Raw genomic sequence first — 263,311 nt, forward strand, 5'->3', positions numbered from 1 at the left:
TAAAAAAACTGCACCAAAACTGCACTGTGTGAATAAGTTACCTATATTGCCTTTTTGCAATCGCAGTACAACGGTAGCGGTTTCTAAAAAACTATTTTGGTTTTGCTGCAATTACACAAATCGCTGCAAAAAAAACAAAACCAAATCTGCAAAACTAAATAAATAAAAAATACATCCTATGTATGTGATCATAACAGGGACTGGGTGAACTCTGGGTGCCGCGCGGTAAAATACGTTGCTGCTAAAATGATACCTTTTCCAAGATGTATTGTATTTCTATGACTCTGGATTTACTAGTGACATATTTCAGGACAGAGCGGGCGCACAGCACGGATGTATGGATTGTGTGATCTCTGCAATGTCAGCAGTAACATTCTGTGCGGTTTCTGTGGAGCTCCAGCTTGATCAGAAGGATAAACTAGGAGTCAGCTGAGGCTGTGGTCATACCCTGACACACCTTGGGAGGAGACACAGCAACAAACTGGCATGGCCAATCAATTATTAGTGCCAGCCCACCGCTAAGGGAAGCCCCACAGCTTGCCAGGGGAAGCCCACCCATTGCAATAAACTGACAGGATCTATTTTTGCCAGAGGCCAACTCCTAATACACACAAAGCACTGCACATCGCACTCAACTCCTGCCTGCTGCTCAATCCCGGATAATCCAGCTTCCTGCTTCCTAGTGTGACTAAGACTCATCAACAACATTACAGCCGCAAGTCACACTACACAACCGCCCATCACAACACATTGCATCTTCCTAAACACACCCGTCAAAGCCCAGTGTGCAGCTGAATACACAGCCCGGCTCCTCCTATACAACCATACACACCCCTAGAGAAACTTGTACTATCCCTGCTCACATTCATTCTGTACTGCAATTTACCTGTGCATGCTGACAGCGGATACAGACCGGCAATTACCTGCTCCAAGGAGGCTCCCCTACTCTTCCTGAGCTGCGAGAAGTTTACCCCTACTCTACCTAAGCTGCAAAGAGGCTCCCCTACTCTTCCTGGGCTGTGAGGAGTCTCCCCTACTCTTTGTGGGCTGCGAGGAGGCTCCCTTACTCTCCCTGAGCTGCGAGGAGGCTCCCCTATTCTCCCTGAGCTGCGAGGAGGCTCCCCTACTCTTCCTGGGCTGCGAGGAGTCTCCCCTACTCTTTGTGGGCTGCGAGGAGGCTCCCCTATTCTCCCTGAGCTGCGAGGAGGCTCCCCCTATTCTCCCTGAGTTGCGAGGAGGCTCCCCTATTCTCTCTGGGCTGCGAGGAGGCTCCCCCTATTCTCCCTGAGTTGCGAGGAGACTCCCCCCTATTCTCCCTGAGTTGCGAGGAGGCTCCCCTACACTTTCTGGGCTGCAAGCAAGGTTCTGCTCTACCTGTGCTGCAAAAACAGTCCTACTCACCTGTTATGCAAGAAAGGTAGGGTTGCTACTGAGGAGGCTCCCAGGAAGGTCCCATACACCTGTGCTGCTAAGGAAGTCTCCAGTAGTGTAAGGAAACACCTGAGCTGCGCTTATGGCTACTGAAGAGGTTCGATACTGCTCCAGATTCCCATACCTGTGTCTTAAATTCACCCTCATTGCATACTGTACAATATTCTGGGTAAGTTGCCTTTCTCGGGTGGGACTGTATTGACTTGTGTGACTAGGATCTTATAGTAGTGTGCAGCACTTTAACCAATTCATTTTAGTGAACAGAAATGGAGTCCTGTAGATTCTTGGTTTTGCCGCCTAGTCTATGTCCTATCCATTGCATGTCCATATAGTTGACTTTCTTATATTTGCAGGTGATTTGATTAGGGTTTAGTCTTGGGTTATGGTTTTCAGGAGTACGGGTTATGCTGTTACATATTTGCTTATTGTATAATGGTGAAACGCACACAAGAAAAATCAATAAAACTAGCCGGACCAGTTGGAGGGGATCCAATAGCAAGGCAGTTACCCAACTTCCTTACTCAAGGTGTGTTTCACCTTGTAAGACTATAGACTGAATCCGAACTTGAGCATTTTACATTAATACAGTTTATACATAGAATAAAATTAACATAAAAAGTAGAGCAAGGCGGCAATAAGATGACTGTATATTTGGGGCCATGAATGGGATCAGTCCAGTCAGGGCAAAGCAGGGAAGCCTTTCCCTGCTGCCTGAATATTGTATAATCGCAACACCTACATTTTTCACGGCCTTTTTTCTTTTTGTGCGAGTTCTATTTTTTTTTCCCAAAAAATTCTGCAGCCAGATGTTACCGTAAAATAATAGAGTCCACATGCACAGCGTTTTGGCTTGTGGCAGTTTTCGGGTCAGTGGTGGTTTTTCTTTTTCTTTTGTGCTCTATGGCATGGTGCTTGTTCTGTCATTTTACTCAAAGGCTGCTCTATAGGACATGGAAAAACACCCAAATAACGAATGTTTAAATAAATAAACACCACCAAAAACATGTTAGATGTTTGGTTTTTTGGTGCAGTTTAAAACTCCAAAGACCCTGTGTGAAGGCAGCACAAGGCATACCTCCCAACTTTCACATATCACAAATAGGGATTACCGATGCAGCGCGCCGCTGCAATGTGTTTTCCTTTTGAGCCACGACTCCAATCCCACGCAATGCCTGCCCATACACACCTGGTTCACCCACACAGTATCCTGCTCCCATAGTGCCTCCCACACAGTATAATACCAAGTTGCTGCCCTTATACAGTATAAAGCCCCCTTAGCTGCCCCTAGTGCCAGTGCCCTTGTAGATAGTGACAGTCCATGTATATAGTGCCCATGTAGATAGCACTAGTGTCCCCTGTATATAGTGCCCTATATAGTGCCACAGTGGCCATGTAGATAGTGCCACACTCCTTTAGATAGAGCCACCCCCCCTGTAGATAGCGCCATTGGGACTCCCTCTAGGAGCGGAAACCCCAGCCAGAGCATAGGCCGGGGATTCCGCTCCTAGAGAGAAGCCCTGATATCACTGTCCATATATAGACAGTGACGTCAGTGGCTACTCCTTGAGCGGAATCCCTGTTGTCGGTACTGTAGAGAAATCTGATGAAGTACCAGAAATCTCTGAGTAGTGCCAAAGGGGTTTCAATACCCCATAGAATCCATTCGTTCTTGGAATTGTTGGTGGACCGACATCAGAGACCTATGACCTTCTCACATGTATCTATGACATATCAGAAGATCATTTGTACCAAATTTCCCCTTTCAAGTGAACTTTTGTCTTGATTCTATGTGGTCTACCCCCTTCAATGTTTCCTGTTTGGCGCCAATTTTGAGATCCTCCGCCATCTTGCAACGGCCACCCGTGACTTTAGGGGAGGTCTGTTTAAAGATGAAGGATCTTGTGCTCCGCGTTAAGCAGGTAAGTGAAACTTAGGAGGGGTAGACCACCTAAATTCTGGAAAATGCTATTTTATCACTAAATGTTGTGCCACCACAATAAATTTTTGAAGTATCACAATTAGAATATCAGACAATTGTAAACTATTTCTTGTTGCAGTTAACTTATTGCTTTGTGTAGAGAGTCGTGTAAGAGTCTTTTCTCCCTGTTTATTGTTATATTTTTGTGTGACCCCCCCCCCCCCTTATCAGTACCTGTTCCAGCAAGGAGTGCCGTGTTATCAGCGACGGCCTTATATCTTAATGACACACCTACTGGAAAATGGTCAGGACATTGCCAGTAACTTGTAACCATGCAGCACTATATGGCACTTACTAAATATTAACAATATTACATTATATGGAATACACATCAGATGATCCCTGATGATCGGCCTGTCCCGCCGATTTTGACGGGACAGGCCGACTATCTGATGTGTGTGGGGGTGTCCTGATTTCCCACGGCAGCAATGTCTAGATGGCTGTCACGCACAACTTCAATAATATCATGTTGATTCTGTGCAAGAGAAAAGCGGCTACCTTACATACGATGCCACTTATCTGTGAGGGAAACCATAGGATCAGACCCATATAATCCATCCATGTTTTCCCCCAATGAGGAAAGGGTCTCCTAGACCCTTAGAGATGATTCGGAGTGGTTCAGATTGCACTAGAACAGATAGGTGCACGAATAGGGTCCCAACCCAAATCACAATTAGAAAGTGTTCGGCACACACGTTTGAAGATGATGTGATCTTATTTTTTATTTTTATGCCAGTGGCTTGGTGCGACGTTTCGGTCACAATTGACCTTCATCAGGCACTGAGCCTATAGATGATTGATAGATGTTCTGCAGACAATTTAATTTCTGTGGCAACTTAAACAGGTTGTCGGGATAAGAAAACCCATTTTCAAATACCTAGTTTGGGAAAAATTAGGTATTTGAGGAGGAACCCAATATAGGATCCTACTCTTTAGCCAGAGCAGAAAGTGGCAACAAAGAGCGTATCTCTGGAGGACACAGCATTTCTATGCGTTATAGATCATTGATTTCAACGGACCTTGTTTAATACTACATTTCTCCTGCGGTGGCGCTGTAGGGAAATTGAACACTTACTGACCTATTCCCCCAGAGATCACAGCGGATCGTTGTGGAAAATCCTGTGATTAGCTTATAATTGGGGGAACCTTCTTACAAAAAGAGATGGTTCAAAGTGGACAACAAGTATAGGAGGAGCACAAGGGGACATTTACTTACAGGTCCCTTTTATTCTAATATTTGAGGATTTAATATTATTACGTTATTTGTAGGTAGATGAGAAAATTCCAGAGAGACATAATCATTGTTTAGGTTGAATACATAAATGATTTATTGAAACGGTGGCAATCCAAATGTGTCACACATAGTATACTTTGTCTCGTCCTGAAAGTCAAGGAGAGGAAGAATTTACCTTATACATTATTTTAACTTTCTGTAGTTTCGCTATACCCCACCCCCAGCTTTCTTGTGATAATGTCTATAGATGAAAGGAGAAGCTTCCCGCATAATTATGAGAGGGGGGATTTTTGTAGTCAGGTCCAGGCTTGTGAAGGGTATTGGTGACATTCTTTCACATAAAGTATGCAGCGTAAGGTAAACTGCGCACCTATTCATTTCCAAGAATGTTATGTATACATCATAGGTAATAAGAAATAGGGCAAGAAACCCTTGAGAGCTCCATGCCTTGTCCCCACATCTTGTATGGTCTTGCAGTCTGACTAAAATGGTATTATAGTTTCAGGAAATGTTTTTTTTTTTCTCTGTACAATAAAAAGTTTGACAATTTTCCTATAGTTTTTCTGCATCAATTTCTCATGTTTTTTAAGATCTCTGCTTGCTGCCATTTAACGGGAACCGTAAGTGTTTACTTTTATTGAATACAAATCTGTCCTGTGTGTCAATTACATGACCGGGACAGGTTTTTATTTACTGGAAGTAACCAATGAAGGTTCCTACTGAATGAAAGCAAGCAGAGATCTTGAAAACTGCATTTATTTATTTTATTATATGGTCTGTCTAGTTTATCGTGGTCTTTTTCTTCCCAGCTGATAGGTGCGCTTGTCCTGGCTATTGGGATCTATGCTGAAGTAGAGAGGCAGAAATATAAGACTTTACATGGCGCCTTCCTTGCTCCTGCCATCATCCTTATCCTGTTGGGAGTGGTCATGTTTGTTGTATCCTTCATTGGAGTCTTGGCCTCACTCCGAGATAACCTGTGCCTACTCCAAGTGGTGAGTGTCCTCGTCATTGTTATCTGTACGCGCTAGCTTTGATGGCCATATTGGAGCTGTGTATTTACCTCCTGTTTTACGTTTGCAGTTCATGTATACCCTGGGGGTCTGCCTTCTGTTGGAATTGACTGGGGGGGTCATTGGTTTGATATTTCGAAATCAGGTGAGGACCCAACTATTGTGCGTGCTTACCATCTGCTCGCCATCCTGCCCTTGGTGCCCTTTTATACCAGTCGTCTAACCCCTGGTCTCTGGCAATGCCCTATGTGTTTACGAGAGATCAGGGGAGCACCTGAACCAATCCACAGATCAATAATAACATCTCTCTCTTTTATACCAGACCATGGATTTCCTGAATAAAAACATTCGGAAGGGAATACAGAATTACTACGATGATCTTGACTTCAAAAATATCATGGACTTTGTACAAAAGCAGGTGAATAATATAGATTTAGTTTCTCACTGATTTACCTACGCATAAAGAAATGATTACTGTACTAAGTTACCCGAGATTGACGTTACAAGTCTGTGCACATGTCCACATGACAACCCTTCCTGCCCTGTGGTACTGCATTGCAATCATAGTGACACCAGACCTCATAAGAATCAGACTACAAATTAATTTTGTTATGAAGTCCAGTTCCTCTATGATTACATGGCTCTCCTATACTAGTTCGGTTACGTTACCAGGATGAAGGGAAGGGGGACAAATATCGGAATATATGAAGGGGACTTTTACTGTTAGTTACATCGATGATGTTTTTTTAATGATTTGAAATCTGTTGTTGCTTCCAGTTCAAGTGTTGTGGGGGAGCGGAGTACACAGACTGGGAAAAGAATGAGTATCACTCCTGCTCAGCCCCCGGGCCTCTTGCATGTGGAGTTCCCTATACTTGCTGCATGACCAACAAGGTAATGACATCCTAACGACTGTAACCCGGAGCCTTCAATATAATTTCCAAGTATGAATGAAAAATGGCGGAAGGGAGAGCGCGGCACCAGTGCCATCTTGACACTTTCCCCATTGTAGAAATCACTTTCCCCATGAAATGACTCAATGCTCACTAGAGATGGACATTATGTTGAGGTGGAATTTCTATCCTTCTGGATATAGGTTGTTTTTAAAGGGGTTGTATGAGAGAGAAAAGAAAAACTTTCTTCCAGAAACAGCACCACTCTTCTCCAGAGGCTATGTCTGGTATTGCAGTTTTTACTTCGTTGTTTTTGGAGGGTATAGGGAAAACTTAGGGTTAGTCTTGTACCAATCATATTCTTTATCAAATGGTATTGACTATTAACATTTGGAAACGACCTGACAAGTTGTTCTTTCTTCAGAGGCCTTGGGTATGTTCACACGTAGTTTTTTTTTCAGCTGTATTTCTGAGCCTAAACGCCTTGAAATACACCTAGAAAAACACTACAAGCAGCTTCCCATTGATGGGAAACACACTGAGGTGTATTTTTACGCTGCTGGAAAAAAAGCCTCATAAAAAGGAGCGTGTCATTTCTTGAGGCGTTTTTGGAGGAGATTTTCCCTTTAAAACAGCTCCGTAATTTTCAGCTACTTCTTTTTGTACGTGTAAACAAAGGGGTTGTCCGGGTTGTTGTTTTTTTATATACACTTATGACCTATCCACAGGATAGATCATCAGTATATGATCGTGGGAGTCCGATCCCGCACTGATCAGCTGTTTTGGCTGCCTCCGATCACCGGTAGCGATGTAGGGGTGGGAAGCAGAAGGCTCCGACAACTGTATAGTGGCCGTACTGCACTTCTACTCCAATTCAAGTGAATAGGAGCAGAGTTGCAGCACGGCTGCTATGCAGTTGTCGGAGCCTTCAGTTTCAGGTACCAACCCCTGCATAGCTTCCGGCAGCTGGAATAGCTCATGGTGTCCAGTTGTCAGATCCCCACCGATCATATACTGATGTCCTATCCAGTGTATAGGTCATTAGTATAAAAAAAAAACAGCTCCCAACCTGTTCAACCCCTTTAAGCTACCCATACACTTATAAAAGATCTCATAGGAAGAAAGGATCGGCATGTTGAAATATGACATGCACGATCCTTCTTTTCCGTGACATCTGCAGTCAGGGCGAGGGTCTGGATACCCCATACTCCTTAGGTAACCAGCCCTTCCGCCGAATTTGGAAGCTCTGGGCACCCTTACAATTTCTATAGAAAAACGTCAAACCATGGAATCCAGTCTAACAACATTACAGATTGTAACCGGTTTCATCCCAGTGATCGCTGCTTTACTCTTTCTTGCAGACAGCAGTATTGAATACATTGTGCGGATACCATGCCATGAAGTATAACGTATGTACTGGAGGACATTACTTATCTGTACTACTGTCTATATATTCACTCTTGCTAATACTTTGCTTATTGCTTTGATTCTAAATATGTCTTCCACTTTGACCAGATTAGGCCTATTTTCCGGTGATGAAAGGCACGTCTTGTTAATTCTTTAGTGCTTTACCTGATGACGACTGGAAAGACCAGTCTTACAAAAGGTCCATAAACCGACACCAGCGTCACTGAGACATCTGCCCATCCTCGGACAGAAGCATAATACTATGGAGGGGAATTTACTAAGACTGGTGTTTCATATGCCAGTCTTAATAAAAAAAAAAAAAAGTGTCGAGTATAATGCGCCTAATAAGCGGTGCACGCCTCTTCATAAATTAGCCGCATCACTGGCTGTCCGAGCTACGAGCTGGCGTAGATTTCTGCAATAATTTACGCCTGCATCTGGCGTAAATTATAGTAAATTTGTCAGGCTGTGGGTAAAACCCAAACTTTACTATAAGCGCTGTCCACTTTTTTAGAAAGTGCCGCATGCGGGGTAAAGCAGCAAAAAGTTGCAAATTATTGCACAACTGTGGCGTTCACCATATTTTGAGACTTTTTTATTTTTATTTTATTTTTTAAACGACATAATACTAGCGTATGATCATTGATAAATTCCCCCCTATCTTTATCCTTAAAAAAAAATAAAAAAATTAAAAAAAATTAATGATGTCAGTCATATGGAGGTTTTCCAATGTACTCCTGCTTTCTCCCTCCATGCTTGGTCCAGTGCTTGGTTGGATTACTGTATCATGTAGGACGGATGTACCGTGGACCCACCATTGGCAATGATTCTAAGGGGTCTTCTTCCAGCTGTACTGAACAAGTCCACATTTCCTTTTAGTTTCATCACAACCAATGTGTAAAATAAGTTGTCGTCCCCCGTCTCCCCCCAACAAAAGGGATAGCCTCAACAAGTGACCAACCCCACTGTCACCTTCAGATGGGATTCTGTACTGCCACACCTCATGGCCTCTGTTGTTGCTGGGCCCTATTATCATGTCAGGCCCATCAGAAGATCACCCAGTCCAGTCATGGGTCCTGTAGCGCTTTTTCTCTCTCTCATAGGCTAATGTTCTTCCGAGGCCCCTCTTCTTAGGTCACGTTGACCACCTTGTGACTTTGGTCCCTGCCCCATAAGTTTTACTCTTTGATCCTGCCACTATTTCTTGTGCTGCCTGATTTATTCCCTCTGACAGTCATTGACACCATATTGTCCCTCTCTTGTTCAGAGACCGGCAGCTCAGCAGTTTATCTACGTCAGGGGCTGCACTGATGCCGTCATTATTTGGTTCTTGGATAATTACACAATCATGGCCGGAGCATTACTGGGTATCCTACTCCCACAGGTGAGTGTATATATTGTATACGGTGCATCGGAGGTGCAGTTCATTGTACCATCAGTGTATGTGCCTTCACCCACCCGTGGCTGCGCTGCATGCTATCTAATGCAGCTGCTATATCCCCGTATTTTGGGTGGCTAGGCAATCCCCTATGAGCTAAACTTTTTTTATCTGCACTGATACATTGTAGCAAAGTTTCAGGAGAGAGATTTGTGCTGATGTCCTATATTTAGCTCGCAGAGGATTTCCCAGACAGGGTATAACACTCCGTGTCTTGAAGTATTAGGTCTTCAAAAGTTTTGAGTCTGTAGATGTAGAGAATAATTTTACTGTGCGCTGACAGCAAGCAGAGATCTAAATTAAAACGGTTGAAGATTTTTTTGTTATACGATGATTACACTTTATTTACATGATACCAGAAAACCCCTTTAGACTTTTTCTAGTGCATGCTACTAGGATGGACCGGGAAGGTCTTTGATTTGGCCATTTGACCCATCCAGAGTCTGTGGCCATTTATTATTTCCTTCTGCTTATATAGGGCCAACATATTCCGCAGCCATTTCCAGAGCAATCATTAAGTGTCGTTGACCTTGTAACCCTCATTTTCCGTACGCCATTATATATTGTATACATACGTTTTTACATTGTGACCCTGTCTTCATCTTTCTATTAGTTCCTTGGTGTCCTCCTATGTCTGCTTTATGTGAGCCGGGTAGAAGATATCATCAGTGAATGGAACAGTTCTGCAGATGTTCTCCTGGATGGTGAGACCACCAGAAATGAGATTGAGTTCTCCGCTGTGGGCTGCTGCCGGTGCTATCCAGGGCAGGAATCTACAGCCTGAGCGTCTTCACCTCCAGGAATAGTTGTGCTAACAAACACTAAACATTAACCCCAGAGCCCACCTGGAACATTGGAAATCATGTCCGGTCCTAGCCGTTGGGTCACATTTATAAACAGGTGATGGATTCTTATGAAAAACGACATTTCCCACTACGGTTGACGGGTGACAATCAGGACTGAATTGTGACTGTTCTGAAAAGGAACTTCACTGTATCGGTTATCAGAGACGCTGTAAATTGAATTACAGTCGTAAGGACTTTCCTGAAGTGCACTCTAAGGAGACTTCATCTCGGTTATATAGAAAATGGAGACACTGTCATGACTGCACTCTATGGTTTCCGGGTGAAAGACCTAAAAATCCTGTGGTGATATATTGACGTGTGATCAACACTTAAATGTGGAAATGATTACGTCAGATTTCGATATTATCTAAAAAAAAAATCAGTTTTTTGGGGAGGGAGGAACAATTCGTACCTCATGATCATCTAGCGGAGTTCAGAGCGCTAGAAAAATGCTGAATACACACGGGACGGTAATGCTGTCGATTTTCCGTGTAGAAAACCTGCTACGGATTACAGTCCCTGCCATGTCAATTTTCACTTTTCTGAAAGCCGTATCAAAATCCGCAACTATAGCATGCAGATTTTACGGCAGGAACGGAAAATCCACAGCATTTCCGCCTCGTGTGAATTGAGCCTTAAAGGTGTTCTCTCATCGGGGACAACCTCTTTCAGAATGGGTCCTGCACCTGGCATCATGCTGATTTTGGCAGGGGAAGTAGTGGTCAGGCATTTCCCTTGCAGGTTTTTATTATGGCTCATAGAGGGGGTACCAAGTGCGGTCCCCGTCTATCATGTCCATATACCCTTATAGGTCATATGGACAGGGACTGTCTTCATGAAACACCTTTTTAAGGGGGTTGTCAATTATTTTTTACTATTTTAAAGGGTACCCTTAAAGTAAGCATATCACACGTTGTCCCGATGCTGGGACCCCTAGCAATCCGCTGTAACCTGCAGGGGAAAAAGGCAGCAAGTGCTCATTTTCCCTGCAGCGCCGCCACAGGGGAAATAGAGCATTACATGGTGAACATTGGCTGTCCATGTAATGCACGAATCCGTCAGGTCCTGCAGAGATTGACTCTTTGTAGCTGCTCCACCAATGGATGGAGGCCCCGCACGAACACAGAATCCCCTAATGGGGTGTTTGGAAATGTTTTTTTTAAAACCAGATAACCACTTTAGTCATGACACATGACATGAACACATAATCTGCTCATACCTTGTAAGAAAACTACTGTACTATTTTGGACGCCAATAGCAGATCTATGTGCACATTCATCGTCAATGAAAATCCTGTATGTACACAAACAAAAGTAGTCGTGGTCGTCAACATCATGTCTTGGAGGCCGTCTGGTGCAGACGTTACCTTACAAGGTAGAAGTGTCATATTCTGGTTTCAAATAACGTTATTTATAAAAGTATGGAAACCCCCTTTAAGTACTTGCTCTTACCACTGCTGTGCATATTATAACCCGGATGTACAGACACATGATGGGTCTATGTCCAGCTAGAGTGAGGTGTTATTTTCAGATTTTTCCAGGTTGTATTATAATCTACTGTATAGTAATACAGTCTGAGAAGGTGCTAAACGTAATCCTGGAACCTCATAGAGCTGCCGGAGTTCTGTTGTAGAAAGGAGCTTGGTATGTTTTGTCTCCCGTCTTGTTTACATGGAGAATACGTCAAAACCTCAGATTAATTTTGCGTTTAGACTAACTGGTCTCTGCTCAGGTGTATCGTGCCAATAATCGTCTATTTTTTTATATTTTGAATGGGTTCCTACAGCCCATACACAGTGAAGGTTATATGCAAAAAATTGCTGCGTGGTTCGCTAAAAACTAGGGCCTACACACGTATGTCTGCAACGGGACTGAAAATTGGTTCAAGATGGCTGCCCTAAGTCTTTGCTAGAAGTCCGGTTGCATTTTGATAAGTGGTATAGCTTCTAAAATGGCTGCCCAGCTGCAGTGCCTAGTGCGTTGGTATACTGTACCCTAGTGATTATTGGTTCTTTGCAAAATGGCCGCCTGTACTGCATGTAGATACTGTATAGGGGCTGTACTCTCCATTTTGTTTGTATATTGTGTACTTTCTCTACGTTGTGCCTTTAGTGTTTACTCCTATTAACCACTAGTGTCTAATTTAAAGGGTATCTGTCACCAGACATGGGGCATATAGACTACATAAAGGGGGTCTTGCCCCTTCGGCTCCTCCCCTCCCCTTCTATTTAGCAAGGCGCCACTGATTTATTTCGATGTTCAAGATGGAGGGTTTATCTGGTGAAAGATATGCTTTAAATGCAATACTATTTCACTGTAAATATAACTGCAGGTTTTGCAAAATGTCATCTAATTTTGCAACCACAACTAATCCATGGAGATGGCATAATAATAAATGTTATATCACCCCCCCCCCCCCCCCACCAGAAAAAAAAGACATTATATGCTACCAAATAGTGATTAATCCGTTGGTAACTTTCTAATATACTTTTGTGTTTCAATTCATCATTCTTTTCAAGATCTCGACTTTCTGTCAGTGAATATAAACATACTTGTTTGCATGCAGAGGCTGAAAATCTGTCCTGATCTTGCGCTGCTTGCGGTTCATTACAAGGAAGAGCACGTGGATTCACAAATGGCAAATTTTTCCAATGCGGATTTGGCTGCAGCGAATCCTCCGCAAAATTTGCATGTTACATTGCATTTGCTATGGATTTGCAGTGCAAAGGATAAAATCTGCAGCGTTTAGACTTCCAAATACTAATGTAACACGTGCAGATTTTGTGGCGGATTTGCTACAGCCAAATCCGTGATGGAAAAATGTCACGAGTGAATCCAGACTAATGAGCCACCATTGTGAGCAGTATGATGGGATTTTAGCCCCTGAATGTAAGCAAAAATGTTTCCATTAACTGACAGCAAGCAGATATTTTGAAAATGAGATGTTCTGCAGTATATTAGAGCATTATTTACCAAAAATAGCGAAAAAAATAAATAAAATGGCCCTTGCCCTGCTATGGAGTCAACTGCTCCATCTTCAGTCAGGTTTAGTACCTGTACATAATGAGCTATAAACGTAGGCTGTTCCTGATCTAAACCACTAGTTACGAGTGGCCTGTGAATTCACTAGGGACCATGTTTTGTGGCTATTTCAAGTAAATTAGCGCATGTGGGTCTGGTTGCGTATAAAGTCATAGGCCGCATTTATCATTATAGTCTAACAGAAAAGCAGGCCTTGTTGCCCATAGCAACCAATCACAGTGCAGCTTTCATTATCACAGGGAAGTTTAACAAATTGAAGCTTTGCTCTGGTTGCTATAGGCAACAAGGTTTATGGACTGTACTTTTAGTCCACAAAATGGTTGCCACAACTGATTGGTCGTTGACCAATGTACTTGTATGGCAGAAATCACATGTTTGTGGAAAGCCTGCAGTGATATAGTTTGTCAAGGGTCGTGTATTTAAAGCAATATATACCAGACATTTTACATTTTTCAAAAAACTGTCCGTAAAACTGAGAAAATTTGTGTTATGTGTGAAATTTGTCTCTACTAGTAAGGTTCTGTTCACAATTCATTTGGTGTATTTGCTAGAAAAGCTCCTGGCACATTCACCAAACGTATCCATAGGGCCTCGTGCCGACATCAACCTCCAACGGAAGGCTCAAAGTGTAAACAGAGTTAGGGCTCGTCCACACGTAACGGAATTGCCGCGTTTTTCCGTCCGGAATTTCACCCAGAAAAAAATGCAGCAGAATACAGTAGCAGCATAGTGGATGAGATTTACCAAAACTTGCTGCGTAAAATTTCTGAGCCGAAAATTGAACTGCGGTGTGTATTTTTCTTACCGCAGCATGTCAATTCCTGCTGCGGCAAGTGGACAGAATCGTTTATCAGAGGACATGTCACCATCCCCCAGCATTGAGAAAAATGCAGCAAAATCCGCACCGTTTTCTGTAGTAAAAAAACTCTAGAAACGGGGCGGGTTTTTCTGCAGCAATTCCGTTACGTGTGGACAAACCCTTAAGATTCCTGCAACGACGCATGGCTCTATATATCCTGAGTTGCATGGTACGGTAATATGCCATCCATAGCCGTCTGTGGCCGTACTGTGCCTTCAAATCCTGTACAGAGGCACACAAAGTGCTTATGGCTGCGTAGTAAAGAACTGCAGTGTGCCACCGTACCGGCTTTCACGTGTGCATGAGGCCATAGAGCGGGTTCACTGTTGGTGCGGTTTAGAGCCACAAAGAAAGCCAAAATGTTTAAGCGTCTTGTTTTGTTCCGTTTTTTATTTTTAGGAACCGCCTGACGCCTCCAATACAACGTGCTTTGTCTTTTTTCTTCAGTTTTAAAACACGTATAAAAAAACGCCAGATGATTTTAAGTATTTTTTTGTGCCGTATTTTTGTGCAGCGATTTTTCTTGGGTGTTTTTTCTTTTATTTTTTTCTTCTTCATAGGCTTCTAAATAAAATAAAAATAAGAACAATGCCATACCTAGAGCATGCTGCGTTTTTGATAACACCAATGACCCCATTTGTAGTCAGACATTTTTATATCTTACTATAGATTTTAAACTAACATCTGGCCGCAGGGGTTTAACACTCCCTTCCACCAAAAAACGTGCAATGAAAAACGCTACCGAAAACGCTGTGTGTGTAAAACCTGACCTTAAACGTTCTATAGAAAGCTGCATCTCCAATTTAAAAATTACCTTTAAAAATGTCACGCATTCAATACAAAAAAAAATTACACCAAAAATAGTGCAGCATATGATGAAAACCTTAAAAGTACCCCCAAAGGACCCCATTATGAATCAATAGGGCCAGTCAAAGGTCGTTTGAATAAGTTGAGTCTTCTGTTATAGACGGAAACCGTGATGCAGATGTGAACAGAGCCTTAAACACCCTCTATTTGAATTCGGCCTTACTGGTGCGTAGTTTTGCTGGTTAATGTTGTGCATTTCAGTAACAGGGTATTGCTTAATATTGCACTGAATTATGCCAGTGTGTTTGCCTATGGATAATATATGTGCGTGTGTATGAATGAATGTACAGTATATACAAAATATTTTTTGTGGGGTTTAATGAGCTTTAACATTGACTGAAAATATTTTAATTAATACGATTTTAATTTTGTAATTGTCATTAATAAACATTAGATACATTTTATGGTGTATTTAGTTATTTGCCAAAAAAGTATTGTACAAAGGACCTCCTATATAAAAAAAATGGTGCTGTGGCGCATAAGAACCAATTAAACTCTGGCTAATGTCTTTCCAACGCTGGTCATAAGATAAAAGCATGGATTTGATTGGCTCTTATCGGCACAGTCTTTCACTTTTTGTCTGCATGAGACCAGACAGACTCTCGGTAAGAAAATAAAAAACACATACTCGTCCTTCTCAATGAATTAGAATATCATCAAAAAGTTAATTTATTTCAGTAATTCAATTCAAAAAGTAAAACTCCTATACTATATACATTTATTACACACAGAGGGATCTATTTCCAGCATTTTTTTTCTTTTGATGATTATGGTGAGGGTATGTTCACACGCAGTGTTTTCAGGCGTAATTCAGGCATTTTACGCCTCGAATTACGCCTGAAAAAACGCCCCTAATACGCCTACAAACATCTGCCCATTGCTTTCAATGGGAATTATGATGTTCTGTTCCCGCGAGCCTTTATTTTACGCGTCGCTGTCAAAATACGGCACGTAAAATGACGGCTCGTCAAAAGAAGTGCAGGACACTTCTTGGGATGTTTTTGGAGGCATTTTTCATGGGCTCCATTGAAAAACAGCTCCAAAAACGGCCATAAAAAATGCAGCGAAAAACGCGAGTTGTTAAAAAAAAACACCTGAAATTCAGGAGCTGTTTTCGCCTGAAAACAGCTCCGTATTTTCAGATGTTTTTGCTGACTGCGTGTGAACATACCCTAAGGGTATGTGCACACACAAACTCAAAAACGTCTGAAAATACGAAGCTTCTTTTAATTTGGAGCTTTTTTTGAGGCGTTTTTCATAGTGTTCAATGGAAAATCCGCTCCAAAAAAACGCCTCAAGAAGTGACATGCTACTTCTTTTTATGGAGCGTTTTTTTACTATGAACTAAATGCTGTTTTTCCCATTGATTTCAATCGGCAGATGTTTGTAGGCGTTCAGCTTCCGTTTTTTTTCAGGCATTTTTCGAGGCGTAAATGCCCCAAAATACGCCTGAAAACACTGTGTGAACATACCCTCAGAGTTAATGAAAACCCAAAATTTTGTGTCTCAGAAAATTAGAATATTATATAAGCCCAATTTCAAAAATGATTTTTAATACCGAAATGCTGGCCTACTGAAAAGTGTGTCCAGTATCTGCCCTCAATACTTGGTTGGGGCTCAGACTCTGCATGAATTACTGCATCAATGCGGCGTGGCATGGAGGCGATCAGCCGGTGGCACTGCTAAGGTGTTATCAATGCGGCGTTGCATGGAGATCAGCCTGTGGCACTGCTGAGGTGTTATCAATGCGGCGTGGCATGGAGGCGATCAGCCGGTGGCACTGCTAAGGTGTTATCAATGCGGCGTTGCATGGAGATCAGCCTGTGGCACTGCTGAGATGTTATCTATGCGGCGTGGCATGGAGGCGATCAGCCTGTGGCACTGCTGATGTGGTATCAATGCGGCGTGGCATGGAGGCGATCAGCCTGTGGAACTTCTGAGGTGTTATGGGAGCCCAGGTTGCTTTGATAGCGGTCTTCAGCTCCTCTGCATTGTTGGGTCTGGGGTCTCATCTTCCTCTTGACAATACCCTGTAGATTCTCTATGGGGTTTAGGTCAGGCCAGTTTGCTGGCCAATCAAGTGCAGTGTTACTGTGGTTATTACACCAGGTGTTGGCACTTTTGGCAGTGTGGGCAGGTGCCAAGTCCTGCTGGAAAATGAAATCAGCATCTCCATAAAGCTTGTCAGCAGAGGGAAGCATGAAGTGCTGGGAAATGTCCTGCTAGACGCTGCGCTGACTCTGGACTTGATATAACACAGTGACCAACACCAGCAGATGACACGGCCCCCAAACCATCACTGACTGTGGAAACGTCACACGAGACCACAAGACACTTGGATTGACGCCTCTCCACTCTCCCTCCAGACTCTGGGACCGAGATTTACAAATGAAATGCAAATTTTACTTTCATCTGATAACGGGACTCTGGACACTGAGCAGCAGTGCTGGTCCACTGTGTTATATCAAGTCCAGAGTTAGCGCAGCGTCTAACAGGACATTTCCCAGCACTTCATGATTCCCTCTGCTGACAGCTTTATGGAGATGCTGATTTCATTTTCCAGCAGGACTTGGCACCTGCCCACACTGCCAAAAGTACCAATACCTGGTGTAATAACCACAGTAACACTGCGCCTGATTGGCCAGCAAACTGGCCTGATCTAAACCCCCATAGAGAATCTATAGGGTATTGTCAAGAGGAAGATGAGAGACCCCAGACCCAACAATGCAGACGAGCTGAAGGCCGATATCAAAGCAACCTGGGCTTCCATAACACCTCAGCAGTGCCACAGGCTGATCACCCCCATGCCACGCCGCATTGATAACACCTCAGCAGTGCCACAGGTTGATCACCTCCATGCCACGCCGCATTGATAACACCTCAGCAGTGCCACAGGCTGATCGCCTCCATGCCACGCCGCATTGATAACACCTCAGCAGTGCCCCAGGCTGATCGCCTCCATGCCACGCCGCATTGATAACACCTCAGCAGTGCCACAGGCTGGTCGCCTCCATGCCACGCCGCATTGATGCAGTAATTCATGCAGAGTCGGAGCCCCGACCAAGTATTGAGGGCAGATACTGGACAGACTTCTCGGTAGGACAACATTTCCATATTAGAAATCATTTTTAAAATTGGGCTTATACAATATCATGCTCTGCCCCCTCAGGTCTTGTACTAGGCCTAACACAGGACATCAGTTTTGCCCAGCGTTCCTTTAATTTTTCCTTTTTGCGCCAACTGAGATATCACAACCGGTGCAAAGTCGTAATTGCCCATGGCAACCAATACGGTCGCTTTCATTTCCTCTGAAACATTTGAGGGGTAATCTGACTGGTTCTCCAATTTTGATGTCTCCCCATCGTCTTCAAGTCAGTTGTACAGGTCACAGGACTGGACTAAAATGACGCAGATCGTTTGTAACTTTGCCGCCAGTCGCGTGTACCATTTTCTAGTGCATTTAATTTACACGCCACTACTGCGTTGTATCCTGATAATAGTGGTTGGTGAGGGGCCCAAAGATCTTTATTTTTCAGGGGCCAAGACGACTTCCAAGATGGGAGCCATGTAGCCACTGTCACAGCATTTATTTTACAGCCTCCTCTACCGATAACGACATATAGTAAATCTTTACAATATAGAAAAAGGGGAGGAAGAAAAGTGCACCGCACATGCGCATGAACCCACGTGACCGAAGTGAGGGCGGAAGATATTCAGTCTGGAGCCGGGCGGAAACAGGAAGTGAGAGCCAGGTTCCGCTTCCGGTCTTTCTCTCCTACCTGAAAAGCAACATGACTTCGTTTGAGCAGATGAGAGCAAATGTGGGGAAATTACTGCGGGGCATCGACAGGTGATTATCGGGTCATGAGGGCTGTGTACGTGAAGCGTTATGCTGCTAACTAATGTATTGCAAAATTCGCGCAGGATCGTGGGTAGAGCCTGATCGCCACATGATGCTGGGTAATCATCATGCGGCTCCTTTGCTATAACGACAACTCTCATCATGTCCTGATCATGACATTGAGCTAAAGACGTCTACTCTTTACTATTACCCCCCCCCCCCCCGTAACAAAAAAAATCACAATAAAAACCCTGTAACATTCTATTATACCCCGTGTTTCAATTCCCCTCCGTTTTAAAAGTCTATGCTTGCTGTCCGTGAATGGTAATATTCAGAGGCTTTTAAAATTCAGTCTGTGTAACCCTCTGTGAGCGCATGTCTGCTGTATCGCAGATCTCTTGCCTGTCATGATGGTTTGATACACTGTTGCAGTCAGGTACTTGACTGGTATAGGATTACCTAGACTGGACACATTGTAGCAAACTCAGCTGTGAGAAGTATTCTGTCTATACAGGTTATCAGACTCTGGGTGTTCATAAGATTGTTCCCAATCACTGACTGCTGCAGAGATCTTGAAAGTTGGGTGGAATTGTAGCAAAAGCTGCCGAACTTTTCATTACATAATCAAATTTGTGACAACTTCTGACCATATTCCTTCCCAAACATTTTATGGCATCTAAATATTTGTCAGGGCAAGACACATAATGCCAATAAGAAAAATGTTGGATCTTTTGGAAGACGCTCTGTCACCAGATTATAAGTGCCCTGTCTTCTACATAATGTGATTGGCGCTGTAATGTAGATTACAGCAGTGTTTTTTATTTAGAAAAACGATCATTTTTGACGGAGTTATGACCTATATTAGCTTTATGCTAATGAGTTTCTTAATAGACACCTGGGCGTGTTTTACTTTTTGGCCAAGTGGGCGTTGTGGAGAGAAGTGTATGACGCTGACCAATCAGCGTCATACACTTCTCTCCATTCATTTACACAGCACATAGTGATCTATGTAGATCAATGTGTGCAGTCACTTACCCACATATTAACGTTACTCAAGTGTTCTGACAATGAATATACATTACCTCCAGCCCGGACTTGATGTCTATTCAGAATCCTGACACTTCGCTAACGTTTGTGTGAGATTTACAGCACAACAAGCGTAATCTCGTTTTAAATGACAGTTTACAGCGTAATCTCGCGAGATTACGCTTGCTGTGCTGTAAATCTCACACAAACGTTAGCGAAGTGTCAGGATTCTGAATAGACATCACGTCCTGGCTGGAGGTAATGTATATTCATTGTCAGGACACTGCAGTAATGTTATAGTGTGTTTTTGTGTGGCAGCACATAGTGATATAGCTATATCGCTATGTGCAGTGTAAATGAATGGAGAGAAGTGTATGACGCTGATTGGTCAGCGTCATACACTTCTCTCCACAACGCCCACTTGGCCATATAGTAAAACACGCCCAGTTGTCCATTAAGAAACTCATTAGCATAAATCTAAAATAGTTCATAACTCCGTCAAAAATGATAATTTTTCTAAATAAAAAACACTTCTGTAATCTACATTACAGCGCCAATCACATTATGTAGAAGATAGGCCGCTTATAATGTGGTGACGGAGCCTCTTTAAGCGCATGTACGCTGTCCTCCAATGTCTCCATCAGTCACGTAGACGCGGTGGTATTCTCAACTTAGACATTTATGGCTTATCCACAGAATAGATCATAAATGCCTAATAGGTGTGGGTCCCAGCTCTGGTCCTGTACCTATATTGAGAACGGGGGTCATCCAACCCCTGTTCTACCTGGTGCGGCGCCTGTAAGCTCCCGATTCCAGGCAGAGACTAGTGCATAGACAAGTGGAGAGGAGGCCTCTCCATTCTTCTGTAGGGGAATTACGGAAACAGCCAAGCGTGCAGGATTCTCTCCACTAGCCCCTGTCTGGAATCTGTGGCCGGTGGCTATCACTCGAGGCGAGACGGGTTGAATGACCCCCGTTCTCAATAAATGGATGTGCCATTAATTTCTAAGTTGGGAATATCCCCTTAAATGGAGCGGCATCACACATGTTCAACCGCTGTTCCATTTAAAGTTCTCCTCACTGAGTTCATGTAGTAAGGGGGAACAGGAGGCTCGGGACCCCAGTTCTTGTGATCAGTGGGGGTCCCAGTGAAAAGGCATTTATCACCAACCCTGTGGATAGATGATAAATGTCTATCGTGGCCCATGGAAGGGGCTCACATTCAATGGTTTGCGTGAATGAAACAACCCAGAGAAAAGTAGTATAATCGCTGGCAGTAGGAAGGATATCTTCTGCAGTTGCATCTTGATAAGGGGGTTTACTTGGGGGCAGTCGAGGAACACAATGGTGAAAGATAACTAAAAGGTGATTTAGTATCAGGTGCTCTTGAGAGCAATCGTCAGGTGGCTCTTTCTTCTGTACCTATTGTAGTTCCTCCTGGCACAGGGTACCAAATGACTGTTCACTTAAACTGTTGTGTTTTTTTTCCTTTTATAGGTACAATCCCGAGAATTTGGCAACATTAGAGCGCTACGTAGAGACCCAGGCTAAGGAGAATGCCTATGACTTGGAAGCAAATCTGGCTGTACTAAAACTGTGAGTTTCTTCATGTCAGGAAGTATTTTCTGTACTCAGCAGATATTAAAGGGGTTGTCACAACTGGACAAGTTCTACCCATATTACCTACTAAGGCAAACAGACCTCATAGAGGGAGTCCCCCACTGCGGATAACCCCCTCTGCCAGACAGTGCCACAGGGTGTTTAATTTCCCTTCACCTTCTCCTCACTATTTTCTGAATAGGTGATAAATATCTATTATGGAAAAACTTATTTAAATCACCATCAGGGTTTATAGCGATTTAATTGTGTGACGGCTCTAATACGGACACTAAAATGCGGCTGTATTAAGCCAGACGTAAAGTGATCGTCTTTTTTTTTTTTACTCTAAGGCCTCATTTACACGGTGTAGTATTCACGCTTAATTAGTGCCAAAGTCTGCTTGTATCCGGCTTTCCATTATTTTCAATGGGAATCTGTGCCGCAGTTCATACAGCTGGATTTTTCCACTACGGAAAAAACATGCCGGGTAGCCACACGTGGAGCCAGTCAGATTTCTGCCTCAGGTTCTTGGAGAAAAAAAATCTGTCGTCTGACCATACCCTAAGTAGTTAGACGTTATTTGTAGTTTCTAATTACTCCATGTTTGCTGTAATGAAGATCAGCTCTGGCTGATTGATGAACTTGTGCTTATACATAGCAGCCAATCTGAACAAGCAGTGCTGCAGTATAAAGCATGGAGTCTAACAGAGCAGCAGTTTGAGCCACTGATTAGATAGGAGATGGATTTCAAATTTCCACTAGGCTATGCATTTGTTGTGTAAACTGAGGACATTTCTCCATGCATGGTCGATGCACAGTAGAGTGGACCCCCTTCCCCATAGCGATACATTGCCAGGTTACATTACTAGTGGTCCTGATGTCTGTTTTTCTTTATTTGCAGCTACCAGTTCAATCCAGCTTTCTTCCAGACCACAGTCTCCACTCAGATCCTGCTCAAGGCGCTGACCAACCTACCCCACACAGACTTCACACTATGCAAGTGTATGATCGACCAGACTCACGTATCCTTCCAGTGTATATTCTACACGAGTATATGATTGTGTGCTCAATAGGGCCACAATTGTCATTTCAGGAACCTAATGTGATACTGCAGGGAGGGGGGAAGGTTGTACCGGACAGATCTTCCTCCCCAGAGTCCCTGCCTCCCCGTGGGAATACTGTCCTGTACTGATAACCGTACAGGACAGTATTCCCATGGGGAGGCAGGGACTCCTAGCATCACAGATAACTGCTGCTAGGGGCCCAGCTTCCTGAACTGTGTTCGGTCCAGGAAATGCGGGCGACATACGGTCCATATATCAAACACAGCCACGCGAATAAGGCCTAATAGTAATTAACCCCATCATTTCACTCAGATTAACCCAATGTTGCCCATTATAGTAAGAGATCCCATCAAGTACCTCGCTCAGTCATAATGGGCAACATTGGGTTAATGTGAGGTAGATGATGGGGTTAATTACTATTAATGTGAGGCACATGGAGGTTCAAAATTGGTAACACCCTGTGCCTCACATCTGAAAACGGAAGGACTGTTTTGTGGGATTTTTATTGTTGGCATAGTATCGTTTTGGTATCGAGCATCACAATACTCTAAGTATCGGTATCGAAGTCCAAATTCTGGTATCGTGACAACCCTAATGCACACATGAGAAAAGTATGAAACTTGTTGCAAACTAAGAATCGGGGAGGGGGTCTGATAATGAATTAAGAGATTTTAGCGTGAAACTTACCAGAGTGAACTTTTGTTAATTGCACATTTCGTGGGTCCAAGTAGAGAAATGAGGCATTGTGTTATCTTTGGCCCAGGGGTTACAAGGATCCTGCTGCCATGTTCTGCACAGGGAAAGGAATGTTTAAAATAAAACAAATTGCATTTCACGTTCCCAATCGGTCTCTATTGTTGATGAGGACAGGAAATGTACAGAATAGTAGGGAGAAATAAAGAGCACCTTGTTAAAGGAACACTCCAGGATGAACGGATACGCTGTTCTGCTTTGTGCAGGGCCCGAGGGGGCGGAGCATGACACAGGATTTCTCTTGGGTGTTTTATGAAGCTGTTTTAGTGTACCAGTTAAAGGGTTTTCCCACAATGGGCATTTATTACCTATCCACAGAATGGGTGGAAAATGTCTGATCGCTGGGACCCCTTCCTCATACACGACCACAGTGATGAGTTTGAATGGAGTGGTGGTCCAGCATGCACCCTGGAGCTCCATTCAATATCTATGGGGCTGATGGAAACACCTGAGCGCTGTATTCGGCTGTCCCATAGACAATGAATGGAGCGACGGCGCATTCTTGACCGCCACTTAGTTTAAACTCTGCCTCACTATGGTTGTGCTGTGAAGAGGAACGGGGCTCGGGTGTCCCTAGTGATCGGTGGGGCCCCCAGCAATTAGCCATTTATCACCTATTCTGTGGATAGGTCTAAATGTCCACTGTGGTAAAATCCCTTTAAATGGTCTCTATGCTATGAGAATAAAGCATAAAATCGGCATAGGGATGCTACTTCCTGACATTCATCCTGTTCCTGGTGCTACCTCTTATGTCTTCCTCTGAGACTTTTCTGTGAGCATTATCACCTTTTTTCTGCACAAGACATCCAGGTTGTCATCTTATACATCTCCTTCACAGCAAGTCCTGCAATCAATACAGAGGCAGAATTGGAACAAGGTGCATATTAGAAAGTGGCAGCCCTTCCTAACACCAAATGTAATATAAGTTGATGGATATCTGGCACTTTATCATTTTTCTTTGGCTGTGTGGAACAGAACTGGAGTCTTTTGAGCTCTGGCCGGATATTTTTGTGCTGTTTTTTTTCCTTGACATTTGGGCTCGCAGCAAGAGGAGCGTCCAATCAGACAAATCTTGTATTTGGGGGATCTTCTAGAGACCTGTCACTTTCAGGCATTTTGGGTAAGTTCCCTCTTTCTATTGTGGCATATGTAAACTCTTGCGAGCGACTTCAGATTTATCAATTCCCTTCTCTTCTCTCAATCTAATGTCTCCACAGACAGCGCTAGACGAGAATCTAGACCTTCTTGATGGTTTAGCTGGGTTTGAGGACTCTGTTAGAAAATGTAAGTATTGTTAAAGGATAGCTAAACTTTTGTTAAAGCTTTTGACATGTCAGAAGTTTTGATCGGTGAAGCACGGTGACCACCACCTAAAACGAAGCAGCAGATACGCTCCATGAAGCGCTGGGCCGCTTTGTTTCTTGGAAAGCCGAGCGAGCGGTGTACAGGCTCAGAGTTTTTCCTGATACAGAGCTCCAAATTCCCTTCTCCCCTCCACACAGCCATAGAGTTAAATAATAAAATTCTGTGTACCTTCAGCCACCAATAGGAGGCGCTTAGGAGCTTACGGAACACAGTTTTATGGAATTCAATGGGATCTGTAAAAGTCTTTTTCATTAAATTCCCAATAGTGGTGGCTGCAGGCAGTCAGAGTTTTATCATTTCAACATCTTGTCATGTCCCTGGGATTTGTCAGATGATGTCATCGGTAGGCTCTGTACACTCTAACCTTTACCGATCGCTGGAACAAAGAGAGGCTGTAGTGTTGTAATGGCGCTGTAATGCACGTGGAGTTTCATTGCAGTGAATTTCAGATCTTTGCTTCTCAACTCCAGTCATTCTAGAGATCAGTGAAGGTCACGGGAAACAGACCCCCAACAATGACCTTTTCTGATATGTCTCAGTAAGGCTTCGTTCACATCTGCGCTAGGGCTCCGTTCAGTCAGAGCTTTCCGTTGGAAACCATAGGTTTCCGTATCCATCACCATTGATTTCAATGGTGACGGATCCGGTCCGAATGGTCTCCGTTGTGCAAGGGTTCCGTTGTTTTGACTGTATCAATAGCGCAGTCGACTACGCAGATGTGAACGAAGTCTTAATGTCGTCACTTGCTTATCAGTGCTAGGACCCTCACCTATCACAAAAACGAAGGGCCCAAGGCCACTGATCAGCAAGTGAAAGCAAATACTAGTGATATGCCGCCACCTGCTATGGCTGGAATATCGCTTTTAACTCTATGTTGTGTTCAAGGGAGCAGAAGATTTGGAAATCCACATTAAAATCTACTACGCAATTAGAACTGAATTTTGGCTAGATTTAGATTAGCAGAAAAGTAAATGCTAGATACACTTCACTCATCTCCACTCCTGGTTCTGACATCTTATTGTAGTGAAGAATCACTTGTAGGTGTATTCGCCTTTACCAATCGTTGTACCGTTCTAAGTTTTGCATCCTGTTCTCTTTAGTTATCTGCCATGTTGTGGGGATCACCTACCAGCACATTGACCGGTGGCTTTTGGCGGAGATGCTTGGAGATCTGTCAGGTATGTAGTCACGTTGACCTGTACGGGGTTGGGCCGGGAGATCTGGCCGACACACGGACCGTTTTTCACAGCCCGAACTCTGTCGTTTGCAAAAAGTGTCAGGAACAGCAACACTATTTCCCACAGGCTGTGTGTGGTATTGCAGCTCAGCCCCATTCACTTTAATGGGACTGATGTACATTTCTAGTCACAACCCATGGACTGGAGTGTCGCTGTTTTTGGGAGATGGCATCTATGTTTTTATTTCATTTCACTTAAACCCTTGATGGTATAAACACATGGGGTTTGCATAGGGGAATAGACCCTGCAGCTCATATGCTTATTCTTTCCGCTCTCCCAGAACCCCAACTCCGAGTCTGGATGAGCAAATATGGCTGGACAGAAGCAGAAAATGGCAAGATCTTCATTTGTAACCAGGAAGAGAATATCAAACCCAAGAACATTGTGGAGAAGATTGATTTTGACAGTAAGTCTTAAATAATCCGCTGCGAGCAAAGTGACATCACAGTTATATTAAGTGTCCTCGATAATGTGTAGCAGGAGCTCATTACATAGAACTTTTTTGGCACTATAATTCCTGTTCTGAGCACTTATTAGTTATAATCTTCAGTACTAGATATTTTCAGGGACCAGAAAGCCATTTGGGGGAATTTATCAAAACTTGGGCTAAGCAAAAAGGGGATAAGTGGCCCACAGCAACCAATCCGGTAGCTGCTTTAATTTCCAAAGGGCATTGGGCAAATGGAAGCTGAAATCTTATTGCTTGCTATGCGCAATGTTCACTTCTTCTTTGAAAAGTTTTGAGAACCCCCCCCCCCATTAATTGCGGGTGTGATTAACTTATTGTAGTAATTAACCTTTTCTGCCTCCTAGATTACTTATAACATGAAGATGACCCATCTAGACAGACCCTTTCTGATTTTCCTATTAGAACATATGAGCAGCATAGAGGGGGTCCCTGCTCAAGACCCTCCTCTATGAGCAAGAGTGGGGAGCCAGTAGAAATAGAGCAGCTCCTACTTCTCCCCCACAGCAGTGATCCCCAACCACAGGCTGTGATATCTGGTATCCCCCCCCCCCCCCCCCGGTGGCCGCAGGGAATTTCGGGCGAAAAACCGCACCAAACTGTGGTGCGGTTTTTCGCCCGGAATGTCCGGTGTGGAAAACTGCAGCACTTAGCAGGCCGGTCTCCTGGGATGAGTTTCATCCCAGGAGACTGCTGCAGCCTGTGGTTGGCTGCAGCGGCAGTCACATGGGATAAGGCGTCATCCAGGCCGCCGATACCGCCGCAATAAACGCAACAAATGTTATTTGTTGTGGGTTTTACATCCCCATTGAAAACCCGCAACAAACAAGCAGCGTTTACGCAAATACAATTGACATGCTGCAGAATAGAACTCCGTACCGCATGTCCATTTCTGAGCGGTTTATCCGCCCACTATTTACGCAGCAGCGTGTGGATGAGATTTGTTCTATCGCAACCACTTTGCTGCTACTGTATTCTGCTGCGGATGTCCCTCAACGAATTCCGTTGTGAAGAATCTGCGGTATTTACGCAACGTGTGAACTGACCCCAAATCCCGCCGGTCCCTGGAAAAAAATGTTTGCATGAAAGTGGTCCTTGGTGCAAAAAAGGTTGGGGACTGCTGCCCCACAGGATAGGGCATACATGTGTGATCGCTGGGAGTCTGACCGTTGGGACCCCCAGAGATGTGGAGAATGGGAGACCGAAAGTCCCCCGAAGTGCTCTATTAAGCTTCATGCACACGACCGTGCCCGTAATTACGACCCGTATTTACGGGTACAGCCGGCCGTTTTTACGAGCCGTTCTCCCATTATAAAGTATGGGAGCACGGTCCGTAAAATTAAAAAATAGGACATGTCCTATTTTTTTCGGCAAGTTTCTACGGCACGGACACCCTCCCGTAAATATACGGGAAGGTGTCCGTCGGCCATAGAAACTAATGGGCCCCTAATTACGCATGGTGCCTTAGAATGGAGTGCTAGTGCACATCCTCGGCCAGCCAGCGCTCCATTCATTTATAAGGGACTTCTGGGACCGCTGTCTCTGGCAACTCCGCTGTAATGAATGGAGCGCTGGTCGAGCATGTGCATTAGCGCTTTATTCTCATGGAGATTTTCGGGGGGATTTTTGGTCCCCCCTCAACACTGGAGGTCCCAGTGGGGTCAGACATCCAGCGATCACACACGTATCCCCTATCCTGTGGAAATACCTTTAAGTTTGGTTCACTTGAACTACGGGGTGTCTGGTTTATTGTGGCTGTTACACGGACGATAACATGTGGCTGCATTACGGCTGTCTGAACGGGTCCTAAGGCTCTGAACTGTATGAGGTTGCCGGGATGATTCAAGAAGCATAAACATGGCATTACCAGATCTCCATACCTATATAATGTCTGTTTTTGTTTTTTTCCCCACAGGTGTCTCTGGAATTATGGCATCTTCTCAGTGACTTTCTAAATTAAAAGAATAAACTTTATTTTATGTACAGACCAAACGTTACAATAAATGCGGTGAATTGATCCACACTTGCCGTCGTCTTCTCTTTAAAGCAGAATGGTGAATCTGAACCAAGAATTCAAGGTTTAGTCTCTGATCCCAAAGAATATTTGTGTATACCATCTGTGGTGAAACTACAACTCCCATCATGCCCAACATTTGTAGTTTGTCACTGTCCAGCTACACGTTGCAGACCACGGACAGAGCATATTCTTTCAGGAACCATGTCAAAGCTTGTTTCAGTCTTGATCATCCCCTCCAGCACTAAGTGCTAAAATATCTAAATTCTAACAATACAGTGGAACATATCCGACCATGATATATAGAGGAGTCTGTCCTGAAGAGGGAAAATCTACAATTTAAGGCCTTATTCATATGGCCGTGTTCGGTCCGTGATATACGTGATATCCGCGTTTCCCGGACCGAACACAGTCCAGGGAGCCGGGCTCCAAGCATCAAAGTTATGTATGACGCCAGGAGTCCCTGCCTCCTCGTGGAAATACTGTCATGTATGGTCTTGTAGGGGAAGGCCCTTTAAAAAAAAAAAAAAAGAGGCTAACATACATAGAGTATGCCAAAACGACACCCTTTTTATTTGCTGGGCCAATGGGGCCCTAGAGATAAAGCACAATGTGAGCACAGTCTTACCTTCGTATCCACTGACAGTTCTATGGTTTTTGCTCTGGTACCAAGTTCTAGTAATGCTTTAACCCCCAGCCGCTGCAGCCATTTTTAATTTTTTTTTAATTTTCGTTTTTTTCCTCCCCGCCTTCCAGAAGTTATAACTTTGCTTTTTTAATCTTTCGCTCAATGTAGCCGTATGAGGACTTGTTCTTTGGGGGACGAGTTGTAGTTTCTATTGGCACCATTTATTGTACTAGAGAAACTGAAAAACAATTATTTGTGGGGTGAAATGGGAGAAAAACAGCAATTCCTCCTTTTTTCTTTTTAACCACGCTCACTGTGCGGAAAAAAACAACATGTTAACTTTGTTTTCCGAGTCAATTTGATTACGGTGATTCCAAATTTATATTATGTTTTGTTTTACATCTTTAAAAAAAGCCGTAACTTTTTTTAATCTTCCGTCGATGGAGCGTTGGAGGACGAGCTTTGGTTTTGAGGAACATACGAGTTTTTGATCACTTTTTATTCTATTATTTGGTAAGGTCACCAAAAAACAGCAATTTTTGTTTGTGTGTTCTTTTTATGCCGCTTGCGTGCAGGATTTATGTTATATAGGACTTTTATGGACGGAAAGGCCAATTATGGTTGTTTTTTTTTACATTAGGGGTAAAAGGGGGTATTTTAAATATTAATTTTTTTAAAGTGCCTAGTTCCCTAGGGGACTTGAACGAGCGATTGTTTGCATGTATTGTGCTATTTACCAGCCCCTCTTAAGCCCTGCTTCCGGCAAGGCTTAATAGGAGCAAAAAGATTTCAAACCTGGGGCCTTATTTCTAACAGGTTAGACTCCGTGGTCGCTGTTCACCCATTAAAGGAATAATAAATCTTTCTCCTCAAACCTTTTAAGGTCCTTGAGTTAAGAGATCCTGATCGTGTTACATTCAATTTTGTACAGGGGCTTAACGGGAGGTTGGCAACAGTAAAGATGTAGAGAGCCGGATGTGACATCAGGAGGCCCTCTCCTAAATCTTCAAGGTGGTTTTCCACCAGAGATGTTTATGGCATGATTAGATAAACCATAAATGTCTGAGGGCTAGGGGTCTGACCTCGGGGGACGCTCACCTATACCTAAAATGGGGCCCTGGATCTTGTCCCTGGCAAAAAGGTGGCCATGCACGCACGGTCACTCTCCGTTATAGTGAACGGGGGTTACAGTTGTCATTTTTCAAATCAATTAAAACTTTGACATCTCTAAACAAAAATATGTACTAAAAATTGTCAACATATCTTCTAGTCTGGTTGGAGTTACTCCTTAAATGTATTTATAAAGAAATGTGATTAATAATGCAGGCAGAATCATCAGCTAACGTCACATTGGCATTCAGCTGAGGGCAGTAGCGCCACTTATCTCTGCGAAGCATTACAGGTTAAAAATCATCCGGTTGGATACTGAGGTTTGATTTCTTCACAGATACTGATCTAAAATCAGAACCATTGCGCTCCCTCAAGCATCAGTTCCCAGGTGAAACTGCAGCCTCTGCACCTCATATTCCTATACTCCTGATGTTACTGCACAGGAATAACAAACCGTCACAATACAAACATAACCACAGTGATGTCACAGTACAGGGATAACATACAGCGATGTCACAGCACGGATAATATACAGTGATGTCACAGTACAGGGATAATATACAGTGATGTCACAGTACAGGGATAATATACAGCGATGTCACGGTACAGGGATAATATACAGTGATGTCACAATACAGGGATAATATACAGTGATGTCACGGTACAGGGATAATATACAGCGATGTCACAGCACGGATAATAAATGCAGCGATATCACAGTACAGGGATAATATACAGTGATGTCACAGTACAGGGATAATATACAGTGATGTCACAGTACAGGGATAGTATACAGTGATGTCACAGTACAGGGATAATATACAGTGATGTCACGGTACAGGGATAATATACAGCGATGTCACAGCACGGATAATAAATGCAGCGATATCACAGTACAGGGATAATATACAGTGATGTCACGGTACAGGGATAATATACAGTGATGTCACGGTACAGGGATAGTATACAGTGATGTCACGGTACAGGGATAGTATACAGTGATGTCACGGTACAGGGATAGTATACAGTGATGTCACGGTACAGGGATAGTATACAGTGATGTCACGGTACAGGGATAGTATACAGTGATGTCACGGTACAGGGATAATATACAGTGATGTCACAGTACAGGGATAATATACAGTGATGTCACAGTACAGGGATAGTATACAGTGATGTCACAGTACAGGGATAATATACAGTGATGTCACGGTACAGGGATAATATACAGCGATGTCACAGCACGGATAATAAATGCAGCGATATCACAGTACAGGGATAATATACAGTGATGTCACGGTACAGGGATAATATACAGTGATGTCACGGTACAGGGATAGTATACAGTGATGTCACGGTACAGGGATAGTATACAGTGATGTCACGGTACAGGGATAGTATACAGTGATGTCACGGTACAGGGATAGTATACAGTGATGTCACGGTACAGGGATAGTATACAGTGATGTCACGGTACAGGGATAGTATACAGTGATGTCACGGTACAGGGATAGTATACAGTGATGTCACGGTACAGGGATAGTATACAGTGATGTCACGGTACAGGGATAGTATACAGTGATGTCACGGTACAGGGATAGTATACAGTGATGTCACGGTACAGGGATAGTATACAGTGATGTCACGGTACAGGGATAGTATACAGTGATGTCACGGTACAGGGATAGTATACAGTGATGTCACGGTACAGGGATAGTATACAGTGATGTCACGGTACAGGGATAGTATACAGTGATGTCACGGTACAGGGATAGTATACAGTGATGTCACGGTACAGGGATAGTATACAGCGATGTCACGGTACAGGGATAATATACAGCGATGTCACGGTACAGGGATAATATACAGCGATGTCACAGCACGGATAATAAATGCAGCGATATCACAGTACAGGGATAATATACAGTGATGTCACAGTACAGGGATAATATACAGTGATGTCACAGTACAGGGATAGTATACAGTGATGTCACAGTACAGGGATAGTATACAGTGATGTCACAGTACAGGGATAGTATACAGTGATGTCACAGTACAGGGATAATATACAGTGATGTCACAGCACGGATAATAAATGCAGCGATATCACAGTACAGGGATAATGTACAGGGATAATATACAGTGATGTCACAGTACAGGGATAATATACAGTGATGTCACAGTACAGGGATAGTATACAGTGATGTCACAGTACAGGGATAGTATACAGTGATGTCACAGTACAAACATAATAAACACATGTCACAGTGCAGAGATAATAAATATAGTGATATAGTACAGGGATAATAAACTGATGTCACAGTGCAGAGATAATAAATATAGTGAAATTCACGGTACAGGGATAATATACAGTGATGTCACAGTACAGAGATAATACATACAGTGATATTACAGTACAGGGATAATATACAGTGATGTCACAGTACAGAGATAAAAATCATCCGGTTGGATACTGAGGTTTAATTTCTTCACAGATACTGATATAAAATCAGAACCATTGCGCTTCCTCAAGCATCAGTTCCCAGGTGAAACTGCAGCCTCTGCACCTCATATTCCTATACTCCTGATGTTACTGCACAGGAATAACAAACCGTCACAATACAAACATAACCACAGTGATGTCACAGTACAGGGATAACATACAGCGATGTCACAGCACGGATAATATACAGTGATGTCACAGTACAGGGATAATATACAGTGATGTCACAGTACAGGGATAATATACAGCGATGTCACGGTACAGGGATAATATACAGTGATGTCACAATACAGGGATAATATACAGTGATGTCACGGTACAGGGATAATATACAGCGATGTCACAGCACGGATAATAAATGCAGCGATATCACAGTACAGGGATAATATACAGTGATGTCACAGTACAGGGATAATATACAGTGATGTCACAGTACAGGGATAGTATACAGTGATGTCACAGTACAGGGATAATATACAGTGATGTCACGGTACAGGGATAATATACAGCGATGTCACAGCACGGATAATAAATGCAGCGATATCACAGTACAGGGATAATATACAGTGATGTCACAGTACAGGGATAATATACAGTGATGTCACGGTACAGGGATAGTATACAGTGATGTCACGGTACAGGGATAGTATACAGTGATGTCACGGTACAGGGATAGTATACAGTGATGTCACGGTACAGGGATAGTATACAGTGATGTCACGGTACAGGGATAGTATACAGTGATGTCACGGTACAGGGATAATATACAGTGATGTCACGGTACAGGGATAGTATACAGTGATGTCACGGTACAGGGTTAGTATACAGTGATGTCACGGTACAGGGATAGTATACAGTGATGTCACGGTACAGGGATAATATACAGTGATGTCACGGTACAGGGATAGTATACAGTGATGTCACGGTACAGGGATAGTATACAGTGATGTCACGGTACAGGGATAGTATACAGTGATGTCACGGTACAGGGATAGTATACAGTGATGTCACGGTACAGGGATAGTATACAGCGATGTCACGGTACAGGGATAATATACAGCGATGTCACGGTACAGGGATAATATACAGCGATGTCACGGTACAGGGATAATATACAGCGATGTCACAGCACGGATAATAAATGCAGCGATATCACAGTACAGGGATAATATACAGTGATGTCACAGTACAGGGATAATATACAGTGATGTCACAGTACAGGGATAGTATACAGTGATGTCACAGTACAGGGATAGTATACAGTGATGTCACAGTACAGGGATAGTATACAGTGTTGTCACAGTACAGGGATAGTATACAGTGATGTCACAGTACAGGGATAATATACAGTGATGTCACAGCACGGATAATAAATGCAGCGATATCACAGTACAGGGATAATGTACAGGGATAATATACAGTGATGTCACAGTACAGGGATAATATACAGTGATGTCACAGTACAGGGATAGTATACAGTGATGTCACAGTACAGGGATAGTATACAGTGATGTCACAGTACAAACATAATAAACACATGTCACAGTGCAGAGATAATAAATATAGTGATATAGTACAGGGATAATAAACTGATGTCACAGTGCAGAGATAATAAATATAGTGAAATTCACGGTACAGGGATAATATACAGTGATGTCACAGTACAGAGATAATACATACAGTGATATTACAGTACAGGGATAATATACAGTGATGTCACAGTACAGAGATAAAAATCATCCGGTTGGATACTGAGGTTTAATTTCTTCACAGATACTGATATAAAATCAGAACCATTGCGCTTCCTCAAGCATCAGTTCCCAGGTGAAACTGCAGCCTCTGCACCTCATATTCCTATACTCCTGATGTTACTGCACAGGAATAACAAACCGTCACAATACAAACATAACCACAGTGATGTCCCAGTACAGGGATAATATACAGCGATGTCACAGCACGGATAATATACAGTGATGTCACAGTACAGGGATAATATACAGTGATGTCACAGTACAGGGATAATATACAGCGATGTCACAGCACGGATAATAAATGCAGCGATATCACAGTACAGGGATAATATACAGTGATGTCACAGTACAGGGATAATATACAGTGATGTCACAGTACAGGGATAATATACAGTGATGTCACAGTACAGGGATAGTATACAGTGATGTCACAGTACAAACATAATAAACATGTCACAGTGCAGAGATAATAAATATAGTGATATCACAGTACAGAGACCACAAATATAGTGATATAGTACAGGGATAATAAACTGATGTCACAGTGCAGAGATAATAAATATAGTGAAATTCACGGTACAGGGATAATATACAGTGATGTCACAGTACAGAGATATTACATACAGTGATATTACAGTACAGGGATAATATACAGTGATGTCACAGTACAGAGATATTACATACAGTGATATTACAGTACAGGGATAATATACAGTGATGTCACAGTACAGAGATAATACATACAGTGATGTCACAGTAGAGCAATTATAAACACAATGATGTCACAGTACAGAAATAATAAACAGTAATTTCACAGTAGAGAGATAATAAACACAATACAGTTATAAACTATTTAGTCACAGTACATGGCTAATAAACAGTGATGTCACAGTAGAGCGATCATAAATACAGTGATGTCACAGTACAGAGATAACAAATATAGTGATATCACAGTACAGGGATAATATACAGCGATGTCACAGCACAGGGATAATAAACTGATGTCACAGTAAGGAGATAAATATAGTGATGTCACAGTACAGGGATAATACATAGTGATATCACGGTACTGTGATAATAAATCTAGTGATTTCACGGTATAGGGATAATATATGGTGATATCACGGTACAGGGATAATATACAGTGATGTCATAGTACAGGGATAATATACAGTGATGCCACAGTACAGAGATAACAAATATAGTGATATCACAGTACAGGGATAATATACAGCGATGTCACAGCACAGGGATAATAAACTGATGTCACAGTAAGGAGATAAATATAGTGATGTCACAGTACAGGGATAATACATAGTGATATCACGGTACTGTGATAATAAATCTAGTGATTTCAGGGTATAGGGATAATATATGGTGATATCACGGTACAGGGATAATATACAGTGATGTCATAGTACAGGGATAATATACAGTGATGCCACAGTACAGAGATAACAAATATAGTGATATCACAGTACAGGGATAATATACAGCGATGTCACAGCACAGGGATAATAAACTGATGTCACAGTAAGGAGATAAATATAGTGAAGTCACAGTACAGGGATAATACATAGTGATATCACGGTACTGTGATAATAAATCTAGTGATTTCACGGTATAGGGATAATATACAGTGATGTCATAGTACAGGGATAATATACAGTGATGTCATAGTACAGGGATAATAAATACAGTGATTTCAGTGGAGAAATGATCAACACAATAATGTCAGTACAGAAATAATAAACACAGTACAGGGATAATAAACTGATGTCACAGTGTGATGTCTATGGTGACGTAGCAGCAAAGGAATATAACCACATTGATGTCAAAATACCGGGGTAATTAATAGTTCTATCTTCACACGGATCATAAAGGTTGTCCAGTCAAAGTATAGGAGTAATGACCAATGTGAAGCAGCAGCACAGGAATAATAGTCAGCGTATCAATATACAAACATAATGCACAGAGAGATGTCACAAAACAGGAATAAAACCGTGAAGCCATAGTATGGGGATAATAAACCCTGGTATTCCCTTACGCAGCAGAAGCATTACTGCATGGGACCACGACTGGCCAGTCATATCCTCTGGCAATAGCCATTGTCTGGGAGGGGGGTCCTGCTACAGCAAATAAGGGGTTCTTCAAACTGTACATCCCCCCCCCCCCCCCAAAAAAAATACTCAGCCCCTTTTCAGCTACTTCTGGTTTGTGAAAGGTAACTAGCAGCCAATACAGCTTCCGATACTGGTCCCATAGGGGTTGCTGTTCACGAGTCTGGAAAAGTTGGGTGACTACTTGCTTGTAATCCATAGCCATATTGATTTCATCCAGCTTTCCTAGGATCAGACATAACAGAAGCGGAATAGATACAATAGATTTTTTAACCACTTAAAAAAAAGGATGACTCAAGGACATTTACTGGCTTTACATGGACTGTTCTAAGGACTGGGCGAAGAATTGGGCTATGTAGGGAGAGATTTTGATGATTGGTATATCACAAAAGAAAATTTTCCAAGATCCTGTAAAATCCCATTACTATAAACGTGTCCAATCCCTTTTTTTATGGTCACCAGAGAGGGGACAGATGTCTCCGTGACCCTTGATGTGAGTCTATGGCTGCCCTTAGTGGTTCAGTCTCTTCTTGCCTCTATGCCTGCCATCTTTAATCATAGTATCTAACTGTCCGATTCTGCCTATTATTTGCTGTTTTTCCTCTCTTTGTAAATTTCTATGGTATTCTGTTTATTTCTGTTTCTCACTCTCTTTCCCATAGGATTGCATTGCTTGTGTTCCTATTCTCTCCTTTCTTTGTCACTGCCTCCATTGCTTGCTGTCCACTCGGCCTGTGTCTGTTTTCTCTAGAAGCTGCACCCTCCTCCTCCTCCTCCTCATGTCTGCCTCCCTCCTCAGCGCTGGGTCTCTCCTCCTCCCTCTCTCCTCCTTCTCATTATCTGCACAGTTCTCCAGCATCCCAGTGACGCAGGAACGAAAGAAAAAAATATCACAGGACCAGCAGCACCAGGACACTAATCCGACCGAAATCCAGAGGTTACAGGAATCAGGATCAGGACCACAGGACACCTGAAACAGCAGTGACCATCAGGACTCAGCATCAGGTGCATCAGGACCAAGGACAGCAGCATCTGCCAGAGCAAGGCCTGGGTGAGTCCAACTCCATCCCTGCTGGATACACTCGTATTATTTCTAGTTCATTTTTAGAATTTAAAAAATATGTATCTATCTATTATCTGTCCATCTATTATCTATCTTATATCTATCTAATATATCTCTCTATTTATCTATCTAATATCTATCTATCTGATATCTATTTAATATCTAATTATCTCTAATATAATATATTTCTATCTATCATCTATTTAATATCTAATTATCTCTAATATATTTCTATCTATCTATCTAGTTATCTACCTATCTGTTTATCTATTATCTGTCCATCTATTTATCTATCTAATATTTATCGAATATATTTCTCTATTTATCTAATATCTATCTATTTATCTATCCATCTAATATCTAGTTAATATCTAATTATCTCTAATATAATCTAATATCTATCTCTATCTATCTATCTATCTATCTATCTATCTATCTATCTATCTATCTATCTATCTATCTATCTATCTATCTATCTATCTATTCATACTAAATCTATCTATTCATACTAAAACATATACATTGGATAGGAGATATGCAACCATGGGTGTACAACACGAGTAATATATTCTGTACATGTTGTAATATAAAGGAGAAATATATAGGTTTGTGGAAGGTAATACATGGTAGGAGGGAATGACAGATCTATGGATCAGTGATACATTGTTGTGTGGTCAATAGTCAGCACTTTGATTTATTAACAACTACTTTACAAATTACTTCCCATCCTAACCCTCCCCCTCCAGTCATCTACAGTACGCGCCTTCATTACTCTTTCTCTCTTCTCCTTATTCTTTTATCTCCCTCCATCTCTCTATCTCTCATAGATTTTGCTCGCTATTGCTGTGTGCCTTCATTTTCCTTTAACGTGCTCTTCTCCATGGTGGCTGAACAACTAACCATACGTTCTAAATCTCTAAGTGTCTCCACTATGACGGATGTACAACTGACCATGTTTTGCCCCAAATAACCATCCCATGGTTGGTTCCCGGCTCCATCCCCTCTTCCCGTCTTGTGTGTTTTTCTGTGACAATACCCCATGTTGGTCTCTACAAGGCTCTGGCCTCTACTTTAAATCTCTTTCTGTATTTTTCATATCTCCATTGTTCTGATCCTTCGTCTACAAGCTTTCACATATTCTCTTCCCTGGTCCATTGTGTCGCTCCTTAGGTCTGACTCATTCATTTTCTGTCCCTTCCCTCTCTTATGTTCCTTGCAGCCTTTCAACGTTTTGCTCTTTCTGACTGCTGAGCCCAATCTATGTCCCTGCCCTCCCCTTCGAGCGCTGGCTTGGTGCCTGCGGACATTTTTAGACACAGCCTTCCCCTGGTGTAATCTAGTGTCCTGAAAACAGGCTGTGATGGTCCCTGGCTGGTAGCCTAGCTCTGTCCTACCTCTCCCACTATAAACTGGAGCATTGTGTGTGTACAATCAGCGTCTTGTATTCACGCTCATTGTGTTATAGCTGCAGAATTGTACATCGCAGATGTTCATTAACGGGACCGTCATCATTGGATGATTCGATGAGGCCTATTATTTTTATTATAGTGCTGGTTTGTGATAGTACTATGTTTTATGGTCCTGATAATTGTCTGTACTGGGATTGTACAGATGATCTACATATACAGTTGCAAGAAAAAGTAAGTGAACCTTTTGGGATTACCTGGATTTCGGCATTGTTTAGTAATAAAATGTGGTCTGATTGATGCGTAAGTCACAATTATAGACAAACACAATCGAACAAAACTAATAACACACAAATAGTTGTACTGTTCATGTTTTTTATTGGGCACATTGAAGAAACATTCACAGTGCAGAGAGGAAAAGTAGGTGAACCCCTGAATGTAATAACCTGTAGATCTTCCATCAGCAGCAATCGCCTCCCCTAACGTTTCCTGCAGTTGCAAATTAGATTTGCACAATGGTGAGGAGAAATTTTGGATCAGTCCTTCCTGCAGATGTGTTTCAGCTCATCAATATCTCTGGGATGCCTTGCGTGCACAGTCCTCTTCAGGTCATGTCACAGCTTCTCAATAGGGTTACGGTCAGGACTCCGACTTGGCCATTCCGAAAACGCAAATCCTCTTCTTTTTCAACCATTCTTTAGCTGATTTACTTATGTGCTTTGGGTCATTGTCTTGTTGCATCACCCAACGTCTCTTCAGCTTGAGGCCATGGACTGCTGCCCTTACATTCTCCTTTAGGCCCTGTTCACACGGAGTTTTCTGACGAGTTTTTTGGGGCAGAAACCACACCAAAAAACTCCTCAAAAACCGCCCGAAAATGCCTCCCATTGATTTCAATGGGAGGCAGATGAGTTTTTTTTCCACGAGTAAAAAAAACTCGTCGTGGTAAAAAGAAGCAACATGACCCATCTTGAGGCGGTTTCCTCCTCCAAAACCCCATTTCAATGAGTCAGAAAGAGGAAAAAAAACCCTCGACGAGTGTTTTGACGAGTTTTTGTCAAACCACTGTGCAAAAACCTACTGGAGCAGTTTTTGCAGGAGGAATTTTCCTCCTGCAAAAAACTCAGTGTGAACACAGCCTTAATATGTTTTGATACCCCTTGGAATTCATTGTTCCCCCAATGATCGCAAGGCGTCCAAGCCTGAGACAGAAAAGCAGCCCCCAACCATGGTGCTCCCTCCACCATGCCCCTTCCACCATGCTTCACAGTTGGGATGAGGTGTTGGTGTACCGTCCTCTTTTTCCTCCGAACAGCATTGTGGATTTGTGCTAAAAACTTCCACTTTTGTCTCATTGTCCTTGAAACATTTTCCCAGAAGCATTGTGGAACATTTAGGTGATCTTGGCCAAATTTATGATGGGGTACAATGTTTCTTTTGCACAGCAGCTTCCTTCGTGGTGTCCTTCCAGGAACATCATTCTAGTTAAGTGTTTTTCTAATAGTGAAGACATGAACAGAGGTTTCTGAAGTTTGTAGGGTCTTCAGTACGTCTTTTGCTGTTACCCTTGAGTTGTTTTTCACCTCTTTCAGGAATACCCATGGTGCTCTTGGAGTGATCTTAACAGGTCTCCATTTGTAGACAATTTGTCTAATCTTGGATTGATGTACACTCAGCTCTTAATCAATGCTTTGTAAACCTTTTCCAGCTTCATGTGTCCCTATAACACGTCTTCTGAGTTTTTTTTTTAAATGTGGTTTGCCTCGAGGCATGGTTCACACTAACCGATCTGTCTTGAGAAGACCATATTTGTCAGTAACCAGGCTTTGTGTGCCTTTATTTAATGAGTATAGCACCTGTCAAACCCACACTTCCAATCTCATCTCCTAAATTGAAACACCTTTTGCCAATTAGCTCTTGAAGAAGTCATTAACACAGAGGTTCTCTTACTTTTTTTTCTATGCACTGTGGATGTTTACTCAATGGTTTTAATAAAATAAACAGTACAATTGTTTGTTGGTTATTAGTTTTGTTAGATTGCGTTTATCTATAATTGTGACTTGGATAACAATCAGACCACGTTTTATTAATAATCAAGGCAGAAATCCAGGTAATTCCAAAGCAATCACTTACTTTTTCTTGCAAGTGTAGCTGTATTGTAATATTAAATGACCTGGAGTCATGTGACTGGTCTGGACACTATACCGTGATTGACTTGTATGATAAAGGCCAGTACTGGGACCTGTGCATCTGGACCACAGAGTTTCTTATTATAATGATACAAATTTTTAGCGGAATTGTGAGATGCCCATCTAAACTGGCAATACATGAGAGTGCCTCAAAATACCAATATTACAATGTGCCTAAACCCCATTTAGAAAACTTGAGAATCATTTTCAGGTATGTTGCTGAATACAACTTGAAGATTCCCATCAATAGTACCTGATAGGGGAACATAAATAGGTACAATACAAGTAGAAGAACTTGTTCTATATGGCCAAAGAAGGAATAGCCAAGTTAGATGCTTCTTCTCTTCCTTGACCCGTGTGTTGAGAACCAGTAGTGTAATGTTACTGCTATGAACTAGGAGCGACTTCTTGTACAGGTATTGTATGATTAAACTACACAATGTCTTGTTGTGGTTGTATATGCCTGCTCTCGGATTATATGATTAGATCAAGGTGCTTTAATTTACCCATAATGTTCTGTCCTTGGATTATATGGTTGTCCCACATGGTACCTTACTCTACTGATATTATATCACTGGTCCACAGAGGGCCTTTCTGTAGTCACACACCTTGCAGTGGTATTACACTATATTACTGGACCACAAAGTGGCTTATTGTAGTCATACACCTTGCAGAGGGATTATATCACTGGACCTTACTGTGGTCAGACACCTTGCAGTGGATTATATTACTAGACCACAGAGTGCCTTAAGGTTGTCCTACATTTTGCAGTGGGATTATATCAATGGACCACAGAGTGGTTTATTGTAGTCATACACCTTCCAGTGGGATTAAATCCTGGACCACAGAGGACCTTTCTGTAGTCATACACCTTGCAGTGGGATAATATTATTGGACTACAGAGGGCCTTACTGTAGTCATGCACCTTGCAGTGGGATTATATAACTGGACCACAGAGTGCCTTTCTTTAGTAGGATTATATTATTGGATTTACTGTAATCATATACCTTGCAGTGGGATTAACTGGGCCACAGAGTGCCTTCTCTAGTCATCCAATTTGCAGTGGGATTATGTCACTGGTCCACAGAGTGCCTTACTGTAGTCATACGCCTTGCAGTGGGATTATATCATTGGGCCACAGAGTGCCTTTCTTTAGTTATATACATTGCAGTGGGATTATATTGCTAAACCACAGAGTGCCTTACCATAGTCATACATCTTCCAGTAGGATGATATTATTGGACCTTAGGGTGCCTTACTGTGGTGATATGCATTGCAGTGGGATTATATCACTGGGCCACAGAGTGCCTTACTTTAGTCATATACCTTGCAATGGGATTATATAACTGGACCACAGAATGCTTTACTGTAGTCAGACACCTTGGAGTGGGATTATATCACTTAAACACAGAAGGCCCTACTGTAGTCATACACCTTGCAGTAAATTTATATCACTGGACCACAGAGTGCTTTTCTGCTGTCATACTCTTTGCAGTGAGATTATAACACTGCACCACAGAGGGCCTTACTGTAGTAATACACCTTGCAGTGGGATTATATCACTGGACCACAGAGTACTTTACTATGGTCATACACCTTCCAGTAGGATCATATTTTTGGACCTCAAGTCCCTTACTGTAGTGATAAACATTACAGTGAGATTATATAATTAAACCAGAGTGCTTTACTGTAGTCATAAACCTTGTATTGGGATTATATAATTTAACCACAGAAGGCCTTATTGTAGTCATACACCTTGCAGTGGGATTATATTATTGGACCATAAAGGGCCTTACTGTAGTCAAATACCTTCCAGTAAGATTATATTATTGGACCACAGAGGACCTTACCTTATTCATACACCTTGCAGTGGGATTATTTTATTGGACCACAGAGTGGATTACCGTATTCATACACCTTGCAGTGGAATTATATTTCTGGACCACAGAGTACCTTACCATAGTCATACATATTCCATCATATTATTGGCCACACATTGCAGTGGGATTATATCACTCGGCCACAGAGTGCCTTACTGTAGTCATAGATCTTGCAATGGGATTATTTAATTGGACCACAGAGTGCTTTACTGTAGTCAGACACCTTGCAGTGGGAATATATCACTAAACCACAGAAGGCCCTACTGTAGTCATACACATTGCAGTGAGATTATGTTATTGGACCACAGGATTTTACTGTAGCCATACACTTTGCAGTGGGATTATGTTATTGGACCACAGAGGATTTTACTGTAGTCATACACCTTGCAGTGGGATTATATAACTGGACCACAGAGGATTTTACTGTAGTCATATACCTCCCAGCAGGATTATATTATTGAGCCTCAGAGGACCTTACCGTATTCATACATTTTGCAGTTGGATTATATCACTGGACCACAGAGGGCCTTTCTGTAGTCATACACCTTGCAATGGGATTATATCACCGGACGACAGAGTACAATTTTGTAGTCATATACCTTCCAGTAGGTTTATATTGTCGGCCCACAGTGCGTCTTACTGTAGTCATACACTTTGCCACTGGACCACAGAGTGCTTTATTGTAGTCATACACCTAGCGGTGGGATTATATCACTAGACTACAGAGTTCCTCTCTGTAGTCATACACTTTGCAGTGGGATTATATCACTGGAACACAGAGTGCCTTTCTTTAGTCATATAACTTTTAATAGGATTATATTATTGGACCACTGCAGGCTTTACTGTAGTCATATACCTTGCAGTGGGATTAACTGGACCACAGAGTGCCTTCTCTATACTAGAGAGTCTTGCCATTTGCAGTGGGATTAAATCATTGAACCACAAAGGGCTTTACTGCTGTCATACACCTTGCAGTGGGATTATATTATCGGACCACAGTGTGCTTTACTGTAGTCATCAACTTGCAGAGGGATTATATAATTATACCACGTTCCTTACTGTATACATACACCTTTCAGTAGAATTATATCACTGAACCACAGAGGGCCTTACTGTAGTTTTAGGTTTGAGAGGAGGTAGAATAAAAATATATATATATTTTAAAAAAATATATATATATATTTTTATTTTTTTTAATACTTCCCCAGCGCTGTCTCTTTGCAAAGAAGGTATATGCAAATGATTGTGGCAATCAGTCCATGTGAGGCAGGAGGTAAATGCTATATCTTTAATTGAAATTAAGCTACGACTTACGAGATCGGACCGACCTCTTCATCAGGCTGAAAAAACATACCTATACCTGTGGGTATGTTTTTTAGCCTGATGAAGGGATTGGTCCGATCTCATAACCTGTAGCTTAATTTTAAACATATAGCATTTACCTCCTGCCTCACATGGACTGATTGCCACAATCATTTGCATATACCTTCTATGCAAAGAGACAGCGCTGGGGAAGTATTAAAAAATAAATAAATATATATATACATATTTTTATTCTAACTCCTCTCACACCTAATTTAGCACGGTGACCATGTGGCTCCCGGATGGAATCCTAGCTGCAGTCTCCTACTCTGACAAGAGGTTGTTGTGCCTCCAGCACAACGCCTTATGGTAAGCATATTTCTTACCCCAAGCCCCTATTAGCTTTTATTTTGTGATGATGCACTGTGTGCGCCGGACATTCTCTCTCTTTTTTCGTTCCCTCATACTTTACTATAGTCTTATACCCTTCAGTGGGATTATATCATTGGACCACAGAGTGCCTTACTGTGGTCATACACCTTGCAGTGGGATGACATAATTATACCACAGAGTGCCTTACTGTAGTCATACACCTTGCAGTGGGATTATATCATTATATCACAGAGTGCCTTACTGTAGTCATACACCTTGCAGTGGGATTATAACATTATATCACAGAGTGCCTTACTGTGGTCATACACCTTGCAGTGGGATTATAACATTATACCACAGAGTGCCTTACTGTGGTCATACACCTTGCAGTGGGATGACATAATTATACCACAGAGTGCCTTACTGTAGTCATACACCTTGCAGTGGGATTATATCATTATATCACAGAGTGCCTTACTGTAGTCATACACCTTGCAGTGGGATTATAACATTATATCACAGAGTGCCTTACTGTGGTCATACACCTTGCAGTGGGATTATAACATTATACCACAGAGTGCCTTACTGTGGTCATACACCTTGCAGTGGGATGATATAATTATACCACTGAGTTCCTTACTGTGGTCATACACCTTGCAGTGGGATGACATAATTATACCACAGAGTGCCTTACTGTGGTCATACACCTTGCAGTGGGATGACATAATTATACCACAGAGTGCCTTACTGTGGTCATACACCTTGCAGTGGGATTATATCATTATATCACAGAGTGCCTTATTGTAGTCATACACCTTGCAGTGGGATTATAACATTATACCACAGAGTGCCTTACTGTAGTCATACACCTTGCAGTGGGATTATAACATTATACCACAGAGTGCCTTACTGTAGTCATACACCTTGCAGTGGGATGATAGAATTATACCAGAGTGCCTTACTGTAGTCATACACCTTGCAGTGGGATGACATAATTATACCACAGAGTGCCTTACTGTAGTCATACACCTTGCAGTGGGATGATATAATTATACCACAGAGTGCCTTACTGTGGTCATACACCTTGCAGTGGGATGATATAATTATACCACAGAGTGCCTTACTGTGGTCATACACCTTGCAGTGGGATTATAACATTATATCACAGAGTGCCTTACTGTGGTCATACACCTTGCAGTGGGATGATATAATTATACCACAGAGTGCCTTACTGTGGTCATACACCTTGCAGTGGGATTATGACATTATATCACAGAGTGCCTTACTGTAGTCATACACCTTGCAGTGGGATGATAGAATTATACCTCAGAGTGCCTTACTGTGATCATACACCTTGCAGTGGGATGATAGAATTATACCACAGAGTGCCTTACTGTGGTCATACACCTTGCAGTGGGATTATAACATTATATCACAGAGTGCCTTACTGTGGTCATACACCTTGCAGTGGGATGATATAATTATACCACAGAGTGCCTTACTGTAGTCATACACCTTGCAGTGGGATGATAGAATTATACCACAGAGTGCCTTACTGTGGTCATACACCTTGCAGTGGGATTATAACATTGGACCACAGAGTGAAGAAAATATAACTGCATTGTAGAGCGCCATACTAGAATGATACTGGTCTACATTGGCTCTCTATGACTGCACTATAGAGTGCCTTATTGAAATGCTGTAATTTTACCACTAACAGGGGAGTTTGTCACCATGGAGCTATAGCCTTAATAGTATTTCAATAATTTCACAATTCTTCCTATCAAACCTTCCAGCACTGCCAACATATTCTCTGACCGCAGTGTGAGCAGAGCCTGAGTTTTGAAAGAAGCTAGCTACTTCCTCCTGCACTAATGTCACCACTCGCATTCACATTTACTGCACATAAGGATTCAGGAACAGTCAGGTTCTAATATTCAGCTAAAAATGTAGTTTTTTTTTAAAATTTCTTCATATGTCTTCCTAGAAGAACCGGCTGTGGGAAAAATCAGGACCATACAGGCCTGAGAGCTTATAGATGCGTAAGAATGATACTGTCAACAGTAAATCGTGGCATAATTGTGGCCGCAGTGTAACTTCAATTATTCCCTACAGGGATAAGTCTAGAGCTACCGGATGACTATCGCTAACATTTTTATACAATTTTTCCAAAATGATCATGTGAAGCACCTGCCATGGGGCCCCCGATTACAGTGACAGCCACAGGAACCCCAAATAATAGTGACAGCCACAGTAATTCTAATAACAGTGACAAACACAAATTCCAACTAACCGTGACAGCCACAGACCACAAATAACCGTAACAGACACAAACTCCCAAAAACAGTGACTGACCCAGACCCTTAATAATAGTGACAATATACCCACAGAACATTGTGAGCTACAGTAACCCCAGTGATAATGAAAGAAAACATTGAGGGATAAAGTTTTGACAGGAGACGGCAGGCATAGGGCAGTGAGTGCGAGCTCGACTTCGTTTAGTGGTGCCAACAAAGCAGAAAATCTCAGCATCCTCCTTAAGCCCCAGCTTGCCAAGAAAATTGTCACACCATGTGCCACGGGTTTGTCACCAGTGCCATATAACCTCATTATAATATTACTTGTATATAGCAGCTAATTGTTACAGGTCGGCACTAACATTTTATGATTCATCCATAGATTGACTTCACTTTCAGGACTGGAATTGCCTGACTAATGATAACTGAGCGCCCTACTGAAGTCATCATGGAGTCAACTTGAGTGATTGATCCCCGGGGTATTAATGATCTTCCTTGTGTTTTATTCACTTTAATCCTATTGGTTAACTCAGAATTATGACCAGGGAAGACCCTCCAGATTCTGCGCCGGAGGAGAACCAGCGTCCCATTGATTTCCAGACTCCTATTCTAGAGAAACGAAAAAGACCAGTGGTTCACCCATCAGCTCCGGCTCCTCTTCCTAAGGATTATGGTAATCACTAACACATTCCCATATTAAACATTGGTTCTACTGATTTTCATTCTGGCTCTATATTGGAATTGTGGGGTTCACTCTCACTTCTTCTTTCCTGTCCACATTTTCTACCACAGCTTTCACATTCTTTGATCCCAACGACCCTGCGTGCCAGGAAATCTTGTTTGACCCCCAAACGAGTATTCCTGAACTCTTTGCTATCATCCGCCAATGGGTGCCACAGGTCCAGCACAAGATAGATGTTATTGGCGGCGAGGTAAGTTATTTATGGATCTAGGAATGGTTATGGATTACACATCATCACAAAGGCTAGGTGCATCCATCTTTGTTAATGCTCCAATGCATCGGAAATGAAAAATGAAGCAACTTTTTGAAATAAATTAAAAAATGTACTGTTTTGTATCTACAGCTCCTATGCAAGCTTACGTGTCTCCATGGTTACAGACTGTAAACATTTTTGGAGTCCAATCTTACTCCACTTCTCCCACTCTTCTTGCTAACCTATAGACATTAGAAGATGGGGCAAATGCAAGAGAGTAGCACATAACTGTAGGATCAGACTACACAGGATTTGGTTGTAGTCTGTTACCATGGAGACACACAGGTCTATATAGTTGCTGTATACACATAACAGTAGATTGTTTTCAATCAAGACTTATTTATATTTTTAGTTTCATTACAGCAATAAAATAATAGTTGCAAATCTGGATATACCCTTTAAATTTGTTTAACACAGGGATAGTAGAAGTTCACAACCTAGAAAAAATGTAGAGTTGTCCACATCTCACCGGAAGTAAAATCAGCAACATCATTCAACTCAATTCATCATTATTGTGTCCAGAGTTCACATTACAAAGCCTAAGGAACCTGGACCTAAAGGAAAGGTCAGGGGTGGGACCACCAAAACCCACCTACATTACACCAACAGATTTGCAACAACTACCACTTTCAGAAAGTAGGTAGATATATAGTTGACAGTTATATTATATTTATACCATATATATTATTTTTAATGCCACAAATACCAAATAAATCGCATCGCGAAACATAATACACGATGTATAACATATTAGGCTATGTTTACACTGCTGCTTGGGGCTCCAATTGGATCCGCTGCGCAATGGATCCGGCACAGCGTTGTGGCTTCCGTTATAAATGGAAGCCACAATGCAAATGTGAACAGAGACTGATGGTGTCTTAACATGCTTCGTTAATGCATCAGATTTGGCGATATCTTGCACGACTTTTCGCTACTGGACGTGAAATAAATTCAACTGCGTGTGTTTACATGTGGCGACTCCTCGAAATTATAATCGTAGTCACATGGTACAGAGACCGGACAGCAAAGTCTAAATGGGTGGTTTAATTGCCAGACCATTGAGGGATTGCATTTACGGACTCAAAATTTGAAAGTAGTCGTCTACGAGTATTTACACATTGAGACAGTCGTGAGAAACTATTGAATTGTAAGCATTATCGAGTCATGTAAAGGCACCTTAAGGTTGAACATCTCAGTCACGCAAAGACCTTGAAGATATTACACACGACAATGTCATTTTTTTGATATTAGGTATACAACGGGTAATACTGACATGAGGCTTTGTAAGGGGTTAAGTATGCTTTTTTTTCCATGACAGATCTTAAGACGAGGCTGCCACATGAATGACAGGGACGGACTAACAGACATGACGTTATTACACTATGCGTGTAAAGCTGGAGCACATGGTGTAGGTATGTATTTTGGTCCTCAGCATTTGAATGGATTTTAACCTTGTGTAGTACAAACTGTATACAACACATTGGACCCATAACAACCAACTAGAAAACAGCAGGGCAGAGCGGCAGAGGTACCCGTCACACCCGAGCCATGGTGCTGGAGGGGACCTGATGGCACCTCCGCCACATAAGACGATAGTATAAATGGGAAATGGTAAGTGGCGACATAGTAAAAAATTTTGCACTGGTGCTTCAAGTGACGCCTCTGTCCAGCTATCAAGTCCTAAGTCTTAAGTCTCGGATTCTGTATTACTGAGGGTCTGAGAAGGTGTTTCATGATGGACTCTTGTGCATACTGTCACGTAGCGTGTTAGTGGACCCACTAGGCCGCATCGCCGTAGCAGGGAGGCAGCTGGCCAAACAACAGGAACCCCAGAATACAAAGTCCCACACAAGGGTACCTGGATAGTCCAGACAGTGGCCGCAGCTCTGGCACTGATAGAGATGGGTGCAGCAGGTATCGCCAAACGTGGCGGATGTCACAGGTGCCGCAGGTTGCGCCAGACGTGGCGAATTCCTCTGGACGTGGCAGATGACACAGATGCCGCAGGTTGCGCCAGACATTGCGAAATCCTCGACGTGGCAGATGACACAGATGCCGCAGGTTGCACCAAACGTGGCGAATTACTCTGGACGTGGCAGATGACACAGGACGTGACACGACCCCGACACTAATAGGCACAGGAACAAGAACAACACGGGATACAGGAACAGGTAACAGGGCATTGGGTAACAACTGAAACGGGAAACACTAAGGGACCATTTGCAAGACTGACTGGGAAAACTAACAATGCTCAGGCAAGGATCAGAAGGCCTGGAGCCTTCTTATGGACCAGGAAATCATGGCAGACCGGAGCGGAAGTGAGCGCTGGCGTCCCCTAGGAAGGAGATGGGGACCAGCGCTCACGGATCCATGGCTGTGGGCATCGGGAGGTGAGTAAACCCGAAGGCCCGTAGCCATGGACGCTACACATACAGTCGCAGTGGGTTAGGTTATGGGTGAATTGGTTGGGGCCTCCTAAGGGGCAGAAGTTAGAAAAGAAGGGGGATATATGTAACTTTGCTTTCTGTACCCCCTTTATAGCGGAGGCTGCAACGTGAGACCAACTACCTGATTGGCTGTAATATCTTCAGAATTACTTGGCTCCATTTTTTTTTTCATAAATAAGTTATAAATAATCTTTTTCGGATCTGGAGGAAAGTAATCACAGTATTAATATACATATTGGGGGAGAATTATCAAGACTGGTTCAAGGGAAAAATGGAGCAGTTGCCATAGCAACCAATCAGGGTTGCTTCTTTGATTTTTCTAAAGGGCCTCTGAAAATTCAGAGCTAGAATCTGATGAATGTTGGCAAGTATGCATATTTATTTAGCTGTCCTATAATGTATTCATTCAGGAGACCCTGCGGCTGCTGTGCGGCTGACCAATCAGCTTCTCCACCTTGGAGCAGACGTAACCCTGCGGAGCCGCTGGACTAACATGAACGCCTTGCACTATGCTGCCTATTTCGATGTCCCAGAACTGTTACGCATCTTACTGAAATCATCAAAACCTAAAGGTATGAAGACGAATTATACAGGGATGATCATTGCTGAAGAGTGCGAACCCCAATATTTTACACCTCTCTTTTTTTCACCCGTCAGTGCTCAATTCCACCTGCAGCGATTTCAACCATGGAACCGCTGTGCACATTGCGGCCTCTAATCTGTGTCTGGGGGCTGTAAAGTGTCTCCTGGAACATGGCGCCAATCCCTCAGTCAGGGTAAGTAATGCCTCATCTGCGTAGTCTCCTCTTGTGTTACTGTGACAACTTTGGATAAATAAGAAGGTTTTTTCAAAATTTCAAAGTAGTGAATTCTTATACATCGGGGTTAGGCCTCATATACAGGAGCATATTACAGCTCTGAGACATCCCCTACGTCTTATGGAGTCGTTATACAGCAACCATAGACTCGTATGTCTCTGTATTTATATGGAGTCTTGCAGAGGTCTTTTCTGTATGAATCTGTCAGAAAAGATATAATTGGATTCCATATTACAAAGGATTTCTCCACTAAAAGCATTTCTTCCATGTACTGCATGGAGCTCCATATGGCAGTACATGAATCGCCTACGCAGGAACTCCATGTGCCTCCATACAGCTTCAACGTAGAAAAATATTGTAAAAATGAAAGCATAATGTTTTGGCCAGCCGTGCGGCACAGTTGTGCTGCAACGACCATTGTTGTGCCCCAACGACCATTGTTGTGCCCCATCCAATCCCCCTCTTCCCATGGGAAATCTAAAAAATAAGTATACTTATCGCTCCTCTTCGCTTCTCCCCTCCGAGTCTCCTCAGGCTCCGTCAACATGCTGTGACTCATGACGCTGAGCAGTGTAAGGACCTTATACGTGTCAGATACAGCATCATGGCGCTGCCCAGCGTAAGTACGTTGTATGAGTCGCAGCATGCTGGGGGATCCTGAGTGGACACGGAGGGGGGGAGAAGTGGTCAGGTAAATATAGTTTTTGGTTTTTTTTTCAATTAGTTTGATGGGGATGGGGGGCAAAGTACGTGGCCCAGTTTTGGCCTCTACCTTTCTATGCCCCACAGAGTGAAACCTATACCAGCTAGGAGCTGGCGTAGATTTCCACAATTATTTACGCCAGATTTCTGGCATAAATTATAATAAATTTGTCAAGCTGCCATGGCCCAGCCCCCTTTTGGGAAGTCACATCCTTTTTTACAAAAGTGGCGAGGGCAGTGTAAAACGCCTAAAAGTCACAATTTTCAATGCCAATTGCGGCTTTTCGGCCCTTTTGTGACTTTTCTTCGCCGGAAAACTGGCATAGAAAGGTTGATAAATTCTCCCTTATATTTTAATTTCCTTGCAGTGTTAAAGATCTCTGCTTGCTGAAAATATTCTTGAGAATGTCCCGCTCACACAGGTGCAGGTCGTCTTGTTAAGCGTACCAACTTTCTCTCTCGTAACTTGCTGTGCACCTGTGTCAGCTGGACATGATCTGAACACATTTTGGCCTGTGGCTGTAAGATAGAATGTTTTCATTCACTGATCACAAGTAGAGGTTTTCAAAATTTAGGAATTGAAACCCAAAGTACATTAGAAGTCTTCAGAAGTTTCCATTATACGATGCCAATGATATCTCTAAATAAAAGTGCTAAAAAAAAAACACACATTAAATATTTAATTTAAAATTTGCAGTAAATTTGAGATAAATAAAGTTCTTAAAACTTCGGATCCATTTGTGTCTAATAAATGTGCATGACTACAAATATATCCACAATCACAACTCCTACAGACACCAGGGCCCAGGTACGACTGCTACCTCAGCACCCCCTACAGCTAGGCCCTTGATGACAACTCCTCTAGGAGCCATAATAGTGGCCATATAGGCTGTGACTTTTTAATCTAAACCTATCCATTGTGCCTCTATTAAGATTTTGGCTATAAATGTGTATTTTTTTCCCCTATACAGAACAGTAAAGGCCAGGTCCCAGCAGATGTGGTTCCCGACCCAATGGATATGGGTCTAGACAAGGCTGAGTCAGCCATGATTGCCAAGGAGCTGAAACAACTGCTTCTGGATGCCGTGCCCTTGACCTGTAACCTGCCCAAGGTCACACTGCCAAACTATGACAATATCCCTGGCAACCTGATGCTGGTATCTATTGGGCTGCGGCTAGGTGACCGGGTACTGCTGGACGCTGAAAAGGTACAAGATTTTACAAACTCATATTCTCTGATATGTGGCCGCCATGTCGGTAGCCAAAGAGCCCCCATGGTCTTTGACTTCCAGTACTGCTTGCCCTAACATCATTACAAAACCTAAAAAAATCATTACTGTGTATCTATAATATATACTATATATTCATGTATACCCCAAGTACAGTAATGGTATACACCAACTATGAAGTAATAAGAAACTTGGTGGAATACCACAATGGAAAGATACGATAATAATCTCCTCGCCTCGTCATTCTGTGTGCTTTTTGGCAGGCTGGCACCCTACGCTTCTGTGGCACAACTGAATTTGCAAGTGGTCAGTGGGTGGGAGTGGAGCTGGATGAGCCCGATGGGAAGAATGACGGCAGTGTGGGAGGCATCCGCTACTTTATCTGTCCCCCCAAACATGGTGAGTACCAAACCTAGTCCTAGATGAGGAGACCTTTCATAAAGTATGTATAGGCGGAGTGTGTTCATGGTCGGACTGCCCCCCCCCCCCCAGAGGTTCCTCTGTGAGTGTCACGTGATCAGGGAACCATACAATAAAATATAAAGCTGATCTATATGTCCAACTAGACCAGAGTACTCGAAGATCCTCCGGTGAGCCAGGCTCTGTCACAATTATAGGCCCCAAGGGTCCCGCAGAGGACAACCCCATTTCGGAGGTGACTTTGGAGCCAGTCACTTGACACCAGGGTCTATTTCTTATGGGATGATATACAAATAACCTATTAGATCTTATTACTGATATGTCCTGTATGTACAAGGATAACAAAGATTATGATGTAATTACAAGTATACATGTTCTGTATCGAAGGAGTGTCGATTCTTAGAATCATTGCGACTGGTGAGCCCGAGCAATCCCAGTACCGGACTGGTTGTAGTGCCGTGCAATGCTCATTGTATATTCATTTCATAATTTGAATGCATAGTATGAGGAATGTTTTTAACATTAAAATGAATTATTTTTGTAGTTAGAATGGGTTTCTCACTACAGACATTAATGGCATATCGATTAGATGTGCAAAAAGTATCTTTTCGTAAGGGGGTTCAAAGAGACTGGTGCTCTTATGGTTCAGAGTGGTGGCCATGTATGCACAGTCCTTCTCTATGGGACAGAAACAGTCGAGCCTGCTATCTCCATTCCCAGCATTAATGCAGAGAGACCACTAATGCCCTAAATCACGCGCATTAACTAACTCTCGGCTGGCACTGGTTCATGATACTTTAGGAAGCTTCAAGCTCTACTACATTAGACCATGCATGCCATATAATTGCTTTGCTGTGTTCATTGTATTTCAATACGTTTGTCCTACACTCTCTATGACTTTGGTTCCTAGGGCTTTTTGCTTCAGTGTCCAAAATCAGTAAAGCTCCGGATCAGACGCCATCCTCTGTAACCTCCACACCAAAGACCCCGCGAATGGACTTCTCCAGAGTCACCGGCAAAGCGAAGAAGGAGAAAAAATGTGAGCATGCATTACACCACATTGGTGTGAATATCATATCCGTTACACAGACATTGCAGCAAGGGACGTATTGACGTTACTATAAAAATCTGTTGGCTCTTCATAGTAGTTAACAATCTGACAACACAAGCTCGACATTACAGCTAAAATACAATGGTGGACATGGAAGTATTAAGCAAGATCACGGGCCTACCTGTACGAGATACAGGGGAGTAGAGGTTCTGTACTATACAGGGAAAATAAATGGGACATTTTAGAGTAGGGAATGGGATGACATGCTGGAGCGTGTATAACAGTAAAGTAGTGGTGTGGATAGGACGCTGCACTACAGGCTACCGTAAGGCTACACTTGGGTTCACTATTGCTGCAAAGTTGCTAAATTTTTCTATTGTATGTTATCTATCCCAGCAACGCAGAAGAAGTCCGTCAGTGTGGGCAGCTTAGACAAAGAGGGGCTCAACATTGACCTGGGGGACCAGGTGCTGGTGGCTGGACAAAAACAGGGTGTGGTACGCTTCTATGGCAAGACAGACTTTGCACCAGGTAAGTCTCATAATATATTGCAAAAGCGAGCAAGAAGGAGTTATGGTGTGTAAGATGTGATAGCAGTAGGGGGTCTTATATGGAAAAGTTATTAGGAGTATATTTGGACTTGTGTACGATGTGATATGCACTGTTTGTAATTGATGTGTCCCTCTCAATTTAGGATACTGGTTTGGAGTGGAGTTAGAAAAGTCCACAGGAAAACATGATGGTTCAGTGTTCGGTGTCCGGTATTTCACCTGTTCCCCAAAACATGGAGTATTTGCTCCACCTTCCAGGGTTCAGAGGTGAGTTTGGTGGAAGGCGCTATATACTTTACATCCTGGCATAAAGGTCTACAGACTTTAGTTTGACAAGAGCATCATTCTAGATATTCGGATATCTATTGCAGGATTGGTGGACCAAAAGAACCTCAAGTGGAGAACAATAGTGTGAAAAAGGTGCATCAAGTTACCAGTAGGTATACATTGTATGAATTCTTGTGGTTGTTGCTTGTAGAATAAGTGTATGTTTCGGTGGATTCAATGAAGATTTCACTATAATGACCAACAATCGTCAAAACATTTGACGTAAAAAGTAGCCGATACCTATGGAAATGATCATACCAAAATCTTAGTCGACTCTTCTACATGTATAGTCAGCCTTACATAGACTGGCCGACACGTGAGGAGCTCAACGCTGTCAATGAGTATACAATGAGAAGATAAGGATGGCAAAAAAGACGATGAGAGTGGTTGTACCGGATAGAGGACAATAGAAGAAAGACAATTCTGGTCAAACCAATAGGTTTTGCTACCAAGACAAGAATAAGTAGAACAAGTAGGGGTTCAAAGTTCAGGATAGAAGAAGGATTATTTTGGTGGATCAGGATGGTAGGTGAACAACAAAATAAACGTCTGATCTGGCTTTTACATATAGTACCAAGTAGGACATGATTGTTGCAGGCTCCATTTAAAGCTGGCCATACACATGAGATTTGTATTGGATGGAATACGACCGGTCAATTGTACATCGATCATTCCATCTGGCCATCAAAGAGCCGGCTACTGGCAGATCAGGGAGATAGTTTAAAAAAAAAAAAAAAACGTAAACCAAACTGGTGGGCTTGTGCAAAGTGGCAAATGATCGGTTGTGATCGGCCGATCATGCTATACGCCTGTAGTTACAGCTGACAACAGCCCAAAAAAATCCAACCTGACAGATCACATTTTTGGAAGTCATCAGTCTGCCGTTCATGCGTAATTGTTGATGGTTGGTCAAAATGGTCGGAATCTGACATTTTGTCCGATTTTTATCTTATGTGTATGGCCATTACCGTGGTTAGAAGGTGACACATTCCTAGTCCTATAAAGCCAACCATACATGATGAAGTGCTTCACGGGTAAGTAAGACACCTCATGTTCTCTATGAGAAAGAAAACTTAATAAATGTGAGATTGAACACATGAGGATCACTCAATAGATTATCATGTCATCTATTAATCATGGTGCTTGGATCTGAGCTCTTACCATGTATGAAGAGCTTAGGAGCTACCGCAGGTAATCTTCCTCTACATGTCTGATTATAATCTACATGCTGAGATATTGTCATCTAGATCAGTGGTGGCCAAACTCTAGATCGCAATCTACTGGCAGACCTCAGGTAGACCTCAACAGATATTGATGTTAGGCCACCAGTCGTTCTCTTTCTGGCCTCGTAATACGCAGGCATGGCTCAGAAGCCAATGCAGTAAGTAACCAATGGTGGCTGCTATCGCTAGTATGAGGGCATCACAAAGAATTTCATATGGCACATGTACATGTTCCGGTATCCCGATAGATCACCTAACTCAGGCTCCACAAGAAGTAGATCCCGAGCTGAGAAGGTTTGGCCTCTGCTGAGATACATAGTTCGGCAAATATGGCCATGTCAAAGAAGGCTGGTGATAATAAAGGGTGGTTGTCTTCATTCAACCCAGTCGACGATCAGCTGCCAACTGCAGGAAAAAGCAACCAGCTCTACATTTCTCCTCCAAGGAGTTTTACATGGCGGCCATTCAGAAGATTGGTAGTCCATGTCATACATAGATGGGCCGGGTCCGCCAGAGCGAGGGCTGCTTGTCCCTCTCTATGATGTCCATATGCTCTAATAGAGCAAGGGGTTTCCTTCATCGACATCCCCTAAAAAGCAGGGATGATGGCACCAATGTAGTAGGGAGGATGAAATTAAATGTGGATAGCAGATATGGCTTGACAATTTATAGGACTCTGCATATAGGCAGTCCCATACAGAATATGTAAATGTAGATAAGAATATTTTATGTATTACATTTCATCTCAACATATATTTTTCTGTTCTATCCAGTGTCACAACCAAAGCGTAACTTCAACACAGTGCGGACACCGAAAGAAATGGCATCAGAAAATTCTCTCTCCAGGTATCACTGCTGCCAATAGGACAGCCTGCTATGTATAATACTGTGACCTCTATATAAGCATGACACATGATGACCTTCATAATCTTACTCCAGTCAGTTCTAGAGCTTTTCTTGTAACACCAACAATTGTAGAACATCTGTGCGCTGACGTGATATAACGCTTCATACATGCAACTGTGACGAATATAATAAACATAAATCCCGTGTCTTCTCTTTTTCACGATTATTTAAAAAAATTCATGAGCCGAAATTGAAGATCGTCTTCAGAAATAAAGAAGAGTACTTGAGCAAACTTAAATATTGGTGACATGTTTTACTATTGCCATTTTATAAAGGGTGCAGGTAAATTATATTTTATTAGGTTTTACTATAGTCCATAACTTGGCAGATAAATAGGTTTTTCAGGATAAAATATTGATGGCCACTCCTCAAGCTAGAGCATCAATATGTGATTGGAGGCGGTACAACCACAAGACCCCCACCGATCTGCAGAACGAAGGCGCGGCATTGATCTCCGAAACCTCAGGGGCCCCTTCATTGTGTAGGCACACTGGCTCGTCTAGACAGACGGCTGTGCCTTCAAGTGAATGGCAAAAGTGCTAGATAGCCCAAAGAGATCTGAAAAAATGTATTCTTTATTCGGAATGCATTAATTAAAAATGAGATACACAATGACATAATGTCTGACTAATTTTTAATTAATATTTAATATATACCGAATAAAGAGTTAATTTTTTGGACCACTCTTGGCTATCAATAACTCATTTCTTCATGGGTTTTGCCATTCACTTGAAAGCACAGCCGCCTCTACAGCCAAGCCACTGCGCCTTCATAAACATTGTAGGGGCCACCTCGCCCACTGGAGCGCCGCGGCTCCAATGCAGCGACACCCATGATCACACATTGATGGCCCCCACTACAGGTAGACCATCCTAGTTATATCCCTGAAAGTCCCTTTAATCAAATATAACAAATAGGGTAGACTCTGGTTTACTGCAGTTTATTAAAGCAACAGTCTTTATTATTATTTGCACTGTCTTACGGCTCATTTGTATCTCGGAAAGGTTGGGATATAATTGTAGAGAAAATGAAGTAGTGATGAATCCCTGCTTACCAACACAAGTTTAAGGCACCACTGTCATGAGAGACTGTATAGAGTGCTGGCATCCAACTGAAATAGACATGAGGGAGGAGCCCAGTCAGCCAGAGGGAGGAGCCCAGTCAGCCAGCTGCTTTCAGCCAATCAGCATTACATAGAGAACCCTAAGCTATGCTGAATGGCAGAGAGCAGCTGACTGACAGGTGTCTCCTCACCATGCTCCTCCCTCATGTCATTTTCAGCTGGATGCAAGCTCTCTATACATCCTCTTGTGACAGTAGCGCAATGTGAAAGCTCAATAATGTTTTTGCTTCTTAATTTCAAGAACAGCTAAATCCTGTATCCAACACATGCGAGGAAAAAGAAATCTGCAAGTGTTGTCTTTTAGTCATAGTCGTGTGTAAACCGAAAAAAAGAGCAGGAGATGAGCACATTTTTGACCCAATTCAAATATTGCCAATTTGGCAAATAGATTTTTGAGTTTTGATTTTGAGATATAAGAGATTAATCGCTGATATGATCCATTGTATTTTATGCAATAGCGAATTCTGTAAAATTATTTGCTTATCTCTACAGAGAATAGTGGCAGCTAGATAAAAGTTAATATCAAGTGAAGGACTTAAAGTGTACCTATACTTTCAGGAAACTTTTGACATATAGTGACACGTCAGAAGTTTTGATCAGTGGGGATCAGAGCACTGAGACCCCCACCGATCGCTAAAACGAAGCGTCAGAAGCGCTCAGGTGAGCACTGTGCCAATCCGATTCTGCTCGGCTTTCCTCATAAAGCCTATTGAGCAGTGTATGGGCTCAATAGAAAGTCTATCAGTCCGTACACTGTTCGCTCTGCTTTCCAGAGCGCTTCACCTGAGCGCTTCTGCTGCTTCGTTTTAGTGATCAATGGGGGTCACAGTGCTCGGACCCCTACTGATCAAAACTTCTGACATGTCACTATGACATGTCAAAAGTTTTTTGAAAGTATAGGTACACTTTAAATTGTAAAAAACACATCCCATAATTTCACTTTACACACTTTCAATAATACAGAGACTAGATATCAGATATTTGTCTGAAAATCTCAATTTCGAGGGCAAATCCATGATCATCTCATGTGTATGATGACGGATTGATTGACCCTGATGGGACAGGGGACAAAGGGCTTAGCTAAATTTTAACCCGTCTTATCCTTTGTTTTACCCAGAATTAAGTAGTGACATGGGTAGTCGGGGATCACAGTGTCTGGCAGGGGAACACAAAGGGCCCCATAGCAAGACTCAGAATGGACCCTACTCCGCACTGAAAGTTCCACCAAATATACTACCCCTTTATTAAAACAAATGTCCATCATTCATCTCTTAGATCCGAAATTCTGTTCTGATTTATTTCATAATATATCTTTATTTGGGGAGCTCTATGTTTCTAACTTGATAAATGATATATTTCTGGCTGCCTGCAGCCACCAGTAGGGGGAGCTAACTGCATATGGATTTATACAGCTAGTATTGAACTCAACGGGAGCCATATAAATCTATCAGGTAGCCGTTATAACCGTGTCATGGTCTAGCAGAAAGCCCAGCATTTTTTGCTATATGCCGGCTACTTTGTGACCAGGGTAGTGATGGATATCAGATGCATATCTGTCAATGATAGTGGGATTATCTATGTAGCTCCAAGGTTATAACAGTATGAGGTAATACGTATTAGTCAATCCTTTTACTGCATTGACTTATGTCAGTATATTGTGTTATTTCTGTATTAAATCCGCAGCCCACGCTGTATATTGTATTCTGTCACTATGCATTGCACTCATTGACGTTCCCTGTATTGTCCCATTGTATATACTATATTCACGACATTCTTTGTATGGTTTGTTATCTCTTTATTATACTATAAACCCTGGTGTTGCCTATAACAACCAATCCTCTGTTATTTCTTGCCTTTGTTTTTTAAGAATAATAACTGGAATTTGATTGGTTGTCATTGACAAGGCCACTGGTTTTATTTCTATTAGTCTTCGGGTTTGTTCACACAAGTCAGATTTGATGCACAAAACTCAGCAGCAAATCTGACCCAGATACCAGAATTCTGACCGAATTTCCGCACCGAATCGTGTTTAATTTGGTGCAGTTTTTCCACTGGAAATGCCGGTGCGGAGAAGAACAGGGGAGTAGAGGGAATAAAAAATAATAATATACTGACTTCCCATGGCGTTCCCATAGCAACTTGTCCCTGCTGTCTCATCTGGTCACCTTGCTGCCATCTTCCTGGGATGAAAGTGCATCCCATGTCACCGCTGCAGCCTGTGATTAGCTGCAGCGGTTATATGGGTCATCCCAGGAGACCGTCAGCACAAAGACCAGACGGAGGAGCAGGTACGTTCTGCTATGGGAACGAAAAGGCAGGTGAGTATGGGCGTTTTTTTTATTTTGAACTGGAAATAGGAATTTTTAGCATTTTCCTGCTTGCTCTTTTTCCTGCAGAATCACATCTTTTCCGCAGCAGAAATTGCAGCAGTTGAAATTTGTTGCAAATTTTTACTCCCCCCCCCCCCCCCATTGAACTCAATGAGAAAAGTTTAGCACCAGAAACGCAACCATTCCGCAGCATAAATTGACATGCTACATTGAAAAAATCTGCACCGCAGGTCTGCAGTGTGTGGATGAGGTTTGTTAAAGCTCATACACTTTGCTGCTGCTGTAATCCAAAGCCTTAGGCTGAATTAACACGAGGCGGATACACTGCGTAAGAGCACGCAGCACATCCGCCCTGTGTGCCACAGGGAATTCCGGGCGAATAACTGCACCAAACTGGTGCAGTTTTTTCCCGAAACGTCCACTGTGGAAAACTGCAGCACTTAGCCGGACTGCTACGTTTTATCCCAGGAGACCGCTGCAGCCTGTGATTGGCTGTAGTGGCGGTCACATGGGATGAAGCGTCATCACTGGTTGCCGGCCCTCTGACGTCATCCAGGCCGGCCTTTTGGGATGATGTTTCACCCCATGTGACCGCTGCTACAGCCTGTGATTGGCTGCAATGGTGACTTGGGATGAAACGTCATCCCCGGAAGCCGCGCTGGAGGAAGAAACACAGGCTTCTGGGTAAGTATAAAATAATTATTTTTCCTGAGTTATTATGATTATTATTATTGTTTTTTTTTAGATAGAATTGCGGCAAACCAGCCACAAAAACGTAACAACTATTTGTTGCAGGTTTTACTCCCCATTGGGTTCAATGGGGAAAAGCTGCAACAAATAAGCAGCGTTTACGCAAATACAGTTGACATGCTGCGGAATAAAATTCCGCACCGCAGGTCAATTTCTGAGCATTTGTCCCGCTCAGTATTTACGCAGCGTGTGGATGGGATTTGTTTTATCTCATCCATTTTGCTGCTACTGTATATGCTGCAGATTTTCCGCAACTAATTCTGTTGCGGAAAATCTGCAGTATTTACGCAACGTGTGAACTGATCCTTATTGTCCACATGGCCTTCCATGATTATTGAGAATTAGCGCCCTCCCTGGATTGCGCTGTCTGTCTCTGTACGCATTCATCTTCTCTGCACCCACTATTTCCACCCATTTGTGTTCTCTCCTCTCTCCACTCTTCTCTCTCTCTCCCCTTATTTTCTAGTCAATCTTTCATGTTAAAGGGGTTCTCTACCTGATGCCTTCAACAAGGAAAATGTCCAGACCCCTTTGGCTTTGATCTACTTGGACTCATAGAATTCCAAGCACAAAAAACACTGATTTCAATTAGCAATACATACTAAAATGGTTGTCTTAAATGGTACCACCCTATTAGGGAATACTGAGTTAGTAGAGCGGAGTCTCCTTTCCAGGACCCTTATCTATTAACCAGAGAGAAGCTACAAAGAGCATCTCCCACTCTAGAAGACCCAGCTTGTAGATGCATTTTTTACAGACAGCTCATTGGTTTAAATGAGAACTGTGTAATACTTCATTTCACCTGTGGTGGCACTGCAGGACAATTGAACATTTAAGATAAGGTCAGCCATAGCAGAGATTTTCCTCTGCACATTCGTCCAAAATTGCCTATGTCACCTGCATTTTGTTGCAGATTTTGCATTGCAGAAAGTAAAATATGCATTGAAAATCCACTGCGTTTACGCAGCAGAATTCACATGCTGCGTATTTTTAAATCTGCAGCATGCCCTGAATTCCGTGCAGATTTTTTCTGTTTTACGTGGATGCTATATTTAAAACCCCATCCACATGTATTGCACTATAACCCAAAATCCGTGCCAAATCCACAACGTCTGTGCTCAACCAGTTTACAGCTAGCATCCCATCAGCTTAGTGTAAGGGAAAGCTTCTAACAAAAAAGGAACTTTAAAGTGGACAACCCCTGCAAGAGCAGATGCTGGGACCTCTTTGTTGAGAGCATCTAATGGAGTGTTAAAAATGCTCTGATCGGCTCTGCACTTATTGATTTCAATGGTTGGACAGCCATTTGTGGTGGACCCTCAATGAGATCAATGACTTTTACACCAAAGGGGTCTATGTATTGGATTCCGTGTTCTGGAACCTCAACAAACTAGTCTTCTGATATCTCTTAAGGATCTATCAGATGGAGGTAAAACTGGAGAACCTCTTTTAGCTCTGCCGTCCTTTCTCCCACAGACGGTCTTCATTTTCAGTTGTATGCATTGATGCTGTGCACGCTTTTCTCATTGTCTTCTCTCGTGGTGCTTTTCTCTCTGCACTGCACTCACTGTCCTTTCTGTTCTCCTTCAGGTTGCTGTTTTGCTGTTGGTTTCCCTGGCTGCTTCGGACTGAGATGCAATCCTAACCCTTTCTCCTAATCAGCCCTGCATCTTCTAAGCCCAGTCATTTGGAGCCACAGACTTCCGCCTCCTTCTGTCTGTGTCTGCATCCCTTGACTCCCCAGTGCCTTGTCTAATGTTCCTCTGAAACAGGGGCCCCTCTGTGTGTCACTGTCTCATTCAGTGCAAAATAAATACCGGAGGAGGGGGTGAGGAAGTTCCTGCGTCATACTGGTGAAGGTTTTACTTGCTTCCTTCCTTAACAGAACCTTCAACTGGGCACCAAATGCAGGAACCTACAACACTATCCAAGCTTTCTCTAGCTGCCATTCATTTTCGATTAAACTTCTAGAGGAAATGTTATAACGGTTCATGGGCCTTTAATGTCGGTATAAACTCCACGATACTGTCCATAATCCTACTAATAGTCACTTACATAAACTAACAGGTTCAATCATACTCGTTGACCCATCAAGATCATACAAGGCTTGGCCAAATCTCAAGAACTAGCTTGACCGGAGACTTGTAACCACATTTCATTAGATTATTATACGGTAGAAGGCAGAAGAACATGTCACCTACACACTTTATGGCATGTCTTCTGATGGCTGGGCTAATATAGCCTTACAGCCTATGACTAGGAATTGGTAATGTCAAACAATGGCCAACAATGGTCCACCTTGTCTTCAGAAATAGTCATCTATTTAATTAAAGGGATTGTACAGGATTAGAAAAACATGGCCGCTTTTCTCCGGAAACATTGCCACACCCGTCCACAGGTTGTGTTTGGTATTGCAGCTCTTCTCCATTGAAATATGTCCGAGCTGCAATACCACACACAACCTGCGGACAGGTGTGGTGCTGCTTTTGGAAGAAATCAGCCATGTTTTTCTAATTCTGTACAGCCCCGTTAAGTGAAAAAAAAAACTGGTTGGAAATGCATTCTATGTGGTCATCACATAGTACTTGAGTAAGACCTGTTGTATGATATTGCTGGGTAAGTGGTTGGAAAACAGTGAATGTAATGTAAAGCTAAACCTGAAAAATGAGATTTAATGTATGTAAATAGCATGCCCGAGCTCCACGGTATCCATTTCCTATAATCTCTTCTGTAGACACCCATATATCTCTAGGGTTCCCTCTAGGACATTGATCTTTCATTGACGGAGACACCACACACCATGTCAATGTGTCATTTTACTAAAGCACCAATGGGATTGTCCATGGATGATGGGAGAAAGTAGATCACAGAATCACAAGTCCATTGAACATTATTTTCTAGCATTATGTAGTTCTCTAAGGTATTGATTCTCCTTGCAGAGATCCACCTGGTGTAGGGAGTCTTACAAGCAATGCTCCCTGGGAAAAAAGTATGCAAATTAGTTCTCCTCTAGAATGAAGAAAACCATCACTAGTGACCCATATAGGTAGCTACCCTGTAAGTCAATTAGCTGACCCATTAAAGAGCCTTGAAACATAACTAGGGATGTCCGCCAAACCAGAGACACCCATATCGTCATGTACATAGTCTTCAATTGCTCAATGTACATTATCTCTCAGATTGAAATTTGTGATATTCAAAGGAAAACCATTGTCACTAGTGTCTCACTTTTGCCCTGGTGACTCCAGTCTTGTAGTGCTATGATATGTATTGTATGCCTGTACTTTATGATGCCTTATTTCCCATCTAATGGTCTGAAGTTCATCTTTTATTGTTTGGTTTTCCTTGACTCAAGGTCTTCTCCGTAGGGCTCATTTTCAGACTCCTCTTATCATCCCATAATCAAACTGTAATGACTCCAGTATCTCCAGTCCTCCTCTGTTCAGTCTTGAATGTCTTAGTGTCTTTCAATTACATTCGCTCTTGTCTACTATAGTTTGTTCATAGTCAATCACGTCTAAGTTTCTTCTAAGGTCTACTCATCTACCCACGTCTAAGGTCTACTCACGTCCAAGGCCTACTCATCTACTCACGTCCAAGGCCTACTCATCTACTCACGTCCAAGGCCTACTCATCTACTCACGTCTAAGGTCTACTCATCTACTCACGTCCAAAGCCTACTCATCTACTCACGTCCAAGGCCTACTCATCTACTCACGTCCAAGGCCTACTCGTTCTATCCCTATTCTATGATGTCTAACTTGTTCATCTCACCCCAATCCCAGTTTTTGACATCTTGATTGTTTCCTAGCACCTTGTCTTGATATTATTAACTCTTCTTTTTCTACTTGTGGTGCCTTCCGTGTCTTTGGTAGATACATTTTCTTATCTCCTTGTTGGTTCTTCTCATCATCCTATCCCTAGCATGTGATGTCCAATTTCTTCCTATCATCCACCAGTGTCTTGTTGCAATAACTCCCACTCTTTTGGGAGAATTGGGTCAATGTTCTACATCCTTGGTGGCATGTGATCAATACATTGCTCATTGGATTTGTCTAACCAACCCTATCTATGAACCCATGTATAACTGGTCACTGCATGCAGCCCCCTCCTCTGTACATAGTAGCATGGGGTATTCTGTGTGCTGTGAGTAGTAAGTATCACTGTACATTGTGCTAAATATTAGCTAGCGCAACCCCACCCGGGACTCAATGGGCAAATGCTGAGAGGATCATACAGTCTATAGAACGTATATACAGATGGCAGCATATATAGACACACGATACATAACCATCTATACATACACAATACATGCACAGTAGCGGTGATATGTATAGTTATATATATTCATACAGTTAGAGCGACTACCTGTATACAGATATACTGTCACATATATATGTGGAGGTATATAGGACACCTTTGTGAGGATGTGTTTTATTATATGACCCCCGGGGGGGACATCACTAATTTTCTCATATAGCGGACCCAACATATTTCCCTTGAAACGTGTTCCGGGGCCCCTTCTTGTAACCCTGCGTAAAATCTTGTGATCTGCCTGTAACTTGTGGTCTTACTAACCCTGTATACGGGACACGTGGATGTATGTCGGATAATAAACTGATTTAACTACTGATCCTTTGTGACGACTCTTTATGTTACTTAGTAATGGTGGATGGATGAATGTTAGCGAGTGTGATGTTGGTGGGGTTCTTAGTATTACAGTATGCTGTTCTAGATTTTATTCACACCTCAGGACGAAGCACAGATTTTATATCCTCTTGAGGCCTCATTTACACGAGCGTGTGCGTTTTGCGCGCGCAAAAAATGCAGCGTTTTGCGTTCACAAAAGGCACTTGACAGCTCCGTGTGTCATCCGTGTATGATGCGCGGCTGCGTGATTTTCGCGCAGCCGCCATCATAGAGATGAGGCTAGTCGACGTCAGTCACTGTCCATGGTGCTGAAAGAGTTAACTGATCGGCAGTAACTCTTTCAGCACCCTCGACAGTGCATTCCGATCACCATATTGAGTAACCTGTTTAAAAAAAAAAAAAGAGGTTCGTACTTACTGAGAACTTCCCAGCCGTTGCCTTGGTGACGCGCCTCTCTTGACATCTGGCCCCACCTCCCTGGATGACGCGGCAGTCCATGTGACCGCTGCAGCCTGTGCTTGGCTTGTGATTGGCTGCAGCTGTCACTTGGACTGAATTGTCATCCCGGGAGGTCAGACTGGAGGAAGAAGCCGGGAGTTATCGGTAAGTCAGAACTTTTTTTTTTTTTTTACACGTTCACGTATATTGGAATCGGAAGTCACTGTCCAGGGTGCTGAACCAGTTTAATTCTTTCAGCACCCTGCACAGTGACTGTCTCCTGCCGGGTTCGGTCAAAACGAGTTCGGCCGAACCCGGTAAAGTTCGGTTCGCTCATGTCTAAGACACTCCGTTCAGATGTTTGTAAACAGAAAAGCACGTGGTGCTTTTCTGTTTACATTCAGTTTGACAGCTCTTGCGCGAATCACGCAGTTCGCACGGAAGTGCTTCCGTGCGACCTTCGTGGTTTTCACGCACCCATTGACTTCAATGGGTGCGTAATGCGCGAAAAACGCACGATTATAGAACATGTCGTGAGTTTTACGCAACGCACTCGCGCTGCGCAAAATTCACGCATCGTCTGCACTGCCCCATAGAGTAATATAGGTGCGTACGACACGCGTGAAAAGCACGCGCATATATTACGCTCGTGTAAATGAGGCCTTATAATGAGAGGGTTTTTTTTTTTTCCTATGCTCACTAATGCCCCCTGCTGAGTAATGCTTTGTATGAAGTGTGGGGGAAGGGAAGTGACAACTGCTCAGGGCATATTACTGTCTCTGGTGTAAACTGAATTGTGAGTCCCACTGGGGCAGGGACTGGTACAGCACTCCAACTATGTTGACTCTACATAAAATTAATAAAATGAACCTGCTGTCCAGGATTGATGGCTGTCCAGGAGCCGAGGTGAGTCAGGAGGGTATTTTTTAGCAGCTATATGACTTATAAATTATTTGGCAAAAATCAACTTCATGTACAAGATTTTCTTTTACGCCTTCAAATCTCAGCCTCGAGTTCAAGCTAAAGACAAAGCAACAATACTGGTAATAATATGGTCATATAATTCATAAATTGGCCGTTCCTTGAGCCTGCCATCTATCTATGTACTCGGCTGTTTTTGGCGGCCCCATAGACATCGAATGGAGAGCAGAGCGCATGTGTGACCACCGCTCCATTTAAACTCCTCCTCATTGCGGTCCAGCAGTGAGGAGGAACGGGGGGCTGAGGACCCCCTTTCTAGTCATCAGTGCGGCCTCAAGCAATCAGACATTTATCACCTACCCTGTGGATAGATGCTAAATGTCCTTCGTGGGACAAGCGCTTTAAATTTTTTGATATATGTTGCGACAAATTTATTTTTGCATGCATGCTCCTGCTTTTATGAATCTGTCAGATCCTATATCGCTGCCATTAACTTTCACACTGGCCAAAATGATGGCACTTTTTTTTCTAGGCTAGGGTCCGTGTGGAGTGGGAATGCGATTTTATTTTTTTTCTAATTTGCCATTTTTTTTTAATGCATTTTGTAAAAATTTGTTGAAATCCTCTCCAAGCAGTAAGCCAGGCCCACTTTTATAAACTGAAATGACGCAAATGGCTCTAAATTCTGCTGCAAATGGTTAATAAATATGTTACACAGAAGATTAGACACTATTTCTAGTAAAATGCACCAAAAAAGGTGCAAACATTGATAAATGTCGGCCAACCATTCTTTTTTTATTGTTTCAAAGCACCTAAAATGAAAAAATGAAGCAACCTTGCAAAAAAGTCTTATTGAAAATCCCGTGTTGTTTTGTATCTGCAGCTCCTATGCAAATCGATGTGTCTCCTTAGTTACAGACTACAAACAACCCGTGTGTTTAATCCTACAGTCATACTGCATGCCATCTGTCCCCCTATGGCCTGGGATACACAGAGATCTTTTGCTGCACTATTGATTGATTTTGATTAAGTGACAGCTGCAGTTCAAAGGAATCCGATGGATTGCGTACAATCCTGTGGACTGCAGCTGTCACTCAATAGTTGAAATCAATCAGGATCACTGTCTCTGTGTTGTAGCCCAGGCCTACTTTTTTTCTAGCATATAGTCAGTAGATTAGCAAGAATTAGGGTATGTTCACACACTTAGCAAAAAACGTCTGTAAAATGGAGCTGTTTTCAGGCGAAAACAGCTCCTGATTTTCAGATGTTTCTTTAACAACTCACGTTTTTCGTGGCATCTTTTACGGCCGTTTTTGGAGCTGTTTTTTAAAGGGGTCAATGAAAAACGCCTCCAAAAAATGTCCCAAGAAGTGTCCTGCACTTCTCTTGATGAGCCGTCATTTTACGCGTCGTATTTTGACAGTGACGCATAAAATAAAGGCCCGTGGGAACAGAACATCGTAATTCCCATTGAAATCAATGGGCAGATGTTTGTAGGCGTAATGGAGCCGTTTTTTCAGGCGTAATTCGAGGCTTAAATCGCCCGAATTACGTCTGAACACTGTGTGTGAACATACCCTTAGAGGACATGGAATGGAGTATGACTGCAGGATCAGACTACACAGAGTTTGTTTGTAGTCTGTTACCATGGAGACATATAGTCCTCCATAGGAGCTGTAGAAAAAAAAAAATGTATACAAAATTTTAAATTAATACTATTTGCAAAGTTGCTTAATTTTTTCGTTTTAGATGCACTGGAACCTTTTAAAAATTTGTTTGCGAAGGAGGGCCTTCCCTTTAAAGTCATTCTCTAGGTAGGGACGTAACTTTCTAAGTAATCATCATGTTATCAGCTAACAGCCACAAACGTAATTATAGTGGTAGTCATGGCGATGGATGTCGCCTTGAATTTAGACTACTTACCATGGGTCAGAAACACTGCTTAAAAGTATGCAGTTTATCTGACCTAGAACCCGCAGAGTATTTCGCCCAAAAAAACGTAAATAGTGGTGCACTTTTTCGGGCAGAATCTCTGCTGTGAAAACCAGTGCTGGAAAAAAAAACAAACGTCTATACTTACCCCCAACCATTGTCATAGCGACGCGTCCCTCTGTTCTCCGTGCAGTCCAGCCTCCTGGAATGACGCTGCTGCCCATGTGACCGCTATCACGCAAGTGTCGCTATGAAACGGCCCGGGGTAAATGTTAGCATTTTTAAGTAATTTAAACGAAATAAGTTCTTTTTTTTCTCATTTGTGATCTTTACGGCAAAATCGCAGCGTTTCTGCAAAAGTCGCGATACTTGGCTATTTGTTGCAGTTTTACATCACCATTGAATTCAATGGGGGAAAACCCGCAGAATAAGAGCAACGAATCCGCAGCATAAATTGACGTGCTGCGGATTTAAAATCCGCAGTGCAGGTCAATTTATGAACGTTTTCGCTGCAGATTTTTTTCCACAACGTGTGTATGAGGTTTGTTCAACGCTCCTTCACTTTGCTGCTACTGTAATACGCTGTGGAATTTCCTCACAGAGTTCCGTTGCATAAATTCCGCAGCGTTTATGCGACATGGGAACCCGGCCTAAGACGCTCCCTCTAAACTCTGATTTCATTTTATAAGGCTGGGTTCACACGAGCATGTTACGTCCGTAATGGATGGAACGTATTTCGGCCGCAAGTCCCGGACCGAACACATTGCAGGGAGCCGGGCTCCTAGCATCATAGTTATGTACGACGCTAGGAGTCCCTGCCTCGCTGCAGGACAACTGTAATCATGTTTTCAGTACGGGACAGTAGTTCCACGGAGAGGCAGGGACTCCTAGCGTCGTACATAACTATGATGCTAGGAGCCCGGCTCCCTGCACTGTGTTCGGTCCGGGACTTGCGGCCGAAATACGTTCCATCCATTACGGACGTAACATGCTCGTGTGAATCCAGCCTAAGACAGCAATGTGTTCTGCATCATAAATGTAGAAAAAAGCACGTTTTTGGGAACAGTCCACTTTTGCGAACCTACGCTAGTATATTTCCTAAAATATTGTGATAATACCAGAATTGCAATGGTAGGGACGTCAATCTATATTATTACCCTGCGTGTCATTTAGCACAATGCAGCACCCCACCTTATAACATCCATATGCCCAAAAGAATATATGGGCACAGGAAGTGCTGATGGAACAACCACTATAAGGACAGCTTGTATTCTGCTTGTGTCGCCTCTCTCGGAATTTGGTTTGCATTATAGAAATGGTTTTGCTCATAGGGAGCGATTTTGATAATAGAAACCGTATATGTTGGGGAATATAATACATAAAGATAACAATATATATCACAAGGATAGACCCACCGGACAAGACACCAATGCCCGGGAAAAAACCTTTAAACATTGTGGAATTTTGTACAGAAAATCCGCATCAAAACCGCATGTAACTCTATAATTTTTATGCGTTTTTTTTATGTGCGTTTTTACATTTTGATGCAGAAATAGGTTTGTTTTCATGGTGCAAATTTTGGTGCAATTTTTTAAAACTAGTCAGATACAATTCGCATGCGGAAACGCAAGATAAATTGACATGCTGCGGATTTTAAAATACGTACCGCATGTCAATTTATGTGCAGAGAAAAAATCTATAACGTGTAGATGAGATTTCTTGGAATCTCATTTACTTTGCTGGTCCTGTATTATGCTGTGGATTTGCCGCATTAAAATCCGCGCAACAAATCCACACGTACTGTAATACGCATCGAGTGCATTTGGCCTTAATCTGGAATTTTATGTTCTTGAAATCTTTATGAGGCTATGTTCACATTTCATTATGTGAACGTGTTCTGCGTATGCGCCGGGAAAACTCCCAGCACATACGCCGAACGTAGCCATAGACCCCCATAGAGCGTCCTTTTGGCTCTGTCGTCGGGGTGGTATATACTTTCCTATACAGTCAGCCACCATAAAAAAGGTCAACTTTTTTTTAAGAATGTGGCTAATGGCCGACGTATGCCACTATATGCCACACGTGGGAGGTATATGTCGTGGATTTTTCTTACACTCATTTTCACGTTTCATCCGCCCACCACTCCCTCCTTATATAATTACTGCTCTAAAATGAAAATTCACATACGGATTTTGTATAAAATATGGATTTTATATACAACCCTAATACCAATAATAAACTGCAAGTGTTCATATCACTCCTTAGGCCGGATTCACACGAGCGTGTGCGTTTTGCGCACGCAAAAAAAGCTGCGTTTTTTACGCGTTGCAGTTCCATGTGTCATAAGTGTTTGCTGCGTGATTTTCGTGCATACGCCATCCATATGACACGCGGTTTTGATGTTTAGAAAAAGAAATGAAGGAAGTACTTTTATTTTTTCCTTCATTTCTTTATCTACTGCTGCGCGAATCACGTGCGTCACACGGAAGTGCTTCCGTGTGCCGTGCGCGATTTTCACGCACCCATTGACTTCAGTGGGTGCGTGATGCGCGAAAAACGGCCAAATAGCAGCGGACATGCGCTGCGTAAAAATCACTGACTGTCTGAACGGCCCCATTGACTAACATAGGTCCGTGCGACGCACGTAATTTCCACGCACGTATCACGGACATTAAATACGCTCGTGTAAATAAGGCCTTAGGGTATGTTCACACGGCCTATTTTCAGACGTAAAACTCACGACATGTTCTATATTTCGCCGTTTTTCGCGCATCACGCACCCATTGAAATCAATGGGTGCGTGAAAACCACGCAGGTCGCATGGAAGCACTTCCGTGCGAACTACTGGTTTGCGCAACAGCTGTCAAACTCTGAATGTAAACGGTGTGTCATAATGATGGCGGCTGCGCGAAAATCACGCAGCCGCGCATCATACACTGATGACACACGCAGCTGTTAAGTGCCTTTTGCGCACGCAAAACGCCGCGTACAGAGAATTTTCTACCCCTACAGGTCCATTCACACGGTGCAGTTAATCTACAATTAAAACCGAATCGAAAAGCCGCATCCAAAAAAACACGTGGTTTTTGGATGTGGTTCTAACCGCAGATCAATCTCAATATGTGAATAAACCCTAACGCCTTAGGCTAAGTTCACATCTCGTTTTTATTGTATGTCTGACGTGCAGGTTGTGACATGAAAAAACAGCGTCAAACCGTGTTCCAACTCGTGTACATTTATTTCTATGGTCCGGACGGATGTCCTAATGGTGTCGTTTGTGCATACGTTTTGTCTGCTGACGTTCTATCCTTTTTTTTTTCCATGTCGTGAAAAGCGTAGTCTACTACGCTTTACAGTACTTTTCCAAAACGTATACCACACGTGTACGTTTTTATTTGTATTGAAGTCAATGGCGACGTATGGACGACGTATGCAATCTTAAACCTTACATTTGCTTACGTAAAACTTATACGTTTTTGTCACCATGTTTGAGAAATCTTTACAAAGTTTGATTTGGCTCAAGGACAAAAAAATTTATACGTTTTTAGAAGATCGGACGCAATGATATAAAATGTATACGACCTATACTACAAAAAACTGTAAGCATATGTTACAAATGCATACGTTTTTGTAACATTAAAAACGTATATGTCGTCGTATACCACAAACGTGTGCACAAAACGAGACGTGAACTGAGCCTTATTCACGCAAACGTATTTCTCATGTGTGCTGTCCGTTTTAACAACGGACATATACTAAGTCAATGTGGCTATTCACACGTGTTTTTATTTTTAAAAGGAGCGCGTGTCTTTTACGAGAAACTCAACACATGTTCTATTCAGGTCCGTATTTGTGGACCAGACTCGCCCATTGGTCTAAAGTCCATCGAAGTTTGTGGAAAGCTGCTGTTCATTTATCGCGGTTCGGTTGCTAAGTAATGCCGAAAAAAAGCACGCTATGCTGTAAAAGCTATAGAAAATGGCGCATAAGAGATCATGTGACCTTCCTGTGGGGGTTTTAAGTAGGTTGGGATGACATTGTGACGAAAATTGACAAAAACGGACGAAAAAAACAGATGACATACGGACGTAAATAACCGACACATGGACGCAAAATCCAAATTTAATAAATGAGGATTTTGCATCAGATTAATGGCTGATAACAGGGAGCAATAGATGTCACTCCACCACAAGCAATTATTGCATAATGCAATAAGAGTGTGCACTGCGCATGTGCAAATTGTGTCTCTATGGTAAATACAATCCAATACTAAATCTACAAGAAAACTCGCTTAGTGCCCGCCCCCTTCCTATACCTGCAATTTTATTGGTTGAACCGGGAGGTTCCGTTCCCATTCCTTATTGGCTGAATTCGTTGTCACTCAAGGACATTTGCCCCGGAAGTGGATGCTCGAAAAGGATTCTGGGAAAGGTAATGAATTGTGATTCTTGGTGCATGGGTTTTCATGTTTGGTAGTATTATCCGGGAATACTGTGATGCAATTGCTCCATTTTATTTAATATTTTATTGCAGTGGTCTCCAACTACGGCAATACTACAACTCCCAGCATGTCCTGACAACAGCAGACTGCCAAGGCATGCTGGGAGTTGTAGTTTTGCAACAGTTGGAGAGTCACAGATTGAAGACCTCTGGTCTGTGGTTAAACAGCCTTTACAATTAGACAATATCCAGTAAATATGAGTGGTTCTCTACTGTCAGGTGGTTAAGTTTTATCAGTATTTGGGAAAGCTGGGTGACAACCAATATGGCTGCCGTTGCTATGGCAGCAATGTTCTAATCTAATAAATAAAACATGGATGGATTAAGTTAGCGCCGTATTTGCACATGTTTCTTTTTTAGATTGATGTGAAAGAGCTGGCACCCAACTTTCCCAGAATCCTGAGAGGCAGATATTACTAGCTATGGGGGGCAGGGGGTGTATCACTGACAAATGAATCAGACGTGACATTTAGGAGTCTGGGAGATGTTCCTATCGGAAGCCATGATTTATTTATATACTATATAAGACCTTTGGCACTCCATCTGTTGTGAAACTACAACTCCCAACATGCCTTGGCAGCCTTGGGTTGGAATAATAAGGCCTTTGGCTGTCAGGGCATGCTGGGAATTGTAGTTTCACAAGAGCTGGAGTGCTGAAAGTTGCTGACCCCTGATATATAATGTACTTTTTATTTTTTTACTGTTTCTACTATATGTCTAGATCCGTTCCTGGTATAATTATATTTAAGTTTGCGTAGACATTGTTTGTTTGACCCATGTATCTGAAAAGTATGAAGTCCTACCATACCTATAGGGTTATTCCCATCTCACACTTTTAGGGATGCCCGCACCTATGTTGCGGTCCCTTGACCGCTGCCTCCAGGCAGAGAATGAATGGAGAGGTGGTCACGCTCGCTCTGCTGTTCCCGTAATTCGCATAGAAGTGAATAGGGAGAGCCGCCTCATAAGAAGGAAGGAGGAATTTCTGAAGGAATTCGGAAGCAGATTTTGAATTGAGGCTGGGTTCACACGACCTATTTTCAGACGTAAACGAGGCGTATTATGCCTCGTTTTACGTCTGAAAATAGGGCTACAATACGTCGGCAAACATCTGCCCATTCATTTGAATGGGTTTGCCGACGTACTGTGCCGATGACCTGTCATTTACGCGTCGTTGTTTGACAGCTGTCAAACGACGACGCGTAAATGACAGGTCATCGGCACAGTACGTCGGCAAACCCATTCAAATGAATGCCACAGCCTCGGCAAAAGAAGTGCAGGACACTTCTTTGGACGTTTTTGGAGCCGTTTTCTCATAGACCCCAATGAAAACAGCTCAAAAAACGCCGCGAAAAACGTGAGTTGCTCAAAAAACGTCTGGAAATCAGGGGATTTTTTCTCCGTGTTTTCAGACGTTTTTGGTCACTACGTGTGCACATACCCTGACAGTCTTGTTTGACGCTTTTCTTTTTTTTTTTCTGTTTTTCTACGCTTTTGTTTTAAGCCATTGAAGCTAAAGGAAACACCGTGGGCAAAAATGCGCCAAACTAGCGCATTTCTTCAGGTTTTTTCTGCCTCCCATGACACTTTTTTTTTCTCCGCGAGCGTCTAAAGTCCGCCCAGGAAATCAAAATACCTTTACCTCCTATTATAATCAATAGGGTCCGATTTGGGCGTTTCTTGGAGCTGATTCCAAATTGGTTTCCGCGTCAAACTCTGCGCCAAAAAACTGTGTGAACTGACCCGTAAAAATAGGGTAAAAGAACGCTGGCATTTCAACATCTGCCTCAAATTCCTGCTTGGCAAAATACGCTGTGTGAATTGACCCTAAGGCATCTGTTTAATGCCTCCTTCACGCAATGACATTCATTAACGGATACGTCATGAAAAGCTCATGACGTGTGCCAAATTCCATACAGTGGCATACCTCACCCATAGCCTACCATGTTAAAAAATGAATATGTTTTTATTGGACTTTACACTATTACCGCATACCTTTTTTCATTTTTGACACTCTTTTGGCCTCTGTCTGACAATGGAGCTGTATGGACACGTTTAGCCTGTACGTTGGGAGCTTTCCTGGCGTACACGCTAAAGGTAAGGCCATAACGTAATGTGAACAGAGTCTTACTTGTCTGTAATCCATCCTATTGATTGTAATTATGAGAATGGAGCTGGTAATAATTCCCACTTGACAGGTTGTCAGGCTGAGTTACAATTACAATAATGAAGCGTTTTCATGATCGTGTATGAACAGCCGGGTTTATCGCGCTGCACGTGTGTATCTTACTAGTGTATACAGATGCAGCAGAGCTGAGTATGTCCATGGCACATCCCATCACAGTGTTATCGTAGGTACTGAGCCATCTTAGTAGTTACATGACAACTTCAGCTCTGCTTCATACATAACAGATATGTCTGTTACTTTTTCATTCTTTTTAGTGACATATAAAATCTGTAAACTTGTCTATTAAATCTTGGTCTCCACAGGCAGGGGAAATGCGGGCCAATATCTCTGCACCTGACCTGGAGAACTTCCTAATCGATAAGGTACCGATGCATTACCAATTAACTCCTGATAAAGGAAAGTTGTGCTTTTCCGTGTCTTATACACAAATGTTCATATTTTTACAACCGAATGTATCCCATTAAAGACATTGTCTCCTGAACACAACCCCCACTCTACAGTCGTCGTCCCCCCGTCCCCCCCCCCCAGCGAACGTCTGATCACAGGAGATCCGGCACCTGTAACCCCCACCCGTCAGATGTCATCACTGGGGGAAGCTCCGGCTGGTTATACATTACACTGCAGATGTAGGTTTACATGCTGGCCAGTCAAATTTATGGCTGACCATGTACTACATGGATGGGCCAGGCATGCCAGAGCTCTTACCTAGCAGCTCCAGGCTCTGGCTCATAGAGGAACGTCCAAAGCTGGTGACCCCCCACTTCCATAATGTCCATATGCCCTATTAGGCACCACAAATAGGAGAACCCCAGGAGAGCGGGTCGCCTGTGACATCATCAGGATTCCCCACTGCCGTGCAATAACACAACATTTAAATTAAAGGGGTACTCCAGGGACAATAACATTGATCGGTTTGAATCCGACCTCCAGGACTGCCACTGATTAGCACAATGAAGGGGACATGGCACCTGCAGGAGGTCATCTTTATTGTTTCCATAGGCACAGTGGCTCATCCATACAAGTGGCGTTGCCTGGTACTGCAGCTGGTACCATTCGCTTGCATGGGACAAGATACAGTTCCAGCCACAGCGGCTCATGTGGAGTGAATAGTGTTAGTGTGTATGTACTGCAGGAGATTGTCTGTGGAGCAGAAGTCATGTAGGGGGTACATGGAAGCATCCACAGACAACCAAATTCATAGATTTGGGGGGTATTAACTAAACTTCTGCATTAGGGGGTATTTGATGAACATGAATAGTAGAGCTGTAGACAGGCAGCTGATTGTCCTAATCTAGAATGTCACCTTTCTCCTTGTAGGCTCCTCGTGCTGCTTATTACATCCCTGAGTATATCACTGCGGAGGAGGAGGAGTACTTGCTGCGTCAGGTGCGGTGTCCAACTTCACAATCTCTAATGAAATAAATGTAACTCTCCATAGAGGACAGACGTGATGCGCTGGTACCGCCTGCATAAGGGTGCAGTCACACGTGGCCTAAAAATATATGCCACAAAATACGCAACAGTAATCGCGCCGCAAATTCTACAGTGAAATTATTTCTGCAGATTTGGTGGTGAATTTGCTGCGTATTTGTGTCGCGTATTACAGCACGGAATTCTGCATACAAAATCCGCAACACATACAGGAAGAGCTGCGGAAAGTATTTCCGCAGAAGAAGAATTTGACACTGAAATTTAAACTATGTGCGTGTTGCTGATTTGGTTTTACCCTGAGGAATACAGGCTGTAAATTTCTGCAGCGAATTTTTCCGCTACGGAAAATTTATTACGCCACTTGTAACTGCGTGTGGTCTGCAAAACGGAAGCGATTGTGTGCATCATAATCCGACAGGTGCCTCCTATCCTGGGAATTTTGGGATGGAGGATACAATAGAACTGTTACTCCCATCATCCTGTGAATGCAGAAGCATTTATTCCATAACACAGCATCATATACATTGACAGGAGACGTCTTGATGTGATAAAGGAGCATGTGACCGCTCTTCTCTGATCCGAGTCTCGTTACGTCCGTCCAGGACAGATCTCTAGGGTGCCAGCAACAACACACCTTTGGGCCAGGTCCACATAAACCAGTTGAGGAGCAATTTATACATATTTAAAGGGGACTGTCCTGTTTTAACAAATTAATGTTATTCTATGTATAATGAAAAATTATACAATTTTTGCAGTATACTTTGTTTTCAAGACCTCTGCTTGCTATCATTTAATAATTTTTTTATTGTTTACGTTCAGTGTATGCAAATCTGTCCTTGTTATGTGATGGACACACATCTGGACGGCTCATTACAGTATAGTTATTGAGTTTGTGTCTTGTAACGAACCGATCATCACATGACCATGGACAGATTTGTATCCACTGGAAATTAACAGTGAAGATTCCTATTGAATGACAGCAAGCAAAGATCCTGACAACGTGAGGAATTGATTTAGAAAGTATATTCGAAAAATGTGACAATTTTTTTTTATTATACAAATAATTACATTTATTTGCTGGAACCAGGATCCCCCTTTAAAAAAATAAAATAAATACAGCAAACACGCAACCAGGGCTGTGCGAGTCTGTCCTTACATGCCACTTGAGATTTTGCTAGTTGTCAGAATAGTGCCCCCCTTCCTGTCTAGTAGTTAAAATTGTGTCTGCCCATTTCTCTAGTATTCACGGCAGGACCCCCCTAAATCCAGATTAGGGACATCAGGCCCCCTTCACTTCCCCAGTAGTCACTGCAGTACATTTTTAATCATTGGGGGGGTCTGATTGCTGGGAACACCCACTGATCCTCAGAATGGTCCCCAGCATCCATTGTATTGAATACAGAAACAGTCAAGCTTTTTAACTCCTTGTTTCCATATCTCCCATAGTCTTTTGGACCCCTTGTGGTATGTCCTGTCAATTTAGTATAAATTTTTTTGGTAGGAATGTGATATGTATTTTTGGCCGTTTCTTCCCTTGTGGCTGGCGTTACCGACTGGGTCTCCCTTTGATGTGTCCCACCTAGAGATGTTCATTCTTTCATTGAGAACAGAACAATAAGGAAATGTCGTTTTTCCTATAAGGGTATGTGCACACACACTAATTACGTCCGTAATTGACGGACGTATTTCGGCTGCAAGTACCGGACCGAACACAGTGCAGGGAGCCGGGCTCCTAGCATCATAGTTATGTACGATGCTAGGAGTCCCTGCCTCGCTGCAGGACAACTGTCTCGTACTGTAATCATGTTTTCAGTACGGGACAGTAGTTCCACGGAGAGGCAGGGACTCCTAGCATCGTACATAAGTATGATGCTAGGAGCCCGGCTCCCTGCACTGTGTTCGGTCCACTACTTGCGGCCGAAATACGTCCGTCAATTACGGACGTAAGTAGTGTGTGTGCACATACCCTAAGGGTTCAAGATGCATCGCAAGAAGACTTTGCTGTTTACTTTGGCTGGACAGAAGCAGCTGATAAGACACTATCCGTTTAGGGCTGAATCAGATGTGTATATGTTCTGTAGTTTGCAATATATGTGCATTATGTTAAAGGGTAACTAAACTTTTAAAAAACTTTTGACATGTTAGACGTATTAATCGGTGGTGGTCCAAGCACTGAGAACCGCACCGATCACTAAAACGAAACAGCAGAAGTATTTAGGTGATCGCTGTGCCGCTTTGTTTCTGATCGGCTTTCTTCGGAGCGGTGTACGGGCCCAATAGAAAGTCTATGAGTGTGTGCACCGTTTTCTCGGAAAGCCGATCAGAAACGAATCGACACAACTGTCACCCGACCGATTCTGACGCTTCGGTTTAGCGATCAGTGGGGTCTCAGTGCTCAGTCCCCCACTAATCAAAACTTCTGACGTCACTATTTTGAATCATCTTTTCTCTGAACTCTAAATTGTGGCATTCTTCTGTTAGTGCTCTTTGAAATGTATGGCTACATTGACTGGGAACTACCAATTGCTTTGTCAACGGGGTGAGTCCCTACACAGTCTGACACTATCAGCACAGATTAGACCGTGTCAGGCTATGTAGGGACGCACACATTAACAAGGGGAATAGTAATTGCCAGTTGTTAATTTATTCATACATTTCCAGGAGGAATAACAGAGGAACGGCACAACTCTATGAAAAGATGCTTAAGAATTGCTATAATGCAAGCTTTTCTAGAACAGACATGTCTGGAGAGCCGACAGATCCTCTTTTTTTTTTTAATCAGTTCAATTTTATTCAAAAAACTCCACATTGTTACAGGTCATTGTACGTTCTCATACAGTGTATAAGCAAATTTCAACAGACCCAATTATTTACATCCAACCAAACATTCCCTTCCCCCCAACTCCCCCTTGTATCCCCCCAGCCGGTCTTCTCAGTACCACTTTTCCAATCCTCTCTCCTTCTCTTCCCCTTTTCCCTTCCCCATCTTACACCTGCTCTCCGTATGCACCCCCCCGTCAGTGGCCCTATACCTGAACTTGTTGCCTTAGTGTCATTAGCTCCACAGAAGCATACCCAGATTGATCAATCCACCTAGCCCATTGTTTGTCAAACTTGCCCCTGGACCCCCTCTTGGAGTATATCCTATATTCCATCAGAACCTATGAGTTAAGTGCCCCTATGATTTCTTGTTTTGATGGTGGCTCCGCATCCAGCCAGTGCTTTGCTATTCCTTTCCTAACTTGATACAGTATTTTAGCAATTGCCAACCCTGACATCCTATCCCCCCCCAAATCTCCAACATACCCTAGCAGCATTACCACAGGATCCCATGGAATCTGTACCTCAAACACTCTCCCCACTAGTTCCAATATTTCCGTCCACAGACTCCCCAACCTCCCGCATGTCCAGAACATATGAAGGATGTCTGCTTTTTCCCCCGGGCACCTAGGGCACTTGGCATCCGCTCTTAATCCCATCTGTTTCAGCACCCACGGGGTCCTATACACCCTATGTATCAGAAACAACTGCGATCTTCGTTGTGCTACATTAATGGACAAAGTACATGTTGCTGCCAATACCGCCTCCCAGTGGTCTGTTGTAATAGGACCCACATCCCTCTCCCATACAGCTTTCACTGGTGCCATAGGATCCCCCAGATGTTCCACCAATAACCTGCGATAAACCAATGAAATTAATCCTTTTGATGTAACTGCTTTTGCAATATGCTCCAACACTCCCGCGGCATGCATCGTCAGGTCCACGCTGACCGCTTGTGTCTGCACAGCGTGCCGAATCTGCAGGTACTGATAGAACATGCGGGAGTCCAGTTGAAACTCCTCCCTCATTTGCTGAAAAGATTTAAGTATGCCTCCCTCGTACAACTGACTCAATCGTATTATGCCTTGCTGCTCCCACCCCTGCATCCCTTCCAATTTACCCAATTCCCCCAAATAAGCATTCCTCCAGAGCGGTGTATATTTAGTGCACTCTCCTATCCCCAGCAATTGCTTGCACTGCCACCACACCTTGTGTATGAGCAGCAGAGTGGGTCTGGTACTCGCCATCTGTTTATAGCTGTGCGCTTCCAGTCCTGCCAACGGGTTCTCCCCCCCCCCCCCCCAGATATGATAGGATGCGCGCACTGGACCCCCATGTCTCTTCCTGCTCCCACCCCCAAAAATGTTGACATTGGGCAGCTAAATAATACACCCAAGCATTGGGCACAGCCAGGCCCCCCTCCTCCTTTGGCAGCTGTAATTTCTCCAGTTTAATCCTAGGTACCCCCTTCTTCCATACTAGGTCCCTAAAAAGGTTATGCAACCTCCTGAACCAATATTTGGGGATCCATACCGGGGAGTTATGTAGGACATACAGCACCTGGGGCATGAGGATCATTTTAATCAGATTTGTCCTACCCAGAGCCGATAGCGGTAACTTATTCCACGCCTCTACTTTGGCTTTTATCGTTGTTAACAGTGGCATTACATTAAGGGACATATAATCCTGTGCTTTCGCCGTCACCCTAACCCCCAAATACTTAAACTCCGTGACCACAGGTATCTCCACCTCCTCTTCCCCATTCTGGATAACCCCCGGGTCCATGAGCATTAGAGCCGATTTTGACCAATTAATGAGTAGTCCTGAATATTTCCCAAACCGCTTAATTAGGGCCATCACTAACGGTAGTGTGCGCTCGGTATCCGCCATGAATAACAGCATATCGTCTGCGTATAGTGCAATTCTTTCCTCCACCCCCCCATATCTCAACCCCTGAATATGTTCATGTTGTCTCACTGCACACGCCAAGGGTTCCACCGCCAACGCGAACAACAATGGAGATAATGGACATCCCTGACGCGTTCCCCGCTCCAGCGCAAACCGATCCGATAGCACCCCATTCACCCTTATCTTTGCTGTCGGGGCTACATACAACAACTTTACCCATTTTATATAATTAGGGCCAAATCCCATTTTCTCCAGAACTGACCACAAATATTTCCACTCCACGCAATCGAATGCTTTAGCCGCGTCTAAGGACATAATGGCTCTCCCCCCACGATTATCCGGCATAACTTGTAAATTCACGAACAGCCGTCTCAGATTCACCGCCGTCGATTTGGATGGCATAAAGCCGGCCTGATCTCCATGTACCACCCCAGCCACTACTTTAGCTAGTCTAAGCGCCAATACTTTCGCCATGATTTTAATATCCGCCGTCAGTAGGGAAACTGGTCTATAAGAGCCCGGGAGCTGGGGATCCTTCCCCTCTTTAGGCAGAACTACTATAGTCGCTTCATACATTGTTTCCGGAAGCCGCCCCCTATCAAAGCTATCTAAAAGAGTGGCCAATAACTGCGGTACGAGCTCCTCCCCATATTCCTTAAAAACTTCCACCGGAAGACCATCCGGCCCCGGCGCCTTTTCACTGGCCAGTATCCCTATAGCCGCCTGGAGTTCCTCCAGAGATATGGGCTCCTCCAATGTCCCTCTCTCCTCCCCTCCCAACCTGGGAAGTTCTGTCTCCCCTATATACTCCTCCAGCTGCCGAGGTGTGTGCTCTGCCCTAGAGGCATACAAATCCGAGTAAAACTGCTGAAACACTTTCAAAATCTGTCCTGTATCCGTCTCCAACTTCCCCCCCTCCCCTTTAATGGTGTGTATGTAATTATTCTCCCTCTGCGCCTGCGCCATCCTTGCCAACAGCCGTCCAGTAGTTTCCCCCTCCTCATAATATTGGCGTTTTAAAAACATCCTTTTGTTATTTGCCCTCTCCAACTGATGCTGTTTTAACAACCGCTGCGCCTCCACCCAATGCTTCAGTGTGTCTGGTGTGTTATCTGCTATATGTAGCCTTTCTGTCTCCGTTACCCTTTCCAACAGCGCTTCTCCTAGTTGTCTAGACCGTGTTTTTACTGCTGAAATGTGCTGGATGAACACCCCTCTCAGCCACGCCTTCATCGCGTCCCACAGTATCTCTTGCGGTACCGTTCCTGAGTTGAACTGAAAGTACTCCTTTATGAGGTCTAAAATTTGTTTATTATCTATCAACTTCAGCCAAAAGGCATTGAGTTTCCAGCACCCTTGCCCCCGCCCTGTCCTCCCCTCCGTCTCTACCTTCATTAACAAAGGAGAATGATCTGATAACGCTCTTTGCAAGTATTCTATCTGGGCTATAAAGGGTACCGCTGCCGGAGAGCACAAGATTAGGTCTATCCTGGATAAAGACTGATATGTGGTAGACGCACAAGAATACTGATAGCTATTTGGATGTTTATCCCTCCATATGTCCCGCCAACCCACTTCAGCAACAAGATGGCCAAACGCTGTTAAACCTCCCCCTGTCATGCCGAATTTATCCATATTGGTATTCAATACTGCGTTAAAATCCCCCATCACTAGTAGCGGCACCTCCGGGTACCTAGCCAGTTCCTCCACCACTTTCTTGATACATCCGCTAGAAAATGGAGGGGGGACATACAACACCACCAACACACAAGTCCAATGATACATCGTAAAGTGTACCCCCACATACCGCCCCTCCCCATCCTGGAAGGAGTCGTGACATATAAATGGCACTGCCCTATGTATGAGAAGACTCACCCCCCTTGAATATGTAGTATGGTAAGAATGAAAACTATGGCCTACCCAGGCCCTATGCAACATGGAAACTGAATCCCTAGTCATATGCGTCTCCTGTAATCCTATCACCCTCGACTCCTGTTTCCTAATAAAATCAAATACCGCCTGTCTTTTCCTGGCTTCCCGCAGGCCCCGTACATTCCAGGACAAACAATTAAGTGATCCCATCATCCCTCAACATATCCCAACACATCCTTTCCTGTTCTCGTAATTGTACATATCCGACCGGCTGGGTCTTCTTTCCCTCTCTCCCCTCCCCCCCTGCAACCTCCCCCGTAAACCTACCCCTTTCCAAGGGTTGGGGCGACAGAACGTATCTGCCATTACCCATAACAAGCGTCGGCAGATCAACTCCGCCCACCGTACATTCAACAATACCATAACTCGTTATGCACTTTTCCCGCGTAACTGACCATCCCTCCCGCTGCCATTTTCTTGCAAATAAACTACCATCCCTTCAACATCTCGGTACCCCTCAATGTCCATAAACACATTCCTCCTCTTCCGGTCTTCCGCGTTCACCGCAACCATGCCCTCCAGCTCCAAGTCCAAACATGACCAGAAACCCTCAATGCCATATCTTGCAACTTTTTACGACACCTGGTTCAGTCCCGCAACCCCAGCCTCCTTTTGTCAGCCGGTCTGTTCCGGATCAACGCCGTCCCTCTGCCGGTCTCAGCTGACTTTCATGGCTATCCAACCATCTAACCGCTTCTCTCGGTGTCTCGAAAAAGGAAGTTGTGCCCAGCGCCACCACTCTCAGACGGGCAGGATACATCATGGAATATTGCACTTGTAACGCCCTTAGGCGTCTCTTTATATCCATAAACTGTGATCTTTTCCGTTGTACTTCCATAGAGAAATCCGGGAAGAAGGACACTTTCACCCCATTAAAGGAGATGTCTTGACGTTCTCTAGCTTTCCTCAGGATCTTGTCTCTATCTTTATAATGTAGAATCTTTATCAGCACCGGTCTCGGCGGCCTTCCCGGAGGGCCAGGTCTGGTCGGCACCCTGTGCGCTCTCTCCACCGCAAATAAAGGGGTCAATTCCTCTCTGCCAAATGTGTCCATCAGCCACTTTTCAAAGAAGTCATCCGGATTCGTTCCCTCCACTCTTTCCGGAACCCCCACAAGGCGAACGTTATTCCGTCTCAGCCGATTTTCCATATCGTCTGTCTTAGCCAGCAATGTCGCCACTGCCTGCGAGTGTGCCTGCACATCCTGCTTTATGTGAGGAATCGCATCCTCCATGTCTGAGACTCTCCCTTCCACGGCAGTGGTGCGTTCCGCAACTTTCTGCAAATCATTCCTGAGCAGCAAAATGTCCTCCTTCAATCCACCCATCTGGCTTGCTAAGGTATTAAGGACCATAGAATTTTGCTTCACCGCTGCCAAAATGTCCTTTAGGGAGGGTTCCTCCTTCCTCACTCCACTTTTCCCTCCAGCACCTGGCTGATCCTGCATGGCGCCACTCATCTCCTCCTCCTCCTCCTCCTCACTTCTCATGTCCCCCGCCAAAGGAGAGTACCTGGATCCATATGATGAGCTTCCAGCTGCCTGCTCTCCAGCCGACTTTCGCTGCTGTGCAGCCGCCCCCCCTGCTCTCGGCGTGCGGGCGAACCTCTCCAGCTTTTCCACAACTTCCTGCCGGAGGCCTCTATTGTGGCCTTCCTTCTCCTCGGCGCCATCTTGAGTGCGGGACCCGGGACTCGCTGGCGGCGACTTCTGCTTCTTGGAGCGCGTCATTATGGCCGGGTACTCGTGCTCCTCCACCTCCAGACTCTGGTAAGACCCTGGGGAAGCTATTTTCCCCGAATTTTACGGGATATATGGACCTTATAGGATGAGTACAGCAGGAGCTCCGGTCACACACGTCCTCTCACATTCACCGCTAGGCCACGCCCCCCCGACAGATCCTCTTTAAAGGGGTTTTCCCATCTCCGACATTTAGGCTATAAATGTCCGATAGATGCGGGTCTTCGCTCTGGGAACTGCACCTATTTCCTATCCCTGTCTTGTCCTACAATTGTCCTCTTCTTTTTTTTTTTTTTTTGTGCAGGAATAAAAAAAAACAATGAAATAACATGACTTTCAAGCAACAAGATATCTTCTTGCTGTCAGTGAATGGAAACATTCTTATTACATTTAGTGGCTGAGAATCCAACCTGTTGCATTGTATCAGTGAAAGCTTTTGGCCTGTAGTCCAAGAGGGAGAGAGATTTGCGTTACTTTTCTATTAAGCACACAGTTAATTGACAATACTGATACAATGTATCACACCCTCAGCTGTGTGAGCAGGACTAGCTCAAGAGGAAATTTCCAGTCCTTGGAATTCAAGATCACATCTTACCATATCATCTCTTCCTCAGGTCTACAATGCTCCAAAACCAAAATGGACTCAGCTGTCTGGGAGGAAGTTACAGAACTGGGGTAAGTAGAAATTGCTCCTAATTGTCATCCCTGGACATAATGGGATGTTTTGCGCCTGGACCAGCGTTCCAATATTTTTCACATCAGGATACGGGTTGTTAAAGGGGCGTACATCTAAAAGTGCTTGCACAATGAGATCGCCATAGATGCTAGTTTCAAGAATCTATATACAGTAAAATTCCTTTAATCCAACATTCTATAATCCAGAAAGTCTGATAATCCGGCATTTATTTCCATCACAGAATTGCATGATTATCTTGAATTTCTTATGATCGGAGCCAGAAGGCCTAGAACCATAATAGCATATTTTATATTAAAAGTGTTGTCCAGGTTGGGGGGGCTGTTTTTTACACTGATGATTTATCCACAGGATTGGTCATCAGTATATGATCAGTGGGGGTCTGACAACCGGACCCCGCACCGATCAGCTGTTCCGGCTGTCGAAAGCTATGCAGGGGTCAGTGCCTGAAGGAAAAGGCTCCGACCACTGTGTAGTGGCCGTGCTGGGTTACTGCAGCTCTGCTCCTGTTCACTTGAATAGGAGCAAAACTGCACTACTGCAGTGGTCGGAGCCTTCTGCTTCCGGCACTGACCCCTGCATAGCTTCCGGCAGCTGGAATAGCTGATCGGTGTGGGGTCCGAGTGTCCGACCCCCACTGATCATATACTGATGACCAATCCTGTGGATAAATCATCAGTGTAAAAAAACAGCCTCCAACCTAGACAACCCCTTTAACACTTTTTTTTTTTTTGGGACTTTGTTCTTGACATTTACATTTTATGTACTTTTTTACGTGTCCAATAATCCAGAATATTTGATAATCCGTCATATATCAGATCACAATCCTAGATTAAAAGGAATTTAACTGTAATAATACTGTATCCAAAAGCTGATTCATCTTTAGGTATAGGATGTCTAAAATAATTTGCAGTAACCATGGTAGCAAGAAACTAGAAATATAAAACACCTATAGTATATGCAGCCCATATTGTCACACTTAAAAACTTTTCATTTTCAAGATGAGCCTTGCAAAATGTTAGCTGTAATGTGATTGGTTGTTTGTGAGCAACATTGTTGTTGCTCAATGTTTACACTCATTTTTTTTGCATCATCCCTACAATCTACAAATGTTCTGTTCAGACAGAAAGTTATATTAAAAAAATCTGAATTTCTGTTACCAGAGAGCAGTGTATTGTGAGAGCTCATGCAGTTAGAGCTAGCTGACAGCAGAGTAGAGAAAAACTGCTGTTGTCTGTTTCCAATGGCAACCAGCAGAAATTTGAAAGCAGCTCTGGATATGAATACCAAAGAGCTATGAAATGTAGGGAGTTGAAGTACTAGAGGTGCCTATCATTGTTAGTATTGGTGGTGGTCCCAGCAGTCAGACCCCCACTGATCAGAAAGTAATGGCATATCCTAAGGATATTCCATTACTTTCTGTATTGGGAATACCCCTTTAACAGCATTTTATTGGAATACACCGCTACTCCATACTCATTGACCTGTTACATAGTTGATAAGGTTGAAAAAAGACACATCAAGTCCAACCTATAATCCTACCATGTTGATGCAGAGGAAGGCAACACCCCAATGAGGTTGATGCCAATTGCCTCAATAGGGTGAAAATTCCTCCCCGACTCCAAATAAATCCCTGGATCAACGTCAAAGTATATACAGTGCCCAGAGATTGTCGTTAGGAGTTCATGGTAAAAAAATAAAAATAAATAAAAGTAATTGAATTGGCTTGGGGTTGATGTATTATTGCCTCGCATGTGTCTAGCCCTGGCTTGTCTAGCTGTGCCCTCGAGGGCCTGGCACGAGAATTTGCGATGAAAGGAAGCGTTAAGTGGTAATTGGTTTAGCAGTTGGCACATTTATACCCTTTTAAGTATTAAACTCATAATCATACAATCACCGCAATGAAGAAAAACTATTAACATTGAGAGGATCTATATGTATGAATCTTTGTATGCTAAAGGGGTCTGTACATGTCTGATTAGATCTCCACCCTCGTTCTATTGGAGCAGAGTCTCACTTTATGGCTGTGCAAATAATGTATTGACCCATTCAATATTGAACGTCTCATGCGGCCAGCTTAATACATTTAGAAAACTTCTGCATCTAAAGAGAGACATGCTGGTAATAACGTTATTTTAGGTAGTTGCTGCTTAAAGTGAATCTCCACCTTTTGCCATCGCGTTGTTTTTAGGTCCTACATATAGACTTATTGATTTCTTCCTATATCTTTATAGCGGTCGGAGCTCCATTTTTCTGCACATACATAGTTAAATTATAATATTCCGGATGCCTATAGCCACCACTAGGGGGAGCTCAGGGGCTTACGGCGTACTGTGTTATTATTGAGTTCAATGTAGAAACTGTATGCAGCAAGCTCCCCCTAGTGGTGGCCAAATTTTTATTATTTAACTTTATGGCTATGCAGAGGATTCGGAAGCTCTGACCGCTATAAAGATATAAGAAATTGATCAACACAGTATTTTGGACCTATAAAGTTTAAAAAACTTTGCTAATAATTTAATATATAGCTAAATACTACCTTAACATTTAGGTGGGACCCATGTGGGCTTGTAACTTTGGGTAGAATAGCACATAGGTAACCATTCATGTCTTCTTGTTCTAGGCGGGCTCCCTCACCCCCGGGGCATGGTGCCAGAAAAGCTTCCCACCTGGCTCCAGACATACACAGACAAGATTTCCTCTCTGGACGTGTTCGGCGGTAACTGTGCAAACCACGTGCTGGTGAATGAATACAATCCTGGAGAGGGGATAATGGTGAGCGTGTTAATAAGCAGTAACGCGGAGTATATAATAGTTATTACATCATATTACCTCACTGCTCTGTGTTTATTTTACAGCCACACGAGGACGGGCCTCTGTACTATCCTACGGTCACCACCATCAACTTGGGGTCACATACGGTTCTAGATTTCTATCTTCCTCTGAACAGACAATGCTCCGAAGAGGAAGACCAGGTAAATGTCTTCACATGATCCAAAACTCCACCAAAATGTCACCTCTCCTTTCCAGCTAGTACAAGAATTGCAGGGACGCCATGCCCGGGACACGTTACCATTGTGGTCATCATTGTGTAGTAATTGAGCTTAAATGGTAATTTACATAATAGAAATCCACAGATATGCCATAAATGTCTGATATATCTGATCGCTATCTCCAGAACGGGGATCCCTCGGCGCGCTTGGTGATGCAGTCCACTGTCCATTGCATTTCGGCAAATGAATGGAGAGGTGGTCACACACACGTGCGCTGCTCTCGCCATTCATTTCTATTCATTACGTAAACAGTAAAGCATGCTTGGTGGTTTGTGGGTGGAGGTGGGGGACTTCCAAACTGGAGATAGGTGAGGGTCTCAGAGGTGGGACCCGCACCTTTTAGACATTTATAGGATGGGAAAGAGTTTGTCTTAAAGGGGGGAGTTTGTCCTAAAGACAGACATTTCCTTTGTATAAATTCCCTCTGGGCATTTGCTCATTTCATCAATTGCTACTCCTTGGGTTTTGTATCACAGCACAGCTCTAGACCTCAGGACCCACAATAATCACTAGCCCTCTTCTCAATGTCCCCTCCCCACATGCAGCTCTCCCATAATGAATTTTGACACTCAGAAACCTGTAGCCTGCTATTAGTATTCTCCCATCCCAAGAGGGTGTCATGGCTAAATTCTCATCAAGTGGATGGCAGACCCAGGAGATGATTGTGGCATCATAGCTTACTGTTGATATGTGGGTGAGAAGCTTTGGCTGTAATCACGTAGGTGCAGAGGTCACAATAAATCCTCTACAAGCGTCATTGACGTCTGTAAAGGCTCCTAAACGCTTTGAAATCAGTCTCATGCATGAGCGGGAGGACGGCACGGCCGGGCGGCTCCAAATGAAGTAATTCAGGCGACAGCACGTTGAGCCAATATGACTCTATGTGGGCGCCTGCACTGTGTCATTAGGAGCCGTCCCGCGCTGCCAGCGACTGAACCTTAGAAGGACCGCAAGGGGCAGAGGAGGAGGAGGAAGACAAGTCTGTGGCAGCGCCCAGGTCCGATTCTTCACAGGACGGACAGCTGTAGGCAAGGCAACAAGATCGCCAGGACAGCTGTGGTCCCTTCCCTGTGCCATCAATCCCCTTCCTTCATTACCTCCTCCTCATTTATCACCCTCCCCAGTTTGATCCTCCATGGACATTTGCCCCTCGTCCATGTCTACTGCTGACCCCATCACCTCCCTACAGGGGGTCTCTCTCTTTCTCCACCTCACCCATTTGTTCTCATCCGGTCACGGTAAAAATGAGTTTCTTTTACCCTGAACCGTGGCAAAACCGCACCACTTTGACGCAATTTTGGGCTCCTAGCATCATAGTTTATATATGACGCTAGGAGTCCCTGCCTCTCCGCAGAACTACTGTCCCGTACTGAAAACATGATTATAGTACGGGACAGTTGTCCCGCAGCGAGGCAGGGACTCCTAGTGTCATCGATAACTATAACGCTAGGAGCCTGGCTCCCTGGTGTGTATTCGTTCGCCGGAAATACTGCCGACATGCGGACCGTATATCACGGACTGAACACGCTCGTGTGACTCCGGCCTTACAGTGAGCCATAGACAGCAGAGTTTTGGTGGCAGATTTAGAGGGAGAAGTGTTAACAATCTAATGTTTGTCGGAATTGGCAAACCCTTAAGGCCCTATTACACGAGCCAATGATCGGGCAAACGCGTTCCTGATCATTAGGGCAACGATCAGCTGATGAACGAGCAAACAGGGTTTGCTCATGTTTTGGGAGGTTTCTTCTGATTACTTTCTGTTTTATATTCCAGGTCCCTATGACAGAAGAGCAGCGACACGTTCTCTCCCTCTTGCTGGAGCCGCAGAGTCTTTTTATTTTACGTGAGGACTTGTATAAAAATTACCTCCATGGGATTCGCCCATTGACTCAGGACACGCTAGACCACAAAGTGGCAAATCTGAATCCGTGCACCGCACAAGCGGAGGAGACGTTGAACAGGAGGACACGAATCTCACTGACCATCAGATTTGTTCCAAAAGTGCTGAAAACGACCCTATTTCTAGGGAAGAGAAAGTAAGAGAGAGACGTCTCGCTCCTCGAGCTGAGGAGAGATCATTGTGTTTGCCTTTCAGGAGTCTGGGAAAGCTGGATAACACCTCCTCTAGGAGCTTTCAAGGCATCTCCCAGCTTTTCAAGAAACTGTTGTGACTGAAAAATATATCAAAATTATTTTTAATGATTTGACAAAAGTGAAAAAAGTGAAAAAATTAAGGACTTTTTGGGGGTTATAGGGGGGGGGGGGGAATGCTCTGTAGAGGGCAATTATCAGCAATAAGCGTTCTATGAATGATCGTTTGCCCGATAATTGGCCCGTGTAAAAGGTCCTTTATTCCTGCATTCGGTGTATGGTCAAATTCTGTCCCAATTGCTAAATGTTTAAATATGAAATTTTTCCTTACTGATAACATATAGTGGGTGAAAAAAAGTTTAAAGGCTACAGTATGTCCACATTTGCAATCAAACGTTTGTCTCAATGCATCTAAAATTAAAAATGATGCAACTGTGTAATAGGTCTTAATTAAAAATTTCCTTTTATTTTGTTTCTACAGCTCTTCTGCAAACCTATGCGCCTCCATGGTAACAGACAACAAACAAACAAACTCTGTGTAGTCTGATTCTGCAGTCATGCTCCCTACTATATGTCCTCTACATCTTTCTAGCCTACCGAACATATGTTAGCATAAAGTAGGGGTCAAATGGAAGGAAGTACGACTGCAGGATCAAACTACAGTTTTTGTTGTCTGTTGCCATGGAAACATATAGACCTGCATAGGAGCTGTAGAAAAGAAACAATAGGACATTTGTAACCTTTTATTTTGGATACAAATAAAATAAGAACAGGGTGCGAATGTGGGCATAGCCTTAACATTTTTCTAGGAATTTTTTGTGACCATAGCAACAAATATCTATTTGTCATTAAGAATGTTCTTGCTCTAATGACTCATTATTACTTATAGCCATATTAGCGGAATGTCTATAGCCACCATAAGACCCACATTCCCATAAACAAGCCTTGATCTAACTACTTGGGTCATGTTGTGGGTGAGATCAGTGGCTGCCATACACCGCTGGTGCTGCTTATCTCCAGTGGAACTAGATTGGACCAGTTAGACTTTGTTTACAGATATCTGGAGGAAATACAGGGTGATTCAAAAAGGATGGTGCAAAAATAAAGGCCTGTAGTTAATGTAAAATCAGTGGTAAATGGCCAGCGACTGAAAATCAAAGCAAAGCCACCAATCACATCACAGCTTTCATTGTTAGGAGCCATATCACTGACAGGCTGGTGTTCAGCGATGAGGCGACCTCAGTGGGAAGGTCCATCGCCACAATGTGGCCACAATCTTAGAATTTGGGGCTCAGAAAATCCATGTGCCCATATTAAAGGAACAGTGTCATCACAAAAAATTTTTTCATATGTTAAAGATGTTAGTGCTTTATTAAAAACGTTTATATTTATTTGTGTGTTTGTGTTTTACTTTTTCTTATTTTTACACTTTTTCTTCCCTATGGGGGCTGCCATTTTTTGTTCCATTTCTGTGTGTGTCGATTAACGACACATACAGACATGGAATACGGCAGCCACAGTCCCATAGGGACTGCGAACGGCTCCCGTCCCATCCACTTCTGTGTACGCCGTCTGTGTGGGAACGGCGCATGCGCCGTTCCCACACAGTCCAATTTGAAATTGGCGCCGTCCGGCGCCATTTTCCTGTGGACCGGAAGTCACGGCCGGACAGTAAGATTACTACTTCCGGTCGCGGCTTCCGGACTTGTGCACTTGGACCAGCGGCAGCAGACGGAGCGGACGGGCCGGAGGGAGCCGCGGCGGCAGGAGCAGGTAAGAGATTTCAATGTATGTTCGTGTTTGTGTACGTTTACTACTGTATGTAAACCTACTACACTGTGTGTTAGCTCAAAAAATGGCGACACACAGTGTAGGAGGTTAGACCGTTCAAACCCCTCGTTTATCCCGGCACTAGCCAGGATAAAGGAGGGGGGGATGCTGAGAGCTCACTAGAGCGAGGGCTTTTTACCCAATTTTGCAGCAAAAAGCAATGTGGTTGCTTTACCACTTGCAATGCTGCAATTTTGGGAATAGCTCCATCTAGTGACCAGCAATGGGAAATATTATAAATTAGAATCTAATTTATAATATTTCCTGGCTCGTGAAAAAAATAAAAAAAATTTGAACAATGTTTAATCACCTACACACTAAATGTTTAATTAAAAAAACAAAACATGTTTTTCTGGCAACACATTCCCTTTAAGCACATGAGGGACTTTTACTGTTCTGTGCAATGAGCAGGCGCAAAGTTTACGGTCCCTTCTTTTTTGCCGAGGATCTTGTCACTGGCTGCTCCTACCTGGACTCGTTAAAGGAACGGCTTATGACACAGACTACGTTTAGCAGATTTTCAGCTCCGATCAGCTGGAGGGAGCACCTCCACGTTTCCATTTGGATGTTAGCCGTTACCTGAATGAAACTACCGAAACGTTGGATCGGCTGCGCCGGAAACAACGATTCACCAGTGTTGCGCTGGCCTTCACCATCGCCAGATCTAACACCCTGCGAGGACTTCTTTTTGTGGGGCTGCATCAAGTGTATCTACCACCCCCCCCCCCCCCCCCAGGCCACAGGATCTGAATGGCCTGAGACAACGCATCACTGAAACAGTGGAGTCCATATCCGAGGATATGCTGCCCGCGTCTGCACAGAACCGAACTACAGCCTAGACAATTTTTTTATTTTTTATTTCTGTTACTTGTATTGCACCAGTATATTCCGCAGCGCTGTACAGAGGACCTCAATTATTACTGTCCCCATTGGGGCTCACAATCTAAATTCCCTATTGGTATGTTAGACATCTGCCGTGTCACCAATGGAGATCACTTTGAATATTTGTAGCGTATAGATAAAACTTGGATAGATCGTGCATCATTAGGTCTGGATCACACACACGTTTTCTTGGCTCAGTTTTTTTTTTAGCCGAACACAGCAGTAGACACCAAAGAAAGGAGACGCATCCGTCGTTTCTTTATTTTTTTTCCTATTTTGTGGATCCACTTCTGGCTTTGGCTCAAAAAACTGCATCAAAACGGCATATGTGAACCTGGTCTTAAAGTGAATCTCCACCTTTTTTTTTTTCTCCACCCATCATTTAAATTTTTGAATATATCTTTATAGGGGTGGTTTCACACATTAAAATTTTTGGGAAAAGCCACATTTTTCCTGGTGTTTTGTCCCGCGTTATTTTGGCCCATAAATGCTGCGGCCAGTTGTTAACTGAAAGTCTATAGTGAAATATAAAACGCACTACAAACAATGTTTTTGTTTGGGTTGTTTTCCGGCCTTTAGGTCAGTGGTGCAGCATGCTGTAGGTACGACTATTTTTCCTGGTGTTTTCTCTTGGACTTGGAAAACGGCAGAAAAAAACGCGGGTTACAAATGTAATGAATTGAAAAAATTTGCCATCAAAAAACACAATGTAAAACGCTTGAAATTCATGGCGTTTTTTACCAGCACAAAAAAAATGCAGAAAAAAAGTGTGTGTGTGAAGGAGGCCTAGCAGTGGGAGCTCTGTATTTCTCACACAGAGCTCCATATCCCCTGCATTGCCATAAAGTTAAAGGGGTTTTCCCACAATTGACATATTTCACCTTTCCACAGGATAAATGTCTGATCACTGGGACCCCCACGATCCCTAAACCCCGCAGTGAGGAGGAGCTTGAAAGGAGCGGCAGTCGAGCATGCGTGAAGTACAACGCTCGGCTGTTCCTGTCAACCCCTTAGACGTGGAATGGATCGGCACCACGCATGCTTGACTGCTGCTCCATTTCGCTGCTCCTTCTGTTGTACAGAACTCCCGTTCTAGTGATGGTGGGGGTCCCACTGATTACATGTTTATCTCCTATCCTATCTTCAGCCCCCGCTAGTGGTTTGCATACTTTGTTATTATCGTGCTCAATGAAAATCTTTGGGATTCACCATGAACAATGCAACGTCACGTGTACGGGCAAGCTTTACCGTTTTCATGTTTTGTTCCAATGTGCAATGACACAATACCGAAACTCCTAAATGCCTACGATGAACATATATTGTCGTCAGACGGGGTATTGTGTTTTCTCGGCATAAAGGATCAGTTTACAGACCTGTTTACTTTGTTGGGTTCTTTATCTGCCCCTTGTTTCCCTGTATTTGTGACTCATCATGTGTGACAATCTCTTTATCAGCGGCCTCCTTGCGTTCTGTGAACGGCACACAAAAGTTTTGCACAAAGCGCCAAATTATATCTCGGCTTGACGACAAGAAATCTAGAGCATCCAAGACCCCTGTCTGCACTGAACCCTACACGAGACCGCGACGGACAGTGTAAGTAGATATTGTAAGAATTCACAGTATAGGTTTCCGCACCCAATGGGTTAAATAATATGTTTGTATGCGCTGCGGTCGTGTGAGAGACAGAGCCTCCTCTTTACCTGGGCCAGGTAACATGATTCTGTCTGTACGTCCTCTCTGGGTGTGTCTAGAGCTTTCCCTCCCAGGAGTGAGACTGCACCAGAAATGTCAGCAAGCCTATCCTCTGGAAGCATCTGTGGCCGAGGGTCCTCACCAGACGCTGGGTCTTCAGGTAGGGGAGATGGGATTGATTATTATATGCAATTTATAGCTCAGGAAAGAGTTCATTGAGGATAGAACATAACGATGAGTTCTGTACACTTGATCTCCGTGTAGTAGTGACAGGTGTAGCAGAGCTGAGTTTGCCATTTGGCACAATTCAATGTGATATAACTTGTATTTACACAGGACTGCACCTACACCTGCTGCATAATCTTATTTCAAAGAGTCCTCATGAACAAGCTCTGCTACATTTGTAGAATATCATAATGCTTCAACCGCCGGTAAAATCTTTCCTAGAAGACAGCAGATGTAGCAGGGCTGAGCTTGCAACTACATTGTTTTTGCATATTTATACTCTTTGTAGGAAGATAACAAAGAAGGTTTGCCTGCAGTCCTATGTAACTCTCCGAAGTAAACAAATTCAAAAGCCCTACCCTTTGAGGTCAACATGACAAAACTCGGTCCTTCTCTGTCTGTAGTTGAGCTGAGGTTGTCTTTTGGCATAGCTAAAAAAAAAATCTTTTTTTTGTTTTTTTTATATATTTTATTGCAATTACATAAATATGTTACGAGGGAGAAATTTTTTTTAGTTTTTTCATAGGACTGCAGGTATTTTCACTGCATTATTTTGGGTTGTGACGATTCGTGCCTAAACAGCTAAATGGGAAACTCAGCTCTGCTACTTCTGTAGTTATCCCTGATAATACACAGCAGATCTCCAGGATATAGTGATAAGATCGCATCAAGGGTTTGGGATTAGTGGTATACGTCAAATAGTCACAGAGCAGGCAGGAAACAAGATGGTTATGACATCCTCCCGATGGACGATCACGGCGATAACTGCAGGGTAAAGAGTGCTGCACCTGCGGGGCGGAGGATCGGGAGCTGCCGTGTATATTACAGGGTATCTACATGCAGTGGGATTATCCTTACACCCCCTCTAAATCCGGTAGCTAATTATCAAAGTGTCGTTCTGAGCCCCATATTTACATACAAACAGATTTTACAAGGACGGGAGCAGGATAGGACGTTTACCTATGAAAGTGATCCCTATTTACTCCCTATTGTCATAGGGATCATGGTGATCAGGAATATTATCAGGGTTTTATGTTGAAGCAATGTTTCCTGTCCCCATCCTAACACAATATATCAACATGTAAATGCTGAGCTCAGACCAACATCCAACTAATTCATTATTGGGTGGCAGATCCCATTGTTTTCAATTTGATCTGCTGATAATCTAATATGTATAGGTGTCCGCAAACCCTGCTGGTCTTCGCACAAAAGTTGGTCCACCATGTGATGTTTTCAGCTGACCCTCTTTTGTTCTCCCTAGAAATGAGCGAATTTAGAGGTATCTGGCAGCCCCTTATCTCCTCCTTCTATAGACCTATCGTGTGTTTGATCATATATGCATCAATGTTGGTGATAACTCTTTGCAGATACGTTTGTGTTGGTAAAAATGTAGGCAACAGGCAATGTCCAAGGACCCCATGACCACAGCCATCGTGGTTTGAGCAGCATTAATCTATTTTGTGCAGAACTTTAATGAATCTAACTCAAGGGCTGGGACCCCCTCTGGCCATGGCCCCTCTACACTGATCTAAATATGCAAATGGTCAGACTACGGCTTCGTTCACATCTGCATCAGGGCTCCGTTCATTGGTTCCGTATGAGCTTTCCGTCAGGGGAGCCCATGAACGGAACCCTGACTGAAAGAAACGGAAACCATAGGTTTCCGTTTGCATCACCATTGATGTTAATGGTGACAGATCCGATGCAAATTGTAGATTTTGGAGATCATGGCAGGTCTTGTAGCTAGAGAGGGGGCAGAGATCACTCTAGGCAAAGCTGATACCCTGTGTTACGCCAAGTACAAGACCAGAGGGGGCGGAGCGTGACACAAGCATTTTCTCTTTGGTAAGTCATGCACCTCCCACCCGAGTCTTGTACTAGCTAAAGGCCCTTTTACACTGGCCGATAAGCGGCTGGTGCAGCGAGCGCCGATCAACGAGACATTGTTGATCAGCGCTCGTTTGCTCCTATTACACGGAGCTATGGATGGGGATGAGCGGTCGTTACTCCGATCCCTCGTCCCTATCCATTATTATGTCGGCAGCGCGTCTCTGTTTAAACCGTGAGATGCGCTGCTGCCAACAACGATAATATTTTACTTCTTAAAAACAATACGACCAGCAGATGATCCAGCGTTTACTCGTTCATCTGCTGATCGTTCCCCTGTTTACACAGGGCAATTATCAGCATATTAACACTCGTCTGCACGATAATCGTCCTGTGTAAAACCCCCTTAACACTGTGTATCCGCTCTGCGTGGAGTACATTTTTAACAGTGGAGTTCTGCTTTAGATCCAACATATCTACACACAATACGTAGGACTCCATGTAAATAAATAATCCAATATTTGATGGTTGACAATTTTGCTCTCATCAGATCGGGTTATTGGATGTGTATTAGGGGAGAAAGTCTGAATATTTGGGTTGAAACCTCTATGATAGATGATGGGGTGTCGCTGGAACAATGACCCTTATGTTTTGCTGTGTGACTGTGCAAAAAGACGGCTTATCCCTTATCACGTCCTGCAGAAATCGGAAAATTATCAGTTATTTACAGAGAACTTCTTTGCTAGAAGGAGCCCTGATACACCCTTATCGGCACAAACATCACTAATCTAACGTATCTATTGCCTCATCCGTAATAATGCTATATTGTGTTGGGAAGTGTTGTATGTTTTTGTGGTTTAATACAACAATGACCAAACATGTTCAAAAATGTATACTTCGTGAAGCTATTCAGAAATGTTTTTTTTGTTTTTCATTGTGATTTGGTCAGTAGGTGGCACTGTTTGTATTACAGTTTGTGGATATTTGTAAAGGTCATCGTACCTGTGGCTGTAAGAGCCCCAAACCTTATCCTTTGAATTCTCTTTTTGTGTTTAAAGGGTGCCCCAGAGGCAGAAGTTGGAATGGGGGTGGAGGGGCATCTTTGTAATATACACCACGCTCCAATTATGCTACCCAAAGACTTGTAGGGAGGCAGCAGTGGAGCTGTATAAGACCAAGGGGCGGCTGTATTTTAAAACGTTGTCTCGATTGCTGCCTCTGGGGCATTTTATATAGGACCATTTTGAGTCTTGCAATATTGTATTTAGCCATTTCTAAAATTGAACAGATACAGGGTGACAACCACTTGGCTGCCATAGCGGTACTTGTAGGAGTATTCACACAGTTCTCTACAGCCTTTGGCAGAAGAAAATATTTATTATCATCCTGAGTAACCTCCCCTCATCCTCTCTACTTTATTGGTTTGTCTGTGTGTCAGTCTTTACTGTTATTTTTGCATTATATTCAGGGTTAGCTCAGGATGAATAGTGCTAAATGTCCCGTCTGGATAGGAGATTGTACACATCAAGATTATGTGTGTAATATAGCTAGTAAAGTTTTAAAAATTAAAGCAGAAATTGTATTTTATTTTTTTGCAGAGGAAAAAGTGATACAATTGTCTGTAGCGACCAATCTTGTAATTGCTTTTATTTTACAATTTGTGTTAGATATCTCTATTATGATTGGTTGCATTAGCCGTACACGGTTCTCACCTATCCTACCCATCACTACCACCTCCATCATCTCCTCTTCCTTCCAGTAACACCGCACATGCCATCCAGTATACATTACCACTGACTTGGATATCTTCAGCGGTCACACCGTAAACTCCTGAGTACTTGAGATTTTCACCTTGTAAATATAATTGACAGTTGACAAATCCCCATAAACCGACCACATGAAAGGAGGCAAAAGTGTCATCTCCTCCATAAGCGTATAAATAAAGGAATGTATAAACATGGCCGCCTAACATATAAACCGCCACTCCTACAGCCAGCTATTAAATACTATATTGTTGTGGAGAAGGAACTCTCACGTCTCAGTCCTGAATCACTGTCAGTCAGTACACTATCTCTCTAGCTGTTTGTAACTACAACTCCCAGCATGTTCTGCTGCACAGGGCTCTATATTCACTTCACTGGAAATTATTTTAACAGATTCCACTTAGGCCTCATGCTCATGACTGTAGTGTTTTTCTGGTCTGCAAATTCCCGGACCGTGGCCCTTATTTTGCGGATGAAATATTACAAAGCACACACAAAAATGGTGACAGCACACTGCGAACACCAATGTAACCTAAACCGCTAAATACAAAGAAATATGCATTACTGCTAAATCTACTTACAATAGGGAGGTTCTTAGCGCACATTTTGATCAAAAAGTGTTTGCCCACCTGCCATGACAAGGCGTCCTCCATAGGTGGGAACCTACGCTGCACATACACCCAGAACTGGGACTAAGCCTACATATATCTGGGGATGGTAGGAACCAGCATTAAACGAATTAAAATCACCCAGGGCAGAATGGAAGGAGTGCAAGATCAAAAATGGAGGCAGTCACTAACCCCACATATAAGAATCACATAAACAACACAAAAGTTTGAACAGCACATTCCAACAAAATGATACAAAACGTGTATACAGGTGCAAGAACGCCTGTGACTGCAAATATACGACAGACAAGAAAATGGCGACAGCACACTGCGAACACTAATGTCACCGAAGCCGCTAAATATAAATAAATATGCATTACTGCTAAATCTACTTACAATAGGGAGGTTCCTCAGGAGGTCTAACTAGAAACGCGCGTCGAGGCGGCATACACGCCAGTTACTGCACTTTATTTCATGTGAGTAAGGCCTCATGCACACAACCGTAGCCATGTGCACGGCCGTGATTTTCGGGTCGGCCTGGGGCGGAGTGTCACCCGCGAGCCGCCCCGCAAATCGTGGGCCGTGCACATGGCCGCCTCCATTATTTCCTATGAGCCTGGACTGCAGAACACGGCCGTAATAAGACATGCCCGTTCTTTCTGCGGTCCGGGCTCCTGGGCCATGCACGGACCGTGGAAACCACAGTCGTGTGCATGGCCCCATAGGAATGAATGGGGCCGCAATTCTCCCGTGGATTTTCGGCGGAATTGCGGCGGCAAAAGCACGTTCGTGTGCATGGGGCCTAAGAGTCTAATCTTTTCTTTTCCTGGCAAGGTTTCAGTACTATATGCATGCCTATTTGATGTCAAGAGGTTTTTCAAGGTGATTATTCAATACACCTCTATTGTGATATGTACTGACCTTTACTTATTGACATATATCCGCAACGTATATTTCTTGCCATGCTAATTTTACCTTATGTAGTAAAATAATATCATCTCTCACTCCATGGAAACCAATGTGGCGTTGTATATTTGGTGTTTGATATAATTTTTTTATTTTTATAATACATTATATATTTGTGTTTAAATTAATAAATAAACATCTTTTTGATACAATATATATATATATTCTAGTCTATATGCTCCTTTTGTTTGATTTTGGTTTATATCATGTCTATTTGGGAGCCATAGGCTGTTCCCTTCTCATTTGAGACGGACTATGTATCGGAATAACTTTTGTATCTATTGCAGAATTTCATCCTCCGCCTGTTCCGCTATGTTCGGTGGCTCATAACAAACTTCAATTCGCAGTTTACCGTTATTAACCGTTTCATGAATATTTACCCATAAAGACTTCACACTCCGTCTCCCTCAATGTCATCCGTGTGTCAGCCGCAAAATGCGGATCATATTAAAAAGTGCAAGGAAGACTTCCTATCGTCGCTTTGCAGCACTTCTGCAAAATTACGACTGTCACACGGAGGTGTATCCGCAGTTTCCACGGGCCCATTGACTTCTATGGGCAAGTCTGTAGCGAATTTGCGGGCCACATTAAGTCATGTCCTGAGTTTCTGCGGCTCATATTTGCGGTCCTGGAAGGAACCGTGAAAACCACGTGTGCATGGTGCCATAGTGATGAATGGGTCTGCAATTCACCTGCAGATTTGTGGGAGAATTTCAATTCACCTGCAAATCAGCGGATGAATTGGTGTCCCATTCATTTCTAGGGGCTCATCCACACGACTGTAGTTTCCACAGTCCGTGCATTGCCCGGGAGCCTGGACCGCAAAAAGATAGGACATGGTTTTCTTTTTTTTATGGCTGCGTTTTGCGGTCCAGGCTCATTAAAATGAATGTACACGGCCTGTGATTTGCGGGCGGCCGTCTGAGCCGCAGATCACGGGCCGTGCACACCGCTACAGTCATGTGCATGAGCCCTTAGTTGAATGTCATTTGTTTGCTTTAATTAACAAACTTTTCATTTGTTTTATTTTATTGCTTATTTCTTATACTTGTACTAATAAAAGTGTCGTTTGCTACCTAGCGCCACTCAGGTCGCATGATGAACTTTAAGAAACACTCCAGGTAAATGTGTACACTGTCATACTTGATGCATGCCCTGAGGGGGTGGAGCATGACACAGTGATTCATAGTACACCAGTGAGAGAATCCCTGTGTCAGTCCCCGCCCCCTCGGGGCATACACTATTCATAACACAGTTTTGCCCACAGTGTTCCTTTAACTTTGACTACTATTAAGCAAGTTGCCGCAAAAGTTGTTCCCTGATGTAACCCTCTGCGTATACAGTGATGTGGCATGCACTGATGCCTGCACATTGATAGGTTACATTAAATTGCTACAGACAGGAGCATGTAAGAGGGTATGTTTTTACTGAGTGTGGCCCTTGAATGTGACATGGGACCCCACCAGAGGATGATTCAGTAGTGGAGACACAGTACTGTTCAATGTAACAAAACTTTTACTCTGGCTCGGCACAAAGCGTAATAGTTACAACAGTGGTACTTAGTGTAGCGGTTACTTGGTTGGCGCACAGTCAACCTGGTGATTACATTGTCTGAAGGGCACTTAGCTTGGCGGTAACATTCTATGAAGGGCACTTGGCTTGGCGGTTACTGTCTTTGAAGGGCAGACTCCGGTCTTTGGTCTCCAGACCCAACCTACACATCAGTCCGGTAAGTGTCAAGGCGATGGAAATGGTCTGAACCATTTCAACTGGACACACAGGGTCTGCTTTTCCCACAAGGAATACTGGCACAACCCAATCCTCAGGTTCTCCGTACTGTCCGTTACGTCACTTGCGAGATGGAGGCAGCGAACTGAACATTTGCCCAAGGTGAAGCAAAGTCTACCTACAGCTCTGGGTTACGGCTACACCTAGAAATAGATGTGCATGCCTTTAGGGAATATGGAAGTCATGGGAGCTGTGTGAATTCAAATACGGTAAACTCCCCCTAGCTGTATCAGAGTAAGAGGTGTGAATTGGGGGGCTTGTTTTATGGGCTACCATATGCTAGGAAATATTCTTAGAACTGATTTTTATAGGAAACCGCCATAGAGATTTCTACTAGCACTTTCCATAAAGAAGTAAATGCAAAAACAAGACGAATAAGGGCTTCACACAATCATCTCCACCTCTGGACCACCTAGTGCTCCACGGCGATTATGTTTGGTCATGTGATGATCGCGGTATATTTACAAGTTACCACCACCGTAGTGCAACATCAGTGTTCACCTATGAGGATAAAAAGTTGCGGAAAACTTGAAACAATCACTTTTTTTAATATCTGACAGTTCTCCGTGTCACGGGGCTGCACCACCTTCCTCCACGTTGTGCTATGTATTCCAGATCTGTAGGGAGTGGTGGGATCATTTTAAGGATTGGTCCCCCCTCCCCCATTGTCTATATGATTAGACTGGTTATTATTTGCATTGAGAATGGCAGGTAATTATTTGTGGTTTTCATGCCGGTTTAAGTCACGCAGGTTCTTTGCTTACATAACATAATCCAGTGTTTTCCTGCCAGTCCCAGAGGCGCAGTTGTGTCTGTGTTACCTGGTATCATTGGCACATAGCTGCGATTCCCAAGGGCGCTTAAACGAATACACTTTCATCTAAAGCCTCTTCTGAAGGATCTCCTGTGCCAAGGGCCTTCCTAAAGGTCCACTAAGAATGGGACGTTACCCACAATACCTTATAACAGGGATGCCAATGGGAGGACGATGTTGCCAAATACTTGAAGGGGCCACAACTGAAAGTATTGGAGGTTGGACAAGCAAAAACCACAATAAGACTGTCCCACTGCAGGGGTGGCATCGTAAGGCGGCAAGTGCCACATGGCCGCCATTGCCACACGGCGCCACATAGCACTAGCCTAAAGATGACCGTATACATTAGATGTATGCTGGCAGATCCCGCAAATTTCACTAGACTCATCCGACGATCTAGTGTATCTATAGTCCCGTAACGTCACTTGGCTGCAATGGCGTTTCGACCAGAGTGACTCTCGGTGATCCAGCTGGTAGGGAGGTGATCCAGCTGCTCTCTTGGAAAAAGTGTGCCAAATAGCTCTAATCCAAAAGGACGAAAATTGTCTCTCTAGTGCCACCTATAGGTAAACTTTTACGAAGTGACAGGGAGATTCCAAGCAATGTAATAAGCGGAGCACAGCATTCAAATATTTTTTACCATTTATATAGTGCATACACTCAACCTAAGGCCTTTGAATCAAAGGTGGTGCATATTACCCCTTCAAACCATTCAAAAATGAAAAGACCCCAGACCATACCCCCTAAATTAGTACAGACCCCAGACCTGTACTCTTAAATAAATACTGACCCAAACGTCTAAACAAATACAGACCCCAGACCATACCCCCTAAATTAATGCAGACCCCAGACCTGAACCCATAAATAAATACAGACCCAAGAATGTCTAAACTAATACAGACGCCAGACCAGACCCTGGAGATACTTCGCTCTCCTTGTTAGGGTAGTGTCACATGGTGTTTTTGCCTTGTATCTCCGCAGTGTAAAAATACGCTGGAAAACATATGGGAAAAATATTACACAATGCAAAAAAATCTGTCCAGGTACGGTCTTCTCTAATGTTTCCTTGCACTAATATACTGCCCCCCAGTGGTCAAATTATCGTGGATCAGATTGATCTCCTTTTTACTGAAGCAGAATGAAAATGGTAGGCCCGAAAGTCATTCGATTGTTGACGAGTCTTGTCTAGTCCAAAAATCCATCTTTCCTAGAACAGCAAATATTCTTAGTGATGTATTAATAAAGTTACAGGGGGGTGTACTGCGCCCTAAATAGTCAAATGTACAATTCAGGCGACTGAAAAAGCTGTGTTATAGCCCCTGTGGTACTATCAGCCATATTGGTTGCCATCAAGCTATCCCAGCTTCTATTCTACACCCTAAATCTGGCATCCGATAATCCTGATAATCCAGCACAGAACTCCAATATAATGAGAAGAGAGAAGCAAATGGAAAATTACTCTAATCAAAATGCAAAGTTATAGTGGCAGATTTTGTGTTAACATTTTATTATGGACTTTTTTCCCCGTTGCTTCTCAACCCTTATGTGAGTGTTTTATATACATTTCTATGCACGTCCGATAATCCAGAATATCTGATTATCTGTCCGTTGTCCAATCCCATTGATTCTGGATAAACTCCGCTAGTCATTGACTACTACAGTGAAGGAAATAAGTATTTGATCCCTTGCTGATTTTGTAAGTTTACCCACTGTCAAAGTCATGAACAGTCTAGATTTTTTAGGCTAGGTTAATTTTACCAGTGAGAGATAGATTATATAAAAAAACAAACTGAAAATCACATTGTCAAAATGATATATATTTATTTGCATTGTGCACAGAGAAATAAGTATTTGATCCCCTACCAACCATTAAGAGCTCAGCCTCCTCCAGACCAGTTACACGCTCCAAATCAACTTGGTGCCTGCATTAAAGACAGCTCTTACATGGTCACCTGTATAAAAGACTCCTGTCCACAGACTCAATGAATCAGTCTGACTCTAACCTCTACAACATGGGCAAGACCAAAGAGCTTTCTAAGGATGTCAGGGACAAGATCATAGACCTGCACAAGGCTGGAATGGGCTACGAAACCATAAATAAGACGCTGGGTGAGAAGGAGACAACTGTTGGTGCAATAGTAAGAAAATGGAAGACATACAAAATGACTGTCAATCGACATCGATCTGGGGCTCCATGCAAAATCTCACCTCGTGGGGTATCCTTGATCCTGAGGAAGGTGAGAGCTCAGCCGAAAACTACACGGGGGGAACTTGTTAATGATCTCAAGGCAGCTGGGACCACAGTCACCAAGAAAACCATTGGTAACACATTACGCCGTAATGGATTAAAATCCTGCAGTGCCCGCAAGGTCCCCCTGCTCAAGAAGGCACATGTACAGGCCCGTCTGAAGTTTGCAAATGAACATCTGGATGATTCTGAGAGTGATTGGGAGAAGGTGCTGTGGTCAGATGAGACTAAAATTGAGCTCTTTGGCATTAACTCAACTCGCCGTGTTTGGAGGAAGAGAAATGCTGCCTATGACCCAAAGAACACCGTCCCCACTGTCAAGCATGGAGGTGGAAACATTATGTTTTGGGGGTGTTTCTCTGCTAAGGGCACAAGACTACTTCACCGCATCAATGGGAGAATGGATGGAGCCATGTACCGTCAAATCCTGAGTGACAACCTCCTTCCCTCCACCAGGACATTAAAAATGGCTCGTGGCTGGGTCTTTCAGTACGACAATGACCCGAAACATACAGCCAAGGCAACAAAGGAGTGGCTCAAAAAGAAGCACATTAAGGTCATGGAGTGGCCTAGCCAGTCTCCAGACCTTAATCCCATTGAAAATTTATGGAGAGAGCTGAAGATCCGAGTTGCCAAGCGACAGCCTCGAAATCTTAATGATTTACAAATGATCTGCAAAGAGGAGTGGGCCAAAATTCCATCTAACATGTGTGCAAACCTCATCATCAACTACAAAAAACGTCTTACTGCTGTGCTTGCCAACAAGGGTTTTGCCACCAAGTATTAAGTCTTGTTTGGCAAAGGGATCAAATACTTATTTCTCTGTGCACAATGCAAATAAATATATATAATTTTGACTATGTGATTTTCAGGTTTTTTTTAAAATATAATCTATCTCTCACTGGTAAAATTAACCTAGCCTAAAAATTCTAGACTGTTCATGACTTTGACAGTGGGCAGACTTACAAAATCAGCAAGGGATCAAATACTTATTTCCTTCACTGTGTATATATATATATATATATATATATATATATATATATATATATATATATATATACAGAAAGTCCAGCAGCACCGGAATAGGTGTGGGTGCCTTGAGGCTTGAGAAAGGCTCTAGTGGATAGAGCTGAAACGTTGCACATGGGGCAATAAAGTACCCTCTTTTTTACACCTTAAACTACGGTGTGCTGCTTGTTTTTTGGATATATACATACACGTATTATTATTTTTTTTCTACCCAAATATTTACAGCCAAAAACTGCCATATGATGACAAGTAATACTACAATATAGTGCCCGCAAAATACTGCCATACATTGTCCACACAGTACGATGTGTAAATTGTGAAGAACTTAAAGGGGTTTTCCAGTCGATAAAAATTGTAGGCCTATCCTCAGGATAGGCCACCAATAGCTGATGGGTCGGGGTCTGACTCCCGGGACCCCGGCTGATCGTCTTTTTGTGAATGTTCGACACACATTTAGTGACGATTCACAGTATTGCAGCCTTCTCCTATTCACTTCAATGGGACAAAAAAAGGCTACAATACCTGTGAATCGCCAATAAATGTGTGCCAAACATTCACAGCGAGCAAGAAGAAATAAAGGGGAAGCAGCGCTTGTACGAGCGCTGCGGCCCCTTCAAAACAGCTGATCGGCGGGGGTCCCGGGAGTCGGACCCCGACCCATCAGCTATTGATGGCCTATCCTGAGGATAGGCCATCAATTTTTCAATTATTATCGGCTGGAAAACCCCTTTAATGGTAAAGTCCCTGGTGGTCCGGGGGAATTGAAAGTTTACATGCTCCCCTCTGAGTTTGCTCCTGGGAGCCCAGTTTCCCACCCCCTAAAACCGACACCGAAGACACCCCAACATTCAGCTTGCCTAAAAGGGACCCAAAATCTCAAAGTTTATCTAAATGTATCACCTCATGGGTTTAGAGCTCACTAGACGTAACCTTTTCTGTGTTGTGTTGTCCGCGTGCACATGGTGAGTACTCTCATTCCTGGGAGTAGTTCACACTATTTATAGAGCAGCGAGCACTGTAGCTCCAGGCAGAATAGTGCGGTTGTAATGTTGTTTGTTTTGGCGCGATGTCAGGGAGACGTTACTCTGGACTTCGGACACATTCTAACTGAAACCTGACAACACATCACAGCGGTGTCCACGTGTAAATCCCTCGTCTGCTGCATAGATGACCGGCACCACCCCGGGCACTTTACCCATCTGCAGTAAATAACAGTCCGGGTAAGTCTTAGGTGGGCCCATGCCCATGGGGGAGGGCGGGAGAGCTTAAACATAAATACTATATATATATATATATATATATATATATATATATATATATATATATATATATATATATATATATAAATATAAGATTTTAGTGATCGTCTGACTATAACCAATATAAAGCACTTGTTTATCAGTCTCATTTGGAATAGTTACGTTGTCGTTACCATGATGTGATCATACAATTTTAGCTTTTTGGCTTCTAAACTTTTTTTTTTTTTAGGTATCGGGTCAGGAAGGTTATCCAAACCAGCGCTACTCTTGTCCATGCGTTATGTCTGGTATTCACAAAAAGACAAAAACCTTTTCATATGACTTATGTAGTTCACACGTCGTGGATTTTTATTATGGATCTTACCATTTGCAGTGCAAAAGGGTGAGATCTACGTCATATCTACAACAAATTCTGTGAACCAATGAGCCACCGTAATAAATAGATCATCAAATTCTGGTGCTTGGTTTGAAGGGATCGTGACTTCATTAGTACCTGCGAATAATGGTATCATGAGTCCTACCAGCACGGGGAGTATTTATATATACAGATGACTGGGGCTGTACATGACACCACTCATTGCCAGACACTAAAGGCCCTTTTACACCTGCCGATAAGCGGCCGGTAGAGCGAGCACCAATCAACGAGACATCGCTGATCGGCGCTTGTTGGCTCATGTCACACGGAGCTATGGATGGGGACGAGCGGTCGTTACTCCGATCGATCGTCCCCATACATTATCATCATGTTGTTTACACCGGGAGATGTGCTGCCGACAACGATAATATTTTACTTTTTTAAAACAATACGACCAGCAGATGATCAAGCATTTGCTCGCTCATCTGCTGATCATTCCCCTGTTTACACAGGGCAATTATCGTCAACGAGCGTTATATTAATTTTCGTCTGCCCGATAATCGTCCTGTGTAAAACCCCCATAATTGTGTCTTGAACTTCCTAAACATGCAGATAGAAGACCAGATATCTCTAAATCAATAGACATGGAGATCGGGGTTGTCCAGGATTACAAAAATGATCTTCCGTTTTTTCCAGGAACAGCATCACATCTGTCCATGGGCTGTGTCTGGTATTGCTGCTTAACTTTATTCAAGTGGATGGGACTGAACCGCAACTACAGACACAGCCCATGGACAGACGTGGTGCAGTTCCTGGATAAAAAGGAAGATCGTTTTTGTAATCCTGGACAACCCCGTGTTTGGCAATGAGTGGTGTAATGGTATTTTTTTTGGAACATATGACATCACTACCCCCAATTATCCCTGTATTAATTATAATGATGTAATGCAAATATAAAATCCTGGCCATTTAAAAAAAAAAAAATAGACTTGTCACTGTCCCCTATAATAAGCATTGTGTATGATCCTTAAAGATGATGGTGTTTGTTCAGAGAAACAAGTGCAATTGTATGAACCATAGTTTTAAAGGAATTGTCCACCTTTTAGCAACATGACCTTTAAGGGCCATTGTTTCTTCCTGATCAATATCTTGATATATCTTTATAAGGGTTGGAGCTCAGTTTTTCCGATACACAGCTCAAAATCATTTGCATAGGCATAGAGTTAAATTGTAAAATTCTGCCCGTAGTTGCCACTAGAGGGAGCTCAAGATATTGCTGAAAACTGTTTTATTGTATGCAGTATGTGCCAATGCTCCCCCTAGTGGTGGCTGAAGCCAGTTAAAATTGTATCATTTGACTAGATCTATACAGGGAATTTGAAGCTCTCTATCAAAACAAATAGAGCTCCAGCCCAAAGATAAATTAATAAACTAATCCACCCATGGTCATATATGCTCTGGAAGATGGGGGGAGGGCGGGTTTTAATTTTATTTTTATTGGGGTGATCTGTGGTATCACTAATGTTTTCTTTTTGCAAAAACTAAAAATTTACTTGATTTAAAAAAAAAAAAAAAAAATTAGAAACTAATCCGCACAGAATATTGGACCTTTAGATAAAATAAAAAATAAATTGTGTTCAAGCACTGAAAAATGCACAGGAAAAAGATCATTGTGCCATATTTAGTTATGTCAACCAGCTTGTTCATATAAAAGTTGCCTTAAAGGGGTTGTCCAATTTCTTTTTATTGGTCAGGGGCCCTGACTCTAAGATGATCACAGATGGGACCTCTAGCAATTAGTTGTAAACTTTGCGACATCCAAGACACCAAAAAAAACAAAAACGGTGACATGTCGCAAATTAGTCGCAGTTGCATGTGACGCATGTTGGAAAAGTCGCATTCAATTTGCGATCCAGCAGATGTGACATTTTTGTGACTCTTGTCATCTGTAATAACACAACCACATTCACAAGCATTGCTCAGGTTTCATTGAAATCAATGGTATGTCCGTGTAATGCACAGACATGTTGGGCCCCTCAGAGAGAGACACTCTTTGTAGTTGCTCTCAGCTATGACTAATACATGGGAGTCCTGAAAAAGGACTCCCCTCTCGATTAACTCAGAATTCCCCATAAGGGTGTTTGAAAATAGGTTTTCGAGACTAGACACTTATGTCTATTACCTGGTGGGTCAACAGCCCCTCTCCTGCGTAAGAGGACACCAGGACTGTAAATGGCATATAATGTTTGGGGGATCTGTTACAGATTTTGCATGCGGGTCCTATAGCTTAAAAGTTACGCCTCTGTGTATATATATTATGGGCTTATATGCATAAACTAACTGGCTCTTTCATGTTGTTTACACAGGGAGATCACACATTATGAAGCCATGAGAGAAGAAGACATATCTTCATGAGTTCTTCCTCTTTCCCTCATACTAGTTGCCCCTCATCTTCAGATCTATCAGAGTTCCCTTCTTTCTCTGTAATAAATGACACTTCTATTTCTTCTCATGAAAGCGTCTCCATTGCAACCACATCTGACTCCTCCTCTGCGTCAACCCTAAACTCTTCCTCAATGGCTCCTCAGGACTATTCTTCTTCATCAGAACTTGATTCCTCCTCTATGTCACCACTAAATTTCCCTTCCCAAACTGAATGCTCCTCCTCTACATATTCTCAGAACTCTTCTTTGAGATCCCAAGCTGCTTGTTCCCCTATATCACTTCAGAGCTGCTCTTCCATACCTTACTATACCCACTCCACATTAATTCCGACTTACAGTTCTAAATCCCAAAATGAGTATTCCTCTTCATTATTTTTAAATGGCACCTCCACATTTCAAACTTTCAGCCACCCCTCTTCAATGAATTGTTCCTCTACATCACAACCTGCCCTCTCCACCTCTAAGTCATGTCTTGAAGCTTCACCTACATCATGCCAGACTTCTACTTCCATATCCCAAATGACATATTCTTCCCTATCACTTCAGAACTGTGAACCCATATCTGAATACGCACGCTCTTCTATCTCAATTCAGAACTTTGCTTCCGAATCCCAATCTGAGCATTCATATATGTCACAAAGTAATGGAACCACCACATCCAGAACGAACGACCACTCTATATCTCCTCTAAATTCTTCCTCCTGCTACTTTGTACCTCCAACAAAAGACCCCAGTGACTTATCACCTATATCCATATTTGATAGCTCCACATTTTCTGTTCATGGCTGTTCCTCTACATCCACACTCAATTGCTGGCCAGCCAACCAGCATGCCAAAACCACTCAGGAATACAATAATAAACTCCTATCTGACAACTCTTATTTGTCTCCATCTTTGGACTATTCTATTTCCTCTATCAACATTCCCTGTATCTGTACTTGTGAGTCGACCACTGACTTCCCACCTGGGATCCCATCATCTCACCTCAGTTCTCATCATCCTTGTTGCTCTACGGTCAAGGATCATAACCTCATTTCTTCTACTGTTGACTGCTCGTCTCTTAATCATTCTGACTTTCTGGGTCCAAATGAAAGCTCATACACTTCTCAGTCACAGAACATTTTAGAATTTGATCCTGAAGAAATATCCCAACCTGATGTGTCTGATAAACAACATATAAATAATGGTAGACTTCATCTATCAAACAACATCACTCCCATTAATAACATCACTTGCCCTTCAATGACTACAACAAGCCATCCATGTGGCCCATTTATTTCCACTAACCATGCTGCCACAAACGTTGACTCTTTCACTCCATGTTCTACCCAGAACTTTCAGTCTCAAACATTTCCTGAGAATGATGTGGTCTTCACCAATGATGAGATATCAGTTGACCATTTACTTGTCAATGGAGAATATAGTTATCATTTGCCTACCAAATGCATCTGTAGCTTATCTCTTCCCAACTCAGTTGACTCTTCAGCCAATACTAAAGTTTTAAATTCTCCTTCCTCTAACACACCTACGCTAGACTCTACATGTCCCAACTCTTTAGACCAGACTGTGTTCACCAACATATCTGAAAAACGTCTTAAAATGCTCCCAAGATGTCCTCATGCTTCAACTTCTGGAGTATCTCCCATGGATGTTCCTATTCATGAAGAAGGAAACCAAGTCCAGGAATGTGAAGTATGCAAGGCGTCCGTGGAAAATAAAGTTCGGTGAGTAAAACTGTAATAAAGGACATCATGCACCTACCATGGAGACAGACCATGTGGCCAGCCCTAACTGTTCCATCCCATTTTCTGTTGGGTGGCGAGTAACTGTGCAGGACTCCTTTCCAGGGGAACTGCGTTGTAAGCAAACAAGGGTGTGAGGAATTAGTCCAAGGGTCATGGGAAGGGGGTGCAGAAGACACAAACAACAGGCCCTTCTGTGCTGGGTGGCAAAACCGGGCACCATAATGGGGAACCCATTTTAATCTTTGCTATTGGGTCCTTTCATATATAATTCAATTTTTCTGACTAGCATGGATCAGGACAGACAACTATGTGAACACTTCCTAGACTCCCTCTCTCGTTTTGAGGATTGGCTACAGATTGCTCAGATAACTACATCTCAAGGAAACCCATTCAAGACACTTCACCAAGAAGCTAAGCTGGCACTGAGGAAGTATGAGGTAATGGTCTCAAGAATGTTTTTTTGTTTTTTACGTTGTTGTACAAATGACCCTTTTCTAACCTATATACCCACCATCCTAGGTTCTACTAACAGAAATGCGGGAGAAATTGTTAGACCTGGAATCTCTAAACAGACAATACTGGCGACTCACACAGACCCCTCTGCAGACTTTGCTTCCTAGTGTCCTCCGGAGCAGGATGCAGGAGGTCAACACCTTATGGGATGGTCTACAGGGGGAGGCAGAGACATTACATCGGACATTCAAGGTACTTCAAAATCTTCACAATGAAATAAGTCAACAGTAAAAATTTCGAAGATACAGCTATTGATTCATATATAACGTTCCCATAGTCTAGGGTCCAGCAGAGGGAAGAATTTGAAACTGACCAGGATGATATGAAACTGTGCCTGACCGAGATGAACCTAGAATTATCCAATGTAGAGTACATCTATGGGGGCAACTCTACAGAGAAAATACAACAACTGAAGGTAAGAAAGTTAGAACAAGCGAGTAATTTTATTTTATTTTTTTCAAAAAATGATCAGAAAGATCGAAGGTAAAGGGCATATAAGAAGTAATATGTGTGTGACCAGCCTCTGAGGAACAGCGCCACTCTTGTCTATAGGCTATTTCTGATATTGCAGCTCCGCTCCAGTTAATTGAATACTATACCAGTCAATGGATAAGACTGGGACTGTTTCTGGGGAGAAATTAAATACTTTTTAATCTAATAGAAATCCTTTTCTAGGCCTTCCAAGAAGATGTTTGGAGCAACATGAAGAAGGTGGAGGGTCTTCTAGAGCGAGGAGACCAGCTGATAGATAGCAGTGATCCTCGGGATGCCGCGGACTTAGAAGTGGAGATGACAGAGCTAGGCTCATACTGCCAACAGATATACATCCGTCTATCTCGCTTACAGAAGAGACTTGTGAGCACCAAACTGGTATGTGAACATTAAGCCACTTATATGGGGGAATAAGGTCCATGAATGATAGAAGTGCTGTGGAAAGTCTGTGGTAATAGATCTGCACATCCCTTATAATATTTATCTTTATGACAATTCATTCATAGATCTATAGAGTTGGGGGTGTTGGTCCTTACGACAGCGGTGTCTATATCCAGTCCACACCAGATCTTCCTGCCAGATTCTGAAGGCATCTACTAGCTCTTGCCAAACATGTTCTATATTTGGCAAGAGAGCAGATGACCTTGCATGGGCCCAGTTAAAGGAATTTTTTTACGGATGTACGATAAAAGGTTTGCTGGTTAAATGACATAACTCTTATATTTCTCTTGAAGGTATTTGAGGATGACTTCCTAGATGGTGCTGTAGAACATCTGTCATCTGGCTCTTCAGATGTGTTTTTAGATCTGGAAATAGAAGATGGAGAAGTTCCAATACCAGTTCCTGTTCCCTTTACCAATGCCGCATTGCCTGTTGACCTGGAGTGGGACCCATTAGGTGATGTTGGAAGATCTAGTTCTCATGATGGACAAGAGTCATTCTATACAGCCACCTCCGGTATGGAAGCTTTTGTTTGCCTTCTAGTCTCGTAACTATTTCCACATCTGTCCACAATTCTTAATAACAATATATGTACCATTTCTTCACCAGCAACCTGGAAGTTTCCCCAGAAGAGTGAGGGATCTCAGAGCAGTCTCAGCTCATACTCTGGTATTACTATATCCAATTTGAGAAGACAAGAAGTTAAGGAACCTTTGAAAGATGTTCATACCAACCTTACTCCACCTCAGGACAATTGTCATTTAGAATGGACTCAAGAACAGATTCGTGGTCAAGAACACATGGAACATACCTTAGTAAGTACACTGGTTTCGGTTTATGTTTCATTACCGTTTTGCTTGTATTGCTAGTTTTCTGTCTTGTATGACTTACAATATGTTAGATTTCTTTGGACTCTAACCTTTTACCAAGATGAGAATTAAACTAGGATTTCACTATTACACAGGTCTCCCGCAGATACTGTAGTTAGTAGTACAGGCCTCCAAGCATCAGGCCCCCCCCCCCCCACCGTGGAGTCAGCCATAGAAAGATGACTATGTTGTCAATGCAAAAGCAAAGCAATCCAAACACCCCACACATCAAACTTGTCCACCCTCATCCACAAATGATTATTTTTCAATTTACTGTGTAAAGTAGATATCCGCTATATAAAATTTACTGTGTAAAGTAGATATCCGCTATATAAAATGTTGAGTTACTTTACAAATAGTTTACTTATCTTGCACTGATCCTGAATTACCATTCTAACTCTATAGGCCCTACAACTGGAGACAGACATGGGACAAGACATTATCTTGTGTTGTGGTGAGTGTCCTACATGCATGATATATGTATAGAAGATCTGATGAATCTGTGGGAGGACATCATGGGCTTACACACCATAATATAATTGCCTGTTATTCCCCCACTCTCCACTAAGGGGAGCATAGGCATTTATATGGCTCCCACTGACTGGAAGCTGTACAAATCTGTATGCAGTGAGCGCCCCCTAGTGGTGGCCTCAGGCAGCCAGAATTTTATCTTGTAACTTGAAGGCTGTAATATATATCTATACCACTATACTTTTCTGGCACTATTGTTTGTGGAGGGCACTCTACTGGCTGTGATGGTGCTATTAAATGATTACAATTAGGGGCAAGTCGAAGAAAAAAGACAAAGGGTAAGTGGGAAGTCACATGCTCTGTGAAGCTACACTCTCTTTTTTTAACCAGATAAACCTGGTTAGTATTTTAAGGTATATAAAACATGTGCAAACAACATTGCTGCAACTTGTAGAGTTATGATTTCACTTTTATCTTGGATCATGGTTTCCCTCCTCATAGATGAGCCACACACTGAAGACCGGATAGACAATCACATTGCATTCCATGGATACTCCAATACTGCCAATACACAGAGCCCATTGACTTCCCATGAAGATGTGATTGACAGCCAGTCACAACCGAACTGCTCTGGACAGAGGAGACGTCAGAGAAAGAAGAAGCGATTGACACGGAATCAGGTAAGATATTATTATCATGTAGAGGTAATAATACATATTTCAAAAATTATCCCCGGATCTGAAAAACAATCCTTTTCAAATTCCTGTACACAAAATAGCTCTTTTCCAGAAGGAAAAAAACTGTCTCTAGCGCCACCTATAGGGGAATACCCTGTAAGTCAATGTCCGTCCCTTTTATAGAGCCTTAAAATATGACTTAGCATACTTTTCCCAGGGAGCATTGCCCTTTAGACTCCCTACCATCTGGCTCTCCGCAAGGAAAACCAGTACCTTCCAAGAACATCTTCCTGTACAGATGTTTTTTTTTTATCATTCTCGGGTAAGAAAGTACCGAAGGTTTTACCCTGTCACCACTTGTATCAGATTTTTCTGCACAGACTATGAAACCAATAGGTCTCTCTCCTTCTCCTTTACAGTCCTTCAATCACCAGCGCTATACTCCTCTATATTTACTATTCCAAGTAGCGGTTATCATTGGTCAATTTTATCTCTGGGGCACCTGAGTGTACAAGAGATTCCGATGCTGGTGGAGTGACGAGGTGCATTTTAAATAAGGAAAAGACTGATCAAATTTTAGGCTATTGTGTTGGCTCAGGGGGTGCACTTTATTTCAGTTAGCATCCTTACCTGAAGGCAGGCGGCAGCGCTTTGTTGGATATGCCGTCTGTCCCTATATTAAGCCGTGGTCTGTCCAATCAACAATGATTACTACACAGCTTTAAAAACTACTATACCATTCTGTATTGTCAAGCAATACCACCATTATATTCTTGTACAAAAAAAAAATAAGATTTATGGAAAACTTTCCTACTTGTCCACTAGGGGCACTGATATCTAAGAGGCGACAGTGATATCACCAAGTCGTAAACGATCTGTGATGTCATAATTTTTTTATTTTTTTATTTTAAATTACATTTTTTATTTTATCAAAAAACAACATCCAACAATTGGTATTATATAAATCATTTCATTATACAGTTGTTTATAACCCCGTATCCCCCTACCCCCCCCCCCCCCAACAGACCACGAGAGGAAAGGAAAAAATTTAAGAAAAAAATACAAAAAAAAAACCCTAATAAGCTACAATGAGAAACATTAGACCTGCTAGATCTTTCTTCTATATGTAATCTTTATGTTGTAGGATGCAAAAGGCACTCTCAAGCCCACAAAGCCGGACGTGACAATTCTTATGGAGAACGGGTAAAAATCTTCATGCTTCTAGTTTCGTAATGTGCGACACCTGTCCACAGGTTGCATGTGATATTCCAACTCAGCCACATTCACTTCAATGGTGCTGAGCTGCAATACCAGACAAAACCCAAAGACAGGTGTAACGCTGTTTCTGGATGAAAGCAGCCATGTTTTTTCCAATTCTGTACAACCCCTTTAGGACATACTTCTGGCTATATGTATTATTTAATTAGTGTGCTGCCGGCTTTATTTCTACATTTATTCAGGTGTTAAATATCTGTTCTAAAAAGCTTTTATGTCATCCTCCCTCCATCCATAACCTCAATATGTGATGTACATGGATTAGTCCACATACCCGCAGCTTCAGCCCACAAAAAAGGATCATGTGCAGGGGTAATGTGGCATCTATACTCTGACCCCTGAATTAAAAAATAAATGTAAATAAAACTGGCAGCACGTTTATTAAAGGGGTTTTCCTGGTTATAACAAAAATGTTCCTCATATACTTACCTTGCCAGGACCAATGGTCTCCCTAGTCCCCTGCCCCTATAAGGTTACATCCATAGTGACGTCTCCATCGCAGTAGGTCATTGGCGTCACGTGAGGTGTTGCCACCCACCACAGTGATGTCACTATGAAGATGGTGAGCAGAGAGTGGCAGGAGACTGGGAAGACCAAGAGCAAGGGGATAAAATGGAATATGTAATCCATTAAAAAGTTTATTATTTGAAAATTTTTGGGCTAGTGAATCCCTTATATAATAATAATAATAATAATAATAATAATAATAATAATAATAACAGTGCAAAAATGGGCATCACTGGAAAGTATTTGAGGTAGAACAGTTAGACCATGGGAGAACATTTCCTCCAGGGAGCCTCCGTTTTTGTCTAATATCCAATTGCCTCACGTATCCCATATTGTCCTATATTTTTACCCACGATGTGATTAATATCAGGTTTTGTGTAAACTCCTAAAAAAAACACATTACTATTTGAATTGTCTATTAGGCTAAATATAGTGGAGATCCCTATAATGAAGTCAACCAAAAAGAGAGTCTTGTTGATTCATTTTGTGCCGAGAGATCTCCAAGTCGGGCTATGAAATTGAGTTATGAGGTCTACTCGCGTGTCAGGTGGATCCACAAGTGCATTGACACATTGTTTGTTGACTCCATCTAGGTCATTGTACAGATTTTAGAAGGTCTTGAGATGTCCCCAGATTTTAGATTATAAATTTAGCTCCAGACATACCAGGACTGTGACCATGGCCCATCAATTGCCAGAAGAAACTAATATAATGTCACACACATAAGAGGTTGGTGTGACCTATATATTCCGCCACTAACCTCCAGATCTTTTGCTCCCCTGTCAGGGATGACTTGTCACATCTGGACCTACAGAAAACGTCCAACAGACCTTCATGTTCCTTTTGCCTTTGGATTAGGCGTCTGGCCTTCGCCTCACTCTTGCTCTTGGTCCTGGTTACCTCGCTTCTCATTCCATGGGGTCGACAAACCTTCCCTTCTAAACGCTTCTCCTGGTCATTGATGCTCACATATGTGAACGGACCTCCACCAACATAAAACAAGACTTATGTGAGAAGGTGGAACCTGAAAAAACTTATCCTGGGCTCCGGAACCAGCAGATTATATACAAAAGTGGTTGTGTGATGCTCCAGCAGGGGTCAAATGTTGACTTGTGAGCTACTATATCCATCCAGGTCCATCTAGGTGTATGTATATTATAGTGTATTTAGTGTATTATAGATGCATGGGAGCAAATGTGGCTGCAGATAAGTTCAGAAGACTTAAATGGGATGTCCGCAGCTACAAAGAGCATCTTTCTCCCTCTGGAGGACTCAACACTTCTATGCAGCCCATTGACTTTAATAAGCGGCATGTCATACTTGATTTCTCATGTGGTGGCGCTGCAGGGATAATTTAAATTTGCTGCCAGAATCTCCCATAGATCACAGCTGATCATTAGGGGTCACTTTCTGTTATTTTCTAACATAAAGGGATTGTAAAAAGTGTAAACCCCCTTTAAAGATCGTTTACAGAAGAGGAAAACTCAAGGGTTTATATTTGCGGATGATTTTTTTTTAATTGTTGGGGAGGAAATGTTATTTAAGTGGAGGCCAAACTTGGGAATGCTGATCCAGCACAAGAGTTAGTATATGAGTTTGATTGACAGATTACATACATGTGTTAACAGGACAGGCACTAAGGGGCATTCTCATGTGCCAAATGGCACCTCAAGTGTGCCGTGCTGCCAATTACCGCAAACTACCACCATGCATAATTGAACACTTTCCATTTATATGAGTGATGGATTGAGTTATCTGACTCAGAGGTTTGTGTAGAGGGCACGCATGACCCACAGTCCATTGTGGGCTGGGAAAAGGACCAGCTCATTCCCTTGATTGTTGGGGCTCTGGTAGCAATAAAATGTTTGACTTGGGTATCACAAAAATTATTTTGGGTTAACTCCTTTAAAGGTAAGGCTCCATGGACCCGCCCGTGAAGCTTGTTGACGGCCGGTGTTGCCGGTAAAACTGCCGGTTACCTGTAAATCATGCGTCCACAAAGGTCTATTCATTATTAACTGCACAATTTTGCAAGTAAACATCAGTTTTACCATCAACGTTGCATGGTCATCAGCAAGCAATTTGACAATCGCACCAAACAGCATGTCGGCGCAGTTTCGGCCAAATCAACGGCGCTCCGTGGGGCCTTACCCTAAGTCTACTTACTTTAGGCAAGTCCTAAAATCAGGACAGATAAGGCCGGGACCACATGGGATGGAAATGCTGCGGATTTTCTGCCAGGATTTGTGGATGAAAAATCTTCAGTGCAATACGGTACCAGACATAATTTTTCCGCACGGAAATTGACCAGCACAATTTTTCGATGATGTACGCAGAAAGATTTGCGGCTGATTTGGCTTATTCGGGTCCCGCCGCAAAATCTGCCGCAAAATTATTTCTCCTCCCATTCACGTCAAAGGGAGGTTCGGGCAGGACGCTTCTTTGTCCGCTAGCGGAAAAAGAAAAATCAGATATCGGGAAAAAGAAGCGTTCGATTCCCATAAAAATAAATGGGAGGTGGAATTTTGCAGCGGGTTGAACAGGGCCTTCGAGTGACATGAGTAAGTAAGGAGGATGACTGTGATTCGTAGAGTGATACAGTGTATGAGATTGGTGCAATGACTGGATGGATTGTGTATTAGTATGTAAATGATATTTATTCAATTGCCTGTTGACTGCCTATTATGGAAATAGTTTATTCTGTATATAAAGCTTTTATAACCTTTCTGGAAGCCATCTTGTTTCTGCCTCTTCCGCAGGTGTTTTTTATGTAATAATGTTTATAGTAGTTTCTATTAAAACTGATCTTTTCTCCAAAATCTAAAACTTGATGTGTTCAAGAATATTTCTCTTCTTTGTCTACACAATGTTTTACTTTTTATTGTTAGGAATGACTACTGATCTAGCTTCTGGGCGGTTCTGTTTACTTCATGAGCCTATCCCACTTCTCTGTCTTCTTCCTGTCGGGTGTTGGGGGGGTATTTATACCTGGCCTCCTCCTTCTTTCTTTGTTTGTGAATTTTCTCCGTTCTTCGGTGTTGCGATCAAGCTCTCTCTTACCCTGTGCCCTGGACTTCTGGGAAACTGACCTTGGCTTGTCTCCCGTTAACCCCTTGTTTACCGATTTTGACTCTGACCTCTGCTGTACCTGATTTCCACTCGCTCTGTTTTAGACTTTCTGTTTACCCTCGGGCTGTCTGGTTACCTGTTCAGGTATTGCCTGCATTGCACCTCATATCCATAACTGAACTCTGTTAGAACAACCTGGGTTCTGTGCATCAAAAACCATCCCGCCTTGCGGTGGGCTCTGGCGAATACCTCAGAGTAGCCTTAGATTCTGTCAATCAGAGTTGTGACAGATTTGGGGTTGTGGTTTTATTTGCACGCTTACTCCCGACAGTCTCCAGCAGCTTTTTGGGAATTGCGTAACCAGTGATTCCATAACATTTATAGCAGTAGTTTGTGCTCCAGGGCTGCTTCTTTAACTGGGGGACAGGAAGTTACAGTCATAGTCCGCCATTTTGGAGGCAATAATGACTATCTTCTGTCACAAAGTCACAGATGCTGCATACAAGTATACGCCAGCATTATCTCCTCCCCCACATGTCTCGCCATGTTCATCAGCCTTGTATATTCTATTCTCTTCTGTGGTTAAGTAGATGATGGGGAAACACTTCTGCCCTGAAGCAGGCATGCCTACATGAAAGCCCACATGTACTGTCTGTTTCTTTTAGCAATTAGTGAGGGGGGGGGGGAGTCACATGCGTAGAACCCTGCTGATCAGACATTAGTGGCATATTCTAGCGATATGCCATCCTGAGCTGAGCTTTCCTTTCTTCTGCTCACCCTCTCATTGTGTGTAAGCTGCAGGCTCTCCCTCTTCTTTAGTTATATAGGGCTGGGCTCTCCCTCTGAAAAGACTTGTAATGGGGGCATTTGTAAAGCTTCTCCTAGGGAGAAGGCAGAGGCAGTGAAACAGAACGATCTGCCTGTACGGGCCTGCAGCAGAAAGGACACGCCACCTGAGCTGCCAGCCTGAAAAAAATCTAGTAGAGCAATGAATGGGGTGATCTCTGGGTCCATGTAAGATACAGTGCTGGTTCTAACTTTGTTAGAAAGGGTTTGTCATATACAATATTATGTCCGTTTTTCATGAACAACCCCTTTAAGGGCGGCATATTTTAGGTCCAAGTCTGAGGAGCTGTTTGTCCAGCAACCCATAGAATTGCCCTCCACCTTGTTGGGTGGCAACAGATTATGTATGTAGGCTTATACAGCAGCAGCTTTAAGTCGTTAGTAAGCATAGTGTGGCATGGTGGTGGAGGCCCCAGGGGCAAATGCCCCTTTTGCCCATGCTGTAAATAATTTCTGAGGAGCTATTTTAAACGTACTAGTTCCATCATGCCACGCCAGCCATTGCAGCCCCACAGTGTGTCCCTGGGCCCATATTCTGCACAATGGATAATGGATTTTAGTTAAAGAATGACTTGATTATTTCTAAAATAACAGTGTTTTATTCATACTAATCACAAGAGCAGAGTTTGAGAATCTTTGACCTGGGTGTCTGCGTTTTTAAAACATCTTTAATCGAATATAAAGACTAGACTTTATGTATCTTGCTCTACACCATAAGGTTCCTTAAAACTGTACAAGTGATAACACCACATTTCCTTCAATCTCCAGTGTGTCAATCATATGGAGGGCTGGGAAGCGGTGAACGTAGTCACAGAAGTGTTGTCCGTTTACGAACACCTTGTATCGGCCATTGCCGCTGCGGATGGAGATCTGTAGGAAAATAACATTCTGCATTAGACATTTTATGATTGTCTTATGACCAGCTATCTAGACCCCAAAGTAATACCCTGGACTGTATAGTCTGTGTACCTCTACCTTTTTGTGAACCCATCAATCCCACGCTCCTTCCATAGTCATTACTCATAGAAGTGAAGATACTTACATCGAAAAACTGCCCTGGCATAAAGGGGTTGTTTATCATGCCCCTCTCCTCAGAGCCCCAGTAGCCCCCAAGTTTGCTGTTCCGCACCACCGTATGCTCATTCAGACGAACATTGAAGTGTAGAGCAATTTCACCACTTGACGTCTTAAAATTAATATGGAACCTGAAAGAGATAGTAGATAGTAGAAGATGATAGAGCCAGGGGCTACTGGACCGGAGATGGAGAGCAATGTGTTATTATCAAGGGGACAATGGAGCTGGTTAATAATAATGTGGTCTTCTGCAGGAGACGATAGATCAGATTTGTTTTCTCCTGAATCTCCACCCTTTAACATCATGTCGCTTTAATGTCCAAAATTCTGTAGTGATTTTTTTTACTTTCATATATCCTTATAGCAGTCAGAGCTCTTTATTTTCTGATACAGAGCTCCAAATCCCCTGAATAGACAGATTTATATAAAAAAAAATAATTCTGGTTTTCTGCAGCCACCAGGAGTTTACTGCATACTGTGTTATTATTGATTTCAACAAATAAACAGTATGCAGTAGGCCCCTAAGCTCCCCCTAGTGGTAGATGCAAGTAACCAGAATGTTGTGGTTTTTACATTAAAGGGGTTGTTCAATTATTAAATGTTGTTGCAATAAAAATTAATTAGTTTTGTAATTTATCTTATGTTACAAAAATGCTCTAGTTGCGATCTATTCTCTTTACTTCATTATAACGGCGCTCCCTAGTGTTCAATCTGTAAAGTAATGTGCACGTCCTCCTACTGAGCTGAATTAGGGAGGATGCACATGCTCAGTTCCACTCTCCAACTGCTACCGGCCATTAGAAATGCCTTCTCTGCTTGTCAGTAAAAAAAGTAGGGAAGAAACTTTTATTGAGAAACGCAGCTTGTGGTGTGAATGGAGTCTCACAGTAAGAAACGCACAGGAGAGCCAGCAGTTTGCTTAGATGTAGAGAGAGCCTGTATACAGCACTGCTTACATACAGCACTAAGCACACCCCTCTCCTGCTCCCCCCTCAATGTGTGTAAGCTGCAGGCTCTCCCCCTTCTTCAGTTATATAGGGCTGAGCACTCCCCCCTAAAAGGACATGCAATGAGGGGCATTTGTAAAGGTTCTCCTAGAGAGGGGTCAGTGAAACAGAATGATCTGCCTATATAATCTATGACAGAGGGGGAGGAGCTGCAGCAGAAAGGACACGCCCCCTGAGCTGCCAGCCGGAAGAAAATCTAGCAGAGCAATGATTGGGGACATCACTGGATCCATGTAAGTTACAGGGCTGGTTCTAGCTTTGTTAAAAATAAATTAACATGCATTTTATTATGTATAATTTCCTTTTTTTTTTCATGAATTCTCGGACAACTCCTTTAATGACCGCACTTTACACCTTTTTACAGCGGTCATAAGAGGCCCTATGCCACAACGCCGCCTTTTTACGGCACTGTGTCTTAAGCCCGATACAGGCCTCCCATGCCAGGTAGAGTGGCCCAGCTCCTGCTTTAACGGCCGGGATCGAGGGAGCCTCTGATCCCGGCCTTTTAACCCCTTAGATGTCGTGGTTAATAGTAATCTCGTCATTTAAGCAGTTGTTGGGTTCCGATGGTTTCCATGGCATAATGAAGTACCATATAATCAATCAAGTTTGGTAATAAAATAATAAAAAAGTAAATAAAATGAAACCTATTTTTTCCTTTCCAAAATGCTTTATTATAAAAAAAAAGCTACACATAATTAGTACTGCCATGTCCCTAACGACCCTAACTTGAAATCTGCTACAGATTTGCATGTATTTAAGCCAAAACCAGGAACAGAACCTAAACAGAAGAAACGTATAAAGGAGGGCCTTATAGGTCCGATACCCTGGATCCAATTCTAGTTTTGGCTTAAAAAATGCAAGCAAAATATGCACTGTGTGAACAAGGCGAACAAGGTGAAAATTAGTCAATAAGATCACTAAAGGGTTAAGAAATCAGCCCAGAATTTTGGACCTAAAAATCACATGATGTTAAAAGATGGACTCTCACAATGACTTCACTCCATCATCTCCTGCACAAGGGATTATTGTTAACCAGCTCCATTATTTTCTTGAGTAGTAAATGAGCTCCGGGTAAGGAGCTGGTTAATAAAATGGAATTCTGCAAGAGTGGATAGAAGCTCAAGGAGCCCAGCTTAGTATAATGGCAAATAACAGACTACGATGAGTCTTTAAAGTGTAGCCAAACTTTTGACACACTTCTGACATGTCATAGTGAGTGACATGTCAGAAATTTGGATTGGTGGGGGTCCGAGCACTGAGACCCCTACCAATCGCTAGAACGAAGCAGCTGAAGCGCTCAGGCGCTTCGTGTCTGTTCGGCTTTTTCCGGAAAGCCGATGTATCGGAGTACGGGCTCATAGACCTTCTATTGAGTCCGTACACCGATACATTTATTTTCGGAAAAAGCCGAACAGACACGAAGCGGCCGAGCGATCACACGAGCACTTCAGCTGCTTCTTGCTAGCGATTGGTGGGGGTCTCAGTGCTCGGACCCCCACCAATCCAAACTTCTGACATGTCACTATGACATGTCAGAAGTTTGTCAAACGTTTGGCTACACTTTAAGGGTAGATTCACAAGCGGCAGATTTTGTCGCAGAATTTCTGCGACTAAAAATCATTTCTATTCATCTGAATGGAACTTGCAGAAATCCATAAACCTGCTGCAGAAACAGAATCTGCCGCGTGTGAATCACCCTAATAATACCAACACTCCCTCACCTTTGGCCGCCCTCTGGCGTGAACCCTCTAATCACAAAGGTCCTCTTAGGTGTCAGTCCTCCAGGTATGTTTGCACGGTATGGAACTGGCTGCAAGGAGGCAATACACACAAAATGTCAAGAGACAAGAAATTACAAAATCTGGCGCTCAAGTACCCCCAACAGGTCATGTCGTGAAGATTTATTTGACATTGCACAGGGGATTTACCGTCAGCGCATCAGTCATTACCATAGATGATCTCTCAAAGAGAAATAATTAAAATGTGACCTGTGGGGGGTACTGTGGACCAAAGTCACTGGACTCGAGAACAGAAAGTCATGGACATACAAAGTATGAGAATGTGAGTTGCCCTGGACCACTGTATACTGACCGGGTTATTGGTGGGTCCTCCCATTGCCTGAGAAGGTAAGAGGAACAATAGATAAGGAGGAAGGAAGTTACGTGATAGAATTTTTGGATAAAAATGCTAAATTCTCTTTATGATATCATTACATATTTGATGTTTAATAAATCTGCCTCTTCTTTTCCTACCCATTACAACCAGTCCGATTCCAGCTTTGACCCCTGTTGGTTGCTATGGGTGATTTCCGCCGTTTTCCACTTGATTAATGTCCCTCACATGGTATTGCAAAAAAAAAATCGTATGTGCATAAAGTAACGGGTATACTCACAGGCAGGGTCATGGATGGATATCCGGGCAGTGGCATCACCTTGAGAGAGAGAGTATATACATTACAATGGCCATATGCCTAGGTGCCCAGTGACACAACAGTGCTTTTCCAAATTAAACATCCAATGTCACAATCCTATGACACTTACCCCAGAGGATGGGAAGGAAGGAGTAACCATCGGGCCCTACAATAAAAATGTACATGATAAAAAAAAGATCAATTATATTATTTTTTGGCTCTTGTGTATTTTAATTGTCTCCTTTTATCTCTTCTTGTGTTACCAATTGTTCTCTTCTGGCAGCTACAATCGTAGTTGCTACATCTTCACCAGTTTTCAGCCTATTCACCAAAACGTTGCTATACGATTTCCTCCATTAGTAATCATCATGTTTTCCTTTCAGCTATCTTCTCCCTTTGTCCCCTTCAAATTGCTTTCAAGCCTCCAGTATATCTTCCTTTAGTCAATAGCCTTTTGTTCCTTCATCAGTCTTGTTATTTGGTCACTGCATGGTACTCTTCCACCTATTTCTCTCTTAGTCAACTGCATGGCCAAATTTCACTTATCTCCATTAGTCTCTGGCATGATCCTTATACACCTACCACATCTCCTCCATTAGTCTCCGGCATGATCCTTATACACCTACTACATCTCCTCCATTAGTCTCCAGCATGTTCCTCTCACACCTACCACATCTCCTCCATTAGTCTCCAGCATGTTCCTCTCACACCTACCACATCTCCTCTATTAGTCTCCAACATGTTCCTCTCGCACCTACCACATCTCCTCCATTAGTCTCCAGCATGTTCCTCTCACACCTACCACATCTCCTCCATTAGTCTCCAACATGTTCCTTTCACACCTACCACATCTCCTCCATTAGTCTCCAACATGTTCCTCTCACACCTACCACATCTCCTTACTTAGTCTCCAGGATGTTCCTCTTACACCTACCACATCTCCTTACTTAGTCTCCAGCATGTTCCTCTTACACCTACCACATCTCCTTACTTAGTCTCCAGTATGTTCCTCTTACACCTACTACATCTCCTTACATATTCTTTAGCATGTTCCTCTTAGGCTGGGTTCACACGACCTATTTTCAGACGTAATGGAGGCGTATTACGCCTCGAATTACGTGTGAAAAACCGGCTCCAATACGTCGGCAAACATCTGCCCATTACTTTCAATGGGCTTTATGATGTACTGTGCCGACGACCTATCATTTTACGCGTCGCTGTCAAAAGACGGCGCATAAAATTACAGCCTCGTCAAAAGAAGTGCAGGACACTTCTTGGGACGTAATTGGAGCCGTTTTTCATTGACTCCAGTGAAGAACAGCTCCAAATTACGTCCGTAAAAGACGCTGCGAAAAACGCGAGTACATGCAATTACGTCTGAAATTCAGGAGCTGTTTTCTCCTGAAAACAGCTCCGTAATTTCAGACGTAATTGCAGTTATAGTGTGCACATACCCTTAGGGTATGTTCACACGGCCTATTTTCGGCCGTTTTTCGGGCCTTAAACGCCCGAAAAACGTCAGAAAGAAGCAGAACGACTCTAAACATCAGCCCATTGATTTCAATGGGAAAACGGTGTTCTGTTGCGATGGAGCATTTTTCGCTGCGTTTTTTTACGTGTAAAAAAATGGCCACGAAAAAGAAGTGCAGGACACTTCTTGGGATGTTTTTGGAGCCGTTTTCCATAGACTCTATTGAAAAAAGCTCCAAAAACGGCCGTAAAAAAGCGCAGCTAAAATCGCAAGTGGCACAATAAACGTCTGAAAATCCGTATTTTGAGACGTTTTTGACTCACACAACAGTGCTCTTCCAAATTAAACATCCAATGTCACAATCCTATGACACTTACCCCAGAGAATGGGAAGGAAGGAGTAACCATCGGGCCCTACAATAAAAATGTACATGATAAAAAAAAGACCAATTATAATATTTTTAGGGTCTTCTGTATTTTAATTGTCTCCTTTTATCTCTTCTTGTGCTACCAATTGTTCTCTTCTGGCAGCTACAATCATAGTTCCTACATCTTCTCCAGTTTTCAGCCTAGTCACCAAAAGTTACGTTGCTATACGATTTCCTCCATTAGTAATCATCATGTTTTCCTTTCAGCTATCTCCTCCCTCTGTCCCCTTCAAATTGCTTTCACGCCTCCAGTATATCTTCCTTCAGTCAATAGCCTGTTGTTCCTTCATCAGAATGTTATTTGGTCACTGTACGGTACTCTTCTACCTATTTCTCTCTTAGTCAACTGCATGGCCAAATTTCACTTTTCTCCATTAGTCTCCAGCATGTTCCTTATACACCTACCACATCTCCTTACTTATTCTTTAGCATGTTATCCTCACACCTACCACATCTCCTTACTTATTCTTTAGCTTGTTCCTCTCACACCTACCACATCTCCTTACTTAGGCGGGATTCACACGACCGGGTCGTTCCCGAGCCCGAGTGTCGGCCGGTAAAATCGGCCATTTTGCCCGGCCGGTTTGCATTAAGTTTTGCATCCGTGCCGGGCCGGGCAGATCCGGACAATGACATCAGCGGCAACTCCTGAAGGGGAATTCCCATGTGTTCGGGGATTCCGCTTCAAGAGTTTCCCCTGATGTCACTGCCCAGATATGGACAGAGACATCAAGCGCTCTGTCCAGGAGCGGAATCCCCGAAAACACGGGGATTCCGCTCCTTCAAGGAGCTAAAGTGCGGCTAGCACATAGCAGAGCAGGGAGATACCTCCCCGCTCTGCTATAGTGGCGTCGCTACAGTAGTAGCAGCCGCAGCAGCAGCAGCTGCAGCTGCTAGCGGCGCCATCGAAGGTGTCGCCGGGCCAGGGTGCTTTTAACAAGCAGGGGAAGGGAGCCAGCGCAGCGCTCCCTTCCACCTGCTGTACACCCCGGCCCTGCCACACAGTGTGCAGCGATGCCATTCGTCAGAGTGGCATCAACTCCTCCTCACATACACTCTGCGCTGTGAGGAGGAGGAGATAGAGCGCAAGCGCCGGAAAACCCGGCCATCACTCGGAACACATTCCGGTGATGGCCGTGTAATACCCGGCCCCATAGACTTCTATGGGAGCCGGGCGGCCGGGTACCCGGGCGAAGATAGAGCATGTCCTATTTTTTGACGGCCGGTTTTCCCGGCCGTCAAAAAATCGGTCGTGTATAGCCCCATTAGGGGTCTATTATTCCTAATGCAGCCGGGTGCCGGCCAATTTATGAACGGCCGGCACCCGGCCAGGAAACCCTGTCGTGTGAATGAGGCCTTAGTCTCCAGCATATTCCTCTTACACCTACCACATCTCCTTACTTAGTCTCCAGTATGTTCCTCTTACACCTACCATATCTCCTTACTTATTCTTTAGCATGTTCCTCTTAGGGTATGTTCACACGGCCGTAAACGCCCGAAAAACGGGCGAAAAATCGGAAGCAGAACGCCTCCAAACATCTGCCCATTAATTTCAATGGGAAAACGGTGTTCTCTTCCGATGGAGCGTTTTTCACGGCAGTATTTTACGCGTAAAAAAACGGCCGCGAAAAAGAAGTGCAGGACACTTCTTGGGATGTTTTTGGAGCCGTTTTCCATAGACTCTACTGAAAATAGCTCCAAAAACGGCCGTAAAAAAAAGCAGCGAAAATCGCGATTGGCACAAAAAACGTCTAAAAATCCGTATTTTGACACGTTTTTGACTCTGCGTGTGAACATACCCTAACATCTACCACATCTCCTTACTTATTCTTTAGCATGTTCCTCTCACACCTATCACATCTCCTTACTTATTCTTTAGCATGTTCCTCTCACACCTACCACATCTCCTTACTTATTCTTTAGCATGTTCCTCTCACACCTACCACATCTCCTTACTTATTCTTTAGCATGTTCCCCTCACACCTACCACATCTCCTTACTTATTCTTTAGCATGTTCCTCTCACACCTACCACATCTCCTTACTTATTCTTTAGCATGTTCCCCTCACACCTACCACATCTCCTTACTTATTCTTTAGCATGTTCCTCTCACACCTACCACATCTCCTTACTTATTCTTTAGCATGTTCCTCTCACACCTACCACATCTCCTTACTTATTCTTTAGCTTGTTCCTCTCACACCTACCACATCTCCTTACTTAGTCTCCAGCATGTTCCTCTCACACCTACCACATCTTCTCCATTAGTCTCCAGCATGTTCCTCTCACACCTACCACATCTCCTTACTTAGTCTCCAGCATGTTCCTCTCACACCTACCACATCTTCTCCATTAGTCTGCAGCATGTTCCTCTCACACCTACCACATGTCCTTACTTAGTCTCCGGCATGTTCCTCTCACACCTACCACATCTCCTTACTTATTCTCCAGCATGTTCCTCTCACACCTACCACATCTCCTTACTTATTCTTTAGCTTGTTCCTCTCACACCTACCACATCTCCTTACTTAGTCTCCAGCATGTTCCTCTCACACCTACCACATCTTCTCCATTAGTCTCCAGCATGTTCCTCTCACACCTACCACATCTCCTTACTTAGTCTCCAGCATGTTCCTCTCACACCTACCACATCTTCTCCATTAGTCTGCAGCATGTTCCTCTCACACCTACCACATGTCCTTACTTAGTCTCCGGCATGTTCCTCTCACACCTACCACATCTCCTTACTTATTCTCCAGCATGTTCCTCTCACACCTACCACATCTCCTTACTTATTCTTTAGCATGTTCCCCTCACACCTACCACTTCGCCTTACTTATTCTCCAGCATGTTCCTCTCACACCTACCACATCTCCTTACTTATTCTCCAGCATGTTCCTCTCACACCTACCACATCTCCTTACTTATTCTTTAGCTTGTTCCTCTCACACCTACCACATCTCCTTACTTATTCTTTAGCATGTTCCCCTCACACCTACCACATCTCCTTACTTATTCTTTAGCATGTTCCTCTCACACCTACCACATCTCCTTACTTAGTCTCCAGTATGTTCCTCTCACACCTACCACATCTTCTCCATTAGTCTCCAGCATGTTCCTCTCACACCTACCACATCTCCTTACTTATTCTCCAGCATGTTCCTCTCACACCTACCACATCTCCTTACTTATTCTTTAGCATGTTCCTCTCACACCTACCACATCTCCTTACTTATTCTTTAGCATGTTCCTCTCACACCTACCACATCTCCTTACTTATTCTTTAGCTTGTTCCTCTCACACCTACCACATCTTCTACATTAGTCTCCAGCATGTTCCTCTCACACCTCCCACATCTCCTTACTTAGTCTCCAGCATGTTCCTCTCACACCTACCACATCTCCTTACTTAGTCTCCAGCATGTTCCTCTCACACCTACCACATCTCCTTACTTATTCTTTAGCATGTTCCCCTCACACCTACCACATCGCCTTACTTATTCTCCAGCATGTTCCTCTCACACCTACCACATCTCCTTACTTATTCTTTAGCATGTTCCCCTCACACTAACCACGTCTCCTTACTTATTCTTCAGCATGTTCCTCTCACACCTACCACATCTCCTTACTTATTCTTTAGCATGTTCCTCTTACAGCTACCAATCTTCTTCCCTATTCTTTAGCATGTTCCTCATACACCCACCATATCTTCTTCTTTAATCTCCAGCATGTTCCTGCTCTACCTATCATATTTATTGTCTACTCCCTTCCTCTATTCATCATTCATTAGCATGATCTTCTTTTACCTTTCTGCTCTTACAGCCACCAGAATATTTCTATTTCAACTATTTGTCCCTTGGTCAACTGCATGTTCCTCTATCACTTTTCTATCCATCATCATGTTTCTTTTTTGTTTTATCTCCTCGTCAATTACCATTATATTTATCCTTCACCTATCTCCTAAGTTGTTGACCAATATCCTCCTCTTCTACATCCCCTCTCTAAATCACCAGAATACTTGTCTTCTATGTATCTCCTTGCTTAGCCACCAGCCAGTTCTTCTTCTATTTCATCTCTTATTTGGCATTATGTTCAGTTTTCACACATTTCTTCCCTGTCGCCTATCTCCTTCCTTTGTCTCCAGTACTTTTCTCTCCTTCTACAGCCTTCTCTCTCCATCGACATGTTCCTCTTCAGTTCATTGTAATGTCTATCGCCAGTATGCTCCTCTTTTTCTAGTCCTCCCTCCACCTGTTGCTTCCTATCATTGGCAATTTCCTTCTTTTACAACCTTTGAAATCTTTACAACCACATTTTACTCACCATACTTCCACCTCCTGCACCAACAATGCTCAAAGATCGGATGCTTACATCTCCGTCCACATGAACACATTCCACTCTTTCTAGAGGAATCCTATGTCGGTACTCAAAGAAATGAGTACCATTTATATTCACCTGGACAGAAACAATGAATGGTCATTATTGTAAGACAAGGATGACCTATCATTGGGATTAATTCGTACATTCGCATGCCGGAAAAGTACATCATATTGGATAAGATATGGTGGTTAAGTAGAGATCAAAAAATATTCATTTAAATGTTTCCTTACCTGGAAGCTCGCAGGATTGCAATGAAACACAATTTCAAATTGCTTTCCTTTGTGGAAGGGGAATAAATCTTTCTTTTTCTCTTCACCTCCCCATGTCCTGCCCTGAAAAGTGTTAAACACCACCCTGTTCTTCCCATCAAAGCGTGGATTAAAGTGCAAAGCAATGTCGGCTCCATCATGCTGCCCACACGCAAAGTTCACACAGAACCTATGAGGAAGACAAAGACACCAAAGTAACATCTTATCTTTCTTTATGATGGACCTTCGTGCTTAAAGAGGCTCTGTCACCAGATTATAAGCGCCCCGTCTCCTACATAATGTGATTGGCGCTGTAATGTAGACAACAGCAGTGGTTTTTATTTTGAAAAACGATCATTTTTGAGCAAGTTATGAGCAATTTTAGATTTATGCTAATGACTTTCTTCATAGACAACTGGACGTGTTTTAACTTTTTACCAACTGGGTGTTGTACAGAGGAGTGTATGACCAATCAGTGACCAATCAGCATCATACACTTCTCATTGTTCCAGCCCAGCTTCTATCACACTGTGCTGTGGATCATGCTGGGCTGGAACAATGAGAAGTGTATGACGCTGATTGGTCACTGATTGGTCAGCCTCATACACTCCCCTGTACAACGCCCAGGCGTTATTGAGGTGTATTTTGGAGTGTAGTTAAACTATTTTACGCTCCGAAATATTATTTTCTGAATGTATATATTTTTTATTCTATTTTTTGTATGTGATTACACTGCTCGGAGCTAAAAACAGCAGTTCAGAGATTTGCTTTACAGCAGCCACATGGGCATGAGAAACCTCAGTTAGAAAATGACCTTTTAGTGAGCATGTTCCGTGACAAGTGCCGAGGTCAATGTACAGGGAGAGGGAGGAGGAGCTGGGTCCATCATCTATTGTCAATGGTAAATCCTGTGTTATCTGACTCTCGATTTATAGTAGCAGGGTTACCTTTTATTGTATTTCTGCCTGTAACGATAATGAGATGATTGCTGATGAGTGATCTCTACAGAACAGGAAGGATCAGTCTATTTCTAGATCAGGTCTGATACTCCTTATCTTGCAAAGCTTATCTGTATGACAGGTGCAAAGTTCATGTGGTTCAATGCATATCACTAGTTTAAGGTGTAGAAAACAGCTCACGTCCAAGTGCACCTTGTGTTGATTTATGAGCCTGAGAGTTGTACGTGGTGCCTATTTTTCCTTATCTACTCTCGAAACCCCTTCCCTTTTCTGTCCCCCTTAATTTATTTGTTCCTATGCTCAAAAAAAAGTGCACAAGGATGCACCTATGCCCTGAAATCTAGCCAGGGCTACTGCCCAAAATATTCCCTAGACCTCTAGCTCTTTGGGTCCTGGGTTTGCAGGAGGTGAGGAACCAAAGAGCCACACCTTCTAGAACATCTGGAGGGACATCCCATAAGCCCATAAGGACATCACATCCTGAAAAGTCCTATTGATAGACACATGCAAAGTGGGCAACCTGGGTACCAAGTTTTCGTCAATTTAATAAACTGCATCGTACAGTCTAAAAACATATTCTGGAATACTTGATAGGGTTCCTACCCACGGGGCCTGCGCTTCTACCAGATGTAGCTTGCGTGCTAACACCTGCAATAAAATGCCACCTGACGGCTTTTAGGGAGCCGCGCTGTTCTGATTATTGCTGTAATTATCTCAATGCCATAAAAATGGATAACCCGGTTTACTGAGCCACATAATTCTCGCATGATCACATTACATCAAATGATAAGGATATGTTTACTCTATGTGATCACATCTACCTTGCTGCAAAAAAAATGCATAGAACCGCAGTATCCTGCTGAGTAAAACGGATAGATATGAGATAGTTGTCAGCTGAGTCATACAGACATCAGCTATAAGTCCCGACACCCCCAATTACATGGCCATATGGCTCGGTTAGAATACACGTTATTTCGATGGCCACATAAGAGTGATATTGAGGGAACAGCCCCATAAAAATAAATTAAACCGTATGTATAGTTTTGCAACTACCTGCAGTGCATTTAAAATAAAAAGAAAGAAACGTTAAAAAATTATCTTGATTTAAAAATTCTACCGTTTTGTGTTTACAGCTCCTATGCAGACCTCTGATGAGACACACAAAGGATCTGATGGGTAAAAATTAAACAGCCGCTGCTTGACACTACCACATTTCTAACCATATGTGACAAGAGGACCTGGAGCCCAGTGGCGTACATAGAAATAGGAGGCCCCATAGGAAACATCAATATGGCCCCCATTATGGTGCCAGGTTTTGCCATTCAGAACCCAAGGGCCTGGTATTTTCTTTTTCCTAAAAATCCTTTCTATGACCCTTGGGCTAATTTCCCGGATGCTAATAATGCTGTTCCTTGGGACAGGAGTAGTCCTGTACAGGGAATAGGACCAACTAGGGCGCGGGGCCCCCTCTTTCAGAGGGGCCCATAACAGCTGCATGGTCTGCCTCTATGGAATGTATGTCATTGCTCGTTTTCCCACCCTATTTTTATGACCCGGTACATTTTCCGCTTCCTTGTCTGCTAACATTGCAACCGCTGTGGAGACCACATCCCTTTCTGGGTTCTCACCACCCATTACAATGGGGACATGACCAAACTGGAATGAACCCCCTTTCTCCTAGGCCCCTTGCTTGGGGGATTGTCATTCAATCCCCCCATAGAACCCAATCAGAATCCATTGGAATTGGTGTGATCTGCTAACAAATCTAATGTCTAAGGACAGTTTGACATTATGTTTCCTTCACATTAGGTACTTCTACCAAAATAAACCTAAAAACCTCATTATTATTTAGGCTTGGAGGTATCAAGAAAACTCTGAATAAATAGATTCGGACACGTTTTTGTCTGCCTAGGGCCAGTCGTAATACCTGGTGGTCATTTAGATTTACCTGTTAACATGTTGAGGGATCATGCCCTGAAGGTAAACCGACATGCCAGACCGCAGACCGCCATAAATTGGGTGCCTGAAAGGAATAGACTTAACAAAAATGGACAAATAAGAATGATGTGGAGTTAAAGGACCCATAAAAATAAATATGAAGGTGTGTATACTTTTTCAACCCAAAAAGAAATGAAGCAACTTTGCAACTATTTCTACCGTTTTGTGTTTACAGCTCCTGTGCAGACTTATGTATTTTTCTTATTTACAGACTACAAACAATCTCTGTGTGTAGACTGATCCTGCAGGCATCTGCCCCCTCTTCTTTCACAACTTCAGCAGAAGAGGAGGCAGTTTAAAAAAAAAAGAGTAACACATGACAGCAGGATCCGACTACACAGGGTTTGTTTGTAGTCTGTAACCATGGAGACATATAGGTCTGCATTGGAGCTGTATACATAAAATAGTCGATTTTTTAAATCAAGATTAATTGCAGAGTTGCTTAATTTTTTTAATTTTAGATTCTTGAAGCAATAAAGAATTGGTTGCAAAAGTATACATACCCTCTATGGAAAAACATTTAAGCTACAGCATAAGTGAAATGAATAGACCAGTGTATAAAGATTGTACTGTAACCGTCTGCCCGTCCAAAAATATAGCACATGCATATGTCACCTTACTGATTACATAGGTTATAACTAGAGGGGATAGAATCGAGGTTCAAGATTTGCAGCGACACTAAGTAATTCTTTTTTGGGAAAATTGATGCAGGAGAGCATTTTTAAGGATTTGCTTATTTCTGAGGCCCAACAGAGCGTCAATGACATGGCCGCAACGCGGACAAAAGCCGCCATAGCACCCCTTTCATCGCGTTTTTCATATTGCTGGCTAATGGCAGTGCATTGTTGAAGGTAAAACGGCTGCATACCTGCAAAATCGTGCGCCCATTAATGAATACACCTTTTATGGACACACCGTTTTGCAGGTATACAGCCGTTTTACTTGCAACAACGCGCGGTCATTAACAAGCATTTTGACAGCCGCATTGAACGGAATGCCGTGGGGCCTTACCCTAAGGCTATGTTCACACGCAAACTCAAAAATGTCTGAAAATATGGAGCTGTTTTCAAGGGAAAACAGCTCCTGATTTTCAGACGTTTTTTAAGCCACTCACGATTTTCGCTGCGTTTTTTACAGCCGTTTTCAATAGAGTCTATGAAAAACGGCTCAAAAAACGTCCCAAGAAGTGACATGCACCTCTTTGTCGTGCCCGTTATTTTACGCGGCCGTTTTTCAAAACGGCCGCGTAAAAAAACAGCCCGTCGGAACAGAACACCGTTTTTCCCACTGAAATCAATGGGCAGATGTTTGGAGGCGTTCTGCTTCCGATTTTTGTACCATTTTTCGGTTGATTACAGCCCGACAAACGGCCGAAAATAGGCCGTGTGAACGTACCCTCATAGTGAGTATCGAACATGTTAGGGCTTGTTCATAAATATGCTTTAGTATCTGCAGTTAGGGTGATAATTGTCTGATCGCTGGGGGCCCCACTGCTAGGCCCCCCTATCACGAAAACAAGGGTCCCGAACCACCCGATCTTCCCCACTGCTAAACCACATTGAATAGGACATTGGTTAAGTCGGTTGTCGAGCATGTGGACTGCCGCTCCATTCAAAGTCTACAGGACTAACGGACTGTTTCCCCCTCTGTGTGCCACCATATAAAAAAAATTGTACTATGTACCATCGGATGCAAAAACCCTTGCATGAGTTCTGATTTACGAGTACCAATTGACTTCCCTAAACTGCTGGCAAGGAGGACAGATTTTTCATTGGAAATCATGCAGTACCTATACGGAAAACCAGATTTATCTCATGCGGAAGTAGATGGAGCTCATACGGTACCTGTGCAGAACACCATACAGAAACTTACGGTACCAATTTTTTTTATACGTGTGCATGAGGTCTGAGTTCCAATAATTTGTTAAAATGTTCTTTTCTGCAATTCCACTTGGTAATTCACACTGCATCATCTGCCCCACAAATTGGATCAAATCCCATAAGACGAATGTGATTCCACATTACGCCTGACCGGACGTGGAGATGTTTGCAAAGCATCTGGGTCCCAAATTTCAGTAGGAACTTTTTTTCTAAATGACACATAATTACATTTATATACATGGATGATGACTGAGCTGTTACCATTCAGTATAGACTTAAAGGGGTTGTCCACCTTCTGATAACTGATGTCCTATCCACTGGATAGGTCATCAGTATATCATCGGTGCGGGCCCGACACCCGGACCGATAAGCCGCTCCGGTGGCCTGCGGGCACCGGATGTTATGGCACATAATGCGATGTACGGAGCCGGAAGCAGTTGGCTCCGTACATAGGATAGCGGCCGTGCTGCCGAAATGCAGGTCCGCTCCTATTCACTTGAATTGTACTGCAGTTGGGCCGCTGTTCCGTGGCCGGAGCCAACTGCTTCCGTCTTCCGGCATGTAAGTCCAGTGCACGGAGGCACCGGACCAGCTGATCTGTGCGGGGCCCGGGTGTCGGACCCCCACTGATCATGTACTGATGACCTATCCGGTGGATAGGTCATCAGTTGTCAGAAGGTGGAAAACCCTTTTAATTTAGAAAGTTGTATGGCAATGGTATTACGTGACTCTTGCCTATAAGTTATTTAAAAACAAAATAAAACAGGTGTAGTAATTGAAAATTCTTGAGTATAACCCTAAAAATGGTGCAGAGAGAACCAAGCCGTCACTTACCGGGTTGTAAACGGGCTGGTAGCCTGCAGCTGAAACAAACGCCATGTCCAATGTTGTCTACGTAGAAAAATACAATACTGGATAAGAGTGTTCTGTACACACAGGAGGTTCCTTATATACACACACGTAAAATGGGCATGGTCAAGTCTTATTCATTCAACCTTTGTTCCGGGCTCATTAAACCTATGTTCAATATCAGGAACCTTTGGTTGCGTGACACTCCTCTTAAGCATTGAATTCAGGTGTTTCATTCAGTCCCATTGCTACAGGTGTATAAAATCCAGCACTCACCAGGCAGTCGCCTCTACAAACATATGTGATAGAATGGGTCCTTGTAAAGAGCTCAGTGAATTCCCGTGCGGTCCTGTAATAGGACGCCAACGCTGTAACAAGTCAGTTCCTAAGGTTTCTTCTCTCCTAGATATTCCACCATCAACTGTGAGCGATATTATTGTAAAGTGGAAGCGTTTATGAACCACAGCAACTCAGCCACGAAGTGGAGACCACATAAAGTTACAGAGCGGGGTCACCGAATGCTGAGGCGCATAGTACATAAGAGTCGCCAACGCCCTGCTGACTTAATAACTGCAGAGATTAAAACATCCTCCGAACATTCGCACAAAAACTGTGCCCCGGTAGCTTCGTGACATGGGTTTCTACGGCTGAATCTCACATCACCAAGCACAATGCCAAGCGCCGGATGGAGAGGTGTAAAGCCGCCACTGGACCCTGGAGCAGTGGAAATGTGTTCTGTGGAGTGACGCTTCTCTATCTGGCAGTCTGATAGATGAGTCTGGGTTTGGTGATGCCAGGAGAACGTTACCCGCCTGACTGCATTTTGCCAACAGTAAAGTTTGGTGGAGGAGGGATAACGCTATAGGGTTGCTTTTCAGGGGTTGGCCACTTAGTTCCAGTGAAAGGAAATCTTAATTATTCAGCATACTGAGACTTTTTGGACAACGGTAGCTTCCAGCTTTGTTGGAACAGTTTGGGGTTCGTCCCTTTTCGGTTCTAGCATAACTGTGCCCAAGTGCACAAGGTCCATAAAGACATGGTTGGTTGGGTGTTTGGTTTAAAGGACCTTGCTGGCCCGCACAGAGCCCTGACCTCAACCCCATCCAACACCTTTGGGATGAACTAGAACAGAGATTGTGAGCCAGGCCCTCTCCTCCAACATCAGGTCTCACCTCGCAAATGCTCATCTGGATGATTGGGCAAAAATTCCCACAAAATCTTGTAGAAAGCCTTCCCAGAAGAGTGGAAGATGTTTTAGTACAAAGAGGGGACCATCTCTATATTAATGTCTATGGATTTAGAATGGGATGTTATAAAAGCTCCTGTAGGTGTCCCAATACTTTTGTCCATGTAGTGTATTTTGCAATAATTGAAATCAGTATGATGACATTATCACATTGTCCTAGCAATGGAAGTCTTGGCTGATTGCTATTAAATGGTAGGAGATTGGTAAATAATGGTTCGCAAGAGAGAAGACTCTGACTGTATTACGGCTCCATACCAGTTCCGAGTGGTACAGAGTTGTAAAACGGCGGTAATGATATCCTATGGAGGTTTTCATAATACCATGTAACGATGTATGTTTGTATGAAGGAATTTTTGGACAATCCATGTGACGCAATATGTACAAAAATTGTGCAATGCTCCATCGTATGCCATATGGGCGCCACATTCCTCTGTAGATGTCAATGGAGACTGAAAATACTGCATCTGTGTATATTAGATGCCCATAAAAGCCTCCGTATGGGATATTTTTGTTTTTTCCCCAGACTATTGGCAAAAAGGACTGGTTTTGAATCAGGAAATACTTTGAAACTCATGATTCTCATATGCAGTCCTATATAGAACTTATTTCAAGGTACACAGTACCAATGTGTCTGAAGTAAAGCAGTTCTGCAAAAAGTGCACTACAAATCCCAATCAGAGGTATAAAAAGCCGATATCAAATTATAGGAAACATTTGTTGCCACCAAGTAACCTAAAGGGGTTTTTCTGGGTCATCAATATCAGAACGTTGGGGGTCCAACACCCCCACGATCAGTTGATTGCTCTGGTGAGCGCCGTGGCCTCTTCATTGCTTACCTGTCACAGCGCTGTGCATTTGGTAGTGGCTGCGCCTGGTACTGCAACTCTTTCCCATTCAAATGAGCTGCAATACCAAGTATTGAAGAGACCGTGGTGCTTCAGTGAGCCCTACTCAATCAGCTAAATGGTGGGGGTGCCGGGAATCGGTTAGGTCATCAATATCAAAGTCTTGGAAAACCCCTTTAAACGGGCTGGCTACTAGAGCATATGGATATTTTTATTTTGCGGGTTCCAATTAGGACCCCCCTCTATTAACCAGAGAAGAGAGCCACTGGAAGGAGTGGCTCCTGCTGCAGAGCTAGCGTGACCATGTATTACATGGTTGCCGATTCATGTGAATAGTCTTTGTGTAATATTTAGTTTTCCCTGCATTGGTTGCTACAGAAGAAATATATGGCCACCTGCAGCTTCCCACTCAGTGATTCTGTCGATTGCAGGGGGGTTCAGCAGCTCGACTCTGAACATTAAGATGACCGACAGACGGCTTCCTTTCGAGCAGACTTGTCCAGTTTTATGGTTTTCATCCCTTGTGATTCCAGCACTTTTTAGCTTTTCTATTTTTTGTTTAGTTACTTTTTCATTTATACACCAGAAAACCGAAACAGGATAATTATTGGAAACAATTAAATTTGACAAATTTTTAGTAAATAAAAAACACCTGGAAGACGGACAAATACCCGGCTTATATAGAGCATCTAAATGGTTTTGTATATGGTCCTAGACTGTGTCCTGATTTAGGACCATGGTGTCAAAAAAGTGGGAAATGTAAGCACCTTTTAAAATGCGTTTCCACATAGCGGCGACTGCCTGCGTCCAAAACCATGCGGTGGCCAAATGCAGCACGATTTGGTCGGTGAAAACTGGTACGCATTTGGTCGCCACTACATGGGAACGCACTCTTTGGCCGTTACAATGAACGCCGATCAACGAGACAGCTCGTTGATCGGCGCTCATTTGCTCCTTTCACAAGGTGCTATGAGCAGTAATGCATGGAATCGAGCGCTCATACTTCGATCGCTCGTCCCCATTTATTTCTATCATGTCTGCAGCAGGTCCCTCTGTTTACACAGGGAGACGTGCTGCTGACAACGATAATATTTATTGCTGCATAAACGATACAATCAGCCGATGAACGAGCGTTTGCCGTGTTCATACAGGTCAATGATCAGGAACGAGCGTTATGTGATCGCTCGTTTGCTCGTTCATCGGCTGATCGTTGCCGTGTTTATACAGGTCAATGATCAGGAACGAGCGTTGTGTGATCGCTCGTTTGCTCGTTCATCGGCTGATCGTTGCCGTGTTTATACAGGTCAATGATCAGGAACGAGCGTTGTGTGATCGCTCGTTTGCTCGTTCATCGGCTGATCGTTGCCGTGTTTATACAGGTCAATGATCAGGAACGAGCGTTATGTGATCGCTCGTTTGCTCGTTCATCGGCTGATCGTTGCCGTGTTTATACAGGTCAATGATCAGGAACGAGCGTTATGTGATCGCTTGTTTGCTCGTTCATCGGCTAATCGTTGCCGTGTTTATACAGGGCAATGATCGGGGATGAGCGTTATGTGATCGCTCGTTTGCCCGATTATCGGCCTGCGTAAAAGGGCCATTAGTCTGAGCTTCAGACCTAGTGATGACCTGGGCTGTGAGTCTCTCCACTGACTCATTTTGCGGTTTGTTAATGGTTAATCCCATACGTTGCTCTCTGACAATTGTTTTGTTATCTTTAGAACATTTACTCAGGATACATTTTAATTCTCCACCCTTTAGTCAGAAACCCTGCACTAACATCGCCTCACATTGAGGATTCCCTTTTATCGCAAAGCAATCCTAATAACTAAGTAGAACTGCGTGTGTTCTATGGTCTGGGCTGGAAATATATGATAATATTAACCAGCTTTATCAGTTGGGAGAGGCCGTAAAATCCCCTGCCATAAATCTGCCGATGACTATATACATTAGTCAGTCAATATAAGATAACAAGACTGTACCACGAGGTACCATCTTCTCAGGGTACTATGTCCAAATGCAAAGCTCAGCTAATACACAATTAGAGACCTGTCAATCAAGCTGAGGCGTTTTACGCCACATCCGACACTATTTAAATGGGCGTGGCTTCATAAAAGGGGTGGGGCCACCTACAACCCGACAAATTTATCATAATTTAATACTGGCACAAATCCACGCCAGCTCATAGTTGGCGTAGATTTAATTGTGTGGGTCACAGGGCTGTTCAAGGTAGAGGCCCCGTATCGTACTGTACCACCGATCAGAGTAAACACCCCCCCCCCCCCTGATAGGAGAATAGAGGAAAATGAAATAAAAAAAAAATATATATACTCACCTCACCGCCCCGTTTCTCTCCGGATACCTTAAGGCTATCGCCCTTCTCTCATGCTGGGCAGAGTCAGGACCTTGTATGCGCCGCAACCTGATGTGGAAGCCTGGTGGGTGAGATTCTAAGAGAAGCGGAGCGCTAAAGTGAGTACATTCTCTTTTTTATGTCCAATTAGGGGAGTTTGGCCCGGTCAAATTGTGGCGAACAATTAGCCAAAGATGCAACAAATTTATTAAAAGGCATGTGCCCCTTAATATATTTGTCGCATCCTACTCCAGTGGGCTTTAAGCTAAGACTGGCGAGTACAAAAAAGACCATGATCCTTGTCCTCATTCTATCTTTTCGTGACTACCATGCACATTGACCTTACACCCCCTTGGCTTACATTACAAGGGTACCTGCCACTATATTATGCTGCCCACGGTTAGGGCAGCGTTATTCTGCTGACACTTTCCCTTTAAAGAAACACTCTAAGCAAAACTGAAACACTGCGTTAAGCCTAGGGCAAGACATGAAGGGGCGGAGCATGGCACAGCGATCTTCTCTTTGGTGTTCTGTGTCATGCTCCACCCACTTGGCCCTGCATTTGGCATAAAACAATCTAAAAGTTTTTCCTGGAGTGTTCCTTTAAGGGCTTATTGTGATGAACGTGTATATAGTCCGTGTGACGGCAGTTTTTGCATGAATTTCTATGGGGCTGTTCACACGCCGTTTTTTTAGCAGACCGTGTGAAGTGCCCGTGAAAGAATAGGACATGTCCTATTGTTGTCAGTTTTCACGGATCCCTCAGTAGACTCAAATCTATGAGGGATCGGGGAAAACGGGTCCCGCACGGGTGCGAATCGGACGTGAAAAACTTACGTTTTTCACGGCCGATTTCGCACACGTCCTTCTGAATATAGCCTAAGTGTGGACCTCCGTGTGGAAGTTTCTGTAATAAACATTGAACGCTCTCATAGCTTTATGACTGTGACCACATATTTTCACAATCAGAGAATGATCTATTTCAGCTTTTGTTTCGTTTTTTTGCACCAAGTTTACAATCTCGCTTTTATCACGTTTGTTAAACATTACAGATTCAGCAGTTTATTATGATGGGAAATCTTGTCTAAAAAGCTGAAACAGCATTAGGTCACTGTGAAAAGACGATTAGCTGTAAAGAATGTTTGAATGAAAACATCGATTATAGGTCATTTTTACGTTACCGATCAACTACATGACTTCCTGAGCGACCACCATGAATTCCTGAGCGTCCACCATGACTTCCTGAGCGACCACCATGACTTCCTGAGCGACCACCATGACTTCCTGAGCGACCACCATGACTTCCTGAGCGACCACCATGACTTCCTGAGCGACCACCACTTAAATTATGTACATAAATGTCAGCAACTTATATATGCAAATGATAAAAAAAATGGAAACAAAATATTCCAAACATCTTGATTTATTCAGTATCGGGTATGAGCGCCACGTGCAGAGATACACGCACTTCCACGCCTTGGCATGCTATAAATGAGGTTATTAATGGTTGTCTGAGGAATGTTATGCCACGTTGAATGCACTTGGGCACACAAATCATTAAAATTGGCTGCTGGCAGCTGCATTTGCATTTGCTGACCAATGACGTTCCAGATGTGATCGATGGGAGACAAGGCCGGAGACACTGCAGGCCATGGTAGCACGTTTAGGCTACGCAGGCTGCTCACAGCATCACGAGCAACATGCGGGCCGGCCATAGCGGCTGATACCGCCCCCCCCCCCCCCCATATGCCCGGAGGCATCGTGGGGCAGCTATGGGAGGCATTATGCAGTGTAGGGGCAGCTATGGAGAGAGCATTATACTGTGTGGGGGCAGCAATGGGGGGCATTATACTGTTTGGGGCAGCTATGGGGGTATTATGCTGCATCGTGGAATTTGTTTGGGCATTGTACTGCGTAGGGGCATCTGTGTGGGCATTATAATGTATGGGGCATCTGTGTGGGTATTATACTGTATGGGGGCATTATACTGTATGGTGGCAGCTATTGGGGCATTATAATGTGTGGGGGGGCACTATGGGAGCATGATACTGTGTGGGATGAACTGGGTGTGTATGGGCGGGGATTGGGTGGGATTATAGGTGTGACTTAAAATAAAAAAATTTACGCTGCGCGCCACATCGATTGTCCCTCTTTGTGTTACTTGAATGTATAGCACGGTCTACAGGGAGGGCTATATAGCACTGTATGGGGAGGCTGTATAGCCCTGTCTACAGGGGGCGCTGTATAGCACTGTCTACAGGGAGGGCTGTATAGCACTGTCTACAGGGGGGCTGTATAGCACTGTCTACAGGGAGGGTTGTATAGCATGGTCTACAGGGGGGGCTGTTTAGCACTGTCTACAGGGGGGGCTGTATAGCACTGTCTACAGGGGGGGGCTGTATAGCACTGTATGGGGAGGCTGTATAGCACTGTCTACAGGGGGAGCTGTATAGCACAGCCTATAGGAGGGGGCTGTATGGCACTATTTACAGGGGGGCACTATCTACAAGGGTGGGCTGTGTGTGGAGGGGGCCCAGTCAAAAGTTTTCTATGGGGCCCAGTGTTTCCTAGTTACATCCCTGGGGATGGGATTGAACTGTTGAAAAACGGCTTCTGGGACACTTTGGAGAAATGGCCGTACCACTGGTTCCACGACCAAATCAATGCAATGTAGAGCTGAAATGTACCTGAATTGAAGACTAGAGGGGTCCAGCTACCATAAATTATGCCACCCCACACCATAATCCTGGCAGAAGGATCGGTGTGACGTTCCCTTGTGAAGGCCTCTTCATGGCGTTGCCCACGTGATCTCCAGACCAATCTCTTACTATCATTGTGTCCAAGACAAAAGCGGGACTCATCAATGAAAAGGATAAACCTCCATTCCAGCCGCTATTGCCGTCTTGCTGTGCATAATCATAGCCTTTGAGAGCGGTGGCGTGTGGTCAATGGAACACCTGTAGCTGGACATCTGGCTCGCATCCCAATGTTGTGCAAACGCCTTCTGATGATTTGTGTCGACACTGGTTGCCGCCCTAGGTTTGGGATGTGACGTCCAACTTCACTTGCAGTACAGAATGGATCAGTACGCGCCATTCTTCCAATCAGATGGTCCGTCCGTGCACAGGTTCGCCTCTCGCTGTTATTCCGTTCGTTGTTGTTCTCCCAACACCCGGGACATGCAGTGTTGAACAGTGCTGACATCTCGGCTTAGGCGCATTGTGATCTGCCAGAGTGATAAACCAAGGTCTCTCAGTTCAAGTATTCTGTTCCTCAAGTGGCGATAACTGGCATCTCGATGAATCATCCCACACCACGCGATCCGATTTTTGAGGCTTCACGTGGCTAAAAAAAACATTGCTTTCTGTCTGGCTCTTATGCTTCCCACATGCCACAGATTGGAGCGAGGTGTTTGAACATTTGCAGATCTTAGTGACACCTGCTACTTGCATAACCTTAAGGCCTCATACACACACACAACAGATATTGGACGATACAGCCACATGACATGGCGTCACTATGCTTCCCTTCTGCTCCCATTGAATTCAACACTTGCTGCATGAATCCATATACAATAAGCTCCCCCTAGTGGCGGCTACAGGATGCCAGAATTATATCATTTAACTTGGACAGCGGGGGATTCAGAGCTCCATATGGGAAAAATGGAGCTCCGATCCCTATAAAGATGTCTGTATGGTCCAGTTTTAATGCATCAGTCAGTGTTAGATTCTCCGAATGGTCAGTCCGCTCCTACAATTACTGTAGAAATGGAGCAATTGCATACTCATTGTCCTGTATTGGGTAGCAATATAGAGTATAGTGACTTACTACAATTGCATACCGCAGCCCATGACCCTGGATCAGTATCCCTGTATGGGGACTCTTATCCGATATGCAGAATGAATGGATTAATTTATTTTCCCATATCCAAGCTGATCAACTACATCTGGACTCAAAACCCTACCGGCTACTCTGCATCCAAGCTATGTAATACAGAAGACAAATGGAAGAGGGACCAGGTTGAGATGGATCACCAGCTCAACATGGACATTTGCATGAAAATGTGGCTTTATTGTACAGTAATTAATTTTAGTCTGTGACCATAAAGCGTAGGCAAAATAACCACCTGGAAAGCCATAGGATGAGATCTCCTCTCCGACTGCCACCCTGTCTGGTACCATGGGGTAATCTACATTGTCCAACCCTTTGGCAGGCAGCCCAGCCGAGGTTATGTCCAAGCTAAAATTTCTATACATGTCTAGCGGCAAAAGGGTCACATATTCTGACAAAATATTTCCAAATGACGATAATTAGACTTTAATGCTATTATGCAGGGAATTGATAGCAGTAGATACACCATTTATATCAATGACAGCTACTTCTTGATCAACCAGAAAAGGCAAAAAGTAACCCGACCTTTTAAAAAAAACAAAAAAAAACAAAAAAAAAACGACTACAGTAGGGAATGGCATAAAGAGAAATTCGATACTATAGTACTGCTAGCGGCTCCCTTCCCTATAGGGGTAATATAATAACTTGTAGGGCTGCAGCCTACAGGTGCATTTTATTGCACCTTGTACTAACGAAAAACTGCAGTCACAGGTTATAAGAAAAAATATATAATGGCAGCAAAGTTGGGTAATAGGGTAAAGTTCAGTGTGGGTATAGAAGTGTGCAGAAGTAGCAAAGGCTGTAGATATACGTATCGCAAACGATGCCGGAGGCTATATACTTATATTTGTCTTTAATATATGGGTTGTTCAGATATATAGTAGAAGTGTCAAGGGTATTAGGTTCCTCATTTATTATGATCTCATGCACCCGGCCATATTACAGATCTGTGGGGTATGGATACAGTGCTCTTAACCTTCTGTGGGCCCAAACTGCATCTCCAAGTTTATATGGAGGCACACAGCATATTCCAACCCATTCCATATTACACAGGCATCCTGCCCTAGAAGCTTTGCTTCCCGAAGAAGATGCTGCTGCTGTTTTAAGTGTAAAGTTGCTCTAAATATTGCTCTGTATGTTGTGGTAATGCTTCTATTTCCATTGCTATACTGCCACCTAGTGGACAGGCTGTGTTATTATTTAATGTGGGCACAGGACCTGTGGTCACATGTTTGAGTTGAGCAGTACATCAAACCAGTAAAGCCGACGGCTATTTACTAATGTTACAGGCAATGGTGGATCACTCTTTATACTGAAGGCAGCGCCAGGAGAAAAGACCCGGCCGGCATCTGCAATCGTATATTACTGCAACCTAACTGGGAAACAAACTCATCCAGCGTAGGGACGCTGCATGTCTCACACTGGGTGCAGTGCTAGCTAAATGGCAGCTGTTCTCACCTGACGGGTTCAGTGCGCAGAGAGCTGCAGAGTGCTGGCGAGCACAAGATTAATAGAAGACCCTAAAGCAGGAGGGGGCCTTTAAGTGAGTCTCCCCGCAAATGGAGCTATAGCCGGATTCAGCTGCAAGGGGCTTCTCCATGAGTGAGTTGCAGAGACCGTGGGCGAAAATGTCGCCTGGAGCCAAACACATGCAGATTTTTATACCGATTTCTTCAGGTACGTCTGGACGTGGACTAAAGATTATGAAATATTAAATCTATTTCCCCTGACCTGGGAGATGAGCGTAAATGTTAAGCTATGGAAGGGATTACCCTTGTCCTACGCAGAACGATCCCAGCACCTGTGTGTACATCACATGACCATGAACAGTATTTTATCCCCTGGAATTAAACAATGAATGTCCCTACCGAATAACAGCAAGCAGAGATCTTGAAAACAGTCAGGAATTAATACAGAAAGAATATTGGAAAAACATTTAAAAAAAAAAAAAAAAAAAAACACATTCATTTTCTGAAACCGGACAACCCCTTTAATAAAAAGTATAATTTATCGGAGCTATTCCAACTATTCGTCAGGAATTCTAAAGGTTTTCTTACAACTGTGTTACTAATGAAGTCTTGGCAAAAGATTAAGGGTATGTGCACACACACTAATTACGTCCGTAATTGACGGACGTATTTCGGCCGCAAGTCCCGGACCGAACACAGTGCAGGGAGCCGGGCTCCTAGCATCATACTTATGTACGATGCTAGGAGTCCCTGCCTCGCTGGAGGACAACTGTCCCGTACTGTAAACATGATTACACTACGGGACAGTTGTCCTGCAGCGAGGCAGGGACTCCTAGCATCGTACATAAGTATGATGCTAGGAGCCCGGCTCCCTGCACTGTGTTCGGTCCGGGACTTGCGGCCGAAATACGTCCGTCAATTACGGACGTAATTAGTGTGTGTGCACATACCCTAAAAGGGGTTTTCCAGTCCTAAAAAAATAAAAAATAAAAAAAAATAAAAAAAAAAAATTGATGGTCTATCCTCAGGATAGGCTATCAATACCTGATCGGTGGGGGTCCGACTCCCAGCACCCCCATTGATCAGCTGTGTTGAAGGGGCTGCGGCGCTCGTATGAACGCTGCTTCCCCTTCAATACGGTCACTGCTCATACTGTGAATCGCATACTGACGCACTTGTGGCAGCGGTTCAGTTTTACGGTCTTCTCCCATTGAAGTGAATATGAGAAGACTGTAATACTGTGAACCGCCGCCATAAGTGCGTCAGTATGCGATTCACAGTATGAGCAGTGACCGTATTGAAGGGGAAGCAGCGTTCGTATGAGCGCTGCAGCCCCTTCAAAACAGCTGATCAATGGGGGTGCTGGGAGTCGGACCCCCACCGATCAAGTATGGATAGCCTATCCAGGGGACAGGAAAACCCCCACTGTAGAAAACCACAGAAAAGAAAACTTTGTGGGACAGTGAAATGTTGAAAGAGTTAAAAAATGTTCATGGTAAAAAATGGAAGTCAGGTAAAGGGATTAAAAGTGTCTCTCAGACATATATGGCCAAAAGTATGTGGACACCCCTACTTATTATTGAACTCCGCTATTTCAGCCACACAAGCACACCGCCAAGCAACCTCCATAGACAATCATTGCTAATAGTAGGGGTCATACTGAAGAGCTAAAAACTATGTGTAAACGGAGCCCAACCTGCATAGTAAACATGAGAATGCCATCTTTGCCACTTTGTTGGCAGTAAGTACGGAGGTTACATCTTTTTCCAACTTAACTGCCTGCCATTTAGCCAAACTTCTGCAGACAGACACAAAGTTCATTGCAGAAATTGTGCAACCCCTTGTTTATTAAGTTATTACAGGACAGTAATGTACCAAAAGGTCATTGGAAAAAAAAGCTGAAACGAATGAAAATTTACTTGCCAGGTTTGTGTTAATTACAAAACTCAGCATCATGTGCCAGTTACGACCGAATTATTAATAACGGCTATACTTTTTTTGCTTCTTCAGTGCAATTTAAAAAAAAACAAAAAACTTTGCAAATAGTCTGGATTAAAAATGTTGAACCGTTTTGTATATACAATGTCTATGCAGGCCTATGTCTCCATGATTACAGACTACAAAAGAAACCCTGTGTAGTCTGATCCTGTAGACATGTTACTCCTCTCCCAATTCTCGTTAACCTACAGACAGTAGAAGAGGGAGCGGAGTAACATAGAACTGCAGGGTCTGACTACAGGCTACAAACCAACGCGGTGTTCTCCTGGAGACACATAGCTCTGCGTAAGAGCTGTATATACAAAACGGTGGGTTATTGTCAGTAGAGGCGATTTGCTTATTTTTATTGCAGATCTGTGACGCTCCGGTCTCCAAGAACATAGACGACTCCTACAGTTTCGAAAATGTTACGTCTTTTGGGGTCTTTTTCTGCAGAGCAGCCTGTGCAGATGTCATGATGTCCTGGGTTTGCAACATGCTCATATTCCAAGTGGCCTAAAACACAGACAGAACACGGTCACGTGACTGATTACCAAGGTCCGAGTGACTGCAGAATAAGACGATCACTCACCATGTAATTCAGACTGTCCTGCACCGAGTGGTCTCGAGAATACAGTAAATTCACTTTAGTTCCTTGGACAGCAACAGGGCTTTTACTGGCAATCTCAGTGGCTAGGTCAAAAGCAGCACTAAGGAGGGAGGACTTATCAGGTAATACCCGGCTGGAGAGAAGAAAAAAAATAAAATAAAAAATTCATTAGTTTAGGAATATAGCGCCACTCCTGTCCAGGGGCTGTGTGTGGTATTGCAGTTAAGCCATAATCCCTTAAAAATGGGACTGAGCCCATGAACAAGAGTGGCGCCGTTTCTGGAAGAAAGCAGCCATGTTTTTCTAATCTCATACAACCCCTTTCATTTCAGTGGGAAAAAAATGTAAGTTTCATAGATGGAAATTTTTTCATTTGCGACACTTAAAGGGCTTTTCTGGTTTTAAATTAAATCAACATTATTATAATATACATATTTTATGCTGTAATATGAATAATATCTCATTATCTATGAACAGGAGACACATTGTACGAGGAATAAATCATGGACGCTGCGGTACCTGACTAGTCCGCTGCTTAAGGCCTCGTCTGACATCATCTTCCTAGCGGTAAAGGCCAGCTCATTCACCAAGCTATGGAGGAAGAAGAGAATCTGGTTATAACTCTGCCCCCCCAGATACACGCAGACGAAGGTCTTATTCAGATGTGTATTTTACATCCGTGTGCTGTCCGTTAAAAATAACGGACAGCACACGGACCCATGCAAATCAATGGGGCTGTTCACACATGTGTGATTTTCCACGCAGAGTGTCCATTGCATGAAACTTACTTCATGTCCTATTTTAGTCCGTTTTTGCGGACCACGTCGCCCATTGAAGTCTATGGGTGCGTGAAAAACATGGACAGCACACGGGCGACATCTGTGTGCCGTCTGATTTTTTTTCACGCACCAGTTGCTAAAGAAATGCAGAGGAAACAAAAACACTGATGCCACACGGAACGGAAATGCACGAGTCCGTTTTTTGTGGATGCAAAACGGACACGTTCGTCTGAATCGGGCCTAAGGGTCAGTTCACACAGTTTTTTGGCGCGGAAACAGAGTCAGAAAAAAAAATAAAAAAATAAAAAAAAAAAAAAAAAATCGACCCCCATTGATTGGGAGACAAAGACGTTTTGGCCGCTCGCGGGAAAAAAAAAGAAAAAAAAAAAAAGGCATGTCTTCATGCTGCGGTTTCCGCCTCTGACCTCCCATTGAATCAATGGGAGGCAGAAAAAACTTGCGGCGCTCGTTTGAGTGTTTTTTGCCCTTGCAATAGCTTTAATGGTCGCAGGCGGAAAAATCCGTGCAGGCAGTTCAAAATCTGGCTCAAAATTACTGAAGGAATTCTGAGGCAGATTTTTTTTTCTGCCTGCAAGAAAACTGTGTGAACAGGGCCAAATACCATCAATCCTTATACAGAAACAAGACAGAGAGGTCACAAGAAATGTATTTATACAATCATGAACCGCACAGATATGCAGCACTAACGGTGATTAACCCCTTAAGGACCAGGCTATTGTTTTTTTCTTTTCATTTTTCCCTCCTTGCCTTCCAAGAGTCCTACGTTTTTTTTTTATCAATGAAGCGGTGCAAAGGGATTATTTTTTGCGGGATAAGTTGCAGTTTTTACCATATAATGTATTTATATTTGGGAGAATTGGAAAAAAAACAAACTGATTCCTCCATTATGTTTGGGGTTTCGTTTTTACAGATTTCACTGTGCGGTAAAAAAAAAAAAAAAAAAAAAAAAAAAGACAATTCAACTTTATTTTGTGGGTGAACAGGATTACGGCAATACCAAATTTATATTGATTTTTTATGTTTTACAAAAGTGTTATAAATTGTTTTTTGTTGCCATATTCTGAAAGCCATAACGTGTTTAATATTCCATTGACAGAGCCGTGTGAGGGCTCGTTGTTTGCGGGGTGAGCTGTAGATGGGCAGATCTGAGTTTTTGATCACTTTTTATTACATTTAATTTTAGCGCTAAGGTGAAATTCTGGTGTTTTTTTTTTTTGGAGCCTCACACACAAGCGTGCTCGGTCCGTGATATACAGTCCGTACGTCAGCCGGATTTCCCGGACCGAACAAACTGCAGGGAGCCGGGCTGCGAGCATCATAGTTATGTACGACGCTAGGAGTCCCTGCCTCGCTGCGGGACAACTGTCCTGTTCTGAAAACATGATTACAGTGCGGGACAGTTGTCCCGCAGCGAGGCAGGGACTCCTAGCGTCGTACATAACTATGATGCTCGCAGCCCGGCTCCCTGCAGTGTGTTCGGTCCGGGAAATGCGGCCGATGTACGGACCAAGCACGCTCGTGTGTGAGGCTCCTAAAACAAACAAAAAAAAAACACCAGAATTTCACCTCAGCGCTAAAAATAAATGTAATAAAAAGTGATCAAAAACTCAGATCTACCAAAAAAAAATAATTGTACCAATAAAAACTACAGCTCACCCCGCAAACAAGCCCATCACGGACCAAACTCGCTCGTGTGTGAGAGGCGTAAATGGTGTTCATCCTGCGGGTAAATAATTTTGTATTGTAATAGTTTGGACTTTCACAATACCAATTATGTTTTTTTACATTACTTTCGAGGAAACAAAAAATGGAAAAAGATTTTTATTTAAAGAGGCTCCGTCACCACATTATAAGTGCCCTATCTCCTACATAATCGGATCGGCGCTGTAATGTAGATAAGTGGTTTTTATTTTGAAAAATGATCATTTTTGAGCAAATTTAGATTTATGCTAATTAGTTTCTTAATGCCCAACTGGGTGTGTTTTACTTTTATATCAGTGTATTTTGTGCAACTTTCGAATTACATTTTATTAAAAAAAAATATTTTTACTTTTTGAGATACAGCTGCTTTGTATCCTGTATACAAAGCAGCTGTATCATGGGCTGAAACCTGAATCCGTCAGGTCAGTGGGTCCTTAGATGTAACTCATACCAGCTCGACCGGACCCGCTGATACTGAACCAGTCAGTCCCACTGACCTGACAGATTCGGGTCTTAGCGCACGATACAGCTGCTCTGTATACAGGATACAAAGCAGCTGTATCCCAAAAAGTAAAAATTATTTTCAAAAATGTAAAATTAGAAAGTTGCACAAAACACACTGGTAACCATTTTTATTTTTACGTTTTCAAAGGTGTGCATAGTCTTTAAGCAAATCATTATTGTTCACTGTAGCCAGTCATCTTGTCCAGCTCTGCTCAGACTTTTACATACCTTCTGTTCCCAATGACGTTCGGCAGGCGCTGTAGAGTTCCCACATCGGCGGCCAAACCCACATCCACCTCCTGTAAGAAGAACCGGTTATATAGTCGGAGAGCACTGTAGATGCCCCCATTTATTTCTATGGAGAGCTATAGGAAAGGTCCAGCTAGAGAAGTTTTAGCTATAAAAATAAATGTCTGTCTTTCCAGGTGCTTGTACGTGTATTGAAACGTTGAGGATTAGTCCGCCAAGAGATGCGCTCTCCACTTTATGATAGGAGTTTTTGAACGTTACCTTGAGGACACAACCGGGTGACTATTGTGCTGCTTAGCTTTTTTTCCCTTTCACAAATAAGGCTACGTTCACACTTGTGTCATGGTTTCCGTTAATAATCCATCAATAATCCATCAAATCTGACGGTACTGCTGACGGAGGCGCCAAACAGAGCAATGTGAACCCAGCCTTACCGTATAATGTCCCTTAAAGGGACCGCTAGAATGCACCATGACAATTCATGGTTGAGACAGGTCTAGAGGTTTTTCTTACCTTAACCTGGAAATAGGCATCTTGGGAACAGTAGCGGATGTCACAGGCAGTGACGAGATCCACACCTGATGGGATACACAGCATTAGTAAAAAAATATATACTCCCGCTGACAATTATCCACGGTTATCCAGGGGTTGTCTCACCTGCTCCAATGCAACCGTTGTGAACTGCTGCAATTACGGGCTTCGTGCACTGCAAGAAAAATACAATGTGAGCAATGAGCTTAAAGGATATGCAATAAATGTCCAATAGATCCTAACCCTGGGACCCGCACCTATCTCTAGAACGTAGCCCCCTGACCCCCTGTCCTGCCTTCTCCCATGGTCACTGCTCTCTGGCAACTGACTTACAAGGTGGCCGGGAGTACAGCAGCAGACAAGCTATGCCGTTTCCGCAACTTCCATAGAAATTAGCGGGAGTTACGGAAACAGTGTAGCACAGCGAACTATGCTGTTTCCAGAACTTGAGTGTCGAAAACAGGACAGGGAAGGAGGGCACTGTTCTACAGATAGATGGGGGTCCCATCTCTGGGACCCTCATCTATCGGACATATACACTCATCAACATTGCAATACCAAGAAGGAAAAAAAGTTTTTGAATTGTGGAAATCACAGGATCGACAGACAGGTCAATGAATGTGCTGCGGGTTCTAGGTCGGATACGCTGCATGGTTTTACGCAACGTATCCGACCCGTGGGAACGTGGCCTTAGAGTTAATGTTGAAGAGTTGGAAGTAGTCGCTTTACTCTATTTGGATCTATCATTGACAAAGGATCCAAGAGCTGCATGTAACGCATCGGACTCAGCCACCCCGAATCCTACTCTGTACTCACAAGAAGCAAATACTCTAAAAAAGCTGTATACAGATGGGGGTGTCTGGTTTGGCTGACATCCCTAGTCATGTTTCAACCGTTTTTAATGCTTCGGACATTAACTTACAGGGTAGCTAACTATAGGTGGCACCAGAGAGGCAGTTTTTTTCCTTTTGGAAGGAGTGCTAATTTGCATACTTTTCCCATGTAGCATTGCTGGATCTCCACAAGGATAACCAGAACCTCCCAAGAGTTACAAAGGATCAGCAGTCCAGAATACCATGCAGAACAACACTTGAGAGATGAAGGACTAAGAAAAGATCTTCAAAGTTAATAATATTTCGATAAAAACAAAGATTACAATTGTAAAGGCTCTGGACAGGAAAAGTACTGACAACTTCTAACTTTGCTGTTGGTGAAGACATTTGATAAGATCATGGGTGGCAGGGAAAACTATCTAGTGGATCATCAACTATATCAAGACACCTTCAACTTGAAGCAAAATGATTATATACAGGGTGGGCCATTTATATGGATACACCTAAATAAAATGGGAATGGTTGGTGATATTAACTTCCTGTTTGTGGCACATTAGTATATGGGAGGGGGAAACTTTTCAAGCTGGGTGTTGACCATGGCGGCCATTTTGTATCCAAGTTTCGTTTTTTCAATGGGAAGAGGGTCATGTGACACATCAAACTTATTGAGAATTTCACAAGAAAAACAATGGCATGCTTGGTTTTAACGTTACTTTATTCTTTCATGAGTTATTTATTAGTTTCTGACCACCTATAAAATGTGTTCAAAGTGCTGCCCATTGTGTTGGATTGTCAATGCAACCCTCTTCTCCCACTCTTCACACACTGATAGCAACACCGCAGAAGAAATACCTCCCGATCTGACCCCCTTAGACTTTTATCTTTGGGGTCATCTGAAGGCAATTGTCTATGCTGTGAAGATACGAGATGTGCAGCAACTGAAACTACGGATACTGGAAGCCTGTGCTAGCATTTCTTCTGCGGTGTTGCTATCAGTGTGTGAAGAGTGGGAGAAGAGGGTTGCATTGACAATCCAACACAATGGGCAGCACTTTGAACACATTTTATAAGTGGTCAGAAACTTGTAAATAACTCATGAAAGAATAAAGTAACGTTAAAACCAAGCACACCATTGTTTTTCTTGTGAAATTCTCGATAAGTTTGATGTGTCACATGACCCTCTTCCCATTGAAAAAACTACAGTTGGATACAAAATGGCCAACTTCAAAATGGCCGCTATGGTCAACACCCAGCTTGAAAAGTTTCCCCCCTCCCATATACTAATGTGCCACAAACAGGAAGTTAATATCACCAACCATTCCCATTTTATTTAGGTGTATCCATATAAATGGCCCACCGTATGTATGTATGTATATATATATATATATATATATATATATATATATATATATATATATAATTTTGAACATAAGACGTCTCTGCTCATTAGGGAAAAAATAAAAAATAACCAACTATGGTAGGAAGAGGTGAAGACAAAAGAAAAGGATGACCAGTAACAAGATGGATGGAGACAATCATGAAAACATCATTGATAAACCAGAGGATCCAACTTCCAGCACTTAAGTCATAGAAAGGGTCTAATGACCTTCTACGTGGTTCGCAATGGTCATGGTAGGGACTGCCATAAAGTAGAGCGCTTTACTAAGAACGTAACTTCCGATAATGGAGTGCCGACCTACCAAAAACTCCATCCTTCATTGAGGTCTAGCCTTCTGGACATTTTGCCCAACCAGTATTTTTCTTATAGAATAAGTATCCAACATCCTAGAAGTCTACTTGTTATCACCAGATCCAATATATTTTTTTGTTCCATAGACAGACATTATTAGATAGGAACACAAACCTTCTCAATAACAGAAAAAGATTCCTGATATTCATAAATCTTCTTGCGGATGTTCCAAGCGATTCTGGCAGCATCGTCTTCCTGCGGCTGTAAAAAGTCACTTGCCAGATCCATGAGATCGATCCCTGTGAACGAGGGAAATATCAGTATATGGACAGTGTATCCAGAGGCGTACGTACCATAGAGGCAAACCAGGCAGCTGCGAGGGGGCCCCATTGTGAGACTGCTCCCAGACCTGGCTGGTCCTATTCCATTTGCTATTGAGTTGCGAGAACCTGTGCAGGCCCATGGGTCATGGGAAGAGCACTGACGGGAAACAAACACCAGACTCTTCTGTCCTAGATGGCAAACTCAGTACCATAATAGGGAGCCCATTTTCATCTTTGCTATGGGGAGCCCCTTTCTTCTATGTTTTAAAGTTACAGAACTTCCCTTAAATGAGGCTGAGCTGCAATACCAGATACAGTTCATGGACATGAGTGGCGCTGTGGCAGGAAGAAATTAGCCGTGTTTTCTAAACATTTACAACCTCTTTAAGGACCTGTTCATACTGAGTTTTTTTGGCGCTGATTGGAAACCGCGTCGGAATCAGCGCCAAAAAAACGCCCAAAACCGCCTCCCATTGATTTCAATGGGTGGCGGAGGAGTTTTTTTTCCCCGCTCACGGTTTTAGCCGCTCGCAAGTAAAAAAAAGCGTCATGCTCTTTCTTCCCGCGGTTCCGTCTCTGACCTCCGTATTGAAATCAATGCGGGGCAGAGAAAGCGTTTTCCGCAGTGTTTTTTGCCGGCGGCGCTCAATGGTGGCAAAAAGGTGCAGGAAGGTCAAAATGTGCCTAAAAATTCCTGAAGGGCCTAAAGGTGGCCATAGATTTTATTAGGTGAATCCTGTTTTACCAGGATACACCAACAATTGACTGTCTATGGTGACTGCCAGACAGTCCTCGGATGTCATCTGCCGAGACCCCCTCCAGGCCCTTTCTCTGCACAACATGGCGCCCAACCAGCAACTCGGTATGGTAAGTGACTGAGTCAATGTTGTAGTACCTACCGGGTCGGAAGGGGATCTGTGCAGAGAAAACAAAAATGACACGCCGGCTGCACTTCTCTAGTGATATGGCCACTTTCTCCTAAAGAGCAGTAATGGTCGCAGAGATTGGGACACCCCCCGATCAAAGTTATGGGGAAAAAAAAAACAAAAAAACTTTAGACTGTCCAGTGAGTGTTTCCCTGTATGGCAGTCTCTGAATTACTGCTCACAACGATACGTCGGGCATAATACTGACCGGATGTGAACATTTTCCCAGCTCCGGAAATAACGACTGCCCTACAATTAGTATCTTCTCCGAGAACTTGGAAGCAGAGGACCATCTCCCTGCAGGGAAAATACACATTTACTGTTATTATCCGGATGGGGATTAAAGGAATGTTACTGTATGGACAAGACATGAACATTTCTGGGTCAGCAATAAAAATATGTGATGTCTTGTGTGAACAGACCATTAACATTTGTTTGGAATCAGGATCTATGCAGAAATTTATAGAGTAGCTGAACTTTCACAAAACTGTTAGGGTATGTTCACACAACCTATTTTCAGCCGTTTTTCGGGCCTTTAACGCCTCGAAAAACGGGGCTGAACGCCTCCAAACATCTGCCCATTAATTTCAATAGAAAAAATGGCGTTCCGTTCCCATGGGCCGTTTTTTACGTGGCCGTTTTTAAAAACGGCACGTAAAAAAATGCCCCGTATAAAATAAGTGCATGTCACTTCTTGAGCAGTTTTTCATGGACTCCATAGAAAAGCAGCTCCAAAAACGCTGCAAAACAGGCTAGTTGCTTAAAAAACGGCTGAAAATCAGCGGCTGTTTTCGCTTGAAAGCAGCTCCGTATTTTACGGCCGTTTTTGGTTTGCCATGTGAACATAACCGAATACAGACATATCAGAAGTTTTGATCGGTGGGGATCCGGGTGCGGAGACCCGCGCCATCGCTGAAACAAAGGTGCAGAATAGCTCAGCCGAGCGTCCTGCAACTTTAGCGGTGATCGGCGCTCCCTGTCAGGCTGAACATAGAAAGTCTATAAACCGTCTTCAGCCAAGGAGCGCCGATCACAGCCGAATGTGCAGAGCGCTCGGCTGAGCATTTTTACACTTTTGTTTCACCGACGATGGGGGTCTCAGCATCCAGACCCCCACTGATCAAAACGTCGGGAAAAGAAAAAGTTTTGCGAAGGTGCCATTAATGTTAACCGATGATAATGCTGAGGTTAGATTTCTGTCGCCATTTCCAGAGCCCCATCCCACCTGATCCCGTAGCACAGCCACATATAGGTGTGGGGGGGGGAATCACATATGTGCATGGCCTTCTCCACCGAGATATATGGGAGTTATTGACATAGCCGAGCCAGTGACTCCCTTAGGCCGGGTTCACACTGAGTTTTTTGCAGGAGGAAAATTTGCCTCAAAATTCCATTTAGAATTTTGAGGCAGATTTTCCTCTCCCTGCACGCTGATTTTCGCTGCATTTTTCGCCCACGGCCATTGAGCGCCGCGGGCATAAAACGCCATGAAATACGCTTCTTCTGCCTCCCATTGATATCAATGGGAGGTCAGAAGCGCAAACGCCCGAAGATAGGGCATGTCCCTTTTTCTGCTCGCGGGAAAAAAACGGCTCCACCTTCCATTGAGATCAATGGGAGGCACTTTCGGCCGTTTTTTGACGCGGTTTCCGCGTGAAAAAAAACTGTGTGAACTGGTCCTTAGACTTAGACGAGAAAGTCACACGCATACGACTTTCCATCTTCCCGGCTGGATATAAGGGTGGGTGGGGGAGGCCCCTAGCATATTCCCCATGTGCCCTCCCTATAGTCTGTCCATTGGCAGTATTTAATAATAATCTCATATCTATGGGGTCTGGCAGACAGTCTTCTAGGGGAAACAAGGACCCAACAGGCTGGATTGCTTCCCATCTGATCCTTCGATTCCTCTGAGATAAGCGGTGCCAAAACTAGTCCGGCAGTCACTTAATCTTCCTATTGGAATAGCTGGTGGTGTCAGACAGAAGGGCACAGCTTCTCTGTACCACACTACAGAATATGTTAGAGCTACAGCAATCAGTAATAATAGTCCTTAGCACCTCCATAAAGCCTTGTTCATTGCATTTCTCTTCTCTGGGCGGTTGATCTCCACGTGGTAGACGTGATCCCCCGGAGCGGTGACTTTCAGAGTTTCATAGCTGTAGGAGGATAGTCCCGCTTCAGACGACATGTTTCGGAGACCTGGAACCAACTTGAGAAGGTCTGAAGATCAAATGAAATCAATCATCATTTCAGAGTCAGTGCCATCCGATGGAAACCGAACTCTTTGTGTGCCAGCCGATTATAAAAACCCTACACAATCATATATAACCTAAGACCCTGCCAATGTGCCATTACATAGAAAACTAGCACCCTCATCTATAAACATCACCATTGCCTAAAACCATAATCTTATCCATTAAGACCAATCACCGCCTCGATCAGTGGTTTCCAACCAGTGCATGCTGGGAGTTGTAGTTTTACTATCACTGGAGAGTCACAGTTTGGAGAGGACTGTCCTGTATTAATCGGTCACCCATTTATTTACCTCCTTTCCGCTTTCTGTAAATCTATAATCAAGCCTATGAAGCGAGCGGGCTTCCTTACATCACACAGGGGTCTTCTACAGACAACGTATGTACCCGGACCGCCGCCTCTGGATCAAGAGTCCATATAACAAAGTATCTGGAGTAAAGTTCAGGAGGGGGAGGGAGGAAACAAAGTCTGCCGGTCCACAGGTGTGGCAAAGTGTCCGGGGGTCGTGTACTAATGAAATAACATGCGGATAGATGTGCGTATTATTTATGAGAATGTTATATCATAATATAATCCAAGTGTCAATATTATCACGTCTCAGATCCACGCAAACAATCACAACTTCTTATAAGAAGCTTCTACTACTGTGACAGTGCGGACAGTATGGGGACTCCTCAGTGACTGCTCTCACCTCTCCTCAGGAGTCCTCTGATCACCGCCATGAGATGTCACCGTCGTGCTGTGCAAAATACCCGTCAGGTCAGATTGTGGGTGTCGCCATATTGTGTTTGGCAGCTGCCCCCGCCTCTTTTATGTGGATGGAGCTACACAGAATGACTGGAGGGGGAGGGACGCATGGAGCTATACGAATAACTGGAGACGCATGGAGCTATACGAATAACTGGAGACGCATGGAGCTATACTAATAACTGGAGACGCATGGAGCTATACTAATAACTGGAGACGGATGGAGCTATACTAATAACTGGAGACGCATGGAGCTATACTAATAACTGGAGACGGATGGAGCTATACTAATAACTGGAGACGGATGGAGCTATACTAATAACTGGAGACGCATGGAGCTATACTAATAACTGGAGACGGATGGAGCTATACTAATAACTGGAGACGCATGGAGCTATACTAATAACTGGAGACGCATGGAGCTATACTACTAACTGGAGAGACATGGAGCTATAGTAATAACTGGAGAAACATGGAGCTATACGAATAACTGGAGTCACATTGTGCTATACTAATAACTGGAGTCACATTGTGCTAAATAATAACTGGAGACACATGGAGCTATAGTAATAACTGGAGAAACATGGAGCTATACGAATAACTGGAGACGAATGGAGCTATAGTAATAACTGGAGACGCATGGAGCTATACTAATAACTGGAGACGGATGGAGCTATACTAATAACTGGAGACGCATGGAGCTATACTAATAACTGGAGACGCATGGAGCTATACTACTAACTGGAGAGACATGGAGCTATAGTAATAACTGGAGAAACATGGAGCTATACGAATAACTGGAGTCACATTGTGCTATACTAATAACTGGAGTCACATTGTGCTAAATAATAACTGGAGACACATGGAGCTATAGTAATAACTGGAGAAACATGGAGCTATACGAATAACTGGAGACGAATGGAGCTATAGTAATAACTGGAGACGCATGGAGCTATACTAATAACTGGAGTCACATTGTGCTATACTAATAACTGGAGAAACATGGAGCTAACTAATAACTGGAGACACATGAAGCTATACAAATAACTGGATAAACAAATATATCTAGCAGCACCGGTGTATGGAGCTATACTAATAACTGGAGACGCATGGAGCTATACTAATAACTGGAGACGCATGGAGCTATACTAATAACTGGAGACGCATGGAGCTATACTAATAACTGGAGACGCATGGAGCTATACTAATAACTGGAGACGCATGGAGCTATACTAATAACTGGAGACGCATGGAGCTATACTAATAACTGGAGACGCATGGAGCTATACTAATAACTGGAGACGCATGGAGCTATACTAATAACTGGAGACACATGGAGCTATTGTAGTATATCATGCAAGCAATCCAACGATCGCTGGTTCAAGTCTCCTAGGGGGACTAATAAGAAAACAAAAAACAGTTAAAGGTTTTTTTTAGGTTTAAAAAAAAAAAGTATTAAGGCCTGATTCAGACGAACGTGGCGTTTTTGCGCACGCAAAACACGCAGCGTTTTGCCTGCGCAAAAGCCACTTACCTGCTCCATGAGGCAGCATCATATGATGCGTGGCTGCGTGTTTTCGCGCAGCCGCCATTATTATGACACGCCATTTTGATGTTTGTAAACAGAAAAGCACGTGGTGCTTTTCTGTTTACATTCATCCTTTTGACAGCTGTTGCGCGAAACAGGCAGTTCGCACGGAAGTGCTTCCGTGCAACCTGCGTGGTTTTCACGCACCCATTGACTTCAATGGGTGCGTGATGCGCGAAATACGATGAGATATTGAACGTGTCGCACTTTTTACGCAGCGGACAAACGCTGCGCAAAAAGAACGGACTGTCTGTACTGCCCCATAGACTTCTATTGGTCCATGCGTGCTGCATGAAAACCACGCGGCCTGCACGGACGCAATTCACGTTTGTGTGAATCCGCCCTAAAAATTAAAAAAACCTTTTTTATTTTCCCCCTAAAGTAATGTTAAACAAACCTCACAGGTAATATAACTGGTATCGCCATGTCCGAACTATCACATTATAGCGTTATTTAACCCGCTCTGTAATCGCAGTAAAAATAAAAAATTATAAAATACACAAATTGCTGTTTTTTGGTCACGTTAGCGCTTCAAAAAAAATGTAATAAAAAGTGATCAAACAGTTGCATATACCCCAAAATGGTATAGGTGAAAACTACAGCTCGCCTCGCAAAAATTAAGCCCTCACATCGCTAAATTGATGCAAAAATAAAAAAGTTATGGCTCTCAGAACATGGCGACACATAGCAAGTCTGGTCCTCATAGGCTTCCATACATGGCAGTTGTCTGGCCTCCGGATGCCATCATAAGTATCAGCAACCCCCACAATTGCATGGGGGCTGCTGATGTGCTACAAATCGCAATCGAGCGCAGCATTTAAGGGGTTAATTGGCGATGAGCCGCTGATCGGCAACAGTGAAATGTCAGCTGTCGTGGACAGAGACCGTGTGCATCGGGAACGACACAGTGACTTCCTGCCACTCTCAGGAAGCCTATTGGGAGGCTGGTCCTGATCGGCTACAGTACATGGCAGACACGGAGTCTAAGGGTATGTTCACACGATGAGAGGCATTTACGTGTGAAAAGACAGACTGTTAACAGCTGCCCCGTTTCACACGTAAATGCTCCTCCTCGCATTTTGCGAGCCGTCTGAGACGCTCGTAAATCTTGAGCTGTGCTTCATTGAGTTCAATGAAGAACAGCTCAAATTACGTGGCAAAGTCCCCTGCACTTCTTTGCCGAGGCAGTCCATTTACGCGTCGTCGTTTGACAGCTGTCAAATGACGACGCGTAAATAACAGGTCGTCTGCACAGTACGTCGGCAAACCCATTCAAATGAATGAGCAGATGTTTGCCGACGTATTGTAGCCCTATTTTCAGGCGTAAAACGAGGCATAATACGCCTCGTTTACGCCTGAAAATAGGTCGTGTGAACCCAGCCTTATACTTGGCCTCCGGTCGCCATGCTAGCCATCTGCAAACCTCACGATTTCATTGAGGTCTGCCGATGTGCAAGAAAACCCTAAAATGCAGGGATTGCAATTGATCGCCGCATTTAAGGGGTTAATTGCCAAAATCAGCGGAAATGAGCCGCTGTTGCCGCGTGTCAGCTGTTGGGCACCGCGCAGTAACTATGTCCTGGTGCGCTAAGACACTGGCCACCAGGACGTACAGTTGCATCGTGGTGCGCCTAGGGATTAAATAGGCTGTCACCACATTATAAGTGCCCTCTCTCCTACATAAGGAGATCAGCGCTGTAATGTAGATAAACAGTGTTTTTTTTATTTCGAAAAACGATCTATTTTCACCAAGTTATGAGCAGTTTTAGCTTTATGTTAATGACTTTCTTAATGCCCAACTGGGCGTTTCTACTTTTGACCAAGGGGGCGTTGTGGAGAGAAGTGCATGACGCTGACCAATCAGCATTATAGCATAGTATTGGCGCTAACAGACTACAACATTGTGTGCAGAATACCTTTCATTACAATTGGGTTGGGACACTATTCGTGCACCTATTACGTCTGGTGCGGTCTGAACCACTACGTACCTATTCCAAACTTATGTTAAGCTGAGAAAAATAATAAATATGAAATAATTATTCCTAAATATATATCAAATTCTCTGCCATCAGAACAGAGGTTTTCCGCCTCAGTATTACAGGACACAGGTTTTACTTTTATTTCAGAGAGGTCTGAGGCCTCACGCACACGGCCGGCCGCAATTTCATCCCATAAAATAGGAAAAGTAGGACATGCTCCATAATTCCCGGCACAGACACCTATCCGTATTTTATTTTTTTTACGGTCGTGTGCATGGGGCCTGAATCTGGTGAGATTTTCCTCTTCTGTGAGGAACCAACTGAGATATGGGGAAGGTGGAGAGCCGGCTCTCTGCAACATGCAAGCGGAGGAGTGTGCTTAGACCTTCTCAGGATCCACGGCGAGAATCAGTTTGCCTGTTTCGTTGATTTGCTGGTCCATAGGATACAAAGCGATAATAGATCCTAAGCTCATAAATTCCCTAATCTCGAACGTGTTGAATTTCCAAATGCCTTGAAATTATTTCCTCACCCCCAGCAAGGATTCTGAACCCTACTTCATACAGATTACCATTTATCAGCCATGTAATAAGGGGTTTTCCAGACGCTAAAAATTGAGGATAAGCCATCAATGGCCGATGGGTCAGGGTCTGACTTTCAGGACCCCCGCCAATCAGTCTTAAATGGGCCACATCACTTGTATGAGCGCTGCTTCCCCTTCATTTCTTCTTGCTCACTGCGTCTTCGACACGGATTCAGCAGCCATTGCAGCCTTCTATTCACTTCAATGGGAGAAAAGGATGCAATACCTGTGAATCACCACTAAACGCACATAGGGAGCAAGAAATGAAGGGGAAGCAGCGAAAGCCAGACCCTGACCCATCAGCTATTGATGGCCTATCCTGAGGATAGACCATCAATTTTTAGGGGCTGGGAAAACCCCTTTCACCAATGCCTGACAGGAGGAGAGCGTCTCCTTGGCAGCACAGGCCCTTTCCTTCTCGCGAGAGCGTCTCCTTGGCAGCACAGGCCCTTTCCTTCTCGCGAGAGCGTCTCCTTGGCGGCACAGGCCCTTTCCTTCTCGCGAGAGCGTCTCCTCGGCGGCACAGGCTCTTTCCTTCTCGCGAGAGCGTCTCCTCGGCGGCACAGGCTCTTTCCTTCTCGCGAGAGCGTCTCCTCGGCGGCACAGGCTCTTTCCTTCTCGCGAGAGCGTCTCCTCGGCGGCACAGGCTCTTTCCTTCTCGCGAGAGCTTCTCCTCGGCGGCACAGGCTCTTTCCTTCTCGCGAGAGCGTCTCCTCGGCGGCACAGACTCTTTCCTTCTCGCGAGAGCACATAGCAGAAACCGCTCACTATCTCACACCCCCCTGCCCTTTACATGTCCAGGAACGGACAGTACCGGGGCAGATTTAAAATATTGTTACACAGGACTGGGCTGGTCTACAGCATTCTACTGTTCCACTGTGAAGAGATGGGGCCTATTACACTGAAGATATGTGAGCAGAATTTCTGAAACCTTAGGGAAAAAAAACAAAAACACCGCTACATGATTTCCTATTCTACAAATAAAACGAAAATAAAAAAAAAGCAGGGAAGGACACATTCATGGCGGAGATTTATTACTCAGAATTCACACAGTTACCAATGAAAGCATCAGGCTTTATTAAACATGGGACGGACTCGCAGACGCTCATTCAGTGATGCAACACAAGTATCCCCAAACAAATTTATTAACATGTGCTAAATACGGGCACACAACCATACATAAAAAAAAATTATATTAGAAACTGAAAATAAAAACTAGCTCAAGGAGCCCAACTTGTACTAAACATTAGCGGCGGGGAGGGAGTGAGCCATTCGTCCTGGATGTTACGATGCATGCTGGGCAGTGGAGAAGCACAGCTTCAAGGTGTATGGGTATGGGCCATCTGAAAGAAATAAAGTCGCTATGAATAATCAGAATGCATTAAAACTAACAGACACCCCAAAAAAAAAAAACAATTAAGCATTAAACCCCATGACGAATTAACCCTTTTGCAACCTACGGTGCGTAATTTGGTGCTGGAAATCTGCATATAAGCACCGGTAATTCCGTACGTAAAATACGCTTTTTAGGTGTATTTTTTACATTTTGATGAGAAAATAGATTCAGTATCATGCTACGGATTTTTTTTTTAAATAAAATGTCTCCGATGCAATGCACAGGTGGAAATGCAATATAAATTGACATGTTGCAGATGGGGGGGGGGGGGGGGGGAGGGAAAAAAAGAAAAAAACACAGCAAAATTTACGTGTGGATAAATTCTGCAACGTGAATAGATTGCTTTAACCCCTTAGTGACCAGCCTATTTTACGCCTTAATGACCAAGCTATTTTTTTATGTTTTTCCATCGTCTCATTCAAAGAGCTATAACTTATTAGTCCCACTAGGGGACTACACTATGCGATCTGATCGCTTTTTATAATACACTGCAACACTTATACAACACTGTATAAAACTGACAGGCATCTGTTAGGCCATGCCTCTGCCATGGCCTAACAAGCATCAACTACAGGCAGACCTAGGGGACTTTATTTGGCCCCCAGCTGCCATAGAAGACAATGGCACCCTGCGATCACATCGCGGGGTGCAGGTGGTGTAAAAGACCGGGAGCCCCCTGCCTCTAAAATCACTCAGATGCGGCGCTCGCTATTGAGTGCCACATCTGGGGGTTAAGAAGGCGGGATCAATACGGATATCGATCCCGGCCGCTCGAGCAGAACTGCTCCCAGCCCTTGAGCTACATCAGGTAGCTGAGAGCAGGGAGATTTACCTGCTCCCGCCAGTGCTTATTCCGTTGCAACGCCCTAAAAAAGCTACTGCATCGGAATAAAGCCCGTTCTTGGCTGCCGTACAAACACCTACGGCCGGTCACTAACAGGTTAAATCTGATTTACTTTGCTGGGACTGTATCAGGCCACGGGTTTGCTGCAGGATAATATACACGTAATGCGCATCGTGTGCATTTGGACTTTAGTGCATTTTTTGCAGCACAAATTTGGATTCTAACATGGTGTAAAACAGAACCAATATCTGATAATTGTATGTTTTATTTCAATGTAGATGGTCACCTCGTGGGCAGAGCCCTCTCTCGTGTACCCGTCTGTCACTCCGTAATCTCATGTTTATATGAACTTGTTTTTATCATTTATTCAGGTTACATATTTAAGCCCCCCTGTATTTCTTATGTGCACTGCTGCGAAAGTTTGGTGCTTGATATTCAATGCGGATGAAAATAGATGGAACAAAACAAAAAAAAAAAACAAACACATTTTTCTTCTTAAGGCTATGTTCACACAGGGTATTTTGCCGAGTTTTTTGACGCGGAAACCGCGTCGCAAAACTCGGCAGAAACGGCCCGAGAACGCCTCCCATTGATTTCAATGGGAGGCGTCGGCGTCTTTTTCCCGAGAGCAGTAAAACTGCCTCGCGGTAAAAAGCAGCAACATGCCCTATCTTCGGGCACTTCCGTCTCTGACCTCCCATTGACTTTAATGGGAGGCAGGAGAAAGCGTATTTCTCACTGTTTTATGCCCGCGGGCGCGGGCGAAAAACGGCGCGATAATTGGCTAGAAAATCGGCGTGCAGGGAGAGGAATATCTGCCTCAAAGTTCCAAACTGAATTTTGAGGCAGATATTCCTTCCCCAAAATACTCCGTGTGAACATAGCCTAACCCTTCAGTAATTGTGACACAAAAATAATGCTCTCACCCTCCAGTGTCCAATATACATAGTCGCTATACCACCCAAAACTACTGCACTGGGGTCTATAAATGAGTAGAAGTTTTCTGGAGGTGTTCGGAGCAGCGCTGGGACGACGGGTCAGTGACAAATTTTGGTCGATTTTAGGTAACGCCCATGTAGTATGTGCCCACGTCCTAGCATGAAGTATCGGCTCCACTTGTATAGGTGGACGAGGCAGGTTTTTATCATATACACAAACAAATAAGCATTCCATTAAGAACGAGTACTCACTAGGATTCTTCATCTGGTAATGATTCAGGAGACTGAGCGTTTCAAGGGCATCGCTCTTTGACTCCCACTCTAGTAACCCCGAGGAGCTGCGTTCACCTAGAGAAACAATTACACAATGAAACCTCAGCAGCAAATACTGAAGACTTCACTGACCCACTAAAAGTAGAATGATTTCATTACAGGTAGAAAAAGTTTGTCTTCAAGGATATACATACATTTCCAGACTACAGTCTGAAACGGATTCCCTCTACCGTCTAAGCCAGAGGCATGAACTAGTAGCTCTGGCGGACAGGCCATACATGTATTTGTAGGGGAAAAATAGCGGCTAGCAACATCCCAACCCCCCACCCTACATTGCTGGAGGTCTAGGGAACCGGAAATGCAACAGTTCTCAATTCATAGAGGTTGTCTGTGGTAAAACCATCCCTTTAAATGGGATGGTTTAGAGAAACATGGCAGCTTTCTTCCAGGAAGAGCACTACCACCTCCACAGGTTGTGTCTGGTATTGCAGCTCAGCCCCATGAAAGTGAATAGGGCTGAGCTGCAACACTAGACAACCTGTAGACGAGTGCGGTGCTAATGGAAGAAAGCGGCCATGCTTTTTCTAATCCTGGACAACCCGATTAAAGGTTTGTTTTTTTAAACACAGCATTTAGCTGTAGTCTACCACATATTATTTAGGCATTTACGGAATTTACCTATTCAAATACAACACTTACTTTTTCCAGAAAACACTTTGACAGACGCTGGTTTCTTCCCACCCAGCTCTTCACAGATCTAGAGAAGTAGATGAAAAATAAACCTCATTATGTCTTGTTGCTTATAGAGCACCAACATATTCTGCAGCCCTGTATAGAGATGGTCATGGTTCACATCAATCTCTGTCCTCAATGGGGCACACAAACCAATGTCCTCTACTTACGACACATACTAGGGTCAATTTCACAGGAAGCCAATTGCACTTGTAGGCCCCATGTACAATACCGTAGATTTCATCCGCAATTACGGACCCATTCATTTTTATGGCTGACAGACACCTCCCCCTATATTTACAGGAAGGTGCCCGGGCTGTAGAAAGCTTCTGTTAAAAAAAAAAAAAAAATAGGACATATCCTATTTTACGGACCGTGCTCCCACAAATTAGAACGGGATCACGGCCTGTAAATGCAGACGACTGTCCGAGGCCAGACGCAGACCAAAATTACAGCTACGGCCAAAAACTTCAATAATGTCACTCTAGGGCACATTTGAGCCCAAGATCCTAGTAGGGGGATCACCACCCTGTTGCCCCTACATTGTGCCTAGGGAAAGGGAGGGAGAGGAAAAAACCCTCAAAAGAACAAACCATGGACTCTTTACTAGAACGAGTAATACAACAGAACAGGTTAATAAACCAGACCCATTTTGGATTCTCACCTCTAGGAAATTCTGTTCAGTTACTTCCGGCGGGGCATTGAAGAAATGAAGCACATTGCTTGGCTGCTGGATCCGGTTCTTTGCGGCTTGCTCAGGTGAAGTGAAGCGATTGTTTCTGGAACCACTGAACACCTTGAAGCTGCATGAACCATCTTCCAGGCCGTACGACTGACCGGGCACAATAGACTGTTGCTTTGATACACTGGAAATATAAGTCGTCTAGTTAGTGAATCAAGTTTAATTTATTCTTGGTATTTTTCTCTGCCGCAAAAGTAATAAATGCTCTTACCAGACACTGAGCTTTTGTCCAAACATGAAGTTGTTGTTCAGATGAGTCAGGGCTCTGTCTACAGCATACCCATCAGCCATTTCTACCATAGCGGCCCCAGGCTTGCTCTTCATGAACTTCACCTAATAAATAGTCAAGGTTGGAGATTACTGCAGGCCTATACATTGTGCACTTTAGGCATTCTGAAAACTTGGCAGTTAATAAGTTACCTTCTCTACATTTCCATATAAACAGAAGACGTTGAACACTCGATCACAATTCATCTTGATTGGGTCAAGTCCATATACCATGAGTACAGGACTGTCTGCGTGGGGACCATATTCTGGGGGTGGTGGTGGAGGATGTCCATACTGCGGTCCATAGCGATTCGGTCCTCTGCGAGGTGCCCCAACAGGAGGAGGGCCCATCCTGCGGCCTTCGTAATGTGGGGGTGGAGGGCCGTAACCCTCGTCATGATAGGGACCATGGTATCCACCATGTGGGCCTCCACCTGTGGTACAAATACATTAGGAACAGTCTACAGAATGTCTGTCTACATCTTGCATTGCTTGGTATGTGCAGTGAACAATTTACACCAAACAATGATCATCACTTCATGTGCCGGTGGTGGGTTCATAAAAGTCATCTTACCATACTCTGCGGGGTGGTCTCCCAGTAATGGTGGGTTTCGCTGGCGTTTGTTAGGGTTTCCTGCGGAATCCCCTGTAAATGGGACCATAAAGATCAAATCAGACTCATTTCGACTCATCATGAACCCCCACCAACTAATCAAAATTGGGGTAACCATACTGCTACCTGCCCTGATTAAAAAGAACTGTGTATCAAGGCTTTGAATAAGAAAATAAAAAATTAAAAAGTTATACTACTAAGTACCCACTAAGGTTAACCTGTGCTATAATGGCATATAGGACTAACATCCCTTAACACCTCCCAAACCCAAACCAAGGACCACTCCTGCATTTCCGCCACAAAATGACCTTGATACACAGATCCACCCCTCCTCAAAAAAAAATAAAAAAAATCAACCACCAACCCTTACGAGAACAAGACATTTCATTTGGGAAGATTGAGAAAAGACTTACTTACAGACGTGTCCCAGTGACAACAACATATCTGTATTTCTCTTACCATTGGATACCTCATGTGTGCGTAAGCAGAGCTCTGAAAGGTGCCGCCCCGCCATACACACGTTGCGACCCTGCATCACATGGTTTCAGTCATGAGTTACATCGAAGGTCAAACACAAGTCAACAATTGGCATTCTGTAAAAAGGTTGACAAGTTGCTAAAATGTTTCTTCATGTTCTGTGTGCTCCATGTGCGTGTTTCTCTTGTGATGCTGCTAGCTGGTGTCTGCCCCCCGTCACACGTCCCGTATCTTGAAGAGGTGTAAGGTTGTGTTCGGCTCTTCTGGACTTGGTTGGTGAGGAGGAACTGTCTGTGGTGGGGAATGGAGGTTCGCATGGTGCTAATGTTGTTGCATGTCCCGACTCTGCCTGCCGTGGCATGTGCAGACCCACTTCTGTGCCCGTTACGTGACTGTGTTCGTGGTGAATACACTGCTATTGCATGTGACGATCAGTTTCACTGTACTTGTAAAATGTCTGCTGTAATGTGGAGAACGTTCTCTGTATTGGTCATGCCTGCAGCGTGTTGGAAGCATCACTGTACTTGTTACATGCCTGTTGAAGCCCCAGTTTCAGCGACTTTCTCTTGGTTCACCGTGTGATGTTCTCCGTGTGTGACCTCTGCAGAAGGCCTGGTATTTTTGCGATCAGTGTCTCCATGCGTTCTCTCTACACTGTGTGTTTATAAAAACAATGTGCAGACGAGGGCCTGTCAGTCCTGGACCCCAAGAGGGAGCCGGGGTAGCCTTCCCATTAGTGGGACGCCCCAGAAAACCAATACGGTCACCTCAAGGGTCAGTTAGAGATAAACGCCTTCATCTCAGGCAGCACTGAGCTGGCCCCTGCACATGGATTCTACTATGTACCTTGGAAAAGAAATGTGTTAGGTTTGGACATGTAATGCCATTGCTTGCTCTAAGGAGAAACGGTCAGGAGCCAAACAACTCAAAAATAGGCAGGGTGCATGTAAAATTTGGAAATGAATAAAATTTAAGAGACACTAAACTAACTTGCACTTCTATCCAGACCTTACACTGAGCAAATAAAGCTGCAGGTTAGGGAAAAAAAAAAAAAAAAAGGGACCAAGTTTCTTGGTAGCCAAGAGCCAAAGCAATGGCATTAGAGTGTGACGTGCCAGTTTGGTGCATTTGATTAAACTAATGAATAGAGAATGTATACATAAAACACGCAAAGGGAAATTTTTACCTTGTCCGCTCAGTGTTGGGTTAGTATAGTCCCAAGTGTCCTGGTCATTTTTGAAGACATTCAGTCTTGTAGGCTTTGAGAAACAGAGAAGAAAAATAAACCACAATGTGGAACCCCACACCAGACATTATCTTAACCTCATCTTAACAGCAGATTCTTACCTTAGCATACTCGATCTTTAGAGTGCAACATCCAGAGTATATGTCTGCTCCATTCAGAGAGGCCTTGGCACGTTGGGCACTTTGCACGGAGTCAAATGTGCAAAGGGTTAAGGAAAAATATTGCAAAAGAAGCATTTTGCACTTAAATGTCCTTCGTGGGAAAACCTTTTTAACTGCATGACATATCCACAGTATATGTCAGATAGATGCGGGTCTCACACCTCTCTCTAGACCGGGGTCCCCTAACCCCGTTCTAGCTTTTTGTGCTCACGCCGACTTCCGGCCACTTCCTGGTTACATGGTCGGGAGTTACGCTGTCTCATTAGGAAGTGAATGGCAGGTACGGAAGCAGCGTAGCATGCGAGCTACACTGTTTCCGTAACTACTATTAAGTTCTATGGGAGTTACGGAAAGATGGATGCCACCAACAGTATGGACCTATTACACAAAACTTCCAACATGAAGGAATACTATTAGTGGTCTTTAAGACCCATACACCAAAGCCACTTAAAAAAATAAAAAATAAAAATATATAAAAAAAAAAAGGATATTCCACCATAGCCTGGACACCATTTTTCCTGAAGATGACAATCCGCTGGACAGGTCCACATGGATTACAGATGGTATATAACACGTCCTAAAAAATAAAATGTGGCATGTTACATAGTTAGTACGGCTGAAAAAAAGACACATGTCCATCAAGTTCAACCAAGGGATGGGAAAAGGGATGGGGAAAAACCTCTACACATGGGAGCTAATATTTTTTTTGTTCTAGGAAATTATCTAACCCTTTTTTAAAGCCATCTACTGTCCCTGCTGTGATGGCTCCTGCGATAGACAACTCCATAAATTCACAGTTCAGAAGGCTTGCCGCCTCCGCAGGTTGAACCTTTTTTTCTCCAGATGGAGGGAGTGCCCCCTTGTTTTTTTGAGGGGGTTTTACATGGAACAGGATTTCACCATCAGTGAAATGTTGGAACTGACCTTTCATTTTAGACAAATGTTTTATATAATTATTTACATACATTGTAATAAATAGCCCTGAATTCCTCCAGCCATAATAAAAATAAGAGGGATCAAGCAATGAACCCCCAACTAATCGGTGGGACCTAGTCAGCTCTTCATGGCTGCACTCAGCTAATGAAGGACCAAGTAACAACTCTAGCCGATCTTCAGAGCGGAGTGCAGCAAGAGCTCCAAAAGAAAAACGGTGCAGAGCAGAGATAGGCAAGGATTACACCGTTTTGGGTGCAGTGTTGAGCCAAAACCAGAAGTGGATCTGAAAACTAGTAATGGTATAAAAGAAAGACTGATGCATCTCAGTTCTTGCGTGTCCATTCCTTTGTTTCACTCAAAATACTTAGCCAAAAATGAATCAAAACAGCGTGCGACCCTGGCTTTACACAGCATCTTTGTTTCAGCAATCAGTGGGGGTGTAACTGTAGACATGCCCCATGATCAATGTGGGAAGCCCGAATCAGGACAGGGCATAGAATAGAAGAATGCACAAGTCCAGTAAATAACAATGCACCCGTCTGGTGGGACTCAAACCAGACCTGAATTCAGCACCAAATCTTAAAATGAACGGCAGATTATCCAATATAATATTCTGATTAAGTGACTACAGTCCCTGCCTAGACCCTTCCACCCTTTCTTTTCTCGATTTCTTCTGACGCTTTATTTTGGCTCCTCATGGAGAAACCATTTATGTACTTGGCGGTGTCAATGAATTACTGCCCATACAGGACAAGTTACAGAACTCCTGCATTATTAGTGCAATCTCTATTAGTAAGGCACAAAGCAGCAGCTACATGTAAGTGGCACAATGTGTCAGAGATATGTACGTACTGTGGTGATTGAATAGATGGGGTTCAGGATGGTGAAGAGCAATACATTGTTGACACCTCTTGAATCATCTCCAGTGTCAACAGGGCGTGAGATCTTCTGACTAGTGGAGTAGTTGACAAAGCCCGGGTGACCAGCAACATAGATCTGGTTGTCGGCAGCATAGTTTACAGCATTACAGGCTCCCAGAATGTCCTCAAACTCAACCAGCGCTTGTCTCTTTTTAGGCATCACAACTACATAGCTGCAGAGAGAAGAAACCATACAAATTATTATTAACCAAACCAATGACAGAAACCAGAACAACAATGAAACGCCTAGGCTGCAATGGGGAGGGCAAAACCCGGCTCTAAGCCAGTCCTGCTCACCATATTACAGTGCATAAAAGATCCAGTTTAATACAGTTGTGTTTTTGTGTGAATTCAGCAGAATATAAAATTGTGGCAGACTCCGTTATGTGCCGCGAAGGTGGGAGATATTCTTCCCTAGAAGCATTGCAGCGAAGAATACCTCCATACTACGACATCCAACAGAGCAGAACAATTTTTATTTTATGCAGGATCGACAAAATAAATTGGACTAAGGCTACATGCACACATTGCTTAATTTGGTGCAGAAAAGCTGCATTAAAACTGCAGCCAATGCCGCACCTAATAGTACGGTTTTTACATTTCAATGCGGAAATAGGTGCCGTTTAACTGTGGATTTTGTTGCTATTTTTTTTTACTTGTCAGATACAATTTGAAGTGGAATAGCAAGATAAATTGACATGTGGCGAATTTTAAAACACGAACCGCAGGTCAATTTAAAGAGGCTCTGTCACCACAGTATAAGTGCCCTGTCTCCTACATAATGAGATCAGCGCTATAATGTAGGTGACAGTAATGGTTTTTATTTAAAAAAAACCGATCTATTTTCACCACTTTATTAGCATTTTAGATTTATGCTAATGAGTTGCATAATCCCCAAGTGGGCGTATTTTTACTTTAGACCAAGTGGGCGTTGTACAGAGGAGTGTATGACGCTGACCAATCAGTGACCAATCAGCCTCATGCACTCCTCTCGATTCATTTACTCAGCGCATAGGGATCCTGCTAGATCCTTATGTGCTGTCTTATACGAACACATTAACAATACTGAAGTGTTTAGACAGTGAATAGACATTCCACGGGATGTCTAATCACAATCTCGGCACTTCGTTACTCTGTCTGTGGTAGTTACAGCAGAGCAAAGCGTAATCTCGTTGTAACCTGTCATCTACTGCGTAATCTCGTGAGATTACGCGTCCTCTGCTGTAACTACCACAGAAGAAATATCACATATCCGCGTGTAAATCCGCACGTAATACACATCGTGTGCATTTGGCCTAAGTGTGGTCAGAAAGAAGCCATGTCCAAAGCAAAAAAAAAAAAAAAGGAGAAAAAAAATGGGGGGGGGGGGGGGTAGTGCCTTGCATATCCTACTTACCTGATGGTACCAAACTCCTGAAGTGCCTCTGCAAGATCAGCTTCCACCACTCCATCAATGAGCCCCCTCACGTGGACCACCGGAGAAGCCGGGGTCTTGTGAGGGTCTTCGTATCCTTCCTTATGAGAGGGAAAAAAACAAAAACAGGCGTTAGGAACCACATGGCTGCGACATACCAGAAATAAGGCAATACTGGTGCTGGTTACAGAACATATGCGGCTGTAACAGAAACTTCCCATGGGAAGCACATCACATGTCATTACCACTCCTAGGCTGGCGTGTCTATATAGCAAGAATATTATAGGGGTTGTCCACGACCGGACAACTGATAACCTATCCACAGGATAAGTCACGGTCATCAGTATATGATTGGTGCGGGTTCTGGGTGTCAGCCACTGCATAGCGGCCGTTCTGCTCCTATATACTGTGGATAGGTCATCAGTTGTCCGGTTGTGGATGTATGCCTCAGGCTGATCACTTGTTTTCACTAAATGACAACATCAATGGAATTTTTAATTTCCTCTCACAACTTCTGAAATACACGTGCAGGCGCCATGTATCGTATTATATACAGCTTACACAGAAGCGGGAACAGGAAGATCAGAGGCGGCCGTGGAAACCACAAGTGACACACTCCATACGTGACTGTCCATGTTCCATACATCTATTTCTAGCCCAAAACTGCGGAGTTCCCTCACGTTCCTCTTATGTGATTCTAGCAATAAAAACACGGACTCTACGTGGACTGTACACGTGGCTGCGTCAATGAATCCTAAGAGGATTGGTGGAAACAATGTGATCTGACGTTAATGGCTGGATATATTACGTGGCTGTGTTTCGCTTTTTGCCTTCTCGTCCATATAAAACAAAATATGAACGGTTTTTAACCCCTTGCCGCCATTTTACATTTTCCTCATCTTCCCAAAGCCACTTTGTTTTTCCTTCGATACAGACACGAGGGTTTATATGAGGGACGAATTGTAGTTTCTAAAAGGTACAATTTAAAGTACCATAAAATTTACCGGGAAAATAAACTAGCCAGTTTTTGGGGTTTCGTTTCTTCTGCCCAGTGAACGATAACAAAGACATGTTAACTTTATTCTGCGGATTGATACGATTAGAGCAAATCGCAAATCAGTTTTTATTTAATGGTTTAAAGGGGGTTTCCAGCCAGTAGGAATTGATGGCCTACCCTCAGGATAGGCATTCAACAGCTAATGGATTGGGGTCCAACTCCCGGGACCCTCGCCAATCAGCTGTTTTGGAGGGGGTGCAGCGCTGCCGCTTCCCCTACGTTTTTATCTCTCACTGAATGGTCAACATCGATTTAGCAGCAATTCAGAGGTAGTGCAGACTTCTCCTATCCAATTCAATGGGAGAAAAGCCTGAAATACCTGTGAATCGCCACTAAATCCGTGTCAACGACTCCGTAAGCATGAAGAAATAAAGGCTGAAGCAGCGGTCGTACCCCCTTCAAAAACAGCTGATCAGCAGGGGTCCCAGGAGTTGGAACCCGACCCATCAATTCTTACTGGCTGGAAAACCCCTTTAATACTGGTTTGATTTAAAAAAAAAAAAAAAAGAATATATTTTTTTCCGCCAATGGAGTAGCGCAAGAACTTGTTTATCGCCGGGCGAGCTGTAGTTTCGCTGGTACCATTTTTGGGTACATACGACTGATCACTTTCTTTGGGAGGTAATGTGACCACATAAAAAAACAAAACAGCAATTTATTTTTTATTTTTAACGTCGTACACCGCGCGTGATAAATGTTCTATTGTAATAATTCAGACTTCTATGGACGCATCGATACCAACAGCATTCTATTTTTTTAATGGGAAACAGCTTCTCTCTTTTTTTTTTTACTTTGAATTTTGTATTTTTGGTACATTTAATATTTAAACTTAACTTTGAATTTATTTTTTAGTCCCCAGAGGGGATTTGAACAAGCCATCGTTTGATTTAGGGATTTCACGATGCATCAAAACTTCGATACTGTTTCAATACCCTTAAACGGTTCAATACCGCGATTTCATGTATTTCGATACTAAGCTGTGCGGCCGCACAGCTTAGTAATACATGAATGGATGAGAGCATGGGGGCGTATTGTAGTGCGCCTGCCATGTTCTTTCTTCAGTGCCGCCGCTCATTAGTGCAGCGCCGGCCGCATCACCTCATGCTGACCGCGCGCGCACTTATTGACAGGAGCGGGGCAATGGCTGTATTACACAGCCGCAGCCCCACTCTAAGGCCCCATGCACACGACCGTGTTCGGTCCGTGATATACGGTCCGCATGTCGGCTGCATGTCCCGGACCGAACACAGTGCAGGGAGTCGGGCTCCTAGCATCACACTTATCTATGACGATAGGGGTCACTGCCTGTCCGCGGAACTACTGTCCCGTGTGTGACAGTAGTTACGTGGATAGGCAGTGACACCTAGCGTCATAGATAAGTATGATGCTAGGAGCCCGGCTCCCTGTACTTTGTACGGTCCGGGACAAGCGGCCGACATGCGGACCGTATATCACGGACCGAACACGGTCGTGTGCATGAGGCCTTACGGTAGAAATCACAGAAACCTCTCATCTCCGCCGTTATTCCCCTGAATGATGTGATCACAGCTGACTGCAGCATTCAGGGGGAAACGAGAAGGAGGATGCCCTCTGGATTGCATCACAGGGAATTCCCCGTGAGGCGATCGAGGGACATACCATATATGGGCAGACAGCCCAGGGTCCATTGAAGGACCCCAGAGCTGTCTGACCATATTTCCTGTTGCGGCATATTGAGATATACAACTAACAACTGCCTGTGTACTATTGTATATAGATATATGCCTGTGTACTATCCGTATATAGATATATGCCTGTGTACTATCCGTATATAGATATATGTCAGTACATTAAAGTTTAAACAAAAAAAACACACATTACAATAAACATTAAAAAAAAGGCTCAATAAACACATTCGGTATTGTTGCGACTGTAATAACACCTTTATAGTGTAATTTATGTTTACGCTGTTATAAAATATAAATCTGCTTTCTTTCACTTATTAATGTGAGGCACGAGGTGCGATGAATTTTGAACCTCCCTGTGCCTCATTAATAGTAATTAACCCCATCATGTAGCTCACACATTAACCCAATGTTGTCCATTCTGACTGAGGAACATGATGGAATTACTATTAATGTGAGGCACATGGAGGTTCAAAATTCATCACACCGCGCGCCTCACACCAGAAAACTGAACTTTTTTATTATTATTAACGTTCGCAAAAGTATAATTTTGGTATCAAGCATCGCAGTACTGCACAAAGTATCGTTATTGAAGTCCAAATTCTGGTATCGTGACATGCCTAGTTTGATCTCTGGTAAATACTGACGTATTGCAGCGTATTGTAATTTTTACCGGCTCCTATTAAGCCCTGCGTCTTGAAGATGGCAGAACCCGGGGCCTTCACTGAGCCTCCAGGCTGCCATGGCAACCATCGTTACTACAAGATCAGATCGCGAGGGGGAAGGGGCTCACTCTAATGGCTGCGGTCTCCTAATAAAGCATTTAAGGAGGGGTCATATATATATATAGAACTTGGCATCAGAAAACCTGAGATTACCTGCAGGAGTATAAGATTATGCAGGGCTGCCCCTGCACTTGTAGGCAGATATTACCATTCTTATACATATACATCAACCAGGTGTCGGGAAACTACAACTCCCGTCGGCCACATAGGTGATAAGTTTAGGTGCATGTCTCAGCCTCCAGCCAATTGAGGAAAGGATCAGGAGATTTTATGCCGGACAAGTTGAAGTTTATTAGACACTATTTTCGAACGAGTCAACGTCTAATAAAGTCGGGTTCCCACGGGTCGGATACGCTGAGTAATAACTGCGGTGCATCCGACCTGGTCCCTGCAGCATCTTCCATCCAGAAATAATAGGATTTCAAACAAGATTTCCTCAGCGGGAAGCAGCGCTGATTTTTTTTTTTAAAAAAAAGCCGTTAATACTTACCCCCTCCCCTGCACATAGCTCCGCCTCCCTGGAGGAGGTTGCAGGCTATGTGATTGGCTGCAGCTGTCACATGGGATGCAACGTCATCCCAGGGGGCCGGACAGCAGGAAGGAGGGAGTTCTGGGTAAGGCCTCATGCACACGACCATGCCCGTAATTACGGGCACGGCTGGCCACGGGCAGCCGGCCGTTTTTACGGGCCATGCTCCCATTATAAAGTATAGTAGCCCGGCCCGTAAAATAAAAAAAATTTACGCACAATTCAGTTATGGAAATTCCACAGCGTTTACGCTACGTGGGAACCCGGCCTAAGAGCAGCTCTGAATGACTGGGCCAGCCGTGTATTTCATGATTGGTCATTCATTTCCATGTAATACTACTTTGCTCCTGCAGGGAGCGCAGCAGGGGGAAATGTATGGCCATGCCCTAGTGATACCTGCGACTTCACGAGACTGCCCCTTTAAGAGCGTACTATTGATCCGTATATTAACTCCGTACGTCTTGGAGTCTATAGGACAATACATCACAACCTGAAGCTGCTGTAATCATTAAAAGGGTTGTGACACAAAACACATGTACCCCCCCCCCCCTATTTACAGGAAAGGGGATGCGTGTAAATCGCAGGGACCTCATAAATGAGAACGGGGGAGCGAAAGTCCAACAGAATGGGACTTCCGGAAGCTCCATAGAAATGAATGGAGCGCCAGCCACACCATTCATTTCTATGGAGCTTCCGGGCACAGACCCCAGAACCCCCATGCTGCACTTCGAGGGACTTTCGGACCCCCATTCTCTTTATCGCTAAGGTCCCATCGGTCGGACCCCCTGCAATCACACACGTATCTCCTATGGATACATGCGTTGTGGCAAAACCGTTTTAAGGGCCTGTTCACATCTGTTCCGTCCAACCTTTCCGTCTGGGGAACAGAAACCATAGCTTCCGTTTGCATTACCGTTGAGAGAGATATATATTTTCGCCCTATGGTATATAGTTGGAGCAGGCGGGTCTGATTGTCTCCGTTACTTCCTTAGGAATGACTGGATTGAGCGCGCACGTGAGCATACACCCATCTATTCATTCTCCACCTGGATGGGGTGACGGCCTTCACCAGGGGGGACAGTGTGAGTGATCGACATAAGACATTTATGCCAGAAATATATATTTAAAAAAGGTGTAATACCACTTTAAGAGCATTAACTTTGTATCATCTGTTAATTTTGTAACAATAGAACAGCCCCTGAAATCATCACACAATAGAGTGCGAATACCAAGTAAAACCGAGCACTCTACCTGCACCTTCTAACTAGAATGCCGCCTCTGTATATATGGAGTACTGTAGTCACTGCTACTTCTACTTTTGCCGCCAGGATCAGCGGTGAAAAGTTCCGTACAAGGGACTGGGCCAATCACAATGGCAGGATACCACGCTGCAAGTCGTAACTTGACCAAAACCGCACGAAATGTCTTCACTCTTACCGCAGTCGCCGCCACGTTGTCGTCGGTTCCGTCCGTTTTCTGCCTCTTAGGGGCACGGCCACCCTCGTTCCCGTAATAAGCTGACCTTCCTCCCACCGCTGCAGCTGCCGCCATCTTCAGAGATCCGCCGGGACTGAGAGCTCCGTAACATGGCGCCGGGGCTAAACCTGAACCGCCCCGCCCGCTTACTGCTACATGATTGGTCTACAGAAACGCCACTTCCACAGCTTCTCCATTCATTGGTTGCAATACGACGCCAATCAAGTAGTCTCGCAGCCTATTGGATACAATGAGGGGGGAGGGAATTTAACGACTGCTTTCCCCATTGGTCATAGAACTCGTCAATAAGGTCTTTTGTCCTGTTTTTCTAGTGTTCTTATTGGCTGTTGTCAGTGAGGCGACAAGAATGATCAGAGAAGATGAGCCGCCATCTTGTGCGCGCTCAGCTATTGTGTAATGGCGCCTCATTCATTAGGAAGATGTTCAAAATTGTTCCGTTTCTCTGTGCTCGTATTTGTGACTGGTGTTTAATAAAAGCTCAGTGTGAATAGTCTTGCTGGCTCGTGTACATTGCTTATAAAACTCGCGTCCCTTACATAGCCTGAATGAGGAAAGCAATTCATGAATGAATTATAACATTTAGGTCAAATATAAGTAGAAAACAGAAAAAACACAACGTTATTGAGGGCCAAGGAGTAGAAAGAATTATAGGCCTCATGCACACATAGCATTTTTCCTAACACCGTAACAAATGTCATGAGACGTGCCCACAGCTTTGCAGTACAGAGCCTTGTGCCCACGACCGTTTTGCGCTGGCCGGTTCCTGTCTGTGATCTGTGGAAAGATAGGACGCTCCTTTGGCATATGATGCGTGTATAGAAGTCTATGGATGCGTTTAACGTACATGTCAGGAGCATTTCTCGCCGTATACTGCAGTGGTGTTACCAAAGCCTTAGGCCATGTTCACACAACAGAATTTTCACATAGATTACGTTCATAAATTGACCTGCAGTGAAAATTTTTAATCCGTATCATGTCAATTTATGCCGCGTTTTCGTTGGTTTTCTGTTGCGGGTTTTCCCTATTGAATTCAATAAGGCTGTAAAACCTGCAACAAATAGCCAAGTGATGCGACTTTTAAGGCGGAATTGCTGTGATTCTGCCGCAAAAATTGTAAATCAGAATAAAAAAAATCTTATACTTACAACCCGGGCGTTTGCGATGCTTTCTTCTGTTGTTCTTCTTCTAGACCAGCCTTCTGGGATAACAAGTTGCCAATCACAGGATGCGGAGTCATCCCGGGAGAACGGACTGCACGCAGTGTATCCAACTTGAGGGAACACGGCCTTCGATGTCTTCCACGCGACAGTTGTGCCACTCGGGCCATTTTTGACAGCATCTGAGTGGCACCCGATCGTCTACACGGACCCATTCACTTTAGCGGGTGAATCGGGTCTGTGAAAAATGGTCCGAGTCTCCGATCCGAGGAAAGATAGAACATGTTCGATCTTTCCTCGGACCACTGACGGGACTCGGACGGCGCACACGTCGTGTGCATGAGACGTAAGAATGGGAAAATCAAGCTGAGCGTCTTCGAACAAAGAATGGTCATCGGTCCTAGACTAGCCACGGCGAGGATTTCAAAAACTGCCAACCTTGTGGGGTTTTCTCGTGCATTGGTGTGGAGAGTATACCGAGAATGGTCTGATCGAGGAAAAACATCCAGTGAAAGGGGATCCTGTGGAGGTCACCAACTTGTCAACATAAGGGGTCAAATTAGAGCCTCAAGAATTGTTGTGACGAGCAGGCGGTGCCCAGTCAAGCAAATTGCATCGGACTACAACGCTGGTGCTCCAACAGACACGTCCGAACGCACAACTCCTCGCTCCTTAGCACAGATGAGCTATAACAGCAGACGACCAGTTCCAGTGTCTCTGCTGTCTAAGGCCTTATGCACATGGCCATTTCAGTGTGCACGGCCCGTGGTTTCGGTCATGGCCGGCTGCAGAGCGTCATCCACAGGCCGGCCGCAATCACTGACAAGACAACGTACACAAAAGATGTTAATTAATTTCAATGGTGCCGGACCGCAAAATGACTTGTCCTGAGTTTTTACAGTCCACAATTGCGGCCTCCCACACGGTCCGTATAAACCACGGTTGTGCGTATGGGCCCATAGAAATGAATGGGTCCGCGGACGCAAAAACACATTTCTGTGCACGAGGCCAAAGGGAAACAGAAAGGCATGACTCCCGTCGACAAAAGAGCGCAAAAACGGCATCACGGAGTTGTGGAAAAAGATCACATGATCAGATGAATCCAGATCCCTATGGAGGGTTAGAATTTGGTGCAAGCAGCATAAAGCCATGAACCCTTCCTGGCAACAGTTCAGGCTGGTGGAGTAATGGTGTGGGGACGGTTTTCTTGGCCCACCCTGGGTCCTCGGATACCTGGGGATGGACGTTTGAACAGTAGGACTCACCTAAGTATTGTAGCGGACAACGTTTATCCCCTCATAGAAGCGGTTTACCCTATGGCAGAATGACACCTTAGCGGCAACTGAGAGAAACGATACTGTTTGCAGGGGACAATTTTATTACCTAGTACAATCTATGCCATAACAAATTGCTGCGGTTCTGAAGGCCAAAAGAAGTCCGACGTGCCACTATACGGTGGTCTGTATTAAAGCCCCATTCAGCAGTGTAAGTATGTCAGTATGTTTAATTAAAAAAACTGTATGTTAAATAGAAGTCCCTTCATAGGATTAAAAAAAACATAAAAACAACAACTATATAAACTATAAAACAAAATGTACTATTTAACCCGCACGGTGAACACTAACAAAGAAAAGTAAAAAAAAAAACAAAATGCCATAACTGCTGGTTTTTGCTTATCCCGCCTTCCAAAAAAATAAGTCTCATATATCCCAAAATGAAAACTTCATCTGGTCTTGCAAAAAAACAAGCCTTTACACATCTCTGTGGATGTAAAAATATAAAAAAAAGGTTATGGGTTTCAAAATACGGCGACGCAAAAACAATTGTTTTAGGCCTTATGTTTTAGGCCTTATTCACACAGACGTGCACAAAAGGTCTGTGTGTCATCAGCATATGGTGCGCAGCTGCGTGATTTTCGCGCAGCCGGCATCATGATGACACTCTGGTTTTATGTTTACAAACAGGAAAGCACGTGGCGCTTTTCTGTTTTCATTCATTTATTTTACTACTGTTGCGCGAATCATGCGCGGCACCCGGAAGTGCTTCCTTGTGCCGTGCGCGATTTGCACGCACCCATTGACTTCAATGGGTGCGTGCTGCACGAAACTCGGCCCAACTTAGGACATGTCATGAGTTTCACGCAGCGCACATACGCTGCGTGAAATTCACTGACAGTCTGAACGGCCCCATTAACATAGGTCTGTGCGAGGCGCGTGAAAATCACACGCGTAGCACGGACGTATAACACGTTCCTGTGAATAAGGCCTTATAGTGAGGGCTTGTTCATTGTGCAAGAGTAATAAAAAAAAATACTATATAAAATCATAGTGAACAGCAGAAAAAAAGTTAACCTGTCAATTATACCACACGGTTTAATAAAAGCCCAAAAACCAACAGTGAAATTGCTGGTTTTTTTTCTATTAAATGAAAAAAACTTTTTTTTCAGATTTGCAATTTTTTGCAGTGGAATTGTGTTTGCACTGAAAAAATCGCATCGTGTGCTACGTGTCGCAGCTCCGACCACCCTGTTGAATTTAATGAGCACCGTTTCTGCAGCATAAATTGATTTAAAATCCGCACTGCATGTAATTTTATACAAATTTTCGCTGCAGATTTTTTTTTTCTGCAGTGTGTACATGAGATTTGTTCAAATCTTATCCACTTTGCGGCTACTGTAAATGCTGTGGATCTTCCACACAGAATTCCGTTGCAGAAATTCCGCAGCGTTTACGCTATGTGTGAACCGAGCCCAAGATCTTACCCACAGGCACGCTAGATTGCAGAAATTCTGCGGTATTTACAGTAGCAGCAAAGTGGGCGAGACTGCAAATCTCAGCCACACACTGCGGGGGAAAAAAAAAATGCAGAAAAGTCATGCGGAAAGTGTTCGAGTGCGGCTTTCAAATCCACAGCATGTCAATTTACGCTACGTGTTCTGATCGGAGATGCGGAGTGTTTGGGCCATAGACTTGAATGGAGAGTATAAATTCCGCACTAAAATAGTCGAATTTTGTTGCGGATTTTTTTCTTCCTCAACATTCGAGGACTTAAAAGTCGTTATTTAAAAGGGGACCTAAAGTTGTCGCCAACTGCATCTCCAGCTAGAAGCTTAAAAAGTTCCAGCAGACGCAGCTGTTAGTGCAGGCGGTCCAGTTGCTCAGGCAGTAATATGACACCGAAAGACTTTTCTGCAAAGCAACTAATAACTGGCAGGCTCGGGGAGAACTACCCGCTTGGCAGCTCCCCGCCCGGCTCAGTGTATAGAGAGCTCTGTCAATTAAGCTGAGCCAAATAGAGAGAAGCCGCCCTGCGGACAATTCTCCCTCTATGAGCCAATGCTAAAAGTATGTGTTCTCTAAGGCCCCATGCACACGACCGTAGAATTCAATCCGTAATTACAGACCCATTCACTTCTGTTGGCCACGGACACCTTCCTATATATTTACGGGAAGGGGTCCGTGCCGTAGAAAGGCTCCGCAAAAGATAGGACATATTCTATTCTTTGCGTTTTACAAACCGTACAAACCATACTTTATATGGAAGAACGGCCCGCAAATTGGCCGTGCCCGTAATCACAGGCACGGTCGTGTGCATTGGGCCAAAGGGGAGTTAAAAAAAACAAAAAAAAAAAAACACCCTCTGCCTCCCATTGAAATTAATGTGGTGGACGGACAGACGACTTTTTTTGGCGCGGATTCCAAAGCGACCCCGAAAAAATAAATTTAAAAAAACCGCACAGGACTCACATAGTACTTCACAACACACAAAATGGCATCTCTGTAAACATGGTGAAAACCTAGAAGATGGGAAGGAAACAAGCCACTAAAAATTTTACCACAATTTATAGTGAATTCACTACATACAAATCTCTCCTAAATACTTTCACCTCATGGAGGCATCTTCTATATGGTCCCATAACTACTGGATTAGTTGGTAATTTTGCCCATAGCAACCAGTAAAAGCGCAGCTCTCATTTTTCCACAGCAATTTAAGAAATTAAAGCTGAGCTGTGATTGGTTGCTATGGGGAACAAGGAAGATTTTTCGGGTAGACCGTGTTGTTAAATGAGGCCCAGTATTTTAAGATTTTTTTATTATTATTTTTTAAATACATAGACAAAAGCAGGAATAGGTGATGGAGGGAAGAAGGAAAATTGTATTTTGAGAAGTTATATCACACTAGGATTCTTCTCCAATAGTACTTTATTTAAAACTGGTACCATAAAGTAATGTCTGATCACAGCCTTCACAAATAATCTGTGTGTATACTGGTGACTTATTTTACCGGTAAATGCTCTGTAAAGGGGTTCTCCGTTTTGGACAATCACTCCTTGTAAGGGTCCCTTGACAAGGTGGTCATAACAAAGTGCCCCCCCCGCCCAGCGATTAGCTGTAATCTATAGCAAGACCTGGCAAGAGGTGTCTAATTTCCCTACAGCGCCCCACAGTTGAAATTAAGCATTACACATTCAAATTATTAGGTTTGTCTGGGTAATACAGGATAGGTCCTCCAGAGCGAGAGATGCTCTTTGTAAGGCCCATTTCACATTGTATGTCCTGCATGTTTGACGTATAAGTCAGAAAAAGCTTCCGCCGCATACATCAAACCCTTCACGACCTATACTGCTATTCTGGTGGATAGAGAGGTATCCAGTAAAAAAAATAAATATATATATATACACACACACACACACACACATACATACATACATATACATACACACACACACACTGTGGTAAAATTTATTTTCAACATTGGTCTATAGGTGACGGATGCTACTGTATGGCATCCGCTTAATGTATACATCACGAGCACGATGACATATCCGTTAGACTGATGCTGTAATAGCCGTTGAGTGGCGGATGTCGAATAGCGGCATCAATCCCCCCCATAGATTATGCAATCTGTTTAACGGATACATCATGTAAAAGGTCATGAGAGCTTATGATGTATCCGTTTAACATATACCATAAAAGTCTATAGGCGGCAGATGCTGCGGTTAGGCATCCGTCACAGCCTCCGTGTAATGTATAGGTGGTTTACAGACCTCTAAAACCGTGTCGATGGAGCCTAAAGGCTGTTTTACACTGGGTGATTATCGGGCAGACAAGAGTCATAGAACGCTCGTTGCTGATAATTGCCCTGTGTAGACAGGGCAGCGATCAGAAGATGAACGAGCAAACGCTCCATCATCTGCTGATCGTATAGTTTTAAAAAAGTAAAATATTATGGGGACGAGGGATCAAAGACCGCTCATCCCCATTCATAGCTTGTTTTGACAGGAGCAAACGAGCGCCGATCAACGGTCTCGTTGATCGGCGCTCTATGCACCTGCCAAAATCATCCGGTGTAATAGGGGCTTAACTCTGGCTAAGAGATAAGAATCCTGAACAGAGTATCGCACGCGATCAGCTCCACTCGAATATCCGACTTCAATGTTTCCCTATGCAAAACAGTCTCGAGTGACCGCAATGTAACTTGCAGTCGTGATCATAGGGTATATGAAGATTGTTTGTCTGGAATTAAAGAGGCTGGCCAATTTCGAAAAACACCTACCTGTGTAAGGTCTTTATGCACGGATCACACAGTGTACACAGGGCAACACACAATGACAACACACAGCACTCACCAATACAACAAACCACACCGGCTGCTATGGGGTAACATGCAGAGCGTACACACAGAGGTGCACTGGGCAGACAGGTTTCCTCACACATAAGACCCCATACAATGAATGCACTTTCCCGACACATAGAACCCAAGTTTGGATGCATTATTGAGCTTTTATTGATCAGTTGAATTTTTTAAGCAGTACAACATGGAACAAGTCCAATCGAAAGTAAAACATTTTGGAACAGGAATAGCGTTAGTGCATCGGACAGGAGGGCAGAAATAAAAAAAGGGAGGCTGCATAGCTCAGCATTGTATGTCAGTCACTAAAGATTTAACCCTGTCACTTCCCCAACGTGACAGCGGGCAGCAGGGCGAACGTTAAACACGATTGCCCGGGGGCGGGCTGGAAGACGGAGCCAGACAAAAAAAAAAAGAAGTGTATGTGGGCCTCATAATCTACAATAAACACTGCATTTTTACAATACACTGAAGACCTGGCTAAAAACTGTATTAACACCATTAAAGGACAAAAGGTTCTCGTCCATACAGTCAAGTGCAACCATGTCAGATTCGATTATTTTGTCTCGTGCCCGTCAACAAGGGGGGCTAGTGCCGAAGTGACGAGAAGCTCCAGATACAGAACTTCATTAGATGAATGCTTAGTGTGCAAATGTTGCGGTGTCCGTGTAAAGTTGGGTGCTACGTTGGGGGGGTTACTAGCCTATAAAAAGGCAACCACTATTTGAAAACAGACCGCAAGTCTCAGCCACATAGTACGTAATGTTCCGATCTTCGTAAATACGAAAAAAACAGAACAGGCAAAGGGAAACCGGTGAATTTACAAACATTTAGAGACAGGAATCGGGAGACCAAAACTATCTACGTGTCGACGTTATGGTCATGTTGAGAAGGTCCAAAGGGAATGATTTGGGCTACAAAAATGGAACGATGGTCTGATCAATTGTATGGAAAGAAGGTCAATAACCATCATAAAAGGAATGCCACAGGGGAAATGTAGTATTACGAGGAAGCCATACAAATGCATGGCCGTCCGTGTAATAGATTGACGGGCCAGGTCCGCCAGAACCCTGGCTCAGTGGAAGGATGGAGCAGGATAACCGCCATATGCTCTGATAAGGCATATGGACAGGGGGTCTTCCATATTGGAAAATCCCCTTTAAGAACTGACCAACACACAATCAAGAGCTTTAAAGTTCAGGCACCAGTCTGGTATGAGAAACGACAGGATAGGAGTCTACTGCACCTGCGGTAATGTAACACTGAAACATTCACCCTGCACAGACTTTGCTGTTTGTCCACTTTTGTTGGCAAAAAAAATAGTTTCATATATCGGGGCTGTTGTGTGGTTTATGCTGCTGAGCAAGAGGTAACCAGCCCTTTTATGTTAACAATATTAAGGAGACGGACAGAGCGTTGGTTGCTGAGGTCTGACGGAAGAGCGAACGCTCCACCAGGTTAATCGCTTCACACTACGTATTAAGGCAGATATCGCAGGGGGCTGTCCGTTATAAAGCAAAGTCCTTTGTAGCCCCTGCAACTCCAAAAATCTCCCTTTAACCTCCATAACGTAACAAAATGTGTCACCCACATTTGGTTGATGAGGATTATTCCTTCAAAGCTCCTCTACTGAACCGATAAAAATTGAGGAAAAAAAAATAAAATAAAATCATATATATTAAAAAAATAATCACCATAAAAAGAGGAACTTAGGATTTGTAGTTTGACGTTAGCCACATGAGGCCCTCGTACAGTCCCTCTCCAGTGTTGGCACAAGATGGTTGGACGTACCAGTTCCTGTCCCTGATGCGGGTTAGTCCCAGCTTTTCCTGGATTTCATGAGGCTTCATTGCGTCCACCAGGTCCTGTTTATTGGCGAAAATCAGAATGATGGCATCCCTCATTTCACGGTCATTAATGATGCGGTGGAGTTCTTGTCGCGACTCATCAATGCGATCTCGGTCAGCACAGTCTACCACAAATATGAGGCCCTGTGTGCCTGTGTAATAGTGCCGCCAGAGGGGACGGATCTTGTCTTGGCCACCAACGTCCCACACATTGAACTTGACGTTCTTATAGGTTACCGTCTCCACATTGAAGCCAACAGTGGGAATGGTTGTAACAGACTGGCCCAACTTTAGCTTGTAAAGGATGGTCGTCTTCCCGGCAGCATCTAGGCCCAACATCAATATCCGCATTTCTTTGTTCCCAAACACCCTGGATAGCATGTGCCCCATGATGGAGGCTTAGAGTCCATACAGCTGGGCTACAGAGAGAAAGACAAGGCACATAAATGATAACATATAAAAAGATCACAAAATATCACATCAGTAAAAGGAGTTGTCCAGACATTTTTTATTGATAATCCATCCTAAGGATAGGCAATCAATATCAGATCGGTGGGTGTCTGACTTCCCCCACCAATCAGCTGACTGGAGGGGCCACAGCATTAGTCACCGCAGCGCCGGAGACACCTAGAGTGGCTGTGCCTGGGATTGAAGTTCCGGTGCCATTTAAGTGAATAGAACTGAGCTGCAATCTCAGGGACAGCCTCTACCGATGTCCACGGTGACGTGCCTGAAACACTGAAGAGGCCCCTTTAATCAGCTATCGGCAGAGGTGCTGGGAGTCAGACCCCACCGATCTGACATTGATGGCCTATTCTAAGGATAGGCCATCAATAAAGAATGCTCGGACAACCCCTTTAAGGCTCTGTTCACATATACTATGTGTCTTCTGTGCCACGTCCCTTGTACGGTGGATCCCAATGGTGCCTGAAAGACCCCATTGCCAAATAATGAGGTTTGCCCAAATTTCCGTCATTTTGACGCCAAGAATAGTACTGCATGCGCTAGATCATATTATATTGTTTCTTAGCTACTTGTGTTTCTGATAAACCTGGGTAAAAACCAAATCTGACTCCATTGCAGCCCCCTCTGGATGTAAAACGTAGCCTTGAAAGGAACATCTCCTTAGCTACATGTGGATCAGGGACAAATCACTGTATATAGCCAGGATACATTTACTTATATGGGATAAAGAACTACATTTTACAGCTTGCTGCAAAACAAACAAATAGGCAGGTACCATTTTTATTATTATAGAAAAAAAAAAACAATGGCCTTCGGGTAGTCTCAGTAATTCTGACGGAGAATAGAGGACCTACAGGGCACTCCTTACAAAAGTCCTTTTCAGCGGGATGCCAGGCACAATATACCGTATTTTGCCACCTACTGCAAATGTGCAATAGGTGCCCCAATTTTGATTACATTAATGCCGGGCAGGCTCAACAGGAGCACTTGTCCTGCTTCGCTTCTTCTCTAGTGAACTCCCAGTCAGTACAGACCGGTCTACAGTCTGAGAGAATTACTTCTGTATGGAAAAAAATACAAAGAACGTGCGTGCTTTAGAAATGGTGCACCGCTCAGGCCAATGATTGACGTGACCGCTGCAGCGAAGTAAACAAAGAGCGCTGGGGATCGCCAGAGTGGCGGCACTGTCACGGCCGCGGATCTATCAGGTGAGTATAGGTGTTTGTTATTTTACGGCATTACCTGAAGTCACTGAATTTTATTGGGATCTCGGAAAAAACTAACGAGTGTGCAAAAACAGAATTGTGAGGCGCCCATATGGCCTATCAAATTAATTTGGTTTGCCCAGCCCTAGCACATAGATAAACACACTAGAGTTCTAGTCTATATAACCCCATGCAGATTCCGAATATAGAAGCGGCCAAAGGTACGATGGAGGTAGGAATCACCGAGTTAGGCTGGATTCACACAAGCATGTTCGGTCCGTAAAGGACGGAACGTATTTCGGCCGCAAGTCCCGGACCGAACACACTGCAGGGAGCCGGGCTCCTAGCATTATAGTTATGTACGACGCTAGGAGTCCCTGCCTCTCCGTGGAACTACTGTCCCGTACTGAAAACATGATTACAGTACGGGACAGTTGTCCTGCAGCGAGGCAGGGACTCCTAGCGTCGTACATAACTATGATGCTAGGAGCCCGGCTCCCTGCACTGTGTTCGGTCCGGGACTTGCGGCCGAAATACGTTCCGTCCTTTACGGACCGAACATGCTCGTGTGAATCCAGCCTAACGGTCTACAGTCCTTTAGCCAAATACAAAGTGCACGACTTTCGATGCTGACCAGTAAAACACTACACACGTATCCTCTGTGTAACTCATGCCACCCAAAGCAAAGTGTGAAGGGAATGAGTGCAGACAATGGGTTCATTGTATGCAAAGGTCAGGGGAGACATTACTGACGGAGACAATGAAGGCCGATCGCTCGTACACAAGTACAGCAATTTTCTAACAAGTCACATACACACATTATTAACGTCAGGAGGCAGAAAATAGTGGAGAAGCGTACATGGGCTCCTGGATCAGGCAAACGCAACTCCACCATTCATGGTTACTAGCAGAATCTCTCCTCTCCACACACAAACGATCAAAATCTAGAGATAGACGCCCATTCCAAGTTGAACGCCATATGCATGAAAAAGGTCGCTCGGCTGGCAAAACAAAATTTATTCAAAGTAATTTGGAACCTGCTGGGAGTTATGTTATAAAGGTAGGAAAGTTAGGCCTCATGCACACTGCCCGTGATTACGGGCACGGATGGCCACGTAGTGCCATCCGCAGGCCGCCCACAATCCCTCACCATGCACACAAAAGACGTGCATTCATTTCAATGGTGCCAGACCGCAATTGCGGACCGTAAAATGACTTGTCCTGACTTTTTGCGGGCCACAATTGCGGCCCCCACACAGTCCGTGTAAGCCACGGTCGTGTGTATGGGCCCATAGAATGGGTCCACAATTCATCCGCAAAAACTCAACTGTGCGCATGAGGCCTTAATAGCCTCTTACACGGCCCTACTAAACTAAAAATGGAGAAAAAACAAGGCGCCAAATGTGCGTATCAAATGAAATATAAATGAGCAAAATGACAATAAATGCTCACCTATAAGGATATAAATTGCCAGCAAGAAGTAGTGAATAAAGCTGCTGCCGATCCCAACGCAACACTCCAAGGAGATGCCAATCGTATAAATAAGAGATATAAAAGAACGGCATATTTGAGGCGCTGCTTAAATGAATGGAAGATAATTTTATTCCAAGGTATAGAACAATTGCTACGCGCCGGTCCGGCGTTGAAACGCGTAGCAATTGTTCTATACCTTGGAATAAAATTATCTTCCATTCATTTAAGCAGCGCCTCAAATATCCCGTTCTTTTATATCTCTTATTCTTACACGGCCCAACATGGGCCGTGTAAACCAGCACCGATCAACGAGACAGCTCGTTGATCGGCGCACGTTTGCCTTCCACCAGGAGCAATAGATGGGGGACGAGCGATCATTACTACGATCGCTCGTCCCTATACATTTCTATCATGTCGGCAGCATGTTACCTTGTTTACACATGGGGGACGTGCCGATGACAGCGATAATATTTAATGCTGCAAAAACTATACGATCAGCCGATGAACAAGCGTTTGCTCGTTCATTGGCTGATTGTTGCCGTTTAGACGGAGCAATGATCGGGAAGAGCGGTCATACGAACCCTCGTTGTCTGATAATTGGCCCATGTAAAAGGACCTTAAAAAAGTACTAGTTCTGTGACTGACATCAGTGGCCAGTAAGACATAGCAGTACAACATACAATGGAGCAAAAGGGACAGGAAATCCCTGGAGAGAAAGTAATGGAGACTTCCTATAAAACTACAACTGAACATGGGGGAGGGGGCACTAGTGATTGTGCTCATCAGACGTCAGGTCAGACATGGTACAGAATATATTCCGAAGGCTACATTCAGACGAACGTAGCCAATCTTGGACGTGAAAAACTACCGTTTTACACGCCCGAGGGGCACCCATGTGGGACGCGTTATCACGCATCCTCTATAGACTAGACTCGTTGGAGGACGCGCTCGTAAGACCAAGTTCAGACGTGGAGGATTCGTTGAAAATTTTTGATGTGGAAGCCATTCTGGGTCTACGTGAGCGGCGAATAACCGTTGGACCTTGGACACTTTGAAACGGCCGCTTTAGTCATCTCCATAGGAATCAATGGCGACGCACACGTACAGACACCTCTCCATCACGATGCAGCGGCCACCTCACCAGGCGGGATGGGCGGGTCGGGAGACAAACGCGAGTCTCAGGGCTGGCAGATACTCCATATACGCGCACATGTCCTCCATTACCACACCAACTATAGGTAGGGCCACACGAAGCGACCACAATGTGATCAAAGACTGCGCTGGCATGCGATATTACCGTATTAAAGTAATTGTTAATAATCGCAGTATTTTTGCAGCTAAACAGCAATTTCACCCGCAAAACCGCGCAGCCATTAACAGTCAAACTGCTGCAGAACCGTGCGCCCATTAGCAATCAATTTTGAAAACCGTGCGTCTCCACACAGCTGCATGAGCCCCCTACTGTTCCCTCCGCATGCCTCCCATTTCATACAGAAATAAAGGGGCCGTTCGCTCTTATGTTAATAAGGTCTTTTTCTCACCGCCGGAATAGGGACGCATTTAAGCGTCCAAATTACGACTGAGACATCCAGACCAGCCACCATTATACCCACAGGGGTCCGGGTGTAGCAGCCGCAACACAAAATTTAATCCTTGTATAGTAAAAAGTCTTGCGACTTTCTAATATAATTTAGGGTGGGGGGTGTATTTAGACTGCGTCAGTCTTAATCATAAACAATCTGGCGTGAGATGCGCCAAACGTATTAACGCCTCTTAATAAATTTACCATTTCTTCGGCTGTCCACGCGCCGCTAAATTAAGTTTATGCCGGCCAGGAGCTGGCGTAGATTTCCGCTATAATTTAAGCCACGCCCCATTCTGCTAAGCTGCACCCACATTAATAAATAAAATATGGCGAGAGCGTGGGAAATGTTAATGTTTAAATTCTGAGGTTTTTTGGGTCATTTTGCAGCACAACAGAAGACGGACGTTGCTATGTATTCGCCTTTGTGTTTCAATTCCTCACCATTTGCGAGATCTCTGCCTGCGGTCAGTGAATAGGAACTTTTTTGTTAACATCTACAGACTAAAAATCTGCGCAGGCCAAATAATTTTTCGCCCCCTAAACCGACACCGTGCCTTTATATTTAAAGTGTACCTATGGCGGTATACCCGACGATACAGAGGCCCCTGTATACACTGTTGGATGCAGCATACCCCAGAAAACCCACTTATAAGACAGCAACATGCAAAGTACCTGTGAAGTGTCATCTGGGCGTAACCGCGATGATCAAGAGTCCGGCTGTCCGATCCCTATCCTGCTGGCTTGCTACGTTATTACAAGTTTGGGGGACGTCAACAAAGCCAGGAAGGGCGCGTTTAGGGATCGGACAGCGTGACTCTTCAGCATTGCGGTTACGCCCAAATGACTCTTCACAGGTAATTTCTGAACGCTCCGCCTGATCTGACCTCAGGCGTGAAACAGCACAGGTTTCATTAATTAGATCAGGACCCGGGTATGATACTCGCCAGGCGTCGTACGGTTGCCTTGGCGACTGTACCACCCAGCGTGTAGTTGCGGCTCTACGCCCAGTGTTAAATTGGCTGGGAGTGTAACATTTCCGGGACACTAAGCAAAGGCGTGAGAAGTATTAGCGCAGTATCCAGCTACTGTATGTACAGGAAGTTTCCATTCACTGACAGGAGACATTGTGAGGAATATACATTAGAAAGTTTTAGAACTTTGCTTTATACCCGGATGAGTCTTTATTTCCATACGATTGGACATCCCCTTTAATACATAAAAGTCAATCCCCTCCCCCGCTCATTGTGACAACTCCCTGACAGATTGTAGGCTAGGACTCAACTTCTCCAGGTGGACGATATAGTGGAGCCGAGCGGAGCGGAGGCCACAAGTGGAGGTCAATGAAAATTACTTATTAACAGTAAGAAAATACCCATCCCCCGCTGCACCCACCTGAGACCTACAGTACCTGCACTTGTCCTCCATTGTCCTCCCTCATTACAAGTTATGAACAATCTGCTCAGCAGCATAAATCCCACCACACTCATCATTCTACATAATCCAGAGAACAATCACCCCCATCTTCCACGATGAGCACCCCCAGGCCCTATCCTCTCATACAAGCACATCAAACAATGGCCAATTATTATAAAGCCAACACATGCACCCCAGACATCCCCAGCGCACAGCTGTGATATATGACAGCCTGCCCCACCAACCTCCCGCTGTCTCCAGCACTGTTACATTGCTCCCCACACCCGTTTACATGCAGTATCGAGCACATACATTGCCCCGGTATCACAGCCGATGCTGGATCTCCACGGTCCCGGCTCCTGATCCGGAATCGGAAGGGCGGCGGGCAGCAGAACCACACCGATAGCAGTCGCGCATGCGCAATATCCCGCCCACCCAGCGCACTGCCATCACACTGCCATCACACTGCTATAGCGTGCTGTCTGCGCATGTCTACTGCCCTCGCCCTGGTTCAGCAAGCGTACAGCGCAGGCGCAGTGTTACCTTCACGCCTACTGTCTCACCGGCACAATGTCCATTCAAAAGAAAGCTTTATTAGTCCTTCTGCGCATGCGTGTTCATTTTTCCTTTATTTGAACAGTCCCTTTTAGTTACATTCACACAGTGCAGTCAAATAACGGTTTATTGCCGCGACTACCAAGAAATAGCAGCAAAATTCTGCATTTGACACGATTTTGCAGCAACAAATCGCGATTTGACCACACCGTGTGAATACGGCTATGTGCACATGACGATTAGGAGGCAGAAAAGGTTAATCTGCGTGTGGAAATCGGCCGGCTTTTCCATGCGGCTCTCAAGTCAAATTAAATGTGCATTAAATTCAATATGAAGCAGTTAGTGAGTGGATTTCCTGCAGATTTTGGTGTAGAATACGTGAAAATATTCACACCGCTGATCAATTTCCACTTTGCTGAATTTGTAATACGCTGTGGATTTTCCGCCCGCAAATGCAGACGGAAAATCCGCATAAAAAAAAAGTTTACAAAACCCCATCCTCATGTAGCGGTAAAAATCCACGTGGTGTTCAGGGCATGCTGCGGATTTTCAAATTGTGGATTGTCAATTGCTGCAAAGGGTGAAATCCACCACGACTGAGCTCACCCTTTGAATCCACTGGTGGACAGTATTATGGTCGCGGGGGGGGGGGGCATTCCAAAGAAGAAGAGCAGCGCGGGAGAAGTCTTAGGCTGGGTTCACACGGCCTATTTTCAGGCGTAATGGAGGCGTTTTACGCCTCGAATTACGCCTGAAGACACGGCTCAAATACGTCGGCAAACATCTGCCAATTCATTTCACTGGGTTTGCCGATGTTCTGTGCCGACGACCTGTAATTTTATGCGTCGCTGTCAAAAGACGGCGCGTAAAATAACAGCGTCGTCAAAGAAGTGCAGGACACTTCTTGGGACGTAATTTGAGCCGTTTTTCATTGATTTCAATGAAGAAAAGCTCCAAATTACGTCCGTAATTGACGCCTCGCAAAACGCGAGTACGAGCAATCACGTCTGTAATGCAGGAGCTGTTTTCTCCTGAAAACAGCTCCGTAATTTCAGCCGTAATTGTCGTTATCGTGTGCACATACCCTCAGGGTTTTTTCACGCGAGCGTGTCTGACTTGTCTCCGCATATGCATATGTCTGTCTGTTGCGTCAGTGTTGTTTTCGTGTGTCATCCGTTTGTCTCGTCTGCACTTCCTGGTTTTACTTTTCAAAAACGGGCAGTACATGGATGTCGTCCCTGTTCTGTGCGTTTTTTTTCAAGCACCCTTAGACTACAATAGGCAAGTCTGATCTGCAAAAACGGACCAGAATAGGACATGTGGTGAGTTTCACGCAACGGACACACGCTCAGTGAAAAACCGGATGTGTGAATAGCCCCATTGTGGATAAGGCCTTACACACGGGACTTGGAGGTGGATACCACGCTTCCATTTATATCATTCTCACAATGCCTAGCAGTGGGGGTATGGTAAGATTTGTAGTACATATCAGCGTTGATGAACTACAGGGCTACAGATGTGAAGATTGCAGGTCCCCAAACATAAATCCTTGTGAAAGGAGCAAACGAGCGCCGATTGATCGTTGATCGGCACTCGTTTTCACAGCGCATTGATCAGGATTAGAACTAGATAGAAACGCCAGATCTTGCTTTTAGGGCATTTACAGACGAGTGTAAAAAAAATCACTGCTGGACAACATGGCATGTCAACGCTTTTAGCATGGCTGCAGATGAAAGACATCAGCATTTATTATATAACTTATAGTTATAATATAATGCAGCATTTGCTGCTTGGCACCAATCAGACTGCAGTATATTTGCTTTAATTCACTAAGAGCCTGACCTCACCCCATTGTAAGAGAAATCTGGCTTGCCGTGAATCTAAGTGAATTTACTTAAAGAGGCTCTGTCACCAGATTCTCAAATCCCTATCTCCTATTGCATGTGATCGGCGCTGCAATGTAGAGAACAGTAACGTGTTTTTTTTTTAAAAACGTTCATTTTTGGCCAAGTTATGAGCTATTTTATATATATGCAAATGAGGTTTGAAATGGGCAATTGGGCGTTTTTCTTTCGTTATGTCCAACTGGGCGTGTATTGTGTTTTTAACTGGGCGTGTTTACGTGTATTACGCTGACCAATCAGTGACCAGTCAGCGTCACACACTCCTCTCCATTCATTTACACAGCAGCGATGTGCAGCCACATAAACAGAGATTAACGTTACTGCAGTGTCCTGATAATGAATACGCATGAAATCCAGCCTGGACGTCATGTGTACTCAGAATCCTGACACTTCTGACTCTTTTCTGTGAGATTTCCAGCAAGGGAAACGAAATCTCGTTTACCTCCGTAATCTCGCGAGATTTTGTTTCCCGTGCTAGAAATCTCAAAGAAAAGAGTCAGAAGTGTCAGGATTCTGAGTACACATGGCGTCCAGGCTGGAGGTCATGTGTATTCATTATCAGGACACTTGATTAATGTTAATCTCTGTTTATGTGGCTGCACATCGCTGCTGTGTAAATGAATGGAGATGAGTGTATGATGCTGACTGGTCACTGATTGGTCAGCGTCATACACGTAAACACGCCCAGTTAAAAACACAATAGACACCCAGTTGGACATAACGAAAAAAAAACGCCCAGTTGTCCATTTCAAACCTTATTTGCATATATATAGAAAATAAAACGTTACAGTTATCTACATTGCAGCGCCGATCACATGCAATAGGAGATAGGGATTTGAGAATCTGGTGACAGAGCCTCTTTAAAGAGGCTCTGTCACCACATTATAAGTGCCCTATCTCCTACATAATGTGATCGGCGCTATAATGTAGGTGACAGCAGTGCTTTTTATTTAGATAAACTATCTATTTTTACCACGTTAGGAGCGATTTTAGCTTTATTCTAATTACTTTCTCAATGCACAACTGGGCGTGTTTTTACTTTAGACCAACTGGGTGTTGTACAGAGGAGTGTATGACGCTGACCAATCAGTGACCAATCAGCGTCATACACTTCTCTCCATTCCATTTAGTCAGCGCATAGTGACACTGGGTTATTCACTATGTGCTGTCTTATACTGACATATTAACGTTACTGACGTGTTTAGACAGTGAGTAGACATTCCTTCCAGCCAGGATGGGATGTCTATTCACAATACCGGCACTTCGTTATCGTTTCTGTGGTACTTACAGCAGAGCAAGTGTAATCTCGCGAGATCTCGCTGTAAATGACAGGATACAGCGAGATTACGCTTGCTCTGCTGTAAGTACCACAGAAACGTTAACGAAGTGTCGTGATTGTGAGTAGACATCCCGTCCTGGCTGGAAGGAATGTCTATTCACTGTCTAAACACTTCAGTAACGTTAATGTGTCAGTATAAGACAGCACATAGTGAATAACCCAGTGTCACTATGCGCTGACTAAATGATTGGAGAGAAGTGCATGACGCTGATTGGTCACTGATTGGTCAGCGTCATACACTCCTCTGTACAACACCCAGTTGGTCTAAAGTAAAAACACGCCCAGTTGTGCATTGAGAAAGTAATTAGAATAAAGCTAAAATCGCTCCTAACGTGGTAAAAATAGATAGTTTTTCTAAATAAAAAGCACTGCTGTCACCTACATTATAGCGCCGATCACATTATGTAGGAGATAGGCCACTTATAATGTGGTGACAGAGCCTCTTTAATGTCACTTTTTCTTATTTTATGTATTATTATTATTATTATTATTATTATTATTATTATTATTATTATTTTATTGCTCCTATATTTAATATTGTCTCTAGTCTGATCCTTTATCAGGCTGTATTTTTTTAAAGCTCCCTTTACATGGACCTCTAGCGAGTGCCGGTCGACGATATAACAAGTCGATTGGTGATTGTTTAAAGTGCCTCTCACACGGGCCAATGCAAACTGTATGGGGACGAGTGATTGTTTAAGGGGTTCTCTGAACATTTTATATTGATGGCCTATCCTAAGAATAGGCCATCAATATCAGATTGGTGGGGGCCAAATCCCGGCACCCTTGCCGATCAGCTGATTAATGAGGCCGCGGTGTTCGTCGCCGCAACCTTTCCCAAGTTTACAAGCTCATAGCCGGTACACATCCTAAGCGGCTGCGCCTGGGATTCCAGTTCTGTCCCATTAACTTAAAGGGAACCTGTCACCAGCATTTCACCTATTATACTCTACGCCTTGCTGGCCGCTGCAGACAAAAGTTCATTGCCGTCATCCCTACTCCCAAACTCCTCCTCCAACCGTGAATAACGGTCTGCAAAAATGCTGTGCCTTTTATGGTAATAATCCGGCAGTCTCGTTCGCTCCTCTACTTATGCCCGCCCACCGCCGAAACCTGGCCTACCCTGAATGACAAAATCTAGTCTAAGATAGCGTGCATGCGCCCATCATGTATGGTCCGATACCCTTCCCTGATTCGCCCGGGCCTCAAATCTAGTTACTGCGCATGTGCCACTATGGTGTCCCGTTGTGCGCACGCACCAGAACAAAACATTGGTGCGCAATGTGTTTCCTGGGGGGAGGCAAGGAGCTGTCAATCAAAAGATAGAAGACGGGGTTAACTTGGGAGGGCTTGAGGAATGAAGATGTTACTCTTTTCAAACGAAGATATGACTCTTTTATGCTCATTAGCATACAGCACAGGAACATTAAAAAATGGAATACTAAAGGGCCTACTTAGAAAATAATTATAGGTTACATAAAAATGATTTTTCACCCACTACCACCAGGTACTGCTGGTTTAATAGGTGAAATACTGGTGACAGGTTCCCTTTAAATGGGAACAGCAATCCCAGCCACAGTCACTATGGATGTATACGGACTCTGTGCCTCATAAACACTGAAGAGGCCGCGGTGACGAACGCAGCGCACCCTTCAGTCAGCTCATGGGCAGGGGAGCCAGTAGTCGGACCTCGTGATCTGATATTGATGGCCTATTCTAAGGATAGGCCATGAATATAAAATGTCCGGAGAATGTATGGGACCCGTATAGTTTGCATATTATCAGCAGCACATCCTCTGCTTGCCTGGGGAAATGTGCTGCCAACAATGATTATTTTTCGGCTGCATAAAAGATACGATCAGCTCGTTCGTCGACTGATCGCTGCCTTGTTTACACAGGTCAATAATTGGGAAACAAGGGTTCTTGTGAACGCTTGTTCGGTCGATTATCGCTCCATGTACATGTGGCTTTACTGACAGGCTGCTACGATTATACGACTTTCATCTAATTTGCATGTTCACCTTTATACAGTATGCATGTGAAATAAATTACAGAAATTGTTGCTAATATCATAAACCAATGTACTTTAAGATGTATAGTTAGACCTTCAAGAATAAGTCAAAGGCAAATTCAGTGCCCTATTCCCCATAACACCTACCCCTCTTGTTATGCAGCATCTCTCTTACTTCCTTGGAAGTATATCTCTTAGGAGGGGCAAGAGGGACAGAGAATGACAAGAAAGAAGGTGCAAGGACAGTCCCATTAACCTTATAAATCTTCCAAAATGTTATTTTATTATGTTCATCCAGTGTTCCTTGGCCGACCATAGTAAATTATTTTGAAAGCCCCCTCTTTTATGTTATCACTTCACACACAGGACATATTATTAATAGGGTCTAATAGGGTATTTGTGAATAAACCCATAAGAAATAGATCCTAGTGGTAAGTGATGGGCTCCAAGTCATCTCCAAGTGGGGTTGTCGTCTGCTTCTGATCCTTGGGGATGATAATTATGTCAGAGTCTGGGCCACTAGAGGAACCTCTGGTGGGCCAGTCCGACCCTGTGTTCATCAAGTGTGATGGAAAATGTTAGAAGGCTTGGTTCATCGATGATGTATTTTTCCGGATGCTTTAGCATCAAACCCTAATATAGGAATAATCATTACAGACAAAGCTACAATAATACCCACACATAAGAGATGTATATACATTTAAGAATATTTAATGCAATGATATTCTAAACAGTGTTGTCTTAAAATGGTGTCAATTAGAAATACATTGATATATTTCATGAAGAGATGAGCAACACTTATTGAAAGGGGAGATATCACCATATGAATTGCTTTGGTGAGGGTCTTCAGGATGGGACCACCCAGATTGCTTTCATCAAATGCATGTGTTATCCAGTGTTATGATACAGCAGTCATCTAGTAGTCAATCATGTATACAGAAATATATATATGATCCTTATGATATGCCCGTGCTCTTATGTGTAAATTCCTATACGTCATAAATCCGTGGTTGTGTTATTCTTTCCTATGATGCATGCAGTACATCCCGACACTAATGGTCCTCATAGCTGAGTATTTATGTGTGGTGACTCTTCTAGTAACTTCATAGACATATGTTCTATGCATAGTGAAGTGGAAACATGTTTGATTATTCTATCTGAGGAAGTTAATTTTAGGTTTATTCTAAGACACATGCCAAACCTCCACAACTAGGTGCTCAACATGTGTTACTGCTAGGACTGTGCTAGGACTTGTTGCCATCTATCTAAAGTTAGAATCACACTGGTCCAGTTAAAAGATATATCTAGAACAAAACTGATTATTTTATTCAGTACCTTCTGATTCTTGTGTGTAATGAGCGAGTCTATCTGAGGCTTCCTGTACCATCCATTCAACCATGTCCTTCACCTCTACTCTTAGGGATCCCAAATCTGGGCTCTCCTCACCATCATCCTCATTATTGACACATGCATGGAGGATATCGTGGTTCTGGTAGGTAAGGTCCATTGTGTTTGTTGATGTTAGCACCTCTTTCTGTAAGCCCAGAACGTGTGTGTGTGCTTCCTCAGAAGATGGACTGGTGTTGTTGGCCGTAGACTTCTTCTTGACAGATGCAACAAGCTCTTCATTGTTTTCAGAACCCAATGTCCTCTTAGCAGATGGATCTTGTGGCAGACATGTTTCTGAAGTCACAGACTCTTGATTCAAGATAGTAATAGTTAGTCCTTGATTAGAGTTGTTTGTAAAGTTTTGCTTGTTTTGAGCACCCAAGGATATCCCCGAGACCTCCGTGCTGTTGTCCTCACATTCTCCCACCGTTTCTGCTTGAGTGTATTGACTATCTTGTTCTGATATGTCTTTCCAAGTGTTTTCTACTTTCTCTGCATGACTTTCTTGATCTACCAAGTCTTTCTCTTGGTCACCACCAATCTCAACATGACTTTCCTCCTCTCCATGACTATCCTTATCCAAAACATCATTGTCCATTTTGTGAGCAATATCACCTTGACTATCCCACTCGGTCCTAGCTTTTTCCTCTAGTCCCCTCATATCTATCTGACCACCTAGTTCTGACAAGTAATTCCTTGTGTCTTCCATGTCATTCTCCAGACCTTGTTGTCCAGACAAATTATTTTCTGTATTTCCCACCTTTTCTGCATGACCTTCTTCTACTCCCAAATACTTTCCTGCATCTCCCAACTCATCTGTATCACATTTGTTTTCTGGAAAACATTTTTGTATTGCACCCAGTGACTCTTCTGTATTGGTAATCATGATACCATCACCCTCCTGTCCGGGCAAATCTTTTTCCAGTGCCCCCTCCTCTTGGTTAGACATGTGTTCTTCCTGCTTCCTCACCACCTCTGGTTGGCCAATATTATCTGACAAAGCATTATCTAGATCCCCCACCTTTGTTGAATAGTTATTCGGTTCTATCACGCCTTCCTTCTGCTCTGTTACTGCATCTAACACATTTTCCATCTTCTCTACTTTTTCTCTTTGACTCTCCTGTTCTGCCAAGTTTTTCTCAGCTGGTGTCTTTAGAAGACTCCCCTCACCTTCTGGCAAGGCACCCTTCTCTTTTAATGTCTCTACAAAACTCTCGTTTTTTACCAAGTCTCTTCCCATGCCCCCTAGACCTTGTGAAGGATCTTCTATTTGTATTATTTCTTCCAGTTCACGTAACTTTCCTGTGCAGCATTCCTGTTTCGTTAAGCTGTTCTCCTGCTCTCCTACATGCTCCTCATCAAAAACCTGTTCTAGAAAATCATTGCCTGCTTCTCCCAAACTTTCCACCTGGCATTCCTGTTCTGTTGTGTCTTTTCCTTTTAATACCACCACTTCACCATGGGTAATGCATTGAAGACCCTCTTCACTCTGCTCCAATACCCTCTCTTGTCCCTTGTACTGTTTTACCTCAGCATTTTCCCTATCATACTTACGTTGTGACATTTCTATGACTTTCTCTTTCTCTGTGGCATCCTTTTCCCTCATTAGTCTATAGCATCTGATTTTGCGAAGAAATGACGCCTTAGAATATGGCTTCAGTTCTTCTTCTTGAACGACATCACTACTTTGATCCTCTGTCTTATCCTTAATGTCATTAGCTGTTGTCTCCGCAGGTCTGAGGCATGGTAGTCGGAAGATACTTCCAGCCACTCTTCGTTTTTTCCCTCTCACTCCCTCCGGATCTTCTGTATTTTGGATGCTTGTTGGGTCTTCTTCTGCCCTATTGTTTGGTTCTGTCCTCTTCGCAAATAAACGAATGAAAGCTCCTCGTAGGCAGGATGGTTGAGATGTTTTAGGACTTTGGCTACTTTGTGTAGATGCCTTGCGTGACTCCTCTTGTCCTTTGGGTTTAGTGTTTCCAGAAAGCTCTGACTCCGCCATTTGCAAGACTCCCATATCTTCACAGTCTAAGGACTTTCGGCTACCTAAATAAAATAAGAACAGGTTTCATACTGTGGAGGGGATTGCATTCTGTAAACCCTACCAATCTTGTCAATGTTAAGTTCTTGATTTGACTGTGTCTTACTTGTTATTGGATTGTATTAACTAAACCTTTGGGCCTTATATCTTTATTCTTGGTTTGTTTCCAAGAAGTAAGTACATTCTCAGATATATATTCTGCCACCCTGTATGATACCTTACTTCTTAAGAAGGCTGAGGAAATTTAATGGTCTAATAGTCTTTAATGGATGGAATAAGAAGGGTTGAGATCCTATTACACGGTCCTATATGGGACGTGAAAACAAGCGCCGATCAACGAGGCAGCTCGTTGATTGGTTCTTGCTTGCGCTTTTAACAAGGAGCAATGATTGGTTATGTATGGGGACGAGCGATCATTACTGCGATCGTTTTTCCTCATACATTTCCATCATGCCGGCAGCTCGTCTCCCTGTTTACACAGGGAGATGTGCTGCTGACAAAGATAATATTTATACAGTGAAGGAAATAAGTATTTGATCCCTTGCTGATTTTGTAAGTTTGCCCACTGTCAAAGTCATGAACAGTCTAGATTTTTTAGGCTAGGTTAATTTTACCAGTGAGAGATAGATTATATAAAAAAAAAACAGAAAATCACATTGTCAAAATTATATATATTTATTTGCATTGTGCACAGAGAAATAAGTATTTGATCCCCCCAACCATTAAGAGTTCAGCCTCCTCCAGACCAGTTACACGCTCCAAATCAACTTGGTGCCTGCATTAAAGACAGCTGTCTTACCTGGTCACCTGTATAAAAGACTCCTGTCCACAGACTCAATTAATCAGTCTGACTCTAACCTCTACAACATGGGCAAGACCAAAGAGCTTTCTAAGGATGTCAGGGACAAGATCATAGACCTGCACAAGGCTGGAATGGGCTACAAAACCATAAGTAAGACGCTGGGTGAGAAGGAGACAACTGTTGGTGCAATAGTAAGAAAATGGAAGACATACAGAATGACTGTCAATCGACATCGATCTGGGGCTCCATGCAAAATCTCACCTCGTGGGGTATCCTTGATCCTGAGGAAGGTGAGAGCTCAGCCGAAAACTAAACGGGGGGAACTTGTTAATGATCTCAAGGCAGCTGGGACCACAGTCACCAAGAAAACCATTGGTAACACATTACGCCGTAATGGATTAAAATCCTGCAGTGCCCGCAAGGTCGCCCTGCTCAAGAAGGCACATGTACAGGTCCGTCTGAAGTTTGCAAATGAACATCTGGATGATTCTGAGAGTGATTGGGAGAAGGTACTGTGGTCAGATGAGACTAAAATTGAGCTCTTTGGCATTAACTCAACTCGCTGTGTTTGGAGGAAGAGAAATGCTGCCTATGACCCAAAGAACACCGTCCCCACTGTCAAGCATGGAGGTGGAAACATTATGTTTTGGGGGTGTTTCTCTGCTAAGGGCACAGGACTACTTCACCGCATCAATGGGAGAATGGATGGAGCCATGTACCGTCAAATCCTGAGTGACAACCTCCTTCCCTCCACCAGGACATTAAAAATGGCTCGTGGCTGGGTTTTCCAGCACGACAATGACCCGAAACATACAGCCAAGGCAACAAAGGAGTGGCTCAAAAAGAAGCACATTAAGGTCATGGAGTGGCCTAGCCAGTCTCCAGACCTTAATCCCATCAAAAACTTATGGAGGGAGCTGAAGATCCGAGTTGCCAAGCGACAGCCTCGAAATCTTAATGATTTACAGATGATCTGCAAAGAGGAGTGGGCCAAAATTCCTTCTAACATGTGTGCAAACCTCATCATCAACTACAAAAAACGTCTGACTGCTGTGCTTGCCAACAAGGGTTTTGCCACCAAGTATTAAGTCTTGTTTGCCAAAGGGATCAAATACTTATTTCTCTGTGCACAATGCAAATAAATATATATAATTTTGACAATGTGATTTTCTGTTTTTTTTTTTAAATATAATCTATCTCTCACTGGTAAAATTAACCTAGCCTAAAAATTCTAGACTGTTCATGTCTTTGACAGTGGTCAAACTTACAAAATCAGCAAGGGATCAAATACTTATTTCCTTCACTGTAGCTGCATAAACGATAAGATCAGAAATCAGAGTCTCAAGTACCGTATATGCTAAATGGTTATTAATATTTTCTACCATGCCTGGCAATAAGCCCCAGCATTAAAAAGAACTTGTCCACTCTGCCGACATGTCTGTTTTAGGAAATACTTGTATTTTTTTAAATAAAGTAACTATACTGGAGCATCTTTTCTTAGAACTCTGCATCGTGCAATTCCTCTGTTTTTCTTCCTGGAAATGTGTGAATAAATTGCCAACTGGTTGTTACCGTTTCCTTTGTCAATGGGGCATATCCCTATAAGCTGTCCAATCAGTGCTGGCAGTGTTAGACTGTGTAGGGACACACCATATTGACCAAGGAAATGTTAACTCCCATTTGCCAACTTACCCATACATTTTATAGAGGATTAACAGAGGAATGGCACAATGCAGAGTTCTAAGAAAAGATGCTCCAGCACTTTTACGTCATAAGTTCATAAAACAGACACGTCAGCAGAGCTGACAGATCCTCTTTAACTCATTAGTGACTGCCAATATGCCTCTTCACGGCGGCCACTAATGGGCTTTATTCCAATGCCCTTTATCGTGACGCCTTGTCACGACTCTGCATCGGAATAAATAAACAGAGCAGAGAGCCGATAAATCTCACTGCTCTCAGTATCGATCTCGCCAGTTTAACCCCTCAGATGCGGCGCTCAATCTGAGTGGTTTTGGAGAGAGGGAGGGAGCTCCCTCTCTCACCCCACTGGCACCATGCATGTAATCGCAGAGTGGCGGTATCTTCTATGGCAGCCAGGGGGCCTAATAAAGGCATGGACTAGCAGATTCCTGTCCGTTTTACACAGACAGGCAAGTAATACACTGCAATATAAAAGTATTGCAGTGTATTATAAAAACGATCAGACGATCACATAGTGAAATCCCCTAGTGGGACTAGTAAAAATGTAAAAAAAAAGTTTAATAACGTTAATAAAAAAAAATAAGTGAAACAAAATTAAAAACTCACTTTTCCCCTTACAAAATGCTTTATTATTATAAAAAAAAAAAAAGGTTACACATATTTGGTATCTCCGCGTCTGTAACGACTCCAACTATAAAGTTATTCCATTATTTAACCCGCACGGTAAACACCGTAAAAAATTAAATAAAAAACAATGCAAAAATTGCTGTTTTCTGTGAACCCTACCTTAAAAGAAACTACAAGTTGTTCCGCAAAAAAAAGCCCTCATACAACTGCATCAGCTTAAAAATAAAAAAGTTATGGCACTTGAAATATGGAGATACAAAAACAAATAATTTTGAAGAAAAAAAGTGTTTTTACTGTGTAAAAGTAGTAAAACATACAAAATCTATATCAATTTGGTATCGTTGCAATCGCAACAAACCGCTGAATAAAGTTATTGTTTTATTTATACCACACGGTAAACGGCGTAAATTTAGGATGCAAAAAAGTGTGTCAAAATTGCTGTTTTTTATGACGACGCAAAAATAAAAAAGTCATAGCTCCTTGAATGAGATGATGGAAAAACGTAAAAAAAAAATAGCTTGTTCATTAAGGCATAAAATAGGCTGGTCACTAAGGGGTTAAAGAGAACCTGTCACCTCCCCTGACATGTCTGGTCAAGTAAATAATAATATTCTCCATGAAATAACAATTCTGGAGCATCTTTTCTTAGAACTCATGTTGTGCCGTTCCTCTGTTATTCCTTCTAGAATTTTATGAATAAATTGACAACTAGTTGTTTCCAGTTGGGGGTGTGTCCCTACACAGAGTGACACCGTCCAATCAATGCTGACAGAGTTGACAGGGGAGTGGTAACACCCAGTTGTCAATTATTCATGCATTTCTAGGAGGAATAACAGAGGAATGGCACAAGGCAGCTTTCTATGGATTGTTATTTCATGGATAATAAAAGTGTTTAATAAAATAAACAAGTCAGGAGAGTTGACAAGTCCTCTTTAAAGGCAGCCATAGACTTCCCAGTAATTTCTAACCCCTCTTCATACCTGAATTGAATCCCTGGGCAGCTAATCTTCCATGCACCAAGAGAGGTCCTAAAAAAATGAAGGGTCAGCAGTAAAATGGAAAGCTCCACGATCCACCTTAGTAAATATTGCATGCACTGCACATGTCAGACAATCCATCATTACATTGCATTTAATAATGGGCAACCTCCCTATATACAACCACCGCCATCTACAACCACCGCCATCTACAGCCACCGCCATCTACAACCACAGCAATTTCTTCCTATTCTGCAAACGCAAAGAATCTCCTATCTTCCCTTTTCTCGTGGCAAAAATTCCACCTTTCGAAAAAAAAAAAAATTCCTTGAAACATACCACCCCTTCCTTAATACTAAAACGAATGTCTCGGTTTGAAGATTTCGACAGTGTCCTACCTCTTGTCATAGGTCAGTAAGCTATATTGACTATATTATTGACCTGCTTGACTTTTGGATATACTGCACCCTCATAGCACTCTATGGATCCTTACTATCATGGTTAATATGTCTCACGTGCTATTCTAATGATGACCTGTTGTAGTCTGGCATGATACATAAGTCTCCTGTCTACTGTGCAGAGTATGGGATGTCTTCAATAACATGAAGAAGTCTTGAAGTGCATTATGCATAGTGGTGTGATGTGCGGCAGTGCTGAGCGTGCATTCAATTCACCTTTCCGCTGCAGTAACGGGTCTGTGTCTGGTTGTAATGTGGTCTATTAGGTGGCTCGCCCTACTGGTGCAGTGAATGGTGGTCTGTTGTAATGCTTTGGTGCCATCTGTTCTTGCCTCATCTATTGAGTTCCTCTACTACAATGACAGATGGATCCTTTGTCTAGTGGTTTTATATGTGATCTCGCCCCCTATATCTTACGACATAACCCCTGTGCCCCGGTTCTGAAGCTCCCTGCTATATTATACATGCATGTCCTAGTCAGTGCTATATTTGGGTTCCATTCCCCACCCCTTCCGTCATCTTACACAGCGTGCCGCCTTGGATCCTCTCTTCTGTGGGATGCAGACTGTGTTTCTGTGCAAACAGACCCCCCACCATCACACACACAGACGTCGTTCGCACTTCACTCCGGTTTCCATAGCAACTGATCTGCAAAACCATTCAGACACCCCGAGAGGATGGACTCGCAGACATGTGTATTATTTATATATATATATATATATATATATATATATATATATATATATATATATATATATATGTGTGTGTGTGTATATATATATATATATGCATATATGTGTGTGCGTATATATATATATATACATATGTATATGTATATATATATATACATATATATATATACATACACACACTGAGTCTTCAGACTCTCATGACACGCATGGAATGATGATCATTGATTACGACATGGACAAATGCCTCAGCATTTCTTAGGAGACAGGTTTGCAGAATGTCATTTTCTGAATGGATATAAAGACGTAGGCAGAGTGAATGGGTCATATGCCCGGTGATTGATCTTAGCAGCCACCCATTGAGCAAAATGCCCAGGATTCATTCACACGCCAGCTTAAAAGGGGTATTCCCATCAGAGACATTTATGGCATATTCTAGCAATGTATTATAGGTGCGCTTCCCACTTCTGGGACCACAACCTATCTCTGTTCTGATGGGCGAGGTGGCTGGCAGCAGCCATATTCAGCCGTAGACTGGGGCATGCTTGCTGCAACTCCTATTGACTTTCACGGAGAGAACTGCCACCTGTCTGTTGGGTCGGCGGCTGCGGTCACCTATAAGACTTTTATAAGTGTCTCAGATGGGAAAAATAATATAATAATAAAATAAAATCCAGCTCCTTTGGGGTAAGAAATTTAACATATAGTTCCATAGATGTGAACAAAAAGGACTGTGCAATAAAACTGCTAAACGTATTTGTTAAAAATATCTGACCTTTTTCATGCAGCTGTGTCACTTATTTTTATTTATATTGAAATCAATGTAGGAGGAGAAGCTAGCTACTTCCTTTTTGATGTCACTGTTAAACTACACTCCGCATCATTCCCTCTTTGAATTTTTTCAGAAAGCCTGATCACACAATAGGCTATAGGTTGAGAGCAAAACATCAGATATTTTTGACACATCCCTAAAAAAAAACAACTATATTTTGTTCACTGATATAAGATCATGGTTGACACTCTATGGGGATAGGTTCAAACAAGCATTTCTCTCTACACAGAGGATATAGAGAATGTTTTCTCACAGAGATTGACTGCCAGTGAGACCTGAGAGAGGAGAAGGGAATCATCTGCATGGTCGTGTGACAGTAACAGCTGCCCAATGAGAGCGAATATGGCTGACAATGGTAGCTATCAGACAGCTACTTAGTATCCAGAAGTTGACTGGAGAACAAGCAAGAGAAAGACGGGATTGCAGAATACTGACACGTTTTCCATTTTTTGACTGGAGGTGTGAGGTATCTCAGGTACCCAGTACAGGGGTCAACTATGAGAAACAGTCTACAGAAGAGATTCCCATCTTGGGTCACGGGATTAGATTATGTAGGTTCATGTAAACATAGTGACATTGTCTAATACGGAAATTCCTAATAACTTCACAGATCATTCATGGGTGAGACATTTTCCATGTAACTCAATTGTAATCATTGTAGAAAGAATTCACAGGGGCATCCTGAACTGCAGGAACTGGGCTTCTACATACTCATAGGGTGATAGCCAGAGGTAACAAAATGCAGCCTATTCAGCAATTTTCTGAGTCTGAAACAAATATAAAGCGCAATGGGGCAGATTTACTATTCAAAACGCGTCAGAATTCTTCCGTACATGCCGTGTGCCACATTTATTAACTCTTTTAGACTCTCTTTGTGCTGCACACGGTTAGAGGCGTGCCTTAGTTGAAAGGGCGCTTTCTAGCAGAAAAGGGGTGTGACCTAATTGCACCACCTTGCACCAAAATTGGGCCAAAATTTCGGAGCAAAATACTGGCATCAACTAAGCCAACCAAGAGCCGGTATAAGGAAGAGGAAAGTGTCTGACATGTCTAGGAAGATCCGCCAACTTTAAAATGTAAATTTACCGGGCTGCTGGTGGACACGCCCTCCTGCTAAGCCCCACCCACTTTAAAAAGAAACGGCTGAAGTGGCAAGCAAAATAAAAATGAAGCAAAAAAAATAGTTTTGCGCAAATGTAATCTTTTCTGTGCCAGAAAACTGGCATAGAGTGTTTAATAAATTCCCTGAGTATGTTCAGTAGTAAAGGATAAATACAGTAAAATTCCTTTAACCGAGCATCAATGGGACTAGATAGGTGACAGATTATCAGGCATTCAATATATTACAGTTCTGTGCTTTAAAAAGGTGCAGGATTATCAACCTCTCTGGATTATCGGATGCCGGATTAAAGGAATCTAGACACAGCATTTTATCTACGGTCAGATGAACGCTACAATACATTTTCAATGTTGATAAATTTGACTGCAGATCTCGACCATGATCAGAATATTAGGATTGCAGAAAAGATGATTGAATGTCTACGCTGCCCCACATGGGTAATCCTCAGCTTATTGTAGTCAAACATCAAATCCATAGCAATAACTACTGGCGACCCAGAAACATTGTTACGTATGATTGACAGGCTTTATGGCCACTCTAGTAGATTCCTATTACAATTGGCTCAAGAAACTGTATCTAAAACTGCAATGAAAACTGCATCAAAGACTGCACGTGTGTATACAGCCTTAGGCCAGGATCACACACACAGTTTCGATGCATTTTTTTGGCTCAGTTTTTTTGAGCCAAAGTCAGAAGTGGATCCAAATGGAAGAAAAGTTATAAAGAAAAACTGATGCATTCTGTGTTTGGCTCAAAAAACTGAACCAAAAACTGCATCAAAACTGTGCGTGTGTGATCCTGGCCTTATAAAAGTTTCCTAAGGCTGGTTAGGGACCTTCCTTTCAAACATGTAGCAATGCTGCCACCTAGTGGTATAAAGAAAGATGCAACATCAGTTTCTTACACCTCATTGACACAAACATATTTTCCTTCCCTATTAGCTTAGTATTTGGAAGGTAACAAATGTTAGTTAATTTTTTTCTTATCTGAATTAGTGTTTTCTTTTAACCACTAAAACAAATCCCTCAACTGAACGGTTTGAAGTTTGCTCTGTTCCCATGCTGACAGTGCCGTGATCCCTCGCTTTATCTTGTCCGCAACATGTGAATCCTGGTCGCTGGCTGCTTGTGGCGACATGCCATACAAAAAAAGGGATGAAAAATATCTGGACCCCATACATTCAATGATCGGCCCCGTGGACTCCCCCAAACATCCCCTATTCCCTTTCTTCTCCCCTTCAGATGAATGGCTGCAACAAATCTGCCGTGTGTGAATATATCCTTATTGGTGGAAATCACAAATGTCATGTTATCCTCTAATTATTGACAATTTTTATTTTACATGCAGGGATTTTAGCTATTGGCTGCCTTAGAACTTGCTCTGTTGTATGTGTTGTAATTCGCCCCACCCTCGTGAGAAACTTTTTGTGAACAGGTTTGAACAGATTTTTCGTACGAATTTCACCAAAGGCTATAGGTAGAAAGAAGAAATGGGACCAATGCTGAAACAGGGATCTAATTGCAGTCACAAAAGATAAAACTGTTCAAACAGAATTGGCAAAGGCCGGTTTCAGATGAGCGTAACGGGTTGACATTTGAGCGTCCATATTACCGTCACAATACCCAAACCTCCCGCGGCTCAGCTGAACTGAATTTAGATCATCATAGGGTTCAGTTCACATTTTATAAATCCTAAGGAGATGTATTTTCAGCCCGTCTACTCTTCTTCATCTGCATCTTGGAATATTTGTGCTGTAAAAATTGGTTCTACGATACTTGTTCCCAATAGAGGACCGCAGGATAATCTGGATTATCACCAGACCACAAGCAGACTAAACTGATATAATCTATTATATTCCCCCTTATTATATTATGTGCATTGCCTGTGTCTCACATTAAAATCGTGGCATTATCGCAACTCCAACTAACAATAAAATCGCGCTATTATCACGACTTTCCATTATTCCCGATGGAAAACGAAGTCTCAAGTGACAGAAGTGGTTGCGAGCGGATTTGTATTTTTTTCCCCATAAGGACACATTAAAATCACACTGTGTGTGTCGTGGTCATGTTTCCATTGCACCGTGACTAGCAGGCGTCGCTGCGGAGCTATAGGGCTAGTTCACACTTGCGTATGAAAAGACGGATCAAATACGGAGGCACTATAGGGATCCCTTATTTTACATTTTGTACCGTATTTTGTTATGATTTGTCCATTTTTCATCCGTATTTGTTCTGTTTTTTTTTGTTAAAGGATTAATGGGGTTGTCCAGGTTGGGGGCTGTTTTTCATACTGATGACCTATTCACAGGATAGGTCATCAGTATATGATTCGTGGGGGTCTGACAGCCGGACCACGCACCGATGAGCCGCTCCCGATCCCTCCAGGCGCCAGAATCTATGCAGGGGTCAGTGCCGGAAGCAGAAGGCTCGGACTATTGTATAGCGGCCATGCTGAATTACTGCAGCTCTGCTCCTGTTCACTTGAATAGGAGCAGAGCTGCACTACTGCAGCACGGCCGCTATACAGTGATCGGAGCCTTCTAATTCCGGCACTGACCACTGCATAACATCCGATGCCTGGAGGTAGCCCTGCTGGACCCGTGCCGATGATATACTGATGACTTATCCTGTGGATATGTCATCAGTGTAAAAAAACAGCCCCCAAACTGGGCAACCCCTTTAACTAATTTTATTCTATTATTGCAGAATATGGGTGTAAAAAACGGAACATGCGTTTTTTCAATTCAATTCATTGACTTCTATAAGCTGAAAATGTTACCTATAGACAATCAGATTAATTCCCAACATCCAGTTTTAAACACGTCCTGAAAACATCTTTTTAGACCGGCCTATAACATTCCCTAATCTGACTCCATTCCTTTGCCCCCTTTTACATTACTCATCAGAATCCGACCCCTCATTCACCAGTATCCCCCACTCTCCTTGCTCCCTGATCCACTTCATGTCCGTCATACACAGATACTGGCTGGCGACCGGCTCATGCAGCTTTATGTGTACTAGTCTATGTATATAAAAGATGGCCGGACCATTATACTGAACAGGCACTTTTTACATCTTGTGTTTCCCTTTTTTCCTCATAGATTGTAAGCTCTTGCGAGCAGGGCCCTCACTCCTCTTGTTGGACTTGTAAATTAGTTTTGTCACTATGTAATGTCTGATATTGTCTGATCATGTTTTCTCTGAATTGTGAAGTTCTGCGGAATATGTTGGCGCTATATAAATAAAGATTATTATTATCGTAGAGTTCTAATAAAAGATGCTCCAAAATTGTCACTTCCTGGGGAATACGATTATTTACTAAAACGGACATGCCAGGAGAGGTGACAGCTCCTCTTTAGGGATTTGTAGGTCTGACCGCGACTCCTTCTCCACGTTCTGCTAGGAGGCAGGCGTTCTATACCCGTCATTTTATGGATGAAGGAAGAAAATTCTTGTTCGAGGACACAAGTGATATTTTTATTCAGGTTATGTTGAAATGAATACATTTTGTGAAAGACCATTCATATCTTCATGGGGATACATCTGGTGGGCAGAGACTGGGAAAAGACTTCTTTAGACAAACACATATACAATGTTAACATCCCCTTCCACTTCCACCTTGTCCACTTGCTGTAAATTACAGACCCGATGAGAGTAGTTGAAGCAGTGAGATCCATTCACATAGACTTTAATATGCTTTTCTCCACTGCGGAAAGAAATCTGAAAGAAATAAGACAACCGCTTAGTCCAACATACAGATACTCGAATCATTTAACATTACACATGACAGATAAACTTGTACGCTTGCCAAACAAAAATCATTCAATTGTCTATGTAAAAGGTTTTTGGGGGAGACTCGCAAAACTGGATATATGGGAGAGCTGTTAACACTATGTCCTGTTAGGTCCAAAAAATTGTGCTGATTCATTTCTTTATATATCTGTATGATGGTCAGGCCTTCATTTTTCTGACACAAACTTCCAAATCCCCTGCATCTACACAAAACCATAGAGTTAAATTATATGATTCTAGCTTTTTGTAGTCACCACTAGGGGGAGTTTAGGAGCTTACTGCATACTGTTTATGCATTGAACTCAATAATAACACAGTATGCAGTTAGCTCCTACGCTCCCTCTAGTGGTGACTGTAGGCAGTCAGGAGTTTATCATTTAACTATGTCCATGCAGAGGATTTTTTTTAGCTTTGTATAAGAAAAACCCAGTTCCGATCGCAATAAAATTATGTTAAGAAATTAAGCGGTACAGGTGGACATTTTTCTTTACATGTAACAATAGACTACGATTCATTTGTTTCCAAATGATCGTAATGATGATTGCCTAGTCTAGATGAAGGAAAAGTTTAGCGATCTAACAGGCAGGGAAAGGGGGACTACGGGCTGCTGGAAGGTGAGGAAGATGCCAGTTTCCCCTAATAAGATATATTACAAGTTTCATATATTGACATGTACTACTGGTTTATATCAATAGGTACGCTTTAAAGTTAAAGGGATACTCAAGTATAGAATACCCATATTCATATACCCTATTAGGGAATTCTGAGTTAATAGTGGGGGTCCTCGGTTCAGGATCCGCATCTCTTGGCCAGAGTGGAGAGCAGTTACAAAGAGTGTCTCTTGCTCTGGAAGAACTGTCCTGTCCTGCATTGATTTGACCCATTGATTTGAATGGACACTGTGTAATGCTTAGTTTCCCCTGTGGTGGCGCTGCAGGGAAAATGAACGCTACAGGTTTCCCCACAGATTACAATTGATCGCTGGGGGTCCCAGCAGGAGGACACTTTGTGATCAGCTTATTGTCAAGGGACCTTTCTAACTAGTAGGGATTATCCAAATCAGAGAACCCCTTTAAGGGCTGCATCCACAATTCTACTGGTTGCAGTTTGTCGACAGATACATCCCTATAATACAATGTTCTGTGCTGCACTGCATTATGGGAGAGTTAGTTTCTTTCTACATCAAAATTAATTTTCCAGTGACTCACATCAAAGTAATCTCCTTCTTTGAAGGGGAATTTTGTCGCTTCGGTCTCTTCCTCTCCCCAGGTCCCATTTACAAAGCTGTTCCTGACCACGGACTTCTTGTTAAAACGAGGATTCAGGTGAAGCGCAATCTCATTGTTGAAACCAACTTTAAGATTAATAGCGAAGCTGTAAAAATATAATAGACATACGTTAGTAAATTCTAGAATAATGAGTGAGCTCCAGATCAAGGAGAAAAGGGACCTACTAAACCATAAAAACAACACAAATCCTTACTCCGCTACTGGGTTGTCCCCAGCGCACAGTAGACTACGCTATTCTATAGAAAGAAATACAATAAACACGTGTGCTTACGCGGTTTACTTTCTTTTGACAATGGGAGCCTATTGGCATACGTTGCATCCTTTCGCATCCTTTCGTCAGAGATACCCATTGGGAAATCCTCCCCACGTATACGTCCAAATGAAGTTCAAACGGATTGCGAACAGTGCCTTAGATAGCTGGTCCCCCGCGGTTTACCAGTATGGAGCGCCCTGGTACCTCCTCACCAGCATATCCGTGGTGAGGATGAATGTGGATGGAGCGGTGCTGCTGCTCCATACAAACTACTACTCACAACGGACTTGCTGATGAGGAGGAACAGGGGACATAGGACCCCCCCCCCCGCTCTTTACAAATTCCCCCTCACCGAATATTTACTGACTGAAGAATCAATGGACGAGGGAATTTTTTAGATATTTACTCATCTCTCGTTTCTCTCATGCTGTTCGCTGGTATTGAATAATCAATAATAAACCATTATCAGTTTTTAGAACATTACTCCATTCATAGGGCTCAGCTGGACATTGCTCCTCACCTTTTGGCTTTAGGCTTTACAATTCCTTTCACAACCACGGTGCGTTTTGGGATCATCCCACCTCTGATGTTGGTAGAAAATGGAACCGGCTGGAAATAATGATAAAGGTATTAAGTTCTGAGAATTATACTGAACTCCAATGAGAATAAAGGCTAAGGGCTTGTCCAAACGTAACGGAATTGCTGCGTATTTTCCGTCCGGCAATGCGGGTGGAAAATACGCAGCAGAATACATTAGCAGCAAAGTGGATGTGAATGAGCAAATGTCATCCCCACACTGCGTAAAATTTCAGTCCTGAAATTCACCTGCGGTGCGTATTTTTCGTTCCGCAACATGTCAATTCCTGCTGCGGAAAGTGGACTGAATTCCTGCGTTTTTCAGAGGAGACGTCACCATCTCACAGACTTGAAAACAACGCAGCAAAATCCGCACTATTTTCTGCAGTAAAAAACGCCGGATATGGTGCGTTTTTTCCACAGCGAATTGTCTGCTAGTTTAAGCGGAAATGCTGCAGAAATTTTCTGCAGCATTTCCGTTACGTGTGGACAAGCCCTAATAGATATAATAGGAAGAATTCTGTACTTACTGCATTTACAACAGGAGGTCCCAACATAGGCTGTAGGAAAATAAGGAAAGACGGTGAGACCCCAGAACCCAGTTTATAGATCATATCTTCTTATACTCAGTGTGGAGCGGACTTATCCATTATCATCACATCTATACATTGAATTATGCTATATTTCTATTACATTGTGCTGTCTGCTTAAGGGTATGTTCACACTAAGTGTTTACGCTGTGGATTTTCCGTCCGGGTTTTCGGGCAGAAAATCTGCAGTGTATTACAGTAGAAGCGAAGTGGATGAAATCTGAACAAATCTCATTCACACGCTGTGAAAAAAATTACGCACAGAATAATTGCACAAATTGCCCTGCGGTGGGGATTATAAATCCGCAGAATGTCAATTTATGCTGCGCATTTGTTGCAGAATTTCCCCATTGAGTTCAATTGGGGAAGTCAAATTCTGTAACAATTTGTGGAATTTGCTGCGATTACGCTGCCTATTCGCAGCAAAGTCTGCAGGCTAAAAACAATAAAATAAGGACTGTTCTCACCTCATCGTGTGTTGCCATAGCAACGCGTCCCTGCTGCACCGGTCACATGTGATGAAACGTCATCACAGGAGGGCGCATGGGTACACAGCAGTCGGAAGAGCAGGGACGTGTTGCCATGGCAACACCCAAAGAGGTGAGTATGGGGCTTTTTTCCATTTTCCGCAGTGAAAAATGTGACCGAATGTATGCACCAAATTAAAGCGCCATTTGCTGCTAACATTCGGACATATTTCCCTGTGTGTTCTGGGTCATATACACTGCAGACTTTTCCGCAGCGTATACGTCCTGTGTGAGCATACCCTAAAGATATTGCCCATTTTTTTTATCTGTCTGGCCAATATGGAATATCCTCTAGAACAATTCGTTCTGGCTCCTGAGCTTCCTGGTTGGGAACATACATCATAACAAACTGTTCATGCTCAACTATTGGTGGTCATAGACCCAAAGATTTGGTGGCAAATACCACCACGTCGTGCGCTGTTATTGCGACTTGCAAGACGGTGTTATCGGTGGCGGTCCATAAGTGCGAACACTTGACAGAACTGTCATTTAAGGCATGTCTGATACATTTTCAATTGATAGAATTCGATTTTGTCGCCATAGATGTTCCCTTATTGCTCTCATAGACAGAAATAACCGTGTGTATTAATGTCTTATGGCGCTCTATTGCTTCCATACACGGACTGTTCAGCATCCTCAGTCCATCAATCTGTGTTTTAGTCAATGTGGTAGAGAGATTCTAGACGAAGGGAAACTCCCACAATGAGTAAACCTAATTCATTACATCATGCGTTTTTGTTAAATAGACAATTCCTTTAAGTATCTGGCACATTTTTAATCTGTTGTTCCCTGCCATGGCGCCAAGTGTTCAAAATACTGATAAAAACATGGGCCTCATTTATTAAAACTCTTTAACAGAAAGATTGTGCTTGTTGCCCATAGCAACCAATCACAGCACAGCTTTCATTTTTAAAGGGCTGTTTAAAAAATGAAAGCTCAAATCTGATTGGTGGCTATGGGCAACAAGGCCAGCTTTTTAAATAAATGAGGCCTTAGTCTATATTAAATTAAAAAAAATCCACATTTTTAAATAAAAAGAAAACAATAGTAATCCAGATAATGAGTACACCCGCTACCCCAAATTATACTGACCAGGAGATCGGCCTGTGCAGCTGACAATACAAGACCCTAAAATGAAAACACAATGGTTAGTATACCATGCAAGGGAGAGAAAGCATGGGAAAAAAACATTCACTGACAGCAAGCTCTCTTCTCTGGCTAAAAGACAGTGCCCCCGACCCTACTCTATGCTTGCCCAGATGAGAGATCCCCTAAATTTACACAGGCCAATGATCAGGCGAACGAGCCTTCGTACGATTGCTCGTTCCCGATCATTGCCCTGTGCAAACAGGGCAGTGATCGGTGATGAACGAGCCTGTTCGTCAGGTGATTTTTCTTTTAGGCTGCCCTGAAAATTATCGTTGTCGGCAGCAAATCTCCCCATTTCAAACAGGTGACGTGCTGACAACATTATGTGAACTGCATGGGGACCGAACGATCGTATTATCCATACAGTTTACATTGCCCCGTGTAAACGGTTTTTAAATGGCGCTCAGTATGGGCACATCTGCCCATGTAAACCAAGCTCTCCTGTAAATGCCCAACTAAAGCTCTGCTGCGTTGTAATAGGGTTTGTCCCAATTCATTTTTTGTTAGAAGTCCCCCCCCCCCCCACAATAAGCTAATCACAGGATGTCCCGCTGCTGAAACCCCCAGTGATCAGCTGTAATCTGTGGGGGTACCCAGCGGCAAGTTATCTATTCCCCTGCAGCACCACCACAGGGGAAATGAAGCACTACATGGTGCCCATTGAAATGAATTGGCTCAGGGCTGAGACAAGGAATAGGCGGATAGTTTAAAAAAAAAATTCTAAATCAGATAACCCCTTTAAAATCTCCGCCTTTGAATACCAGTGGCTATATTGTCATTGAAATGCATCTTTTTAACATATCCGAGTTGAGTATTTTATTATTTTCATTTAATCTTGAGAAAAAAATATATCTGTAGCTAGTTGGAAACTGTCAACAAGCAGGCTCACTACTTCTGTCAGATCTTATTATAGGTTGTGGGAACACCCAGAAGAAGTTGACTCATTAACTGCTGCTCATTAAAGGTTTTTTTTACCATCTACACTGTATACCAGTGGGGGTCCGAGAAACCAGATCTCTATATACCATAAGTCTGATTAGTGGGGTCTTACTGCTGGGACCCCCATTGATAGTGGGAATAGGGATGCCCAGCTACCGTTTCTGGCAGAAAAGATGCCGTGCATGCATTGTGCGCGTTTCTGTGAGTATTCTAGTATACAGTCAGGGATTGGGCCGACATTCAGCTCCTGGTAGCTTCTCATCCTTGTATTTCTGAGCGGTGTACTTACGCTATATGTAAATGATAACACTGCAGTTACCATTCCTCATTGATACTTACGCCCTTTACACCTGGTCCATTGCCAATAATGCTCAGCTCTTGAACTGCAATATCCCCGTTCACCTGCAGCCAGTTCACTCTCTCCAGAGGAATTCTGTGCCCAAACTCATAAAATGGAGCACCATTTGCAAACACCTGGAAAATGCAGGGGAATCAGAATAAGAAAGAATGAGCAACTCCACCATAAAAGTGTATATACATGGGTTCATAGACTGGCATCCAATACAAGCACCACCAAGCCTTCCAACTTCAATTTGAACTAGTATATATTCCTTTTTCATTTCACTTTTGTGTGGGAAAAGGTTGATACTAGCCGCTCTGGGCACTACTAAATGGCACCTATAGCGGTTGGCACATTTTCGGTTGTGTTACACAAGAAGGACACACTTTTCTGCAGCTATGAATCCCACAATTGACATTAAGAAGATCACACGGCTCCTATGGACCAGAGATTTGAAAGACTATGTCGTCACACATTAACTCAGCAAAGGTGCCCATAAACTTTAAAGGGTAGTCATCTGATCTGGAAAGTGTTGGCAGGATTTGGCATCAGTCTCCATGACTTTGGCTACCATCAAACATCCCTGGCTGACTGATCTAGGTTAAGATATCAGTTGACGTGGTTGGAGCTTTCGGTGCAATAGCTATTGTTTTCAGAACATAAAACAATGCTGGAGCGGTCTGTACAACCTTCTGCGTACATCACCATAAGTAAACACTCATCTCATATGCATGTTTATGGAAAGTGGATCTGGCCAATTTCTATGGATCTGTCAAAAGTAATATGCATGGGACAACTTGACTGGAAACAAGTGTCAGAGAATTTAAATTTTTTGGCCTGTCTAATCTTTTGTTTGCCCTAAAGATGGCCATATCTATAAAGGGGGTTTTACATAGAACGCTCGTTGCCGATAATGGCCCTGTGTAAACAGGGGAACAATCAGCAGATGAACAAGCAAATCCACGATCATCTGCTGGTTGAATCATTTAAAAAAAGTAAAATATTATCGTTGACGGCAACACATCTCCCTGTGTAAACAGAGACGCGCTGCCGACATGATAATAATGTATGAGGACGAGGGATCGGAGTAACGACCGCTCGTCCCCATCCATAGCTCCGTGTGACAGGAGGAGACGAACGCCGATCAATAATGTCTTGTTGATCGGAGCTCGCTGCACCGGCCGCTTATCGCTATGTTGATTTAGGTGGGACTGGCCAACCATGTAACATGCATTAGATATTTGACCGTCGTTCGCTCGGCAGATATTCGAATCAAGAGAATAACATTTTGAATATAATGCCAGTGTCCATCTTACCTGATAGTTGTTGCGAGTCACCTCGAACATGATGAAGAAGACTTTCCCAGATTTAAAAGGCATTTCTCGCTTCATTTCCTCATCCCCCCAGACTTCACTTTGTTTTGAGTTGAAGACGACGCGGTCACGGCCATCGTATCGTGCATTAAAGTGAAAGGCAATGTCTGAAGTCTCCTCCTGTCCAGTGGCAAAGTTGATACCAAACCTTGACAAACCAAGAAAAGAATCGCAATACAATAAAACGAAATCATAGTACTAATAAAATAGGATGAAAGATGAGGAAGTAGTATAAACAAAGGGGGAGACACAGACACACCAGGGTGACATACAGAAGAATGTTCAATTTAGTGTAAAGCTACTGATAGACATTGACCACGGGCACCAATACTAATGCGCTGAAGATGGACCATCGCAACCATCAATAGTCCCAAGAAGAAAAGCAGTAATAGAATAGAGAAATGAAAACAATGTTAGCGATGCATAAAACTGTATGACTGGTCCTACCTGTTATATTTATTGGGAAGTGTGGCCTGAACACACACCACCATCCCCACGCGAAGGCCGCCAGCGATTATGGTGGTATAAGGGACGGGCTGCAACAGACCACAGAAATATTACTGATTAGAATAAAAAATACATGACACTTTTTGCTTTCACACTGAGCCTCATATTTCTGAGTTACTTTTTATTATTACACAGATTATAACACGCAGTTGTGAACTATTTAGAAGGTAATTCTAAACCCCGGAGTCGTCCTCTTGTGTCAAGTTGTTGAAAAATTTATTTAAAGGGGTAAGTCAAGAATCAAAGTTATCGCCTATCCACAGGATAAATGATAATTGCCTGATCGCTATGGACCCCACCGCTTAGACCTCCACCAATTGCGAGAATGGGTGTTCTGAACTCTTTGTTAGCCCGCAGTGTGGAGGACATTGAACGGAAAGGCGGTCGAGCATGAGCCGATTCCATTCAAAGTTTATAGGATTGAGGGAAACAGCTTTGGGTTGTTTCCGTCTGCCCCCTAGCCAATGAATGGAGTGGCAGGCGCATGCTTGACCGCCGCTCCATTCAAGCTTCTCCTCAATGCGAGGGGTGTAGTGAGGCGATCTGGGGATTCAGGACCTCCGTTCTCGATAGGTAGGCGTCTAAACAGTGGGCCCCCCAGCGATCAGACAATTATCACCTATTCTGTGGATAGGCGATAATTGTTGATTCTGGGGACAACCCCATTTCTTAGCTATATCTGTTTCTGAGCGATAACCAAAAACGGTAACTATTGCAAGTGCCACTAGGTTTGTCATCCAAAGTCACAGGCTACTTAATAGCTTAGTCTCTATTCACATCTGTGGGGAGAATAGCACTGCATTCATTCTCGGAACCCAACAGAACCCATTGTAAGTCAGTGGTGCCGTCAGGCACTGGTGGTATCCCTCGTATCACAGATCCGCCACTGCGTTGCGGTTTGCATTATAAATAGAAACCACGATGCAGATGTAAAAAGAGAAGCAATACTGGAATGTATAACTGCATAACTAACTAATTTGCCAAACAGGACTGTGTAAAAGTTGGGTGATGACCACTATAGGAGGTATAATGGCACCCATATCGGTTCTCACTTATCGTTTACAAAAAAAAATGTTCTTCTATACTCCCATTTAGAGGACTAATTAGTAACTGCATGAACCCCCTCACAGACATTGATCAGTATTGATAGCATAATAACTAATGCTATTTTTGGGGGGCCATGGACCACATGCCCTACAATCATATTTGCATCATGTTATGAACCATGTGACTGTGTAATGTCATCTTGAAAATAATCGTGACTATAATTTGTGTATGGGTCAGGATATATCCGGTAGATATCAGATTGTATGTCTGTGGGGACTGGCTGATGACCCCCCAGATGTCTCTTATCAGTGGAAATAGAGATCCAACAAGTAAGTTCCTTAGTAATGATATTGATCTTCCTCTCCAGAAAGATTTGTTAACCAAATATATTCCGATCATATAAAGGAAGAACACGGAAACGGTCATACAAAATAATTTATAAATCAATCCAACCCCTTGGGACATTTGATATGTGTGGACTTGAACTTAAAGTGCCTTGTCCTCGTGGATGTTGGAGGTGCTTTCAGAGTGATTCCCATCAATGTTAAAAGACATATGATCTTCAAATCCATTCATTTCCCTAGGGTTTAGACTGCGGGATCATTTCAGTAAATAGTGCAGTATGACGATTATTGTTACGACCAGGTTACATGACATTTTTGTTGGCACATCCCGGAGATTTTGGCAGGTTCCACTGACAATCTCATGCTTATGGGGACGGCCATACTGTCCTTCAATATTTGCCATCAGGAGAAACAGGGACTAAACAAGTTGGATTTCAAGCACCCTGTTCTCTTGCTTTACGAGACAAGCAGCACCAGCGTTGTCTGCCGCTTGCTTATCCCTGTTCCCACCATATGGTTGACATGCCCATTAAGCTGAACCAAACAGGAATTTAAGTCCGAACAGTTATCTGATGTCTATGACCAGCTTTAGAGAACTCGTTTTAGCATTCTCGAATGTGTCCTGTATGGCCCCTTTATCGGTTGATGTGCTTCTGTTTCTTGCCCTGAATACAAACAAGCAGAAGAGTTCACCGGTCATGGACGAATTAAAGCGAAGAAATGGTGGACGCTTTACTGGCGCAGATCCCACGGGATAAAAAAAATTCTGAATATATTATTCAATCATATTCTTTTAATTACATCTAAAAGCATTGCGTTTTGGGGCGTCTAAGGACTCTTCTTTACTCTACAGAGACAGCTGACTTTGTAGCTCGAAGAAAGGGCCTTTGATGCCCTGAAACGCATTACTTTTAATGAGATATGATAAAAATATTGAATAATATTTTCAAAAGTTCTACTTCTACTACGGGAGACTGCACCTTTTCATCGCTTTAAGTCGTCCATGACCAGTGAGCTCTTTGGCAATTCTTTGGACCCACGTCTCGTATGGGTGTCTGGATACCGGCAGTATCGCCAATATATATAACATTATTGTTGTGCTTACCTAAACAGGTGAGCAAATTTCTGTTTTTTAATTGTGCCCATCACAGAGCGTTTTTACCCTGTGAGGCGCTGTTTTGTCTGTTTGTAGTTGAATACAAGCCAGGGTTTCAGCTGACTTGGAAACGAGAAACTTCTTTTGTTAGAACAGTTGACCTCGCTGCATGGGGTCTTCTTTTTCTAAGGTGTGAATAGCATTGCAAATCTGGTGCTGTCACTAAAAAGTCACATCTTGTTGGTGGAAGTCTGTGGATTTGCTAATGGAGGACATCTGTGCAGCCAGAGAACAAAGGTAGCAGACAGACTGTAGTCCCCCAACGCTGTATTTGTATAGCATAATTTGCCCTCACAGACTATACACACGTGATATTCCTCAATACTCGAGCCATATGAAAATGTACATACCCTGCACGTATTCAGTTCCGGACCAACAGGCCAAAAATCTGATATTGGGGCATATTAAAGAGGCTCTGTCACCACATTATAAGTGGCCTATCTTGTACATGATGTGATCGGCGCTGTAATGTAGATCACACCAGTGTTTTTTATTTAGAAAAACGATCATTTTTTACGGAGTTATGACCTATATTAGCTTTATGCTAATGAGTTTCTCAATGGACAACTGGGCGTGTTTTACTTTTTGACCAAGTGGGCGTTGTACAGAGGAGTGTATGACGCTGACCAATCAGTGACAAATCAGCGTCATACACTTCTCTCCATTCATTTACACTGCAGATAGCGATATAGCTATATCGCTATGTGCATCCACATACACACACTATAACATTACTGCAGTGTCCTGACAATGAATAGACATTACCGCCAGCCAGGACGTCATGTGTATTTAGTATCCTGACCACTTCTGTAGCGTCTCTGTGAGACTACAGCACAGCACAGCACAGTGAGACCTCGCTGTAAATGACAGTTTACAGCGTAATCTCGCGAGACTATGCCTGCTATGCTGTAACTCACAGAGAAGTGCAGAGAAGTGGTCAGGATTCTGAATACACGTCACGTCCTGGCTGGAGATAATGTATATTCATTGTCAGGACACTGCAGTAACGTTATAGTGTGTGTATGTGGCTGCACATAGCGATATCGCTATATCGCTATCTGCAGTGTCAATGAATGGAGAGAAGTGTATGACGCTGATTGGTCACTGATTGGTCACTGATTGGTCAGCGTCATACACTTCTCTCCGCAACGCCAATGGTAGATTCGACATTTCATCGTGACTTGCAAGAGACCACAAATCGGCGTGAGCCCTTGTCTCCAACTGTACAGTAGACATTGGGCAGATAGAAATAGAATACCGGAGTTCTAACTAGACTTGCTTCACCTGGGACAAAGATTTAGTTCACTGCGCTAGCTCTTTTTTTCTAAGAACACTCGTTCGGCCGATTATTAACCCAACAGGGCAATGATCAGCCGACAAACAATCAAATTCTCGTTCGTTGACTAATCACACGGTTTATGCAGGCTATAAAATCATCCGTGTCGGCAGCACATCTCCGCTTGTAAACAAGGGATGTACTGTCGACAATAATGCAAATTATGGGGTCCGAACGATCATATGAACGATCGTTCGTTCCCATGTTGTAAAACATCAGCCCGTGTAAAAGGCCATGTTACTGAGCGTTGATAGACTTGTTATATTGTCGATCGGCACTTGTTATGGGCAGAAATCTGCCCATTTAAACCCACCTTAAGGCAGACTGCTTGTTGGTGCTCCAACTGGCACCTAGCACGCGAGGCACAACCCTGTCGGACCTGAACTAAAGGTCCTCTTACACCGGCCAATTTTGGCCGGAGCAACGAGCGCCGATCAACAAGACAGCCCGTTGATCGGCGCTCGTTTGCTACGGTCACAAGGAGCTATGTATGCGATCGAGAGCTCGTTCCTCCGATCGCTCGTCCCCATACATTATCATGTCGGCAGCGCGTCTCCCTATTTACACAGGTAGATGTGCTGCCTACAACAATACGATCAGCAGATGATTGAGCGTTTGTTCATCTGCTGATCGCTGCCCTGTTTACACAGGGCAATTATTGGTCATGATCGTTCTATGAACGCTTGTGTAAAAGGGCCTCCATAAGTTTTTTTTTATGAAAGCTATCATGTATTCATAAAGTTTATTAACTCAAAAATATATTTTTTATATACATGGTTTGCATTTTGATGTAGACTAGTAGGCACTGTATTTTTGCCATTGCTTTATTCTTCCTCATCCTTCTGTAATGTAATACACCCCATGATGGGTGTGACTCGCTGCTTCTTGCATAATGCAGTACTTGTTATCTTGCCCATAGACATAGTATTTTAGACTGGGTGTGTCACTGAGCATGTGCAGTTCTATCCTCGTTCATTCAACTGCTCGGCCAAAATTTTTGACTCACACAGGAGAAAACATGATGAAACACATGGATTTAACACATTCTTCCCAACAAATATAGCTCACCATCGTATTAAAGAAATCATTGTCTCTACCGCAGCCCCCTCCCCTCTCTTATACTGCAAATGTGAAGAAAACTATGTATTTACCTAATACTGCCCACTCTAGTTCTGGGAGGGCAGCAGCCATCTTCCCCTGCAGAAAGTCGGGTGGAAGTACTGGTGGTCACCTCTGGTAGTAAGCATGGCACTGGCAGAGGTTCAGGGTCGGACTGACCCACCAGAGTACCAGAGTATCCTCCTTGTGGTCCCAGGCTCTTACGCAATAATGGCCCCCAAAGGTCCAACAGAAAAAAAATAAACATTTGGAGCCAATCACTTGCTACTAAAATCTATTTTGTATGGGTTAATTCACAAAAACCCTATTTTATCCTATATAAGATATATCATGTTCTATAAAGCTGAAGGGTGGGCCCTGAGGAACATTTGCTCTTGTAGGTCCAAGGAACACCCGTCCAACACTGCATAGGGTGTTCAAACACACAAACACACAAATAAATAAAAAAACGTTTAACACACTAAAGTCAAATTGATCTAAAAAAAAAATTTTCCGTGACACTGGTCCTTTAAGGTGTTTGAAGGAATCCTCTACATAATAACAATGGGAACGTCTCAAGTGAGTTGCACTATTGCCAGCACTATCTGATCTGCCTCGTATTATAATGTTGGGCAAGAACATGTTTCTTCTTATGAGTCACAAAACTGTTGGGCAGGAGTAGGGTCATATGATGAGACTTGTATGCCTTTCCACCGCCAAAATATTCTACCGCCCAATGTCAGTGTCGCAACTATGCGGACTGGGATGACTGATGTTCAGACCATGTCCGCCCATCGATTCAACTTTTTAATCAATAAAAGCACATCTACACACTGCGGACTCAAACCGGACACATAATGATGCAAAACTTTTCCTGATTCCATGTACGGCAGTCAAAATAAATATGAGATGCTATGCCTTGTAAATGGAAAACATAGGCCCCGATACACTTTAGAGTCATGAATCTATGTAAGCGGTGTGTGCCGGGTCTGCAATTTTTGCTGATTTGGAAAAAAAATGTGAGAAGTATTTTCTCTCCGTGATGGGACATGTCTCTTTCTCAATGTCTTGTAACTAGGGCACTTGCTAAGAGAGAAGCTATCGCATGTCAAAGCCTATCCCAGCAAGTGCATGTCCATACTTATCATCAACACTGGGAACAATCAATCCATGAATAAATACAACACTAAAGATGACCCTACACATTAAGTGTACGTCAACCAAACCCACCGATTTTGAATGTCCCGTCTCCTCCCCGAGTGCAGAAGTCAAGGGAAAGAAGGTTTGGGAAGTCGGATTTTAACATACCCGATTCTGTGTTCTCACGGGAAATAAGACAGAGGTGTCTATCAGCGGCCTATTCTCCTCTCCCCATTGACCCGAGTTATTCGTCCCATTCAGCCAAGCCAAACGCGCATGTGTATGGCCAAAAGGTGTAAGGACACCTTGGGGGGGGGGGGGGGGGGGATTAAAACTAACACTGTATTTCACATTCTTAAAGGGGACCAATTGGGGAAAATCAGTAGAGCTAGAGGGCAAGCAGACCAGAGCTTATCAAATTCATTGTATATAATATTAACGTCTTCTTATATGACACTGACAGAGGGGCCTTTGGGCAAAAGGGGTTTTTCTGTTCAGGATTAGAAAATCCTGTTTTCTTCCAAAAACAGCGCCGCATCTGTCTATAGGTAGTGTCTGGTATTGCAACTAAGCTTCATTGAAGTAAATAAGGTTGAATTGCAATACCACACACAACCTGTGGGCAGGCGTGGCGCTGTTTTCATAATCCCGGACAACCCAGTGCAGCCTACTTAATGAGCAGAGTCTAGGACGCCAGACAGACAATCTGTGCCTACAGGCTCCTGAGATATAAATTCACTACAGATACTTGTAGTAAACAACTTCAGTCTGATAATACAATGTAGGCTGGCCATTAATTTTAGTTGGTGGATTGTACCAATTTAGGCAGGATCTGCCAAGCATATAATGTCTATACGGTCTGCCAGATAAATCCCATATGTCTGCTGCCAGGGGTAATATGGATTGGATAGGTTGGATACTATTCAATTGTATTGCAACACCCCTTCCCCTTAACAAATAATGTGTATGTTCACCCAAGAGAGTGGGATGACCGGTGATTGCCCCCAGGGTAAATGACAGGATCAGACGAGAACATCAAACCAGTCCATTTTATGCTAACCTTCACTCTAGACGTCTGCCGTTAGGGGTAACGTGGATTGGATAGGCTGCATGTTATTTTCTTTTCTATTGCTTTCCCCTGGGTATGTGACCAAGAGAGGAGGGAGGCGACCGGTGATTTTCTCCTAGGTAAACCCTAGGATCAGACGGATAATATCCAACCAGTCCAATCCTGACAGCAGACGTCTGGTAGGCCGCATAGACATTAGTCTCTTGGCAGGATCTGCCAACTAAAATCTTCCATCTATGATTAGATTCGTTTGGAGATCATGGCCGATACTGCATTGTATTATATGTTTGTCTCCTTAAATGTCCCATTGTGTTGATCTTCATCCAGCCAACATTTGTGACTCAATAGAAACTCCTCTTTTCATCTATTGACGGGAATTATGTCTTCATCTCAGTGGTTAATAAGAAAATGTTGGAACTTGGAGAGCACAATGGAAGCTGACACACCCTGACTATCCCATCTTCCTTGTCATGCCCCGTGTACTGCAACAATCAGCTTGCCCACGGCTCTGTTCTCATCCTGATTGACCTGCAACTATTTCTGGCGGCTGTACTCAAGTCGTCTGCACCAAACAATGAAAACCTCCATAGCGATAGGGTGGCATGAGAGGTCGGGCAGGGAGTGCTGAGAGTTCTGTAGCTGAGGGGGCTCAGAGCTTCGCCTTTAGCTGAGAGAGGAGGGCAGATAACCGACCACTCTGCTGAAAGTTTTTGACCATAAATTTAGTCAATTAGGCCGAGTGTCTCACTTTAACTGGTGGCCGCTTGTGGATGCAATGACGTCATTAGTTCCAGTTTGGGGGCCCAGGATACTTTCAATCTACCCCTGATGCCGCTTTACCTACCCAAAACAAATTCAAGCTGAAAAAATAATTTGGTGTGCTGTGAGGTAGGCACCTCTCTGTGGACGATTCATCACTTCATTGACTTGAAATTTAAATTTCGGTCCAAACAGCCAAATTAACTGGTGCAGTAACCATCAGAGACGTAACTTCAAGTTCCTGGGCCAAAATTCTAAATATGTAACAGGGGCCCCAACTATCACACGCCATTTATAGAACTGGTCTCCCCCAAATGGCGTAGAGGGACCATTTGGGCTCCTTCAGGCTCCGGGACCCAGGTGCGACAACCACAGCACCCCTTATGGTTACACCTCTGGTTCCCATGCCTCTTACTATCTGTGGCAAATATAATGACTACCTGGAGCTGTAGAAATTCTAAGATGGTGAAGCAAATGCAAAAACTCTATGGGTGCCCACAGATGGCACGTATATGCCCAATAACGTGTTAATCTACCACTGTTTACAGTTCATACAAATAACTGGGTGAGGCTATGTCTTGTGCCCATTCATCAGGTTTCCAGCGACACCCTAGTACATTTTGAGAAGTTCCAGTGGGATCATATACAAAAGGTTTTGCTGGTGATGTTCTATAATGACTTTTTGAAATACTGGGTTAAAACTTTGTCTAGTCCAAATGGTAAAGAAAAAAAACCTGTCTGCATGGAATGCCGGCTTCCCATGTCTATTTCAAATAGGCTCTGAACACAAGTGAGACACACCCAAAATAACAGACTGACAAATTCCTAAAAACCTCAGACCTGTAAGGCTATGTTCACACGCAAACTCAATAACGTCTGAAAATACGGAGCTGTTTTCAAGGGAAAACAGCTCCTGATTTTCAGAATTTTTTTAAGCCACTCGCGATTTTCACGGCCGTTTTTGGAGCTGTTTTCTATAGAGTTAATGAAAAACGGCTCCAAAAACGGCCGCGTAAGAAAATGGCCCATCGGAACAGAATGACGTTTTTCCAATTGAAATCAATGGGCAGATGTTTGGAGGCGTTCTGCTTCCGATTTTTCAGCCGTTTTTCGGGCGTTTTACGGCCCGAAAAATGGCCAAAAATAGGCAGTGTGAACATACCCTAAATGTTACAAGGCAAGGGTGTAGCTGGGCGGCTGGCGGCGGGGAATGTGCCCTGGTGCCGGGTGGACATCAACAAGCTACTCTGCCTTGACCAGGGTATTGAGAAACAGGGCTAGGGTGGTGAGCTAAATCCTTTTCCCCGGGTGCCAAAAAGTCTAGATGGGCACAGTTGATTAATTACGGGTGGGCACCAAGAAGCGGGCAGCAATAACCATCATGGTTAGGTTGTAGCTATCCTACAGATCCATACACACATGACACGGTTATTATACAAATGTAGCTGTTGCTCAGATAACATAGGTCTAGAAACATATGCAGAGAAAATAGATCCTGTATCTTTTTTTAAAAAAAGGCGATCCCCTCCTGTTGGTAATGCCACCACAAACGCCATTCTAGGACAGAAGGGTGTGGCCCTTGTTCACTCTTCCTTGTCCTTTTAATCCCTTGCATCAGTGCTGAATGACACTCATTACACCCCCCCACCCCCCATCACTTTACTTTACAGTGTTTCCTATAAGGGGGATACCTGTGCAGATTTGCACCACCAATACAGAAAACGGGTAGGACCAACCTGAGATGTGCCCACCCAAAATCGTTAGAGGTCGTATAAAAGAGGGGGCCAGTATGGTACATTCGTACATGCGTAGATCTCTTTTGCTTGTACCCCCAAGCCAATAGTTGCCAACCTTCTGACTCTGCAGGATGTTATATCCTCAAACACGCTACATGGAAAACCTTAAGTACTTTTAGCAGTAAAACGAGCCCCATATCTACTCCGTTTGTAAAAATGATATATGCATTGAAATGAAGCAAAGATATAGACCCAAGTATAAAATATCGTAGACTACTCAGAGGCCAAGTAGTCAGTACTCACAGGGTTGAAGGCAGGTTGATAGCCTGGAGCGGGTACAAATGCCATGTTTGCTGCTCTAACGAATTGCTCAATGCAAAATTTTCATGAAGACGAAAGATGCTTTATATCCTGAGAGAGAAGGGGCAGGGCCGATGCATGTAGTATGTCTCCGAAAACTGGAAAATCCACTTCAAACGACGAGTCACTAACCTAGAGAGACTCCTGCTGGAAGATACACAGAATATACTAGTCATTCTATCACATGACAATGTAAAATATATCCAGTGCCGGCATATAGTAGTATATTAGTGAGATCACTACTTCATAAATAAAAGTAGAATTTCACCATTTCGATCTTTGAACATGCCTTGGTTATTAGCTGACCAGTGAGCCATATGTGGACAGATCAGTTCCAGCCTTACGGCCACTGTCAGTACAGGGTAGGTCTGTATGGTGCCATTAGTAATGTCTCACTGGAATATTAAACTCTTCTTGACTGATTAAAGAGATAGGTCTCTAGAGAGAGTCAATATTCTAATGAGACCATTTTGTCAAACTTTCAGTGATGGGTTTGGGAGACAAATATAAAACAGGAGATCCCTTCATAGTAAATACAATAAATTAGCCGTTTTAATATTTCATGATACAAAGTAGCTCTCCTCTAGTGCCACCTATAGATGACTGGCCTGTAAATCAATGTCTGACCCCTTATTGAGCTTTGAAACACAACTCAAGTTAAAGTGGTTGACCAGTCATAAGAAATTGATGGCCTATCTTCAGGATAGGCCCTCAATATCTGATTGTTGGGGGTCCGTCTCCCGGCTCCCCCTCCGATCATCGGTTTTGAAGGGACAGTGCGCTCGTATGAGTGCTGCTACCCCTTCATTCCTTATCTGTTTGTACTGTGAATCGCCGACACTCTTGTAGCGGTAATCCACAGTATTAAAGCCTTGTCCCATTCACTTCAGTGGGAAAAGGCTGTAATACTGTGAATCGCCGATTTAAGAAAGAAGGAACAAGAAAGAAAGAAAAAGAAGGAAGGAAGAAGAAAAAGAAGAAAGAAGGAAGAAGAATAAATAAGGTTAAAGGAAGAAGAAGAAAAAAGATGAAAGGAAGGAGGAAAAGAAAAGAAGAAAGTAGGATGAAGGAAGAAGAAAGGAAGAAGAAAGAACGAAGGAAGGAAGAAAGAAAGAAGAAAGGAAGAAGAAAGAAGAAAGAAGAAAGGAAGAAGAAAGAACGAAGGAAGGAAGGAAGGAAGGAAGGAAGGAAGGAAGGAAGAAAGAAAGAAAGAAAGAAAGAAAGAAAGAAAGAAAGAAAGAAAGAAAGAAAGAAAGAAAGAAAGAAAGAAAGAAAGAAAGAAAGAAAGAAGGAAGAAAGGAAGAAAGAAAGAAAGAAAGAAAGAAAGAAAGAAGGAAGGAATGAAGAAAGGAAGAAAGAAAGAAAGAAAGAAAGAAGGAAGGAAGGAAGGAAGGAAGGAAGAAAGGAAGAAGGAAGAAAGGAAGGAAGAAAGGAAGAAAGAAAGAAAGAAAGAAAGAAGGAAGGAAGAAAGGAAGAAAGAAAGAAAGAAAGAAAGAAAGAAAGAAAGGAAGGAAGGAAGAAAGGAAGAAAGAAAGAAAGAAAGAAAGAAAGAAGAAAGGAAGAAAGAAGGAAGAAGAAAGGAAGAAAGAAGGAAGAAGAAAGGAAGGAAGGAAGGAAGAAGGAAGGAAGAAGGAATAAGACAGAAGAAAGAAGGAAGAAAAAAAGAAAGAAGAACTTGACTTATCAATAACCTGCATTTCCCTAAGATTGTTGCATCAGGACTTAGGAGCTGATTTTCTAGGGCCAGACAGATCCCACCACCTCAGCCCGACCATGGTAGTGAGTACTGTGGCTGCAGCAGGCAGGGCTCTGTATTCCCTATATTCAGGAATTACTGGAGCACTGAGAGTTTTGGGGAACAGAGGAGAACAGATCGCCCATACATACACATTTGTCAACTAAAAAAAAACGGTACTTTTTGGTTTCATGAGTTCAGCCTGATCTACACATTGTAAAAATGTTCATTCAAAGTCAATCATTAATAATTGTCTAATATTAACCAACTACCTTACTCACTTCTTACTCAAGTCTCATTAAATATTAACTAATAATAACTCAATTATAAAGAAATTTGCAAATACTTTACATTTCTTTACCTGTGTTGAGAGGGATTGGCTGTCATCTGATAGCCGCTTCCTTTTGTGTGATCCATAGGCGCGGAGACGACCTTAGGTTGGATGGTTTCCCGTGTGGCTCCTTATGGTGTCCAAATAATACTGTCATATAGTCTAAAGATAACCATACAGTGCCCAAATAACAGTGCCTAAGGTGGCCAAGTATCAAAACCATACAGTTGCCTATATAACTAAGGAAGGGTGTAGCTGTGTTTCCATAGGTCCAAGCACCAAGTGTTGGATTGGAGGCGAGGGCCCAGGCCATCAGTGCCATGGATGCCCCCTTCAGAAGGTAACCACCCTAAGGCTAGCCCTGCCTAGAAGCACTCTACCCATCCATTAACTGTGCCTTGTACTGCACAAGACATTGACTGACCATAGGCTGTCAGGGCATGCTGGGAGTTTTAGTTTCCCAATAGCTATACAATTTTAGGAGCCAGTTGGCTACTCCAAGGGCCAAATTGAGAGTTAGTGGTCAGGAGTAAGAACTTAGTACATAGACGTCAATCGAAAACCACCCAAAAATGTAGATGCAAAACTTGTAGGCGACCCCCTGGGTCTTGGGAGTCCAACTATTCTACCAGTGGTTCGTCCATCCACAGGACCACCGTGAAGACTAGTGTTTAATATGGAGATCATATGTTCTAGATTCGTTTTTTTTTACTATAAAGAGTCTCATCTCCCGACTGTTGTCCCTATTCTGATCATTTGGAAAGTTTTCATAGAAAGGTGGGACCCTGGATCCAGGCTACGGTGTGATGTGTAAGTGCTCAGGAATGTCTCCTTACAGAAGGTATTATAAAGGACAAGTACTCGCCTGTTTTTAGGTATGGAGCCAGGTAACCCATTGTATGCCAGTCTTCTGCCTGCAGTGGTGAAGCATGGTCTCCCCCTCCTGTCCCTCGGGCAATAAGCATACCGGATTGCTTCTAGTTAACAGTATCTTGCTGCTGGAAGTGTCTGGGAAGGGTTGAAGGGAGTTGCACGCCCCTGGACAATTGCTCCTTTGCCTCCCTATAATCTATCTGGTCTGTGGTTAGATTAATATACATAGTTTAGGCCCCATGCACACGACCGTATTTTTCATCCGTAATTACGGACCTATTCATTTTTATAGGCTACGGCCACCTTTCCGTATTTTTACGGATGGGTGTCCGTAGAAATGATCCGTAAAATATAGAACATATTCTTGTCCGTAATTACGGCACGTACTCCCCCCAGAATTCTATGGGCGCTTCCGTAATTACGGACGACTACGGAGGTGCACGCGTAGGCGTCCGTAATTATGGAAGCGTTGCTAGGCGATGCCAGGATTGCAGATGTTGTATATCATTTGTGGTTTTCTTCTTCTTTTTGCGGATCTGTATATACGGACGCACTACGGACCATATTTGCGGATACCGTTCCGTATATGCGGATGATTTACGGATGACTATAAATGACTACGGATCCGTATTTATGGATGGATGGAACCTACGGACGTTTGCATGGGGCCTTACCTTTTACTTTGCAGGTGGAAAGAGGAAAAACTTGTGAAACTCGTTGGGTAAGTGCACACGCAGCAGAAATGCTGCAGATTTTTCGTTCAGATTTGATGCTGTTTGATGTAGATTTCCATGTAAATTTGAACAAGTCTCATCTACATGCTGCAGATTTTTTCCACAAGTTTGTCAATTTCTGTTGCAGATTTTCACTTTTTAATGACACAGGTGAAATCCGTAGCAAATTGCACAGCAAAATCTGCATGTGAATGAGTCTTATCTACATGTGTGAAAGTGATTAGAATATGTTTAAAAGATAACATTTTGCATGGACTCCATTTTGTATGGTAGGCGTCCATCTTGGATCGTTGGAATCCATCTTTTGGCCTGAAGGAGTCATCTTCAGATTAATAAGTAAAAAGTAATATGTCAGCAGATGTCCTGAAGCAATTCTATGTTGTGTTCTTGAATTGAATGTTTTATTACTCTTGTAAGGAGCAGATCAAATAGCCTTGGCCGAATGGACAATGACATTGTTTACCATGAGGGAAGGGGATTCAGCCCTCTGTTTAAATAATTTAAACTTATCTGCAGTCTCCATTCTCTAGAGAGATAAGAAGTAGACACATTAACTTGTGTATCTGAAATGTGTCTTCCCCATGGGACAAGGTTCAGGCCACCTGGGGCTTGGAGGGTGAAGAATTATTATAATGCATTGAAATATTCTCATTGGCTGAATCAGAGTCATTATCATATTGTAGATGATTGGCTGAAACCAAAGCCTACACCTTTCCTGTCATGGTAGCACAAACCCCACAATACTCAATCAAACTGAAATAAAACATGACAACAGTTTCTTTGGATAAAAATGGCCACGGTGTTTATTAAGGGTAACCTAAGATAAAATAATTAGAAGAGAATAACCATAAATAATCGAATAAATAATAAAATATAAATATTTTGACCAATAAAAACCAAGTCCGCCCAGCATTAGCTGGGTGACAAACCCCTCTAACAAACAACGTGACGTGAAGGAATTAAAAAAAACAATAGGGAGGGTGGGCGACGGTCCAATCTTCAAAACTGGCTGCTTGACCACGATGAACTGCTCCTTTTATGTCCAATTTTCCCGCCTTTAGGATTTTTTATCAATGACCAATCAGCTGGCCTTCAACAAATCTGCCTGGAGATAGAATCTGCCAGAACCTGCTCATGCAATTGCACAGCTGACCTAGGTCCAATCAGCTGGGACCAACTCAAAACTGCCCAGAGACAGAAACATCTGGAAACCGGCTCGTGCCACCAGCACAGCTTACCCGGGGGACACCAGGATGGTAAGTACCATTCTAATATAAAATAACAAATGGAGAAAAGAGGGAAAGGGGGGAGAGAAAAAACATACCAAGCAAAAAACACATTTTATTAACAACTTATGGGGGCCGTGCGACCATGTGTCCCCCAGGCAATATACTTATATACTTGTTTGGATCAATAAACCGCAGAGAAGGATTTTGAGCATACAAGCATGGTCTCTTGTGTCATCTTTTCTCTCAGATATATATATCTATCACCTATGATTTGGAAACTGGATAAATCACTGGAGGGCGGGTATCGGTTGACATATCCATTACAAATTTCAGTCGAATATATTTTGGCCCATGATTGCGTTAACAACATGCGGCAGAATTTTTCCGCAGAGAAATTGACCTGCAGTGCTGAAAAACGTCCTTAAATTGACCTGCGGGGCAGCATGTCAATTTATGCTGTGGAATCGCTGCTCTTCTACTGCGGGTTTTCCATATTGAATTTAATGGGAGGTAAAACCCATAACAAATAGCCAAGTTTTGAGATTCTTGCGTCAGAAAAGCTGCAATTCACGTGCTAAAATCTCAAAATAAAAAAACGAAAAAACCCAAACTTTTTTGGGTTTAAAATTAATAAAAGAGTTAATACTAACTCCCGGGCATCGTCCTAGCGACGCTTTCTTTTTGTTCTCCATCCAAGCCGGCCTCCTGGGATGATGTTTTATTCCATATGACTGCTGCAGCCAATCACATTCTGCAGCGGTCACGTGGACTGCAGTGTCATCCTAGGAGGCCGGGCTGCACGGAGGACAGAGGGACACGTCACTATGACAACAGAGAACGGGGTAAGTATTAAGTAAGTATTCTTTTTTTTTTTTTTTTTTCAACCACTGCTTTCCGCTGCGGAGATTCCACCCCGAAAAACGGCACCACAATTTGGAACGTTTTTTTGGGTGGAATTCCCGGTGGGTTCCAGGAAGGTGTGAACGTGGCCTGTCAGTTTGTGTGGCGCCAGCGTCATCCAGCAAGGGAGATCGGGTCTTTTCACATTTCACCTGTCACTTCTGACTCATATAAAGGGTTCTATAAGACAGGATATATGAATGAACCAGTTTCAGCCACAGCCGGTGACATCATCTCGGAGGACCTTAAGGCCATATCACAAACCTTTGCGCACAAAGTCGTAATAACCGAACTAATAGCCATTTATATGTTCCCTGGACCAATGTGCAGTCCGGCACCAAAAACAAAGAAGACTGTCGGCCGTCTATGACCCACCACCCATTAAACACTCAGAGACTTGTGTGTGGTGAAAGCCATAACAGCCACATGTATTTGCCAATAACTTATACATAGAACGATAGTCAAGTTATAACATCAAATACCTGACCATAAATATATAATATACACTAAATGTGTATTTTTATTCTGAGTTATTCAGGAATATTCCGGAAAAAGATCCTTGAAAGCAACGTCTCTATCATTGACCAAACTCTAGCAGTTCCTGAACCATTACCCTTAGCGCTCTCACCAACCCAAGGGCACCAAAATTAGTTTTAATTCCAATATGTTCCGGGGTAATTCTGCACGACCGGAACCTACACTTTCCCTATACTCCAAATATGGTGCACCACCCTTTCCTTGTGCACCTATATCATACCACAGACTAATACGCGGTAGCCGTTAAGGGTAAGTATGGAGATGGCTCACGGTCTCAGCTCGCTCCATACTCAGCGGGCGATGGCTGTGTTATACAGCCGACACCTCACTGCAACGGGCGGAGAATCAAAGATCACTTTGATTCTGCCCGTCTAACACCTTAAATGCCGCGGTCAATCGCGGAATTAAATTGTTAGAACCAGGGGGGCGTCCCATCGAACACGGCATCACGCCCCCGTAGAAATGTCCGTAGAAATGATCCGTAAAATATAGAACATATTCTTGTCCGTAATTACGGCACGTACTCCCCCCAGAATTCTATGGGCGCTTCCGTAATTACGGACGACTACGGAGGTGCACGCGTAGGCGTCCGTAATTATGGAAGCGTTGCTAGGCGATGCCAGGATTGCAGATGTTGTATATCATTTGTGGTTTTCTTCTTCTTTTTGCGGATCTGTATATACGGACGCACTACGGACCATATTTGCGGATACCGTTCCGTATATGCGGATGATTTACGGATGACTATAAATGACTACGGATCCGTATTTATGGATGGATGGAACCTACGGACGTTTGCATGGGGCCTTACCTTTTACTTTGCAGGTGGAAAGAGGAAAAACTTGTGAAACTCGTTGGGTAAGTGCACACGCAGCAGAAATGCTGCAGATTTTTCGTTCAGATTTGATGCTGTTTGATGTAGATTTCCATGTAAATTTGAACAAGTCTCATCTACATGCTGCAGATTTTTTCCACAAGTTTGTCAATTTCTGTTGCAGATTTTCACTTTTTAATGACACAGGTGAAATCCGTAGCAAATTGCACAGCAAAATCTGCATGTGAATGAGTCTTATCTACATGTGTGAAAGTGATTAGAATATGTTTAAAAGATAACATTTTGCATGGACTCCATTTTGTATGGTAGGCGTCCATCTTGGATCGTTGGAATCCATCTTTTGGCCTGAAGGAGTCATCTTCAGATTAATAAGTAAAAAGTAATATGTCAGCAGATGTCCTGAAGCAATTCTATGTTGTGTTCTTGAATTGAATGTTTTATTACTCTTGTAAGGAGCAGATCAAATAGCCTTGGCCGAATGGACAATGACATTGTTTACCATGAGGGAAGGGGATTCAGCCCTCTGTTTAAATAATTTAAACTTATCTGCAGTCTCCATTCTCTAGAGAGATAAGAAGTAGACACATTAACTTGTGTATCTGAAATGTGTCTTCCCCATGGGACAAGGTTCAGGCCACCTGGGGCTTGGAGGGTGAAGAATTATTATAATGCATTGAAATATTCTCATTGGCTGAATCAGAGTCATTATCATATTGTAGATGATTGGCTGAAACCAAAGCCTACACCTTTCCTGTCATGGTAGCACAAACCCCACAATACTCAATCAAACTGAAATAAAACATGACAACAGTTTCTTTGGATAAAAATGGCCACGGTGTTTATTAAGGGTAACCTAAGATAAAATAATTAGAAGAGAATAACCATAAATAATCGAATAAATAATAAAATATAAATATTTTGACCAATAAAAACCAAGTCCGCCCAGCATTAGCTGGGTGACAAACCCCTCTAACAAACAACGTGACGTGAAGGAATTAAAAAAAACAATAGGGAGGGTGGGCGACGGTCCAATCTTCAAAACTGGCTGCTTGACCACGATGAACTGCTCCTTTTATGTCCAATTTTCCCGCCTTTAGGATTTTTTATCAATGACCAATCAGCTGGCCTTCAACAAATCTGCCTGGAGATAGAATCTGCCAGAACCTGCTCATGCAATTGCACAGCTGACCTAGGTCCAATCAGCTGGGACCAACTCAAAACTGCCCAGAGACAGAAACATCTGGAAACCGGCTCGTGCCACCAGCACAGCTTACCCGGGGGACACCAGGATGGTAAGTACCATTCTAATATAAAATAACAAATGGAGAAAAGAGGGAAAGGGGGGAGAGAAAAAACATACCAAGCAAAAAACACATTTTATTAACAACTTATGGGGGCCGTGCGACCATGTGTCCCCCAGGCAATATACTTATATACTTGTTTGGATCAATAAACCGCAGAGAAGGATTTTGAGCATACAAGCATGGTCTCTTGTGTCATCTTTTCTCTCAGATATATATATCTATCACCTATGATTTGGAAACTGGATAAATCACTGGAGGGCGGGTATCGGTTGACATATCCATTACAAATTTCAGTCGAATATATTTTGGCCCATGATTGCGTTAACAACATGCGGCAGAATTTTTCCGCAGAGAAATTGACCTGCAGTGCTGAAAAACGTCCTTAAATTGACCTGCGGGGCAGCATGTCAATTTATGCTGTGGAATCGCTGCTCTTCTACTGCGGGTTTTCCATATTGAATTTAATGGGAGGTAAAACCCATAACAAATAGCCAAGTTTTGAGATTCTTGCGTCAGAAAAGCTGCAATTCACGTGCTAAAATCTCAAAATAAAAAAACGAAAAAACCCAAACTTTTTTGGGTTTAAAATTAATAAAAGAGTTAATACTAACTCCCGGGCATCGTCCTAGCGACGCTTTCTTTTTGTTCTCCATCCAAGCCGGCCTCCTGGGATGATGTTTTATTCCATATGACTGCTGCAGCCAATCACATTCTGCAGCGGTCACGTGGACTGCAGTGTCATCCTAGGAGGCCGGGCTGCACGGAGGACAGAGGGACACGTCACTATGACAACAGAGAACGGGGTAAGTATTAAGTAAGTATTCTTTTTTTTTTTTTTTTTTCAACCACTGCTTTCCGCTGCGGAGATTCCACCCCGAAAAACGGCACCACAATTTGGAACGTTTTTTTGGGTGGAATTCCCGGTGGGTTCCAGGAAGGTGTGAACGTGGCCTGTCAGTTTGTGTGGCGCCAGCGTCATCCAGCAAGGGAGATCGGGTCTTTTCACATTTCACCTGTCACTTCTGACTCATATAAAGGGTTCTATAAGACAGGATATATGAATGAACCAGTTTCAGCCACAGCCGGTGACATCATCTCGGAGGACCTTAAGGCCATATCACAAACCTTTGCGCACAAAGTCGTAATAACCGAACTAATAGCCATTTATATGTTCCCTGGACCAATGTGCAGTCCGGCACCAAAAACAAAGAAGACTGTCGGCCGTCTATGACCCACCACCCATTAAACACTCAGAGACTTGTGTGTGGTGAAAGCCATAACAGCCACATGTATTTGCCAATAACTTATACATAGAACGATAGTCAAGTTATAACATCAAATACCTGACCATAAATATATAATATACACTAAATGTGTATTTTTATTCTGAGTTATTCAGGAATATTCCGGAAAAAGATCCTTGAAAGCAACGTCTCTATCATTGACCAAACTCTAGCAGTTCCTGAACCATTACCCTTAGCGCTCTCACCAACCCAAGGGCACCAAAATTAGTTTTAATTCCAATATGTTCCGGGGTAATTCTGCACGACCGGAACCTACACTTTCCCTATACTCCAAATATGGTGCACCACCCTTTCCTTGTGCACCTATATCATACCACAGACTAATACGCGGTAGCCGTTAAGGGTAAGTATGGAGATGGCTCACGGTCTCAGCTCGCTCCATACTCAGCGGGCGATGGCTGTGTTATACAGCCGACACCTCACTGCAACGGGCGGAGAATCAAAGATCACTTTGATTCTGCCCGTCTAACACCTTAAATGCCGCGGTCAATCGCGGAATTAAATTGTTAGAACCAGGGGGGCGTCCCATCGAACACGGCATCACGCCCCCCCCCCCCCCCCCCGCGATAGCCTGGGTGCCATCTTTGTACTCCCGGCAGGGCTTCAAAGGAGACAGTCATTTTTTCCCTAAAGCAATGTAAAAAAAAACAAAACGTTAACATAACTGGTATCGCCGCGTCCGTAAAAGTCCGAACTATCACAATATAGCGCGGCTTAACCCGCTCAGTGAACGACGTAAAAAAAAATTGCTGTTTTTTAATCACCTTAGCTCTCAAAAAAAAGGAATAAAAAGTGATCAAACAGTCGCATGTACCGCAAAATGGTATCGGTGAAAACTACAGCTCGCCCCGCAAAACTTAAGCCCTCACACCGCTAAATTGATGGAAAACGAAAATAGTTCTGGCTCTCAGAACACGGCGACACAAAACATTATTTATTTTTTTAGCAAATAGTTTTCTTTTTTTTTAAAGTGGTAAAACATAAAACAAAACATATAAATTTGGTATCGCCGTAATCGCATCAACCCGTAGAATAAGGTGAATATGTCGTTTTTACCACCTGATGGACGCTGTAAAAACAAAACCTGAAAAAATGGTGTCATCGCTGTTTTTTGCCCATTTCACCACACATATAATTTTTTTTCAGCTTCTTAGTACATTATGAGGTACAATAAATGGTGCCAAGAAAAACTACAATTTGTCCCGCCAAAAACAAGCCCTCATACGGCCATGTTGACAAAGAAATAGAGAAGTTCTGGCTTTTGGAAGGCGGGGAGGAAAAAACTAAAATGAAAAAACACAAATTGGCCAGGTCTTTAAGGGGTTAAATTGACCGCCTCCAAGGACCCCCTTTACACCGCACATGCTGCTAGGACTATCCCTATTCTTGATTTTAGTAAAAAATTAAGGGTGGGCTGCACCTCACTTCTTCATGGCGCCAATCGTTACGGAGTCCCTCCTCTCGTGCACGGATATATAAAACGGTCCACATCTGCCTATATCCACTCCACAATAACATATATGCCTTCCAGGCCTTCCTGCTTCTACCCCCCAGTAAAGTCGCACTCCACTACGCCGCGCACCTTCCAGTTTCAGTACTTCATGGCGCACATATTAAACAAATACCATTATAGTGTATGGGTGACGGATGCCATTGTCAGTCTATGGGTAACTTCTGCCTGTGACGAGTGCCTATTATGGTATCCGTTTAAGGTTTACATCATGAAAAGCTGTTGAAAAGCCCATGACGTATACGTTAAACGCAGGGTCGGACTCAGACAGCAGAGGGCCCCTGCGCAAGAGCGGTATATGGGTCCCTTGCTCTCTAATAAGTCATAATAGTTCACCCCCTTATGTTTCTCCAACAATCCACCAGTAATTGTGAGCTATAGATATAAGAAGCTAGACGCTTTCTACGAAGGTTGTAATGGGCCCCCTTACCTACTGGGCCCCTATATGGCGGCACAGGCTGCACCAATGGTGTGTCCGCTTCTGGTTAAACTGATGCATGTGATGTATGACATACAGTGGCATCCGTCACCCATAGGCTCTCATCTTAAAAACGTATAGCACACGTATGCTTTTTTTTTTTGTTTTTGCAGGATGGAAAAGCGTGGTCTACTATGCTATTCCAAATTTTTTTTTACCAACCTATACTATATAGGCTGACGAAGTCCATAATGACGCTCTTTTGACCTCCATCAGGGTCATGGAGTCCTATGGACACATTTAGCGTGTACGTCTTTCCCGACATGCACGATACACATAGGGAAATAAACGTGATGTGAATGGGGCCTTAATGAGGCTGAACTGCAATACTCACAACTTGTGGACAGGTATGGCGCTGTTTTTGGACGAAAGCAGTAATTCTGAGGGTATGTTCACACGGCCTATTTACGGACGTAATTCAGGCGTTTTTGCCCCGAATTACGTCCGAAAATAGCGCCTCAATAGCGCTGACAAACATCTGCCCATTGAAAGCAATGGGCAGACGTTTGTCTGTTCACACGAGGCGTAATTTACGCGCCGCTGTCAAAAGACGGCGCGTAAATAGACGCCCGCGTCAAAGAAGTGATCTGTCACTTCTTTGGCCGTAATTGGAGCCGTTATTCATTGACTCCAATGAATAGCAGCGCTAATTACGCCCGTAATGGACACGGCGTTCAAGCGCCTGCAGATGCCGGTACGGCTGAAATTACGGGGATGTTTTCAGGCTGAAACATCCCCGTAATTTCAGCCGTAACGGACGCCCTCGTGTGAACATACCCTCAACAAAAAACGTCTGAAAATACAGAGCCGATTTCAGAGAAAACAGCCTCTGATTTTCAGTCGTTTTTGAAGCTGAAAATGAAGCTTCTTTTAATTTGGAGCTTCTTTTGAGACGTTTTTGGAGACGTTTTTTGAGGCGTTTTTCATAGTGTTCAATGGAAAATCAGCTCCAAAAAACGCCTCAAGAAAGTGACATGCTACTTCTTTTTACGGAGTGTCTTTTTACGCTCCGTTTTTTGAAACAGAGGTGTGAGGCTGGGTTCACACGACCTATTTTCAGACGTAAACGAGGCGTATTATGCCTCATTTTACGTATGAAAATAGGGCTACAATACGTCGGCAAACATCTGCCCATTCATTTGAATGGGTTTGCCGACGTACTGTACAGACGACCTGTCAAAAGACGACGCGTAAAATTACAGCCTCGTCAAAAGAAGTGCAGGACACTTCTTGGGACGTTTTTGGAGCCGTTTTCTCATAGACTATTGAAAACCGCTCCAAAAACGGCACGAAAACGCCGCGAAAAACGCGAGTTGCTCAAAAAACGTCTGAAAATCAGGTGCTGTTTTCCCTTGAAAACAGCTCCGTATTTTCAGACGTTTTTGGCTCAGCGTGTGAACATACCCTAAGGGTATGTGCACACGATGAGAGGCTTTTATGGCTGAAATGACAGACTGTTTTCAGGAGAAAACAGCTGCCTCGTTTCAGCCGTAAATGCTCCTCCTCGCATTTTGCGAGGCGTCTCTGACAGCCGTAAATTTTGAGTTGTGCTTCATTGAGTTCAATGAAGTACGGCTCAAATTACGTCTGAAAGAAGTGTCCCGCATATAATGTATATAAGTGTCCCGCATATAATGTATAGAAGTGTCCCGCATATAATGTATAGAAGTGTCCCGCATATAATGTATAGAAGTGTCCCGCATATAATGTATAGAAGTGTCCCGCATATAATGTATAGAAGTGTCCCGCATATAATGTATAGAAGTGTCCCGCATATAATGTATAGAAGTGTCCCGCATATAATGTATATAAGTGTCCCGCATATAATGTATATAAGTGTCCCGCATATAATGTATATAAGTGTCCCGCATATAATGTATATAAGTGTCCCGCATATAATGTATATAAGTGTCCCGCATATAATGTATATAAGTGTCCCGCATATAATGTATATAAGTGTCCCGCATCTAATGTATATAAGTGTCCCGCATCTAATGTATATAAGTGTCCCGCATCTAATGTATATAAGTGTCCCGCATATAATGTATATAAGTGTCCCGCATATAATGTATATAAGTGTCCCGCATATAATGTATATAAGTGTCCCGCATATAATGTATATAAGTGTCCCGCATATAATGTATATAAGTGTCCCGCATATAATGTATATAAGTGTCCCGCATCTAATGTATATAAGTGTCCCGCATGTAATGTATATAAGTGTCCCGCATGTAATGTATATAAGTGTCCCGCATGTAATGTATATAAGTGTCCTGCATGTAATGTATATAAGTGTCCCGCATATAATGTATAGAAGTGTCCCGCATATAATGTATATAAGTGTCCCGCATATAATGTATATAAGTGTCCCGCATATAATGTATATAAGTGTCCCGCATATAATGTATATAAGTGTCCTGCATATAATGTATAAGTGTCCTGCATATAATGTATACAAGTGTCCTGCATATAATGTATATAAGTGTCCTGCATATAATGTATATGTGTCCCGCATATAATGTATATAAGTGTCCTGCATATAATGTATATAAGTGTCCTGCATATAATGTATATAAGTGCCCTGCACATAATGTATATAAGTGTCCTGCATATAATGTATATGTGTCCCGCATATAATGTATATAAGTGTCCTGCATATAATGTATATAAGTGCCCCGCATATAATGTATATAAGTGTCCCGCATATAATGTATATAAGTGTCCCGCATATAATGTATATAAGTGTCCCGCATATAATGTATATAAGTGTCCTGCATATAATGTATATAAGTGTCCCGCATATAATGTATATAAGTGTCCCGCATATAATGTATATAAGTGCCCCGCATATAATGTATATAAGTGCCCCGCATATAATGTATATAAGTGCCCCGCATATAATGTATATAAGTGTCCCGCATATAATGTATATAAGTGTCCCGCATATAATGTATATAAGTGTCCCGCATATAATGTATATAAGAGTCCCGCATATAATGTATATAAGTGTCCCGCATATAATGTATATAAGTGTCCTGCATATAATGTATATAAGTGTCCTGCATATAATGTATATAAGTGTCCTGCATATAATGTATATAAGTGTCCTGCATATAATGTATATAAGTGTCCTGCATATAATGTATATAAGTGTCCCGCATATAATGTATATAAGTGTCCCGCATATAATGTATATAAGTGTCCTGCATATAATGTATATAAGTGTCCTGCATATAATGTATATAAGTGTCCTGCATATAATGTATATAAGTGTCCTGCATATAATGTATATAAGTGTCCTGCATATAATGTATATAAGTGTCCTGCATATAATGTATATAAGTGTCCTGCATATAATGTATATAAGTGTCCCGCATATAATGTATATAAGTGTCCCGCATATAATGTATATAAGTGTCCCGCATATAATGTATATAAGTGTCCTGCATATAATGTATATAAGTGTCCTGCATATAATGTATATAAGTGTCCTGCATATAATGTATATAAGTGTCCTGCATATAATGTATATAAGTGTCCCGCATATAATGTATAAGTGTCCTGCATATAATGTATATAAGTGTCCTGCACTTCTTTTGACGAGGCTGTATTTTTACGCGTCGTCGTTTGACAGCTGTCAAACGACGACGCGTAAATGACAGGTCGTCGGCACACCCATTCAAATGAATGGGCAGATGTTTGCCGACGTATTGTAGCCCTATTTTCATACGTAAAACGAGGCATAATACGCCTCGTTTACGTCTGAAAATAGGTCGTGTGAACCCAGCCTTAAGATTATACAGCCCGTTCCTTTTCTTAATAACCCCAAATGTACAGCAGGGGGTCTGATCGTTGCCACCTGTCCCCTACTTCTTACTAATATACATTCAGTAGGTTTGTAAGAAGTACAACACAGATGGAATGAAATAGGACTGTAGGATCAGACTACACAGGGTTTGTTTGTAGTCTGTAACCATGGAGACACACAGTAGGAGATTTTTATTTAAGATGCATTGGCATAATAACAAAAAAATTGTTGTAAAAGTAATAATACCCTCTACTAGTGGTCTATAATTGGTGGTCATTCATAGGGTTCTCCAGCGATAAGCAAAATAAAGCATTTCACTGCCTCAGTCCTCCAGACTATGAGCCGCTCTATGCTCTAGGGCTCCTTATTGGGGGACCCCCCTGCGTTACCTCAAAACTTCCATACAGTAGATATGGAAAAGGGGCTCAGCCCATTCGTAGGCAGTTAAACACGCTTACGCCTGCTCTACTTTGAAAGTTCGGTACTTGCAGAAACTATTGATTAGAAAGAACTCGCTTTTGAACATCATTACAATGGAAAATGTCCTTGTGCTGGATCCAACGATGATCTAAATTCATCATGTGCAGACAGAACGGCTGCATTATGTTATCCTGACTTTATATCCTGTTTATCCCGGATTTCCGCTGCAGTTTACTTTTGCTATGACACTTGGATTCACTTTGACATCCCTATAAAGTTCACTCCACAGATGTATATAGAGCTGGATGTTTTAATTGGATAATAATGCACACACATAAATTATTGTAATAAAGATTCATGATATCAAATCTACTTTATATGTCCAGAAGTCAAGTCCAACCTTATAATAATCAATTGGCACCCAGTCTAAGCTCCATGTAGATATTCAGTGGTTCCTGATGCCACCTAGTGGATACTTTGTGTTTTGCATGGAGTAAGCTGATAATTAGCCGCCTGGAGGATTCTATGCCATCATTTCAGTCATTAAGGGGGTTATGTGGGGACCAAAAATTATCATCAGTACAGTCACTGCAGTATGTGATACACTCGCTAATATACATTCCGGCACCCCTTCGCATACTGCAGTGACTACACTAATAATTTTTGGTCCACACATAACCCCTTTAAGAAACGGATAACACAGCAGATTGTTACCAGGCCCGGTCATGTGCTCCATTATATCTGCTAATCACCATTTCTGAAATATTTAAGTGTCAGTACCAAGAAGAAAATAAAAACAAAACCAGTTCTGGTAAAAAGAATACGGAGTTTGCAAATACAAAAGACTGGAAGTGGCGCTTCTTTCGTTAGGCGACGTGGGACTGTCAGGATGTCCTTTATGGGCAGATATAGAAAGCAGAGTATATTCATTACAGAGTCCACCAGTAATTGGGAGCCATGACATTCAGTAGTTAAGCCCCTTACATGCAATCAAATACACAGTAGGAAGTACATTTTAGGGTCAGTTCCCACATAGCGTAAATATTGTGGATTTTCTGCAACAGGGTTAGGCCTGATCACACGAGCGCTGCGCATCTCGGACGTGAAAAACTTCAGTTTTTTCCACGTCCGAGGTGCATCCGTGCTCAGCGCTGCGGGACGCGATGTCACGCATCCCCCATAGTTAAGAGTCCATGGAGGGATGCGTGATCCGTGAAAAAAACGGACATGTCCTATTTTCCCACAGACCCTTCACACGGTCCGTGGAAACAACGGCTGTGTGAACGGCCACATTGAATAACATAAGTCCGTGGGACTGCCGCTGTTTCAACGGCCGTCCCACGGACATTTTACACGTTCGTGTGAATAAGGCCTTAGTTGCGGAAAATCTACAGCATAACACAATAGGGGCAGAGTGGATGAGAGAGAAGAAATCTCATCCACACGCTGTGTAAACCGCTCAGAAATTGACCTGCGGTGCGTTTTTTAATCTGCAGCATGTCAATTGTAATAGTGTAAACGCTGCTTATTTTTTTTGCAAAGTTTTCACCACTGAATTCACTGGGGAGGTAAAACCCGCAACAAATAGCAGATGTTGCATTTTTTGGGGTTGAAAAGCAGCGGTTCCGCAGCAAAAAAATGCAACTCTTTCTTTGTCCATGCCGACCTCTTGGGGTGACGTTCCATCGCAGGCTGTAGCGGTCACATGGGGTGAACCGTCATCCCAGGAGGCCGGGCTGCAGGATGGCGGAGTTACGCTTCGCCATGGCCACATAAATATTAATATATATATTTTTTTAGTGCAGTTTTCCACAGAGGACATTCCGGTTGAAAAACGGCACCACAATTTGGTGCAGTTTTTCAGAAAGAATTGCCTGCGGCGCACAGGGCCGATACTCTGTGCTTTTACGCATCATATCTGCACGGTGTGAACATACCCTTACGGTGGCAGTAAGCCCCCTTACCTGCAGGGCCCCATTGCACAGGTGGGACATACATAAAATATATCCACCCCTGGCAGATCTCCCAGCTGATGCCTAAGTAGTGTTGGCATCAGCACCAGGCAAACCTGGGCATATACCATGGTGATCTGGATCAACCTTCTCTACTTGTAAAGCCTGAGGCCACTTCAACTCTGGTCACCCAACGGCACACATACTCCCATACCTCCCAACCATCCCAGATCCGTCGGGACAGTCCCGGTTTCTCACCAGGGTCCCGCCGTCCCGGGCAGTCTGCAAAATATCCCGTGACAGGCGCCCTGCATGCCAGATGACTACAGCAGTGATGAGCGTCAGAAGGCAGGAGTCTTGCGGCGGTGTTCTGACTGGGATCGATGCCGGCCCTGGAGTGGACCAGTCCAGTCACCTGACCTCACCGGGCAGGTCAGGTGACTGGACCACTCCTGGGCCGGTATCGACACCAGTGAGAACGCCGCTGCAAGACTTCTGCCTTCTTCTGACGGTGAGTGACGTCAAAGCAGAGCGTTGCAGCAATAGGCTACCTCTACCGCTCTCGCGGTATTGTGGCACTATGTATAAGGGGGGGGGGATGGGGGTTGTGTGGCACTATGTATAAGGGGGATGGGGGTTGTGTGGCACTATGTATAAGGGGGATGGGGGTTGTGTGGCACTATGTATAAGGGGGATGGGGGTTGTGTGGCACTATGTATAAGGGGGGGATGGGGGTTGTGTGGCACTATGTACAAGGGGGGAGGGGGAAACTGAACACGTATTTCCAGCATTATCTCTGGAATGAAATCATCCCCTTAAGATTCTTAAGTACAAACTACAAGTAGGACTTCAAGGCCTCACATACAGGAGCGTGCTGTGGAGACTGAAATGCAGCTCCGTACAAAGGTTATTTTACCCTAGAAGCAGTTAATATGAACATGCGTTATCCGATGCAGCCCGCTATCAATTTTTTTTAATTCTGATGAATCCATACTAAACGAAGTCTGAGCCCTATAGAGATACAGTAGGACCCATAAAGGTCTATAGGTGCTATATTGCAGATCCATACAACTCAGAGGCTGTACAGCCATGCGGACGAGGCGTTGTCAGATACTATGTAGCCCTTTTTCACATTTATAGCGGTTGTTTACGCATTGTATGGCACGATTATTTGGACACTATATCAGTCATCTCTGCTCTATATGGTCCTGAACTGCTGTGCCTAGAACAAATAAATATAGATTTCCTTTTATTTATACTGCACCAACATATTCCAGTCTGTGCAGAATTTCACCATCTAGGGGCTGTCAAGTTTTCCATTGTCAAAGCAACGCATCCCTCTGCTCTGAGTACAGCCAGGCCTCTAGGGATAACGTCCTGGAGGAAGTATTAAGCTTCTTTTTTTTTTTTTCTCGTTTTTTTTTTCCGGATTTGCGTTTTTTTCGGTGGAATCGCAGCTTTTCTGCTGCAGCAATAGCAACATTTGCCTTTTTGTTGCAAGTTTTACCTCCCCTTTAAATTCAATGGGGAAAACCCACAACAGAAAGCAGTGATTAAAAACGAAAACACATCGCAGGTCAATTGACAAATGATTTTTTGGTCGACATTTTCTGCTGTGTGGATGAGATTTGTTCAAATCTCATCCACTCTGCTGCGGATTTTCCATAATTAAATCGGAGTCTCAACTGTATCTGCACTGGATATGGGGGCCACTAAGAGGTCATTATACTGTGTGGAGGGACACTATACTGCGCATGTTAGTCACGTAAACAGCATAACCCGCTACGCTGTTTCCATAAAACCCATTCACATCTATGGAAGTTTATAGAACCAGTAGCACAGCAAACTCCGCTGTTCACATAGCCTGACCCCGCCGCATGCGCCTCTGCAGTTGTAAACATGCGTTGTGGACTTCCGGTTCCGGCGCTGGGGATGCAGGACGCGAGTGACTGAGCTCCCGCTCCCATCCAGCCTGTAAGCTCGCAATAGTCGCTACGGCGACGATAATCAGCGGGGAAGTCACCAGCCTTGCACACGGCAACATCATCGCTGGTGCCTGTATGGACAGGTACCTCCTCAGAAGCGCGCAGAAGCCAGCCATGGAGGAATCAGCCGCGGCCGTGGTAAAGGGAGGTAAGATGGCAGCGCTTCCCGCCACTGCGACCCTGCTATACACACAGGAAGATGAGCTGCAGCACCATCAGTCCCAGCTTTCAAGCCCGGCAGAGCATGTACTGTCCGCTCTTCCAGTAGCCATTGACTATGTAACCCTGGCCCGTGAAGTAGCCAAACAGATAGCGCCAGACCTGCAAAAGGCGCTGGAAAAAACGGTGCAAGATTCTCTAAACCGCGTGCATGCGGAGCTGGCACAAGTCACTATCAGAGCTGATGAGTTAGAACAGCGTATGACGCTGCTGGAGGATGAAAATGAACGCCTGCAATCCAAACTCAAAGGGGTGCTGTCTGTTACTGCGCAGTTGGGGGACAAGGTGGAGGATCTGGAAAACCGCTCCAGGAGGAGCAACCTGCGACTGGTGGGGCTGAAAGAAGCGGTGATATCTGCTGATTTGCAGCGAGTGTGTGAGAGGACATTGCCGGAAGCCTTAGGTCTCCCCCGTCCCTGCCGGGTGGAGAGGGCGCATAGAGTGGGGCCGGACCCCAGAAACCTCCCAGCAAGAGCTGACCATAATTCACATCGTCCCAGACAAGTGATCTTCAAACTGTTGGATTACAATGACAAGGTGGCACTCATGAAAGCATTCCGCAGCAGATCGCGTCCTTTGGAAATAATGGGCATGAAAGTGCTACTATTTGAGGATTTCTCGGCGGAGGTTGCAAAACGAAGGCGGGCTTTCAGCAAGATCTGCACCACGCTGTTCCAAGCGAGAATACGCTTTAGCCTGCAGTACCCAGCCATCCTGCGGGTGTTTCAAGAGAACGGGCGGAACAAGGTTTTCACCACTCCACAGGAAGCGGAGGACGCACTTGCGGAGCTTTGTGGGAACAGATCACAGCAAGAGGAGCGTCACAGTCCAGTACATAGTCCGCAGCGCAAGTCAAGAGAAGACAAAAGGAACCGGCTAAATATGGAGCGTACCTGGGCAGAAGCCTTAATGCCCACACCTGGAAGATCCCGGGGGGGGTCGAGCCGGAAATAGAGGGGACTCTCCGAAGCCGCAGAGGCGAACACGGGACCGCACCCGATCCACGTCTCCTGATTGATGGACGAAGTCCTTTTTGGCGCATTTTATTTAAGCTGATGTGATTTTGTGGACGCTGTAGACCAATTGCAGATTCCGACCAGATACAGATAAGTTTACAGATAATCTGAAAGTTATTGAGGGGGATATTTTGCGGTCTTATACAGCACTATGTATCGGTCAATAGTTGACCTATTGTTACAATGTTACAATGTTATCAAGGTTGAAGTATATGCATTCTGATATTTCCCTGCTTTTTCACTGCAAGATATTTGTGAGGGAGTTAGATCAGGATCTGAGATTGTCCCTGGTGGGCGGGATTGAACGGGAGTTATACAATGCCTCCCCCACGCAAGGGATTAGTGTTATCTGTTACAATGGCAGACTGAGGGAAATTGTGGTAGGAGATAGGGGGCACGGAGGTAGGGAAACCTTGAAGCGAAGCAAGGTTCATAGGGAAATGTGAGGATGCAATCCTAACGGACTCTAGGCTGTTAAAGTAATGATAAGGGAATGTACATAAGGGTGCGCAGGCGACAAAGAGGTACTGAGGGGGCAAGGGCAGGTGTTACTTCCTCATGGAAGGAGCCATATAGGCAGGCTGGGGGGGGGGGGAGGGGCGCGTTCTGGCATAACAGAAAAAAGTGAAGTCACATACACCAGTGGGTATTAAGGGACTGCTAACCCTTGCCGCAGGTGATTTTATGATTTTGTTAGGTAAGGGATGGTTGGCCTTGTTGGTTCTGGCTTGCAAGCCAGGGTTTGGTTATGATGTTAATGTTAATGTTTATACATGGCTCTTGGGAAAAGACGGATCTGACTCCCCGGACTCCACACGACTTTTAGGCACTTTAGCTCATCTTAAACACGGTCCAATAACATGAAAATAGTTTCTTGGAACGTTAAAGGGCTGAGATCCCCACAGAAACGGACCAAACTTTTAAGGCACATGAAACGATTGCATCCTGATGTGGCCCTATTGCAGGAAACTCACCTAACCGAGCCGGAGTTTAAGTATTTGCAAAAGTTCTGGGTGGGTCAGGTTTTTGGCTCGTCGGCAAGGGAGGGTAAGGCGGGAGTTATAATTCTGGTACATAAAAACTTTGCGTTTACGCTGGTGTCCCAGGAGCGGGATGACGAGGGCCGTTGGATCCATCTAGTGATGGAGCATGCAGGGGAAACAGTCAGTATTCATAATGTGTATGGCCCAAATACGGTTAACACTGGTTTTTTTGGTCACTTGGAAACCCAACTCCAGCAGGATCGCACTAGGTTTTTGATTTTAGGGGGAGACCTTAACACTAAGGTCTTCAAAGGAGGATAGGAGCGCAGGGACTAGTTCGCAGAGAAATAGAGATAGGATCTTGCCCGACTTTTTAAGACACACGGCCCTAATAGATGCGTGGAGGAGTCTACACCCAGATGCGCGGGAATATACACATTTCTCTCATGTTCATCAGTCATGGTCGCGTATTGATTATTTGTTAGTTAGTGACGCAATGGCGCGACGTTTACGTGAAGCGGCAATTGAAGATTTAGTTATTTCGGACCATGCTCCGGTTACCATTACATTGGCTGACACAGTAGCTAGAGGAACGGATTTTATCTGGAGGTTTCCCGCTTTTCTGGCAAAGGATGAGGGCTTTACACAGAAGCTTAAGGGGTGGTGGATGGAATTCGATGGGGATAATGTAGCGCATCGTTCGGAACCGTCATTGTTTTGGCGTACAGCCAAGGCGGTAATAAGAGGGAAAATCATGCAGTATATGTCTAATCTTAAACGTAAGACGACCGAAGGATACAAGGCAGCGAGCGACAGATTACGGCGTGCGTACACAGCATTCCTACATTCGCCATCAATGCTATTGGGGGAGGAATGGAAGGAAGCCAAGCGACAGTTTGATCAATGGTTAGACAAAAGAGAGAGTATTTACCGGTCCCAATTTGATGCTGATTTAATGCGTTTCGGCAATAAGGCGGGCAAATTATTAGCGCGGTTAGCAAAGGGGAGGTATGCACCGGCACATATTTCAACACTTAAAGAATCAAACGGAACTCCTACCTCGGACCCAAAAAAAATCAATACCATATTAAGTAAATATTACCAAGCCCTTTACTCAGAAACACCCATAGATCTCCAAAAAGGGAGGGAATTTTTGGAGAAGGTGAAGTTGCCAGGGCTTACCCAGGAGCAGAATGGCCATTTGAGCGCGGAGATTACACTAGAGGAAGTTTGGAGCGCCATTAAAACATTATCTAACGGAAAGGCCCCGGGTCCGGATGGATTCACAGGGGAGTTTTTCAAATCTCTGAGAGAAGAAATCAGCCCTACCTTGGTGGCATATTATAATACTTTACTAGGAACGGGAGCTTTACCAGCAGAGGCCAAGGTAGCGCATATAAAGGTGTTACCCAAGAAGGGGAAGAATCCTCTTGACCCGGGGTCGTACCGCCCCATCTCGCTGATAGATCAAGATCAGAAATTGCTCACAAAAATTTTGGCCAATCGACTGGCTATGTATCTACCCATACTGGTGGGAAAATCTCAGGTAGGCTTTGTAAAGGGCAGGGCTGCAGTGACAAATTTACGCAAGGTATTGACGGTGCTAGAAACAGTCAGGCACGATCCCCAGCCAGGTACCAGGCCGGCACTTTTAGCGCTAGACGCAGAGAAAGCCTTTGATAACATACAATGGGAATGGCTGGGGATGGTGCTAGACAAAATGAACATTCAGGGAGATTTCCGGGTCTTCCTGAAGGGAGTCTACACTAGCCCGCAAGCACGCGTTCACACCTCGGGGTTCCTATCAGATCCCTTCCAATTACATAAAGGAACACGACAGGGTTGCCCCTTGTCGCCCCTGCTATTCAATCTAGCATTGGAACCTATGGCCAGATTCTTGGAGGAATCGGATATGTTCAGAGGCATTCAAGTGGGATCTTGTGCAGTGAAATTAGCCCTGTTCGCTGATGATGTCATACTTTTTATGTCAAACCCTCAGGAGCATTTAGGGAAGGTTTTTCAATTTTTGCAGGAATTTGGGCAATGCTCGGGATACAAAGTCAATATAGCTAAGAGCGAACTGCTGGAGTTGGGCAGGCCATTGCCAAAGACCTTTTGGCAATCCTTGGGTTGCGGGATATCACCGGTGGAACACTGCATTACCTATCTGGGTATCAAAATAGGGAGGGTACCAGACACTCTGTATGGCTTAAATTATCCCCCGTTAATTAAAAAAATACAAGCGGAACTCACTAGATGGGGCCAATTGCCGTTGTCCCTCTTGGGAAGATGTCATCTGATCAAGATGGTTAGTTTCCCTAGATTGCTATACCCCTTTCAAACGCTACCTCTCTTATTGAAGCATGTGGATGTCTCGAAATTGACAGCTTCATTCACTAAATTTATATGGGCAGGAAAAAGGCCGCGCATAGCACTCACCAAGTTCATGATGGGCAAACAAGAAGGGGGTGTGAACTTTCCGAATGTCAGGGGTTATAACGTGGTCTGTCTTATGCCTCATGTAGTAGATTGGCTTCATGAAACAAGTAATTATTCCAATTTAGATCTGGAAGGGGAGTATGCTTCACCTTGGAACCTGAAAGCTTTGTTACATTGTAGAATCGCTTCTCTTCCGTGCCGTCTCAAAACCTCCATTGTATTGAGAGATACAGTTCTAGCTTGGAAAGTGGTATGTAAGCAGTTTGGGTTACCCCACCTGTTATCGAAGTATATGCCGTTGAGCGGTCATCCAGAGTTTTTACCGGGAATGGACAAGGGGGACGGAATTGCCTCATGGGGGAGGGTAGGCATTGGTAGCGCAGTGGATCTTATGCATACAGAGGAAAAGAGGTGGTTAACTGGGGAGGAAATCACCGCTAAACTCAGACCCATAGTAGATAGAGTCAATTTTTTGCAAGTACTTCAGGTACGAACATTTTGTACCTCCAGGCTCAGGGATTTGAGTAAGGAAGCTACTACGCACACTCTGGATGAGGTCATAGGTCCAACAACTGGGCGGGCGACCATTTCAGGAATGTATAGAGCATTGAGAGAGGGTTTTGTTCGTCCGCAATTAAGGATTAGTTTTAAAAGCTGGGAACGGTGGACTCAGGATCCAGATATAGGAGAGACCATACTGGGAGGTTGGGAGACGGTATGGAAGAGTGTGATAAATGAGAGCTGGAGGGAAACCTATTTCAAGTTGATGCATGCAGCTATATATGGCTTTAATATCTTGCCCTCACAATCTTTCCCTGATCGCATTACAAGTTGTCCCAAGTGCAATACACCACTGACGAATTTGTGGCATGGAGTGTGGGGGTGTGTGCATACGAAACGATTTTGGGGGATGGTACAGAAATATATTAAGGACCATTGGAAAACAAATCTCCCAATGACGCCTCAAGCGCTACTATTCCATCAAGCGCGGCCGCCAGAGGAAGAGGGTGCTCGAGGAGTAAGATCACCTCCCGTGTTGGTGCACACGATTCTACTGGTAGCTTTCAGATGCCTCCTGAGTCACTGGTTAGAGGCAGACATGCCGGGGTTAGAATTGATTGTGTCGCGGCTGAAACAGTTATTGGTTCTTGAGAGCGTGGAGGTGGAAAGGCGGAAGGAAACGGGAACCAAGAAGCTATTTGATAAGTGGCAAGTATTTATAGAAACGCAATGTACAACAGCCGAAATAGCAGAAATTGTTAGGCCTTTCAGTACACAAAGTGGTACTGCACACAGCTCTTGGCAGGCGTTTTAGGGAGGATGCAACTGTGAGCCAGCTGGGGGAGAAAGGATGAGTGGAAACTCATTGATGATCTAGGTGGTGTTGGAGTTGGGGGGAGTCATGTTTGTTTGGTCCATCTGAAGATCGACAATTATGCCATGTTTCTATGTTGGTGTGTTTATATGTTATGTTGAATTTAATTCAAAAGTTAATCCCATGACAGTTGAGTGCTGCGCACTCATGATGTAACTCTTACGTGAAATGTTTGTAAGAAAATGTGAAAACTGACAATAAAAAGGATATTTAAAAAAAAAAAAAACATGCGTTGTGGGGCCCACTCAGATGTTTCACCCCCCCCCCTATCAGTGCGGAATCACAATGTCTCAGTCATGGCTGCAGATAAAATAGATGACTGTCAGGTTTCAGCTGCACCTGTTCTCCCGATAGGATTTCTGGCTGCAGGACGTCTGGAAGGGGCACGTGAGGTGAAAGACATAATATCCACTCTACCGGATGAATTCTGGAAGTGACCGAACAGGGTGGAGGAACCGCACAGGGAACGCTCCATATCTGGAATACTCTAAACGCTTTTTTTGTACTCTATAGGGTCAATATATCAAAACTGGTGGAAAGGTGGAGTAGTTGCTTATGGCAGCCAATCAGGCCACTGGAAAAAAATAAAACGAGATGAAATCTGATTGGTTGCCATGAGCAACTCATCATTTTTGCTTTGCACCAATATCGATACATCTGCCCCTTTGTATCACTTCATGACAAAGATACAATGAAATTAGGGGCTGAATTGACAGATTTTCTGGGTCATAACATTAGGTCTATACGAATACAAAACAAATCTATTTTAACGAACTTCTTGAGATTTAATTCCACTCCATTTTCTCACGGCTGTGTGGTAGTTCCAGGAAGAATTCAGCAAGCAGTGCTAGTCTCTCTCCATAACTTCCGTTACTTTAACCTTGATCCCTTGAATTCAATAGGGAATGCAGCCGCACAGAATGAGGGACCCCCATTTCTCTAACGGGTGAAGTTCCCATAGATGGGGTCTGCACCTATCACTCAGTTATGGCATTTCCTGTAGATATTCCACATGTGTAAGATGAGAGCACCCCTATAAATCAGATGCAACCTTTTGAATAGTAACAATAGCAGTTACATGAGCGGTCAGGCTAAACTACCTATACACTTCCCGATAGACCCAACGCTAGATGTCTACAGTCCAGCCAATGTACTAAATGACAAATAACGTCATAGTCTGCGCACCTGTTCCGTACTACTGTGCCGGGGAACAAGAAAGTATTTTATAGAAGATAAATGTCCATTTTGGGAGATCTGCTTTATAGAGCGGTTGGCTCGCCGCTGATTGCTGGAGTGAAGAAAAGCACCGTACCGCCCCGGCTAAGTTTGGCTTTTTTTTTGGAAACCATTATAGTCAATGGCTGTCAATGTGGCCGCCCGTAAAAAAGCCAAGTGGCATGGTACTTTCCTATGCTCTAGCGATCAACCGGTGTCACAGCGGTGAGACCACCACTTATCGAATATCAGGGGCATATCCTAGCGATACGTCACCAATGCCTTCTCAACCTCTAAAGCATCCTGTAAAAGAGGGGATACAACTCGAGAATGCCTGCACCCCTTTTTTTTAATGGCAATCCCAGCTCAAATCCCTAAGGCCAGGATCACACAGAGCTTTGATGAAGTTTTTTGAGCCAAAGCGAGAAGTGGA

General features: G+C 43.4%; 11 protein-coding genes across 21 annotated transcripts; 5 read left to right on the forward strand and 6 right to left on the reverse strand.

Annotated features, from left to right (window-relative positions):
- The first annotated feature begins 536 nt into the window (after positions 1 to 536).
- TSPAN15 (tetraspanin 15) lies at positions 537 to 12,641 on the forward strand. The gene is made up of 8 exons (XM_075836260.1): positions 537 to 1,600; positions 5,453 to 5,638; positions 5,727 to 5,801; positions 5,979 to 6,074; positions 6,434 to 6,550; positions 7,911 to 7,958; positions 9,224 to 9,340; positions 10,008 to 12,641. Exons 1-8 carry the CDS (start codon positions 1,514 to 1,516, stop codon positions 10,176 to 10,178), a joined length of 897 nt encoding a protein of 298 aa, XP_075692375.1. The 5' UTR covers positions 537 to 1,513; the 3' UTR covers positions 10,179 to 12,641.
- A 6,102-nt stretch (positions 12,642 to 18,743) lies between these two features.
- EIF3K (eukaryotic translation initiation factor 3 subunit K) lies at positions 18,744 to 28,381 on the forward strand. The gene is made up of 8 exons (XM_075836279.1): positions 18,744 to 18,856; positions 21,371 to 21,469; positions 22,374 to 22,494; positions 24,335 to 24,409; positions 24,507 to 24,573; positions 25,755 to 25,832; positions 26,173 to 26,298; positions 28,274 to 28,381. The coding sequence occupies exons 1-8, from the start codon at positions 18,798 to 18,800 to the stop codon at positions 28,303 to 28,305; spliced, it is 657 nt and encodes a 218-aa protein (XP_075692394.1). The 5' UTR covers positions 18,744 to 18,797; the 3' UTR covers positions 28,306 to 28,381.
- An 8,917-nt stretch (positions 28,382 to 37,298) lies between these two features.
- Positions 37,299 to 66,498, forward strand: CLIP3 (CAP-Gly domain containing linker protein 3). Its single transcript, XM_075836261.1, has 14 exons — positions 37,299 to 37,535; positions 47,527 to 47,666; positions 47,786 to 47,925; positions 49,307 to 49,400; positions 50,846 to 51,007; positions 51,093 to 51,211; positions 52,927 to 53,163; positions 53,448 to 53,583; positions 54,515 to 54,643; positions 55,052 to 55,186; positions 55,350 to 55,473; positions 55,578 to 55,642; positions 57,530 to 57,602; positions 63,456 to 66,498. The coding sequence occupies exons 2-14, from the start codon at positions 47,531 to 47,533 to the stop codon at positions 63,508 to 63,510; spliced, it is 1,605 nt and encodes a 534-aa protein (XP_075692376.1). The 5' UTR covers positions 37,299 to 37,535; positions 47,527 to 47,530; the 3' UTR covers positions 63,511 to 66,498.
- A 7,701-nt stretch (positions 66,499 to 74,199) lies between these two features.
- Positions 74,200 to 92,285, forward strand: ALKBH6 (alkB homolog 6). Of its 2 annotated transcripts, none has more exons than XM_075834458.1 (7): positions 74,200 to 74,237; positions 76,797 to 76,856; positions 77,812 to 77,880; positions 86,938 to 86,998; positions 89,641 to 89,792; positions 89,876 to 89,992; positions 91,844 to 92,285. In XM_075834458.1, the coding sequence occupies exons 2-7, from the start codon at positions 76,806 to 76,808 to the stop codon at positions 92,108 to 92,110; spliced, it is 717 nt and encodes a 238-aa protein (XP_075690573.1). In that variant the 5' UTR covers positions 74,200 to 74,237; positions 76,797 to 76,805; the 3' UTR covers positions 92,111 to 92,285. The 2 variants fall into 2 exon arrangements, with proteins under 2 accessions (XP_075690573.1, XP_075690574.1); XM_075834459.1 differs by lacking the exon at positions 74,200 to 74,237 and adding an exon at positions 75,554 to 76,661.
- A 4,083-nt stretch (positions 92,286 to 96,368) lies between these two features.
- Positions 96,369 to 121,561, forward strand: LOC142659795 (uncharacterized). 4 transcript variants are annotated; one of them, XM_075836262.1, is made up of 13 exons: positions 108,908 to 109,053; positions 109,322 to 109,474; positions 111,814 to 113,615; positions 113,923 to 114,073; positions 114,156 to 114,341; positions 114,427 to 114,564; positions 114,825 to 115,019; positions 115,376 to 115,598; positions 115,692 to 115,897; positions 116,357 to 116,405; positions 116,924 to 117,102; positions 118,244 to 118,302; positions 119,668 to 121,561. In XM_075836262.1, the coding sequence occupies exons 3-13, from the start codon at positions 111,859 to 111,861 to the stop codon at positions 119,876 to 119,878; spliced, it is 3,354 nt and encodes a 1,117-aa protein (XP_075692377.1). In that variant the 5' UTR covers positions 108,908 to 109,053; positions 109,322 to 109,474; positions 111,814 to 111,858; the 3' UTR covers positions 119,879 to 121,561. The 4 variants fall into 4 exon arrangements, with proteins under 4 accessions (XP_075692380.1, XP_075692378.1, XP_075692377.1 ...); XM_075836265.1 differs by lacking the exons at positions 108,908 to 109,053; positions 109,322 to 109,474 and adding an exon at positions 96,369 to 96,466; XM_075836263.1 differs by lacking the exons at positions 108,908 to 109,053; positions 109,322 to 109,474 and adding an exon at positions 96,643 to 96,725.
- Positions 121,562 to 123,397: 1,836 nt separating this feature from the next.
- Positions 123,398 to 145,235, reverse strand: LGALS4 (galectin 4). The gene is made up of 11 exons (XM_075834461.1): positions 145,127 to 145,235; positions 139,487 to 139,543; positions 136,723 to 136,811; positions 133,798 to 134,005; positions 133,511 to 133,642; positions 127,421 to 127,456; positions 127,273 to 127,311; positions 126,972 to 126,998; positions 126,602 to 126,690; positions 123,839 to 124,001; positions 123,398 to 123,666 (listed from the first exon to the last, which is right to left on the reverse strand). Exons 2-11 carry the CDS (start codon positions 139,529 to 139,531, stop codon positions 123,520 to 123,522), a joined length of 975 nt encoding a protein of 324 aa, XP_075690576.1. The 5' UTR covers positions 139,532 to 139,543; positions 145,127 to 145,235; the 3' UTR covers positions 123,398 to 123,519.
- A 5,886-nt stretch (positions 145,236 to 151,121) lies between these two features.
- On the reverse strand, positions 151,122 to 162,506 carry ECH1 (enoyl-CoA hydratase 1). 4 transcript variants are annotated; one of them, XM_075836266.1, is made up of 10 exons: positions 162,394 to 162,506; positions 161,507 to 161,669; positions 159,658 to 159,746; positions 158,375 to 158,499; positions 155,804 to 155,852; positions 155,660 to 155,724; positions 155,126 to 155,196; positions 152,412 to 152,483; positions 151,875 to 152,025; positions 151,122 to 151,798 (listed from the first exon to the last, which is right to left on the reverse strand). In XM_075836266.1, exons 1-10 carry the CDS (start codon positions 162,422 to 162,424, stop codon positions 151,694 to 151,696), a joined length of 921 nt encoding a protein of 306 aa, XP_075692381.1. In that variant the 5' UTR covers positions 162,425 to 162,506; the 3' UTR covers positions 151,122 to 151,693. The 4 variants fall into 4 exon arrangements, with proteins under 4 accessions (XP_075692381.1, XP_075692384.1, XP_075692383.1 ...); XM_075836269.1 differs by having other exon boundaries at positions 161,507 to 161,658; positions 162,394 to 162,475; XM_075836268.1 differs by lacking the exon at positions 162,394 to 162,506 and adding an exon at positions 162,054 to 162,136.
- Positions 162,507 to 167,616: 5,110 nt separating this feature from the next.
- Positions 167,617 to 183,157, reverse strand: HNRNPL (heterogeneous nuclear ribonucleoprotein L). The gene is made up of 13 exons (XM_075836270.1): positions 183,031 to 183,157; positions 177,541 to 177,659; positions 176,077 to 176,317; positions 174,778 to 174,865; positions 174,229 to 174,323; positions 174,068 to 174,140; positions 172,366 to 172,437; positions 171,945 to 172,225; positions 171,736 to 171,857; positions 171,447 to 171,648; positions 170,750 to 170,807; positions 170,030 to 170,125; positions 167,617 to 167,942 (listed from the first exon to the last, which is right to left on the reverse strand). The coding sequence occupies exons 1-13, from the start codon at positions 183,142 to 183,144 to the stop codon at positions 167,884 to 167,886; spliced, it is 1,620 nt and encodes a 539-aa protein (XP_075692385.1). The 5' UTR covers positions 183,145 to 183,157; the 3' UTR covers positions 167,617 to 167,883.
- A 6,853-nt stretch (positions 183,158 to 190,010) lies between these two features.
- LOC142659799 (ADP-ribosylation factor 6-like) lies at positions 190,011 to 198,308 on the reverse strand. The gene is made up of 2 exons (XM_075836271.1): positions 198,179 to 198,308; positions 190,011 to 192,144 (listed from the first exon to the last, which is right to left on the reverse strand). The coding sequence occupies exon 2, from the start codon at positions 192,113 to 192,115 to the stop codon at positions 191,588 to 191,590; it is 528 nt and encodes a 175-aa protein (XP_075692386.1). The 5' UTR covers positions 192,116 to 192,144; positions 198,179 to 198,308; the 3' UTR covers positions 190,011 to 191,587.
- Positions 198,309 to 204,397: 6,089 nt separating this feature from the next.
- Positions 204,398 to 212,273, reverse strand: LOC142658852 (uncharacterized). 4 transcript variants are annotated; one of them, XM_075834463.1, is made up of 3 exons: positions 212,198 to 212,273; positions 211,219 to 211,266; positions 204,398 to 207,110 (listed from the first exon to the last, which is right to left on the reverse strand). In XM_075834463.1, exon 3 carries the CDS (start codon positions 207,079 to 207,081, stop codon positions 205,000 to 205,002), a length of 2,082 nt encoding a protein of 693 aa, XP_075690578.1. In that variant the 5' UTR covers positions 207,082 to 207,110; positions 211,219 to 211,266; positions 212,198 to 212,273; the 3' UTR covers positions 204,398 to 204,999. The 4 variants fall into 4 exon arrangements, with proteins under 4 accessions (XP_075690578.1, XP_075690579.1, XP_075690580.1 ...); XM_075834464.1 differs by lacking the exon at positions 212,198 to 212,273 and adding an exon at positions 211,890 to 212,162; XM_075834465.1 differs by lacking the exons at positions 211,219 to 211,266; positions 212,198 to 212,273 and adding an exon at positions 211,890 to 212,162.
- Positions 212,274 to 217,785: 5,512 nt separating this feature from the next.
- LOC142658853 (galectin-4-like) lies at positions 217,786 to 235,801 on the reverse strand. Its single transcript, XM_075834466.1, has 9 exons — positions 235,640 to 235,801; positions 225,592 to 225,680; positions 225,088 to 225,292; positions 223,771 to 223,905; positions 222,436 to 222,471; positions 220,757 to 220,786; positions 220,171 to 220,259; positions 219,317 to 219,482; positions 217,786 to 218,036 (listed from the first exon to the last, which is right to left on the reverse strand). The coding sequence occupies exons 1-9, from the start codon at positions 235,682 to 235,684 to the stop codon at positions 217,890 to 217,892; spliced, it is 942 nt and encodes a 313-aa protein (XP_075690581.1). The 5' UTR covers positions 235,685 to 235,801; the 3' UTR covers positions 217,786 to 217,889.
- Positions 235,802 to 263,311: the final 27,510 nt, after the last annotated feature.

The sequence above is a fragment of the Rhinoderma darwinii genome, chromosome 8 (genome assembly GCF_050947455.1).
Source record: "Rhinoderma darwinii isolate aRhiDar2 chromosome 8, aRhiDar2.hap1, whole genome shotgun sequence".
NCBI classification, from domain to species: Eukaryota; Metazoa; Chordata; class Amphibia; order Anura; family Rhinodermatidae; genus Rhinoderma; species Rhinoderma darwinii.

Bases quoted from the DNA above. Each gene is read 5' to 3' on its own strand.
- TSPAN15 (XM_075836260.1), top strand. From the start codon at position 1,514: ATGGCTACTGAAGAGGTTCGATACTGCTCCAGATTCCCATACCTGTGT. The intron at 6,551-7,910 runs GTAATGACATCC...TCTTTCTTGCAG, and splicing joins CTTGCTGCATGACCAACAAG to ACAGCAGTATTGAATACATT. The intron at 7,959-9,223 runs GTATGTACTGGA...TCTCTTGTTCAG, and splicing joins ACCATGCCATGAAGTATAAC to AGACCGGCAGCTCAGCAGTT.
- EIF3K (XM_075836279.1), top strand. From the start codon at position 18,798: ATGACTTCGTTTGAGCAGATGAGAGCAAATGTGGGGAAATTACTGCGG. The intron at 21,470-22,373 runs GTGAGTTTCTTC...CTTTATTTGCAG, and splicing joins AATCTGGCTGTACTAAAACT to CTACCAGTTCAATCCAGCTT. The intron at 26,299-28,273 runs GTAAGTCTTAAA...TTTTCCCCACAG, and splicing joins GGAGAAGATTGATTTTGACA to GTGTCTCTGGAATTATGGCA.
- CLIP3 (XM_075836261.1), top strand. From the start codon at position 47,531: ATGACCAGGGAAGACCCTCCAGATTCTGCGCCGGAGGAGAACCAGCGT. The intron at 49,401-50,845 runs GTATGTATTTTG...GTATTCATTCAG, and splicing joins AGCTGGAGCACATGGTGTAG to GAGACCCTGCGGCTGCTGTG. The intron at 55,643-57,529 runs GTAGGTATACAT...TGTTCTATCCAG, and splicing joins AAAGGTGCATCAAGTTACCA to TGTCACAACCAAAGCGTAAC.
- ALKBH6 (XM_075834458.1), top strand. From the start codon at position 76,806: ATGCGGGCCAATATCTCTGCACCTGACCTGGAGAACTTCCTAATCGAT. The intron at 77,881-86,937 runs GTGCGGTGTCCA...TCTCTTCCTCAG, and splicing joins AGGAGTACTTGCTGCGTCAG to GTCTACAATGCTCCAAAACC. The intron at 89,993-91,843 runs GTAAATGTCTTC...TTTATATTCCAG, and splicing joins GCTCCGAAGAGGAAGACCAG to GTCCCTATGACAGAAGAGCA.
- LOC142659795 (XM_075836265.1), top strand. From the start codon at position 111,859: ATGAGTTCTTCCTCTTTCCCTCATACTAGTTGCCCCTCATCTTCAGAT. The intron at 115,020-115,375 runs GTATGTGAACAT...TTTCTCTTGAAG, and splicing joins GACTTGTGAGCACCAAACTG to GTATTTGAGGATGACTTCCT. The intron at 118,303-119,667 runs GTAAAAATCTTC...CTCCCCTGTCAG, and splicing joins ACAATTCTTATGGAGAACGG to GGATGACTTGTCACATCTGG.
- LGALS4 (XM_075834461.1), bottom strand. From the start codon at position 139,531: ATGGCGTTTGTTTCAGCTGCAGGCTACCAGCCCGTTTACAACCCG. The intron at 136,812-139,486 runs GTAAGTGACGGC...ATTTTTGTTAAG, and splicing joins ACCAGCCCGTTTACAACCCG to TCTATTCCTTTCAGGCACCC. The intron at 124,002-126,601 runs GTGAGGGAGTGT...TATCTCTTTCAG, and splicing joins ACGCCAGAGGGCGGCCAAAG to GTTCCATATTAATTTTAAGA.
- ECH1 (XM_075836266.1), bottom strand. From the start codon at position 162,424: ATGGCGGTGATCAGAGGACTCCTGAGGAGAG. The intron at 161,670-162,393 runs GTGAGAGCAGTC...TTTGATCTTCAG, and splicing joins CAGAGGACTCCTGAGGAGAG to ACCTTCTCAAGTTGGTTCCA. The intron at 152,484-155,125 runs GTATGTAAAAGT...CTTCCTCCATAG, and splicing joins AACGTCATTGGGAACAGAAG to CTTGGTGAATGAGCTGGCCT.
- HNRNPL (XM_075836270.1), bottom strand. From the start codon at position 183,144: ATGGCGGCAGCTGCAGCGGTGGGAGGAAGGTCAGCTTATTACGGGAAC. The intron at 172,438-174,067 runs GTAAAAATTTCC...TCCCATTTACAG, and splicing joins CCCAACACTGAGCGGACAAG to GGGATTCCGCAGGAAACCCT. The intron at 171,649-171,735 runs GTAAGAGCATTT...TTATATTTCCAG, and splicing joins GGACAAAAGCTCAGTGTCTG to TGTATCAAAGCAACAGTCTA.
- LOC142659799 (XM_075836271.1), bottom strand. From the start codon at position 192,115: ATGGGGCACATGCTATCCAGGGTGTTTGGGAACAAAGAAATGCGGATA.
- LOC142658853 (XM_075834466.1), bottom strand. From the start codon at position 235,684: ATGGCATTTGTACCCGCTCCAGGCTATCAACCTGCCTTCAACCCT. The intron at 225,681-235,639 runs GTGAGTACTGAC...GGTCTGTTGCAG, and splicing joins ATCAACCTGCCTTCAACCCT to CCCGTCCCTTATACCACCAT. The intron at 220,787-222,435 runs GTCAGTATAATT...ATTTTCCTACAG, and splicing joins CTGCACAGGCCGATCTCCTG to CCTATGTTGGGACCTCCTGT.